The 209,130-nt window shown below is 37.7% G+C and overlaps 1 protein-coding gene across 2 annotated transcripts; it reads right to left on the bottom strand.

The window, feature by feature from the left end:
- Positions 1 to 7,964: 7,964 nt before the first annotated feature.
- LOC134213876 (fibronectin type-III domain-containing protein 3a-like) lies at positions 7,965 to 201,500 on the bottom strand. Of its 2 annotated transcripts, XM_062693315.1 has the most exons (6): positions 201,211 to 201,500; positions 150,868 to 152,319; positions 68,324 to 68,511; positions 43,042 to 43,363; positions 19,767 to 22,894; positions 7,965 to 19,692 (listed from the first exon to the last, which is right to left on the bottom strand). In XM_062693315.1, the coding sequence occupies exons 2-6, from the start codon at positions 151,625 to 151,627 to the stop codon at positions 19,216 to 19,218; spliced, it is 4,875 nt and encodes a 1,624-aa protein (XP_062549299.1). In that variant the 5' UTR covers positions 151,628 to 152,319; positions 201,211 to 201,500; the 3' UTR covers positions 7,965 to 19,215. The 2 variants fall into 2 exon arrangements, with proteins under 2 accessions (XP_062549299.1, XP_062549300.1); XM_062693316.1 differs by lacking the exons at positions 150,868 to 152,319; positions 201,211 to 201,500 and adding an exon at positions 99,844 to 100,451.
- Positions 201,501 to 209,130: the final 7,630 nt, after the last annotated feature.

A 209,130-nucleotide genomic window follows, 5' to 3' on the forward strand; every position in this document is an offset into this window, starting at 1 on the left:
GGGAGTCTCTGAATTCTCCACTTCCTTCAAAGAAACAAGGTTTCAAGACCGTCCTGCCCAAGCGCGGAAAAAATAGAAGGAAGCTGGAGAATTCAGATATTCCTTCTAACTCTAATATCGGAAATAATTCTTCTCCAATCGAACTGAGCAATCAGTTCGATTTGATTAATGATGAAATTGAGCAAATCGAATATACCTCTAGCCCAGGTGATTCGATTCATGCGAAAAAGCAAAGGATTCCGCCAATTGTGGTATCTGTTGCCGAGTTTTCTGGCTTCCGGAATGAGATTTTGAGTAACCTTCATGGGATCAAGGTTTCATTTCAGATTGCTAGGAAGGGTGACTGCCGCGTTTTGCCGGGATCCTTTGACGATCGCAAACGTCTTCTTCAGTATTTAACTGAGAAGCGCCATAAATTCTTCACATACGACGACAAAGCTGAGCGATTGTTCAAAGTCGTCTTGAAAGGTCTCCCCAGTGATGATAAATCACTGGATGAGATTAAAATTGAAATTTCTCAATTACTTGGATTTTCACCAGTCCAAGTAATTAAGATGAAAAAGAAATCCCACTCTGGTACTTCCCAGAGGGGCATTTCTCAAGAATTTTATTTAGTTCATTTTAACAAAAGTGAACTAAATAATATGAAAAGTTTAGAAAAGGCCTGTATTATGTCTCATGTCCGTGTTACATGGGAACATTTCCGCAGGCCTGGGGGAAATTTCCAAAACCCTACCCAGTGCCGTAAGTGCCAAAAGTGGGGTCATGGAACCAAACATTGTCACATGGATGCTAAATGCATGATTTGTGGTGGAGCCTCTCACGCCAAGGACGCATGTCCTGTGAGAGAAGATTCCAATAAATTTAAATGTGCAAATTGTGGGGGCAATCATAAATCCAATTTCTGGGAATGCCCTTCACGCAAAAAAGTTTTGAATTCCCGTGCAAAATTGATGACGGGAAATTCCAATCGGATTCCAGATTCGACGGGTAGAAATTTTTCAAACGCTCAAATTTCGAAACCGGTTACCGGTCGAGCAATTCATACCCACTACAATTCACAAACAAATTTTGCCGCTCGTCAACGGGTAGCAAGCACTTCAGTAAATTCCAATTTTTCCAATGTACCTACGTATGCAAACATCGCTGCTGGTAGACAAAATTTCTCTTCTCAAAATGAGGTTTATACCCATGTCCCAACGGAAAATAACGGTCATGTTGCCGATTCAGGTAGCATGACTGCTTCCGTATTGATTTTTAACTGAACAATTGCATCACATGATTGATGCAATGTTCAAAGCAAATACCATTCCTGAAGCTGTTCAGGTTGGTATAAAGTACACACAAAATTGTTATCGGACTCCGTTTCAATGGATCCAAATAATTGTGTGAAAGTTCTAAATTGGAATGCCCGCTCTCTAAAGGGTAAGGAAGATGAATTATTCAACTTCCTTTCAGTTCATAATGTGCATATTGCCATTATAACTGAAACGTATTTAAAACCAGGACTCTCCATTAAAAGAGATCCAAACTATTTTATCTACAGAAATGATCGTCTTGACAGCGCCTGTGGTGGGGTCGCCATTGTCATTAATAGACGTATCAAACATAAATTATTTTCTTCGTTTGAAACCAAAGTTTTGAAACCTTGGGAGTTTCTGTTGAAACAAATTTTGGACAATTTTCCTTCATTGCAGCCTACTTGCCTTTTCAATGCAATGGACAGCAAAAGAATTTGTTGAAAGCTGATCTTCAAATTCTGACTCGCAACAAATCAAAATTCTTCGTAATTGGTGACTTCAATGCCAAACACCGTTCATGGAATAATGCTCAAAGCAATTCCAATGGTAAAATTTTATTTGAAGATTGTTCTGCGGGATATTATACTATTCAATATCCCAATGGCCCTACTTGTTTTTCTTCCAGTCGAAATCCTTCTACAATTGATTTAGTTTTAACGGATTCAAGTCAGCTGTGTGGCCAATTGGTAACTCATGCTGACTTTGACTCTGATCACCTTCCTGTGACATTTGAAATCTCACAAGAAGCCATTTATAATCCAATCAGCTCTACTTTCAATTATCATAGAGCTGATTGGGATTTTTATAAAAACGTATATCGATAGGAATTTTGATGTTGATATTCCTCTCGATACCAAAAGTGATATTGATAATGCTCTCGTATCTTTGACAAATTTAATTGTCGAAGCCAGAGGCATTGCAATTCCGAAATGTGAAGTTAAATTCAACTCCATTATTATTGACGACGATCTTCAGCTACTGATCCGTCTTAAAAATGTGAGGCGAAGGCAATACCAAAGAACTCGCGATCCCGCGTTGAAAGTTATTTGGCGAGATTTGCAAAATGAAATTAAAAAACGTTTCGCTATTCTGAGAAATACCAACTTTGAGAATAATGTCTCGAAGTTGGATCCCAGTTCGAAACCCTTTTGAGATTAACAAAAATTCTTAAAAACCTCAAAAGCCAATTCCAGCGCTTAAAGAGGGAAATAAAATTTTATTAACAAATGGCGAAAAGGCTCAAAAACTTGCTCAGCAGTTCGAGAGTGCCCATAATTTTAGTCTAGGTCTCACTAGTCCAATTGAGGATCAGGTTACACGAATCTTCGAAGACATTCTCAACCAAGATAATGTTTTTGACCCTTCGTTGGGAACTAATTTGGATGAAGTGAGATCTATTACTAGAAAATTTAAAAATATGAAAGCCCCGGGTGATGATGGTATTTTCTACATACTTATCAAAAAACTTCCTGAGAGCTCTTTATCCTTTTTGGTTAATTTATTTAACAAATGTTTTCAATTGGCATACTTTCCAGATAAATGGAAAACGCCAAAGTTGTTCCTATTTTGAAGCCGGACAAAAATCCAGCTGAGGCTTCTAGTTATCCTCAATCAGTTTGCTTTCTTCAATAAGCAAACTGTTTGAAAAGATTATTTTAAATAGAATGATGGTTCATATTAATGACAATTCTATTTTTGCTGATGAGCAATTTGGTTTTCGCCATGGGCATTCAACCACTCATCAGTTATTAAGAGTTACGAACTTAATTCGGCTCAACAAATCTGAAGGATATTCGACTGGAGTTGCTCTTCTTGATATAGAGAAAGCATTTGACAGTGTTTGGCATGAAGGTTTGATTGTAAAATTGATGAATTTTAATTTTCCTCTGTACATCATTAAACTGATCCAAAATTATTTATCAGATCGCTCACTGCAGGTAAACTATCAGAATACTAAATCTGATAGATTACCTGTAAGGGCTGGTAAGGCAGCATACTGGGGCCCATTTTGTATAACATTTTTACTTCTGACTTACCTGATTTACCACCAGGGTGTCAAAAATCTTTGTTTGCAGATGACACGGGCCTTTCAGCCAAAGGGCGAAGCCTTCGTGTCATTTGTAGTAGATTGCAAAAAAGTTTGGATATTTTCTCCACTTACTTGCAAACATGGAAAATTTCCCCGAATGCTTCCAAAACTCAGCTTATAATTTTCCCACATAAGCCGAGAGCTTCTTATTTGAAACCTTCTAGCAGACATATTGTCACTATGAATGGGGTTCCAATTAATTGGTCTATGAAGCTAAATATTTAGGACTTCTGCTAGATCAAAAATTAACTTTTAAAATCACATTGAAGGCCTTCAAGCCAAATGTAACAAATATATTAAGTGTCTATATCCACTTATAAACAGAAAATCAAAACTTTGTCTTAAGAACAAACTTTTGATTTACAAACAAATTTTTAGACCTGCCATGTTGTATGCTGTGCCAATATGGACTAGTTGCTGCAATACCAGAAAGAAGGCACTTCAGAGGATTCAAAATAAAATTCTGAAAATGATTCTGAAGTTGCCTCCGTGGTATAGTACCAATGAACTTCATAGAATTTCTAATATTGAGACATTGCAACAAATGTCCAACAAAACAATTTCCAATTTTAGACAAAAATCGTTACAATCTTCTATTGCAACGATTAACTCCTTGTACCCTTAGTATAAAATAGGTTAAGATTAGTTTAAGTTAAAAACATTGTAATTCCTACATGGTTCAATTAAACCAGAGGAAAAATTCTAACTGCCAGAGGCAATTGAAATGTATTAATAATAACTAAAAATATAACATAGCAAATAAGGATGATAGTGTCAAGAAAACACGGAACACCTAGTCTAAGAGATGAATGCATGTATTAGATAATTAGCAAATAAAATTAGTTAAAAAAAATAAAAAAAAAAAAAAAAACTTTTATATAATTTTCGGCTGATTTATTAGGAGCTGATTTGTGTATTTTTGGGTTTTTTGATCGAATCGCATCAGCCGAAACCTATATAAAACTTCATTTAATCATCATACAATGTTCTGTGAAATTGTTCTGTAGCATACCAGCTGCCGTTTTTGCAATTCTGAGGTCAATCGAGCAATCAGAACCAATTTCCAGATCGAATGAGTGACGGAGGTGTATTTTCCTATACATTTTGGCTGAAATTCCCATACAAACTTCAAATCAAATGCGCAAGCTTATGCAACAAGCGATTGAGCTGGAATTTTCAGAGATTGATCTTCTCATCTAAAGACACAAGCCTGGGGGGTGCCCCGTGGAGTTAGCCAACTTTTTGTTTCCTGGGCCAGTCTACTCACCACGGCTTGGCTTGTTGGACGGTGTTGCTCATTGTTTATCACAGCAACGATCGATCCTACTCGTTGTTTGGCATCCATCTGAGTGAGGCAGTTCACTCATTGGCTATGGATGTAGCATAGATTGCAATAGATCAATGCTCACAATGCTCACTCACACTTACAATTTCTGCTCTCGAGTGTTCTGTTTGTGATGGCGAAGTATCAGAAGTAACTCCAGCACTGCTGCTTCGATAGGCAAGTGATGCGTCACATGTGGTTTTATTATTATTTATTCAGCCTAAGGCCGGAGTGGCCTCTACGGTACATAACAGTCGTCTCCATCCACTTCTGTACGTTACCAGTCCCGCAGTCTGCGGATGGTCCGCAGATCGTCTTCCAGCTAATCGATCCTCCTTGATCGCTGCACACCTCGCCTTCTTGTACCTGTCGGACCGTTGTAGAGAACCATTTTGATTCCAAGTGCGCGTTGGTACTCCATAAGCATAGTCCAGATCTCGTACTTACGCTTTCCTGCCACGTTTCGTCTCCGAATTTGTCTGCTGATATCATTATCCGAGGTCAAGTGAGCCCAAGCCCCTTGATTTTGTCGAATAGCCGTTGTCTTCTCTTGAGCCTACTTCGTCTTCAACGTATTAATCACTAGTCTGATGTAGGATTCTTCCATCTTTTCAAAGTTATAATAATGAAAGTAGTGCGTGGAGAACTGGAGTGCGATGACCTGCAACGAGCACCCGTAGGTTGACTGCTATCGAGTGTCAGAGGTGGCATGCCGCAAATGGTCCTCCAGCTTCCACTTGGCCACACTATCACTCGTAGTGCGAGGTGCACATAATGCTCATGGATCAATCATTGCCGCCTGAAATATTCCTGGGTTGAGTTCTAGGAGACCGACTAGTGCAAAGGGATTTGGTTTTAGTGAGTCAGGTGTAGTTAACCCATACTCGCACTACGCTTGACCAATGTGCAGAATGAAGATTTCCGTTACCATTTTCTAAAACAATGGAACGTCTTATGCCTTGCGTTCTTTTTTCCATAATGTCAGCAAAAATTGTGCACAGAACTTTACTCTCAATCACACCGACAACAAGAAAGTTTGCCTCTATCAAAATCCATTATATAAGAATCCGAAATTTGTAGCACATTTAGTCATCTTGTATCCGTCGGATGGCTATTTGATTTATATAGTGAATTATGATAAAAACAAGCATTTTCGGTGGACTAAAATTTATATGAGATGTCAGATTCCACAAGGCAGTGTGTTGGGTCCACTCCTGTTTATTTTGTATATCAATGATATTAACACGGCAGTTGAGGGAGGTGACATAAACTTATTCGCTGATGATACAGTATTATCCATTGTAGCAGAAGATTTTGAAGTGGCTTATGCAAGGATGAAGCAGGAACTAAAAGAGTTTACTGAATGGTTGAAGTTTAAAAAATTGAAACTAAACGTTAAAAAGACAAAATACATGATTATTACCAATAAACACGTTGATGGTTTTACGGATAGCCTCTCGATCGACGATGAAGCCATTGAGCAAGTACAGGTAGTCAAATATCTCGGAGTGATGGTTGACGAAAAACTAAATTTTAACGAGCACATAGATTATGTTATACGAAAAGCCGCATCAAAATACGGATTATTATGTAAAATAAACAAGTATCTACTGTTTGAAAACAAAGTTATGTTATATAAAACATTGATTGCTCCGCACTTTGAATATTGCCCCTCGATACTATTTTTAGCCTCTAAACGTCAAAAAAAGAGAATGCAGACTGTGCAAAATAGAACGATGCGTTTGATTTTAGGGTGCAACAGGACAACTCCAAGTAGGCTAATGAGAAACATTTTGCAATGGATATCAGTAGAAGAAAGAATCACTCTACGAACACTGATCTTTGTCTTCAAGATTAAAAATAGGTTGACTCCTAAATATCTTACAGACCACGTGCAATATGGAACGGATATACATGGATATGATACGAGAAGAGTAAATGATTTTCGCTTACCGAAATTGACAATGACAGGAACTCAAAATTCGCTATTTTTTAAAGGATTTAGACTATTTAACATGCTACCAGACGAAATGAAAATGGAAACAAATGAGATGAGATTCAGACAAAAATGCACAGACTATATGAAAAGCAATACTTTGATATAAAGATAACAGTTGATGGACATACGCGGATATAAATTTGTATTATGAAATTGGCTAATTAGTTACATTATCGTTTGATTACTATTCTTGAGTTTGTTTCAATTTTGTTTGAGCTACAATCTTCGTGTTATGAATAATATCGCAAAAATGACAATTATGATGCACGTGTATCACTTAAACACACTCCGCATACTTTGTAGTACATATTCTAAGTATTTAGCTTCAATCATGCAAAAAAAAATGAAATTTTGTATGAAATTTTTTTCCCGTTTTTGGCAACATCCCCATTTTGGCAACATTAAAATCCGGTCGTGTTGCCAAAATCGGGAAGGGACTGTAGTCGAGATCTGTCCTGGCCACGTCCTTGCGAATGCTGAGGAAGGGGAAGGATGGTTTGTTGGACACCTACTTAAGAAAGATGCAGAGAACTCTACGACCTCTCATAGGTGCCACGGGAGGTTTTGGGATTGCGTGGAAGGTTATACAAGTAGGAATCGTTTTGGTATAACGTGAAACACAGAAAGAACTAAGATAGAAATACAAAGTAGGAAAGGGACAAGCCTGGAATTGAACCCTCGACCTCCTGCTTATAAGGCAGAAGCGGTATGTTTATTCTGCGACAAATTCTTGATAAATTCCGGGAATACCACTTTCGGACTCATCATCTGTTTGTAGATTTGAAGGCAGCGTACGACTCAGGGAAACGGTACAGTTGACCTCCACAAACGTCAAATCAGAGACTAACCTGCAGGCAAGCTGGCGGCCATTACCGCTCGCGGAAAACTGGATAAGAAGTAGGTACTGCTGAAATGAAAATTGCTTTTTTAATTAAAAACTTGTTGCAGCAAAGCGAAAACAGAACCGCACAGCACGAGAGTACAGAAGTTCTGAACGCCAATTGGATCAAGTTTGTTACACCTACGCTGGTTTTGTCTAGAATTTGTCGTCGTTATTATACAAGTACCTTGGATATTCTCCCGGGTTGTAGTCCATTTCAGACGATAGAAGATTTTACTATACGAAGAAAGCGACGCTCTGCAAAACACCTGCGCAACGAACTATCGGTCGCAATGTTGGATAATCAATTTGCATCAATTTCGCTCATTGGCATTCTTTTCTGTTCTTATTATCATTGACCGAGACACCCGTATTTTTTACATAAAATATATTTCTGTTAAATTAAATATTGTTCATATATATATTAAGATATTTTTGTTGTTTATATACTTAATGTCCACTTTTAACATATATATTTTTAATTTATTTTCCATTCTTTTAATTGTTTATATACGTGTGTGTTGTTCTTGCAATAATATTTTGTTATACATTATTCCATTGGATGTCTATACGTGTATAGTAGCATAATATTATCATCATGTCATACTTCTCTTTTCAACTTTTTTTTTTGTCTGCGATCCATTTCCCTAGAGTTTTCCGCCTTCTTTCAGAGTTTCGTCTTTCCATGACAGGCTTGCGCTAGTCTGTTATTTTTTTTCTCGATTTAGAGCAAACGATGCTATCGCGAACCGTTCTCGCACTTGTTTCACCTCTCTCAACATAATTCTATTTTGTTGTTTTCTTCCTTTTTCGAAATAGTTTTATTTGTTCAATGTAGAGAAAGGTAAAGTAAAAATAGAGTTTAAAAATACAAAAAAGTAACATTTTCAATAAACAAATGATAATTGTAATAAAAATGAGATAAAAAGTACTTTGTAAAAATATTTTTCATATTTTTCCGATTTTTTTTTATATTTTTAACGAATAGAGCATGTGATTAGTAAAATTTATACAATTACTATTATCCCCCATCAGTGTACTAATCATACATATTAATATTAATATTTGTTTACGCTTTTTCCTCAATTGTTTATAATTGTTTGTGTATCATCATTATCATCGTTCTTCAATAGAATAATATTTTTATATTTGCGTTTCCTTTATGTATTTTGTAGAATAAATACAAGAAACCTAGATTTGCGTTCCCCACTCGTTTCATATGAAATTCTTTCTTTCGTTATTTTCTTTTCGTCGAACCCATTTATTATACTTCTGTCCTGTGCGATTCTGTTGGCCAAATACAATTCACCTGGACTGGAACTCGGGTTCATGCATGACTTCCGCGTTGTTACTGTTACTGGTGGTGTGGGTTTTGAATCCAACTGGCGTTGGGGCAACATTTGAAGCAAACTGTTACACTGTCTTTGATTGAATGCTTGCTGTGAGTTTAAAATGAGATTGGCGTAGCAAGAAATGCGGATGCTGTTTATAAGTAGTGGATCGGTATGAACAATTGCGGTTTTTGTTTGTTTCTCTAATCATTTGTGAGTGTCTATTAATTTTAAGTGTAACGGACTATTTTAAAGACTATGATTTATAATAAAACTGTTAATGGTTTAAATTTTTGTTGGTTTGATAAAACGAATAATAGCTCTGTGTTATAAATAAAAAGAACTTGTTATCTGATCCGTAAGTTATTGGTCTAGCGCGTTATCCTTGTTCTGAAAGCACCGGTAAAAGATTTTTTAAATCAAAAACATTAAAGAGTTCATAATACAATTCAATTCAAGTTTCTCAAACTTTCAATGTGTCAAATAAGTATGTTTAAGAAATATGAAACGGTATTTTTTAACCAAATTTGAATTCAAGATTTGATTGCAACGAACAATCAAAATTAGTTCGGAACGTTATTAAATTTCGACACATATTTTTCTTAATATACTCGGCTAGACCAAACACCGATATTATTATGAGGAAAATAGATTGCTTTACTACGATATACAACATGATCAGTAAATAAAATAGGAAAATCTCTGCAGAAAACAGTGATAAATAAAATTGTAAATAAATGATGTCTATCGAGGTTAGAAAGAAAGAAACCATATAATACATGAAAATGCATTGCGTTCTACCTGTTTTTCATATTGCATACGTCCTCAAAATGTTTATTAAACTTAACAAGAAAAGAAAATAATTAATGTCATATTGATTTTCTAATTTTATGTTTGTTTGTTAGAGAAGTTTTCCTATATAATTGCAGTATTTTTACGGGAGGAAAAAATAAATGTCTCAATAGATAAACATATAACTCAACTCCTATCTCTTCGCACAGCATGTCGCTGGCAAACGCTTTGTCAATGAAAGTCAAATATAAATTGCACTTGAATCTGGTTTTGGGAAAGTGTAATTTTTCTATTTCTCGACAGATCGCTAATATCCGAAAGCATTTATTTCCTCAGCTTGTGTTGTATCATAAAAAATTAAAAGTTTAATGGAATCCTGGGACTTTTTTCGCACTACTGGAGAACTTTCAGGTGTCGTAATTTAATTCATGTTAATTAACACTTTGATTTGAAGTTCAAAATATAAAGCTTTTTCATCTGAATAGAGAATTGATACTTACTGCCGAGAATAGACGTGAAGGGGCCGAAATGCATCAAATACAAGAAACATGGACACATAGCAAAATATTACCGAAGTAAGCAGGATAAAACATTTGGTTTACTGTTTTGTTGTCAATAGAATTGAAAATCAACATCGATTGATTTTTCGTTTAAGGAGCAACGGTCCACATGATACACAATAAGGTGCTATTGAAAGATAAGTAACCTTCAAGCGGTATTGTTCTTACGGCTTATAAGGATTAATTGACCATTAAAGCTCAAGAGCGCTGTAAGAAAGAACTTGAAGTCAAGGAAGTACGGTACATTCCTCAACTATCAGTGAATATGATTACCGTTAACAAGATTGTGATCAATATTTCACACGACCGTACAAAGTTCCAAGAGAAGTGATTTGTAGCCATGTAAGAGGAGTACTATGCGTTGATCAATAACTGTACCTAAGTCCAGGCAGAGTTTATCGATAAACAACACACTGAAGATGTCCACAAGTAGTGGATGAAATACGTATTTGTGTAGATACCAAAAAACAAATTAGTGGAAGTAAAAGGAAGACAAAAAATTTAAAACTGTGTAACATTTTCCCCTAAGACGCTCGCAAATAATTATTAATCCAGCCATATTATATTCAACTTTTATTACTTGATGAACATAAACTATGATTTTCTCTACCCACTACCCACTTAATGACGAATGAATAGAACGTATGGACATGTTTTTGAACAAGAATTTTCTTATGAATGATTTAGAAGAAACCAATAGCTGTATCTGTTGAATAGAAATAAAAGAATCAATGAGCTTAGGTGTTAGTTAAGCTCAATATAGCTACTTCAAACTAACAAAAGCAGCTATGAATGAAAAGCTTAACAAGAAAATGTCACCAACTAATTTTGCCGAGATAAATCGAATGGCCAATACCTATTCATGCAGCAACGCAGAGCGATTACCGCTGCAAGTGGCAACCAACCATCGCTCTATCTACATTAGAGTGGGCGCATTTGCATGGAAAAACGCAAGCTACATCCAATCAAGTGAGATCAAGGTTTTTTTTAATCGTTTTGGGACCCCGATCAACTGTGCAAAATATGGACTCGATTGATTGCGTCATCGCTTTCCGCAACGCGTTTTAAATTTATATGGAGATTAGTATAGGAAATTGTACTTTTTTACATTTCTGTCCTTAGCGGCTTCACGTCAATTACGTGACTCATTACGTTAGCATATAGTCTGAAAGATGCCGAAACACTTTGCTGAAGAAGGTACGTTGCTGGAACATCTACAAAAAATATTATAACGCTTTGAAGATTTATTGTTCAAAACATATGGAAGAATTCAATGTTTCTGCCAGCACTATCAGGCTACCCTAGTAACATTTTGGTTTTATGATGGTTTTATTACACTCTTGAAGAGTGAATTATTGTCTTCAAGAGCGTTATAAAACTTAAAATGTTACTAGGGTACATATGGTTATTTGTGGGCAAAATCCTTTTTTATTCTTGACCCGATTTTAACGTTGAGAAATGATTCCGATCAATAATTAAAAAAAAATATATTTTTTGGTGGACATTTTAGCAAAAATCAGTTTTTTTGGTGGACATTCTTGCAACGTACCTTCTTCAGCAATGTTTTTCGGCATCCTACGATGAACTGAAACCTCTAGAAGTAAAAATGCAAAAATGAACGTTCTCCTATACTAATTTCCATACAAACTTCAAACGCGATGCGGAAAGCGAGGAAGCAACCAATCAGGCTCAAACTTCGCACAGTTGTTTGGGACCCCGAATGGTATTGAAAATCCATTGATTTGGAAAAATGACCATGATGCCCACTACATGCTTAGCTGAATCGCGCTGTCCGCAGCTATTCAGGAGGCCTCGTGGTAGACTAGAGATAAGTTGTTGCAGTTCCTTTTTTTGTCCTAATCAAAGCACAATTACATTATAATCATTGGGCTAAGCATATAGATATAAGGCATCATTATATTCGAGATGCGCTAGAAAGAAAATGATCAATATTGAACTTGTCACATATGAACTAGCTGATGGACTCATAAAACCTTCGGTCTTCGGGAAACTGAAAAAGAATCGTGAAGTCATCGGAATGAAGTATATCGAAGGAGTATCGGAGTAAGCCATGACTTATAGAACGAAATATTTTTGTTTGAACGTCAATCGAACGACTGGTAGGTACCTCACTTATTTTTACCTTTTACCTATTTAGGAATTTCATCCCGCGCATTTTCGTGAGACGAAGGTGACGATGTATCTGAAACCAAAAATATTGGTGGCTTTCCAATTAAAAGTTAATAACGAGTTAGACAGATACCAACCACTGAACATTATCGAACCGCCCCAAGTAAAATTTTTAGTTTTATTACGGTCATGAAAACCATTATTTGCTCTTCATGGCTTCTATAAAACCAGCATAAAACCAGAATGCTACTGGGCGGTGGGTTTATCTAACCTGACTTGATCCAATTCTGCTTGAAATCGCATATTCGTTCCATATGAATAGGAAACTCTGCAACTATGGGATGGATATGTAATTACATACAGAATATAGCCTCAGTCCAGGATCCAGAAATAAAAGTTCGATTGTTCTACAGGTGAAGCTAACCGATTTGTCGGAGGACATTACAAACGATCGGATCTACAAGTTTCTCAGCTTATTGTTCATTAAGCACTTCCACAGTTATTAACTGCGAGGTTTCTAAGCCAAGTTACCATTTTTGCATTCGTATATCATGAGGCTAGCACGATGATACTTTTATGCCCAGGGAAGTCGAGACAATTTCCAATTCGAAAATCGCCTAGACCGGCACCGGGAATCGAACCCAGCCACCCTCAGCATGGTCTTGCTTTGTAGCCGCGCGTCTTACCGCACGGCTAAGGAGGGCCCGCAATTTTCAACATATAGCATAATGAATTACTGAAAAAGTTTGAAGACCAAAGAGTTATCTCCCATATTCACCTTATCATAAAGAAATGAGAGGAAGACAAATGAGCTTGTTTCTCATTTCTGAGAAACATTTCCATCAGAATCCGAGAAGAATTCTCATTGGAATCTCTAAAGAATACTTTTCAGAATTATCGAAGTATTCTAACCGGAATCCAGAAGAATTCACACTGATTTCCTATCGGTATCGTTGAGGGATACCCTTGAGAATCTGTAGGGGATACCATAATACATTAAGGATTTGCTTCAGAATGCCTTTTTGATTTGCTTCGGAATCGTACGAAGATTTGTTTCGGAATCATTCGGACATTTACTTAGGAATTGAAGATTTAATCGGAGTCTCTCGACGTTTTGCCTCGGAATCCCTCAATGAGTTGCTTCCGAATCCCTTGACGATCCGAATCCCTCTGACAATTTGCTTAGAAAGCCTTCGACGAATTACGACGATTTGCTTCAACATACCTGGAGGATTCCCTTCGGAATCGCTGGAAGATTCTTTTCTGAATTCATGGAGAATTGATTCGGAGTCCCTCAACGATTCGCTTCGGAATCCTTCGACGATTTGCTTCTACATACCTGGAACATTGCCTACGAAATCCTTGGAACATCCACGTTAGAATTCCTGGAGGATTTCCGACAGAATCTCTGAAACATTCCCGTCAAAATTCCTGGAATACTTCCGTCGGAATCCCTTGAACATACTCGTTCAAATTCCTGGAATATTCCCCTAGGAATTCCTGGAGGATGAAGGATCCCTAGATGATTCACATTGGAATCCCTGGAACATTCCCGTAGAAAACTCTGGAACATTTCCGTCGGAATCACTAAAATGTTCCCGTTGGAATTCCTAAAACAATCCCGTCGCAATCCTTTGAGGTTCTCCGTGGACTACCCGGGAGGATTTATAATCCCTGGAGGGTTCTCTTCGGTATGCTTGGAGGAATCCCCGGAACATTCCCTTCGGAACCACTAAAGAATTCTCATCGGAGTTCCCGGCGGAATCCCTGGAGGAATGTTGCATTATTTATTTTTCATTGGCGATATAGAATGGAGAAAAATGCAAAAATATCCACTGCCTACCGCTGGGAACCTGATGGCGATCCATCACATATTGTCCTTTGAATGTGCGGGACAAAGCCGAGCGCTACTACAATTTGAGACGTTGTTGAAATCATCGGCTGGTAAACAAACACACTTCGATACTGTAGGCTACAAAAAAAGCACGTACTTGAGAAAAGAGAATATGGATAAGTGTGATTGATCCGCAATTGCCTTTGCTGGTTGGACCGTATTTATCACCGTTTCAAAAGAAGCTCAAAATAGAGAAAATAAATGAAGGGGTTATAGCAACCATGGTAGTCGACCGCCGGGAGATTTGCTAATGGAATGACTTTAACAGCTCAAATGTCGCCTCAATGATTATCGACACCATAGCGAATAAGGCAAATTAAATAGTTTTGTGCAATCTCAGTAAAAGAGAAACAAAAATAGAGCATATACAGTTTTTAGAAATCGAGGAGAGCTTGGACGGAGAACTAATCGCTCTTAGGATACAAAGGACAACGATTTGCAGCGTCAATGGACATAGCCCTTCGTGACCGTTCCTCCTTTTGGCCGCAGCAAATATAGAGGAATTCCAAGTTGGACTCGACAACGACGAAATGTTCCATCTTGTTCCTTCTTTCGGTGGAAATCGAGGAAATCTTTCATCCACCTTCATAATACTGCCAGGGTTGGCCACTTCTCACCCTTCTTCTTGAAATGTGTAGAGATTTTACAAGTAAAGGCAAGAATATTGATTCACACTCGAGAGCGTTTACACGTGCGTGTGATTAAAGTCGTGAGAAACATGATCCTTAAAGAGCGGAAATATTTTTGGTCGCGTGTGTTTTGCTGTTGTGTATAAAAAAGGTCTATGTTTAGGCGCTCACAACAACTTATTTACATGGAAGATTTAGGGTGATTATACAATCAAGCCATGTGGTGAATTTCAAATTCACCACACGGTTTTCTACTCCTATTATCAAAAGTTCAAAACCAGCGTATTTTTTTTGTACAATGCTGAAATTAAAGTCGATTGCTTAGCATGAGTAATCAAACGATCTACAGATGTTGTGATCCCCATGGGCGTCGTTGTTCTTTCAATTCGTGCTCTTAAAAAATCACTAGAAAAAGCACGTGGTTTCCAAGATGGCCGATTTGTGGCTTTGTTGTATAACCACCTTAGAGCACAGCAGCTGTATGCATTTTGGGAGCAGCAAATTGTCATTTTCTTGTACTTTTTACACTTGTGGGGTTGTGTGATGAAGAGTGGGTATGACGCACGCTCGCATGCTCAACCCGGAATCCTGCACATATGTTAACTCTACAACTTTTTCCAATTTTATGACACTTTTATATCCGGGGCAGGGATTGAATCCTAAAGAGAAATAACAAGTCTCTCACTTATCATCTCTGTATACATATACGATATGTAGCATACCGCGAGAGACTTTATTCGCAAGCTGTCATGATAGAGAACTGATTCGGGAGGCTACACCCCATGATAAATTTCTTTTAGAGAGCTCCAAATGCGGGGAGCACTGGCTCTGATGAAGCATTTCAACTTGTTCTACCCAGCTGATCCCCGAGAACAATCCGACGAACAGCCGATGTACGAAGGAAAAAACTCCAGCTGTCCTCTTCGCAGCAATCAAAACAACCAGCCCATATAAATCTTCCGGATAAGACTCTATACCACGTGAGTTCTACCTCAGAACATTTTGATATTTTTACTCATCCTGGTCATGACTGAAGCGCTTTCCGTAAATTTCCAGCCCGACTTCGTCGACAGCGTGTTCGTTTTGGCGAAGAAAACAGAATGATCAATTTTCCCCGGGTTCTGAATCACCGACTAGAAACCATAATGAACCATGTTAAGGCCCAAAATGTTTTCATTTTGCTCTTTAAGGACCGCATAGTTAGTATGAAAAAAATCTAAATAATGAGGACTGCTGGCTTTTTTTGATTTTCGACACACTTTTGATTTCGTGGATCGCTCCTTCATCACTAGGAGCATGTGCTCACTCGATTTTGATCCGAACTTCGTTTGCTTGCTTAACAAAATAGGAGAGCTTTTATCGTCGCGGATCACCGTTAATGGACTGGACATCTATCAAAACCGTCACCAATCGAGGGATCAGTTCGATAAGGGGACCAACTCTTTGTGTATCTGTTCGTACTATATCTGTACCCTCTGATGAAACGGCTGGAGATGATGGGTGGGCACGTAGTTTCGTAGTTTGGTATGCCAATGACGTGTCGGTAATTTCCATGTGCAGAACAATGCTGGACTGCACGAGGGAAACTATAAAATACTGTTTGGATCTTGGGAGTGTCAATTTATCAGATTACAAACAAATTCAAGATCCTTTGGAAAGAATAACGTGAATAAAGTGCAAACGACTGTTTAAGAAAAAAGTAGGTAGGCGATTTGGTGTTAAATAATTAGATTCAGATTTGCTTGGAGCTTTTCCTAAAATATTTTGCTGAATGTTCATAATCAATCAAACACACTTTTCGCCATAATGAACAAATATTTATCAAGCTTTTTGTCATGTGGACATTTTCAGTCTGCTACAGATTTATGTAAAAAACCTCATATTTTGAACTTTATGACCCTCATTGCTGGAGCATGTTCTGAAGCGAGAATAGCGACTTTTTTGAAATTAATAACTAACTAAAGTGTTCACCAGGAGTGCTCTCGGAAGACGATGTATTGTTTAAAGGTTTATTGTTTCGAGGGTAGAAAAAAAGGTGATATTCAGATCTTAATTGGATACTAACTGTAGTTATGCACTATAGTGGATTGTGTGTTTGTTCAGTAGTTTTCAAGTCGGAATCGGAAAACCTATTTAATTCATCTCCTAATATTATAATTGGTGTTTAACGTTTTGATTCTCGTTCTAAGTATATTGCCTGTAATAAAATAAGAGTTTAAAATAAAAAGACCTCTTATGGAATGCATTCAGTATTATTTCGTAGTGTGTATTCTGGCTTATTTAGCGATTGCATCAATAATAGAGAGAAAAAATGTTTTGTATACCACTATGTGCTTTTCTTCTGCATGTCTGACTCTGTCTGTAAGTGTGTACGTGTTTGTGTTTATTAGTATGTGTAATTTGGGTATTCGGTTTACAATCAACGCACTTCATTATTATCCTCCGTCATCAGTCGCGGTTCTAATCTATTGTTTTTGAGGCTTATGCAAAGGTCGTATCCATCCGCTGGGTTGATCGTCCCGAAACCCCCGTCTCTAGCAGTTCAGCAACAAGCACTCTGATTCTTGTTTAGTTATGAATAATAATACTATAGATTACCTTGTTTTATTGGCTATTACTTTTCTCTTGGTTTTCGATTTCATTTTTACTCTTTCGCTGTATGTTTTGATACTTATTCCCGTACAAAGCGCATCGCTGGCAAAATAACCTAAACAAAAAAACAACGCACCCTCCTCCCCGATTGGTACAATTTTCTCGCCACAACAATTACCACAAAAACGAAACTTGTAAAACTTTGGACAGAAAATGGTTTTCCCCCGTCTTCTTCGATTCTTCCCTTTCTCATTCTCTAAGCGTATAATAAGGACACTCTATCATTTTTCTGCTCATTTCCACTTTCAGTTTTAAGTGAACCTGCACGTATATTTTACCTATGTTACCGTTTTGTTACGTTTATTTTCCATTGCGGTTTGCGTTCTCCTTGCTGCGTCGTCATAATTGAGAATAAGTATAACATAAACAATATAGCAAATTTAACATATAATAAATTTTGCGGTACCTCATCTTTGCTGCGCGATTCAATTTTTGAACATTGCGTTACCTTTGAATACTAAACATCCCTTCGTCCGACAAGGATCGAGAACACCGCAGAGAAGCTCTTCACCTTTCCTGTTACCAATTGTTGCTATTTTGTCCACAGTTTTACCACAATAATGCTGATAAAATGTACGACTCGGTTCAGTCGCATGCTCGCTTAGATATATTTGTTATGATCTTCTTTTGTCTGCTTATTTGTTCCAGTAATTTGTAGTTATTAGTAGATTCGCTTTGTAATTGCAGTGTAGCAATAATAGTGGTAGTAAGAGTAGTTTTGTAGCAGTGATAACGATGACACCAATATTCATTTACAGATCATTCACTTCGTGTTGTTCCTTTGATTATTGTTCTTCAAATTTTGTCCATTTTAACACTCAAACCATCAATGAACGATTGTTTACTAAAAATAAGTTTGAAAGATTGTAACTTGGATAGATTTTAATACATTTGTCGCTGGATGCGCGAATCATCATCTTAGCATTTGAATGGAGTATATCACCAAGACCAAAGAACGACGGCCCACGTGTTCAATCTGTTGGCAACGTAAACCGATTTTTTTGTATTCTTCTTTTTCTGTAGGCAATTGGTAGATAATTTGGTCAAAAGTTCTAACTCTTCTGAGACTGATATTACAATTTTCAAAGATCGTTTTTAGTGATAAATTGTGCTAATGAGGTTCAAGTGTTAATTAAAAGCATACCCTTTCATTCTCTAACCAAGCACATGTTAGGGAACTTAAAGGACATGTTCCGGGTAATAATCGATTGAGACATTCATAATTTTGTAGGACTCAAGCATTGATCACAAGAGCCTTTTGTGCTTTCTGATAAATAAAACATCAAGCACTGATCTTCATTGCCCTAGACAAATGCTTGTAAAGGCAGGTCTTTGCCTTCGAAACGATCATTTACAAAATCGTGCACCACAAGGGCATATTCCGTGTAATATAGGTCCAGCGAACATTCAGCACATCAAAGGATGATTCGTCTCAACTCGTTCTCAACACTCGAAAGGACAAGACAAAGGCGTTGACTAAAAGTTGTTAGATTCATTACTCCACACATGCATATGATTGTAAATTTATCGTTATTTATCGAATCGAATGTTTTTTTTTTTGAATAGTTTGCTCCCAGAAGATAAATTTACAACAGAACCTACCACGAATCGATCGCCGCTCGCGAATTCCTCCCTCACTTGAGAAAAGCTGCAACAATAACCGATAAAACGATAAACACCAGAACGCCGACCACGGCTTTACTGGAATCGGCCTCCAGCAGATCCGATATCGTCTGCACCAAGTTGCCTCCCTTGGGCAGGTGGAGCAGTGACTGCGCGGTAGCGCCGGCATTCGGACTAGCGCACAATGTCGATCCGGAATGATGGTGGTAATCGGAACTGTTAAGGATCAACTCACCTCGCCGGTTCACTACGTTGCCGGCGTAGTACTTCGTGCCGGAAGCACCGTCCACCTCGTCGTGGGCCGAGTGACGCGGATGAGACCCGAACGGGGTCCTGTGCGGGGTCAATTGATGGTGCAAAAGCGGGGAAAATACGCCGTGAATTTCCTCGCCATTGGACCGGATTCGCACGGGGCACACTTTGAATAGGTAAGGCAAGCCGTAGATCAGATTTTGGATGGTGTGTCTTGTGTCAGGACCGCGATAAACCTGTCGAAAAAAATCACGATTAGGGGTTTAATATTCATCTCTTTTGCTACAGCGCAAAATATTATGGTACTCACCTCGCTAAACTCTTGATCCTTCGCCTTCGCCATTTGTAGTACGTACTCGATCGGGTCGGAGAACGGATTGTTCCGACTAGTTTGCCACTCGATAGTTAGTGGAGTCGAAGCCCCTGGCGCTGGTGCACCCGTCGTTAGATGCGTGCTGCCCTGTACGGCAGTCGTCGCACCGCTCACATTACCATTCGACGAAATTGCCGCCGTGGCCGAAGGATGCTGTGGAGAACTGTTGGCACTGTTGCCGCTACCTCCCAGCGGTTCGACGTACACTCGTGGTGCCTTGATGGTGTTCGGTGTGGCTGCCAAAGTGGCAAAGACGAAATCCTCCGAGAAGTCACCCATTCCCGCATGTTTCGTTTCGACCGCTATCCGGAATGTGTAGGAGGTAAGTTCATGCAATTTCATCACCTTGCACGTGCTTCGGGTTCCTGTGTATACGTTTTGGTACTCTCCGGTGCGGTTGTTCTCCATTTCGACGTAGTACCGAGCGAGGTCTGCTAGATTCTTGCCTTCACCCCAACGCAGCTTCAGGTGGGCAAATCCGGCCTGAATGCATTCTAGTTTCGGTGGTTTCGGTGGCAGTGGTGCTGTGGTGAATTTTATAGAAGGTGAGAACGGACCATTTCCGATTTCGTTCACCGCTTGTATCCGAAGTCTGTAGGGGCTTTCCGGATGCAATTCTTCGATAAGCATCTCATTTCGATTTGTGCTATTTGCATTCGTGGTGTTTGTGTTAGGTTCTACTAAATTCGCTTCTGTTCTGTCAGTCATATTTTCGGATGAATCATCTTCCTGGTCATCCTTTTCCTCATCCTCTTCAGAATCATCTTGCTCGTCTTCGTCGCTTTCTTCTATTTCGTCGAACTTTTTGGCTGATGATTGTTCGTTACTTCTTCTGCACAAAGTTGAAGCGGCTTCAACAACAATAACTCGATCGCCGCATTCTATTTTATATTGGGTTATAGGGGAACCATTACACTGGGGCGTTTCCCAAAAAATAAGTATACTTCTGGCCGTTATTTTGTGCTGCCCCAAAACAGGGACATTTGGCGGTGCCGCCGGGGTTTTCTGCAAGAAGGTTGCAGAATAGCGAGAGCTTCCAGCGCTATTGACAGCACATACTCGGAAATGGTAATTGGTAAAAGGTGTAAGATTTTTCAGATCAGCTGTTCGTTGTAGACCTTGATAGACTGTTTGGTAGAGCAGATCCTCCGATGATGGTGGCAATGTATCGGAAGAGGTACTGGATTGAAGAATGTATTCACTGATTGGTGCTCCATTACAATGCGGTTCGTCCCAGATCACAGCTAGATGAGTTGGCGATTTTAGGGTTATGTTTAGATCCTTGGGAGAATTTGGTGGAGCAGCTCCTGCATGGAAGCTGTATTCCTCAGACCACCCTCCTGCTCCGATACGATTGATTGCACGTACCTGTACCGTATACATCTCGCCTGGCCTCAGATCTTTAACCACACAAAATTGATCCTTGCCTCGATAACACGAATTTCGGCTTCTGTTGGTCATCTCCACTTCCATCTCGTACTCTAGAACTGGTGCACCTCCGTTGTAATCCGGTTTCTCCCATATCAAACATGCTGCGTAAGGGGTCGGAGCTCCGTTGCAGCGTGGTCTAGGAGGCGCCCCGGGCGCTTCCGGTTCAGTCGTCACCAAACTCAGATCAGAAAATGCACTTATTCCCCCAGGACCTTCGCAAAGCACTCTTATCTGATAAGTCGTCCCTGGACTAAGTCGGTCAATGATCGTTTCCGACTCTTTTCCAGTGTATATTCGTTCGTAGATTGCACCAGAACTGATCTCCAAATGGTACAAATTTATATCAGCGCCACCAGTATCAACCGGTGGGTCCCATTTGACCTTGAATCCTGTTGCGTGTATTTTTCCTTTCACTTGAGGTTTAGCCGGCCGACTCGGACAGGACGGCATAGTTTTAAACACCACTTCCTTACTGAACGGACTGACGCCGTTCTCGTTCTCTGCTTTTACTCTAAATTGGAATGTCGTTGCTCGTCTTAAACCTAGGCATTCATAAACCGTATCAGGCCCGGTGTAGATATTCTTATATCCATAACCCTGGTCCAGATCATTCATCTGCAGTGTGAATCCCTCGCTCGGCGAACGTCGCTGCCAGGCGAGTTTGAGCGAGGTTGCTGTTGCGTGTTGCAACGTAGGAGGTGCCGGTTGGCTTGGTGGATTGCCGGCAGTGTTGAACTTCACCAAATCTGAATATCCACTTCGTCCGTACTCATTGACGGCCGACAGTCGGAAGATGTAGTTCGTTGATGGGTGCAATTTGTTGACAGTAAACTGCTTACCCTTTGTTTTGCACACTTCAACAAAATCACAATTTTGGGGATTAATCAGATGAATCATTCCGTTGTACTTTCCGTTGTCGTACTCCAGAACGTAATTGGTAATGTGTGCGCCATTATCCGCAGCGGCATTCCAGCGGAGCTGGAGGGAGTTCTTCATCCTGGCTAATAGCGTGGGCGCCTTCGGGACATCCGGTTCGCATGCAGGCGTGTTGAAAATCGTAGGCTCCGTCGGGGCTCCATGCAACGCCTCCAGATAAACCTGCAATCTAACGGTGTACTCTTGGCCAGGCTTTAGATCTTGAACCATGCAACTCAAAGAATTGCCCTTGAAAATGCTTTTATACTTGTTCTCTTTTCCAGGATCGCTCAACAGCACTTCGTAGTGCAGATCCTGCGCATTGAATGGGAGTGTTTCGTTCGGTGGCAGAGGAATTGGGACAGTCCACTGGAACAGGGCCGATCGGGAAGTTATTTCGTTCACCTGTGGCGATTGTACGGAACTCAAGTGGTCCACGATGGTTTGAGTGTCGTCTTCCTCGTCGGGCATGCTGGAAGACTCTTCGCCATCTTCGGACGTTGCCACGGATGAAGTCCCATTTCTCTGGATGGCGGAATTCGGGTGCAGATGTTGTTGGTGTTGTTGCGGCAGATGTTGGTGTTGCAGTTGATGATGCACGTGGTGGTGTTGTTGTTGTTGTTGCTGGTGTGATTGTTGTTGAAGCTGGTGCTTGCGAACATTTCCGTTCACTTCCGTGTGTTTCCGCGGAGAATTGATTGGCGTTACAATGGAGGCATCTGTAAAGGCAATTGAAAATGTGTGATGATAATGTTTCGTAATTGCATTAGCGAATCAGCATAGTAATAAACACAAATCATGTAATGTACACCATGGAATGTGTCATTAGCCGATTTTTGTCGGCTGCGTAAAATGTAATGCGCGACAGACAAAGCTCATAGGTACAAAACGGCCATGAAACTGTTTTTATGAATCGAAAACATTGGTTGATTCCCTACCCACCCTATCTTTTATGCGCGAAATGCATCAGACAGACAGAAATAAACCCATTGTAGCTGTCTATTTATTTAATTCATCTTTGGTTCAAAACCACTCAGACAGAAGTATTTTTTTTAACCTTTATTAATGCGTGAAGTATCTAAATCCTATTTTTGAAGACAAGTTTACTAAAATTGAAATCAAACATATCATATACATCGCTGAACAAACTACAACATCTGTCAAGAGGTTTGTTGTAACCGTAAGCCGGGGTCCAAATCAATTGGTGATTGCGTAATCGGTGGTTATAGTACGTTCAGATTATGAGCTATATCACTTGATATAGAGCATCTTGACATCAGTGTTTGTACATCTTGTTTTCACTGGAAATAATGCATATGGTATCTCATGTCAAGATTCGCTATATCAAGTGATATAGCTCATAATCTGAACGTACTATTAGGTGCGTGGTAGTTGATTTCCCGGAGCACGCTACTGCATGTTGTCACGGATCATATCAAAAATAAACAAATAAACCATTGAGCGCACATCTGTGCTCATACGGAGGCTGGATATCGGGATTGGTCCATGGCAGCCGTCGTAATGCGAATCTGACGAAACGTTTCTGGATGCTTTCTATGCGTGATGCATGAATCGCATGGTAAAGAGCCCCTATTTGAACTCCGTACTCAAAAATGCTTCGGACCAATGCATAATGAGCAGTATAGTGTTTTGAAAGCACAAACATCATCGAATTACGCAGAGTTGCGGCACAGGAAGCCAAGCACAGCTTTAGAGATTGTCTTGGAGATGTGCTCGTTGAACCGAAGCTTACTGTCCGAGGTAAGGCCAAGATCCTTTATGGAGTTAACTCTCATAAGCGGTAACTGGTCCATCAAATAGTCAAATCTGATTGATGAGTAAACACGGAAAAAAAGTTATGATTCTGCATTTGGTGGCATTGGCTTGCATTCCGTTTATCTGACACCAAGATGACAAGCGCACAATGAGTGGCGTCACGAATCTTAATGAAGGCTTTTCTTGAAGTCAAGTTCGAATTAATCCAGTTAACGATCCATGCCGGTAGACAAAAACGTGTCAGTTTCAAAATAACAAGATCGTGCGAAACACAGCATCTACTTGTTGTCGCTTCTCGATGCATCCAATAGCACTATTGGTGAAGCTCATCAAATTAGAGATCGTCGAGCGTATTTTCATGAATCCATGCTGGAATTCTGATATAACGGATTTAACGGCTGGATAAAGCTTATCATGCAACAGTCTTTTGAGTCAGAATCGAAATGGGTAGATAATTTTCCACGCTATGTATGTTGCCGGATTTGACGATCGGTCTAATTGATGCGAGCTTCCAGGCATCAGGCAACACGCCATCCGCGAATGGTCGGTTGAATTGCCAGGGCTGGGACAGCCAGCGAGGCTGCACTGGCATTGTTCTTTATGAACGACGGTGGAATCTGATCCAGGTCCCTTCGAAACGACAAATGAATTAAGAGCGTTAAAAACAGTGCTGAAACTGAGGTTAAGCTGCGGTAGATGGATGTTGAAGCTTCGTAAATCATCTAAATACTCGAAATTAATTTATTGGCTTTTTTCGGTGATAATTATACTACTCAAAGCGAAAGGGAGTAGATGAAAGTAATGAAGATACAGATTCGATTGACACCGCAAGCGAGTGGCAAGTGTGAAATTAATAGAAACTGAAGATTAGCAGAGGGCCATATGAGAGAACAAGCATTGTTGAAATCGCTGTTTTTCTGCCTAACGTCCACCCAGGAACGGCTTGGGGGACGTGTTTTTTTTTGTCTTCGCTAAAAGTTTTTCCCGTCAAAAAATTTGAAAATTTTCTTAAATTTGTTCTCAAGTGATAAAATATATAAGTTTGTAGTAATGATTCAAATGTACCCGAAGAACGAAGAATTTAATGTCATTGGACCTGGACCTTAACCATTTAGCTGCGGGTAAACTACGAAGTTTTAACATTCCGCTTCTACTTCCGGTGAATGACTCAGGATCCATAGTTTGGTAAGATTTTAGTCGAATGCAGGTACGTTCTAACTATTTCCAAATCTGTAGTGATGAGGTCGTTTAATTTTTACCGCTATTTCTACATTGCGCATAAATTCGGAAGTTTGGCGCCAACCTTCTAAAACAGCATATGACGTGGAATGACTCCAGTGAAGGCAAACTTTTCACGTTCAATTATATTTAAATAATTCATATTTTGATCAGGTAACTCAACTTAACAAATCTAAGAAAAGCTGTTCCAAATCCATTTACTTGCCACAAAATACAATTTAATTCATACAGTAGTGGCGATGCCTTCCTCGTATATTATAGAAGGTATACCCAAACAGCGGAAGTATTTTTTGGTTCTGTATGCCTGCCAGAATCTGTGTGAAAGCTTCCATGTGCGACATTGCGAGATTTAGATTGAAAGCTTCTTCTTCTATGGCTCTACATTCCAACTGTAGCTTGGCTGCTATTAGCATTTCCTCAGTTATTAATTGAAGGCTTTTTTCCCCCGGCTTGTGTGGTGGGTGCAATTGATGCACTATGCCAGGGGTGTTGAGAGGGTTTCCAACCCGAAAACATCCTAGACCGGAAAGAGAGTCGAACTTCGAACCATCGCCGGATTGGCGTTCCTACGCCTTTGCTCGCAAGTCTGCTGGAGGAACCTAAGCTTTTATAAGTAAATTGCAGAAAAGCTTGTAAAATTGTAAGGCATTATACAATATTTGTACGGATTTCCGTGTATTCCTATACAAAATTGTGGAAGAATCTGACATATAGGGACCGATCTGTGATTTGAGCGTGACTTGTTTTGTAAACAAGCATTGGATGGCGAATTACTGCTAGAGTGAGCGTTTCCTGTTAAAACCATATGTATCCGACAGAATATGCTTACCTCTATCAGGTAAAGGAATCAGTTTTGGAAGAAAACGTTAGTTTTCAACGGAATCCACAAAACAGTCAGAAAAATATATTAAGCTCGTTTAGTGGAATGTATTAAATCGTCTAAGACGAATTGGGTACTGTCCGTTTAATTCCACCAGTTAATTTTCGTTATCTTTGCAGATACGTATTTCGACCACAACTGTGTGGTCGTCTTCGGTGTCTTGTACTTGACTCGACTCGACAAGTCGAGTCAAGTACGGGACACTGAAGACGACCACGCAGTTGTGGTCGAAATACGTGTCTGCAAGGATAACGAAGGTTAACTGGTGGAATTAGATGGACGGTGCTTGATTCGTCTTAGACGGTCACAAAACAGTGTTTGTTTGCAGGGTGGGTTGCGCCCGGGTCGCGGATCGGTCCTGAAGTGCTGGTTGAGTGTAGTTGGAAAATACATAGGAAAGGTCAAAGGTCAGTTAATTAAATAGAATTGATTATTGCCTAACACTGTCATGTCAATTATTGCTTTTTTCTGATTTTTTTTTCTTCTCGAGAATTTTTCTATATGGCACATTTTGGTTACACACTCAGCATTTTCGACATCTCAAATTTCAATACTTATAGTTCATACTCTTTTCTCTAGATAGACGATCCTTTGTAGAGAAAATAATAATCATACATTTTGTTACTGTAAGCCTAAACTATGTTGATTTAGTTTTTCAATAGTTTTGGTTTCCGACTAACTAACTTTAAATTCTCATGACAATCTGTTTCTTTTATTGTACTTTTCTAAGTAACACAATATCACAATAACTTTGATTGTAAAGAAAAGACAATTCTGCAACGTGTTAGAAATTAAGGATTTTTATTCCTTTGTTTGTCTACTCAAACCTCATATAACCCCATTATCTACAAATGTTTCATATATTATATCTATCGCTCAAAATTTCTTTCTCTATGTCTTTTTTCTAGTGTAGTATGAACTGTATTCAAAATGTATAATTTAACATATGTACTAGAAGTGGAAATAATTCAAATACTTGTTTCTATAATTCATAAAATAGTGAATTATATAATAGAGTGCGCGTTTAATCGTATTTTTGAAAGAACGGAGAATTTTGAGTCCAAATTATTTTGTTCCGGTTTACGCAGTCGTGTTCCCGTAATGCGCAAAGAATGTTCGTGGAGTCCGGATTGTTTTGTTCTGTCTTATTTAGTTGGTTGTAAAGCAAACTATTCGGTGCCCGTTCGATAGTGTTTTTGCTATGCTTCGTTCGAACATCGATCATCGGATCTTTGTGCTGCTTTGTGCGTGTGTTAATAAGCAAAAAATCAGTGCGTGTACTATCGTGTTTTGTTGACTACATGCAGAACAATCGTGCGATCATCGGATCTTTGTTCTGCTTTGTGCGGGGGATTAGAAAAAAAAATCAGTGCGCGTCCGATTGTGTTTTGTTGACTACGCAGAACGATCGCACGATCATCGAAATACTTTGTTCTGCTTTGTGCGGTCAGTAAGTCATTTAATTAGTGCGCGTTCGATTGTGTTTTTGCTCAGCCTTAATCAAACTACACGTTACACCCGGCAAACCGTTTACCAAAACGAACCCTGCTACACTCCCTACCCCATATATCCAACATCCCAGTGATTTCTCGTGGGAGTGCAGATGACTCGTCGGCTTCCATCAAAGCGAGTATCACGTCAACAATTTCCTACCCTTTTCCTAATTGACCTGCATTCGGACACGGCCGGCGCTGGTATTGCTTTATTTTGGGTCACCAGTTTTTACACATTGAAGATGATGCTAGTCCCAAACATCATCTGTTGGTTCTCTGTGTAATTACAGCTGATCTGGCAATAACGGAGTAGCAACCGTGGGCGGTCAATCATGCTCATGCTCATGCTAACGTCCACCCAGGAACGGCTTGGATAGTGACTTGGTGATCACTGTACTAAGACAGGCAAAATAACATCCATTTTAACCTGCTATAGTGCTGTTCGGTGAGCGTAAACAGTTCTATTGATTCGTGGCATATTTTCAGAGATTCATACAAGAGCGCGCTAAATCTCTTCACGCATAACTCTTGCAAGCTCATACTTCGTCCAAATTGAATCTTATTCGAACTGTATTTCATCAATTTTTCGCCAATTGGATTCTATAATTAGGAAAGACGAGCTTGGTGGTCATATGGCTTTTATACCGTTTCTATCTTATATCCCTATAACTACAACTTGATTAATTCTAGCAGGTTACTGTTAGAATTCGAAATGAGCGAATAAGTTCGTTTCGGCATCCAATTAGAATACTACACCACCCTTTCATAACTATCACATTGGCAACCCGTTAACCAAGACGAACATCTGCCATAAAAACCTTAACCCCAAGATTCCAATAAAAATCAATAGGAGCTCGTGGCGAGTTCAGATGTGTTCTCGGTTTGCAGTGGGCGATCGACTTCATCATCAATTCCTTCCCATTCCCGATGACCGTGAGGACGTGGCCAGCGCCGTTATCGACTATCCAAAATACTAGAGCTCTCGGACTGTGCACATTGAGGTTGGAGAGCAAATTCCATGCATCCATCCATTGGTTCTCTGTGCAATTGCGATTGTTCTGGTCGATCACGGAGTAGCAACTACGAAATGCACGGTCGTCATGCTCAATTGGATTCTATAATTAGGAAAGCTTTGATCACCGCGTGACTTTATCGAAATGAATTTATTGGCTTTTTTCGGTGATAATTATACTACTCAAAGCGAAAGGGAGTAGATGAAAGTAATGAAGATACAGATTCGATTGACACTCCCTTTCGCTTTCGAAATCGTTTGCTTAGTTATGCTGAACAACCATAATTTGAGTTTCGGCACTGTACGAAAACTATTACGCCAGATTTGCGCTTTTGCAAATATATGTAGATAAAGGTATGGTGAATTTTAAATTCGCCACGGGCTTTATTGTATAACCATCTTAATCTGTTCGCTTATCTTATCCGGGCAAATTTGTGTTTTTCAAGAATTTACTCATTTATCTTTTTTTCCGGGCAAATGCGTACTTCAAAAGAAGCAAAATAATCTAAATCCGAGAAATGCATAAACAGAATTATAATAATCTATTTGCGTGCCTCATTCCCGGCAAATGCTTGCATAGCCAGAAGGAATTATAGGCATACTAGTTGAACTTACTAGTTGTTACGCCCTTTTCAAATGTTGGTCAAAGGTCGTAATTGTCAAAAGACAGAGAGCAAAGCGCCTTTTTCTACATCAGCCGACCGAATAACAGAATCGTGGTTGCTTTGATCAATTTTGCATGAAAGACAATCATGAAAGGATGTTATGCTTTGTTTTAAAATTAAAATTTCTTAATTATTTTAATGAGATATATGCAAAGAATAATGACTAGTCGATAAACTCATAAATAAAGCAGATATTGCACACTTTCATGCCCTGTCACAGAGTAAATATTTTTTTAGATTTTTGCAGCATATCTTTCTTCCTTCGTGTTTCTATAGCAGGGTGTCTGAAAATGAATTTCCCTGACTTTCCCTGACTTTCCAGACCATTTTTCGAAAAAATCCAGGTATGAAAATATGATGGTTTCAATTTATAGAAAGTATCATTGTTTACATTTTATGGTTTTAATTCTTAACTTTTATCAAAGATATAAAGCAGTTTCAACTTTTAGTATTTTTATGGAATGTACTTATCAATAATAACTGATTCATGAAACCATATAGAATTCGTCTGATTACATACGTTTAAAATTACTGGATGGGAGACTTTGACAAGATTCCAGTGAGTACCAGTGAGTAGAATCCATGATGTAAGCTGTTCTGAAAATTAATAAGTATTCCTTAAAGCCTGAAGCCTGACGTGCCACAGCCCGATTTGTGTAAGGACATAAACGGGAACCTTCTTACAAACGAGCGTGAGGTGATCCAAAGGTGGCGGCAGCACTACGAAGAGCACCTGAATGGCGATATGGCAGACAACGGTGGCGGTATGGTAATGAACCTAGGAGCACGAGCGCAGGACATGCAACTTCCGGCTCCGAATCTCCAGGAAATCCAGGAGGAGATCGGCCGGCTGAAAAACAACTAAGCCCCTGGAGTTGACCAACTACCAGGAGAGCTGTTTAAACACGGTGGTGAGGCACTGGGTGATTACCAAGGTTTGGGAGGATGAGGTTCTGCCGCAGGAGTGGATGGAAGGTGTCGTGTGTCCCATCTACAAAAAGAGCGATAAGCTGGATTGTAGCAACTACCGCGCAATCACATTGCTGAACGCCGCCTACAAGGTACTCTCCCAAATTTTATGCCGTCGACTAACACCAATTGCAAGAGAGTTCGTGGGGCAGTACCAGGCGGGATTTATGGGTGAACGCTCTACCACAGACCAGGTGTTCGCCATACGTCAGGTATTGCATAAATGCCGCGAATACAACGTGCTCACACATCATCTATTTATCGACTTCAAAGCCGCATATGATACAATCGATCGGGACCAGCTATGGCAGCTAATGCACGAAAACGGATTTCCGGATAAACTGATACGGTTGATCAAGGCGACGATGGATCGGATGATGTGCGTAGTTCGAGTTTCAGGGCATTCTCGAGTCCCTTCGAAACGCGTAGAGGGTTACGGCAAGGTGAGTCTTGGAGTCAAGGTGGTCTTTCGTGTCTGCTATTCAACATCGCTTTGGAGGGAGTAATACGAAGGGCAGGGATTGACACGAGTGGTACGATTTTCACGAAGTTCGTCCAGTTATTTGGTTTCGCCGACGACATTGATATCATGGCACGTAACTTGAGAGGATGGAGGAAGCCTACATCAGACTGAAAAGCGAAGCTAAACGGATTGGACTAGTCATCAACACGTCGAAGACGAAGTACATGATAGGAAGAGGCTCAAGAGAGGTTAATGTAAGCCACCCACCACGAGTTTCTATCGGTGGTGACGAAATCGAGGTGGTTGAAGAATTCGTGTACTTGGGCTCACTGGCGACCGCCGATAACGATACCACCAGAGAAATTCGGAGGCACATAGTACTTTGGACTCCGTAAGACGCTCCGTTCGGATAGAGTTCGCCGCCGTACCATACTGACTATCTACAAAACGCTTATAAGACCGGTAGTTCTCTACGGACACGAGACCTGGACGATGCTCGTGGAGGACCAACGCTCACTGGGAGTTTTTGAAAGGAAAGTGTTGCGTACCATCTATGGTGGCGTGCAGATGGCGGACGGTACGTGGAGGAGGCGAATGAATCACGAGTTGCATCAGTTGTTGGGAGAACCATCCATCATTCACACCGCGAAAATCGGAAGACCGAGGTGGGCCAGGCACGTAGCCAGAAAGTCGCACAATATCCCGGTGACAATAGTTCTCGACAACGAATCGACGGGCACAAGAAGGCGAGGTGCACAGCGGGCAAGGTGGATCGATCAGGTTTGCGGACCCTCCAGACTGCGTGGTTGGCGAAGTGCAGCTATGGACCGAGCTGAATGGAGAAAATTTTTATGTGCAGCACAGGCGACTCCGGCCTTAGTCTGATAATAAATAAAAAAAATTAAATGAATAATAGAAGCATATGAAGATCAGTGTTGATAGAATCTTGCTAAAATCTCAATATTCGATGCCAGGTGCGCGGGCTAACTCGTTGCGATTCTGATGGAGAGAGAACATCGCGATTTTTTTCTTCTATAACCGAATTGAAAATCAATTGAAGTAAATCTAATCATAAAAACCCAATCGAAGCATATTCGAAGTTAACATATGGATTAATTTCATTGTTTCAAAATTTAAAAGAAAGAAATTAAGAAGGAATTAATTCGATGCATTCAACAAAGAAGAACATATATTGAAGTCCTTGAAGACCGTGCGAGTCCCTGAGTTACTGGAAACTTAACCACTTCTAGTCATCCTTAATTTATTAGTTTTAAGTAATTTAAAAGTAAAATCATGGAAGTTAAACGAAATTCATCATTAATCACATCCTTCCATTATTGATTCCTTGTAATGTTATGTATACAGACTTTCTTGAATTCTCTTCCCCTAAATAATATTTATCTTCGGAAATTTTCCCAGACTCCCTGGAATCGTGATAAACCTTCAGGATTACTGACAGACTCTTACAAATCATTGGAAACATTTCAAAAGTTCTCAAGATCTTTCTGGAGATCGATACGTCCTTCCGGACATCTTCAAGGACTGTTTGAGTATTTTAAACTTTTGGCAACTAAGATTTCTTAATTACACAGTTTTGTTTGTTGGCCTCTAAAAACAGTCATGGACTGCTAGCGATCCTCCAACATCCAGATATTTTAAAATTCAATCCTTATAAGCTCATATAAATTCATCTATTTCCTCCAGGAAGATACACAAAGATACATTTTTGAAGAAATCCTGAAGATTCAGAAAAACGTATACGCCATTAACAATTGCACCGTAACGTCATTTGACATTTTCTGCTTCTTCTTTTTTTCTATGGATCAGCATTCTAACTGGAACTTGGCCTTCAACTTGGTTTTCAACTTAGTATTTTATTGGTATTTGCTCAGTTATTAATTAAAAGCTTTTCTATGCTCGCCATACACTATGCCCAAGAGGTCGAAATGTTTCCCACTCGAAAACATCCTGAACTGGGGCCTCATTGCGCATCTCCTTTCGATAGCTCTTTTATATAACAGTTTGCATGGTTTGCTCCCCCTGGTCAAAAATGCCACCCCTGGTCAAAAATTAAACTTGCTATCTCCGTATGGACATCCTACGCCTTTGTTCGCAAGACTGATACATTTTTTAACCCTTGAATTCTTATAACGAGTGAATTCTCATAAGGACAATTTTTTCATGAAACTTTTGACTCGTGCAACTGGCTATGAAATTCAAGGAACATTCATATTAATCTATCTAGTGGTGTTATTGCCTTTCTCGTGCCTTATAAAATGTATTAAAAATAACCTCTTTAAAAAGATAGATGTAAAGATTTCGGCTATCTCATCGCACGTCAGTCCCATCTGTAAAAGGCATTCATATACAGATGGGACTGACTTGCAATTCGTGGCAGTATAATACCATTAAATGATTAGCGTTTTACTCTGCCCGGAGTTTCGACCATTGAATGTGGTTTTTTTCCAGGGCAATCCATTTTTTCCTTGAAAAAGCCACACCCAATGGTCGAATCGTCGGGCAGAGTAAAACGCTGCTAATCGTTTAATGGTTTTATAAGACTGAGATAGCCGAAATCTATATAATAAAAATGAGTTGAGTTTTCCTTCCTGACGATTTAACTCGCGAACGGGCTGACCGATTTACAAGATTTTTTCCCTAATCGATTCGTTTTGAGATCCGCAAGGTTTTTATATACAAAAAGTTGGTGAATTTAACGGGGAAATGTAAAAAATCATTAGAATACATTTTTCGGCCAGCTGTTGAGGAAAACAAAACAAACGCACGGAAATTGATCTAGAGTGCGATGCTACAAATAGTTCATTGTGACATTTGCAACACCCGAGCAAAGCTAGTCTCTACATAAAAACTGTTTCCAGTCGTCTCCAATACCATAAAGAGATATCCACAAATTCCTTATTATTTACATTAATTACTATGGTTCTAACTCCGGTTCGTACTAACCGATTTTTTGGTCGATTTTGAAATTGTTTTTTTTTTTCCAAGAGGTGGGGACCCTTGGAAAAATACTGAAATAAGTCCGCAACGCAATGAACGATCCAAGTTACAAGAAAAATGCCTGATAAATTTTCTGAGAGCACCTTGTAACGCCATGAAGAGCTTTGAATAAATTCAGTTGTTGTGGATGAATGCTTTTATTCAACAGAAAGTAGAAAAGGTTTATTTTGGATAATATCTAGAACTATTAAAAGAATTTATTCTACAATTGTTTGAGAATATTGAATAGAAAATCCTTCAAAAATAATACATAAAGCGAGCATAACAAAAATAATACATAAAGCGAGCATAATACATAACGAGCTTAGTAGTATCCAATTTTATTCCATAACATTGAATAGTACTAAACTTGTCGTATGACGTGTAAAAATATTCTAAAAGAGCCTTTTAATTTTCTTAATGATGATTGAGGGTAAATGACAAATTCGCTACAGTTTCCAGTATACCGTCGTCGGGGGTGACAAGTGGTCAAATGGGGGTGAGAATGGGTCACTGTTTCAACCACTTAGAATGCGTGTAGAATAGATTGAATGTATCTGAGGGCAAGAAGACTAAAATATACGAGTCCTTTTTGAACGATTTTGCTTTACGACTTCCAGACTGCCGGTGAGAACGATGACCCATTCTCACCCCCCAGACCAATTGTCACCCCCAATGGCGGTATATAGAAATCATTTTTTTGGATATACATTTTCAATATTGTGTGTGTCAATCACGGATACAAATTTCATCCATTTGCTTCAAAATTATACATGTTTATTTCCAAAATGGTAATATGTTTGAATCAAACATATTTATTTTTAAAACCAAACTAAATCCCTGTTTGTTTTATACATTCACTAGTGGGCAGCCCCTCGCTCGCTCTTGCAAAAGTAAACAAACACTCGAGTTCGGATCGGATCCGATTTTAAGCAGTAGAGGAGTAGAAGCAAGAGTAGAAGCAGATGTTTTCTTGCTTCCAAATTAATGATAAGGATGTTTTTCAGGTACAGAAAGGTAAGTAAATGAAATATGAACGTTTGGAATTGTGAAATCTGGTAGTCAAATGCTACCAGAATATGAAAACTGGTAGAATTGATATCAAAATATTATGAGTAATCGAACCAAAACAATAATATCCATGTTTGCTTCAAACATTTAGCTGGTTAAAACAACTTAAAACGTACATTTGGTTCAAAAAAGTTTTCGTCCGCTTCAAATGCAACAATATGTTTGATCTAAACATATTTATTTTTGATTCCAGTACAAACTGAGTTTATGTTTGGATTTACCTATGGAACATGTTAGTTTTTAACGTAGTTTTTTCTGAGTGATAGTTAGTAGTAATGGCTGTCTGTTAGAAAATAGGTGACTGGAAGATTGTATGTTATTATTTTGTAAAATTCAATGTCTAAGACGAATTAAGTACTGTCCATTTAATTCCACCAGTTAATTTTCGTTATCTTTGCAGATACGTATTTCGACCACAACTGTGTGGTCGTCTTCAGTGTCTTGTACTTGACTCGACTTGAAGAAAACAATCGCAACTTACACTATTTATACTACGCTAGGTACCTAATCTAATCTTATTTGCCTACTTTATTTACCTATACAGTAAATTACTTTATTGTTTAGGTAGAAACTTGAAGAGCCAAGAGCTGCCATTTCCCTGATCCTTATTCAACAGCGCTGTTTGTACCTGTCGGTGGATTTCCAAACTCTCAGCTACATCGAGTTTCCATGGGGAAGAGACATTTCTTAAGATTTTAATATTTGATGCCGTAATTGGGTGATTTTCCTTATACACATGCTCTGCTACCTTAGATCTAAATTCGTAATGTAATCCCTTATCGTTTTCTCTTTTCGCCTTACTCACTTCCGCCATATGTTCCTTGAACCTTATATCTAATGATCTTTTTTGTTTGGCCTACATAGATTTTTTCACATTGGGAACAACTTATCTTATAAACGCCTGCCTTATTCAACATTTCTACTTTATCCTTCGTTGAACCCAATAGAGACTTGAGTTGGTTGCTTCTACTGGAGAATACTAGATCGATGCCGTATTTCCTTAGTCGATGGCGTAGCTGATTGGTGATGTGTTTATCATATGGGACCGAAACTCTTTTCAGCGGCTCCTCTATCGGTGTCAGCGTTGTATGTCCATTTCGTCGTAGGGTCCTTTCCTTCTTGTTGATGATCGCTCGTATAGTCCTCTCCTGGTATCCGTTGATCTTCGCTGTTTCCAAGATGTATTGTAGTTCCTTCGTTTTTCCTTCTTCGCTCAGGGGTATCGTCTGCATCCTGTGGATCATGTGATGAAATGCTGCCATTTTATGTTGGTACGAATGGTTCGATGTATATGGGATGGCTCTCATGGTGTTCGTGGGCTTCCTGTAGATTTCGAGGCTCAATGTTGTATTTGCTTCCCTGATGACTAGTAGATCCAAGAAAGGTAGTTTACCTTCTTGTTCCTCTTCGAAGGTAAATTTGATGTCCTTATGCACGTTGTTTATCGCTTCCAAAATCCTGGGTAGATCCTTTCGGTTGATGATGCTGAAAATGTCGTCGACGTATCTCCACCACTTCTGGGGTAGTATTCCTTGTTCTTGTAGGTTGTTCTCCAGATTCGCCATGAACAGTTCGCACAAAAACGGTGATAGCGGATTTCCCATCGGTGCTCCTTTCGTTTGTTTGTAGTAGTTGCCACGAAATGTGAAGTAGTTCTCCGTCATGCATAGCCTTGCCAGATTTAGGTACATCTTCACCTTTCCTCGCCATGTTGTTTCCGTCCTTTGTGTTAGCAGCCAATCCTCTAGAAGATTTAGAGCATCTTTCACTGGAACGCTAGGGAACAATGCCGCTACGTCGAATGATACCATTATGTCCTCTTCTTCGATGTGTCCTGATTCCAACAGCTTCTGGGCGAACTCCTGGGTGTTGATGACTGACCTGCTGGGGAATGGTTTCGGCATACTTTGGAACTCCTTTACCAACCATTTGGCTATGTTTTGGGTAGGGGAACCCACTGATGAAACTATCTCTCGCATCTCCTTGCCGGGTTTATGGATTTTGGTAGTCCTTTAATCCTAGGTAGAACCGGGTTTACTGTCTTTACTCGGGCTTCTCCGATGATCGCCTTACACTCCTTTATTGTTTTGTCCGTGAGTCGTATTAATCCTGGTAGCGGATCCACTCTCAAATGTCTATAAGGTCCTCCGTTGATTTTCGTCGTCATCTGTTCGTCGTAGTCATCTTTATCCATTACCACTACTGCGTTTCCCTTATCGGCTTTTACGTAGTATACTGGTTTTTCCTTAAGCTCCTTTAGAATCCTCCTTTCGTCATGGTTCGTTGTCCCGTGCCGTCCTTCTTTGATGGCGTCTGCCACGATGTTCCTCGCTGTATTTTGATCCTGTTGCTCGATGTTTCGGGAAATCGCTGTCTCCATGTCCACGATTATCTGTTCCACGTCTGATTTCTGTGTGATCGCATACCCCAGTCCCTTGTTGAGGTGAGCTAGTTGTTCCTCCGTAAACTGCTGTGTCGAACGGTTCACGACGAATCCTTCGATGATCTGTACGGTGGGTTTGTCAGTACGGATTTCCTCTGCTGATTTCACTCGCAATTTGTTCAGTTTTTTCCTGTGCAGTCTCCGCTTCCGGTCTGATTCACATTCTTCTGCCCTCTTTACCTTCTTCAAAAACAAGTCGAATGATTCCGGGTATCATTCGACGTAGCGGCATTGTTCCCTAGCGTTCCAGTGAAAGATGCTCTAAATCTTCTAGAGGATTGGCTGCTAACACAAAGGACGGAAACAACATGGCGAGGAAAGGTGAAGATGTACCTAAATCTGGCAAGGCTATGCATGACGGAGAACTACTTCACATTTCGTGGCAACTACTACAAACAAACGAAAGGAGCACCGATGGAAATCCGCTATCACCGTTTTGTGCGAACTGTTCATGGCGAATCTGGAGAACAACCTACAAGAACAAGGAATACTACCCCAGAAGTGGTGGAGATACGTCGACGACATTTTCAGCATCATCAACCGAAAGGATCTACCCAGGATTTTGGAAGCGATAAACAACGTGCATAAGGACATCAAATTTACCTTCGAAGAGGAACAAGAAGGTAAACTACCTTTCTTGGATCTACTAGTCATCAGGGAAGCAAATACAACATTGAGCCTCGAAATCTACAGGAAGCCCACGAACACCATGAGAGCCATCCCATATACATCGAACCATTCGTACCAACATAAAATGGCAGCATTTCATCACATGATCCACAGGATGCAGTACCATCTGAGCGAAGAAGGAAAAACGAAGGAACTACAATACATCTTGGAAACAGCGAAGATCAACGGATACCAGGAGAGGACTATACGAGCGATCATCAACAAGAAGGAAAGGACCCTACGACGAAATGGACATACAACGCTGACACCGATAGAGGAGCCGCTGAAAAGAGTTTCGGTCCCATATGATAAACACATCACCAATCAGCTACGCCCTCGACTAAGGAAATACGGCATCGATCTAGTATTCTCCAGTAGAAGCAACCAACTCAAGTCTCTATTGGGTTCAACGAAGGATAAAGTAGAAATGTTGAATAAGGCAGGCGTTTATAAGATAAGTTGTTCCCAATGTGAAAAAATCTATGTAGGCCAAACAAAAAGATCATTAGATATAAGGTTCAAGGAACATATGGCGGAAGTGAGTAAGGCGAAAAGAGAAAACGATAAGGGATTACATTACGAATTTAGATCTAAGGTAGCAGAGCATGTGTATAAGGAAAATCACCCAATTACGGCATCAAATATTAAAATCTTAAGAAATGTCTCTGAGAGTTTGGAAATCCACCAACAGGTACAAATAGCGCTGTTGAATAAGGATCAGGGAAATGGCAGCTCTTGGCTCTTCAAGTTTCTACCTAAACAATAAAGTAATTTACTGTATAGGTAAATAAAGTAGGCAAATAAGATTAGATTAGGTACCTAGCGTAGTATAAATAGTGTAAGTTGCGATTGTTTTCTTCAAGTCGAGTCAAGTACAAGACACTGAAGACGACCACACAGTTGTGGTCGAAATACGTATCTGCAAAGATAACGAAAATTAACTGGTGGAATTAAATGGACAGTACTTAATTCGTCTTAGACGGTTTAATACATTCCACTAAAAGCTTAATATATTTTTTTGAAATTCAATGTGTTTTTTTAATGTCCGCAGAAGATGGTCGAAGGCCAGTAAATCGACCGAAACGTCCGGACAGTCTGGCAAAGTTTTGTTTTGTCATTTTTCGCCGAAAACAAATCGATGAGAATCCCCACCATTTTCAATATTGGAATTTGGTACTTTTTTTCCCTGACCTTAATCTTAATTTCATGACTTTCCCTGACATTCCAGGTTCAAAATTAAATTCCCTGACTTTCCAGGTTTTTCCAGGTAGTCGACACCCTGTATAGATATTGAAAAGGGGAGATATGTAAACATCGCGTTACATCTCTCACTGAAAATGAGAAATTGCAGTATTGCGCAGATTGCGCCTTATTAGACTCCTACGCGAAAATTATTTGCGTGAATATTTTCCCCGTGTCACACAAACAGGTGAATTATCACTATTTGCTGTTTGTTTGAGTAAACAAAAACACGTATGTTGATAAATAACAACAACAAAAAAACAATTACAAAGATAGTTTGAATGTATTAGTGTGTACGCTGAAAATTCAAAGCAAAACGAAATTGCGCCAGAGTCTAAACATTCGTCAAATCGTCGTTTGAATCTTTGTTTACAAAAGCAGATAAGTCGTTTTGAAAATTTTGTCTTGAATTGTTGAGTTCATTGCAGCGCCACACTCTATAGAGATAATCTATAGATAATTTTTTGTGCGATCACATTGGGTTTTCTCCCAACTCGCCCCAAAAATTGTGTTTTGACAATTCTTCAACTTTCCCCGCCAAATTTACCAATATACAAATACTGCTGATCCCAGGGCGAATCGATTAAAGAATCGGATTGGAAAAATCGACGTATGAATCTTTGTTTACAAAATCACATACGTCCTTTTGAATAAGTACCCGAGATTTGTTGTACGTTTAGAGTTTGTTTGGTTTATTGACAGACTGACGGAAAAAACGACTCACTAAGAAAGAAAAAAGAGAAGTCCAGGGCTGTTACAAACTAGTCGAATTCTAATCCGCGGAATCCGCGACTAGCAAATTGAAATCTGTAAACTGTAAAAACAAATCCGCGACAAACAATAATATGGTTTCTTACTTCAAAACATGTTCTATAATTTTGAAAAATTTCAATATTTTTGTTTTTAATCTATTGGCATATTCGTCGATAGAAAACAAAATGAGAGAATATTCGCCAATTTATGTAATATCTAAAACTGCATAGTTAACGCTTCAACCATATCATCAGCCACATGCAGCATTGAACTATGCTCGAGAGAAATTCAATTTTTAATGTTGCCGGGAAATGTTTTATCATTGCATTTCTTTATAAGTTTTTTTGTCTTCATTAGCGAGACTTTCAGCCCAATGCTGGCTCGTCTTGTCCTCTTTATAAGTTGATTTGCAACTGTCAGTCTGTTGTTGGTAAATAGATCAAGGGCTATATTTGAATTATACTTTTAGTACGCTATATTGTATTCTTCTAATCTCTACTATCGTTTTACAAGGGCTTGGACGCATCAATAATCCGTTAGGCTATTTATTGATCAGTCATTGCATTGTGTACTTCCATCAATCCAGTTAGGAAATAATAAGACCAATTTCTTCAAAAGCAAGCGATTCTCTACAGAGCTTTGCAAGTGATGAACTTTGTAATTAACTTAAAAATCACTCTAATAAAGTTAAAAAATAAAAATACGGAGCTCTGTAGAGGTTCGAACAAAGCTTGACGAATCTGATTAAAAAGTACTCAGGCGTAATGATACCAGAGATGGACCGGAACGGTTCTAAGGCCTACCAATTTTTAAAAACTTGGATAATGTTCATGATTTGAAAAATGTTGTCATCATCACTACGTATGAAATAATGGATGGGTATTGCTAAGTTCATACAACACGACAGACTCGACATGTTGTTCATTTGCCGGAAGAGCGTCAAGCGAGGATAACATGCACTAGAGATCCCAGAAGTGGTCGTAGGCTTCATGGTAGGCCGCGTACACGATGGCGTTTTGCCATATATAGTGAGTTTTACAACGCCATATGTGCTATCCATCGTAGGATTTGTTTGGAGTCTCAAAGCTCAAGTTCAGTCAGACAGTTCGTTGCAACTAAGTAATCACGAGCAAACTCTCAATGGATATAAGAATAGCGAAGAATTTTGAAGCACAGGTAATGGAACAAAAATTAACATACCAAAAACTTATTGGAATGCATAATAAAACAAAGGACGAATACTCAACGGTTTGAATGAGATGCCTGCAATATTAGTGGGAGTCATTGAGCATGATTCAAAACTGGAAGCAACTGATGGTCGGGCAATTAAAAAAAAACCTCTTTATCGTTCAACCGACGATATTCGGATTTCTGAATATCGCCCCAACCATTGAAAGGCGATCTGATCCTTTCTCACAAACAGAAAGGTCGAACAATCCACAAGAATTTCCTGTTTGGCAGCTAATATTAGCGAGGATGGTTAAAATGTGGCATTCCCAACCTAGACCTCAATCCTTCAGCAGCATACCAACATACCACCGGAGAACAGCGCGCAAAGAAAAGATTACTGCGAGACACTCGAGGATGCAGATGAACCATATTTACACCACCCTTAGAAAAGTAGTCATACAAAGCGTCAGGAACCCCAGGATTCCAGTCCTGAGGGAGAAGCCGGGACCGTCGGGACCCTATCATCGCAATTGTTGTCTATTTTAATAGTCTTTTTGTGTTTTTTTATTCTTACAATCATTTTAATGTGGTAATTTTATCTCAAAATAACTGGCGAAGCCCTTGGTTAACTCGCAAGGCGGCCCTTCTGGTCTGGCCTTCCTCTTAAATTAAATTGCTAAATCCTTCTGATTCTTCTCCTCATTGGTGTTGAACCTAATATTATAAATTTAAAAACACCTAAATAAAAACAGCTTCGATTAGCTATCAGTTCCGTCCATGCAGTTGCAGGTGTGAATATTACTGCGTTTGATCCGACCGTCGACCCTCTATGCAGCGCAAGTAATCATAATTGTAATTCTGCAATTAGCGGCACAAAAGTTCTAAGCAATAAAATAAATAATTCTCGGCATTTCGGTAATACAGAAATGCAATATGATCGATCCGATAATTCGACAGACATTCTATGTGTTCACTTAAAGCAACATCCATACGACTATTGAAATGTTATTCGAATACCATGTGTTTGAATCTTGACGGATTGTTTATTTTTCAAACGCCCACATAACTGACATGTTGAATTATTCCTAAAATTAAATTGAGAGAAATCGCAATTTCCGCAAGAATATAGTTATAGGGAAGGGTAAATCCGCAACAAAACCGCGAAAATCGCGAAATCCGCGATTGTTTTAACAGCCCTGTAAGTCTATAGAAAAACAGAATTTTTTAGATTCTGTTAGCTACTACAATTTTCAAACAAATAGTGTTCAAGTGGTCAAAACATAGACTAGTTTGTTATTCTAAGTGTTGGTTCTAGTAGAAGCAAAGCTTCTGTTTGGGCTCAGTCTTGAGTCTTGAAAATTTACTACTAGCAGGTAGCTCCAGCTGGATACACAAAAAAATGCTGAAGAAATTCCGCAGGAATTCTCTAAGCAGGATTTTTCCGCAGGAATTCTCTAAGAATTACTTAGAGGAATCATCGACGGAACTGCGTCGAGAATCCTAGAAGGAATTATTAAAACAATTATTGTAGGAAAGAATTGTTGGAGAATTTTCGTGTTTTTAAAGAGTGTCTCGTACTTGACTCGACTAATTACTGTTGAGATCAAAATACGTAGGGGAAATGACGGCTTTGACAGGTTTTGTTCTATTATTGTCAGAGGGGTTTTCTATATCCAATTATGCTCAAATTTGGCCTAAACATTCGTTGCATATCAAAGAATATTGTGGCCGAATATCATAAAATTTGGTCGACAAAAACCCCTCTGACAATAATGCCAAAGCCGTCATTTCCCCTATCTGTAAAGTTACAATCATATGGTGGAATTAAACACGATGGTACTAACCCGTCTTATGACAATCGATAGATTATTATACAGTTAAACATATCCAGATCTGACCACTATAAGTTTTATGAAATGAAAACCCTGCATACTGTACATGAGGAATAGTGCTTCTAATACACTTTTAAACGGGTTATGCTAAAAAAAAATCGAATTTTTCAATACTCTAGTAATTAAACTTACTCAGTTCCCTTTGCTTTTGATTTTCCAGCTTCCGCACCAGCTTCGAGTGTTGCCTGATCGCTCGCTCATCCTTGTGGTACTGGTTGTTGTTGGAGTGCGGTGGCGATGGCGAGTGGGTTACATTGGTCTGCGGCGTGTGCAGGGTGTGGGTTCCGCCACCAGCCCCACCAGCACCAGCGTTCGCTGCGGCCACTGCGGCTGTTGCGCCCACTCCAGCACCGGCCATAATGGGAGATTGGTAGAGGTGCGGCGCCCCGGAGCCCGGCCCGGCCTGATAACCGGCTGCCAGAGGATTGAAGAACTGCGGTGTTGAGCCATTGATCTGGAAATACAGTGCACAAAATGAAACAATGTAACAATTTTTCATGTATCGTTTTATACTAGTTAAGAATTTCATTATACCCTAACAACAATTTCCCTAACAACAACGGGACGACTTTTACTAGACTTCGAAGGTTGTTCCTCCATTTCTCTCTAATGATGAGTTATTCAACGGTAGTAATTAAATAGGTATAAAGCCCCGTGTAGTAAAACTTTTCCTTTTGCAATTTGCAACATCAAACAGAACAGAGTCATTCAACTAGCAGGCTCAACTGAAAACTGACACGTCGACGACGATTGGAACGCGCGCTACTCGAACCAAAACATCCCTATCAACGAACCAACGACCACCGGCCCGCGGGCTCTTATCAACAAGTACCAAACACAACACCTCCGGCACCACACCATCGAGGAGACTCCAAATAGAATTTAATGTAGATAGGTATATGTAGGTATTTTAGTACCACGTAGTCAATGTTTATTTGCAAAGCTGTTTGCCGGTTTCCATTTCGCTCTCTGTGCACAGACTATCCGCTCGAAGTGGTGGACGATGGGCGGTGGGAGGTCGAGGCACATGTGTTTGGCGGAATAATGTAAGTCTGCCGATGAATATAGCAACAGAGAATACGTTACTGTTACTGATTGTTTATTAGGTCTTAAAAAAGAAAATCCATTCTGAGAACAGATAAGGACTCTTGATTTGTTGGGTAATAATAAAGATTATTTTGATGCCATTATTTTCATGGGACAAATAAGATATTCCATTGTTCATTGTACGAATGCAAACAAATTAATTCGCTTCTACAATGGATTGAGCATGATTTAGGCTGCCCATTGACAACTGGTCTTGTAACCTGGAGAAAGAACCACTCAAAAGGAAATTTCTCCTGAGACGTCTAAAATGGTAGAATTTGTTCATCTTTTTATAAAATTTCTACCAGTAAGTAGCACCAAAAATAGTAAAAGTAACAAGCCTCAATAACTGGAAATGTTAGAACTAATCGAAACGGTTAAAAAATCCATCACCACCACTTCTCCATAAGTAGCATTAAAATGCGTAGAAAGGTTACAAAAAAAATGACAAAGCAATTTCCTTGACAAAAGCCGGGGATTTTTCGCCGGATTCTAATTACAAACTCATGGTCCGCATATTTTCGGTGTTGCATGGTGGCGCTTACTACGCGTACAACCCCACACCGAACGGTGGTGCGGCTCTTCGCAGTAAAAATTAGGCGTCGCGGTGTGAGCAAACTAACAATACAGGTGGTACGTAACACACCGATGCACAGAACAGCGCCGGTAGACAATGAATTGTACGCCTGGGGAGATGACTGTGCAGGCGAAAAGTAATCGATTTTGTACGGCCCCGAAAATACCGGATGTTTTGAGGTTGCATTACCCCGGTGAGTGACAATTAAAATCTTCAAAACAAACAAAACCCAAGCATGCCAATTTTAGAGCGTCCTTGAGTTGCTGCACAGCAGGCAGATAGGCAGGAAGCAGGCGAGCCATGAATAATATTGTTTCATTTTTTGAAGATTAGATTGGATGACTATTATACTATCTATGATCGCATATGAGTCCCATCTTTGCTGGATTTCTTTTTCACATGGGACAAATGTGCTATTTTAGGCAGTATTCTGCCTATGGAAGCATAATTGTCCCATAAATGCTTTTGTTCCTACCCCCATGGAATAATTGCCCTTGCTTTTTAGGGGATTGTACAAAACAAACCTGTATTATCCATAAAAGCATAACTGCCACATATTGATGGGAAATCCAGCAAATATGGACCAGTTATGCTTGCAGCGGCCTTTTTTGTTGTCTCAACAGGCTAGTGAACTTTGAAACACATTTTGATTCTTGATATAAATAAATTTGGTAATCCTCGCTTCTGAAAATATTGCATTGGAAGAAAAACATTATCCGAGGAAAGAATCTCCTCTGCTTGCTCTCTAAATTTGCTATAGACTGTTCCGGAAATAATAAGGACACCAAAAAGTAGTCGAAAAATTGAAATGCATGTAATGTTTCATGAAAATTACGATGCATCCTATAGATACACTGGATTTTGTTTTTACGCGATTTACATTTTCTCAATTTTCCACTCATCCTAAATGTTTAACGTATATTAATTATCATGTGATTTTTCTTTGATTTATTCTGGATTTTTTGAAACATGTTGCGAACAGTTTGGTGGCAAATTGAAGTCACACGATCAAAAATACGAGCGAAAAAAAATCGTGTAAAAACAAAATCCTGTGTAATATCCTTCTAATAAACGTGATATAATTTTTCCGAATGTTTTGTATCAAATTAAGAAAATATTTACCTAACCATTCCAGAAAACGTGACTGTGTTCCCAAATCCGTGGCTGTTGTTCACGAAAAAATACACCGTGAACTTGTTAGTTCACGAATTCAATGAACGCTTTTTTTGCGTGTAGAGCGGCGTAAGGCCATTTTTACACCGGTGGCGGCGGCGTGAATCGGCGTGAAGAACTTTGAGCAGAAAAAAATTTACGCGGCAAGGCATATGATGCTTTTAATGAATTTTAGGGTTTTTTGTATAATTGCTAGCTACAGTCAGGCTGATGAGGTGAACATCCTTATAGCTATAGCTTGTATCTCCACAGCAAAAGTTTACATTACATCCTCCACTAGGACATTGCCGCATCACAGCACATAAGTTCATTGGAAAGTAATTCGGATATAAATCCAGAAATTCGTTTTGAAATTCCTCAAGATATTCCTCAGAAAATTCGAAAAGGGAATTATAAGAAATAATTTAAAATTTCCCTAATGAATTCTTTCATAACTTCCTCTCAGAATTTCCTATAAAAATTTATTTGGGTATTTTTTCGGAAATTCGTTCCGAATTACCTTCAAAATCACTTTAGGGATTTCTTTGGAAATTCCTTTACGGAGTCTTTTGGGAATTGGGTATTTGAAAATTTTATTAGGAATTCCTTTGAAAATTCTTTCAAGAATTCCTGAAGAAAATACCTATGGAAAATCTTTCAAGAATTTCTATAGGAATATCCCTTTAGAAGAAAACCATCGGAATTTGATTTAGCATTTTTTTTAGAAATTCCTACAAGAATTTCTTTCAGGAATTTCTAATAAAAATTCTTCCAGTAATTCCTCAAAGAATTTCTTCAGAAATATTAGGAAGATATTTTGGTATTTTTTCGAAATTTCCCTCTGGAATTTATTTAAAACTTTCTCCAGGAATTCTTTCCGAATTTCCTACAGGAATTGCTTCGAACATTCCTCCAGAAATTCATTTAGTCACTCTTCCAGGAATTCCTGTAGATTAGACCTATTCATGTTGTCAAAAAGTATCAAACATTCGACTGGTCAGGCCAGAATCACGATTCTTATGCTAAAAATAAGTCTTCTGTTGAACAAAGAAGCAAGGGAAATCTTGGGAAATTTTGTTTGTAAATTCTTTAAATTTTTTTGAACCGTTGTTTAAGTGTATTTTTTTAATTGAAAATTAATTTAACCCTCAGATAACTTTGGAAATTTCTTCGAAAATTCCTTCAAATTAGAATTCGTTCCGGAATTATTCCAGTAGGAATTTTGTACGGTTTACTGATGAAATTTCCTAAGGACTTCCAAAGGAATTTCTGAAAAAAAGGCCTTTAAGGAGGGTTTTCTGAAGAAATCCCTGGATGAATGTCCAAGTTAATTCCTGGTGGCTTTTCTAAAAAGATTTACGAAGAAATTCCTGAAGGAATTTTCGAATTAATTCTTGAAGGAATATCCGAAAGAGAACTTAAAAAGATTTTCGAACAGAATTTTTAAATGAATTTCTACGAAGGATTTATTAATGGATTTACCAAACAAATAGCTATTGGAATATAAATAAAAATTACTATATTTCTGCGAAAATTTCTTCCAAAATCCGGACAGTACTAATACAAACTCAGTTTTGATTCTAGAATCAAGATTACATGCCAAGAAAAACTCCCAAAGACAGAGGATATTCAGATATTATCAAGAATTCCTTGGGAATTTACTGCAGGAGTACCTTAGAAAATTTCTACGGGTTCTTTCGTAAATACCTTAAACAATTCCCTAGGAAACATATTATGGAACAAATTTGGTAGGTCATCAAGAAACTCATTCTAGTGTATCTTCAAAAATACCGTCAGGAATTCGATCTGGAATTTCTCCAGGAATGTGGGATATCAGATATAATTTCCAAAGGATTTCCTTAAAGAATTACCGACATTCTCAAATTTCATAAAGAATTGCTTTGAACATTCCTTCAAGAATTCTTACGGTATTTTCTTCAGGGATACCTTCAGAAAATCCTCCAGAAATTACTACGGAGATAGATCTAGAAATTCCTCAAGACTCTAAGAATTTTCTTCATGCGTGCCTTAGAACTTCCTTCTGCACATCCTTCGGAAATTATTTCAAGAAAACAAAGAAATTTAATTGGGTATACTTTATCAAAATAAAGTATAGCGAATCTATTTATTAGTCTGTTGGATTACGCTGTTGAAAGGAGATTCTCTCTATCCCGCGGCCTTCGCGTAAGTGCCTCTGCTCTGCCTCGGAAATTCATCTAGTAATTTCTTTGGAATTTTCTCCGCCATTCCCTATCAAAATTCTAGAACGAATTTTCAGATATCTCCGTACGAATTCCTAGAGCAATTTCCAAAGGAACTCCATAAGAAATTACCGACATTCTTAAAGAATTTCTTTGGACATTCATCCAAGAACTCCTTCGAAATTTTCCACAGGGATTCCTTCAGAAAATCCTCCAGATATTACTGCGGGGATAAATCCAGAAATTCTTCAAGATTCTAAGAGTTTTCTTCATGTATTCCTACAGAACTTCCTCCAGGACCATTTTTTTTTTCAGAACAATTCTGGCAAGAAAAATATATAAAGCTTTTTAGTGGAATGTATTCAACCGTCTAAGACGAATTAAGTACAGTTTAACTGGTGGAATTAAATGGACAGTACTTAATTCGTCTTAGACGGTTGAATTCTGGCAATTTAAGTACATACAAGGAGGAGTGAAGAGAATGTTCAATTTGGTGAGTCACATGCCCCATTGTGCTGCAGCTCCAGAAGCCAAGTTACCATTTTTGCATTCGCATATCACGAGACTATCACAATGATATTCCATGCCCAGGGAAGTTTAAAAAAAAAACCTACCAGACTGGGAATCCAAATCCAGCATTCATAGTGTTGACTTGTAGCCTCGTATATAAGCACTATACCAATTAAGATATGTAACATTCGAACCTTTAAAAAGATGATGAACCACCCAATGCGACCAGAATGAGGTTATTCCACATGAAGTTACATATGAGATTAAAAGGCTCGTTGATTTGTAGGTCTGTAGTCAAGAAGTTCTTAGATGACCCAACATGATGGCCATAGATGGCCTCTTGAAAGGAGGCTTCCGGGCCTCTTAAAGGAGGCCTCCGGGCCTCTTGAAAGGAGGCTTCCGGGCCTCTTGAAAGGAGGCTTCTGAGCATCTTGAAAGGACGCCTCTGAGCCTCTTGGATGTTTCTAGACCTTTTGAAAAAAAAGGCTTCCGGGCCTCCTAAAAGGAGGCTTCTGGGCCTATTGAAAGGAAGTCTCCGGGCCTCTTGAAAGGAGGCTTCCGGGTTTCTTGAAATGAGGCTTCCGGGCTTCTTGAAAGGAGACTTCCGGACCTCTTGAAAGGAGGCTTCCGGGCCTCTTGAAAGGAGGCTTCCGGGCCTCTTGAAAGGAGGCTTCCGGGCCTCTTGAAAGGAGGCTTCCGGGCCTCTTGAAAGGAGGCTTCCGGGCCTCTTGAAAGGAGGCTTCCGGGCCTCTTGAAAGGAGGCTTCCGGGCTTCTTGAAAGGAGGCTTCCGCGCCTCTTGAAAGGAGGCTTCTGGGCCTCTTGAAAGGAGGCTTCCGGGCCTCTTGAAAGGAGGCTTCCGGGCCTCTTTAAATTAGGCTTCCGGGCCTCTTGAAAGGAGGCTTCCGGGCCTCTTGAAAGGAGGCTTCCGGGCCTCTTGGATGTTTCTAGACCTTTTGGAAGGAGGCTTCTGGGTCTCTTGAAAGGAGGCTTCCGGACCTCTTGAAAGGAGGCTTCCGTACCACTTCAAAAGAGGTTTCTGAGCTTCTAAAAAATAGGCTTCCCAGCATCTTGAAAAAAGGTTTCCGAAGGCTTCCGAGCCTCTAGTAACGAGGTTTCCAGCCTTCTTGAAAGAGGGCTTCCGGGCATCTTGGAAGGATGCCTCCTAGCCTCTTGAAAAATGTCTCTGGACCTCTTGAAAGTAGGTTTTCGAACCTTTTGAAAAGTTACTTTCGATCCTCTTGAAAGAGTCCTCCGCCTCCCATCCTCTTTAAAGGAGTCCTCCGAGCTCCTTAGAAGGAGGCTTTCAAGAAGCATAGAAAGATCTTCTTGCAACGAAGCAACTGAGCTTTTAAGAAAAAAGCCTTCATGTCTCTCATATGGAGGCTACCGAACGACTCTAAATTTTAGTTCAGAACCATATTCATAACATATGATTCATTTTGTTTCGATCAGGTAGATTGCATAGAAGATTTTTTTCAATTCGTTCGTTCGTAGTTCTGTCCTTTTGATCTTTTGTCCCACAGCCCTCCACCCACTGAGCTGGTAGTGCAGGATAGGACTCAATAGTCTTTGAGTTACTGATAGCCATGTACAAGACAAAATTTTGAAATAAAAATAATTATTCATATATCATAACTTTACACGAATGCATCCCTGGTGGTGTGAAGTGTCTCTAATAAACAAACCAACAAAACATCAAAACTTTATCAATAAGTTTTGTTTAAAATTGTAATGCATCCGCCATTATGTATTTTTTTCCGAGGTACGCCTTGGGCCGGGCGAAGGTACACCCAGGGGTACATGTACCCCAGGTTGAGAACCGCTGATCTAAATGAATACTCATTTTGATATCAAATTAAAAATCTCATGATTTTAAACTTAGTAATCATAAAAATTATTTAGCTCTTTTTTAGTGGAATGTTTTCACTGTCACTAGATGAGTTTAGTACAATTCCATTTAATTCCACCATATTCAATGGGATTCAAACCTACAACCCTCAGTTTGTGCCAGTTTTAATTACTTTCTGTATTGAACAAAGAAAAACTATAAATCCATTCCAACATATATCGACCCCGACAAAAGCGATTTAACGATTTTGACATCATTGTTTTACGATTAGCTGCTATCCAATTAGTTTTTATCCCAATTAGTGAACACTTTACTAAAATGCGTCTAAACTAAAGAAAACTGAATTTGCGAATGCTATACCAGACACTCGGAAATACGTTTTAAGGGTAATAATCCCAAAATGCTGGGAATTTGGTTGTCAATATTCACACATCTTATTTTCATTTAATAGCATTCCATCATCACATCATTTAATTCAAGTTAAAAATCGTAACCTCATCAGGCTATAAGAATTCCTTAACAACCGAAATGTTTGCATCGGAATTGTATTTATTCAAAACAAACCAAAGCACGGATTCGGAGATCAATAATTATTTTAAAACCTGGAGATTGGTTTTAGATTCCAAAATATCTTAAACGAAAGTTTCTTTGAAATATTAAATCACAAATACCAAATCACCATTTTTTAACGATCATTCTTCTTGGGATCTGCAAAGTTTAAGGAATTTTTATTGACTAAATTATCATCAGAATATATTTTGAAATGTTGATCAAAGTGGATGTCGCTAAGTAAGAAAGTTGGGCCCATCTTGCATGTCTCTCAATATACAAAATCATGAACAGTTGTAATGTTTGTCGGAGTTTATCGCACTGTAATTTCTCCGGATAAAGTGGATGGTGGAGAAATCTGTTGAGAGGTGAGTGAGTGAGAAATCCGAACCCTGGGGAATAATTATCTTCAAAAGAAATCCTAAAGCATTTTCACTGAAGTAATTTCTGAACAAAATTCTCAAACATCAACCAGAATATTTCCTGATAAAATTGTTTTATAAACATCAGAAGCAGCGAACGGAAACTGAAACATTGATATTGACAACAAAATTGTTCTCCTCTTGCGTCCGAGATTGTTTGTGGAGTTTTTTTTAATTGAGACATTGAGATCATCGCCACCTACGTACATGAGCTAAACCAACTCGATCAGAATGGGCAACATGAAATGGGCCCAGAGTAGACTTTTAGTCTAGAGACTGCCAACAAAAAGAAAGCTTTATTGCTTGAATAAAAAAAAACGCTATACATTTTCAATATAGAGTTTTGTGATTTTTTTTCACTGACATCAATCAAAATTCCCTGACATTCCCTGACTTTCCAGGTTTTTCCATTTAGTCGACACCCTGTCATAGTACTTATCACCTTGAACAGGTAAATATTAAACGGTTGGTATATCACAATAGATCTTAAGAATGATCCCAGTGATAATCACTCAACAGAAAAAAAAGGTGTCGTACCCTTAATCGTAATAATAATTCCGTAATTTCGAAACAAAAGGATTAAAAAGTACTAAGCAACAACTTAAAGAATTATAAAAACAGCTCAGCATTTTGACAATTCAACGGACTGTCTCAGTGTCCAACACCCAGTCAATAGTTAAAATTGTCGAATATTAAGTTTTTGCATCTTAACGGGTTGCTTATTTCACAAACGCCCACATAAAATCTGAATTTATCCCAAAATAATAAATCCACGATTTTTGCGACTATGTTTGAAGTAAACGCGATTTTCGCGACTGGAAAAAAAATAAATCCGCGAAAAACTCGGTGATCGCGAAATCCGCGACTGTTGTAACAGCCCTGTATGTACAAAAATAAACAGAACGATAAACATTTTTAAATTTTGTTGGGGTGACCAAATCGGGTCGAAAACGTGATAAAATCGGGGGAAGACAAAATCAGAGAGTGACAAAACCGGGTCAATACTTTATTTTAGCTCTACCAATTTTAGTAATGTTTGGGTGTTACTACCCGACCCGAACAGGAGAAATTGGCTCAATAATAACTAATTCTGTTATTGATACCATACTCTGTTATGAACTAGCCCTACATAAGAGGTAAAATACCAAAAAATAATACCAAAAACTAATATGCACAATACTTAGCCGTAACATACTCAGTTATTAAATTGAATTTAAAATACCAAATTCATAAGCAACTATTATTCGTTTGATATTGAAATACCTAAGCATGTTATTCCTCAAGAATTCTGCATATAAGTTTTTGGTTTTATTTTTTGGTATTTTACCTCTTATGCAAGGGTTCATACCAATTTATGTTATCGAGGTCGTCGCTCCTGCTCGGGTAGGTTTAGTAGTCAAAAAGTTTGAAAGGTTTACTTCTAATAACATCGATTGTCATTTCATTTCATGATCCCCACGGTATTTCAGTTCAAGTCTATACTCTATACTCATCGCATATTATGTTGAGTCAACTGTTAGTTCTTTGCCTCCTTTTTATTTGTCTGATACCAATCTCTATGACATCGCTTCCGCTTAAATGAAAAACCTACTTTAAAATTTTCGATATGCACCGCCTAAAAATTAAGGGAAGCTGGAAAAGTTTGCCCTGAATTGGTCAACAGTCGTGGTGAGCTGAAAGATTGACTTTTCGGTGACAAAATAAAGCTTATTTCCTATCTATTGGTGAAAAATGATCGAGAATGAAGCCGCTGTAAGATTGTATGTACACCATGGTATTGTGGTATTCTTTATTGCGACTCATACGCCTCACAAACTAAATTTCATCATCAGGGAAAGTATCGGAAAAAAGCCAAAAAAGCTGAAGCAGCAACCTATTTAGCTATAAAGCCATCAGAAATAGAAAATTGAAAAAAAAAACCCTGATATAAAAAGCAAGCTTTCACTTTCTTTGGCCCTAAACGAAAAAAATTATAGAAACTATAAACTACAGACAAAATCCTTAGAGTAACACTAATACATAAATGTTTTTAAATTTACAAATTAAAATGTGTTCTAAAATTGCATTCGATTTCATTTTTCTTGTTTGGGAAGCTAACAGTATCCGTGATGGCAATCAACATTGTGTCGGAAGCGCCGACAGCTAGCAGCTATATTCGGGACCGAAAAAAGACACCGCCAGCAGTTCGTCGTCGATTGAGCGTCGCAGGTCATTGTACCTTGGATTGGCATAATAAACATTTTGATGTTTTTTCTGCTCACCTTGCTTACAGGTATAGTTTTTTTTTTGCGTGTGCCAATTTTATGGTTCTATCTATACGTTTTGTTCCACTTTTTGCGCTACATTCAACAAACGACAGTGGACGTAATCGGTTGTTGGTGTAATTTTCTGTCCCGGCCGATCCATTGTGGTCATTATAATTTCGATCACCCAGACCATCCATAGGCAGGCAGCCTACGCTCCCATATGTGAGACACTTGAGCAACAACACTGCTCATATCGTAATGCAGTAATTATTTGTAGCGTATGATGCGGACAAATGACAGTGCTGTAATCTCATTCAATCCACTGTGTGAACAATAATAATTTCTATGTGGGAAGCGAAAGCGGAGGCGATCAAACTAATCAAAATCATCATGTAGGGGGAATTGTTAAATGTTGGAACGCCTAAACTTCATATCGTTTTTTTAAAGAAACAAATGTTGAAACCGACATAGAATATTTTTCGGCATATTTTCAGAAATAATTATGCTTAAAAAAAGAAAACCTGGGGCAGTTAATAAAAGATACCTGCTAATATTTAATTTTTCGCTCTCCTTACTATTTGTTTTCTAAAAAGCTCGTAGTTCGAAATTTACCATAGTGCAGAAGCGTAAATTTGAGTGTAACCATAATAATCTCTTTGATTTATTAATCCCAAATCACAAAAATAACCTATTAGATAACGGAGCTGAAACCACGTCACATTCCCGGTACGAATGCAATGCAATCGTAGGATATCAGAAAAGTACTCACTGGTTCAATATAATTTCGCAACCCGTGCCATTAACCAAAGCACCAAATGGAGCCGCCTGGTGGACACAACAACAGCAGTTATAATCATAATCTGATCACATCCGGAAGTGAAACTTCCTGAACAAAAACAACCAAAGAGCGGAATCGTGTCAGAATGATGAATGTTGTAGAGAGAGTAATATGCGATAAGAGCAGTGAACGAAAGAATTATAAACTCACACCGACCAAACAAAAAAAAAACCGTAGACAAACGCACATGTGGCCTGATTGGCACTCTGATGACGTCGCCGGTTGTCGTCCACCACCGACGCGACGATGAACTAAAATGATTGATGGGCAATAAAATTTATATTCGTGCAATTTTTTAATGGCAAATACAGGCTATAAGTAATGCCGGTACAACTTAGGTTCGCGCCAGGAAAATACTTGTCGAGGGTACCGCTTGATGGTAAACTCTGGTAGATAGGGTGGTACTTAACATGAGATGATTATCCCGGCGCCAAATATGCCGCATTTGTCGAAAATAAAAGAGAGAATGCTGCAAGTGTGAAACTTTCAGCGTCCAAAAAATAAGATAGCTCTAGCGAGCAATCTACACGTTTTGTCTACACTACGGGCATAGCATAGCTAAACATTGATTTGAAATAATATTCCAACGCCTTCCAGAATTTCTAGTTCACCCATAGACCGAACAGACTCATTTTAAAACAGTTCCCTTTCATAACAAGATCGAAACTAAATTAAAACTACATTCCAACTGAAACGATGTTATTAATTGACATTTATTTCTATGCTTGCCGAGTAGCACTATTTTTCTATATCTCCGCTTAGGCGTAAAACTCGGTTTAAGCTTAAGAGTTAAAGGGAAGTGATGAAATTTTCGCCAAAACATTTAATTTCAATAGATCGCAACAAAATTCCTATTTTCAACATTTTTATGTGCATGTCTCATATTCAAATTAGGCGACATCACCGCTAGGTGGATTAATCCGTGAGTTTATGTTCTGTTCCATCTAAACCGAGGTACCGTCAACTGGGGGGAAGATGATCATTGAGGTGAAGATGATCATTTGATGTGTCAATCAAAAGTGCCATATTTTGTTATGAAACGGTATTCAACAATATTCTCCGTTCAAGTAATGTTACCGCTATGTAGAAATCCGAGTTTTTCGATTATAATCATGAAAATGTATTTTGTGGAAGAAAGAGAGAGATAGTCATAAATGACGCTATTTTCGTTTCAAATATTGACTTCGTAGACTTCTTTACGTAGTAAATTCAACATTCATACAAATAACCCAGTGTATGTTAACTACTAGGTCATAATGATTTTAGTAGAGCTGTCTTGATCAACTTCACCCCAAACCAGATTACTCCAAAAATGTGTGATAATTTAATTTATTTTAATAAATGCGAATGCATTTCAGAAAACTAAAGTTGTTGATTATTGCAACGTATAGCAGTACATGTTTTGAAAATATTTCTTTCGATTTAAAATGTAAACACACATTGTTATTGCATGTTTTGTCTTAAAAATGATCATCTTCCCCCCAGTTGACGGTACAAAGAAGAACCTTAACGTAAAGGTTAATAGGAATTTAATGATTCCCAGAAGCTTGTTAATTGCGAAATATATTAATAACCACATTTTCAATCATCGATGGTAGAAGGATAGTAAAAGTGACATTTTCGCTGAAAGCGCTAAATATGCAGCACAACTTCAACTATTAATTGTCACAGCTTTCCATAATAGCGACTGAACAAAACGATACTCGAACGTGAAAATATGACTCTTGGAGAATTGCGCTTCAGTATATTCCAATGGTAAACATACTGCGTCGAAAAAATTACTATCCAACGGATTCACATGATATATGATACTATAGTTGTCAAACATTATTCAAGCAGAGAGCGTTTTGTCATCCTTCTATAGCAGGCTGAAAGACTATGCATTTTATCCACGAATCGGTTTTTAATTAGGATCCAACACGTACCATATGATTCAATTCGACGAGTTAAAGGTGATATTGGTGTGTGAATATCTGTCACACTGCTTTTTTGTATTTAACTTAGAACGATTTCAAATTTAATGGTCAAAAACAACAAGGAAGTAGTTGGGAAATCGAACAGATTTTCTGCTCTTTCAATAGCATAGAGAGGCATACGAAACGAATCGCTGGACATTCTGCTCCACGTACGTCTGCTGGATTTATTAAAAACAGAGAAGAGTATTTTGGTTTAGACATCAGATAAATGTTGAGCCTTTTGTGCAATTTTCACTTATTTGCTTTTAACAATTCAAGACAAAATTTTCAAAACGACTTATCTGCTTTTGTAAAGGTGTTGGTTTGCGTGGGAGAGCTATCAGATTCGTCAAATCGTAGTTTGAATCTTTGTTTACAAAAGCAGATAAGTCGTTTTGAAAATGTTGTCTTGAATTGTTCGTTGAGGATCCATTCATTCGTACGAATTTTGTCTTTTCATAACCATATTGAGTTTCCGCTGCTTCTGAACGAATTTGTAACAATGGCGGTCAGCACCCTGGAAGACGTTCTTTAGCTGTAGCTAAGAATATGCTTGAATCTATATGCATCCGTCAGAATGTGTCGCTCGATTCCGGAGGAATTCCCTATGGCAATATATACGGGATTCCGCTGATAATTATCTAGCAGGAACTTATTTTTAACTAATTTCTGAGAATCAATGAATTTTGTACCTGGTGGGTTGCGGTAAATATAGCATTCTTCTTGGTGGGTCGCATATCGAAAAGTTTGTGAGCCTCTGCTTTAAAGAAATCTTTCGTTTTTTTCTGAATCCCTAAGAATTATTGCGGATTCAGTTCCTTTATGTCTTTGGTATATTGGGAATTCATATGAAAATTTCTTCCCGGGTAGCTCTACGGAAATTCTTTTGGCAAATCATTAAAAAATGTCTTCCAAAATACTGTAGAAAAAATTACGATATTTTTTTAGCAATTTCCTAGCATTTTTTCCAGATTAGTTCTTTTTGATATCCCCATCGTTGGTGTTCATAGTATTGATCGAGATTTGGTTGGGCTTTCACTTAATTGCAAGGAGGTTGCATCATTATCGCTGTAGGTGCCGGGCCGAAAGTAAAAGTAATCGAAAACAATTCGTTCAACACCGTGAAGTAGGTTCGGTAAGCTATTCAGCTCGGAGGTCGTAACCTGTTTGTTAGTGTGGTGTTTATTCCTCCAAACCGAACTCTATACTTGCAACCATTTAATTGCACTCTATTGAAACTCATTAGTCATTGATCCGCGTGCACTATCGATCAGTCTCAGGTGATTTTGCGCTTGTAGGCAACGCATGGATTTCAACACACGACGATTTTCTAGATTAGGAGCATTTCAGGTTGTTGGATAACTACAATATTACAACTATTTAAAGGAATTTCGAGCTCATTTAATAGCCACTAGGTTGTGAAGACGGAGATTCTTCGTAGCTTAGTTGGTTAAAGCACCAGTCTAGCGTACTGAGGGTCGTGGGTTCGAGTCCCATCGAAGGGAAAGTGGTTACCTCCAATACATTTTTCAAATCAATATCTTCCACATAATGTACATATTCACATATGAGTTTTCAGAACATTGTAAATTATTTAAAGTTGCATTTTGACCGCTCTTTTAGTCAAAGCCTTCCCTTCAACATCCTTCTCTAGTGATTGCAGTTGAGTACGATGGTATATTCGAATTCATTGGCACTTGTTTTCGCAAGGCTGGTTAGAAACCGTACAATAATTACGTAATGGATTTTCTGTGTTTCAATCAAAGATTTTTCTCATATTATTTTATAACCCTTAACACCTTACGTAATTAGTGTATGGGATTCTTACTGCAGTATTGTCGAAATGCTGTCTAATTTAGATTGGCAGCGTAACCTTGACTCAACCGACACAAATAACGCTACTACAACTTTGACTCATGTCGAGCCATATATCATTGATAGGAATTTTCCAAAAAAAATGTTCAGACCGACACTCGGGTTCCCTGTTTGATAAATGATCTTCGCCCGTTTAAAAGGAACAAAAAAGACCGATCTGAAAAGATTCACTAAGTTCTACAGTCTTTTATAAATCATATATGTTCATATTATTCAAATCAGGACTTGCTAATTTGTTAAATTGATTGTTTTTGATATATGTATTGCGAGTTGTATGAAATAGGGGAAGGTGGGGCAAGACGACCACCATGTTTTTTGACACAAATTGCTTTTTCAAGCATAGGGAATGGCGTATTATGTTGCAATATGGTAATACAGATATGTTCCGTTTTTTATCAACACGGTCCGTGAGTTTCAGTTGACAAAATCGTAACAGTGGCAAAATTTTAGTAAAAAAGATATATTGCTGAGAAAATGTTAGATTTTCAGGTTATAACATTTTTAAATGCTAAGGAACTGTCCATAAACCACATGAACATCCTAGAAGGTTTTGCAAAACGTTTTCGATTTAAGTCCACGGTATCTACCAGATCAACCGAGGCTTATGCAATGTCTGTCGGCATATACCCAATCCAGTCCAATAGCCACACGCGCATCATGTAAATTAAATTTTCTCGTTCAAGGTACTCCAAAACGTTCCCAAGTACAAACTTGGCTTTTTGAAATGTTCTCAACATCAATAGGCACCCAACCTGGTTCAATGAGTATATGCGCACCATGAAAACTAAATTTTCTTATCGAGATGTTTCAGGTACTCCAAAATATTCTCGAGTTTAGCTCAAGGTATCTACCAGATAAAACACTCAAGGCTATTGAGCGATTCCAAGCAACAGCATCAAAATTTAAGAAAATTTTTAATTCATGATTTTCTATTGAGTTGAAACTTTGCACAGTTTTTCAATTTCATCTAAATCGTCATTTTTCGATATCAAATCTTCATATTGAGTCACGACTAACTTTTCAAAAGGGTGTATGTGAAAATGGTTCAAAAATATTTAAAAAGCTGCACAGCAAAAACGGAATGTTCGATTGTTATGATTTTTTCAGCAAAGTTAGACAACTAAATGGTGATTCTTAAGAAAATGTGCACAGTAAAAAAAAAAATTTTTTGCCTTTAAAAATATCATTTTTGTCACAAAAACTCAAATATCTCAAAACCCTATCTTTTTTCGAACGTAATTTTTTTAGGGAAAACGGTCCATTATATTAGCTATCTACCATAAAAATTTGGTGATGGTAAACTAATAAACAAAAAAGTTATGACATTTCAAACATTTCACTATTTTCACATATAGTAAACAAAAAAAAATTTCCGTGTATTTTTTTTTTTGCAAGAATCGCAGTTTGTTGCGTGAGTTAAACAAGTTGTTTGTATGATATTCCATATTTATGTATTCATCGATATTATGTATATTATATGTATAAATATTATATGTATAAATAAATAAAAATGAATTAATATTATCCTAAGTATTAAATTAAATGTGGCAGTTACACAATGTTGTTATAGAAACTCTAAGAGTTTTGGGTTTGAATTTTGGTATGGGTTATGATATCATGAAAACAGTTTATTAATACCTACTTATTTTTTATTTATTTTTATTCAAATTTTTAAAATATCGAACACTTTTGAATTATTATCAGCACAGTTTGAGTATAGTTTTGCTTTAATTTTATTTTCCGACAATGGAATGAAACAGTGAAATTTTGGGTTCCTTGGATCGTTTTCGCGTTATTAAATTGCTCGCTGAGCTCTGAAGCCTTTATTTCGTACTCTTCAGTAGTAGTAAAACAAAATGATAATTTGGTTAAATCTTTTTCTTTTCTACGATTTGCCCAATCAAAAGTTCTTTCGCAGTTTTAATTGGATGCTCACGTTCTTTGGCTAAACTTGCTCTTGTGGCCATGCGCTTTATTGTTCCTCCAATAGCATCACAAGGACCTTTGCCATGTGATGTAGCAAAAATGCCATTCTGCATCAATTCCGTACATTGATTAAAATTGACATAGGCTCGAAAAATTCTTACGATTTTTGTACTGCGACGCTGCTCCATCAGACATGAAATATATCTTTTGACTTCTTTATGCTTATCAACGCGTAAAAAGTTAATCATTTTTCAATGAACAAGTTTACGGATACTGAATCGTGTCTCCAATCTTCGGAAATTATAATAAAACTTAAGTGTTCAATTTGCGTACTTCCATTAAAATAAATAACGAATGGATGAATTGTAGCTTGTTGTACGTTCCAGTGATGGGACTGCACTTCATCTTGCAATACAAAGCTGTAATTTTCATAAAAATCACAAATGACTAAAAATTCACCATTTTGTAATGTATTTTTCGTATTTTTAAAAAGCTGGATTGTTCTGTTTTAATGAAATCGTGAGGATTAAACTTTCTTATTACACGCAAAAATATGACATAAACTCATCTACAGGTTTTACAATAGTTTCTATGTCACACCTATCCGTGGTCACCCATTGCTCAAATGATAACTGATCAATATATTTTTCTTCAAACTCAGCGAATAAAGTAGTTTCCAATGATGAAGAATCTGGACAATCCTAACAAGAGCTTATATAGCAATTTGATTTTGTATTTTCACACAAAGACTACCAGTTAACATTTTAATATCCTTTGTTAAATAGATTCTTTTCAAACTATGTAAAATAAGATTAATATTCTCATGAATTGTGCACACACACACATTATGTGTTCCTGAATTGGAAAGAAGCTTACATTGCCTTGGCCGAAGGCTTGCAAATGAGGAAAAACCTATTTTAATATTATCGTGAATTTCCTTGAAGCGTGTGTACGCTTCTTTCAAAGTCGTCATCATTAATCGTTTTTGGATTGCTTGATGCTTTCCATCTTTTTTTACTGATACATAATCTTTATGACCAGGCATAGCTCGACTTACTTCATCATCTTCAAAATATTGAACTACTATTTCTTTTGTCTCATCTGTTAATGCAGTACTAGACCTAGTATTTTGGTTGAAAGACAGTTATTCTTCAATTGTTTTGCCTCTTTTACTGTATTTCTATTGGTTTTGAACTCATCAATGGCATCCTGAATAGACCACGAACTTGGCAGCATCGACAAAATCAATAATTTTCTTTCCTTGTCGTGGCTGCATTCGAGAACCTTTCCTTCATATTTATAATTACCTCATCGTAGTCTGTATTTTCCACATCATCAGGTCCTAATTTGAAGAGGTTTCTTCGTACAGCTTCGTTTATTTCACGGTATTTTTCTCCGGGTAATAAACGTAGTCCATCTTACTCCATTTAATCAGAGTCACTTTTATCCCAGCTATGCCCTCGTTAAAGCGTTCGATGTTGACCTTTTGGATACACTCATCTTCCGATTGATTTGTTGAAACAGATTTCGCTGATGGTACGGTGGCAAGGCTCTCAGCACTTAATACTTCTGGTAATTCCTCAGTTGTTGTCGATACATCTGGCAATTCCTCAGTTGCTGTCGTTTTCGAACTTCCTGCGCTCTGCTCAACCGATGATATACAGATTGCTCTTTTGTCAACGTTTAGACGGCAGGACGTGCAAATGCGTAAATTTGTATTCAATGTGGACATTGGAGCATAACCAGTCGCTTTCAGTTTATCTATGGTGCTTTCGGTGAGATTTCGTAACTCTTTTGAACACTTTTTCCCATCAAACGGCCTACAACAGTTGAGAAAGCGGCTACTCATGTTGTTCGTAATATTTCAATAAACAAAATCAATTTTAAGTTTTTACTGACTAGTTTGGTGTCATTTGCTTGACTGAAGAAAAAAATTACTATAAGATCTTTAACAACCTTAGTAGTAGTAATTTTTTTGCTTTTTCGTGAAACATTGTCATGGTATGTACCTATCATGCATTTGTTGTTGTTGAAGATACCTGTTTCCTCCCGATCATAAAGTCTATTCTCTAAGAGGTATATTTTTGCAGGTAAACTATAGACGTACACGTGTATATAAATCTTTGATTTTGCAGCTTTTGTCTTAAAAATAACATTTCTGATATGTTTCTATCAACGTTATTATCAACAGGTTTCAACACTATTAAAAGAATTTTTCGCCAGTCACGTGCAATGAAAATTATGACACTATCAATACTTTTGATCACAACACTGGATCGTGTCTAAGTTTCTTATAGATGCTATGAATAATTAAATCAAAATATCATGAAAACAACTTGTTTTAAATCACGTCCCTTAACAATAAAATCTGCATCAAACTGCAATTCTCGAAATAACTTACACAGAAAAAATTTTTTTTACTAAATGTGAAAATTGTGAAATGTTTGAAATGTCATAACTTTTTGTTTATTAGTTTACCATCACCAAATTTTTATGGTAGATAGCTAATATAATGGACCGTTTTCCTAAAAAATTACGTTCGAAAAAGATAGGGTTTTGAGATATTTGAGTTTTGTGACAAAATGATATTTTTACAGGCAAAAAATTTTTTTACTGTGCACATTTTCTTAAGAATCACCATTTAGTTGTCTAACTTTGCTGAAAAATCATAACAATCGAACATGCCGTTTTGCAGCTTTTTAAATATTTTGAACCATTTTCATACAACCTTTTGAAAAGTTAGTCGTGACTCAATATGAAGATTTGATATCGAAAAATGACGATTTAGATGAAATTGAAAAACTGTGCAGAGTTTCAAATATTTTCGAAATGGTCGCTCAGGATCGACTGACATGCCCCCGTGGAATGCCTCTATTGCAATGTTCTCACCTTCGGTATATACTCAATATATCCAACAGGAATAATATAAACGTTTTCGAGTTTAGTTTAAAGTATGCACTAGATCAATCATGACTTTTGCAATGTCCTCATCGTCAGTATGTACCAAATCCTGTTCAAAAAGCATAGGATCCTAATTTCCATAAACATAAGATGTCTAAGGGGTCTCCAGTTAGCCTTGCGAGCATAGGCGTAGGATGGCCAATCCGGAAATGGTGAGTTAAATCCGGTTCGGTCTAGGATGTTTTCGGGTGGGAAACATTCTAGATTCCCTGGGCATAGCATATTCTTTGTACTTGCCCCACAGGATACATACTCATGCAATGGCGGGCATAGGAAAGCTTTCAATTAATTACTAAGGAAATGCTAATGGAATACTAAGTTAAAAAGCCGGCCAAGTTCCAGTTGGAATCTAGAGCCATAAAAACAGAAGAAAAAGAAGAATAAGAAGAAGAATATGTCCAAAGTCCTCAAAAATGATCTTGAGTTAAGATCAAGATATCTACTAGATGCACAATAACTAAGGAGGTGTTCGTGTCGAGCAATTTGGCTGCGGATATTTTCGTTGAGGCGTATAATGGACTTGGATGATTACATCAAACAATACGACTTATAGGATATTTTAGCCATCCGTAAAGGCCTGCAATAGCTGATACAAGTGCCCAAGTAGCACACGCAACATTTTCCAAAAAGCACCTTGTTTCTATTCAGTTTCATTGAAGGCATTGGAAAAACATCAAAGCACAAAAAAGTTGCATCAAGATGTCAAAAACGTTCGAGTTGTGATCAATGTTTCATTACCATTGCAATGCAGTACGTGTTTGACATTTGGAAACAACCAAAGAATACTGCACTTTATGTTGCAAACACGAAACAAAATCATCAAGTTGCATATTTTCAATGCGTCTTCCAAAATTTATTTGTTTGTTTAAATTAAGTTGCAGATAAGTTGAGTGTGTCTTCATGTTTAATTTAGCATCGTTCAACGTTTTGACAACTCACAATTTTTTCCGGTGATGGTGCAATCAAGTAACAGAAAACCCGAGAACAAAGCTTCATAATCGTATGGTTTTTATGGTGAGTCAACATGCAGTCCCTTCGAAGTGTTGAATGGTGCTGTGGTAGAGTGAAGGGCTATCAATCACAAGATTCATAAATCGAATCCAGTTTTTTTTCCGCTGTAGTATTTTGCAACATTATTGAAATTTTATTGCAATCGAAGGATGTTTCCGTAGGCTTCACCTCTTGCGCTTTTTAGATTGCAAGAGAGTTATATTTGATTGCACATACGCAAGAATTGTTTCTTTCCGAATAGTTGCAACACAGTGAAATGTTCAGTAATGAAACAAGTTGTGCTGCTTGGGTGATGATTGTAGTTATATAAACTAAATGGACTCTCAGGGATATCATATCTAACATCATTCATAAGTTAGATTACTGCATAGGTCAAAGTCGTTTTGAAAATTTGGTATTGAAATTGACGTTTTGAAGAGATGTAATCTATATAATAAAAATGAAATGGTCTGTGTTCGTATCCGCATAACTCGAAAACGGCTGGATGAATTTTCATGATTCCTTCAGCCGATATGTCCATTATCGCTCCCGACAGGTTTATATGATATTTCTTTAGTCAAAAATTATAAGGAAAGATGAGTAAATCGTGAAAAACTAAAATTAAGATTTGTATGTAAATTTCGCATGAGCAGTTCACAACACGTTTTTTGCCTACTATGCAGGACAACGTCTGGCGGGTCGACTAGTACGTAATAATACGAGAAGTGGAAGTTCTTGGAAAAAGGTACATCATCCTGAAGTGATAAAGTGCTAACAAACCCGTATCTTGTCACTTTTATTTCGAATAGGGGAAGTTGGTGAAGAGAATCCTTTTTTTTTAGTTACGACCTAATTACTGCTAGTGCTTGAAATATTATAAATAGGGAGAATGACGGCTTTGGCAGGTTTTATTCTATTATTGGCAGGGTTTTTTTTTATGACTGACTATGCTTGGCCTAAACAAACAAACAAACTTGGCCTAAACATTCTTTGCATATCAAAGAATATTGTGGCCAAAATTCATAAAATTTGGTTGACAAAAACCCCCCTGACAATAACAGAACAAAACCTGCCAAAGCCGTCTTTCCCCTACAACATATGGCCAAAAACTAACTCAAGTTATTTTATTTTAAAAGCTAAATCTCTAAAAAAAATTATTGAATTTTCTTGTTGATAAAAACGGAATAATTTTGTTGACGAAATAGGAGCGTGACAAAATCGGAACGTGAAAAAAAACGATACATATCTTAAAACGACTGTTGTCTTCCTTTTACTTCCACTAATTCATTTTTCATACTCTGAAAGTTTGTTTTGTTGTAAGTCGTTTCTGTTTCCAACGTTAGCGGAGGATGCAACGCCGGCTTAAAAGCCGTCCGAAATCCTTTTGGAACTGTGTAAACGAGCAGCGTAAGGAAATAGGTCTTCCATCATCCATGATCTACAATGGAGACACGGCATCAACTCAACAAGATATATACAACCTATCATTGGCCAAATTTGCTATCGATCTAATTGTGATCAACTCAATTGTGATGCACTCTCTCGTGCGATTTACGTTGAAATATTGATCTGTGGTCAGGAGTCCAAACTATATTAATGGTCACCTCGAGTCAAGTACGAGACACTGTAGACGGCCTTACTGTTAAGGTAAAAATACGTATCTGTAAAGATCACAACGTGGTGGAATCAAATGGAATAGTATTAAACTTGTTTTATGACAGGTGAAGACATTCCACTGAAAGAGCATAACAATTGAGTTGAATGTCTGCACCTCTTATAATAATACTTATAATAACGCGGTTCAACGTCGTTTCGCCAGTTTATCAGCTCATGAAAACTCATAAAACTGAACACGAAAGGCTGAAAAAATGAACATCTAATATTAGGCGGAAACAACGAAAGGCTAAAAATCAGAAGAAACCGATTCGAATGCTTCATTGATCATACTTCCTCTACGTTCTTCATTCTCTATACTTCATTATTCATTCTCCAATATTCATTCTTCAATCGTCATTCTTCATTATCCATTCTTCTTGTTTATTGTTTATTGTTTATTGTTTATTGTTTATGGTTAGCATTAGCCTTGAGCAATTCGCACAAATTCGTAGGTGGTACAAGCCAAGACTATTGTATGAGAGTAGCATTACTTTCATCCGTTACCTCAGATATTGATTTGGGACTAATCACTATCTCTTAGATGAAAGCATTGCACTCTCCAATAGTCGAGATCTGTCCTGGCCACGTCCACGTTTTGGTAGAACGTGAAATACAGAAAGAACTAAGATAGAAATACAAAGTAGGAAAGGGACGAGCCTGGAATTGAACTCACGACCTCCTGCTTATAAGGCAGAAGCGGTAGCCACTAGACTACCGAGCTCGTCTTGTTCTTCTTCTTCTTCTTATTGGCATTACATCTCCATACTGGGACAGAGCCGCCTCGCAGCTTAGTGTTCATTAAGCACTTCCACAGTTATTAACTGCGAGGTTTCTAAGCCAGGTTACCATTTTTGCATTCGTATATAATGAGGCTAGCACGATGATACTTTTATGTCCAGGGAAGTCGAGACAACTTCCAATCCGAAAATTGTCTAGACCGGCACCGGGAATCGAACCCAGCCACTCTCAGCATGGTCTTGCTTTGTAGCCGCGCGTCTTACCGCACGGCTAAGGAGGGCCCCAGTTCGTCTCGTTTATTGTTTATTGATTATTGTTTATCGTTTATTGTTTATTGTTTATTGTTCATTGTTCATTGTTCATTGTTCATTGTTCATTGTTCATTGTTCATTGTTCATTGTTCATTGTTCATTGTTCATTGTTCATTGTTCATTGTTCATTGTTCATTGTTCATTGTTCATTGTTCATTGTTCATTGTTCATTGTTCATTGTTCATTGTTCATTGTTCATTGTTCATTGTTCATTTTTTATTGTTTATTGTTTATTGTTTATTGTTTATTGTTTATTGTTTATTGTTTATTGTTTATTGTTTATTGTTTATTGTTTATTGTTTATTGTTTATTGTTTATTGTTTATTGTTTATTGTTTATTGTTTATTTTATTTTTTCCTCTATTATAGAGGTTTTCAGCTCCGGACTGGTTCACCTCTTAACTATTGTTTATAGTTTATTGTTTTTCGTTTTTGTTCAAATATGATTATTTATTGCTTTATTCTTTATTTTTATTCATTTACTCTATATTCACTATTAACTCACTATGATTACTCAACTTGTACTTCATCGTACGATTGGTGATTTATTTCATAAAAATCACTTTAATAAAAACAAACCAATAAGTTAGGGTAATTCGCGGAAAGACTATTGAAAGACTATTTTTTCGTCTTTTGTTGAACGCACGTGCATTTCTTATGGACGTTCAACCATAGGCGAAAAAATTAGCCGTTCTACATTTGGCGATTTCCCCTATTTCCATCAATTTTAGCCCGCCGATTTGATACCTTCAGTCTTTCACAATTTCAGCCTATCAAGTTCAGTTTTGTAAGTATTACCTCTAGGCTTAGTTCAGTTTCAAAATCAAGAAAATGTTAATTTAATTATCTTACACATTCCCAAAAAAATCGCAACGTAAAGAAGAAACACGCATCAGATATTTAAAACAAGCCTATCGTCATCATCACGTACCTATTCAGACTTAAGATGTAGGCAAAATAGAAAAAAATATAGCAGCCACGAGATAGAAGGAAGCAACCTCTTCAGACGAACAATGAAGAAAGTCAAGTGACACGAAGCATAGCAGAAAAGATTTCCGGGCCTATTTTTTGCACTGTGGTTAAATTTTTGGTTCAATCGTATTCAAAGGTACGATTGAAAAGCAATACTATTATTCCAATAGGTAAATTTTGATTAGATTCTACAAAGACCGATTGATCCATGATCGAGTCATTCGATGAATTTAGGCCATGCTTTATGCGTTGCACAACAAAAACAAGACACACTCTTTGAGCATTCTCGCTGTAGTAAATTGGTCAATTTGACTATTACCTTCCGGAGTTAGACGGAAATAGATTGAACGTTAGAAAAAGCATGTAAAATACTTGATGGAATTTTTGATCGTAAGAGACCTTACGATGAATGCCAATACTAAAGCAATAGGGAAATACTAGTGGGAAGTCACCGCAATTCTTTAAACTCACAATACATTGAGCTCGAGAGAAACTTTTCCATATTCAATATAAGTGCCGAAACCGAATTCCTGCTCGTTCCCGAATTGCACCAACTGAAATCGGTATATGAATGAAAATAGGTACGTCTTAAACACTTACAAAATGCCCTTGCAGGTGGTGGTGGACGCCGCCTTGGCCCAGCTGTTGGTGCTGGGTGGACAGAATCACATGCCGCAGAGTGCCGCTCTCGTCGACGATTTGCTGCATCACATGGCCCGGCGGAACCTGCACCGGCATTGCCATCGGAGGAGTACCATTCTGTGACACCATCGGCACGGTAACGGGACCTGTAGAAGATGAGAGAAAATTTCGATTTAATTGAAAGTCAATGTTGCAATGAAGTTTATTTGTCTTCGCTGATATGCTGTGGACTAGATTTATTTTATTTATATAAGGTATTGATACTATAAATAGGCTCGGTCGAAGAATCCTGAAACGTTATTCTGAAATCTGGCTAGTCTGTATCGTACAGACGATTCCATCTACATTTCCTGGATTACACGAAATTTACCATGTGGTACGACAAAAAGAAAGCGATCTTGTTTGTATTGTATGGCACCTTCCAAGCTTTTGCGGCTTTTAGTACCGCAACCGGTCACATACTTGTGGACTTTGGACATTCATTACGAATATAAATCATATTCCCGTCATAGGCCCAAAAAATAATGATAATCAATAAAATATTTTGTGTTGATATTTTTGTACTTTGTTGCAAGTTGACGTTGTAAATAGGCCAAATTGTGCGTATCGAGTAAAATCTCTGCAACTAGTCTAAAGCAACGAACCGGCTGCTACTGAATAGCTGCGTCGTATTTACACATTAGACGCGATAGGGTTTCTTACCCCATTCCCGGCCTAACATGCGTACGACTGCATTATTTAATTGATATTTATGACAGGAAGCAACTTTTTCTGAAATTTGTAGGCTGTATAATACTGCATTGGGGTTCACTTCTGCTTAAAAAATAGCTATTCGTGATAAATATCGTTCAAAGAAGCTTTTATTTGATTTAAATTAACGAGGTGCAGCACTCATTTCAGTCATAGCGATTCCCAATCCGGCATACAAAAAACCAATTCCCGGCCTAAGCAAAATTTCACTCAATCTCTCAACATTTTACTCTCATTCTCTCTCGGGACGGTAGAAAATGCGATGTAAACAAAAATATGCACGTTCCACGACAACAAGATGCCAGATGGTATTATTCATAATCATTTTTATTTGGTTGAGAAGATATATAAACTCATCTAAATTTCTTCCAAATACTTTAAAACAATATTTATTTCACCTTTTAAAATCGAGAGAACTATAAATAACATGATAACGTCAACATATTAGACAATTTTCCTATTAACGATGAAGGATCATTTTTATAATCCTGGCCTTTTGGCAGCACGGTGCGGCTAGAAGTTCTTGGGCCGAGGTGAATTTTTGTTCGGTTTGTGAATGCATTTTAAAATGTATTCTAGTATGTTTAAATAAGTTCTAGTGAAACGAACAAATAAGAATAATTGAAGTGCGGGTGTTTAGAATTATGGTGTGGTGATTAACAGCTTCATGCAATGGTTGTATCGAGCACTGTGACGATTTTCAGGTAGGTGTTTATTCGATAATACCGTTTTATAAAAGTGGAAAGAATCACTCCGGCTCAGTGGTGTGGCATCGGAGAGTGAAATTTTGAATTCTACATTTTTATTTTCTACAATTGAATCAATTAGGAGTAAAACAAGTGATAGAAAAATATTGAGTATTGTGAAAAATAAATGGAAGACTTTTTAAAAATTATCAACCATAAACCTACGACTTCCAAACAGTTTAAATCATTAGTTTTCTGTGCAGTGAGCCGGGAACCGGGTCCATAGGCCCAAGTAGTGATTTACCCTATGTGCAATGAAATAAAATTGAATCAATGATCGTGAATGCTTATGCTGTTGTTGTTACTCTCTATGCCGCTGGTCAAGTATCAACTCATTATAGGCGTAAGCGCGTAGCTGCACGTATAGTTATAAAGAAAACGAGAAACAAAGAAAAATCGAACTGAATAACAAAAAAACTTTCTTCGACACCTTCTACAAAAATGGCACCATTTGGACGCATTTCAACACTCACGGAATTGTATTAATGGGTGAAGGGAAATGGTAGAAAAATTAACTAGCGAGCAGAGCAGAGGTTCGGTGTTTTTGTTTGGTGCGTGGCACGGAGCCACAAGAGAAAATAACTTCCGAACAAGCGCAAGTGAACTAATTGGCTTTCGATTACACACCGGCAGGAATAATGATTTTTGACATTTATTAACCAGACCGCACCTGATAGCTACGAAACATAACCGGTATCGAAGTGTTTTTTTCTATCTAATTAGGAACAGGGGCGTCTCGTGGACTTTTTGTGCACGTTGTTCATCAGTTTGATAATAAAAATAATTCTTTATTCTGAGCGAGGTAACACAAACCGCACAAAAATAGTTGTAGCAGCTTTATTGTGACTAAATCTGGTCACATAACTTGCAGTAACCTACGTGAAACATGTGTGCTGTTAGGGTAGGAAATTTTAGGGATGGAAATTGTCTCGACTTCCGGCATCAAAGTGTCATCGTGTTTCGTGTTAGCCTCATGATATACGAATGCAGAAATGGTAACTTGGCTCAGGAACCTCATAATTAATAACTGTGGAAGTGCTTAATGAACTGCGAAGCGGCAATGTCCCAGTGGGGGATGTAATGCCAATGAAGAAGAAGATTTTTTTTGTCTTTATTAGCGAGACTTTCAGCCCTAGGAAGAAGAAGAAGAGAGCATACTACAACTTCGTCTAAGAGTATATTACTATTCAGACTAAGGCCGGAGTGGCCTTTGCATCACATAAAAGTCGTTTCCATTTAGCACGATTCATGGCTACAAATCGCCGATCACGTATTTTACGGAGAGTTCGCAAATCCTCTCACACCTGATCGATCTTGTGCTCGTCGGATCGTTGTCGAGAACCATTTTCACCGAATTACTGTCCGACATGGATGGTTCTCCCAATGCCTCCCCCATGTACCGTCCGCCATCTGCACTCCACCATAAATACTACGCAGGATTTTCCTTCCAAAAACTAGTAGTGCGCGTTGGTTCTCCACGATCATCGTTCAGGTCTCTTGTCCGTAGAGAACTATTGGTCTAATGGGCGTTTAGCAGTTTGGCAAGGTGGCGAACTCTATTCGATTGCAGCGTCTTGCGGGGTCCAAAGTATGTACGATTTCTAGCTACGATGCGTTTCCAGAATTGCTTCGCTGGTATTGTTCTTGTCGGTAACCAGTGAACCCAAGTACACGAATTCTTCAATCAACTCGATTTCGTCACCACCGATACAAACTCGTGGTGGGTAGCTTATGTTGTCTTCTCTTGAGCCTCTTCCTAGTTGATGACCAGTCTGATCCGCTAAGCTTCCCTCTGCAGTATGTAGTAGGCTTCCCACAACTACTCAAAGTTATGTGCCACAATACCAATGTCATCCTTGCCCTTCGTATTACCCCTTCCAAGACGATGTTGAATGGCAGGCTCGAAGAATGCATTGCTCGAAGCCTAATAATTACAACGTAAGACATCTCGACCTTTCAGAAGTTTGAGACTCAAATATGCAAAACTCCGTAAAGGTTGCCAATATCATTTTCCCGTATTCAGTTTGAATTAGATTGACATAACTTATAGTTAAATGTGAAAAAAGAGAGTTCCGGCGACGGCCGGAACTTTGAGTCACCCGAAGTTTGAGTCACCCAATTTTATCTATAATTCGATCTGTTGCTTCGAATATTGTCCTATTACTGTTATAGCATTTTTAACGCTCAAATTCAGTATAGAGCGTAGAAGATTTTGCATGCGTAATTTTAGAACTCGCTACTGATTATTTTGAATGATTTCTGATAGATTCTTTAGGAAATCCATCATACCCCGGAGACTTATACTACAGAAAATAAAAAGAGTTGAAACTCTTAGTATTCTCATCTTCAATTTTTCCATATAATTGACGAAAATATTCTTGAACTATGCAGTCTTGGTAGAATTATGATTTAATCTCAATCATCGAGACGTCATTACGTGAACTCACTAGCTTGTGATTCTGCAGGGAAAGCATCGCATTCGAGTTTTCATCCGATGCATTCAACAAACAAGAACATGTAAAAATCATGCAATGGTGTAAACTGCGAGTCGAATCATGAACTATTCTTTGGGCCATGAGTCCGGTGAGATTTGACTCGGATGAGATTTGAGGATTCGAGAATTAGAGTTTTTCCCAACACGTTTCTGTCAAAACATAACATTTATCTACCGTAACTTAGACTAAGGGTCTGTCTCATTTGGAGAATTAAACTTAAAAGTGACAGTTCGAAAATTAAAAAATCACCCCGTTATAATAATGGCTGGTGCTACCCAGCAATTCCAATAGGACATCGATGGAAAATGATTCGATATCTGTCAAAAGTAATCTTGCTCTGCGAGCAGGGTTATTTGATAATTATTGAAATGTCACTTTTAAGTTTAATTTCAGTTTAATTATCTAATTGAGACAGACCCTTTTTCAAAATAAGGGACGGCTGTACATGTCAATGTTTGCAACTTCGTGATTGATCCGAACATTTTTTATTGCAGGCCCTGATAAAAATTTCCGCCCTGAAAATTTAGTTCCAAATGTTTCCAAACGACAATCTTAATTTTTTTTAGATATTTCGACTGGATTAGAAGCTAATAATTGGGATTTCCGGCTTACAGTCACATGAAAATGTTGATAATTTCAAATCATTGACAACGTTTCGATCCGGATGATGAACTTAACTGGCAAGTTAAGATTCTGCAAACGCACACTTTATTTTTACTTTACACTTTACTTATTACACTTTATTTCACTATCGGTACTATACACGGGGAAAAATATGACTGAAGCTGCACGCGGAACTTGCGCATATTTATATCTCCACGCCTCATGTTCTCGAACACGTCGAATGTTCTGGCACTACGTAGCTCTTTCTAGGCGTGCATGATATTGAGGATGGTGATGATGATAATGATGATGACGATGATGACAATGATGATGTGTCCATCGTCGTGTCCTCTCATTCGTTCTCTCATCGCTGATTGCTGCCAATGTGTGATCTGGATACCATTGTTGGGTGTTGTTGGCATCCGAGGAGCGGATGAATTCAATTCCTTCCTTTCTGGACATACCGCCAGCCTTGAAGCCTCGCCTGATTCTTGACTATTCTACAGCGTATGTCAGTTCTTGGCTGTGCATTGAAGATGCGTGTTGAATACTCTGGAAAGTACGCTCTGTGCAATACAGAGCTTTTGCTGTTAAAGTCTGCTGAAGAATCTTCTGGCTTGTATTTCATCGGTTGAATCCGGGTTTACTCTAAAAGTAGTTGAATCCACGCAACACTGACTATGTCGATCATGCTGCTGACATATTCTGAGATCGTCCGAACGATGCAACAAGCTGTTGTGTCTTTCATTCCATGTTTGGAGCCTCTATAACTACATCTTCCTATTTCATGCTTAGAAGAGAAGCAGTTGAAACACAACTTCAGCTTCCTAACCTTTATTTTCTTGGCAGTATGACTCATCGCGAGGAAATTCTTGCATTTCCATATCGGATGATACTGTCTGCTTTCATACACCTTGCAACCCACTGAGATCGTTGAGGTAAACGATATAGAATGCATGTAGGCCGTCCCTTATTTTGAAAAAGTGCGATATTTTATGGTTTCGTAGCTGGAAAATGTTTGTATTAATGATAAATGAAACTCCTAAATTTTTCATACCGGTAGGTGGACGCTAAGTAGTCCCTCAACGGACCTGAAGCAATAGAAGAGGTCATCCTCCACACAGCGTCAAGCACGCTACTGCTATGCTGCTTATTAGTAATGGCTTTAAGCAACCCTGACGATTGCTAACAAAATTAAATAGAGTTGCCATTTGTTTGTTCGGTAGCTTCTTTCGAAAGTCTCCTGTATACACACATGCCTATTATAATCTTGTATGAGCTTAATAGCTCGCTCTGCGCGATAATTCACCACCTTAGAACAATTCACCAGATTTATAACAATTTTTTTTTACCATTTTGATATTCAAGATTTGTGTTCCTCTCATTCGCCATTATGGAGCCAGCACATCGAGCAAAGTGCTTGACGCTGTGTAGAAGATGACCTCTTCTTCTATTGCTTTAGGTCCGTTGAGGGACCCTTTAGCGTCCACCTACCGGTCTGAAAATTTAAAGAGTTTCATTTTTCATTAATACAAACATTTTCCAGCTACTAAACTTTTTCAAAATAAGGGGCGGCCTTGCACAGGCTTTTGATGTTCATCTTTTGTTGTCATTGAAGTACTGATGTCACACTCTTTTGGTGATGAATTGTACGATATCCTCGTATGTCAGCGAATCATAGTCATAAGTTTGGCTATCCAAATCCCGTCTTGATGCTTCGTCAAAATTACTCGCGATCAGGTATACCAGAATTGTACTCCATTGCATAATGACCTCACCAAGGTGATGTATAGATTTAAAACTGTTGATTTTAGGCATTATCATTCACTTTTCTTTCATATTAGATCTAAAACTATTTTTTAATTAGCAAAAAAACTTCTTTCTGTTAGTCTTTCGCTTCTCTTTACATAAACAATGGATGGAACGGGAGGGAAAACATCAAGTTTTGATAAATGATATTTGGAAGATTTTGTACCAAATTAATTTGGCTGCACTGGCGACCACCTCGTCAGAGCAACCGACTAAAGAGCTGAGCAGAATGGATACGATTGCGTGCGTTTTGAAAGTTTTGCCATCACTTTACACTTTATTTTACTTCACATCACTACATCATCCTGTACTACGACTGAATGAAGTCGAACGAAATACATAATGCCGCAATTTTTTCGAAACGAATGCAAAAACGTACGAATCGAGTGATTCGATTCGAGATGCACAATGCCACCCCTGTTTTCAAAGTTTTTCCGCAAAGACACTTCATGTCTCAGCATATTGATTAGATAGAGCTTCACTATACCCTGCAGCAATGTTTTTCGTGATGGAACTTTTATCCAGCTTTACTGAAGACACAAACATTGTATTTAATTTTTTAGCGAATAAAACATTTTCAACGCACTCCTAGTAGGAATAAAAAAAAAACTTTTCAATTCAAAAGATGCCCGACTAGTTAGTCATAACAAAATTTAATAAAGATGTGTTTCGGGATGTTCATATCTTCACGCCTCATAACCTCGAAGCACGTGGAATGTTCTGGAACTGCGTAGCTCATTCTAGGCGTGCATGATATTGATGATGATGATGATGACAATGATATCGTCGTGTCGTCTTATTCGTTCTTTCATCGCTGATCGCTGCCAACGAGCGATGTGGATGTCATTGCAGGTGCGGTTCGCATGCGAGGAGCGCGCGCGAACACTTCGCGTTATTCATGTTGGAAATTAATTCACTCCTCTTTTTAACAATAACAACTTTCAAGATACAGCAATTCTCGGTTACTTTTTCAAAACGGCGTATGTCGCAAATTGTAAACAAACACGTTTTTAACAGCATATGGCATCAAATTCATCTAAAAATGTGTATATCTTCAAAGCTACATGAAAATGTGTTTTTTAAAATGTAAATCAATTTTTTGCAAAACGGTGTTCATTGTTGAAAATATTGCACATACACCGCTTAGCAGAAAATGTACTTCAAAAGTTTTTCGAGCAACTAAATAGTTTGAAACGTACGTCTGCTTGTTCTTTTCATCACTGATTTCAAAATTAAGCATGTTGCTTGAATATTCTGATTTTCGTTAAGCAAAACATTTTACGTTGATTTTCTGCAGCAAATGTTGTTACGTCGTGTTGTAAGTGTTGCATTTTTTTTGTCGCGAGTGCGTGAAACATTTCAACTTGGCGCAACATTTCGATGTATCAACAATGCAGCGTACGGAGCAGCGTAACATTTCGACGAAAGTTACGAAAGACCTCGGTCATGCTGACTTATCAAAACGACGTATGTGATTTATCTGTTGCAGAACGTTGTAACATATATTTCTATCAAAATAACTGAAATGTTCACACGCAGTTAACAGATTTCAGGGTCAGTGACGATGAACCTTTTTCATAATGTATCGTTGATGTGTATTTAATTGCAATAAAAATGAATAGTTTCTAAATAGGAATAAAAATAAAATCTGAAAACTTCCAAGCTCATTTTCTCAGCTTGATCAAAATGTTACATACGCCGATTTGAAAAAGTTCCCGAGAATTGTCGAGAATTTGTAGATGCCGAATTACTGTAAGTCTTGCATATTACGAGTTTCAAAACTAAGAACTTTCTCCCATATAGGATGTACCCAGATGTACCTATAAGAGTCTCCATTTAGGATTGCGAGTAAAGGCGTAGCATTAAAAATCCGGAGATGACAAATTCTATTCGCGGTAGAGTTTCCATTTCCCGGCCATTTTCGTTGTCCCGGGATTCGGGATGAACTTGTTCTTATATCCCGGGATCCCGGGATTTTTCGATGTTACCTTAGAAAACTTATTACCCTTCTTACACCCTAAGAAGGGTATTATTTTTTAATTTAAAAACGATTCTACTCAATGTTCAGGGGTTAAGTTCATATTTTAGAAAGCCCAGATAATACAGATTTCAAATTGGAACTCAATTCAATTCTAATTTGAATCGATTCTTTCGAAAAAAAAACGGCTTCAAGAAGCAAATAATATTCACATTTTTCTCGAAAGGTAGATTACCCTTTTGGAATATATAATCGCCGAGTCCAAGAAGAAGGGTTCGCTGGCGGTTGAAGTCGGCTTGTCTGTTTGCATTGTTTTGAATATGGATTGGGTTTAGACAGTTGCTGGGATTGCATTCAATATTAGAGATGGTCGGGTTTCACATTTCGTAGACCCGAACCCGACCCGAACCCGATTCAGAAATTCCTTTCAAACCCGGACCCAACCCGAACCCGGGATGAATAATCTTATCAAACCCGAACCCAACCCGTACCCGACAATTTTTGCAGTCTTAAGCCCGAGCTGGACCCGAACTAATTTTTTGGCGGAAAACTCAAACTAGATGTTTTCTATTTCTCTTTACACCCAAAAGGGTATAGGCCCAAACAACGAACAAGCCTTAAATTAACCAGAAACGAATAAAAAATTTCAATACTTTATTTCTCAAACTCGTACCCGACCCAGACCCGACATTTTATCATCTCACAAACCCGTACCCGACCCGAACCCGACATTGTTTTAAATTTCCAGGCCCGAACCCGAAACCCGATCATCTCTATTCAATATCCTAGTGACGAAAGATGGGAGATGCCTAATAGAATCGTACTGGGCCCATAACCTATCGGATATATGGGAGCCTCCTCACAAAGAAAACACAATACTAGAGTATCCTCCAACCCATGGTAGGCTACTAATTGATACTTTTACCAAGAGCTGCAGCTCTTCTAATCTTGAACAGATCGCTTCCTAATCTTGATATTAATCGTTAATTTATCGTTATCGCCGATAAAGTTAATTGTGTTCAACGTAATCGCTTGCTGCGATAAAGATAAATCAACTCAATTACTAATATCGGAGTTCGATAATTTAACGTAAGTTGACTCGATAATTTAACGATAATGGGGTTAATAGATTACCCGATTAAAGTTGGTATACAATTTTGACAGAAGCCGAGAATTGGACAAATTGATTGTTGATTTTGATCGAAGCGATACACCGAAAAATTAGGCAGAGCATCGGGGTGGGACCACTTGTACTTGCGCATTTGCTGGAAAGTTTGTTGTTCGAACGTCGATTGGAAGGACATGAATTGAATCAAGAATTGGTTTGGAGGCAAGAAGCTCAGGAAGACTGACTCAATGTTGGGCGGCGCGAGGAGATTAGCAAGACGAATATCAGCTAGTGTACACAACCTCACTGTAGACGGGCGATGGGTAAGAGGCAGGCGCCAAATAGATGTAGCTGATATTGTACTGTAGATACTTGTCGTTTAATTAATCGAGAGCTGTAGCTGCTGGAAAAAGTTTCAGTCAGTAGGTGATCTATTAACTATCTCCTTTTATTTTCATATCTGTTCCTCTCTTACTAATTTAATAATAAGATGATATCGATTGTGTATCACAAAGAACCTTGGCTCCGTATACATGCCTGAGCCTACCAAATAAACGAACTTGGAAAAAAATCATGCCTGATGGGAGGTATAAAAATATGATATGAGTTTATCACCTAAGTTGGGTTTCGCGTTCAAAACAAATAACTTTTGTAAGAAGAAAAATTACACTGTTTGCGACCCGGAAATGAAACAGTATTTTTTTGTCCCGGGAATCCCGGGATTTTCGGGATTCAAAAAATAATATCCCGGGAATCGGGAAATCCCGAATTTTGATAAATCCCGGGATGTCCCGGGATGAAAACTCTAATTCGCGGTCTAGGATGTTTCCGGGTTGAGAACATTCTAAACTCCTCGGACATAGTGTAGCCATTATGCTTGCCACACAAGATATATATTCATGCAATAGTGGCAGGCATAGATTTGATTGATAACTATCTTCTTCTTCTTATTGGCATTTCATCCCCACTGGGACAGAGCCGCCTCGCAGCTTAGTGTTCACTAAGCACTTCTGAGTTATTAACTGCGAGGTTTCTAAGCCAGGCTACCAGGCATTCGTATATCATGAGGCTAGCACGATGATACTTTTATGCCCAGGGAAGTCGAGACAATTTCCAATCCGAAAATTGCCTAGACCGGCATCGGGAATCGAACCCAACCACCCTCAGTATGGTCTTGCTTTGTAGCCGCGCGTCTTACCGCACGGCTAAGGAGGGCCCCTAATTGATAACTATGGGAATGCTAATAAAACACTAAGTTGAAAATTGGGCAATGCTCCAGCTGGAATGAAGAGCCATTGAAGAAGAAATAGAAGATAATATGTTTATGTATATGACAGTACAATATTTACTTTTTGCACTTTTCGTATTGGTCTACATATTGTTATGAATTTAGTGGAAGGTTGTAACATGATTCTTGTTGCTTTGCTCTCAGGTTTCATTTAAGTTTTCAGGTTTGTTTCCAGAAAAAATCAAATCCTCTAGTAGTGATATTGCTTTTCGATTCATTTAAAAAATAAAAAATTCCTGATTTTACAAGCCCTCCTTAGCCGTGCGGTAAGACGCGCGGCTACAAAGCCTAAGACCATGCTGAGGGTGGCTGGGTTCGATTCCCTGCCGATCTAGGCAATTTTCGGATTGAAATTGTCTACTCGACTTCCTGGGCATAAAAAGTATCATCGTGTTAGCCTCCTTGATATTACAGATGATGCAAAAATGGTAACCTGACTAAGAAACCTCGCAGTTAATAACTGTGGAAGTGCTTAATAAACACTAAGCTGCGAGGCGGCTCTGTCCCAGTGTGGAGATGTAATGCCAATAAGAAGATGAAGAAGAACAAAATTTTTAAGATGGTTTTCAAAAAAAAATTCTAGTGTAAAAAAATAACTTTGAATACGTAGATATCAATAAAAAGTAGATTACAAGGTTCTCAGTTACCCTTGGTGCAGATGATTGATTTAATTTAAAAGTCAAATAAAATATAAATAAGTTTGAATTCCATTTTCAGAAAAAAACATATTTTAAGCTCTTTTTAGTGGAATGTATTCAACCGTCCAAGACGAGTATATTCATTTAATTCCACCAATTATTTCGATATCTTTGCAGATACCTATTTCGACCAAAACTGTGTGGTCGTTTTCAGTGTCTCGTACGAGTCGAGTCAAGTACGAGACACTGAAGACGACCACACAGTTGTGGTCGAAATACGTATCTGCAAAGATATCGAAATAATTGGTGGAATTAAATGGAGAATACCCCGAACAAAGTCTGAAAACATAATGACAGCATATAGAAAACACATTTTGATTTCGACATCAAATTGAAATCATAATTTGTTTTCAAATACGAATAATCATGATTATTGATTACATATTTTGATCTCATTTTACTGTAGATTTCTAAATTGTATGATCTGACATCAAAATATGTATTTATTTTGTTATCGGAACCAATATCAAATTTAGATTTGCTCTCATCGATAGTAGGAATAGTTTTCTATTTGATGTCACAGTAAGATTTTTCTGCTATACATTTTGTTATTTTAACCGTTAAAACGATCAAAAAGATATCAAATTAAGTAATCATATTCGGCGATTTCACAACATCAAAACGAGTTATCGTTTTGCTCGGGACTTAACTCGTCTTAGACGGTTGAAGTTTGAATGCTACAGGAAATTGATAATTGTAGAAGTGGTTGCCATTAGAATATCAAATTGATTCTAAATCAGTGACGACTGGATATCAGAGATATTTTTTGTGTCCTTTTTAGGGATTTAATTTTGCGAAAAATTATCAGGTTTGAGTGATCAAAAATTCTATCAAGGAACCGAAATATAAGCAAATAAAGCAATTGGCTTGAGGATCATCGTTTTAAATAGATCATTGGTCTAAATAGACTTGTACACTGCCTATGATCGTAACAGGCATTGGAGAAATGGAAAGTTTAAGTTTGTGATATGTTCAGTATGGAAATCTGATTTATTTAAAAAAAAATGCCAAAAACAGCAGAAAAACTTTTTTTAGTTGAAGATTTCCATAGCATCATTAACATTACTTGCTTGCTTCAACGGAAATAGATTTCCAACAAATAGAGTACTTACTTCCTTTATTTAGCAGTATAATAACTAAATTAACTTGTTCGTTAGCAGGGAAATAATTAAATCGCCATATTAATTGTTTAACGTTCGATGTTGATGGAGAAATTCCGTGTTTTTGTAGAACTCGTCTTATTTCAAGGAATCAGCTTATAGAAACAAAATAAGATATTGGTTTCTTTTGTGGTTCGGAATATTTGTTTTCTTCACTATTCTCAAAAATCAGTTTTTTTAGCCAATTTTGATAAATTTTGGAGAAGATTTCGGGAGAAAATTTCCAGAAGAATAATTCTATAACATACCAATACAGTACCAATTAAATTATATAATTAAACAAAATTAAAAATGTATTGAACATTTATGGATCGTTGTTCCGATCTACAGGCAAATATAGCTCGTTTTTGCCATTTTCGAAGGACTCCTTTAGAAATCTCGGAATTTTTTTTGAAAACCTATCAGAAATTCCTTCAGCATCGTATGGTTTTACTAAAGGAATTTCTGAATAAATTTTCACAGGAATATCCTGGGATTTTTTCGACGGAATCACTGAAAGAATGTGGGTCTCCTTGAGAGCAAAGTTCCAGTTGAAATGTAGAGCCATAGAAGAAGAAGAAGACTAAAGGAATGTCAAAAGAAATTTTTGGCGGAATTTTCTAAATTATTCATTGAGGAGTTCCCAGCATGAGTTCCCGAAAGAATTCCTGGAGGATTTTTGAAGGGAATTTCAGGAGGAATTTCTGAATGAATTCTTTGTTCTGTTCTTAAAATAATCTCCAAAGAAATTCCAAACGGAATTTCTCAAAGAATTCCTAACAGAAACATTTACGATACGAATCTGTGATTTTCTGAAGAAAAAGCTAAAAAAAATCATAAATAAATCATTTTCTTAAAAACCCAAAAGAATTACTGAAGAAATGTCCGAAGAAATTTTTAAATAACTAAGAATAACTAAGAAAATTTCGAAGAATGTATTTCTAAAGGAATTCCTAAAGGAATTTTTGAAGGGACTTCTAAAGGAATCCTTAAAGACATTTCAGGATAATCTACTAAAAAGTTCTCAATGAAATGTTTGAAGGTTGTTTTAAATAAATTGCCAAAGGAATACTTAGGAAAATTAGGAATTTTTAATATCTTTTCCGATGAAATTCTTAAAGGAATTTCCAAATAAATTCGTGAAGGTATTCATTTTCGAATCATTTTCTAGAATTCTTGAAAAAACTTTTAATGTCGAAAATAGCATCAAGAGTTCCTTTGAAAATTCCTTCAGGAATTAATTCGAAAATTCCTAGTATTTCGTACAAAAATTTTGGAAGGCATTACCTGAAAAAAATACCGAAAGAATTACTGGTTAAGCTTCTGAATTGAGTTTCCGATGGAATAACTAAAGAAATTTCCGAAGGAATACATGGAAGATTTTCTGTAAGAAACACTCGACAATGTGGTCTTATTCAAAATTCGTTTTGAAGCGATGTTATTTACATCTACTTACTAAATGCTTTAATAGTCTTACCAAAAAGATTTATTTTTAGACTTTCCCATACATTTTGTTGAACCGGAATGGCAAATTCATATTTCATCTCGCTGATTAACGCCAAATTTTGTATAACGGAACCACTTATTAAATTTATCACATGCAGGAACTGTCTATAATTTGATAGACACGGTTCGCCTTTGTTGTGTGACGCTGCTCTGCTTGCTTGCTTGCTTCCTCATTCATAGCGTCGTGGCTACGAATTTCGCAAGATAGCATACACATATGTACACAGTTATAGAGCGCGCACTCCAGCTAGACAGCGAATGGACGAACCAGAGAGGGATCGAACGAGGAAATGTGACTCCTTTCTTTGAAGCCGATGCTCCCGAACGAATGCCACAGTCTCCCACGGCAACAGGCCCCCTTTTCCGCGATTCAGCCAAAACTAGTGGTGCTGTTCCATACTCGTAATCATTTCTTAATAATTGCGGTCTACTGATACAGTGTGGTCTTATAAAATAAATTTATTATTTTTACAAAAAGAAATAAATAATTAGAGAGCTCTGAAGTTAAAATATGATTCGCTTCAAGGGAATCCGATTCTCGATCTCGAATCGTTTACTCAGCGGGATCACATTAAGGTGCAAAGCAAACCAGACTATTGCAGAATGTTGAACAAATTTCAATTAATGAATAATAAATTTCAATTAAGCATTAATGTTGACGATGCTTAAAAATCTCACAATTAAAATCTGAATAAAATAACAATAAATACTAAACGAAAGCTTAGAACCGGCAACGTCTTAGCCGGACAATGCAACTCGTCATCAACAACGTCTCATGTCCTCCAGACCACTGTGAACGAGGAAACGTGCCGATCGCTTGTGTCCCAAACGATATTGGTGGGAGTCCGCAACTGATCATCGCATCGCTTCGAATCCCGTCGATTGTCACCTTTGTCCGGACTCAGGCTGGCCGAGTGTGATCTCACACACTCTCCCACCACTAGACCACAAGCTGGTCTGCTGCTGCTGGCTGGATGGCTGCTGGTGCCGATTCTCTGTGGGACGACCGCCCGACGACGACGGCTTCAAGTGGTTCAACACACAGAAAAGTTGATTGTACTCTGTGCGAATAATGACCTTGATTAGTTATGCTCTTTTTTTGTCTCTCATTCACTTCTTCCAATTCCAACCCAGCCAGGCCGGTCTCTCCGTGTCATTCAGCTATTGGCTACTACATAGTGGCTGACTACAGTCGAAGTCGGGGCGCGTTCCTACTGTGCCCCCCAATGATGGTTTATAGCCCAACTTGTATTCCACTGGCGTGTGCACGAATACCGGAGACTGGTTTTGCCTTTCCAGTTTTGTGCATAATTTTGTTGCTATGCAGCGTTTATATTTTTGGGACTCTTTTATGAGTGTTAATGATATTAACAACAGTCTCGCTTATTTTGGGAGCATTCGTCAGACGCTTCCACCCCAAACTGGTGCCATGTTGTTCATCCGAAAGAGTTTTCATTTGATAAGAAACATTTGAAATTATGACGTGTGACTGTGACTGATCAGAGAATCTTGATGTTTCAAACGAAGGCACATTCAGCAACATGATGTTGAAGAGCCGGGTTATCAAATACAACTTGACGCGAACCAATCAGACATTATTTTTGGTAGCATAACGCGTATGGAACTAGTAGATCCCCACTCCTACACAATTAGTGTACGGCTCAATAGTCTTCAAAGTTTTGAGTACTAGGGGAACGGTTTGGCACTTCATCCCATAGCTCCTATTTACGTCCCATCAAAAACAAAGTAATGAAAACGAATTTGGTTGGTTCGTATTTTTGTGATTTTTTTCACCAGTGAGCACGCGTGTTAGCAAAAAGAAGCGACGAGATTGGTGCTGTATTACTTTGTTTTGCGATGGGATGAATATATGTTCAGTTAGATGGAAAACGGAACAGTTCCCCTATATCCCATTTAATTCCACCACTTGATTGTAACTCTACAGTAAGGTTATTTTCAGTATCTCGTACTCGAATTACAAGTAGAATCAAGTAAGAGACAATGAAGAATGAAGACAGCCTGTCCTTTGAGCTCGAAATACGCATTTGAAAAGTTTAAATCAAATGATGGAAATAAATGCGAAAAAAATAGTCCGAAATTTGTACGGAGAATGCTCCTATAATTGTAAAAACTTTCTCCATGATTTTAAGCGAAAATTTCGACAAGATTTTTTGCGAAAATTTCTTCAAGGAGTTGGATGGAAAATCACTCGCAATATTTTGGAAGAAATTACAAAGGAACATATTGGAATTTCAGTGGTAAGCTTCGAGAATATTAGCGAAAATCCCTGAAGAAATTAATCATCTGGGTGCAAATTCCACACGGAGTCCTGCGAATTATTTATACATAAATTCCTACGAAGAATCCCTCGCGAATTCTTAAGATCTTCTAGAATTTTCTGGGGAAAGAGTTTTTAAGTAAGTTTTTTCAGAACATTCTGGGAAATCATCCGAAAATACATGCAGAAATTTCTCTATGAATTACTGCGAAAATCACTTTGATAATTCCTGGAGACATATTTGGTAAATTGTAGTAGATCTTTCTTCTGAGATTTTTTTTAGTAAAATTAAGGCGGAATTCCTGCGGATTCTTTCTACAGAACTTCCTGCGATCATCGCTACAAGAATTTTGACGGAAACTTCTCCGTGAATTCTTTCAAAAATGTCTTCGCATTTTTTTAGGACGAAATGTTGTAGAAATCCATTTCAAACTGTGGAAAATTATTAAATTTCTTATAAAATCCTTGTAAAAAGGGTGGTTTGGGAGATCTAATTTTCAATCGGGAACTCATTTAGAAATACCTTTGGAGCTATCCCAATATGTAGCGAAAGTACTTTACAGAATTCCAGCATTTTTTTTATCAGAAATACTTATGGAAGTAAACTTTTTTAATTCTTTACAAATTTGTCTGGAATATTTGTGGAAATTCTGATCAAAATGTGCCATTTGCTGTTTTCTATTGTATGAACTCTGATTTGCTCTAATTGGAATAAAACCTTCAATACTTATAGAGCAGAAAAAAATTGCTGAAAGGAAAACTTCCAAAAACTGATGTATAATAATCAGAAACTGACAAATACTTATCTCGGAATTATAACGAAATTGAGGATACAAAATTGAGTATTGAATAAGAAAATTACTCTAAAAATGTTTTGTAAATGTCATGCTTCAAAATGAAATATAAATGACAACACGTAACGTCCCTCCTTTATAATACTTGTAAAATGCATGCATGGCTGCAAAATGGTGGGTTGACATCAAGAAAGAAGCGCCCAACAGAGCTCTGGTCCCCACAAGTTCATATCTCACGCTTCCACGGGTCGTCCGATGACAAAAGACCGCCAGCTAAGGGTTGTGTTCTTAGCTGGTAGTGCAACCTGGGCACTATTGTCCTTCTGACATCAGCTAGAGTGAGAAGGTACGCCTCGAGCGTCTGTTCACCAGGAGGTGCGGCTCAAACAGCGTTTGTCTGGTACCCAGCGGCTGATCAACGAAATGCTGTATCGTGTCAGCTATACCTAAGGTGGCAGCTCCACTAGCGCGGACAAGCTGTGGAGTCGCATACACTAGATGAGGTTAAAAAAGCTGTTGAAGAGCTGAAAAACAATAAGGCTGCGGTTCAGCTCCCCGCTGAACTTCTCAAACATGGCAGTGAGCAGCTTTATGAAGTTCTGCACCATATTACGTCGAAAATATGGGAAGACGAGGAAATGCCTGCTAGCTGGTTGGACAACCTCATTTGCCCTCTCTTTAAGAAAGGGCACAGACTGGAGTGCGCCAATTATCGAGGAATAACCCTCTCTCATTCAGCGTACAAAACTATGTCCCGTATTCTGTTCAACAGATTGAGACCGCTTGAAGCGTCCTTCGTCGGGAAATACCAAGCATGTTTTCGTGAGGGCCGATCAATGACGGATCAAATGTTTACCCGGAGACAAATCCTTGATAAATTCCGAGAATACAACTTGCAGACACATCATCTGTTTATTGATTTCAAGGCGGCGTACTATTCAGTGAAACGGAATGAATTATGGCAAATTATGCTTGAACATGGTTTTCTGGCGAAACTGATACGGCTGAATCGTATAACGTTGGACGGATCGAAATCAAGTGTAAGGGTTGTGGATGAAATATCGACGTCATTTGTTACCTTAGATGGATTAAAGCAGTGTGATGCACTCTCAAATCTACTGTTCACAGGGAATCAATTTTTCTGAAATGCGCTTGCGAAACAAGCGACAAAAGAGAACCAACGACAAAGCTTTGTTTTTGTCGGAAATAATAATGACAAAGATCCGAAAAATTTTGTCAGCAACAAAAAAGAAGACAATCTTGTTGCTAACTTTTCATCCCGTTATTTTGCATTATTTCTAGAGCAAATTTCGGTTTTATGCTATCATAGTTTCTGATTTTATGGAAATATTCGAGAATCCAACAATGATTACAATATTAGCATCGTATTCTCGGAAATATCAGAGCATGCAAGGCAAATGATTCTTGTCATATTGTGTTCGGGTTCTGATAAAGGTTTGTTGCTAGGTGCGTTTGTCAGTAACAAACTCTGTTGACGACAAAGGGTATATTGTTAGGCGTTTCTCGAATATTGATTCCCTGACTGTTCAATATAGCGCTCGAGGGAGCGATTAGGAGAGCTGGTGTGCAAAGAAGCGGTGCCATTATCACAAGATCGCATATGCTCCTGGAATTTGCGGACGATATCGATATTATCGGGACTGATCGCCGTGCCGTGGAAGAGGCTTTTGTGTCTTTTAAGAGGGAGACAGCGAGGATTGGACTCACGATCAATACCAGCAAAACGAAGTATATGGTCGCTGACAAACAACGTGGGTTCATTAGTGGTGGTGGTAGCGAAATGGTGCTGGATGGTGAAAAGTTTGAAGTGGTAGATGAATTTGTTTATCGTGGTACATTAGTGATGTGCGATAATGATGTTACCCGCGAGGTGAAAAGGCGTATTGCAGCTGCAAATAGGGCTTATTACGGACTTCGTAACCAGCTTAAGTCCCGTAGTCTGCAAACGAAAACAAAACTCGCGCTGTATACTACTCTGATTCCATGAAACATGGACGGAGGAGGCTGATCAGAGAGCTTTCGGAGTGTTTGAGCGTAAGGTGCTGCGGACAATACTCGGCGGTAAATAGGAGAACGGTATCTGGCTGCGCCGCATGAATCACGAATTGTACCAGGGTATAAAGGGCTGGATATTATTAACGGTAAACTACGGTGGGCTGGTCACGTTGTTAGTATGCCGAAAGAACGTCTAGCTTCATTTGGCATGATCATAAAAAAAACATTAATTAAAGTATATTATAATATCGATTCTTATATTTTATTTAATAAATTTTCATCTAGAACTAAATTAAATCAGCGCGAAATCTTAAAATCGATCGCCTTTGAATTACCGTGTTTCATGAAAATATTTTTTTCGTTAGAAACAACTTTACACTTCGGGACAGATTCGCGATTCGGGCGTAACTAACTAAACATTGTTTTATTGATTCCGTAGGATGCAAACATTTTCCTCCTATACTGATTCCCTGACAGGAAAGCACAGGCCTGTTCAACCATTTTAAGCAATGAACCAATTTTCAGAATTAACACCCGTGAGCAGGCCAAAAATTATTCGGTTCACATTTTTATTTTTAAATAAAAACATAAATGAACCGTCTGTTTGAGAAACTGCATATGTAACATTTTTGGCTAAAATGATATTTTTATATATTTATATATAAATCCTCTTCCAAAAATACGTATTCTGGCAAAAAATACGAATACGTTCAGGAATGTATGAAGTTTTTTTTCGTTTGTTTGAGAAACTACATATGCCCACGCACTTTGAAGAGCAATTATAGAGTACTGCTTACAGTTTTTGCACTGGAAGTGCCCCAGGGTGTGTCTGTGTCTGTACAGATCTGTATCGAAGAAATCGAAAGGTTCGTTGCCAATTTGTTCAAAAACAGTTTTTGTTGTTTTCTCGAGATTGTGTAAAATGGACTTATGCAGTTTCTCAAACAAATGATTCAAATCTTTTTTACGTGGTAGGTCTTTTGTTAGCATTAGCATTAGCATTGAGCAATTCGCACAAATTTGTAGGTGATACAAGCCAAGACTATTGTATGAGAGTAGCATCACTTTCATCCGTTACCACAGATATTGATTTGGAACTAATCACTATCTCTTAGATGGAAGCAGTGCACTCTCCAATAGTCCAGATCTGTCCTGCCCACGTCCTTGCGAATGCTGGGGAAGATGAAGGATGGTTAGTCGGACACCTACTTAAGAAAGACGCAGAAAACTCTACGACCTCTCATAGGTGCCACGGGAGGTTTTGGAATTGTTAGTGTGGAAGGTTATAACAGTAGGAATCGTTTTGGTAGAACGTGAAACACAGAAAGAACTATGATAGAAATACAAAGTAGGGAAGGGACGAGCCTGGAATTGAACCCACGACCTCCTGCTTATAAGGCAGAAGCGGTAGATTTCTTACGTGGTAGGTCTTTTGGTGCACAAATTACGTAACGCAAAAATTCGGGATTTTGAACTCCTCCCCACCTCATGTAACAAGTAACGCGTGACCAGATTCCCCACCTTTAATAACGTAACGCTCTCCGAGATAACCCCTTCCCTCTATTGCCAATTATTATAAAAACGTCACAAAAAAACTCGTCATTGTTGTTTTTTTATGTTTTCAGCCAGACATAACATAGAATTAATGCAAACTACGTATCCGATTTTGATTTTTTTTTATTATTTTATTTGGTTTATTTAGTTACGTAACGATTCATACATTTCCTCCTCCGTGTCACAATAAGTAACGGTTGCTCGACCCCCTCCCTCCCCTCAAGCGTTACGTCTTTGCTACTCTCCAATACTCGATGCGTATTGATTGCGCAATTGGTCATCGAAATACGCAAGAAGGATTACCAGGGGCCTCATTGCGCATCTCCTTTCGACAACTCTTTCGTATGACAGTTTGCATGGTTTGCCCGTTTCGAGTCGAGATGCGCAATGCCACCCCAGTTTTCGTCATATAATGAAAATGCTTCCAATGTTGGAAAATAATAGTTCGACGTGTTGATCCTTGACCATTTAGATGTTTGATGATATCTATTGGAAAAGGCAAGTAAATCACCCATTCAGGATCATTCAGATTGGGCATGGGCTAGGAGAACCGGATGAATGCTGTCATCAGAGAAAAAGTAGAATCACTAAAATTTACCACGGCAATGTATAGCCAACGGAATTCAAAATAATTTTAAAAATTACAAGCTGATTTATTTTTGAAAAAAGTTTATTGCACGAGATTAGAAATTTAATAAACATCAAAAATAGTACCTTTTCCGGGATATTTTCGAGAAAAACATTTATTATCATGAACAATCAAATAAATATATGTACAATGTAGATAATCAAAAGTCTAATCTAAGCTTCAAATTATTTTCAAATACATAGGGTATCTGTCCCCATATTAATAACAGCCCGTATATTAATCCCAATATCCCATATTAATCCCAACCATCGATAAACCAAATAAAAAATCAATTCAATTACAATTTCTCACATCGTATGTACACAATAATGGATGGAACACATTCTTGAATGTTTCGAATATTATTCAAGATTTTCTTAAAGTAATGTTTTAATGCACAAGAATCAAATTATTAAAAGATAAAATTATTATGCACTTTTATTTTCATTTTCATACCTCTGAACTGTTGGTTTGATGCACTGCTCGATTGCTACTAGCAGATTCATCCGTTTTCACACCGTTGTTTTCCACTCAATTTCAAGCTAACACAAGTGTATTTTTTCGAAACTCGCTTCACAACACATAAAGCACATCACATTTTCACTATGCATATAAATATATTTGAAAAACCAACGCGATTTCCTATAGTTTAATATAGGTTTATTTCGAACAACGTCTAAATTATCCTTGCCCGTATTCCAAACTGTTTACATGCCTTGCAGTACTCTCAAGGGTTGCCGACCTAGATTTTTATTTCAAAAATGCTTGAATAAACTTTTACTGTGAAATTCAACTCTTATGTTTGTAAAATAAGGTATATCGAAAAGATAATCTACGACAAACATAAAATTTAACTGATAAGTTGAAAAACTAACTGCAAATTCGTAATTATATTTCAACTCAAATACAAAACATTGTGGAATTCGACATCACTGCAATCATATCGTTACGTATACACACAAGTAATAGTGTGCGTATTTTATGTTGGAAACAGTATCATTGATATAGGTACAGGCATAGGATTAAATATTCTTGAATGTTATTGAAATAGGTGCATGACGGTGATGATGTTTTACAGCTAAATACTTCTAAAATGTGATAATAATTTCATTTTTGAAGTTTCCAAATTGTTTTCAATTAAAAATTACGTGAGCCGAGCATAATTATTCTCATGTTTCTTGATTATTGGGTGAGAAATCAATGCATTTTATATGCGCATTGCCTTATTGTTATTGATATAGGAACAGATACCCTATCATTTTGAAATTTTTAAAATTAATTACCAAATTGCATCCCATATCTCACTGTGGAAATTTTTCCGTGATTCTACTATTTCTTGTTTGACATTCCTCCTAGCGTATCGGTTTTCCTTTATCTTGTAAAAATTGTGCGATTTCCTTTCGAAGAGTATAAAATCTCCTTAATATGGTACCATGGAAATATCTCCATGCTCTCTTCTTAGAAGTGACAAAAAGCCCGTGTTCTTTTCGGTAATTGCCAAAGTAATCAATTGTAAATATGCCACTTAAGTTTCGAGATTTGCTTACATTATTTTACTAGTTATAGAACATCGACTATCCATGAGGTCTACTGTATTGCATGACATGCTATTTTATTCCGAGAAGATTACAAAATTCATTGGAGGGCTATAGAGTAAGGGTGGAGATCCAGTTAAAAAGATGCAAATTTGAACTTAATATGATGAATCCGATCAGAATATGCAGGGTCAGGATTTACAAGAAAAGGACAATTAATTGCATATTATTCGACAACTCTTGTTTTGTTAAATATCTTGGCTGTGTATACGCACAGCACATGTTTCGAAATGGGCAAATTGATATGAAATTTGCGAAAAAGAATCCACGTGTCTTGGAGGGACTTGAACCCTCAACCTCCTACTCTCTAGGCATAATAACCCCTACACAACAAGGCCACTTAAAGGTCACGTTTGCGGAAAAGCCAGCAGAATCCGAGTACCAGACTCCACCGCGGTTAGCTTTTTTTTTGCAAATTGAATATCTTTCGGATGCTTGATTTGTCCAATCGTCACATATGCTTTACTGTTGTATATCCGGATTCTGATGGCTTTTTCGCAAACGTGACCTTTTAATGGTTCTGTTGTGTAGGGGTTATCAAGCCTATTCTTTTTTCGCAAATTTCATATCAATTTGTCCATTTCGAAACATGTGCTTTGCATATGTACAGCCAAAACATTCAACAAAAAATGAAGGGACATTACTTTGGAAATATCGAAACTTCCGACGAACCACATTGTGGCCACCTAGAGTGAGCCCGAGATTCCCTAATCGGACGCATGGTCGAAGCACTCACAATCAATTTCTAAAACCAAAAGCATCCACATATGTGTAGTACACCTTACTCGGAACATAAGCAATTAACTTTGATTGAACCGAATTTATTGGTTTTATGATTGCATTAACTATTTATATTCGCAAATATTAAGTAACAATAACAAATAAAATATCCAATGTAAATAATGACTCATCATTTTCCTATGGAGTACTAATTTGGCTCGTGTTTTCATGATCGCCTCAGCATGGCAAATTTGCTTGAGTAAAAATCATATTCAAAAATGTTAATTAATAATTGTTGAACAGAAAACTCAAGTTACTGGGCACGCCAGTGTGCATTATGAATAACTTGATTGTGCTTCTTTTTTTTATTCTCCGGATTGATCCATACTGTGTTTACACGAAATAATAATGACCGTCTGGTTTGTTCGCTTAGACAGCAGACGTAGGAACCTTGTAACTCGTCTTCACCTCCCTTACTTGCATGTGATATTTCAGTGTCTCGTGTCTGTTTTATGGATAAAACTGTAACATATATCGGAGTACATATCGCGAAACGACACACGATAAACTTATTCCTGTTTGTGCATTGACGTAGCGTAGTATTCACGATATCGGGGAGGGATGATCTTTAGAGCTCCAGTTTAAGTACTTACGCTGGACTCAACAATCTGACAGTCAATAAATTATGTACGCAGATATCAATCAGCGTTCATCCGCTGTCCATCGGTTTCCTACTTCATCAATTAGCAACGGCTAGGCGCGAAGCCACTTTGCCCACTCTATTTCTCATCGACGACAGAATGTCGTCGACACCGGGAGATCCCATGACTAAAAGAACAAACCGCGCGGCCTTTGGGTGGCAGAAATTCCCACATGTAAACTGGTTTTTGGGTACGGCTTGTTTGACAGTTTAACAGATCAGCTCGGGCGAGTTCTTTGCCCTCTGACGGACTTTGTGATACGGCATCGCACGTTATTCGTTCCTGTTGGAAGACTAAGCAGCGCTGTCGGGCAGTAAGCTTCACTGTCGAAAAAAATGATGGAAATTGGCGTCTCTTGAACTACTTAAGCTGGTTCATGAAACAATATTTGTGTCGATTTTGAATACAAAATCAACAACAAATGTTAAGATTGCAGAACTAGCTGATTTTTTTTTCTTTTTTACCTCATCTGGGTTTTTTTTCTGAAAGTCGCAGTTGACATCCTTGAGGAATTTAGAGCTACATATTACTAAAGCAGCACGTCCCTTAAAACTCTGGGAGCAAAAAATAAATTGAACGAACTCGACCTTTGATTCTTTTAAGAAAAGAACAACTTTCGTGTGTTATTATATTTTGAATCATTCTAGCAACTACGTGGCACCTACGTTAGAGCTGTATTACAGATGGTGCCATGTCTGACCGAATCTCTTTGAGATATCGGGACCGCTTTGCGATTTGGGCGTAACTTATTTTGTAAACAAACATTGGAAGGCGAATTCCTGCTAAAACAAGCATTTCATGAGGAAACCACGGTATGGATCCGACAGATTAAGCTTTCCTCTACTAGATAAGGGAATTAGTTTAGGATGAAAACGCTTGCATTCTTCGGAATTCATGAAGTAATGTTTGTTTACTAAATAAGTTACGCCCAAATCGCAAATCAGTCCCGATATGTCTCCTCCATTTTTTCTTCACTTTGTTCCTTGCACCAGCGGTTGGTGCCGAAACGTAAACAAAAGAGTTCAATAAACGCCATCAGATGGACAGCGCAATTTGGCAAGCATTTCTCAGTTTTGCTGGTCTTCGCTCCGTACAGTATTTCGAAACTATCCTAACGTCACGCACACGCCGATGACCACAACGACAGTGGAAAGCGAAACTAATATAGTCGGCGGCCACGTTGTAAGAGCTCTGATGGTTACACCACGGACGCGGGTCGATTGCGGCGACGAACGACCATCTATCGCCGAATGCAAGTGCAGTACAAATTTTGCCAACTGCGCGCTTGACGGTATGAGTTCGTTGGACAGGTCTGCCGGTCAAGGAACGGTACTATTGAATAGGAAATATTTTTTGCAAGGTTTTCATTTGGCCCAGAAAATAATATCGGGAGAAAGAAAGCTGTTCGTGTCATCCGTCTGCGCAACCAAAAAGAGTTAAAAATTTAGGCATATATAAAGCGCTGTACTGCAATTCGTCAAGAGGTTGACTGGAAGAAGGAATGACTAATAAAGGTGGAAACAAAAGTGAATCAAATTGCAAAATTCTCTAAAATAGTTACCCATTCGGTGATTCATTCCCCAACACTAATGAAATGAAAGCAACTTTTTCTTCTTCATCTTGGCTGTTGGCATATTCACGCTTCGCAGATTGTTTTTCAGATTCAGATTTTCACGAGATTTCAAAGCCTATTAGTATTTGTTCGTCATTCGAATATCATGAGGCTAATACGATGATTCTTCTATGCCTAGGGAAGTCGAGAAAGAGACTACAAGAAACCGAGCCTATCTCTACCTCTCCACGATTGTATCGGAATATATTGTCGTTTTAGTGAGGCAGATGGTATCTAGTGATAATGCCTTTCTTTAACCTAGCTAAGACACCAACTATTTCGGTCCTTAATCACCATCACTTTTTTATAACTCTTGAACGCAAAGCCGATAATTTTTCTTCTTGTTCAATGGCTCTACATTCCAAATGGAACTTGGCCTGCTTTTCAACAAAGCTTTTCTATGTCCGCCATTGCATGAATATGTATCTTGTGTGGCAAGTACAATGGATATACTATGCCCAGGGAGTTGAGAATGTTTTCAACCCGAAAACATCCTAGACCGGACCGAGAATCGAACTCGCCATCTCCGAATTGGCAATTTAGCACCGCCCAAACGATGACCGATTTGACTGAAATGTTGTCCAGAAGATCAGGGCATAAAATAGAACGGAATAAGCAGGCGGCCCAACAAATAATTTGAATGCATCTCTCTAAATCCTAAATTGCTTACCAAAAAATTAATAAAGTTGTACAAATAGATCAGTAATAAATATACAGTTGAACTACCCTTGTACAGGGCCCACTCACGTTGAGGATCATTTTTTTATTCTTTATTTCCGTGAATTTTGAAATGTCTTCAATTCTTCACCTTGTGTGATTATTTAAATACGTCAGTTCACTCATATTGGGTTTCATATTTTATAAGTTTATTGATTCACTTGCTCATGATCTGCATCATGGAGAAAATGAGTTCACGGTTTGGTGCTGCCGCCAAATGTAAAGTTGTTAGCCAAACGACCAACTGGGGTCACTTATCCGAAATTCATCAAATCGTACGCCAAGGAATAGGATTTTGAGTACGGATTCGACTTCTTCTGATTTGTACCGGTCAAAATAATACTGGGTTATGATATTTTCGGATAATGGACAGTAGTCGAAGAATTTCCCAACGCATACATCAACTGTTATTGGGTCGTTGCAAATGGATTTGAGAGCATTCCAAACTTACAAATTGCTTGCCAAACCATTGCATTTTTACAGAATTTTTCCTAATAAACTGGCTTATCAACATCATTAATACTTTACCTGGACGGAGCGTCTAGAACTGGTGCCATGGAACCATCTTATAATCGAAACTCACTCATGGTTCATTATCTATAACATTGCATAACGATCTCTCACACAAAAGTTTATCGTAGAACTTATCGATGTCCCGACATATGCGGCTTGTTATTCACTTCTTTTTTTCCTGCTCCCTGAAGTACACTCCCGGCCAAAAGTTTGGCTTCACCCTCGAAAAATATAGGCAAAAGTTTGTGGCCATATTTTCGCCGTCTTACATCCGATTTCGGGTATTGTTTGCTCAATACAAAGCATATGAGTAGAATTTGCATTGTAGGTATTTTAAGCTAACAATTTTAAATTTTTTATGTGCTACAATATTACATTAAGATACACATTTTTTTTATATTTATGCTGTAAAAATATGTTAATTTTTCTCAAAATTGAGCCCACAAAATTTTGAAATAAAAAGTGAAACGAAACCCAATTTTAATCATCTTCAATGCTTTGATGAAATTTCGGCGAAAAAAATTATTTTGCTTTATATAAAAAAATCAAAATGTTTACTTAAGTGCATGGTCTGCATCGGCCAAAAATTTGGGTACTTTTTTTTCTCTTGCATCGCACCTTTTGTTGTCATAAAATGAAGAGCAAAACCACTTAACAAGGGAAGTAAAGAGTTTACAAAAGTTAAGTGAAATTTTCCTAACTTTTGGTTAGTTTCAAAATTAAGTATAGTTCATCTAATATTAAGTAAATTTTACTTGCTTTATTTTGGGTTCCTACACTAAACCCCCGATTTGAGTGAAAAGAACCTTTTTTTTAACCGTGCAGATTTTTCCACATCTTGAACGGAAGAACATTTTTTACGGGAAAAGCTTGAACGTTTTTCCGATCGAGCATATGGTTCGAAGACACCGATTTACGTCCAGATTTTCTCATGTCATGAAATGAAAATTTCTTATCATTCTTCCGAATCGCATAACAAACGATGCTTCACCATTTGGCTCAATGAATGTTGGAAATAGTGCACCATTTGTGCAAGGTCTGTTTGCGCTTTTCAAAGATAATTAAAAAAAACAGATTAATCCACCTAGCGCCTTTCTCGTATGTTATAAAAATAGTATTATATAGTATTTTGGCCATTACTTTTGAGCCCATAGTCCAATCAGGCCATTTTTCAATAGGAAACAATGGGAAAGGATTCCGCGTCGAATGGTTGGCAATTAAGATTAAGCAAATTAAGGTTAAGGATAAATGCCAAAAAATAGTGAGAGCCCGTTTTTGGTATGAAAAAATGTATTTTGGCCATAGCTTCTGATCAGTGAGATGGAAAACGGAGCAGCAATTCGCCTAATTATTACGAGCAATATTATACCCCCATTCATGTCAGCGACCGTATTCAACCCCGCAATTTTAGGCATTTTATCGGCGGCACTCGTCACCACCAAAATTGAAGTCTATCGTCTTTCCGCCCATCGATCGGCAACCACTGCAAAAAAAGAGTCCCCCCTAACGTGATGAACTATACATAACGTATATTTAAAAAATCACGAAAACAAAAAAAAAAAAGAAAGAGTTCCCCGATGCCGGATTAGAACCAGCGATTCACGCGTGCAAAGCGTGCGCGCACGATTGTGACAACCCCATTAGGTAAATGATCGTCGAGCTGTAGCAGTAGGAGTTCAAGGGACGCGAATCGAATACGTGGCGACTGATGATTGATGCGACCCTAGATATATGCATGACCAATATTTTCCAAGCGCTTATTAAAATGGCCCTAACACGAATTGCGACTGTAGTGCTGGGAGTTAATTTCTATAAATTCTTCGCACAAGAAAGCAACTGAACAGAAGGAATTGTAGAGTAGGTCTAGAATGTCGATCAAGAAAAATGGTATGAAATAGAGAAGAAAGTTAGGCTTGAATCTGATCGCTTTCTAAGAATGTTTACACTGCAGACTGAATGTATTCGAACTGGAAGTGTTTCGGAATTGATAAAAAATATCAATCAGACTATCAATCCTTTTGTTTGCCGGTCTTTCTCTTACAATCATTTGAGAAAACTTGAACCCTCCCCTTAATATTCTCATTGTTGACGTATTGGGACGTTTTGAGAGGTTGCAATATATAAATAGCTGTAATAATTCTTGACCGAGTCTTTCGATATTTGCATTGTTTCCAGATTTTCCCCGTTAGGCATTAGTATGTTAGGCATAAGTACGATTGGCATAATGGAAGTTAGGCATAACGGACGTTAAGCATAAAATGACCCAAAGAACAGCCCATTACATAAAGAAGGCAGAGTTATGCCAAACGTCCATTATGCCCAACGTGCATTATGTCTAACGTCCGTTATGCCTATTGTCCATTATGCCTATCATCTTTATGCCTAACGTCGCGGACCCAGAAATTGGTCACTTCCAAAATTAAGTCTAAACAGGTCACATGATGGCTCCTAAGAAATAAGTCGTGTGATAAGAACATTATTTTAAGCTTTTTGTGGAGCGTATTCACTTGTCACACTATGACAAGTCATGTGAATTTGCACGATGAAAAGAAAAATTGGGTGTTGACGGTTTTAAGGCCACTCAAGATCTATTCCGTCATATTGATCCCGAGGGCCTATGCGGTGGACATTTTCTAAGTTGGATGAGTCATGTGGCGGTCCATATTCATATTGACCTTAAAATCGTAAACATTTTCCATTTTCATCTTTATTGTGCAAAACCATGAAGTTTGAACCATCGTACGACTCGTCAAGATCCAACATGGAAAATTAGCATCCCGTAGGTCAACATAACCAGAATGATACAAAGTAGTCTTAGAACCTGATCAATCAGGAGATCCACAATACTGCAGCCAATCTGTGGTAGTCCTCCTACTCGCGCGGTTTTGTGTAGTTAGAGTAATATTGACAAAACACGGACGTAGTGATCTCATATCCGATAGACGAGCAGATGTCTAAAAGCAAATGGTTTAAAGCGAACTTCTTGTTGTTTATGAAACAATCGGCTACAATTTCAGTCCGTTAGAGCAGTACTTTAAATAATCGATTATTGAATTGAATTGAATTATTTTTATTTACGAGATTTTCGATTATTTTTGATGAAGCCTTTTGGTTGTCCCCTTTCTTCTAAACATATTCATATTCGGCTCTACACTCTAAATTTCAGAAGATTTTTTTTTCATTAAGAATAAACAAAATCAACAATGATCATAACATTATGTTTACTTTTTAGTTATAATTATTAGGGGATATTCTAACATTTATTAGTTACCTTTAATATAATTTAGCTTAAAAGGTAGCGACCAATATTTGTAATTTACCAAAATGATCCATGTACATATGCTTGTATCATTCCATTCAAGCACTATTAAAACTAAAATCGCACTATTTGATACTGTCATTCCACATGTATCTGCCTACTAGGCATAATATTTGCATATTTATATCAGAAAGAGAGATCAAATATTATTCTTCGAAGAATTATAATTGGTATGATTTTCCAATTAAGTGAGAGACTCTCTTTCATTACGCTCTTTTTCACTAATATCGAAGCTAGTTTTGCATTTATTGCAATATTTCCACCTCAGCACGCTAGGCAAAGTTACTTTCTTCAGATCTCTGTGAAAACTTCCGATGTAAATGTTAGCATGGCTTTGTAATACTCAAAAGAGAAAGTAAACATAGAGAGCCTCTCTTTTGGACTTTCGACGTTTTCAAAAATTACGCGAGAAATATTGGAATTCGTTCAGTTAAAATGATAAATAAAATTATACAAGTTTTTCTAAACGATTGCATCATATTCAAGATCTAATGTAAAGACGTTAGATTCCTAACTTGTGATCGCTCCAATAGAAATCTTCATATGACTAACTTTGCAAGGCCACCGAGAACGCTGATAACAAACCAACAGAATAGAACCGTTGCAACTATGAAACGTACGAGCATACAATCTCGGACCAATGGTGTTATTCCCCTTTTTGAAGTTCGCATGTGCAGCATGGTTTCACCTATAATTAGAACATACATAGCACTGACCTCCGGTGTTATCAGTATTATAGCTGAAATTCAAATTCGCATAGAGTAACAGACCGGCGATGGGCGAAATCAAAGAAACACAAAGCGTCAGGAAGAGTGATACCGGGGAGTCCCATGCCCAGGCGCCATCACTTTGCCATTCTATGTTATAAAATAAATGCAAGTTTTAATCACATTTTCGCTTCTATTGCTTACCGTAGTCGTGTACCGGACAGATGTGCCCTGTGTGCTGCGAGCCCGGTCCATACTCGCCGTGGTGGGGCAGATAGTAGGAGTGTTCCGGATAGTATTCCGGCGAGTACGGAGCAGCGGTTAGGAAGATGTTGTGCCCATTTTCGTGCGGCGGTAAATGCACATGGGCATGGTGGTGGGGCGGCGTCTGCAGATGCTGATGTGGATGATGCTGCTGTTGCTGAAGCGAGGATTGGGGAGAATGTTGCTGTTGCTGTTGTTGTTGTTGCTGCTGCTGCTGTTGCTGTTGCTGCTGAGGCGAGTGTTGTTGCTGCTGCTGATGTTGCGTGTCGGAGGAGGACGATAGCGAGGATGTGGAGGATGTTGGCGTTTGGGCTTGACTTATATGATGGTTGAGATGAGCTGGCGTTTCCGGGGACGTGGAAACAGCTCGGCGTACCATCGTCACTGGTCCGTTTAGGGACAGCTTTCTTGGGGCTTTTTCACTCTTATTACACCGTAATCTTCTTATTATTCGTTTCTTCTAGGAAAAGCACTTGCAGTATGACACAATAGGACCACGGATTTTGATTGCTTTCCTTTATTCACTATCACTCATTGCACACTAAGCTCACATATTTAAAGCCCTGCGGAAACACTGTAAATAAGAAGGCAATATTCGCGCTAGATTCGAGTGCCAAAGGAAAAGCTGAAAACGCCTCCGGACGAAAGTTTTATTTCTATAGGCCGGCTTATCGCAAGAGCAGTTCCGTCCGAGTCTTGATAACAGCGAACACTTTTTTGCTCCTTGAATTATGTGTTGGTTGGCCGCAACAGTTACTATTATAGGTCTATCCGAATGGTTATTCGACGTTGTTCATATTTTATTCGAATTGTCTCATTACACGGATGGATGAGTTAGCCATTAATGATAATTTATGAAGTTTAATTTTAATTTAGTGTATAGGGTGCGATATAATCAGAGGGTCTACCACATGAAACACTTGTCGATAACTTGAATTATGATTTCTCATATTTCTTCTGAATCAGCTATCATCGCATATCAACAGCACATCTCGGCACACCAATAATCCATCGAAATTGATCCCACTGTGCAAACGGTATCGTCTGAAATAGAGAAAGAGCGGCATCATAGGGGCAATGCGTCCCATATGTGGCCCACATTCGTAGCTGCTGAGGCTAAGACTTGGCGCTATCATCTTTGCTCCGTTTGATTCCGTGGATTGGCTCCGGTCTTGAGCACCGGACAGTGTAATCTTGTTTTTAGCAACTAGGTTGTGAAACTGCCATGTTCATTGAGTTCTATCATCAGTCTGAGCTAGATATTTGTAAATTAATGATTCTTTAATTGCTTTTAGGAACATTATTGTTTGATAGGCTGACTGAGTTCCAGAAAGAACGCATAATATGAAGAAGGAAACAACTACGTAAATATTTCCAAAATTTAAAAACTTTTTCGGCTGAAAAACGTAAAGGCACTATATTTCTTGGCGCACTTCTACATAGTTTCTTCTGGTGCAGAGAGAATCAGCCTCATCTTCCATTGGGAGAGAGAGTCCGGTGCGGCGGGTGATGTTGGGAGCGTGTATGGGGCAGTGGATGGAAGACAGTTATTTACACACGCGCTGGAGAGCACATGTATAGCTGCTAGGCCTTTGCGTACTCGCCACATTCCGGGGCCACAACCAGCCAAGCAAACCGAAACCAAACCAAACTAACCAAACACACATCGCCCATCAATTTGTGTGCTACAACAGCGCAAGCAACAAGAGCGAACAAGTGAATGGAGCCACTCGTGTGAGTGGATACGCCAGTCCGTCGATCTCGTTGTGTGCGGCGAGCAAAGGCAAAAAATGCCGTTATCAAAGTAGAAAAGAAAAGCATGTTAAAAGGAATCATAGACAACAAACTCTCACTATATGTTGCAGTAGTAAGTACTACTGATTCTTTTGACATCGAATGGAAAATTGCCACTCAGTGCTCGCCTTCTCCGAATTCCTCCCCATCAGTGGGCCACCGAACTGAGAGCGGTGGGCCACGTCGCCTCCGGGGTAAAAAAGTAAACTCTGCTAATGGCAATAAACGCAATTTGTCTGCAATACCGTGGGACGACGAAACTTGACACATCGTTGGCGGAAAGAAATGACTGATACCAGAAGGCAATTTGACGGAACCAGTGTGAAGCACGTTGAAAAATTTGAATTGAACAGATTGATCACGTTCTGTGGCTGTGGTATACCCTTCGGTATGTATGGGGGCTAGACAGTGGCGTCAACATTTGTGGACCGAACGAAACCGAGAAGGTTGATAGGGATGGGGTGAATTTGAAGCTGACCTTATCAAGATTAATTTGGGGAAAATTGAGCCATTTGTTTGTTTTTTTTTTGTTTTTCGGAAGTGAAAAAAACCACTGTGGAGCTCCGTTTATCAACTCGAATTTCATCGATTCCCGTACCTTACAGCTGAAAGCAGGAATAGCCGGATGGGTCATATATGCCCAGTGTCTTAGGTTGGCTGCGTAAAATCACACTTTCTTCAGCGTCATCAGGTCGTTGGCTTTTCAAGTTAAATATCGGTAGTCAAGTTTGGCTATAACCTGAAGAACCAGATATCCGAAACCTTGGGCTGATTCCACTTCTGAGAGAATGCAAATGAATCATAAATATTTGAATCCTATAACACATTGTTTGATAATTTTGAACACTCAACAAAGCCAGTTATCAATTTTCAGATATACTCGATGCTCAAGGTTCTCCAAAACATTCTCTACTTCAGGCCACGGTTCAGTTTTAGTTGCATGAGATGGTAAAAAAGAACCTACATATACGGTAATAAAAAGATTCAGTAAATTTGTTTAATTGGCGATTATCCATTTCTAATTGTTTATATGTACACCCAACCAACGGATGGCAGATTTCAATTCAGTTCTGCATAGGTACCTTACACAAACTGCATAAAATTTTGGCATGGAAGATTTTAATACAACAGTTTTATTGAAATCTCACAATTTCGAATTATTTTAAGTAACTGTATTAAAACCTTACAGAATTGTATATGACAAGTTTTTATACAATATTTTTAATATTTGTTTTTTGGGTGTATGAGACGTGGAGAAATTTAAACATTTGATAATAAACAATGCTAATATGTAATACTGAAATGCATAAAGACGGCAGTCTCTTTAAATAGTGTTTCGTGTTAATGACTGTTTCCTGTCAAATATTCAGATGGTTTACGAGATACGATTCCGTGATTGTGATTAATGATGGAATAGTTCACGACCAGTTTAAGTTCTATTAAATTGGGCTCCCGTCTTCATTTTCAAATAGATGACAGTAGGTTAAATGTGCTACAAGGACGTAGGTTGGATTCCGATTGCAAATATTTCGCTTTAGTCTTAAGTGCAATGATTTGTGGCTATAGGTTCCATATCATTATTTGGGATAATAAAAGGAAGTGCTGCTAGTCATTCACAATGCTTAGACTAGTATAATGTATAGAGATGTATGAATCATCTTTTGCTAGTGAAAATGACTGCTGGTTGCACTAAATGTAGGGGATTTCTTTTTTTTTGGCTTAGAACCATTGCGTCCATTGAGTTGAACTTTTGTGGTATATCCCTGATTATGTACTATTAACAATTCGCATCTTGTAGGTTGATCACCATTTGTCAAGTAAACAACCTAAGACGCATTTTTTTCCCAGTCCGGCATAATTAGTTTATAAAACCCACATCATTTCCAGGATTTGCAGTCCAAATATCTCCTGGTTGCATAAAGCCAATATTTAGATCTTTCCTTGTACAATGCATCACAACTGCAAAGCAGATGTTCCGAGGTTTCACGTTCCATTTTACAGAAACGACAGATATCTCTCTGAATCTGGCCCATATGTTTCAAATGATATCTGCTCGGGCAGTGTCCGGTTATTAGGCCAGTAAAGGTGCAAAGAGCTCCAAGAGCTTTTCGATTACTGAAATATTGGGAATTATAAATCTTTTTGATTGAGCACAGTGTTCGGCAACCAACCAGTTGGTCATCAACCTTTGTGCTTCCCAGGATTTCAATTCCATTTTTATGGTACAGTATGATATACCGCAGAAAGGTTCTGGACCAATAAACTGTGTGTTTGAACCTCGTTTCGCAAGCTCGTCTGCCTTTTCATTACCTCCAATGCCATAGTGTCCTGGAACCCAGTACAGATTTACGGAGTTTTCTTGGCACACATTTGTGAAAATACAAATATTTGCATATCTATATTTCCTCTACATTTTCCTACATTTTCCTCTAGCACATTTCATAATAGCAAAAATCTCCGCTTGGAACACTGTTGGATAATTTCACATTGCCAATGAGATCGCTTTCCCAGGGCCGAAGATTCCTGCTCCCGTTTTTGCTCCAATGTTTGAGCCATCTGTATAGAATTTTATGGAACCGTCCCAAACAGGGGACCTCCGACATCCCAAATCATACGTGATGGTTCATATATGTTTTAAGAAATGTCATAGTACTCCACAGGTTTCATCCAGTCTCCGTTCAAATTGGTCCATATTGAAAATTTTGTGAAATACTAAACTGGCCATTGCCCATTGCATTCTCTCTGAAATAATATTGTCAATATGATGATATGATGACAATATCATCAGCAAAGCCTACAACCTCGAAACCTTTTTCTTCTAAGCTTCCTAGAAGATCGACTATAACTAAGGAGCACATTAGTGGTGAGAGGACCGCTCCTTGAGAGAAACCTTTTGTTGCCCATACTTTCTTCCCAGCTCAGAAGAGATTTCTCTTTTTGCAAGCATGGTAGTATAATTTCGCTTCAGGTAGTTTAATTATCACCGAAAAAAGCCAATAAATTAATTTCGATTAAGTCACGCGATGATCGAAACTATCCTAATTATAGAGCTGATGGGCCTGAATGATGATGGAATATAGTTGTGTCTTAGACTTGCCTTAAAAATCTCAATTACCGGCGGAATCAACACTGCTTCGCCGTTTTGAAGCATTGCTGGTATTATTCCGTCCAGACCTGCAGATTTATAAGGCTGGAAAGATCTCACTGCATTATCTACCCTGGCTTTCGTAAAGATATCGTTAGCCACATTTTTTGATTCTTCAGACATTTTAGTTGTTCTTGCTGAACATCTTTGGCTTTCAAACGAATCACTTGTTGTTGGGTCTACACACATAATCGATCCAGGAAAATGGGTTTAATTAACTTTAATGTTTCACCAGAAGTTTTTGTGGAAAGTCCATCCTTATTTTTCAGATTATCATTTGTATGATCTTTTGCAAGTGCCCTCTGAAGTCTCGCGACTTCTGGAGTATTGCTAATATTTTGCACGTTTGAACCTAGGATCTTCTTTTGGATTTTTTAATTTCGTTATTATACTCAGTAAGAGCACTTCTATACAAAGTACAACTTAAGGATTTTTTGTCTTGCTTTATTAAAAAGTTTACGAGAAGTCTTCCGCAGTTTTTGCAACCAAGAGTTCCACCACGGAACGTCCCTGTTAGAGGACTACTGTTTGTTAGGACAAATGTTATTGCAACCATTTATAATCATTTATCTTTCGGGAAAAAACATTCCAGTTCTTGAATTGAATCAATCTCTCCACCTTCTGAAAATAGGTCAGAATTTAAATATTGTTCAAATTGGTCCCAATTCGTTTTTCTAGCGTTTCTAAATGAAGTTGATGATCGTTTTCCCCAACTCCATTCGAACACTATATGTCTATGGTCTGATAATGATGTTTTCTTAGAGACATGCCAATTTGCAATTCTTTCATAGAATCGCACCGCTGTACAATGCAATGTCAGATCTAAGACTTCTTGTCTAATTGCATTAGAAAATGTTGGTTAATTTCCACTATTGCAAATATCAATATTATTGGATGAGAGATATTCTAGTAAGCATTCACCTCTACTGTTGATATCCGTACTATCGCACACGGTATGATGCGCGTTAGCATCACAGCCAATGATAAATGACTTGTTATTCTCTCGGCAGTATTGGACAAATGAGTCGATCTCAGGAGGGATTTTGTTTCATATGATTGTATTTCCCCATTTTCTTTATCGTGTTATGGCCATAATTTCTGGCAAATTTTCAATAGGAAACAATGGAAAACGATCCCATCGAATGCAACTTGTTGCAAGCAAATCGGTTCAAGATAAGTTCCTAAAACATGAGTGAGCTTTCTTTTGCGCCCATCATAAACACATATACATACATAGACAGACATCATTGAGTCGATTGGTATATAACACCATGGATTTTCGGGCATTCTATCACAAAATCGTACTTGGAGTATATTTATATGAGAAAATTATTTTGAGCTTTTCGTGGAATGTCTTTACCTGTCATAAGACGAGTTTGTACAATTCCTTTTTATTCCACCGCTTGATGGCACGTTTGACAGATACGTATTTTGACCTCAACATCAAGGCCATTTTCAGTGTCTCGTACTTGACTCGACTTATGAAGATATAGCCTTTTCGTTACACCTTGGAGTACGAGAAAGGCAAAAAAGAATAATATGCGGAATACATGCGAAAAATTCTGTTGAAATCGCTTTGAGAATTTCATCAGACATTTATTGGTGAAATCCTGCGAAAAATTTCCCTGTAATTCTTTTTTGAAATCAAGGCGGAATTCCTGCGAGTTTTTGGAGGAATCCCTAAGGCAATCGCTCCCGAATTTACGCAAATTTCTTCCCAAATGCCTTCATAATTTTTTGTAGTAAAACCCAGTAGGAACCCTATCTGAGCCAGTAGTGGAAATCTGTGAGCCTTGTTCACAAAACAAGAAGTAGGCAACGCGAAATACTCGCGAACATTTCTAACATGATTTATAAAAACGTCGTATGTACAAATGAGAGCCTCCCCAGTCAACACAAAATCGTATATAATGCAGCATAAGATGCTTAAGGGGAGGCGATATACGTACATGTTGTATGGGGAAGTACCTATATCGCCTCCACTTTAGCATCTTATACGGCAAGATATACGATCTTGTGTTGGCTGGGTCTCTTTCACTAATATCGAAGATAGTTTTGCATTTTTTACAATAATTCCACCTCAGCACGCTAGACAAAGCTATTTTATTCAGATCTCTGTGAAAAAAGCAGAATGTCAGCAAGAGAAATTGTTTTGTCTTGGACGCGTTCGCGCACGCACACGCGTGAGTATGTCATCGGCCTTAGGTAGGCCCAATTACACTTTTTTCTTATTCGTGAAGCGAGTATTTCCACCACTGCTCCGAGCTGGGAAAATTTATTCATTAAATTCCTCACAGAATTCTCATAGGAGAGGTTTCGAAGATTTCTGTGTGATTTTTCAATAGGAATTCCATTGGGGTTATCCGAATATGTATCGAAAATATTTCACGTAATCAAATGTGTGCGCCGGTCCGAAAATCGTCGGCGGCAATTATTTTTATTATATTCAATTTTTTATATTATCAAGACATTAATCGAAAAAGTCTGAGGAACTTCCAAGAACTTCAATTAAAGGTCCATATTCAGTGTACGATATTTTGGGTCAAATGACCTATTTGGCCAAACGACTGTTTCGGTCGTATGTCCATTTCCTAAATAACATTTTCGACCAAATGGGTTTTGATCTAATGATTTATTCGACCAAATATCTTTCGGCCTGCTAGCCCTTCCTATCATTTGGTCGAAAGTAATTCGGCCAAAAACCGGATGTCCATTTCGGCCAAATGTTAAAATAGAATAAGACACAATATGTGTTCACTTTTACAATACGGAGGTAGTTAAAAAAGGGGTATGCTCTTATACTGCCTGATAAAATCAATAAACAAACAAACGCCCCTTTCTGTCAAACGACTATTTTCGAAGTTAGCGCTTGTTCGGATTAAGGCCATGGTGGATGTGATCCCTTCATTGAAAGTAGATACTTGCCAGGACCAAAGCAATGGTGGATGCAATCCCTTCTTCAAAAGTAAGCGCATGCCCGGATTAAGGCAATGGTAGATGTGATCGCTTCTTTACAAGTAGGTGTTTGTCTGGATTAAGGCAAAGGTGAATGTGATCTCTTCTTTAAAAGTAGGTGCTTGCCTGGATTAAGGCAATGGTGGAAGTGATGCCTTATTTAAAAGTAAACGTTTGCCCAAATTAAGACAATGGAGGATGTGATTCTTTGTTTAAAAGTAGGTATTTTTAAAAGACAGGAACGCCGTCTTCGACCAGAGGTCGTACAGACTGAACACTTAACACCTAGACAACGGACTCGAAAAGTTTCCTCCACGCTCCATAACCCATGCGTCTAGACGATTGAAGCCCACGGGGCCGTGCGAATTAAGGCAAGAATGGTGAATGTAATTCCGATTTATGAAAAAAAATTATACCAAAATCCCTTCATGCTGAATAATGCTATGCAATCAGGTTATGCAAACTACCTTCACTTATGTCGCAGCTCAAAGTTATGCCTTATGTTATTAACCTTTATGCCGAATTGTCCAGTCCTATGATTCTTTCTCTTTTCTTTAACCACCAATAATAATCGGAATTTCCAGTTTTACTATTTCTGGGGAATGGCTTTCTAGCAGGGGCCCTCCTTAGCTGTGCGGTAAGACGCGCGTCTACAAAGCAAAACCATGCTGAGGGTGGCTGGGTTCGATTCCCGGTGCCGGTCTAGGCAATTTTCGGATTGGAAATTGTCTCGACTTCCCTGGGCATAAAAGTATCATCGTGCTAGCCTCATGATATACGAATGCAAAAATGGTAACCTGGCTTAGAAACCAGCAGTTAATAACTGTGGAAGTGCTTAATGAACACTAAGCTGCAAGGCGGCTCTGTCCCAGTGTGGGGATGTAATGCCAATAAGAAGAAGAAGAAGCAGGCTTTCTAGCATCTGGTCCATTCTGGCAAAGATCATTCCGGCAAATTGATTTTGGCAAAAAGTTTTCTGGCAAATGTTATAAAATCATAAAGACATTCCACTATGAGCTCAAAATTTTTTTTTATCATTAAATAAAAACAAATAGATACAAATTAAATCAATAATTTTAAGATATTATATTATCTCTTGATGTTTTAGACAAAATAAAAAAATACATCAATTTCATAGTTTTTGCCCTTATCGTATACTAAGTAAACGTAAAGGCTATATAATCACTCCAAAACTAAACTTTTGATAGAAGGCTCGGAGCCCTATAGTGTTAAATACCAATCGACTCAGCTCGACGAATTGGGTTGATGTCTGTTTGTGTGTATGTATGTTAGGGTGGCTAGTATGGGAAAAACTTTTTTTCAATTTTTTTGATTCGGTTCTATTTGATGCCCTGATGCTCACATGATGACAAAATTTCAGCCAAATCGGTAAACGTTTGGGCGGTGCTAAACTCGTTAGAAGTTGATATGCAAAAATGTATGCAGAAACATCCAAAAACAGTAAATTGCAGCTAGACTACACAACTTACGATGAAGAACTATGATACTCATTCAGATCTTGGAGAATTTAATACAGAATGTTATGTAGAAAACCGCGAGAAGAGAAGTTTGTCCGGCTAAGTTATTAGCACTTCTCTGAAGTGGGGTTTGAGCAAATTTCGTTTCTTTTACCTTTGAAAAGAAATAAATTTACGCCTACAACACTCCAGTAAAATGCTAATATCTTTGCGTAATAAACTCCAATCTTCTCGCGGTTTTCAGCATAACATTCTGTATTTTATTCTACAATAACTGAATGAGTATCATGGTTCTTGATCGTAAATTATGTCGTTCAACTGCAAATCACTGTTTTTGGATGTTTCTGCATACATTTTTCCATATGAACTTCCAACGAGTTTAGCACCGCCCAAACGTTGACCGATTTGGCTGAAATTTTGTCCAGAGCATCAGGGCATCAAATAGAACCGAATAATAGGCCCATCAAAAATTTTGAAAAAGTGTTTTTTGAGCCACCCTAATGTATGTATGTGTGTATGCGTGTGTATATGTGTATGTGTACAAAATTTTGTAGACACACTTTTTGAAACTTAGCATTTACCAAATTAATCGCAACACCATTCGATGGGGGATCCTGTCCCATTGTTTGGTATTGAAAATTGGCCAAATCGGAGTATGGGATCAGAAGTTATGGCCAAAATACTATTTCTTATGTTAAGAAAATTATTTTGAGCTTTTTAGTAGAATGTCTTCACTTGTCATAAGACGGGTTTGTACAATCCCATTGAATTCCAACACTTAATTGTATCTTGATAGATACGTATATAACATTGATGAAGCATGTGGAGCAAATGGAGCAAAAAAAACATGTTAAATAAGTTAAAACGACACTTACTTTACGTTTTTTTGGAGAGGGACCCTGTGAATTTTAAATGCCTCTAATTCTGTTTCTGTTATAATACTTTTAGTTTTTAAACTTGTAATGCTTGGTAAATATGTATAATAACCATATGAAATGGATTTAGTGTGGATATTGATGAGAACTATAAAGGAAGCACTAGAAACTGTGTTGTGCAAACACCTCAAATTCGTGTGAAGAAAAAAATCCTAAAACATGACTTATATTCCATAAAATCGGCAAAGCTCGACACAAGAAGAAAGTAGACAAGATAATAAACTATACGTAGCCAAGAACTTGTTCAAAATTTGAAAAAAAAAGTTCGAAATATTAAAAAAAAACAAGTGTGCTTATAACTTCTGAGACAGTCTATATTACTTTGCTTTCAATAGGATAAATATAGAAACCATAAGATGAAGAACAATAACTTTATATGCGAAATGTACTGAAATTTGAACTAACTTGTACGTCATCTATGCAATAATGGACAGAATAGTAATGGATTATTGGCCCCTTTATTTTGGGTCAGCCTTCTCAAAAATATTCTCATGTATACTGATAACCTATTTCAAGTCGATTATTTACTTCAGCATTCGAGAAACTCGATGAGCCTAAGGTTGATCCCATGACCTTTCGCTCCTTAAGCCGAAGCGATAGGGACCATGCTGCCAACTACTTCGAATTACACACAGCCACAATTATTCTTTATCATGCGCAGAGACACATCCAGCGGTCAATAACATCTAATAAATTATAGCACATGCTCATTGTTTGACGGGGCCTAGTAATTTCCTGAGCTCGCCAAGCGCAAAAAAGGGGCTTACAAAATCTCAGCGCTTGGCAGCGAATGCCTTCTGTTGGTTGTACTCTGCTGCGCTCGTCGTACGTATGCCGTCTATGCCATGCCATGATAAAGTTTCGGCTGAGCGAGCGAGCGCTTCAGGCGGTTCCGGTTCAGTCCAAGCGAGCCAAGGCAACTCCGGAGCACTTCGAACAATAACAATAACATCAACGACAGCATCCACTTAGCCGTCGAATTCCACTAAACTGGCTGAGCCGCTTTCTTCGTCGTTTCGCACAGTTGACCAAGGTGTGCAAAACGAAGCTAGCATGTAAGCGTAACTATCTCTGTATGTGTCGGACTGAATGAAAGGAATGTGCCGAGTTCGCGAAAAAAAAGTTCATTCGGAAACTAGGACGTTTATCAATACAGCCATAAGAAAGGGGAACCACCGTGGCAGCGGTGGATGAATAACAACAGATGAACCTACACAGCAAAATACTTAAAACGTGGCATCGTTAATCGCACCAGCACCAGGCCAGTGAACGTACCCTGAATGGTTGATCGCCGAATGGTAGTTTAGTTACAGCTACAACTGGCAAATCTGGTTGGCATTGCGCTGTAGTAGATACCAGCAATGATCATCGTGCGGCAAGCGAAAGAGAGCACTCCAGCCATCCACTCTACCGCCCACCAACTGGCGATATTTACGCGCACTATGACTAAAGATTAACTCTTTGCGTGTGAATGCACAGTATACAAATGAGCCAGCCGAAACAGTTACGTGGCAGAATAATCGTACACAATTTTAGTGCAGCTCACTTGAAATTTGCAATCAACCTCGAACGACAATGTATTCAAAACATTCCCTTCGACAATTTTAGTAGACTATACAAGAATTGCAATTTTGTTGCTCTAATTATCTACAAGATAATAAATAAGATGCTATGCAGAAATAGGGATTACAAATTAATCACTTGATTGACAGACATTCATGAGGATACGTAGAAGTGCATTCACGAAAATTGAATTTTTTGAGTTATAATAAAATAATATCGTCACCAGCTTCCTCGACACAGTGTTTGATATTGTCGCTTTACTCGCATATTGCATTGATGTTACATTCAACTGGTTTAAATTAGATTGTACAATATTCAATTTCACATACACGGTCGCAATTAGTAATAACCACCAATACAGAACAGTTGAATGAATCACACTAACATTTTCGTAGATACCATTATTGTAGTACACATACTATCTATCGTAGATACACACACAAAGACAATCTCTTTGGATGTAACTTGGTGACTAAATGATGTTCAGTGCCCAGATCCATTTAAATTAATGAGACAATCAATTGAAACTTCAAACAACCATTCACGAAATCCGACCGACCTTGTAACTGAGCAATGCGAACTCAACAGTCCAACTCTAATGCGATCTTCACGGCGGCGATGTAACACTTTCCGCATTTTTGAAACTGCACTCGAATTCAGTCGCCTAAACTGATGGAGCAGACGTGCTCCATTGGTTATCGCTGCACGCACATCAAACAATTTTTCTTCAACACTATCCAATCCGCTCGCCTTTGTATCACAAATTATTGTAACACCAATTTTGAAATAACATTCGCCACTTCACCGCGACATCTCAAGAGATAGCATTTATAAACAATTTGCGCAATTGTAAACCATGCAAGCGAGCTCAAAGCACACTCTGACTGCGATTGCGGAATTCTTCCTTTTTTTTCGGCGCAACACTTCTTTTCGTTGGCACTCTCTCTTTGTGCAATGCACTGCAACCTCCCAAACCCCACCCACTGCAGCTATGCTGTTGGTAAATCCAAGAAAACCATTTTTTTGGTCTCAAATTTCTCACGGTTTTAATTTTCTTTGCAGTGCCGAGGCAAGTAAGTCGTGTACAATCCGTAGCTATTGCGCTGCACTAACTTCTTCGCCGTTCGTACCGTCAATCGCACTGGGTTTCAGAAACTCCAGCATTTCCCGTCGTCTGTGAATCGTCGTAAGACGACTTCTTCAACAATCACTCGTTCGCTCTCTCGTTTTCACTCACAGCCAGTCGCCGCGATCACAGCCGTCTATGCTGGTCGAACCACTCCGCGGACGAAGACGACGAATGACTTATAATTTCGATCAATTAAGACCGTACCCCACGACCCGGATGGCCGAGTCGCTTCTCTTTTTCATTCCAGCGAGACAGCCAGTGAGCGCAACAAGCCAGTCTCCTTAAGCCGCTGCTGGAGTAGGCGATCACATTCACTTCAGCGACTATTTTTCGGAGTGCACGCAAAGATTGCTTAGGCGGTTGCTTTTGTGGAATGAGGAGAGAGCGAACGTCGAGCAAGAAGATGCATGGAGATCAAATACCAGCGCAGCAACATCACACAAGAAGTGAAAAGACTAAACTATTTCACATTTTTCAATTTCTCTCACACGCTGACTTTACCTAATTTTTCTTCACTGTTGCACTGACTATCTGTTTACGATTCAGCACTGTGAACTCTGAGCGATTTATAGGAAGTTTCCCAATAAACAAACAACGAACGATTTAATGACGGGTGAATAGAATAAGGAAACATACATTTTTGTTTGATGTGATCAAATTATAACAGTCAACAGGAACTATGATTGATCTAGCAACTGAATGTATCCCAACACAAACAGCGATAAATGCACTTTCTACTAGATTGAGTCTTACACGGACAACTATTAGGGAAACAAGCTTCAATAACCAAAAACAGATTATAAACGGGATCACTCGAACGAACCGGACCAATGATCGGTTGGAGCGCAGTCACATATTATGCAGCATAGTTGTATGACAGTCAAAATAGCACTGATCTCTTGCGCTGGTATTCAAATCCTATCTACACCAACCAAGTCGTGCCTTTCATATTAACTCATTTCATTTCCTTTACTTAAGCTCACACAACTACATTTTCGATCGAGAGACATTCATTTTTTCCCATTCATCAGTTCATTCAGCGTGATTCATTCTTGATCCAGCGATCGCAACTTGCCCGCGGCAGCTCTTGTACAACTGTTATAACTAGCTGCATGTAGGCTAGCAGAGGTACTGCACTGCGGTTGCTTGATCCAAATTCCGGACACTTCCAATCGCGCGAACGGAGCGAAAGAAAATGCCAAAGTCAGTCAATGGAGAGTGGGGTAGGTACATGCTTCAAGATATTAGCTCCGACATCTCCCCCATTCCTATTGGAAACTTTTCCTTCGATGCAGTTTCTCCGTAGCGAGGCGGCAAAGTGTCTTAGCGCCACTGATGTTTGAGTTTCGTCTACGGGTATAGCACAATGAATTACTCAACTATATAAACAGAGTAGATCGAAAAATGGAACAAATAAAAGGTTTAACTAAGAAAAAGCACATCAACACAAAATATAAACTTGACCACACATTTTTATATTATGTTTTTTGGGTTTGGGTCAAACGTTAGCCTAATATGTTGTGGTTGAGCACATTTATTGTTGTAAATCTTCATATATTGATGTACTAACCAAAATTATGCCACCAGCTTGCTTACTCTAAATTATTAGTAGTCAAAAACAACAATAATTGTGCAAAATCTCTTATTTAAGCTATCAAAAGTTTCGAGCGAAATGGACTATTTTCATAGTCTTGACTCTGCTGGTGGTAGATGCTTTTTCAGCCCATGAAAGGTTGGAGTCAATATTTATTTAAATTCTATTATACCGGTATATTTCACAATTTGATTGAAATCAAAAGTAAAAAATAAAAATGTAATAATCGACCCTGCAGTGTTGCCTTTCTCGTTCGTTTGAAAAAAAAACAAATTTAACCGTGATCAGAAAATCATGGAAACTAAATTTTCAAACAGCTGGTTCTCAAGCATTTTCTGATTGTTTTTCACTTCTTTCAGGGATGTAGCTTCATCATAGTGTTGAGTTATGTATCTAAGGTTGTTCTTTTTCCTTTGATCGTCAATAATCTTGGCGGATTTTAAATTTTCTTGGACCATTCGATTCGGTGCCAGTAGAGGTGCTCGGAATCTTCTTCGCTGCTGCAGTGGATGTGCTCTGGAAAACTTTCTTCGGCTCGTTTCTGCTGATTCCTAGGTGTCTGCCGGAATAAACGCAACGTCCGCAACTCACCAAACGCCGTTGACAGCCCCAGTATTAAAGATGGGCTTTTCTATTATGATCCACGAGGGTTTAGACTGGTTTCGTGCCTGGTGTTTCATCTTTGTTCATGTTGTGCCTGATGGTCAGCTACAAAGCTGTTAAATAAATATTTTTACTTAAGCATATCTTAGAAATACATTTCTACTTACTTATTTGTTGACAACATGTAAGAAATTTATTGGTCATTTCTTTCAATGCGCGTACCTCCTCACTATGCAATTCAGTTTTCGTTCTGCTTAGGAATAGCGCACAATTATGGAGTTGTAATTCAGATAGTTTATCAGGGTGTTCATCCAGTCGGGAAAAACAGGTAGAGCGGAAAAAATGGGAATTGGGTCCGACCGGGAAAAATGCGGGAAATCGGGTAATTCATCCAAAGTTATGAACTTTTTTTTTCTTGTAATGTCTTAAATTACCATTTAAATAACTATTTGAAAATAATATGTCTGGCAATAGTGTGAGTCAGACAAAAACAGCACAAAAACTGGCTAAGAGCTAATTTCACCAATTGCGGACTTAGTCGAGTCAAGTACGAGACACTGAAGACGGCCTTACTTTTGAGGTCGAAATACGTATCTGTCAAGATACAATTAAGTGCTGGAATTCAATGGGATTGTATAAACTCGTCTTATGACAGGTTCATTATGTTGTATTTCTATGCTGCCATACACTGCTGACTTATACTGACTGCCATACACTATTTTTGACTTATATATTTTCATATTTGTATTTATATATTTTTCAAATATGTATTCATACTATCACGTTCTCATTTTATTATTTATTCATATTTTCCTATGTTCAATTTTTATATTTCCATTTTATCTTGTTTTCATATTTTCGTTTCTTCGTGCGTTCATATTTTTATATGTTTATGTTTTCATTTAGTTATATTTTCATATATTTTTATTTTCATATATTTTTATTTTCATATATTAATTTTTTCATATACATTTATATTTTCATACTTTCGTTTTCTCATATTTTCATTTTTATAGCATGTGGATATAATAGTGTGAAAGTGTGAAGTTATTTTCATATTTCACACTTTTTTATTCTTATGCTTTCATGTGTTATATTCTCATAATTTTGCTTTTTTTCAATGTTTACTTCTTATATTTCATATTTCAGTTATATAACATATTTCCTTATATTCATGATTTATATTTTCATATACCCATATTGTCATATTTTGATATTTTTATTTACTATCATGTTCATTATTATTTATATTATCTTTTTTTTTTAATATTTTCATATTCTCATATTTTCATATATACATATTTTGATCCTTTCATATTGTCACATTTTCTAATATCTATTTTTCCACATTTTCATTAAAATATTTATTAAAAATTTACTAAAAAATACGGGAAGATCGAGAGGGCATCATTTGCCTAAGACGTTATTATCTGACAAAATTTTAATACGTTCGATGATCAAACTTTAGAAAAACGGGAGGAACTGACAAGATACAAAGGAAAGGTAACATTTCCAATACAATAGAAGAAACATATTTATTTTAATAATTTTTACCATTTGTATTTTTATAATTTTTGACACACGGTGATCTAGTGACGCTGATTTCTTGAAGCTGAGGTCCTTCGGTCAGGGACACTGTGAACTATTTTTGTAATCCCAATCTAAATATTTATATTTCCTTTTCAGCTGAAACAAGTGTTGCTGGTGAAGTTTGTTTCACACCAAGGATCAATTTGCTCTCCTTTGATTTTCACAAATTTCTACGTTTTTTATACATTTATTCTTAATATTCCCATAGATTTTCTCAAATTACCATGGAGCTCCAAATATTTTAAATAATCTCGCATAAACATTTATAAACAATCTTACCTAACCTAACGATTTACCTAACCAAATGACAATTATCTTCACTTTCAGAAACATTGGGCGCTGACGTAGACTCTGAAGACGCATCACAATAGATCACACTCTAATATTACTGCAATTTATTATTTCAGTTATATGCTGCAGAATGCAAAATCAATGGAATTGTTTTGCCAAAATCAAATTTTTACCATTTGTATTTTTATAATTTTTGACACACGGTGATCTAGTGACGCTGATTTCTTGAAGCTGAGGTCCTTCGGTCAGGGACACTGTGAACTATTTTTCAAATATTGTAATCCCAATCTAAATATTTATATTTCTTTTTCAGCTGAAACAAGTGTTGCTGGTGAAGTTTGTTTCACACCAAGGATCAATTTGCTCTCCTTTGATTTTCATAAATTTCTACGTTTTTTATACACTTATTCTTAATATTCCCATACATTTTCTCAAATTACCATGGAGCTCCAAATATTTTAAATAATCTCGCATAAACATTTATAAACAATCTTACCTAACCTAACGATTTACCTAACCAAATGACAATTATCTTCACTTTCAGAAACATTGGGTGCTGACGTAGATTCTGAAGACGCATCACAATAGATCACACTCTAATATTACTGCAATTTATTATTTCAGTTATATGCTGCAGAAAGCAAAATCAATGGAATTGTTTTGCCAAAATCTATTCATTCATATTACATTCAAGAACAAAACATCACCTTTTACAATATCAATACCAATAAAAAAAATATAATCACGCTTTTTCGCCAAGAAAAGCACCCCTTAATAACCCATCCAAATTCCAACTACAGATACCTATGAAGGTCGCGCGAGTTCTCCGCATCTTCTTAAGTAGGTATCGAATCAACACTTTCCACCCAAATCCCCACTGATCGTAAGGACCTGGCCAGGTGTTGAACAAAGGGATCGTTGAATGAAAAACATGCCAAGCCCCAGGCTGCTTTCTGGCGCATCTAACGTACCTATCGACGGCTAACCCAGGATAGTGTGCGGTCAGATATGCTATGCTATGCTATGCTATGCTATGAAAGGTTGGAGTCAATATTACCACATTCACAGGTTTATCTTAATTTCAAAGATTTTATAACATATTTTATCAAAGATATCTTTGAACAAAGATCAAAGATTTTTGTGAAAAATCAAAGATTACAAAGATTTTTCTAAAAAAAATCCCTCTTCTTATTCAAATCCAATGAAAGATTTTTTTTTTATTAGTGTAAAATTTATAATGGCGTTACCGACTGGATTTGCTTGACTAATTCAAATGGCTTTCTCAGTCTGTTGAATTAAGAACGAGAAATTGTATACGTTCCCTGGGAACGTAGACAATTAATCGTTCCTAATTCAACAGACTGAGAAAGCCAAAATTTGAATAAAACAAAATTACAGTGTGGTTCTATGTATTATTCAACGTTTACATGATAGGTATGATGAAGTTATTTGTTCAGTATACTATGGTTCACAATATATTTAGTTCCTATACCAACATGTAAACCTGTTGAACTATCAAATCCACATATATTTGTTAGAATTGCGAAAGAATTACAATGATTTTTAGCATGGCATGGTATGGCCCATACTCTATATCAAGTGATTAACAGATTGTAGAAAATTCAATATTTGAAGCTAAGCAACCCAATTCATCAAACAGGCATATTGCTTAATATAGAAATCCATAGATTAATAACATCGTCATGATTCAGAAAGCAACATTGTAATTTAATACTTTAATACGCGTAATTTTTAAAATATTTCTATAATTTTGTGTTTTAATTGTCTTTATGCACTTTGGAAGGATTAACAAATTTAATTCAAGATTTTTTAATGCAGATAATAGCGTGATTATTATCCGTTCACTTAGGTGCGAAAATATGTAAGCCCATTCATAAAACTATTTTATTGGACAAAAGAAAAAAAAACTCTTGCCTGCAGGCTTAAGTGGCTGGTAAAATCCGAGTCAAAGTAATTTTCTACGTAAGTTTATTGCATTCATCATTTTAAGAAGTGTGTGAATCTAGCGCTATGAATGTATGAAGCTAGAAGTGTATGAATCTAGATCTAATAAATGGTCGCAGTGGCACACCCGAACAGAAAAAAACCCTCTAAGACCCAAATTTTGGTTTTTACTAAGTACGGTTTAGTACGTTCTGGGTAATAACAACTTTTAAATTGCGATACCATCAATTTAAAAATTTGAATCTTTGAAATTTTGGTTGTCAAGATTCCATAACAAATCAAATAATTTTAGATTTTTTTATGTCTTTATTGCAGAGACTTGCAGCCCTAGGGCAAAAATATTCTTGACCTTACTGGTCAGAAGGACTATTCGTACTTTTTTAGCTTCTTTAGCTAAATTACATAAGTGCGACAATCCATACACAATTTTAAGATTAAAAGTGTGTCGGGTGGGATGGACTTGGAGGTTGAAAATGGTCGATTTTTGCGTAACGAAATTAATGGATTATATCTTAGGGGGGGGGTATATTCTGGAAGATAAATTCATTTAGAAAAACCTCTAATTGTAAGGACACCGGTGCTGATGACGCATTTCGACTTGTTTTACACATGGTCCTCAATGTAAATTGTACAGGAACGAAGCGTTTCATCACAACGTCGGTGGGGGAAATATTTCTCTGTTATTTTTTTGTATCAGGTGACGACATTTTTTTTATCTTGCTATGATCGAAAAAGCCTTATGCTTCTATCATTTTATTATCGTCTATCATCGTTAATTATCAATGGAGAGCGAATTCTGCAGTCCTTGTAATGCATCTCAACACATCGTTATATGGTGGCGAGGTTTCGTTTTCATCTATCGAACAAGTGACTACTCCATCAGTTTTGGAGCCACATTATATTGATAAAAATGGCAAATCTGAATATTTTATCTCAACTGCAGCAGCTTAATTGAAAATCGATCAAGTAATTGCATGGAAGAAAAAGAGAGGAATCGAATTGAAAATGGCGAGAAGAGCATCAACGGGGAAACTGATATCGCTTCACTGGTTAATGTTCCAGTAAGTCCAAATGATGGGTTCACCAATTAAAATTATTTTACTTACCAAGTATAAGCTAATTATCATTATAATAGTCATCACTTACCTGTAAAAAAATATATAAAATATTATAAAAGATTGCATCTGATACGAAAATTATTTTAAGCTGTAAGGAATGTATTCACTTGATATAAGACGAGTTTGTACTATTCCATTTAATTTCACTACTTTATTGTACCAAGTCGAGTCAAGTACAAGATACTGAAGACGGCCTTACTGTTGAGGTCGAAATACGTATCTGTCAAAGGTACAATAAAGACAAGGATGTTAATGGTCATTCAGTAATTTGCATTCGATCATTTAGTAGTTTGTCAATAACAAATTCTAGAAGCTGAATTTCAAAATATGTTGTATGGTGGACTTCTAGTGCGAAGGTTTTTCTACAACTTTGCCTAATGGTTCGTTATTAGAATTCAACTAATAACGGAGTTAGAGCGCTAATTGCAGTAACTTAAACTAAATGATTGGAATTTTGTTATCATTAAGTCTAAGTTACTGAAACTATAGCTATAACTCCGTTACTAGTGGAATTCAAACAACGAACCCCCTGACAGAGTTGTAGAAAAACCTTCGCACTAGAAGTCCACCATACAACATATTGTGAAATTCAGCTTCTAGAATTTGTTATTGACAAACTACTAAATGATCGAACGCAAATTACTGAATGATCGTTAACATCCTTGAATAAAGAAGTGGAATTAAATGGAATAGTATAAACTCGTCTTATGACAAGTGAGATTGCATCTGTTTACGTTTATATTTAATTAAATATATCAATAACGACGTTCTAATCCTGAATCGAAACAGGCTAGATAACAAATATGTTTAACCTTGATTAAAGTGTTCTGTAAATGTAAAATAAGTGAAGCAAATCCAAATGAAAGAACTAACGATCCTGCTTTAAATGTTATGTTGCGAGACTTGCAAAATGAAATAAAAAAAAAACCAGATAAATCCACCTAGCGGTGACTATGCCTTTCTCGATTCAATCGTTTGGTTTCACCTTAGTGTGATAAACATCATAAATAATAGTCTACATTACGGCTCTTGTAAACTCTATAATGCGAGTCAACCAATCGTATATGGTTCAATACACCATTTTTTTATTACTTTTGAACGCAATAACCGATCGTGATTATATTCAATTATATTCAAAAAGTAGCTAATGTTTTTCGGTTTTTGCGTGCACACACACACGAACAGACAGACATTTGTTCAGCTAGACGAGCTGAATCGATTGGTATATAACATCATGGGTCTCAGAGACTCTCTCTATCAAAAGTTCGATTTTCGAGTGAAATGATAGCCTTTCGGTACAACTTTGTTGTACGAGAAAGGCAAAACCCATATTAAGTCACCTAGCAATTATGATGCTTTCCTCGTTCATCATAAAATATATCGCGAAAAGTTAAAGAAGTCAAAACAGCAATTAATGTGGATAGAGCGCATTATTTCCGTCATGCAATTTATTTCACAAATATAGCTATAACAATTTTTTCGATAGTACAAGTTTTTAATTATTGTATAGATTTCCAAAAGATTTGACAGACATCTTGGAAGAATTTATAATAAACAACATACGATGGAAATCGTAGTTGTTTTCAGTATTCTTTCTGAGTATAAAATTTTGTTAAAAAAATGTGGCAAAATTCAGGCGTAATTGTCACCAAATTGGTAGAAGAAATCAGAGGGAGTACAAATTGGGGCGTGATAGAAATCGCGAAATCACTGTAACTTGTACAACGTTAGTTACAGTTAGCCTTCATCTTGCAACCAAATCGTCATGACGAAATCGAAGAAAGATGGTTTCATACCGTTATTCTTCAAGCGGCAGCTGTCATGCGAAGATTTTTATCAATTCTTTGAAATAATGAATTTGAAGTAACTTTTGAAGGCTTGATGAATGTTATCGAAACATTTAAGTTATTAAAGTTCCTACTCGATTGGCTCAAAATGGCCGTTTTCGTATATCTCTCATTATAGAATCCCTAGATTTACGTACATCGACTTAGCAATTTTTAACCTTGCTAACAATCATAATTTTCATATTAAAGTGAGTTAACTTGTTTCAATTTATTTGTAACATAGATGCGTTACGAATATAAAGTGCTGTTTAAAATACTTCCATAGAAATGGTAAAAATGAAGATGTTTTCAAAAAGTAAAACAGTTCTTGATACTTTTAGTCTTCTGATGCAAGGTCGTGATGAAGGAGGATCGGTTCGGACAGTTTTCTCGACTGGGCAGTTTAATCGTGCTAGCAATGCAAAGATAACACAGCTCCGAAGCATCGCATTTAATAATGTAATGCCAGGGAAAAAGTAAAATAACATAAAAAACTCTGCGAGGGTTTTGAACTTTTTTCTATATAGTTTAAGAAAATATCTTTCAAATATGGGATCCTGAGTGAAATTTGCAAATCTAATCAAAATTATAGAAATGAAAGGGACAATATTAGGTGTCAGATGTGTTTGAAATTTTGAAATTTGAAGCTAGAAGAATACTGACACTGAAGCTATACAAAGATGTTTTTCAATATAGTTTACAAACCACAGTGCCGTTGGTTGATTGGTAAACATGCCTGCCTCTTACTCTAATGTATCCGGACTCAATCTCAGTGGATGCTGTTGGTATTTTATAAATCGAAAAAGGGGGAACCTCCTCCTTCCTTCACATTATTGTATGAAGCGTGATAATATGATAGACCCCTTTCCTCTAAGCACTTACGAAATTAGTGTACGGTCTCTGTGAACTCTGGGGCTACTATAGACTTTTTGAAAACTGCCAAATATGTCGATGTTTCAATTTTGAAGAAAAACTCGCGCTGCACTCCTCTTCAATAACGAGTCTAATAGTATGTCAAAATGGACGCCGAGTTTGTCATAAGAAGCCTCGTCCGTCAGTCGTTCCGTTTCCCTTTGTCCTTAAGGACGTGATGCATGTTATAGAATCTGCCCCAAACTTCATTAATCCAGCTCTGGTTCATTACGAAGTAGAAATTATTATTTCGGCAACACATTATGTTGTGTTAAATAAATTTTCACTATATCAATTGATGGACTTTTTCGACTTTTTGTAAAATTTCACGTTGACCCTAACCTTATATAAGAACTGTTCATTCAGGACTACAGATGTGCTCAACAAAAAAAAAAGATTCTGTTCTATCTGGTATTAACTTCATATGAACGAAATAAACTGAGTAAGGTACACTGGGGGAAGTGGAAAAAGGGAGTAAGTGTAAAAATCGACTCGAAAAATTGGAATAGTACATACTTTACAGTTTTTACCACATCATAACATTATGCAAGAATATACTTTGATGCTCGCACTAATACTATGTTGAAATTTGTATAATACATACACTAACACGGTTAACGCTTGAACTGTAGTTTTAGGTTTCGCGAAAAGTTGATTTTTTCTTTCATAAAATAAATTCTTATTAGCACCAATTGTTCTTTTTTCAAGTGAATTTATATCACAGGCAGTGTTGTAAAATGTCATTTGCATTCGTTTGTATAATTTTCCCAGAACTTGTTTCAGAAGGTAGCTATCAATTCATGTTGTATGACAAACTTATAGCGGTTAAATGGGCCTACAACTTTGTCTAACGAGACTTTGCTGTAAATATGTAATCTGGGGCGTGGGAGGCAAAATGTCATTCAAATGACATTATGTCAAATGACACGTGACATTTTGGAGAGTTTTCACTCTCCAGCCTTTGATGTTATACTTAGAGCAATGTACCCTTGGACAAAATATAACCCTACTCAAGCGTTATGAGTACATTCAAAATTATGGAAGAAATTTTGCTTCTAAAGAAAGTTATGAGCAAATTAGTCAAATGACATGCAGATGACATTTTACAAGCCTGATCACAGGTGACCATTCTAATACAATTAAACAAATCCCATTCAATTGGTAGTAGTTTGTACCAAGAAAGCAAATAATTCAAAGATTTTACACTTACCCCAGGTATCAAACACTGCGGGGGAAGTGGATAATGTTCTAATCACGCATTTTTTTTCTTCCCTCCAGGGTTTATTTCGATAGCTGTGAATCCTAATATGTTCCTTCTTTGTTATCATTGCGATTCCAGTGGGGATTGGACTCATATAAATGAGAAAATATCTTATTAATCCACCTATCGGTATTGATGCCTTTCACATGTTTTACATATGAAAAAATGTATAAGAAAGTTAAAAATAGCACTTATAGGTAAATATATTGTATAATTCACATTAATTTTTATTCATAACAAGTTTCGCCGTTGAATGCAATTTTTTTGCGAACAAATTGGTTAAGGACAAGTGCCTAAAAATAGGTGATAATTTTGTACGTGTTTTGCGCACACACATACATACAAATACGCACATACAGACATCATCTCAATTAGTTAAACTAAGTTGATTAGTTTATAACCCTGTAAGTCCCATTTTTCCTTTAAAAAGTGCATCTTTGGGGCGAACATATAGACTTTACGTACACTTAGTGTTCGAGAAGGCAAAACCAGCCCTTCCCTAGCTATTATGAGAACTCCTTGAGGATCTATTCCGTTACGGTAATGAAATTATTCCATAAAAGATACTCAGAGCAATTATCGTATTGATTTTAGTTATATGTAACTACTCATCACTATTGAAGGTCAAGGTAACATGGGTTTTCCACTTACCCCATCCCACTAGGGTAAGTATATGTGTATTTGTGTATGTGTATATGCGGATGTGTGTGCGTTTTTGTGGGTGCGTGTTTAAATATATTTACAGTTTATCAAAGTCTTACCTCTTCTCCTTAATTAATCTGACGCTGAACATGTTTGAGCATTTACATAGGCTTGATCGAAATATTAGCAAGGGCATTGCCCTTCATAACAATTGATCAACCCTGGCATGCACGAACATGCGTGCGTCTCCAGCAGCTGTAGCACTTTTTCAACTATTTTTATTGCACTACACATTTGTTTCGACCGCGGTCACTGCACTGGTTCTATTGTTCTATTTTTGTGCGAATCACTGCACAAAAGTAGAGCGCAAAACCAACCGCACTGGATGACGGTCAAAACGAGACTCTCAAAAAGCTCGGAAGGCTTTTTTCAAGAAAGTCGGAAGCCTTCTTACAAAAAGATCGAAAGCCTCCTTTCAAGAGGCTCAGAAACTTATTTTCCAAAGGCTCGGAAGCCTCCTTTCAAGAGGCCTGGAAACCTATTTTTAAAAGACCCGGAAGGCTCGTTTTTGAGGCCGGGAAGCCTACTTTCAAGGGGCTCGGAAGCCTCCTTTCCAGAGGTTCGGACGCATCCTTTCAAGGGGCTCGGAATCGTTGTTTTCAAGAGGCCCGGAAACCTCTCTTCAAGAGACCCGGAAGCCTCGTTTTATGAGGCCCGGAAACCTACTTTCAAGAGGCACGAAAGCCTTGTTTTAAGAAGGCCGGAAGTTTTCTTTCAAAAAGCCCGGAAGGCTCCTTGTTGCTCGAAAGTTTACTTTCAAGTGAATCGGAAGCCTCCTTTCAAGAGCCTTGGGAGTCTCCCTTCAAGAAGCTCGAAATTCTTCGTTCAAAAGGCTTAGAAGCATACTTTCAAAAGGCTCGGAAGTGCCATTTCAAGATGTGATAGAAGCCTCCTTTTAAGTGCATCGAAAGAAGAAGATAAAGAAGATAAATCTTAACTGCCTAAGGCAATTGAAATGTATTAATAATAACTAAAAATGTATCATATAGGATATATGTATCATATAGGATATATAGGATAGAAATAAGGATGATAGTGTTAATCACTCCCTCCTTAGCCGTGCGGTAAGACGCGCGGCTACAAAGCAAGACCATGCTGAGGGTGGCTGGGTTCGATTCCCAGTGCCGGTCTAGACAATTTTCGGATTGGAAATTGTCTCGACTTCCCTGGGCATAAAAGTATCATCGTGCTAGCCTCATGATATACGAATGCAAAAATGGTAACCTGGCTTAGAAACCTCGCAGTTAATAACTGTGGAAGTGCTTAATGAACACTAAGCTGCGAGGCGGCTCTGTCCCAGTGTGGGGATGTAATGCCAATAAGAAGAAGAAGAAGAGTGTTAATCAAACCTTGCCTTGCCAGGAAATTGATAAAAAGAAGCTATAAACTATACAAATTTAATGGATTGTTTCAATATTATTTTTACAACGAATATGACTTCGATCGATTTGCGCGTAACGAAGACCTCCACTAGGACTTCGGTCAACAACTCATTTTGCACGACCAGACTAGCCACAGCGTCACTGTAGCACGATGCATCGGTGGTAGCCATCCACCTAAACCCGATCGCCCAGCAGCAACCAGTCCGCTGCATGTAGTGTAATTCCGAGTTCAACTTTAATGGAATGTAGTTTTATGTCTGCTTGTGTGGTTTATTTTCCTTCCATAGGATTTTATTATCCGATTGAACGAGCGAACGAACAGGAGATATCGCTGGTTGGCATGGGTGCAAGTGTGTGCTTGGCTGGCTGGTGGTGGCGGTGCAACGCAATGACCGCCTTGGAAGGAATTGAAAGGGGAAATGAGCTTCGGGTCGTCTATGCTGTTCTTATCCCGTACCTACTTTTCTCTTGGCGACTCAGGAAAACAACAGCAACGACGCTGGGTGATTTTTTTCGTTATTATTATTATAACATCTATGTAGGTTTTCAACCGTTGGAAACACAAGCAGACCGAGGACCCTTTTCCCCATCGATGACAGCGATGGATGCAGCACGGAGTTCACTTGCCATAACAATGAAGAGGAACTATTTTCATAGGGAATGCATTTTACGTCGCTTTACTTATGACATCCCTTGAAAACATACCATGACTGAAGTTGGAGACGTATTAGAGATATTTCACAGCTCGCTCAAATTGCAAATCGTATAATAGTTATTTCATAGTTCCGGATTATTATACCTGCCATACAGTACGAAGCCATACAGAGGAACAAAATGAGTTTAGTTTTTTAAATTTTAATCAAGAGTGTTATAAACAGCTTTTCCCCCTTACATTAGTTGCATAATGTTCTTTGTAGTACTCATTTGACTGTTATATTCGAACAGTTAGTTCAGCTCCTGCTGATGATACCTGATTGTTGCAACCCGTTTCATATAAAGTGAAAAGCTATGTATAGTGAATTTGTGAAGAAGCGTTGTGGTTCCATTTAGTCAACTTAAAAGAAACAGACTAGTCATTATTTTAAAATCAATTTCAATCACAACCACAACCGATAATTTCGTTAAAAAGGCTAGTTTTAAACTCTAACCGGTCAATCTGTGAGAAAATGTTAAGTAAGGCAGGAAGACTTTTGACTTGTAAGCCCCACGTAAGCTGAGTTCAAAATTTACATTCACATTTTCCGGCTTCTCTCGTTGTGAATCTCTCTCCTTTCCAATAGGAATGGCTGTTGTTAATATGCAATTTTATTCCACTGCTGGGGCTTCAAATGCAATTCAACAAAATGTAGTAGTGTACAGCAGCGTATCGACGAAACACAGTAGTGCATCGACACGCTTATGCTTACTAAGTTAAAAAGCATAACTAATAGGAAACATGTTCTATTTTCTATCTCACTAAAGCAATTTCATCTCATCACTAAAGAAAGGAATAGGTAATGGGACAAATATAGGAGCCGAAAGATGAATAACCAAAATTGTAAAACTATGCATAGAGACTGATTTATAACATCGACATGCCGAGACTTGGACAAGGGTACTACTAAAGACGATTTAACCAAAATTACGACCTCTCCAACAGTGCTATTTGAATATTGTTTTACTATCCTTAGCGTGTGCATGCCCTAAGTGAACGGCTGAGCAGAGAAGGATGCTGGTTTAGTGGCATTTGTTTTGTCGCTATTGAACTGGGGATTTCCATTGCATGTAAGCAAACCACAGCCCGACAGCAGCAGCGGCATGTGCCATTCTGAGAACCTGCAAAAAGAAAAAAACAGGTCGACTCATAGCATCCGTGTGCCTCGATTAGCTTCGTGATATTCGTATGTGCGATGTTCATAGACAGATAAACACGTAATTACAATAATGTACTTCTTGGAGCTTCTCTTTATTCGCATTGTGAATGTGTACTGAATGTTTGGAAAGAATAGGCACTAAGATACTCGTACCATGCTTTGATGGTGGCAAAGAGCTGTCTTTTGTTTGGTTCTTCTGAAGTATGACAAAAATAAATAAAAGACGACAATCCGACTAATAATTCTTTTTTGTAATTATGTGTATATGAGGATTTTGGTATCTATTTATATTTTGGATCACGCCTAAGGACAAGAAAAGAATTATCAAAGTATGTAAAATTTTACGAAGTTAATTAAAAAAATGTACAAATGATGAAACAAATACCCCAACATTATTTCTGATAATTTTAAGAATCTGGGTACCAATATTAACCAAAAAAGAGAGACTCTCTTTCAGTTGAAACTGCATCCGTGGCATCCACGATAAGCCTCGCAGCAAAATACAATAAAAGACAACAAAAACCATCTCTTGCTTTTGCAGTGCAAACGAGTACTAAGAAACGACTCAATCCATATGGAATCCCCCGAAGAAGCAAAAAAAAATCAGCGCTTTACACACGAAGTCAAGCAGTTCATCCGCCAGTCGCCACCACAAGTCGCAGCAGCAGCAGCAACAGCAACGGCTCTCTGCCAGCTGAATAGCCGAAGTCGATGGTGTTGAACCGGTTTTTTTTAATAGCGGACATAAAAAATAGCATAAACCAATTCGTCTCTCGCCAAGTGTACTATGGCACTCTGAGCTAGCTGCTGCCTATGTACCCATTTTGCGAATTTCGAGGTGGGTATCCTTGAGAAGAATCATTTCCTCGGATTCACCGCGCCAGCAGGGAGAGTTTTACAAAGCTAACCATCGGGGAATAAAGTAGACGGAGACGAGCGAAAGTCTCCTTAATAAAAATACAAAAAAAGGAAAATTTGGAACTCCAGCTGCTCAAAAATATTTTTTATGATTTGGCATTATCTGAAATGAGTTTATCTCCAGTTTTCCAAAAATGCACAAGGATGTAAACAGTGTTATAAAATATGTTAAGCTGTGAAGTGGTTTTTGATAAGATGCACTGCACTGTGCATTTTTGGATTATTGTGTAATCACTTGGTTATCAGATAATCGGAATAAATACGATATTCAAAAAGTCTGACACATATCTGTGCGAATAACACTTGGCCAAATCGTGACGAATTATTCGAGAATGATCATTTTGTTTGTATAATATGTCATGGAGTAATAATTATTCTTAATCCATTTTTTGATGTTGCAGAGAGTGAATTCAAATCTTTTCTTGTCATAAGACGAGTTTGTACAATCCCATTGAATTCCACCACTTAAGTACAATGTACAAACTCGTCTTATGACAAGTGAAGACATTCCACTAAAAAGCTCAAAATAATTTTCTTAATCAAATCTTTTACCAATCAATGACTTGGCCTTGGCCTTGAGACGGCCTTCCGGAAAATTTGGAACATTTATTTTTTCTATAATTCATTTCGGAAGTGACCAATCGACTCAGCTTAACGAATTCATGTCTGTATGTGTGTGCATGTGTAACATATATGAGATACACTTTTTGGTACTTGACATTACTCATAATTATGGGCTCTAATTTATCGCTATTAAAAATAGGTCCAATCAACCATTGCATTTAGGAGCTATTAAAAAAACATTTTTCAGTAAAAAAAAACAGTAAACTTTTGATACGATGAACGCAAATAGTTGTGAATTGTTCAAAACAACGGAATTTATCCTCAGGAAGTGCTATTTTGACCTCTCCCATCCCCATCCCATTTCGCTTGGCTTCATTTTTTTTAATTCCTTGTTTAGGTGAGTTTTGACTTTGGGTGAACTTAATTTTAGGGGTTAGTGTTTCACTTATTAGTTGAAAAGGATACAAGGGGCGCCAAAGCAACACATATGTTGCAAATCTTATTCATATTTACTCACTTTAAAATCTATGAAATCTAAGGATCCATCTTAAGAATCCATGCACTGAGATTCCATTTTGCAACATGTTGCTTGCAAGACATAATGCGCGTCGTAAGTCGTTCGAATGTAAACTAACCAACATTTTATACCGCGAACACTTCAGTTCGTTCGAATCGCGACGGGGACTAAGACAAGGTGATGGACTTTCGTGCCTGTTGTTCAACATTGCGCTAGAAGGTGTCATGCGGAGAGTCGGGTGTAACAGCCGGGGTACGATTTTCAACAGATCCACCCAATTTATTTGTTTCGCGGATGACACGGACATTGTCGAACATTTGCAAAGGTGACAGAACTGTACACCCGCCTGAAACGTGAAGCAACACAAGTTGGACTGGTGGTGAATGCGTCAAAGACAAAGTACATGCTTGTGGGCGGAACCGAGCGCGACAGCCTGGGAAGCAGTGTTACGATAGACGGGGATACCTTCGAGGTGTTCGAGGAATTCGTCTACATCGGGTCCTTGCTAACGGCTGATGACAATGTTAGTCGTGAAATACGAAGGCGCATCATCTGTGGAAGTCGGGCCTACTACGAACTCTAGAAGAAACTGCGGTCAAAAAAGATTCGCCACCGCACCAAATGTGTCATGTACAAGACGCTAATAAGACCGGTTTTCCTCTACGGACATGAAACTCGGAGTATTCGAGAGACGGGTGCTTAGGACCATCTTTGGCGGTGTGCAAGAAGACGGTGTGTGGCGGCGAAGAATAAACCACGAGCTCGCCCAACTCTACGGCGAACGCAGTATCCAGAAGGTAGCTAAAGCCGGAAGGGTACGATGGGCAGGACATGTTGCAAGAATGCCGGACAGCAACCCTGCAAAGATGGTGTTCGCTTCCAATCCGACAGGTACGAGGCAGCGTAAAGCGCAGCGAGCGAGATGGGCAGACCAGGTGCAAAACGACTTGGCGAGTTTATTCGCTTGTCATAAGACGAGTTAATACAATCCCATTGAATTCCACCACTTAATTGTATCTTGACAGATACGTATTTCGACCTCAACAGTAAGGCCGTCTTCAGTGTCTCGTACTTGACTCGACTTAGTCGATTAAGTGGCGGAATTCAATGGGATTGTATTAACTCGTCTTATGACAAGTGAAGACATTCCACTAAAAAGCTCAAAATAATTTTCTTATCAAAAGAGCTTATTCGGCTTATTCGAGGATGGAGAGATTCGGCCTCGAACCGTGTATTGTGGCGTCCATTTGTTGATTCAGTGTTATCTGTTTAGATGTAGACTAAATAAATGAATGAACATTTTAAACCAAACAAAAGTAAAAATGATGAGAGAAATTTGGAAAGTACAGAATTATAAACAGGTGGGGCTTATTGTAAGCAAAGGTGACCTCGGACTAAAGTAGAGCTAGCACTCTCCAACTCCCGGACTAAATCTGATTGTAAACCTATGTGGAACTGACAGCTTTTTTCCATAACAACACTGTTAGACAGTGGGGGATAGTTTACACGCACGTACGCCGATGAGGATGAGTGGAAAATTGATACCATAGTCAAATTCACAAAAATGAGTTCAAAAAAGATATTTCGGTGAAAGATTTGATATGATAATGGGGACTTACTGGTGTAATCGAAGTTGGATCGCTGTGCATACGCGTTATCATCATTCAAGGTAACTTCCATCTTCCATAATTTAGAATTAGAGAGTATAGACATTCAGGAAATCAAAACTCTAAGAATTTGGGAATTAAAAAATTGAAGAGTTAAGGACATTAGAAACTTAGGAATTCAGGAATCCTAGATTTCAAAAATTTAGGAATTTAGGAATTCTTGACTTAAGGAATTCAGAAACTCGGGAATTTTAAAATTAGAAATGAAGGAAGTTGGGAATAGAGGATTCTAGGATTTGAAGAATTTAGGAATTCTAAATTTTGTGCAGTTAAAAATTAAGAATAAAGGAATGCAGAACTTTAGGAATTAAGGAATTGGGATGTTTGGAAACTTTAACAATAAAGGAATTGATAGATATGGGAATTTTGGAACTTAGTTGTGACGTCCAAAGTACAGGGTTGTTACGGAGATCCTTAAATATTTTACGCGCCGAATCCGCGCCATTTCCGCGCGACATGAAATCCATTCCAGATCTAAATTCTAAGCCAATACACGTTAAATGTCAATTTTTGTATAACAATTTATTGAATGCCTTCTCTTCAAGTTCTTTTTTTACAATATTACTGATTTCAAATATGATTTTAAACTGCAACATATGTTTGTATCAAAATGCTAATAGGACTAATAAAACCGCAGTAAGTATTACAACCCTTCTAAATGGCCTTATTCACCACTAGAAGTACTGAATCTAAGGGAACAAGAACTAAACAGTCAAAATTATTTGCATAAGCACCGCTTTTTGGATTAGATTATGGCTTTGGCATGTTTTGTTCCGTTATTGTTAGGTTTTTCTTTTGTTGATTGAACTTTATTAAATTCGGCACAAAGTACGTTGATATACAAATGAATGTTAAGGCCAGATTTGATCATAATTGATTAAAGATAAACGTGGCAAATATTAAAAAATCAGCCAAAAGCGCAGTTTCTTTTGAAGTAATTAATTATGAAGCTTTGTTGTAGTTATTGATCACAAGCCAAACTTGCGTAATTATTAAGGAATTAGACAACGAAGCTCCGTTTTTTAAACAAAACTTCTGTAAAACAAATATTTGAATTCATATCAAGAAACAAATAATACAAAATCTAACATAGTTACTCAAGCTCCGTTGATTTTTTAGTCAGAATCAAGCGTAAATTCCTTCAAAAATTCCAGAGGAATATTTTTAGAAATTGCAGAAGAAATTTCTTTGAAAATACGGCAGAATAATTTGCGTAAACTCCAACAGAAATTAGTCCGTTATTTCTCCTTCAATTATTGTAACAAGCTTTTCTAAAAGTTCATGCAGAAATTTTTTTAACCATTCTTACAGGAGTTTCATTTAAAAACTCCGAGAACTCCTGTAGAAATTCATCTTTCGTGCGCAGAACCATCCCAGAAATTTCAGCGGGTCATCCTCCGGAAATTCTCCCGGAAATTTTCATGGAAATGTTTGCAGAAATCCAACTGCCCTTGAATCTGCTAAAGTGCAGAAGTCGCTCCAAATCATCTGTGGGAATTCCTCCCAGTATTCTTACAAAAATTCCCCTGGGGAATTATTTTGTAATTCATTTGGGAATTTTGTCGTGAGTTCAAGTAAATTCTCCACAATTAACCTGCGGAAAATCTTGAGAGCTTACTTGCAGAGATCCCTTCATGAATTTTTACGGAAATCGCTTTAGAAATACTTGCAGAAATTGATTGGCGACTTCCTGCGGAAAAACTCCCGGTTCTATTTTTGAGCACTTATTAAAGATTTTTTTTTGTGATCATCGCTATAATTTATTTGCAAGGAATTTATACAAGGATCATCATAAGGTCCTTGTGGAAACTTCTTTAGGAAGTTTCTTCGTTTTCTGTTGCTAATCCTGTAAAATCGGAGTTAACCGAAAATATCATAAAAAACCCGCCAGAAATAACTTGTGAGACCACTTGAGTTTTAGAGAGACTTAGTCAAGTCGAGTCAAGTACGAGACACTGAAGACGGCCTTACTGTTGAGGTCGAAATACGTATCTGTCAAGATACAATTAAGTGGTGGAATTAAATGGGATTGTAAAAACTCGTCTTTATGACAAGTGAAGACATTCCACTAAAAAGCTCAAAATAATTTTCTTAACTTGTAAGAATCATCTTCTAATTTTTGATCGACTTTCTGCGGAAGAACTTATCAAAATGAGGCATCTGCATTAAATCACAGAACATGTTTATGTTTTCAATTATTGTATAAACCCTTATTCGTTCTAGATGAATGTTATAAAGGAAATATAAAATGTTCCAATATTATGAAAGAATTCCTGACGACTTTTGAAGAATGATATAATATATCATGCTGAGTGGTTCATCGTAAAAGAAACAACCATCAGAAACTGACAAATATCTTGGAATTACATGAAAATAATTGTTCATGTCCTTAAATAGACATGGTTTGTGTGCGTCGTGTTTTAGAATGGATTAAAAATGATAACAAGTGCCGTATCTCTCCTCATAACATTTGTTTAAATAATGCTTGAGAGTGTAATGCATGCCATTAAATAAGGACTTGGACAAATAAAATAGTGTTAATAACCTTGAAACGTAAATTTGTTCTCAACAACATTTGCAAATGAAAATAAAGTAGATAGGCATCAAACTAATTTTCAAATAAACTTCCTTAGATTTAGCATTTTAATTATTAAATTTCCACCTTAAACTAAATCCGCGCCAAATCCGCGCGAAACCCTAAAATCGTTATGTAAATCCGCGCCAAATCCGCGAAAACCGCGAAATCCGCGTAGTCGTAATAACCCTGAAAGTACGGTGCGCACCTACGTTATTGCTATAATACATGTGTCCGTCGACATTTAATGACAAAAACCGTTTAAAAAAATGTGGAATGGAATTACCCGGTTGGTCCTCAGGGGCCGTTATATAAAAAAGAGGTGTGCGTTGGTCCAAAAAACATCGGCCCACCGATGACTATGAAGCAGATCTGTGTGAAAGTAAGGGCTGACCGGAGGGGCCGCCTTTGTGTGCCTACCGAGGGCATTGTCTGTGAACTATACTTAGAAATAATTAAGTCTAACACTTTAAAATCTTAATGTAGTAATGAATGTTATAAAATTAATCGATTTGGGACAGTTAAAAATTAAAAGATGACACACTACACAAATGACAAGTGAAAGACGAGCGTTCCGCCTTCCGGTGGTCCATGGTTTTCAAAATCTTGCATGCGCTGTTCTCCGGTGGTCCTTGTTTAGCTGAAGGACGGAGTTTTTTTTGTCTTTATTTGAGAGGTTCTCAGCCCTAGGCTGGCTCACCTCTTAAGGATGGGGGTCTAGATTTGGCTACCGTGCGAATTTGAATGCCATCAGCCATTTTCTGCCATATAGCTTTGAACCTAATTAGTTGTTTTGTAATTATAAAAATACAGAAATAAAGATTAAAAAATAAATAAATCCTTTCGTTTGAATGGTTCGAAAGCCAATTCAAATAAATGGCAAATTTCATAGTCCGAAACTATCGGAAGGAGTCCATCTTTTTGGAACATGAAGATCTTTAGAAGCCTTTGTTAAAAGGTAAGAAAAGCTGTTTGATAACAAGGCCGAATGTTGTTGAATAATATGTCTGAGAGCAGGGAAGGCAGAAGTCCCCACAGCTGAACTAGTGGATTCACACTTTATCCCATGAATGCTCGCCGTATTTGCTCATCATCAGCTGATGCATCCCGGATGCAATTCTTGGGATAGTCATACTTTAGGCACCTGCACACGAAATGTTCTTGTGGGGCCCTCCTTAGCCGTGCGGTAAGACGCGCGGCTACAAAGCAAAACCATGCTGAGGGTGGCTGGGTTCGATTCCCGGTGCCGGTCTAGGCAGTTTTCGGATTGGAATTTGTCTCGACTTCCCTGGGCATAAAAGTATCATCGTGTTAGCCTCATGATATACAAATGCGAAAATGGTAACTTGGCTTAGAAACCTCGCAGTTAATAACTCTGGAAGTGCTTAATGAACACTAAGCTGCGAGGCGGCTCTGTCCCAGTGTGGGGATGTAATGCCAATAAGAAGAAGAAGAACACGGAATGTTCTACGGTATTCCAAACTCCGCACAGGTCGCATTGAGACCGGAAAGGGCCCCCACCGAAGGTGTGGGAGACCCTTGTGTGGCCAGTCCGAAGTCTCGACAGAATAGTCTGCTCTTTTTACGAAGTTAGGACGCTCCAGGGGCCAGTAATACCTTCAACCTTCCTTAGGGGAAGTGAAATACTGCTATTCCAAACCCGAGCCTGGCCTGAGCCAAGTCTGAGTCCTGGCCGACGGCACTTTTTGTCCATTTTTAAACGTCGGCGAGCGGGACGGAACGTGAGTATGATGACCTTTAGGTCTCACACTAGCAAGGGCATCGGCTTCGACGTTTCTCCTAGTGCCACAATGGCCGGGAATCCAGGTGAAACTGGTGTTCGGTGCCATACCTGCGAGGATTCCTTGGATCCACAGATGTTTTGGGTGTGGCTTTGTAGACACACTAGCTGAGTCCGTGAGGATAGCTAGTGGCTTATTTGCTGGAACAAACAACATTTGCTGGAACAAACGGCAAAAATGGCTGCAGCCTCGGCGGAAAAAATGCTGCATTGAGGAGGTAGGCTCTCCGACCTGATAAGGTTGGCCTCGGAAACGCCGAAGCCTACTACTTGGCTACAGAACCATCCGTGTACCTTATGGTATGGTTTCGGAAGCGAGTAGCAATGAGTCCGAGGACCGACCTTCTCAGCTCCTCGGAGTATTCTTGCCCCGTGCCAGTGGACCCGAGCCACTAGGGGAAGACCGTGCCGGTCATGATCCTTAGGATCCGGTCAGCCTCGTCTATGAGAGAGATCCCGTGCTCTGAGGTCACAGCGGCATAGGAAGCGGCCTTACTACTGATGGCTGTTAGAATCCTGTATCGTATAGCGTGTAGTTTCGATTAATTGTAAACAAAAACTCATTCGAACGAACACTAATTATTTTAATTAGCGACCACACTAAGCAGAACAAAATTTCGATGACCGGACTAAAGAAAACACTACCGGACGCGATACTTCTTTAAAGTTTCTGCGAGTTATTGATCAGAATGTGTATTTCAACAAAAAAACCTTTGGATTAAATCTTCCGGAACTTCCACTAAAATTCTTCAGAATCCATTTGGTCGAAAATGTCATTTGCTGGGCAAGTGATATGGTCAAACATGTCGACCCGTTCTTTCGACCAAATGGCCCATAATGTCAAACAACCATTTCAAATCGACTTTGTCTCGTATGTCTCGACGCAACACGCCCACAACTCGCCGAACATTCAATATCAATTATTTGAAGAATTTATGCTTCAGGTGGAATACGAATTTATATACTGGAAAGACAAGACAAACAAAAAGGGTGCATTTTGTAATCATTTCCCCTACCAACAATCGAATGGATGGGTACAATCGCAAACTCCGAGTAGGTTCATCCAACAGTGAAAGACGCCGTTCCTCTCTTCAGTACGTGGCATTCGTTTGTGAGGATTTACCCATCATGATTGCATGTTTTCCCTCAGTTAATGTTAAGATTATCGACAAGGACATGTAGCTTTTGATCTTTTTGCCGTTACCGTACACCAATAATGAGAACTGTTTCTTCTTCTTTCACTAGCATTGCACCTCCTTGCCGGGTCATTGCTGCCGGGCAGATAATACACGGATGAAAAGCTTAAATAACGGATTTACACGCAACGAACTGTTTGCTATTGAGCGATTCCAAGCAACAGCATCAAAATTTAAGAAAATTTTTAATTCATGATTTTCTATTGAGTTGAAACTTTGCACAGTTTTTCAATTTCATCTAAATCGTCATTTTTCGATATCAAATCTTCATATTGAGTCACGACTAACTTTTCAAAAGGGTGTATGTGAAAATGGTTCAAAAATATTTAAAAAGCTGCACAGCAAAAACGGAATGTTCGATTGTTATGATTTTTTCAGCAAAGTTAGACAACTAAATGGTGATTCTTAAGAAAATGTGCACAGTAAAAAAAAAAAATTTTTGCCTTTAAAAATATCATTTTTGTCACAAAAACTCAAATATCTCAAAACCCTATCTTTTTTCGAACGTAATTTTTTTAGGGAAAACGGTCCATTATATTAGCTATCTACCATAAAAATTTGGTGATGGTAAACTAATAAACAAAAAAGTTATGACATTTCAAACATTTCACAATTTTCACATATAGTAAACAAAAAAAATTTCCGTGTATTTTTATTTTCAAGAATCGCAGTTTGATGCTGATTTTATTGTTAAGGGCCTTGCGTGAGTTAAACAAGTTGTTTGTATGATATTCCATATTTATGTATTCATCGATATTATGTATATTATATGTATAAATATTATATGTATAAATAAATAAAAATGAATTAATATTATCCTAAGTATTAAATTAAATGTGGCAGTTACACAATGTTGTTATAGAAACTCTAAGAGTTTTGGGTTTGAATTTTGGTATGGGTTATGATATCATGAAAACAGTTTATTAATACTTATTTTTTATTTATTTTTATTCAAATTTTTAAAATATCGAACACTTTTGAATTATTATCAGCACAGTTTGAGTATAGTTTTGCTTTAATTTTATTTTCCGACAATGGAATGAAACAGTGAAATTTTTGGGTTCCTTGGATCGTTTTCGCGTTATTAAATTGCTCGCTGAGCTCTGAAGCCTTTATTTCGTACTCTTCAGTAGTAGTAAAACAAAATGATAATTTGGTTAAATCTTTTCTTTTCTACGATTTGCCCAATCAAAAGTTCTTTCGCAGTTTTAATTGGATGCTCACGTTCTTTGGCTAAACTTGCTCTTGTGGCCATGCGCTTTATTGTTCCTCCAATAGCATCACAAGGACCTTTGCCATGTGATGTAGCAAAAATGCCATTCTGCATCAATTCCGTACATTGATTTAAATTGACATAGGCTCGAAAAATTCTTACGATTTTGTACTGCGACGCTGCTCCATCAGACATGAAATATATCTTTTTGACTTCTTTATGCTTATCAACGCGTAAAAAGTTAATCATTTTTCAATGAACAAGTTTACGGATACTGAATCGTGTCTTAAATCTTCGGAAATTATAATAAAACTTAAGTGTTCAATTTGCGTACTTCCATTAAAATAAATAACGAATGGATGAATTGTAGCTTGTTGTACGTTCCAGTGATGGGACTGCACTTCATCTTGCAATACAAAACTGTAATTTTCAGAAAAATCACAAATGACTAAAAATTCACCATTTTGTAATGTATTTTTCGTATTTTTTAAAAAGCTGGATTGTTCTGTTTTAATGAAATCGTGAGGGATTAAACTTTCTAATTTCAAGCAAAAATATGACACAAACTCATCTACAGGTTTTACAATAGTTTCTATGTCACACCTATCCGTGGTCACCCATTGCTCAAATGATAACTGATCAATATATTTTCTTCAAACTCAGCGAATAAAGTATTTTCCAATGATGAAGAATCTGGACAATCCGAACAAGATCGTAGATAGCAATTTGATGTTGTATTTTCACACAAAAGACTACCAGTTAACATTTTAATATCCTTTGTTAAATTGATTCTTTTCAAACTATGTAAAATAAGATTAATATTCTCATGGGTTGTGCACACACACATTATGTGTTCCTGAATTGGAAAGAAGCTTACATTGCCTTGGCCGAAGGCTTGCAAATGAGGAAAAACCTATTTTAATATTATCGTGAATTTCCTTGAAGCGTGTGTACGCTTCTTTCAAAGTCGTCATCATTAATCGTTTTGGATTGCTTGACGCTTTCCATCTTTTTTACTGATACATAATCTTTTGACCAGGCATAGCTCGACTTACTTCATCATCTTCAAAATATTGAACTACTATTTCTTTTGTCTCATCTGTTAATGCAGTACTAGACCTAGTATTTTTGGTTGAAAGACAGTTATTCTTCAATTGTTTTGCCTCTTTTACTGTATTTCTATTGGTTTTGAACTCATCAATGGCATCCTGAATAGACCACAAACTTGGCAGCATCGACAAAATCAATAATTTTTCTTTCCTTGTCGTGGCTGCATTCGAGAACCTTTCCTTCATATTTATAATTACCTCATCGTAGTCTGTATTTTCCACATCATCAGGTCCTAATTTGAAGAGGTTTCTTCGTACAGCTTCGTTTATTTCACGGTATTTTTTCTCCGGGTAATAAACGTAGTCCATCTTACTCCATTTAATCGGAGTCACTTTTATCCCAGCTATGCCCTCGTTAAAGCGTTCGATGTTGACCTTTTGGATACACTCATCTTCCAATTGATTTGTTGAAACAGATTTCGCTGATGGTACGGATGGCACTTAATACTTCTGGTAATTCCTCAGTTGTTGTCGATACATCTGGCAATTCCTCAGTTGCTGTCGTTTTCGAACTTCCTGCGCTCTGCTCAACCGATGATATACAGATTGCTCTTTTGTCAACGTTTAGACGGCAGGACGTGCAAATGCGTAAATTTGTATTCAATGTGGACATTGGAGCATAACCAGTCGCTTTCAGTTTATCTATGGTGCTTTCGGTGAGATTTCGTAACTCTTTTGAACACTTTTTCCATCAAACGGCCTACAACAGTTGAGAAAGCGGCTACTCATGTTGTTCGTAATATTTCAATAAACAAAATCACTTTTAAGTTTTTACTGACTAGTTTGGTGTCATTTGCTTGACTGAAGAAAAAAATTACTATAAGATCTTTAACAACCTTAGTAGTAGTAATTTTTTTGCTTTTTCGTGAGCATTGTCATGGTATGTACCTATCATGCATTTGTTGTTGTTGAAGATACCCGTTTCCTCCCGATCATAAAGTCTATTCTCTAAGAGGTATATTTTTTGCAGGTAAACTATAGACGTACACGTGTATATAAATCTTTGATTTTGCAGCTTTTGTCTTAAAAATAACATTTCTGATATGTTTCTATCAACGTTATTATCAACAGGTTTCAACACTATTAAAAGAATTTTTCGCCAGTCACGTGCAATGAAAATTATGACACTATCAATACTTTTGATCACAACACTGGATCGTGTCTAAGTTTCTTATAGATGCTATGAATAATTAAATCAAAATATCATGAAAACAACTTGTTTAAATCACGTCCCTTAACAATAAAATCTGCATCAAACTGCAATTCTCGAAATAACTTACACAGAAAAAAAATTTTTTTACTAAATGTGAAAATTGTGAAATGTTTGAAATGTCATAGCTTTTTTGTTTATTAGTTTACCATCACCAAATTTTATGGTAGATAGCTAATATAATGGACCGTTTTCGCTAAAAAAATTACGTTCGAAAAAGATAGGGTTTTGAGATATTTGAGTTTTTGTGACAAAATGATATTTTAAAGGCAAAAAAAAATTTTTTTACTGTGCACATTTTCTTAAGAATCACCATTTAGTTGTCTAACTTTGCTGAAAAATCATAACAATCGAACATTCCGTTTTTGCTGTGCAGCTTTTTAAATATTTTGAACCATTTTCACATACACCCTTTTGAAAAGTTAGTCGTGACTCAATATGAAGATTTGATATCGAAAAATGACGATTTAGATGAAATTGAAAAACTGTGCAGAGTTTCAAATATTTTCGAAATGGTCGCTCAGGATCGACTGACATGCCCCCGTGGAATGCCTCTATTTGATCAGGTCGTTATTTGGTTTGTAGAGTTATGGAATCGTACAAAAAGCATTGAACAAATGCCTTAAATATGAAAATTCTTACAGATAATATTGTTCGTATATGCATGCTTATTCCATCGCTATTCCATCGAAGATACTCTCTCGCAATGGAATTTTAAATATGGCACTAAATGGCTTGATTATTCATCACATATTCATAATAAAAGTCAGCATTGATTTTAAAGGCAAGATGGAAACAGTATGCTGTCACTCTCGGACAATCCATGTTGAAGAGATCGCCGGGAACGTTAGTACAGGTTATTTTACCCTTTGCGAAGAGATCATTTACGATCGAGTATAAAAGTCCATGGTTTGGACCATGCGGAAGCCACCAAGCCATGGGGGATTCACCGAACAATCCATTTCAACCGCAAATTGCAGCTGAGGGATTCTGAATATAATCCTGTTACGATTACGAGGGCACCAACATCTTCGACGCTACCAGATCAATGGCAAGCCTTGAGTTATCTCTCGTTCAGTAGCGTTTTGAATTCACACTTTTTATCTGTTCAACGACACGAAAATAGCTATTTCCACACACTAATAAAATTCGTAGAATCGATTTGACTAATCAAAATCAATTGATTTTGTGTATGTGTCACTTCAAATTTCATGAATTTGTTGTATTTGAATATAAAGGACATACTATTTACTATTTTCTTACTATTTACATCAAATATTACTATAACCATTACTCACCACTAATGATTAGGTCAATATATGAGTTCATATAAATAATTCAAATCAGAATGGATTTATGGTATAAATGGCTTATTTGTTAAAAGAAACATTGTTACAATGTCGGTATCTAATAAACGCTTATATCTATGAAAGTTTTTCGTGTGGACCGAACGAAAAAGCAAAAATACGTTTTTGTATTCGTATTAGAAAGTTTATTTCTCAGTAATTATCTTTTCTCCAATTATTACTATTACTATCTTGATCGTAACAAATATCAAGCAGGTCTTCAAATATAAACTTAGAACAAAGTGGAACCGGTTGCGGCGATGCTTGAAAGCCAATTGCAGAATCCGATAAGAGACACGAACTTCAATATCATGCTCTAATTAGAATTCCTTTCAAATATAATGAGAACCCTGCAGCAGCACATTATAACATTTTAGTTGGTTCAACCTTCGGACACACGCAGCAACACTTCGAAGCGAAAGGTTTTTCTTGCCCTTACACAAATAACTTAAAACCTCTGCTGTTGATCAGAGTTATCGATATTGCCTGCTTATAATTACGCCTGTCTGGCAGTTCTTTGTACACTTTACGACACCGGGACCAGACACGTTTCCACTCTCCGGATGATGGTGCAGCGAACAAATGCAGTCATATTGCTCAACTTGAATGCACTGTTTTCACGCGCTCCGTCCCATCAACCCGTGTCGTTGAAAGGCCTTATATTGGTGCCCTCTGCCATCCACCCATCGATGATGGGCGGTGTGGCGGCAAGAAGCAATGCGCGATGCCGCGCCGGATAGACAGATCAGAGGATTGGGTGACGCGGATATTGCTGAATGCCGCCGCAGCAGTCGGTCGGTAGTGGTTCGACTCATATGCATGCATGAAAAACGGCCCCGTCGGATGCTGAGAAAACTGCAGACAAATGCTCTCCGCGGCGAGTTTACGCTCCGGTTGAAACAAATTGAAGGTCGAATTTATTAATATTTCAGTTAAATAAATTGCTGATAGCAGTCATTGTTCAGTAGGGTATCCGAAGAATACGAATATCGGGAATTTATTGTACATAGCTTTTTCCTGGGTATACATTATTGCAGATAGTTATTCAGAACAAAACAAAAGATTTTTCAAGCACCAGATACAACAAAGCTACATGTCGATATTTATCAGACTTGTATTTTTATGATAGTGATTTTATTGGAAATGATTAGACCTAAAAAAAGAATAACCTAAAATAAAGAATAATACAATATATTGTGTTCTTGAAATAAGAAACACAAAACCCAATTTATTTCGTTCTATTTTATAATTAAATCGCAAAACATTTCTATGCAACAATTTTATATGTTGTAACACAACAAAAAAAAATATGCAGGAGAAATACCCTAACATACTTTTATCTTCTATCTTCACTTGTCATAAGATGAGTTTAGTACTAAGGCTTGTTCGCGACAAAATCTGGACACCCCGAAACACGTATAACTTTTGAAATACCTCATCAACGAGTGAAATATTTCGTAGAGTGATGGAGGTTCATCTGTACTATCAGAAATTATTAAATTTATTAGTATTACAAATACTTAATGGATAATGGTGTCGAAGGAAGAGCAGGTTCGAAAATCAAATGTGTGCAGACGCTATTGAAATCTAGGTCTTCCGAATCGAAATCTTGCTAAAAAGTTCTTGTTTTCATGTAAGCGCTGTTCATAGAGTCTAGAAAAAGTTTCATGCTTCTTTGATAACAACGAGAATGCCAAGAAGTGGAACAAGAACGGATTTAGGAACCACCAGAAGGATAGGAAGGTGAAACAAGTACTACAGAGGAGGATAAATCTTCCGACACGAACTGTTTCTCTGGAAAATAAAATGTCACCAAATTTAGTGCATACATCGAAGCATCGACAAGGAATGAAGTCATTTGAAGTGAAAACTGCCGAATAAATTGACTACATTGATTTTTTTTAAATTCTCATTGTTGTTTGTCCAGATTTTGTCGCGAACAAGCCTTATTCCATTCAATCCCACCACTTGATTGTAGGTTTAACAGATACGTATTTCGACCTCAACAGTAAAAATGTCTTCAGTGTCGACTCGACTTGTCGAGTCAAGTACGCGAAACTGAAGACAACTTTACTGTTGAGGTCGAAATACGTACCTGTTAAAGTTACAAACAAGTGATGCAGTTGAACTGGATACTTAGTACGAACACATCAATCCGAAGGTCGAGGAAGCGATCAAAGCCGCTATTTTATATTCATACTTCGCTTCCTAATCGAAGATCATGATCAGCCTAGTAGACATGGATGGTATACCAACTGATCGAACTCCAGAATTATTTGGATAACTTAGAATATTACGGAGAAAAAGAAAAATTTGGATAGCTCCGCGGAAATAACGCGCAATGAGCAATCTCCGCAAGGAGGAAGTGTAACAAAGAATGCCTTGATTTCAATTCTTGTTTTGAAAATGCATGATTGACAAGTTTGGTTTTATTTTTCTGCAATTGAGCAGATTGTTGTTTCTAGGAGGTTTAGCGTGAAGTTCGGAAAGCTTTGCGTTTACCCAATCTAACTAAACGAACAATGGAAAAATTGGAGCTTGTAATTCAGCATGAGGGTTGCCGATGTATTGAAAATATCAAAATGACCAACTTATACGGTGTGGGTTGGAATTGGCTTCATTGGTATAAGTCTAATCCGTAGGCAATTTTCACAACATAATTATTCTAACATTATTCTACCAAATAACCTTCAAAGTTAAAAAAGCCCTAAAAACACAGTTAAGAGACAGTGTCACTAGTTCACCTTTCTTTCCCTCCTGTCGATCCACATAGCTCGTAGTTCTTATTCCTATAGCGATTGGACATGCCTATCGGACTGACGTAGAATATTGAGCTATTATATGGGAGAAAACTATAATTAAAAGTAGAAGGAATTGAATTAATGCTTAGTATTTTCTAAATTATTCGCATAATGATTCCTAAAGTGGGTCAACTTCGTGTAGCTATGACACTGAATGACACATTGAAAGTAAACATTGTTACGTTGGGCAAAGCTGTCTATGATCATTTACCAGGGAAATATCCGCTCATTGCGGTTTGAATTTTCCACTAATCCAAATTTTTCTTGCAAGCGTAATATTGGTTTGAAAATATCCAAATCGTAAATCATGCACATGGCCTCTTAGGGCATGTATGAACACCATGGGTATGCTATTGAATTTGTATCGAGTCCCGTTGACGTAATTGACCAATTGGTCTTAACTCCAAAATGATTTGGAGAAGTTAGAACTTCCGGGTTGAACATGCTATTGGCTTTGTATCGAGCCCAGTTGACTTGATAGAGCAATTGGTCTGAACTCCAGAATGTTTTGATGAACTTAGAACATCCGGTTTGGACATATCCAAATCGTGAATCATGGTCTATAAGGGCCTGTATGGACACCATGGTTTGCTATTTGTTTTTTACGAAGCGTAATTGAGCTGGTAGACCGAGGTTCTGAATTCCAGAATGGTTTGGAGTACCTAGAACATCTGTAGAAATATTGACTGCGTTCATTATTTGACATCCCTGAAAAAGTAATTAGCATATTTTTGATAAAAAAAAGTAATAAAATCGTTCATGCACGGTGTTATTGTAAAATTTTCGTCCATACAAAAGTGACCTGACGATCTTTCCTCTGACGATTACAGAATGTAGGTTAGCCGATTAGAGCTGAATCAGTTTCAAAAAAATGTATGATCTGACGATCATTTTGGGTATAAAACATGTGAATTAGGTGCTAGGAAATGCCTGAGATATTATTAAGTCAAATCTGGGTCAATATAACCCGAAAACCTTGGTAGGGAGTTTTTTTTTTTTGAGTCCTACAAAGGACGTCGTCTACAGTAGGTCAAAGTTCAGGAACATAGTTTTACACAAAATAGGAAAAGTTAGGAAGTTTCGGATCTTCCCATAGTTGCGTTAAAAAGTTATTACAATTTGAAAGTGCGATTTGGGTCTTATTGACCCGAATACGTTAGGAACGTTAACAGAATGGAAATGAGGCAAAAGGTCGATGGAGACGCCAGAACTTTAACCATTTTAAGATTGAGGATGGGGTGTTTTCCGTACTCGGTGAACGATGAACTTGCGACAGATTGTGTTTTAATGTCCGTGTGTTAAATGAAGGCCCCGGTCATGACAACCACAAATAAGGTGACCACTGTCCAGGTCCGATTAAACGCCTTTGAGATATCAAGAGGTACCAAATCAACGTGTTTACCCTCCTCAAAGACCGAAGAAGCCATGCTACTATTGGAAGGCAAATCTTTCATCGGCCTCGAGTTTCTCGCGAAGACGATGTTTAACTAGCCTTTTGACAACCTTGGAGACGCTAAAAGTTAGCGAGATAGAGCGGTATTTCGAGGCATCCCGAAAAGAGAAAAGCTATTCTTCGGTATTGGGATGATGTCTGGAAAGATTTGGTCTTACCAAGTTAGGTTTACCAATTGCAGGAATATTGAACGGAAGGTTGGCAACTTCCGCAGAGTCGGATATGGTGCGGTCTTCAACGTCAAGGTTTTTTTTTTTTGTGTCTTTATTAAGGAGACTTTCAGCCCGAGGCTGGCTTGTCTCCGGACAACGTCAAGGTGAATGGGGGAAAACTATGCTTGCTACTCAGAGCCAGGCTTGTACATATTCGGCAACACTGGATGAAGGTGATGTTTATTAATTTCGTTTTTTTATTTTCTTCCTTCCTTGAAATCGATCTCACATTCCTGAAGAGGGAGAGGAATAAACAAAGAAGTGTGAATTTTTTAAGCTGCGACTTCAATGTTCATGACACATCGTTGATGGTGATGAATTACTCAAGTATCCAGAAAAAGTACGAGCAATAATGGATTTTCCTCGACCATCAAATGTGAAAGGACTACACTACGAAAATTTCTTGGCATGGTTATTGGTTAAATATTGCGGCAAGTTCATTCCAAATGTATCTGTTAAAATGGCTCCTCTTTACCGATTGCTGAAGAAGGATGAAGGATATGATTGCACACAAGCATGTGATGATGCGTACGAGAATATCAAGCTCATGATCTGTTCTGAGAATGTACTGGTTCCATACAATCCTAATTTATCGGTGGTGAAGGTCGCGGATATTTTAGGCAAAAGTATTGGTGATGTGCTGTTGCAAATTTATTCACATATGAATCAGAAACCATTTCCCTTATTTCAAGAGTGCTCAAAGGTCATGAACAGAAGTACGACCACTGGATATTGAAGCAGTAGCCCTTTACTATGCCGTTAGGAGATTGAATGGTTACATATTGGAACGATCTTTCACTAATCCTTAACTATCATTAACCGTTGGTATCACTATTTGGAAGAAATGGTATCCCGGATATGGTGTTTGGCAAGCTACAGATTTGGGCCGAGGCTCTTCCGCGCCTTTTGAAAGGAGGCTTCCGAGCCTTTTGGAAGGAGGGTTCCGACTCTCTTGAAAGGAGGCTTCCGAGCCTCTTCAAAGGAGGCTCCCGAGCCGCCTGAAAGGTGGCCTCCAAGCCTCTTGAAAGGTGGCTTCCGAGCCTCCTGAATGGAGGCTTCCGAGCTTCTTGAAAGGAGGCTTCCGAGCCTCTTGAAAGGAGGCTTCCGAGCCTCTTGAAAGGAGGCTTCCGAGCCTCTTGAAAGGAGGCTTCCGAGCCTCTTGAAAGGAGGCTTCCGAGCCTCTTGAAAGAAGGCTTCCGAGCCTCTTGAAAGGAGGCTCCCGAGCCTCTTGAAAGGAGGCTTCCGAGCCTCTTGAAAGGAGGCTTCCAGGCCAATTGAAAGGAGGCTTCCAGGCCTCTTGAAAGGAGGCTTGAGGCCTCTTGAAAGGAGGCTTCCCAGCCTCTTGAAAGGAGGCTTCCCAGCCTCTTGAAAGGAGGCTTCTGAGCCTCTTGAAAGGAGGCTTCCAGGCCTCTTTAAAGGAGGCTTCCGGGCCTGTTGAAAAGAGGCTTCCGAGCCTCTTGAAAGGAGGCTTCCCAGCCTCTAGAAAGGAGGCTTCCGAGCCTCTAGAAAGGAGGCTTCCGAGCCTCTTGAAAGGAGGCTTCCAAGTCTCTTGAAAGGAGGCTTCCAAGTCTCTTGAAAGGAGGCTTCCAAGTCTCTTGAACGAAGGATTCCGATCCTTTTGAAGGGAAGCTTCCGAGCCTTTTGAACTGAGGCTTCCGAGTCTCTTGAAAGGAGTCTTTCGACCCTCTTGAAAGAAGGCTTCCGAGCCTCTTGAAAATCCTTTTGAATGGAGGCTTCCGAGCCTCTTGAAAAGCTTCCGAACCTCGTGAAAGGAGGCATCCGAGCCTTTTGGAAGGAGGCTTCCGAGCATCTTGAAATGAGTTTTCCGATCCTCTTGAAAGGACCCTCCGTGTCTTTTTTATGGAGGCTTTCGAGACTCTTGAAAGGCCTCCGAGCTTCTTGAAAGGAGACTTCCAAATCTTTTGAAAGGAGTCTTTCGAGCCTTTTGAATGGAGCCAACAGAGCCTTTTGATAGGAGGCTTCCGAACCTCTTGCAAGGAGCCTTCTGAGCCTCTTGAAAGGAGGATTCCAAATCATTTGAAAGAAGGCCTCTTGAAAGGAGATTTCCGAGCCTCTTGATAGAAGGCTTGCGAACCTTTTAAAAGGAGGCTTTCGAGACGCGCGAGCTTCCAGCCTCTTGCAACGAAGCAACTGAACATTTTAAAAATAGCCTTCAGAGCCTTTAAATTTAAGATTTTAATTCAGAAGCATATTCTTTAGAAATTATTCAACGTTGTGTTTCGATGAGGTAGATTGTATTTGAAGATTTTTTTATTGTTTGCCCCACAGCCCTTCAAACAAACACTGTGCTGTTTGTGGTGAACAGGATTCAATAGGCTTTGATTTACTGATCGCCGTGCATATTATGTACAATTTAATATTCGCTAAGATATTAAAGCTGTAAATTTCCCATAAATATCAATTTTCAAAAAAATATTTTGTTTTGTGGATCTACTAATACCTCCACTGTTGGTACTGTTACCCTATCAAGATTTTATCAATCAATTTTTATTGGAATTGTATACATACGCCATTATGCATTTTTGTCCGAGATACCCCATGGGGTCAGCGAAGGTATCCCCAGGGGTACATGTAACACAGGTTGAGAACCGCTGCCGCAGTAGATTAAGAACTACTATTGTATTTCAACTTCCTAGTTACTTTAATTGTTGAATGGAAATAAAGAAACATTCTGAACTTTCCATCAATCAAGTTGGACGTACTTTTAATAAGTCCGATACAAAATAATGATAAATGCATTAAGCTCATTTGACGACGGAGTATAAATCAATTCCGTTAAACTCACGATCTTACGGTTTCGCTCTCTTGAAAAATGTTAGCATACTTCTTTTCTCTTTATCTATCACTTTTGTGATCACTTAATTTTGCTTGTGTAATGATCACTTAATACACCCCAGCGTTCGCTATGTCTCCGGTGTAGTCACTTTTTGCGCCCCACATTATGCGTTTACTGTCGTTCGCTTATTGCAATCCATATATGCTTATCGGGTCGAATGAATATGCAGTTTCGTACTCATAACAAACAAACATTGGCACAAGGTGCTCCGTGGATCGCCGTTTAACCATATTGACGGCAGCAATTGCCGTAGCATTCACATTTTGCAAATGCCACGACAAAATATCCTCCACCAAATAGCAATCGATCAAATTACGGAACGCGGATGTGCCTTTTAGTCGAGTTGAAAGATGCTACGTTCAATATCCGTATTCCAACCCGTCTAACGCTCTGTTCCGTGGGAGAACCTGCCATTGTACATGTCTAACCGGGCAGGACGGGGCGTTCAGACAGCAGTAGCCGCAGAGCGATCACCCAACATTGTTCGGAATTAATTGACTTTGGTTGACTTTCCGATTACGGTTGCAAAAATGGAAACCCAGGGCCACAATGGACGGACGGAATCGAATTTGAAACACAAATCGACTGAGCTGAGAAATTTGCGTTGAAGAAGGTGTGTTGTTTACCGAAATCAAGCCACTTTGTTGCATTCGTATGCTGCAGGTTGTTGAATATAAAATCGCTGTGTCGAAATTGTTCCGACTTTTTTTTTCCAATATTTTGCACGTTTGTTTATTTAGGTAAAACGAATGTGCGCATATACGTACTAGTGCATGCTTAAAAATTCATCACCGTAGTATTATGTGCATAAGTAAAACGATTTGAAATTCTGTGATCACATTTTTAATAAAAAATCAATTAATTCGAAGCATATCATGTTTATTAGAATAGGATTCTCATAAATAAGAATCAAACTGACTATATTAGTTTGTCAAGTCAAGTACGAGACACTAACGATGGAATTGTTAAATCAGCGTTTTTCAAGTTGAAAACAGGTAGTGAAATGAAATGTTTCTAACTCGTCTCTTTTGGACATGTAGAGAAATTGCAATTTTGGCAGGTTTCTATTATTATCAGTCTTTTTGGAAAAACATTCTAAAACACGTCAACGATATTCATTAACATACCATAAATCATCTGGCAAAAATCAAACTTAACTTTGTTCTCAACTTAGTGTTCTAGGTGCTCTTTCGCAACTATTAATTGAAAGTTTTATCGATGTCAACCAAATGCATAATTTTTTTAACTTTTTAAAATATCTAGAAAATTTCAAATTTTAAAAAAATTACAGAATATTGTCCTAGAATATTGCTTTTGATGGTTATTATGAAAAACACCTTTCGCTTTGACGTAATAAAATTTTAATTTCATACACTGTGGTTTTAAAAAAATAATGGCAAAGGGTGTGCATCAGGAAAATATCACTTACCTCGTACGATCTCACGATTGTTGCCAATTTGGAATGTCACCGATACGCCCATGCTGACGTGAAAGAGCACCACGTGCTCCGAAGGCTGTGTATGCGCTGCACAATAAGGCCGTGAGTGGGGTTCGAACCCGGGCCCAAAATGAAACACTGGTTCCACGATCGGCCATGTTGCGGCATTAGCGGCCGCCGCCGCCGCTGCATTCGCCGGCATCGGACCACCAGTAGCAGCAGCAATGGTGGCCGCAGCTCCAGCCGCGGCACTAGCCGTGGCCACCGTGGCTATGCCATTGATCAGCTGATGATGGTGGTGGTGATGGATGTGGTGCATCGGCTGGATCCGTTGATTCGTCCCTGTCGGCTGTATGGACAAGATTTGCGTTGCGCTAATGCCGCCATTAGCTGAGGAGGGTGCTGCAACCGATACCGGAACTGTACGAGCAGTTGGGGCCACCACTGCGATGGCCGCTGTGGTCGTAGTTGTCGGGGTCGGTGTTACCGATACTACACCACTTCCACCTCCGCCACCGCCACCCGGTGGTTCCGTCGCCATCTGCTGACGACGATGTTTCTTCACCGAACCTATTTGGAAGTATTGCGTTGTCGGGGGTGGAAATGAGAATTGATGAAAATGTTGCTGCTGCAGTATCGGTTGCTGCTGCTGTTGGCCGATGACCTCTTTTAGACAATATGTCGGCTGTTGTTGTTGCTGGTGCTGCTGCTGCTGCTGTGGCACAGAGGGTAACACAGGTGCCTTTACCATCGAAAATCTCTGTTTCTGGGATGAGGCACCCACACCACCACCAAAGATGCGGTCCGTAGTTTCAATTATGTCTTCCTCTTCAACTCTAACGGTCGCAGCCAGTATTCAACCACTTTTTCACGATTACCACGATTGCACTTAGGTTCAAAACAAGCAAAGAAACAAAGACAACCGAAAACAACGTCCCGCTTACTAAAAACTTTAACGTCTACACTCAGTTCGATAACATTCGGGTTCCGTATTAATTAGTAAGCTGCTCCAATTATTCTAACACGTTATCACGGGTCAAGGATGATGAATTCAAACATCAATAATTAGCACACTCGAAGTCTGACTGACCACGTTAAACCAAAGCCACACTCGTCGCGAAGTGTGGCTTTTCGGCAATAGATTTCTGATGTAGCTCCTGCTGCTACTGCCGTCATTCGACCGTGTCCCATCAATTAGCAAATGATCCAATTACGCACATTTTTCGCCTGGCAATACAAGACGACACACGACGGACAGGATAGATTGTTGATGTTCGCACTGTGTGGTTCGTAAGGGAGGTCCTACGGGTCGCGCACTCACATCGGCCACATACCGACGACTGCACAGCAGCTGATGGACAGGGAGACGGTACTGGCAGTTGTCGCTGCGGTTCACATTCACCACATCCAACTTCGCAACTGATACGCAGAGATATACACAACCTGTGAATGATAGGGCAAGGCCAGAGAGGAGGAAAAAAAAGTACACGGAAGATTAGAAAGAGAAAACAATGATTTATTTGATTTTAATTGCCATCGAGCAAATGAAAGTAAAACAATGCAACGACCGCCGATCGAGAGGAGATCGGTATGCCTCCATAGCAAAAGGCCAAGGGAGTAGAGAGTTTATGACAATTAAAATTGCATATATTTCTTAAACGAACATTATTTTTAGTTTGAAGAAACATTAAGTCACAAATTTAATAAAACATTGATTTTTTTTGTTGGGTAGTACATGGTAACAGTGAGCAACACATCACAGATGTCTCATATGTTCCTCATCTATGCAATAATCATTTGTATTTTCTCAGTGTTGTTAGAAAAAGTTACTATTTCTAAACGAGTCGAGTGAGGTGACGCTATCCAATAGAGGAAAAATTATCAAATGCTTTTATTTGAGCCACACGAGAGTTTTGAGTAAAAATAGTCCAAATTGAGGGTTTCTATGTTGTTCAACTCGCGAAGTTGACACGCTGCTTTTTGCATATTGCTCATTGCATTACGTCAGTGGGCATGGGCAATCATGCCTGGTTTGTTCCATCCCTCCTGCTATTAAGGATGGCATACCTTTCTTTATGGATTTTTAACATTCTGTCAAACCGGACAGCATCCTAGGCATCTTGTAGAGGAGAGTGTCGTTCTTCAAGATCCTGGATGGGACTCTAACGAAAGGCGGAAAGACGAAAGCGCAATTACAAAAAGCAGAATGTCAAAAGGCAGACATTCTTATACATGTAACAAAAAGCGTAAGGCGTAAATACAAAAAGCAGAAATTTGTCATATTACAACTGAAACACTAGCAGTCTCTTAGCTTAGTATCGATTAAGCACTTTCGGCAAGATGAACTTGAGCACCTCTTTATTTTACCGCTATTACGCCCTTTTCTCTCTCTAAATAACCAAACTGACGTACTGCCGCTAACCACAAGTCAGACTTATCTGGATATGGGCGCCATATACAGCTAAGTCTGACTTGCAATTAGCGGCAGTGTAGTCCAAGAAAAGACGAGACATTAAAAAATATTATATAAAGTAAATGAAACTGAGATATAAATAGGTAAATGAGCAAAAAATGGTGAAAAATAGGATTTTTGCTTTTCTCGTACAACAAAGTTGTATCGAAAGGCTATCATTTTTTTTTTTGTATTTATGGAGCTATCTGGAAGCTTAGTTTGGCAAGGCTGAACACGTCCCTACGTTCCCCCTACTAGGGCACAGACCGACAATGGACTAGCCGATGATGGTCACTTGAACATCGTGTGCGCAATAGTTAGATCTAGTGCCGAAGTAGTTTTTTTTAATTTGCATTTTCTCATTAATAGCGTTTGAATAATATTCCCAGTGCCTTTCAAACAAAAGAAGTTCAGAAAATTCTTTTTAAAACCAATTTCATAAAACGACCCATCCGTTTCTGCAGGTAAAAATTTAAACATCGATCGGACAAATCCAATAGCAGTTCCACGCAGACCAACACCATCAACACGTATACATAAGCATTTTACTAGATAGTGATGACTCTGCTCCGCGTGAAAGTGCTATCAGACTCGTCAAATCGATGTTCGCATCGCCGCCCACAAAAACAGAGCCGCTTTGATAATTTATTATTAGTTGATGATGAATTTGAAAACTCTAATGGAAACGTATTTTTAACTACAACATCGCATTAGATATTGATGAATATGAAATACCTAAAATTTTGAAGATTATTTAGTGAAAGTTTCTCAAATTGAATCACAATGCTAAGCCGAGGCAGAACCATTCATCAAGCAATTATCAAACTACAGGGCTGGTAGCGACCGATGCCGCTCAAAATAGTGACTTTAGTGACCAAAGCTGACGAAAAAAGGGACCAAATAGTGACATTCAGTTGCAGAAAAAGTGACTAAATAGTGACTTTCAGTTTCAGTTGCAGGTTCGATAAGACGAATGAAAAAGCTCGTTTTCTACATCCAACCAATAATAAATTCTATTAGTTTACAATGTTATGAAAACTCATATGTGAATATGTACGTTATGTGGAAGATATTGATTTGGAAAATGTATTGGATGTAACCACTTTCCCTTCGATGGGACTCGAACCCATGACCCTACAGTACGCTAGACTGGTGCTTTAACCAACTAAGCTACGAAGGACCTCCGTCGGCCTTCGCAACCTAGCGGCTACTGAACGAGCTCGAGATTCCCAAATTGGACGCATAGTCAAATCACTCGCAATCCATTTCAAAAATGATTTCTCGGCAAAAATTTGCGTGATTTGTCATAGGTGCCACGGAAGTTTTTGGAGTTCTTAGTGCGAAAGAAACAACAGTACGGATCGTTTTGGTAGAACACGAAACAAAAATTATGAAGATTCAGGTACAACGGGCCTGGGATTGAACTCCCGACCTCCTGCTTTTAATGCAGGACCATGATCTCTGAATATTTAAATATTTTTCTTCCAAAATACGCATATTTTCCGATTTGCTTCGTGAACGATTTTTACTATGGAATTCGACAGCACATGCAATCTTCAAAATTGGGGAGACTTGATCTACTTTCTATGATATCTACTCCATAAATATTTTTTAGAGCAAACCCTCCATTACATCTGTCTAATCTACAAACAAAAAATGCCGTTTGAAAACAATTTTTATTTTTTTCGCCAATTTTTTTGTATGGATGACTAATGAGGGATCAAGTCTTCTCATTTTGAGGCAACAACTCAAAATCATAATATCCTGAAATTGTGGTGGAATGTTGGCATTTTTATCAGTGAAGATCATTTATTGGGCTGTGCAAAAATGATAGTATTTGGTCATTATTAGGAGAAGTTGTTCAAATTGTGCGTGGCCACTAAGTACATCTTAGGAGAAACAAAACACAGTTAATAATAGAGTAAATAAGGTTGTCAATAAAAGAATCATTTGTCTAGAGGATCTATTATAAACATGCGCTATAATAATACTACTTTAGTTCTCGGTAAAACAGGGGAATCAAGAATCCCCTACTGTATAAAGTTTGAGTTAAGGAAAATCGAAATCGGCAGGTCTTCTGCTTGCATGACTGTATACCAATTTATAATTTGTGACGTAAAACACCTTCAATAAACTACATGTGAAATGAGCAGCGAGTTGAATGGCTGGCGAAGATTCCGAGCGATCACTTTTCCAAGATCCGTAATTTAACTCCAGCATCTTCCGACGCATACATAAAGCTCTATTTAAAAAAAAATTAGTCAATAGATTCAAAATAGTTGAAAAAAGTGACTTTTTGTGAGAAAAAGTGACTTTTTGTGAGAAAAAGTGACTTTAGTGACTTTAGGTCGAAAAAAGGGACTTTTTAGTGACTTGTCCGAAAAAAGTGACCATGTCACTAAAAAGTGACCCGCTACCAGGCCTGCAAACATTATCAAATCACACTTTTAACCACTACATATTCTAAAGCTCATTTCAAGAAAACGCCGAATACTATCTATCTATAAACAGCATCGAAATTGCCTCCAAACAAGATTTAACCTGAGGTAATGAGTTTAAAAACATTACATGAGCTAAGGAAATTATTTTGAGATTTTACCGGAATGTCTTTACTTGTCATAAGACGAGTTTGTACAATTGCATTTAATTCCATCGTTTGACAGATAAGTATTTAGACCTCAATAGTAAGGCCGTCTTCAGTGTCTCGCATTTGACTCGTACTTGAAAGTCGAGTCAAGTTCGAGATTGTCCTATTGACTTAAGTAAATTACATGAGCTTCAATTTGAGGATGTGCTTAGGAAGTTTTATGATCTACCACAAAAGTTCAACGGACGCAGTGGTTCTACGCCCCAACGAAAAAAGTCTTATGATCGACGTCTCTAGAACCTTTTTCATGATACCGATGCATAATTTTTTCGAAGCAGTTTGTATAACTTCGTACTACTTTGAAGTCATTTTGTCATTTTATTGTCAGAGTCAAATAATTTTATTAGTACGTATGTTATGTTCTATTGTCATTATGGGCGCTCTAAATCTACCGAAGCAGTTTTTTCGACTCACATGGAACATGTTGCCCAATGCTTCATCGTAGAAACTGATCGGAAGTTTTGTTTTTAACAAATGTAAGAAAGTATTCAATCCCCGGTTCATAAAAAAAGACAAGTTAATAGCTTTTGAAGCAGTTCTCCAGTCGCGCAAGGATCATGTCGTCCATTAAGACACTGTTGAACTGGCTCAAAAGACATTATATTTACAATTTTGATAGATATTCTCTCCCATTATCTCATTTTTAATCATAGTTAATTCCTTGAAAAAGGCACAATGCATGTGTCCGAAACGTCGCATAAAAATAGTATTGTGGTCATAACTTCTGATCCCATAGTCCAATCTGGCCAATTTTCAATAGGAAACAATGGGAATGGATTGCCCATCGAATGGAACTCGAGTAATTCGGGCAATGCTAAGTTCCGAAAAGTGTGTCTACAAAATTTTGTACACATACACACATACAGACATCACCTCAATTCGTCAAGCTGAGTCGATTGGTGTATAACACTATGGGTCTCCGAGCCTTCTATCAAAAGTTTGGTTTTGGAGAGATCATATCGCCTTTACGTATACTTAGTATACGAGTAAGGCAAAAAGGGGTGCATATTTTGCAAAACAGCAACATTCCGAAGGATGTTACTGTTTGATAAGGGCGTCGCTTATGGTAGTCATCTTGCCCCACTACCCCCTACAACGTTTTTAACGTTCTCTAACTAAAACCGAAATTAGGAGGCAGTATAGAAACAAATCGATTAATTCTTTAAGTGTAAAACCCCCCGCTGAGAAAAGAAAAAAAAACGTACTTTGAACATCAATCGGCAGCGGCCACGTTGAGTCGTTGCCGTTTGTTGATAATCGCACTTCGCACTCATTTAGCGACACGTAGCTGATAATGTACATACTAAATTTGGCTCTTTTTGTTTTTCGGACCCCTCCGATAGCTGCGCGATGTGGCTCGTGTATTCGTACTTTCTTTCATTAAAATGGTTATGTTCGGCCAAGATTGAATGTGTTCATTGATGGTATCAATATCAATAAATGGTGCACACAGGACAGGAAATCATTTGACTGGCCATATCAGCTGAAGAAACAAAATAACAAAATGGTAAATAGGTGCACCGAGGAAGACGGAGCTGGGAAACGGCTGAGTAAATAGATCGAATCTGACGAAGGCAGCGATGACATGGATTGGACGTGGCGAAACACGCGTAACCAATCGTCAATAATTTTTCTGGGAGTATACTCATACGTGAAAAACGCATCGGACGCCACATCCTCTTCGGCGCTCTGTTTATTACGTGCAAAAACTAATGTAGGTCGAGCACCTGACGTATTTAGGGAATGTCTCTTCAATCTTGTCTAGCGAAGTGAGCCACAGACAAACGGACATAGTGCCCAATCATGCACTGATATACCGGTTCATAGTAGGAAATCGGTCTTAATTCCATGAAACACTTTTGGAAAGGTATGTGGCGGCGAAGAATAAAAAAAACTGGAAGATTATCTTGAATTACTTATTATAGGGTATTATGGCGCAAATCCACTAATGAAAATGACATTTCATCCTAATTCAATAATCTCGAAATTCTATTCCACCTAATCGTAATGTCATACTCCTTATTTTTGTATAACCATGAGTTCTTCAGTTCTCCAATCTGAGAGAATTTCAGCTCAAGAATAGTTCATCTCGGATGGTTGGGGAATGATTGCATGATGGTTTTGATAGGGTTGGGATTTTTTTACCAGCCGACACGGACCAGACGGGTCAAAACTACCAAGACATGATTTCACATTTTTTTTCTTAAAAAATTTCATAAGAAATTCCTTCGTAAAGTCCTTTAAGAATTTCTGCAAAAATATTCTTTCTAAAATCCTTTCAGATTCTCTTTGGAAAATTTCTTTAGTAAAACCATAAAATATTCCTGCAGGAATTCCTTTGAAAATTTATTAAAGAACTGGTTTCTCTCCTTAGCCGTTCGGAAAGATGCGCGACTACATAGCAAGACCATGCTGAGGGTGGCTGGGTGCGATATCCGGTGCCGGTCTAGGCGATTTTCGGTTTGGATATTGTCTTGACTTCCCTAGGCATAAAAGAATCATCGTGTTAGTGTCGTGATTTACGAATGCAGAAATGGTAACTTGGCTTAGAAACCTCACAGTTAATAACTGTAGAACTGCTTAATGAACACTAAGCTGCGAGGTGGGAATGTCCCAGTGTGGGATGTAATGCCAATGAAGAAGAAGCTTTCGATGGAATACCTAAGAGAATTTTCTGAAGGACTTTTCGTGGGAATTGCTGAAGTAATGTAGTAAAGAGTTTATGAAAGCATTTCCGGCAAAATTTTTGAAGGAATTTCCGGAAGAACTTTGGGAACTGAAGGAATTCTAGAAGAAAAATCAGTAGGATACTTTAAAGAAAATTTTGTAGAAATCCCCCCAGGCATTTTCAAAGGAATTCCCAATAGAATTTCCGAATGCATCCCAAAATCAATTTTAGAAGAAATTTTGAAATAAATTTCCCAAAAAAAAACAAAAGCAGTTTTGAATGAATTTCTGGAGAGATCGCGAAAAAAATCAAAAGAAATGGAGAATGTTGTGAAGGAATTCCTGAGGGAAATTTTCAAGAATTTCTTCCTAATGTTACCTGATGGTCGTACACTCCGTGTTGTCCTGAGCAAAACCGAATGTTTTTTCCTATTCCAGGTCGCTCGTTCTTGGGCTAGCTAGTGCGGAGTCTACCCCGGAGCCGACGTTCTCTTCCAGGTTCTCTGCAGGTTCTTTTGCTGGTCTCTCTTCCGGCATACGTCCAGCCCTCTATAATCTGCCGTATTTTATCAGCCTGCTTATGTCTGCATTTTTGTACAATTGATTCCTTAATTTGTTTGCGCCATTTACCATTTCCCCTCACACCGCCAATGACTGAGCGCAGTATTTTCCACTCAAACACTCCAAGAATCCGATAGTCTGCATCTTTTAACGTCCATGCTTCAAGACCGTTCAAGGCGATAGGAAGAATCAACAATGTGTACAGAGCTAGTTTTGTCAATGTCTGTAGGTAGCTTCCTCAAGTTACCAAAGAATTTACTGGAGGAATTTTCAAAGGATTACCTGCAGAAATTCTCTAAAAATTGCAGGTAGTTTTAAAAGAATTCCTATAGAAATTTTAGGAAAAAATGTCAAGGAACTTGCAAAAGAACCCTTAGAAGAAATTCTAAAGAAAATCCGAAGAAATTCCTAAAAGAATCTTCCGATAGAAATCGTAAGCAAATTTCCAAAGCTTAAAAAAATTAATTTTTTAATGAGTTTTTAAGAGAATATTTGGAGGGATTCTGGAACTTTTTCCGAATGATCTCCTAAAACATTTTCGTAGATATTTCAAAAGGAATTTGCAAAGGATCTTCAGACGGTATATCCGAATTTCTGAACGGAGTCGAAATGTCCAGAGGAGTTTTTGAAGTGATCAAATACTACCGGAGGTTCCTTCTGGAGTTACAGGGGTTAGACAAAAAGGTTGAGATAGGTAAAAATAAGTCGAAATTCAAATCAGCATAACTATGCGTATAATAATCCGATTTTGATAAAACCAGGACCACAGATAACAGATATCCAGGCTAGAACAAATTTTATTCAAAAAGCTGTGTAAATCAAAGTACGTTAGAATACTGACTGTGGCAATACGTCGTTTGGTGGCGCTAGGTGTCTTTCATGACGTCGTGCGTACTAGCTGTCACATTCTACCAAACAAACATTGCGCGCCAAAATGATACCAAGCTTGCCGCCTCTTCCAGTACATGCTAAATGTTGATGTTTATTTTTCATGCACTATGGAACCAATAAGGTTAAAAAACAAATTCATCAAAACGCATTTTCGTACGTTCAAGCAAACTGATTGTATTACCAAGTAGAGTTTCTACTATAGCCACTTCCCATATCTATATAATAAAAATGAAATGGTCTGTGTTCGTATCCGCATAACGCAAAAATGGCTGGATAGATTTTCTTCATTTCTTCAGCAATTATGATCATTATCGTTTCCGACGGGTTTATATGATATTTCCTCATGCGGAAATCTCGATTAGGGTTGAGTAAATCGTGAAAAACTAAAATTAAGATTCGTATGAAAATTTCGCATAGGCAGTTCACAACGCGCGTTTCCGCCTACTATGCAGGACAACGTCTGCCGGGTCCACTAGTCTTCTCTTATATATAAAAATGAAATGGTCTGTGTTCGTATCCGCATGACTCGAAAACGGCTGGATGGATTTTTTTTCATTTCTTCAGCAGAAACATTCGTTATAGTTTCCGACGGGTTTATATGATATTTCCTAATGGGAAAATTACGAGTAAGCTTGAGCAAACCGTGAATAACTAAAATTGTGATTCCTATGCAAATCAGTTCGGCAGTTCGGAATACGGAATAACGTTTAGAGGAGTTAGGGGGTTGCCTGAGGTGTGAAAAACTCGGAAAAACAGATAATTTATAAATACAAAAACTGTAACAGGGGAGTGGAGGGATCATACATGATCGTTCTAGCGTTACGTAATTAATGGATCTTCCTTCATCACAAAACAAACCATGTGATCCTTGATGGCAGAGAAATGAGAAAGAAACATCATATATGGAATTGAAACCAGAGTGAGGAGGAGGATCTGTTGTTTATATCCATGGTGGGTGGTGTGATGGCGCCGAAAATTTTGACAGCTTCTTGATGAGATAAACTATGCGATGCCAGCGCCTCCACAAGATTGCCACTTGTGTTGCATTTCAAAACGTCCGTTAAATTCCTTACACACGATTGAGAACGAACTTGTATGTCTGTTCTCTGTGCCAGGACCATCAGAAGCGGACACTCTTCTAGTATACTGTCTCTCTGCAAAACCTGAGATTGGTTCTTGGCCACCGGAAATGTTCCGGATTTTCCGAGAGTATGTTCAAGATGCATTTTTTCCACTGCTTGCCATTTTATGTGACGTTGACTTTCATCATGTTTTATGCTTTCTTCGAAAACTAGAACTAATATGCCGGCCAATGGTGGCTGTAGATCGAGAATCCATCTAAACTACATAGAGATACGGCCATTTCCGTAAAAACGGTACCGGGAACATGATGAAATGATAACAGATCGGAATAATGTAAATATGAGTATCTGACTTCATGGATTTGCGAGACGATGAATATAGAAACATTTCCAGAATGATAGTGCCACCAGTGCCACTGCCACCCTTATAGCAGGTTCCATGGGCCTTCCAGGATGGGCCGGTTTTGGCACCATCTGGAACCATGCATATATGGGTGTCAAAATTCATGTTATCCCAAGGCGATGAATAAAGGACCTTTATTAGAGATATATTTTGAGGACTGTGAGACTCTTTGGCTAATTTGTAACAGGTTCCGAAAGTTCTGCGAAAGTGACATTTGTTCAGGGTGTATGGCCAATCCCGTACCGTTTTCACGAAAATGGCCATATCTCTGCGTATACTTATCGGATTTTCGATCTGCAGCCAGCATTGGTCAGCATATTAGTTCTAGTTTCTGGGAAAAACATAAAACATGATAGCAGTTAACGTCATATAAAATGACAAGCAGCAGAAAAAATGCATTTTTAACATACCCTCGGAAAACCCGGAACACCACCGGTGGCCAAGGGCCAATCAGAGGTTTCGCACAGGGCCAGTATACTAGAAGAGTTTCTGTGTCCGATGGTCCCAGTTTGATAAAAATCGGGTTATTCTACACAAAGTTATGCTGATTTGTACTTCGACAATTTTTTGCCTATCTCAACCTTTTTGTCTAACCCCTGTACTTTGAAAAATCCTTCACGAATTCCTTCCGGAACTTGTTCTGGATTTCTTAAGCAAATTTTACCCTAAAACTTTGCAAGAAATTCCAAAATGGCTCTTAGAAGAGTTTCCGAAGGAATTTTTGGAAGAATACCTTTACTGATTTTCCCAAGGTTTTCCTGAACAAATTTCTGAAAGAACGCGTGAAGGCAATTTCCGAGGGAATTCCGTAAGAATTACTGGGGAAATCTAGTAATTACTTCAGGAATACCAGTAGATATTTCCTTGAAATTCAATTAGGAATTCCTTCATTAATTCCTTTGAAAATTCCTTCGGAAATTCCTTCACAAATTTCTTAAAAAATATTTATGGAATCCTCCGGAAATTTCTTTAGGAATTCTTTTGGAAAGTCTCTCAGAAACACCTTCAAAAACTCTTTTTAGTAGTTCCAACGGAAATTTTTTTCGAAAATCCATTTAGGCTCTCTTTTAAAAAATCCCTTTTAAAATTCATTTGGAAATTTCTGCACAAAACCCTCGAAGGATTTCTTCAAAAACTTCTCCAAAAACTTATTTGAGAACTCCTCATGATTTTTTTTAATTAAATCTAAAAAAATCCGCCAAGAATTTCTTCGGATATTTCTCCAGGGATTTCTTTAAAAGATTCTTCGAAATGCCTCATAGATTCCTTCGCAAATTTCTGCAGAAATTCTCTTAGAATTTCTTCCAGGAAATCATTTGAAAATTAATTAGAAAATGAAATAGTTTCCGATGGAGTTACTAATTGAATTTTCTAAGAATAAAACAAAAAAAAACAACAAACACTAAACAATTTCGATGGTATTATTGGAAGAATTTCTGAAGGAACTCATGAAGGCATTTTTGAAGGAATTCCTGCAGGCAGTTCTGGAAGAATTCCCGGAGAATGATTTAAAGGAATTGGTAAATTTCGAAGAAATCCCTTATGCAATATCTGGAAGAATTTATTGAATGAATTCATGGAATAATTGCCGAAGAAATGTCATAAGAAGGTATTTCTGAAGGAATTCTCAAAGAAATTTCCGAATGCATTGCTCAAAGAGTTGCTAAATAATTTTCGAAGAAACTCTCAATAATTTTTTTTAAGGAATTTCTTAAAAAAATCCGGAGGAATTGCTAAAGAGACTTCCGAAGGAATTCCTTAAGGAGTCTCCGAAGGAATTACCAACGAAATTTTCGTAGAGATTCCTGAAACATTTTTTTTTTCGTGTGCGTCCTAGAAGAAATTTTAGAGAGAAATTCGTATTGGATTTTCTGAAGAAATCCGTAATGAAAATTATGAAGGAGTTTTCGGAGAAATTCGTAAGAAATTTCCGGAAGAATTCTCAAAATCATTTTCTAAGATTTTTTAAAGGAAACTTTTCGGAGGAATTTACAAGGATATATCAAGTGGTTTTGTGAATCATATCTCAGTAGGAATTTAATTATTTTGCTTAATTGGTTTCCTGATATCACACATCAAAAAACAAAGAAAACTGATTAAATGAGTGTCCTGGTTGATTTTAAAAAATAAAAAAATATTTTCGAGATAATCATTCCTGAACTGCAATGATTTTCCTACACCAATGCCAGATCCTATAAGATTGGGGGCCGCTTCGGGCATGTATTCAAGTCTTTACGAAAGCTTATGCACCATAATAAATATAATTTACGAGTCACCTACAGATTTAGGTGCCCGACTGAATGAGGACTTGACGTAGATGAATTCTAAAGAACGGTTAAACATTTTATGTATTATTTTACATAGTATATTAAATCTGCTAGATAAAGCCTCATTCAAACTCACAAATCAATCAACCAACCTACTATTCATTAACCAAGACAATGTATGTCCCCCTAAGGTGGACCACTCTTATATGAAAAAAAATTCAAAACCATTTTTTCGAGACGTATACCCCTGAAAATAAAGTTTTTTTTGCTCCCAGAAGTTACTGTAAAAAATTCAGCCAGATCCGTCAAGTCTAAGTGGATGCTCAACTAGCGTGAAGCTTATATGGGAAAAATCAACTCAATATATGGGAAAATACATACTTTTCACTTTTTTTTATCTTTATGTGGCGCTGTAGTCATTCAATCCCTCTCATTAGTGACATTTATAACCTTCACCTTACTGTGAAGATGCTCCCGAAACTCGCGAGTGATTTTATCAAAAAACCAAAAAGTTATACCTAGATGAAAAAATAAATTTCTCCCCCGAGGTAAAACGCTCCATCCAACAAATTCGCATACGAAGTCGATCGGAGAACTTAGTGAGCACTAATATCGTTAATTTCAGTCAATTTCAAAACTAGTATCGAACAAACCAAGTAAATGGAAGCAAATCGATCCGATCGATTCTGCATGTAGGATAGCTGGATGGTGCATTTTCTCCTAGCTGAAAAAACAACGTTTACTTTACATTATATAACTTTTTCATTTTTGATAAAATCACTCCAGGTTTTCGGGAGCCTCTTCACAATAAAGTAAAGATTATAAAAGTCATTAATGAGCGGGATTGAGTTGAGTATCCACTTAGACTTGACGGATCTGGCTGAAATTTTTACAGTAGCTTCTGGGAGCAAAAAACTTTATTTTCAGGGAGTATACTGCCGTTCTACGCATAATTGTCCCATGTTACCCTTGATGAAAAATCTCAAACTCGAGTCAATTTGTCCCACTGAAAAAAATGAAGTTGTTGTCTGATAATAATAGAGGCTGAAAACCGTTAATAAGTAGGGATTCGTGTTATGTCCTGGAAAAGTGTTGCCTACGCTCATAACATCCCAAAAATATTTGTTAAATTTTAAGATCGAATCGATTTTATAAATTGGTGGGACAAATTGACTCGAGTTTGGATTTTTTCATCAAAGGTAACATGGGACAATTATGCGTAGAACGGCAGTATACGTCTCGAAAAAATGATTATGATTTTTTTCATATAAGTGTGGTCTACCCTAGTCCCACTACTGACTTAGAGACACCATCTACATAGGTAGATTTGAAATTGAATTCTGACGACATAGGGTAAAGTGCCCAATAGTGGACCCCCAACCAATAGTGGACCCTCAAGCCGTTTTTGCATTATTACAGCACAATGTAAATATTTTGCTATGAAATTCCATCGGAAGAACCTACCTTACAGTCCTATGATTTGCCTACATGCATTCAAAATGCTATGGAAAGTAAAATTAGATGATTTTTTACAATTCTATAAAAATAAACACAAGAGTGTCCATTATAGGAATATTCTGGGGGGTCCACAATAGGGAAGAAGAACGTCCCGAAACGAAACATGAAAATCAAATGAAGTGTCGCATATAGGGAAACAATTTCCTATTATGGACCCCCAGAGGGTCTACTATAGGGAGAATTCAGTCAGACTTTAAAATGTTAATTTCAACGAATAACGTCGTGTATTTAAGTGTTTTATGTATGTATCATGAAGAGGAGATGTAGAACATGGTATTAGATATCAAGCAGAATTATTATGTTGAAAATGTCTACTCCTTATGACAGGAAGAACAAAATTCCGCTACTAGGGGGTCCACTATGGAGTATTTAACCCTAGTTCATAGTTCTGATAGTTCCTGATATCATAAGACGAGTTTAGTATAGTACTAATTGATTCCACCTCGTTGTATTGCTTTATAGATACGTATTTCGTCTTCAACTATAAGGCCATCTTTAATATCTCATACTTTACTCGACTCGACCCAAGTTATTTTTTTATTGTGATTAGTCATCGGCGTGGCAAAATTCTGACCCAAAATCGTCGGCGGTGGCGGGGTGAGTAAAACGTGAGCGCACAGATCTATTATTATTATTATCGTCTTTATTAAAGAGGTTTTCAGCCCTTGGCTGGCTCACCTCTCGCACAGATCTAAACAAAACCTTCCCAAGGCAACTTTTGATGCAACTTTGATTGAAAATATCTGTAAATTTGGCGTTTTTGACAGTGAAAAAAGCCTTCTGGCACCGCATGTCCCTGCTTCTTGATATATACCATATTTCAGAGAACCATCAGACTTTTTAGATAGCGTTGAGAAATATTTACACATATTTGCACATTTCCATTAAAAAAAAGTCTTATTTGAGGTAATCATATATAAGAAAAGTCCAATAGAAAATAATTGGCTGGATATGTCCCATTATCAATATTTATTTTGTTCAATCGTCCTCGAATGCAACTTGTTGCGAGTAAATCGGGTGAGTATAAGTGCCAAAAACGTCATCACTTTTATATACACTTAATGAAATTACAGTATTTTGAGGATCATTTTTTAAAAAGAAACACTGGAAAAAATGCCTAGCAAAATGTTTTTTGAGATGAGCGAATATGTTTAGGCAGTTCTCTTGCACATATGCACATACGTACATACAAACACATACCGGCACATATACACAGTACACACCAATACAAAGTGCACACATACACACAGACAGACATTATCTCATTTTCGAATGGTTTGATTTGGCAAGACAGGTTTGATTTCAACCTGTTAGTAATATTGGCAGCGTAAATTCTTCAGATTCGCGTTAAATCTCTTCACGCATAACTCTGAAGTACTAATGCGTGAAGAGATTTAGCGCGCTCTTGTATGAATCTCTGAAAATATGCCACGAATCAATAGAACTGTTTACGCTTGCCGAACAGCACTTTAGCAGGTTGAAATCGCTGTTATTTTGCCTGTCTTGGTACAGTGATCACCACGTCACTATCCAAGCCGTTCCTGGGTGGACGTTAGGCAGAATAACAGCGATTTCAACAATGTTTGTTCTCTCATATGGCCCTCTGCTAATCTTCAGTTTCTATTCATTTCACACTTGCCGCTCGCTTGCGGTGTCAATCGAATCTGTATCTTCATTACTTTCATCTACTCCCTTTCGCTTTGAGTAGTATAATTATCACCGAAAAAAGCCAATAAATTAATTTCGATAAAGTCACGCGGTGATCAAAGCTTTCCTAATTATTATCTCAATTTGTCAAGTTATGTCGATTGATATGCGACAGTTGACCTTCCAGGACTTCTATCATAAATTTGGTGTTGATGTCTTCCTAAAACGCCCCGATATCAATATATCTCTCATATTTCCTCCTAAGAGCAATTTGGAGAAGAAAAACAGCTTTAGGTATTCTGATGTATTTTAAAATATTACTAAACATTTCAATCACAATTTTACATACTTCTCGTATATCTAAACAATATTTTCCTCAAATGTCCAAAAATATCATAAATAAAACAGAACGAAGTAAAAAAAATTCTTGCATTTCCTTTTCTGATACCCTCTATATGCCTCTAGACTATCTTATTGGGAATCTAGTAAAAACCGGGTTGAAATTAGTTTCGGCCAAATTTTGTAGTTTCCCGACCATTGTACACCGTTGACGCACAAATCGGTTTTGATCGAATGTGAAGTTTACTCGTTCCGTTCGTACTTTGCCCAGTGTTTTCGTGATAATTAATTTGATCAACCATTGGTCTATGCTTTAAGTCTGTTTGCCTGTGGAGTTGAAGAAAAAAATTGCGTTAACCTATCAGTACACTCTTCGTCATAATGGCAATTTTTTGTCAAGTCTGCCTGATATCCATGTCGATATATAATCAGTTTGGTAAGTGTCTGGATGAACTTGACAAATAATAGAAATAAGAGTCGACCACGGGCTTTACTTGTATTGTGAAAGAATGTTTTGAGACAAGAATAAATCAAAGGTTCTAGTATGGTGGTGACTATGATTTTCAATAGCGAGGAGTGTTATCGAAGCATTTTGGTAAATTCCAAATTGTACACATGTTTGTAAAATGCTTTGAACACCATTCAACTGAGTGAAATTTCAATGAATAAATCGTGAGCTAATCTCTAACTTTTTCTTTGTTTGTAAACTATCCCAGGGCCAGGACATCAATCGTGGCAACTATCAGTTTGAATTTTCACTTTTTACTATTGCTTTACATTTGTAGCCTTATCTAATCTTTCCCGCCATAACACAAAGTCAGTTAGTCGGCGAGGAGAACAAAACGATTGGAATGTAAAAACACGTTAGTTTGCGCTGGGGAATGGGGAGAACCAACGACAAGTACAATAATTCCTATCAGTAAATAGTGCCTAATAGCTACAAGCAACCCAGAGCAGCAGCAAGTGGTGGTAATGGACTGATAGGCAACGGGACTGATTGGGACCACCGCCATCGTCAATACGCGACGACAATAAAACGTTGTAATTGCTACACAACAATGTACTACAGCAGCAAGCAGAAGGCCCAAGTTTACAATCAGCAAAATAGAAACACATTACGTGTTGTGAGATGATTTTTACTCTTTAACATTTGTAAATAATAAGACTGCCAGTTAAATTCTGAAGATGAACGGAAATTTCTACTCTGTTCTCTTTATAGCACATAAACTGCACACGACCGTTGTTTCATTTTATTGTTATCGGCTTTTTAATTTCGATTTACCTTTTCATGTTACGAAATTGTATCAAATATGCATCGATCACAAATTAAAACAGTTTCTAAAGTCCCGTAATTGGTTCGACCCCCAAAAATACATTATTTTGCTTGAATCCTTGTAACGATAATCAAAACAGATTTTATTAGAAGTGTAACTCACTCAATAAAGCGATCTATCAAGCCTCGTCTCGTTTAGCTTATGACTCGCTTCCCATAAGTAATGTCCAGTGAAGAACGACCCCATACAATCCAAGATACCACCCAGTTTCCTTTTCTTTGTGAGAATTCATCTTCACAGTCGTCGCAGACCAATGGGAAAGCCTACATTGGAATCAGTATTCTACAAACGAAAAAAAAAAAATAAACGATTAGCGATGCACCAAGCCGTGGTTTAACGATTATTTTATTCCCTGAGTGGTTTCAAATTTGAATAATCAACTGAGTGAAGTGTCGAGCTCACCCATAGCCGTATAGTGTGCAACCACCCAGAAATTTGCAAATTCAGTTCTATGCTCTTCCTTTGTGATCTTTCTCACAAAGCGCATTTGCACTTGTAGCTGGCAGTAGCGACAAGTTGACCCCCTTGCTTGTCGTCGTGCCGTCGTCACTCATTTACATAGCCTGGCACTACTGACTGTGTCCTCTCTGTGAAGCAAATGTGGTATATATTGCCGATTTTTCATGTAAATGGGTCAATATGCACGAATTCTGCTGGAATCGATCTTTGGGTACCATCGCATAGCAAGAAGCTCTACTTGTTTGTACCGTGTAGAGAAGATGTTTCATTGCTCTTGCTTTTTTTCCAATCTAGCACGCGCTGTCGTAATGGTAATAGAAACACATCTGATTATAACTGTATTCCAGGAACTGGACGACAGGCGGTGATTCAACAACATGGGATGTTGGGTATGATGAACAACTGTGTCATGCCGTAGATTGGCGGCTAGAACAAATATGTTTCTTTTGATAATTTACTGACTGTTTGCAGAAAAAAAAGGTGAAGGACGTTCATCAACTCCACTTCCGGATGACAGTTCTGAATGAATCGTTATCATATTCTCAACCATGCAAATTTTTATCATAACTTGTAATAAGGAACTGAAAGACTTTCCAATACCCTCATGAGAACGCCTTCGGCATCCTTTTACGTTCTAGCCATTTGTGGTCACACATTCTGGCGATCCTGCCAGGCTGTTTTTTTTATCCTGACGCTGATTTCATGAGGTGAGTTCAAGTGGTTGCTTCAATTATTAAGAATAAGGTTGTTTTTGGTTCAGGGGGTCACAAGACGCGTCTGGAGGACCTTTAGGAAATGGTGTGTGGTTTTGAAAATCACAATGCGCGTCTGGAAGACCACTGAAAAAATAATTTGTGCTTTGGATAACCACAAGTGTTTGTTATTTGTCGCATGAATCACGAATTGTACCAGGTATATAAAAGGCTGGATATTATTAAGTTTATTTAACACGGCAGACTACGGTGGGCTGGTCACGTTGTTCATATGCCGGAAGAACGTCAAGCGATGATAATATTTAGTAGAGAACCCGGAAGAGGCCGCAGGCTTCGTGGAAGGCCGCGTACACGATGGCTTTTTGCAGTTGAAGAGGACCTGAGGGCGCTCAATGTTCAGGGCGACTGGAGGCGATTGACCCAGGATCGAGTCCAGTGGAGAAGGATACTCCATTCGGCATAGGTTCATCGAAGAGCTGTAGCCCATCAAGTATCAAGTAAGTAAGGGACCGAGAAGATGTAGAGAGTCGACTGTATAATCACATGCTGATGGTAACTCACCCAAACCCCACTCTCCTACTCTCATAAAAAGGCAAAAAAAATCTCTAGCGTAGGACGCAATGATTTTTTTTTCTAAATTATTTGCGCGAGACGAACTTGAACATTTTGAGCATTTGAGAAACCGATTAATTCCTTTAAAAACTGATCTCCAAAATAAACCTGTTCTATCATCTTGACAGAACAACGACATGGGAGTCTATAAATGCAGGTCTGTCACAAACTGATCAAATTCAAATCCGCGACTGATGAAATGGAAGAATACAAAACCAAAACCGCGAAAAACAAAAATAATGGCCTTACCACGTAAAAACACATTTCCATGCAAAATTCCATCTTCTAAGTAATCTATCGGTAGGGACACGGCAGGTATTTCCGTCCTTCGTCGTAGGGGCTAAAACCAACGAAAGCAACGTACATTTGCTAGAACTCCACTATAGCAGAACGTTTCTTCTGAGCTTACGATTTGGTATGTATGAGTTTTACAAAAAAGCGTCTTTTTTATTGGTTTTCGAGACTATGACGAACAGACGAAAATAACTGCCGTGTCCCTACTTTGATGAATAGAGAAAAAAAAATGAAATAATTTATGTCATATAATGTTTGAATGATAAAGCAGAAATAATTTCATGGTTTATAAATAAATGGATCCTTGCATTACTAATAGCCTTATCAAACTCCAGCCTTTATCACTTGTTAAATAGTGTTTTGATGTTAAATTTCACTGAAAATAAATGACGATTTATACCAAGATACATGATTTTTATTAAATGATGGAACTTGTGAATAGGCTATACGTTGAAGCAGAATTGACTTTCAAATTCAGTAGCAGCCAGTTGAATAGTTTCGAGGCATGCAATTAAGTTGTTCAGGTGATGTTGGGTGAAGAGCTCGATTTTTCTAAACTGTTCCTTCAGACAGGTCCTAAAATCCTACCCAACAAAGCCTAAAAAACTCTGTGATAAATATATGCATGGGCAGGTACAAATGCCTATACATGGCTGCCCAACGTACGGCCCGCGGGCCGGATGCGGCCCTCGGCTCCAATTTTTGTGGCCCGCGCAGCGTGGTAGAAAATACATAATAACCGGCCCAGAAGTTTATCTTTGCGGCCCGAGAAGCTTCTTTCTTATAATTTATTAATAAATACTGTAAGATATCACTGGTTAAAAAAAAGTCTGGTAATCTAGCCCTTTAATTTATGTGTTCCAATAATCCTTTTATTCGTATTTGAAACAAAAGAATAATATTTTAAAATACATATTTGGAAATGGCTGGATTGTTTGACCCGAGTGACCCAATGAAACGAAAGGTTGATATGAAACACACTGCGTTTTCACGTTGTACGTTTGACATGTTGGCAAAACGAATGAAACTATTCTATGACGGAAAACTTGTTAAGGGATGCTATTGTCGGCATTGTGTGCCCTAAGGAAAAAGTCTCCTTCAATAGCATTAATTTGCCTCGGAACACGGTGAGTAAAACTTCTTGCAGAAGATTTGAAAACTACGTTACGTGGAAAAGCCGTATACTTCAAATTCTACTCTCTCGCTATCGATGACAAGATAATTCTAATGTTGAAAACATGGTGCAAGTAGCTGATCATCTTTAAATCACAGGGGAATTAGTAGCTTTGACCCCAATGAGTGGAACGACTACCGAAAAGGACCTGAGAGGAGCTATATGAAGGGGCTTGACGCTCCTCTAAAAATTTAGCCTTACAACCGATGGGGCCGGCACTGGCAATGAAGGGAAAGAACACACAGAAAGGCATTGTGACACTTCTGGGCGAATGACTTAGCTTTCCTGGTAGATATTACCAAACTTCTCAATGGCTGTAACGTAAAGCTGTAATGTACGGATCGGAATTTTTATTATCCAACTTGAAAGCTTTTGAAACGAAACGGAACATTTTGGCACAGTTTGTTGCTGAAAACTGCTACATTTCCCTGATCTTGTTGATTTTATAGAACACAGTTACGATTTATTCATTCTCTCAACACCGTTTTATTATGTGAATTACTAAATGTATCCGAAATGTTTCAAATGGAGATTATCGACCTCCAATACAACGACGAGCTCAAATCTAAATTTCAGATTGAAAACATCTCTCATTTCAGCACATTTCGAGAAAAAAGCAATAAAAAATTTTGAATTCTGTTTGCGAATTTTAGTCACCGATTGCGAAAACAATATGCGTTGATTATTCGAGAGTAGGTAACAATTTCATGTTATTTTTTTTTTTCGATGTTACATAAAAAATAATTTTAGAACGCAATTCAATAGTGTTTAGTTTTTTTCTGAAGATTTTTTTGCCATTTTGGAAAAAGGAGAAAAAACTTAATATTTGATTTTTTTTGGCCCGCCATCAGATATTAATTCTGAAAATTGGCCCGTGGCATGAAAAGGTTGGGCAGGCCTACTAGAAATAGGCATTGGCCATTCCACCCTATTGGGAAAATTATCCTCTCCTCCCCTATGTACATACCTTTGGTTAATTTTTGTTAATTAAATGCTAAGCATATAAGATATAACAACACTAGGTATATAATAGCCTGTTCAGATTGCGCCATTTGTGATATAAATATCATAACAAAGAGTAATTTGATGCTTATTTCCATAATTCATTTTTCTTTCTCATATTTAACATGATAATTATTATGATAAATGGCGTAATATGAATAGGCTTTAACCAAGAAATGATGATAATTGAGCTATGACAGTACTAGACTACACTAGATAGCAAATAGTTGGAATAAGCAGCCTGGAGCAGTGGGAGTCACTATGGAGCAGAACTGGATGCAGAAGAAGGTCGAAAAGATGAAGAGCCTCGCTATTGCACAACCGAGTGGTCAGAGTTCATAAAAACCAGCATGATAACATGCGTGCATGCTTAAGCTCATTTTCGGGACTAAAATATATGCTCCCCTAAAAAATCAGAAATTTCTATAAAAAATGGGAAGTTGCTTATAAAGAAATCAGAGTATGAGCAATAAACAAATATAAAATTCAGAAAAATATATTAAGCTCTTTTAGTGGAATGTATTAAACCGTCTAAGACGAATTAAGTACTGTCCATTTAATTCCACTAGTTAATTTCCGTTATCTTTGCAGATACGTATTTCGACCACAACTGTGTGGTCGTCTTCAGTGTCTTGTACTCGACTCGAGTCGAGTACAAGACACTGAAGACGACCACACAGTTGTGGTCGAAATACGTATCTGCAAAGATAACGGAAATTAACTAGTGGAATTAAATGGACAGTACTTAATTCGTCTTAGACGGTTTAAATATAAAATTTCCACAAATAATGCAAAATTTGCATAAAAATTTAAGAATGTTCCACAAAACAAAAATAAATTAGAACTTCAGCAAAAATTGCAATTATAAAAGAAGAATTTTCCATAAAGAAATCAAAATGTCACGGAAAAAATACAAAATAAATCAATGTTTGCAAATTATCCTCAAAATATTTTTTTTTTCTTAAACAATTTAAAAAAAATCCACAAAATAATCAATAAAAAATATGAAATTTCCCATAAAAAAAGTGTAAAAAAGCAATAGAGTTCAATGCGTGTTTTCTTTTGTTTCGGACAGCGCGATCTACCGAAATATTGTGTTCTGCTTTGCGCGGCCGATAATAAAGTTAACGGAGCATCCATAAATTACGTAACGCTCAGAGGGGGGAGGGGTCGACCGAAGTGTGACAATCCATACAAAAAATTTCAATGATTCATACAAAAAGTGTGACATAGGGGGGGGGGTTGAAAATGGCCATTTTTTGCGTTACGTAATTAATAGATCTTCCCCAGGGTGACCACTTAACTTTTATTTTAAAATTCCCGCATATTTCCCGACTTTTTCCCGATTTTTTTTTAAATTCCCGATTAATAATTTTGAAGATTTAAACAAAAATTTATATTCTAATTCTAAATTCTAAATCTATTAAAAAATTTATATTCTAATTTAAAAAAAAGGTATTGATTATATTTGTGCTTTTGAGTGCTTTTAATTGGCGTTTCCTTTCAAATTTATTTAGTTTCATTGTCTCAGTCGATTCTTTGGCTAATTTAAGGTCAATTTTTAAAACATCCAACATTTGAAAAAGGTGTAACAGCCAAAGTTTATTCTTTCCAGTTCTTTGTCTATGTATGTAGACGAGTTAACTTTAAATATATTGAAGAATCCGTTGAGAGAATAAACATTTTTACATCTGCCAATATTATGGCATCCGTCTTCTCCAACACCTTCAAAGTTCATAGATGAGCCAGCCTAGGGCTGCAAATCCTTTGATTATAGATTTCCATCTGTTAAACTGCTGCAAATCACTTTAACAAAAATAATAATAAAACTAAGCTTCATGTTTTTTATTGCTTGCTTGATACCAATCTCTAATTTTTCCTCAATTTATTTTCAGTTCTTGAGACAAACTTTACCTTGACCAGTGATGTATTATTAATATGATTATTTCTACTATTACTACACATCCTGATCTCATTCGGGCATCATAATTTATTATTTATGCCAATCCTTCCTTCATCCTTACTATTTACGATCAAATACCGATCAATCACTTCTACTGTACAGCGTTACCATGTGATAAAATTATGATATTAACAACGAATGACCAGAGATTCTTGATATGTGTGGAATTGAACATAATTGGATATACTCGACTATGGTCTAAAGACAAAATTTTAGTCACTTTCTAGAGAATATCAATCAAGTATCTTCTTCAGGAATCCACAAGCTGCAATGAAATGCTAATTAGCTTTTCCATGGACTCTCGGAGATATCCTTGGTCTTAGAAACCTGCCGAAGTGTAGGTGGCATGTTGCTGCTTTCCATCATCACTTCCGAGAAGAGCTCTAGACTCGACATTAAAGGAGCCTGGTTTCAATATCATTTTCTTTACACAATTGACAAAGCCGGATATTTCAAATAGTTTCAAACGTTACGTGGAAAAACATATGCATTTAAAACAGTATTTTTTTTCATGTTGTACACTAGAATAGTTATACATGATTTAATGAAAATAACACCTGATGACTATTTTTCCCGATTTTTTGTATAATTTCAAGAAATTCCCGACTTTTTCCCGCATAGACTTTGAATTCCCGCATATTTCCCGCATTTCCCGTTTTCCCGATGTACTGGCCACCCTGCTTCCCTAATCAGTTCAGTGCGTTTTTTTTTCGGAGTAGCTATCGAGCAAGCGTTGTGCAGTGCGTGTTTCAGTCGTCACGAAGTAGTTAAGATATCAAATCAGTCTTCGGGAAAATAGGTAAGACACGCGTTGCTTTTCCGTTTTTGTATCATCATGAATATGACGTCGTTTAAAAGAAATAATTAGTCGCTTACCATGGCGATTTCCAATATATTTCCTTCCCAACAAACATACTATTCCTTTCCAGTGTACTCATGGAGATGCAGAGGATTCCTCGGCCTCTTGTAGCAATGAGTGTCGAACTAATTATCGAACTCCTCTTATCCTAATTGACTGTGAGGACGTGGCCTGCATCGTTATTGGTCTTCAATTGAAGAAACTCCGAAGTGTTCCTTGGTTGGTTGGTTGCGGTAGTGTAGTTTTTCGAAAATATGATCAAACGTAGCAACCCATATTGTTGATCAATCAGGTGAACTGTCATTAAACGAAACAAGTGAAAACTGCCTTGGAATATCCGCGAAAACGGTAAATTATCCTGAAATACCTTATCTATTTCCGGCCTTTGCATCAATAGTCGCGGTAGTGGTTCCTTTAGTTGCGAGTCCCGTAAGAAAACAATGGGATTCACAACTATAGGAACATGAATTAGAAAAATACCACAACCATTGGAACATTGTACCAATAATTGGAAGAATGATTTTAGGCAGATTTCCTTGCGATTGGAACATATTTCGCACAAAATAGTGGTGATGAGCTTTGTATGAGGTAAGTATAATACTATATCGATTGAGCGTAACCGATAAAATAGTGATAGCGTGACCTTATTGCCTCCACTATCGGGTCTTTTACCCTATTTGTGGAAATTTTATATTTATTTGTTGCTTATACCCTGATTTCTTTATTAGCAGTTTCCTATTTTTTATGGAATATTTCTAATTCTTCAAGGGAATTTTATTTTGCTGCCCATTAAGGTGGCTCAAAGAATCAAATTTTTAGGATGAGCCGCCCTTTTATTCGGTTCTATTTGATGCCCTGATGCACTGGACAAAATGTCAGCCAAATCGGTCAACGTTTTGGCGGTGCTAAACTAGTTGGAAGTTTATATAAAAAAAAAGTATGCAGAAAATTCCAAAAACCGGTGTTTTGCAATTGGACGGCACAATTTATTATGAATAACTATGATACTGTTCTTATAGAATGAAATATAGAATGTTATGGTGAAAACCGCGAAAAGATTAGAGTTGATTAGGCAAAGATATTAGAATTTAACTGGAGCATCGGGGCATCAAATAAAACCAAAAAAGAAGGCGGCCCATCAAGAAAATTGAAAAAAAGCTTTTTCCATACGAATTTGAGCCACCCTACTGCCCATTTTCGGCGTTCCCAGATGCGAATTTCAATGCATTTGATCCGGACAATAACACCCTTGGAGAGCAAAATAGACAAAGTGTCGTTCCCCAAATTGTAATAATAATCCGCGATTTTTGCAACAACATTTGAAGGAACCGCGATGTTCACGACTGGAAGAGCATATCAGTGACAAATCGCGAAATCCGCGACTGTTGTAACCGCCCTGGAAGTATGTTTGTGTTCTAGTGATTAGCAAGTCCACAAAACTCGAATTCGCGGATGAGTCAACACGGAAAGGACTCGGTAAAGGTGAGCACATCTGTTTCTTTGATTCGATACTTTTTCCGTCTAGTTGAAAAGTTTTAATCTGTTATGCATATAGCTTAACCAGCTTAGCTTGAAGTTATCGGATGGTAGTACAACTAGTTTACATGTTTTTCATTTGGGTATGATATCTCAGATTCTGCGAAATTTTAGATAGATACCATTTTCTACGCGATTGCTCGGAAGGTCAACATCGATACGATGAAGGTCAGCTTGATGGTGTACTATACACGAGGCAAACAGTTGGATTAAATGTACGGATCCAGACCAAATATTTAGATTATTGCTGCAATTTATGATATCTCACGAGAGTTCAATATCATAACAATGAATACCGATATGATGCTTATGAGTTGTTCAGTATATCTCAATCTGTAAGAACTGATGTAAGGGGAAGTTTAATTTGAAGTGGCGTTTTCAAAGGAATTAACTGGTATCTAAAATGCAATAGCAAGTCATGACTCTGCCTCTTCTTGTGAGTTCTCGGTCGCCTGCACGCACATCCACGGAGAGCCGCTGCCATCCTGTTTCGTTCCGGCCATTTGGGGTCACACAGATTGATTGTCGATTGATCTGACCACTTTGCATCAGGTAGCGACCACAAATGGAATCAATCCTGATCAAGACTTCGACTTCGAAAGTCGAGTCAAGTACGAGACACTGAAGACGGCCTTACTGTTGAGGTCGAAATACGTATCTGTCAAGATACAATTAAGTGGTGGAATTAAATGGGATTGTACAAACTCGTCCTATGACAAGTGAATAGAGACATTGTTCTACAAATCATCAGAAAAAGTCTTGCGTATTTATAATATTGAAACATATCACCAAAATTTATTTATTTCTTATTTATGATAGGTACCTCATTGATTAAAATCTCAATGAGGATGAAGATATATTAAATCGCCATATCAACCAACAAAGTATTCGATTTACAAAGCATCATTATTACACCCATTGCTAACATTCGCCAACGCTGGGTTTTCCCAAACCATAACAATTTGCCCCGAGCCATGTTTGCCATTTGATTCAAGCAGATTGCATTGGAAGACTTAATGCCATTGCCTCTTCTTCGGCGGCTTTAATCACGCTGTACCAATAACCTAGCGGAGGTCGATTAATTATGTTTTTAATTTCAAAGCATTTAGAGCTGGAGACCATACCCCGCGCCCATGCCGCTAGCTTGCCTGGTCGCATTGTACATCCCTTCATGATGTCTGGCCGTAGCGCAGCATCTCCCACCCAGAAGAGCAGTTTCTCAGCTTTCCATATGTTAAAGTCATTATCATTTCATCAGGCTGTCCTCCTTCGCAATCCTGGTTAGTACGACGCGAAACGGAATTTGCCAATGCCGCTGTCTGTTTTATAAAGTAGGTATACTTCAAGTATGTAGATGTATTGTGCCTGCCGGGAAAATGGCACGTAGTCGTCGCTGCCGGCGATATGCGACGAAAAAAAAATCTCCCCGCACATCCGTTTTTGCCGGGATTTCTGGACGTCTTTTCGGTGTGTATGCATGAAGCAACGAAACGTGCCTCGATAATAGCATCGATAATAGTGCATCGCAATGTAGGCAACTCCCTGGAATTGGAAATTGGTGACCTGATAACGTCACAAAGGTGATGAAACTTGCAAACCGATTGGTTTCAGATGCGAGAAGAATCCGTTTGATTTTACGCACTGCGTTGATGTATCCATTTACGTGTCACTGTTTCCTGTAGTTTTTTTTTCATTTCTTGTACATTTAGTGTACGTAAGTAGTGTACGTAACTTTGATGTACGTAACTTGTAGAAGGCCCAGCGACCCAAAGTGGTGTATAGCAAACGTTTTATTTTTTTTATTTTTTGGGTGTCCAGCTAGAGCTTAAATTGTCAAGACTGGACCCGAACAGAAGTTTTGCATTTACTACGACCAATACTTAGAAGAACTAGTCTATGTTGACCGCTTGAACACTATTTGTTTGAGTATTGTAGAAGCTAGTAGAATCTCAAAATTTCTGTTTTTATATAGATTTCTATATATAGAAGCTCTAAAGACACAAGAAATTTGTAGAGAATTTAAATATAAAATTGTATTTAGAGTTTCTTGGAGCCGACATTCAATATCTAATAGCAGTCTATGTTGACAACGGGTGATACTATTGCCACCTCCAAGTAACACTTAAATTGGGGGTATTATTCTGATGGTGTTTATACAAGTTATGTTATAATGAATCGAAATATTAATCTAAGAGCTTCCCTTGTCTTGATGCGGTTAAAGAAGTAATTTGGAGAATTACCTATCGTACCTATCGTTATGTCTTCTACCAATTGCAGTGATGTCTGGTATTACAAGTTTTAATAGTCAAACAGTAAGTTTACTTCTAATTTTGTCTAATATTTCGTAAAATGTCATTTTTTAACTTGTTTAATTCACCTATCACATTGTCTTTTTTAGTTTTTTTTTGTGTTATCTACGTAATTCAGTTTAAGTCGATACTCAATGTGGATTATGTTGCGTCGTTCCTTCATTTTATTTGTCTAATACTTATCTCCCAGAGTCGCATAAATGAAAAACCTACTCAAAAAGTTTGAAAAAGTATCGCTTAAAAGTTGAGCAAAGATAATGATGCCCTATCGTGTCTAATCGTCTTAAATCCTAACAAACAAGTGTAAACTAACAATCATTATAAGTCGTGGTCAGCTATAGGATTCACTTTTCTGTGGCAAGTAAAGCTTCATTACTTATTTGTTGTCAGTAGAAAGCTTCATTACGCCTATTCTCTATCTGTTAATAAAATTTATCGAGAGTGAAGCCATTATTAGATTGTTTGTATACCATAGTTGTCATGTGTGGTATTTTATATTATGGCTCTTTAATTTGAGACATAACAAAATAAGAGAGGCGCCACGCTCCTAGTTTTGAAAAAACTTCTACTCAGTGAATCCTATTAATGTCAATTTCCTATTAATGTCGATAAAGTTGATAACATTTTCTTAATATATACCTATCTAGCTAGATTTAAGCGTAGCTACGACTCATCATTATCAAAGAACACATCAGAAAAATATTGCAAAAAAGGGGGAGATCTCACTTTATTATTACTGAAGAAAGATGCCCACCTCGCTGCATTACTATTCCTAACTCCAAGACACGATGTCCGTTGGTTCACATGCACATCCGTAAAATCAGTGCCAAATTGTGACGCGGCATTGAACAAAAATAGTCAACATGTGATACCACCACGACAGGATATGTCTTTGGTTGCCACATCAGTGCTAATGGCGTAAGCCCACCCATCGCGGCAAGATCACATATCCGAGGGGAGTGAGCAATCGACGAATTGAAGTGAAATCTGTCGTCGACATCAGGAAGTTCATTTCATATATCCAATTCCGTAAAAGCTTTAGAAGTTGTGTATAATAGATCTAAGTAAGTCTGCTGTTTCGTCTTCGTCTAAAGTGTCCAAATTTCAATCTCGTGAGTCCAGGCTTGTAAAATGTCATCTGCATGTCATTTGACTAATTTGTTATTAACTTTCTTTAGAAATAAAATTCACATCATAATTTTAGATGTACTCATAACGCTTGAGTAGTGCTATATTTTTGTTCAAGGGTACATTGCTCTAAATATAACATCTAAGGCTGGAAAGTGGAAACTCACCAAAATGTCACGTGTCATTTGCCATAATGTCATTTGAATGACATTTTGCCTCCCACGCCCCAGATTACATATTTACAGCAATGTCTTGTTAAACAAAGTTGTTGGCACATTTAAGCGCTATAAGTTCGTCATACATCAAGAATCAATAGCTAACTTTTGAAAAAAGTTCTGGGAAAATTATACAAACGAATGCAAATGACATTTTACAACACTGCTCGTGACAATGAATTGATAATGCGGCGCGATATCTATATTCAATTCCTCAAAATTGCAATAGGTTAAATCATTCGAACCGTCAGCATTTTAATACTGAAGCTAAATCATTTTCCCACGCAAAACGTCATCCTTGGTTTATTGCGGGAAGGACAGCTGTGAACTTTAGACTGCAACGTAAAACGAATTTACAACCACTTGTGCAATACTCGACATCCGTTACCAACGATAACTCGAACACCCCCTTGTTTGATAAAGAGGATTGTGCATCGCTATGATTAGGATTATTTTTGTGTTTTAGTGCTCGGATTTTCCAAGCAGATGTCGTGAGAGAACTTTTTGATAAGCAGTTGAAAACAAAGCAAATCAACTAAGGCTCTTGACGTCTATATCAAATTTAATCAAATAGAAGGCTACAAATTGATACTGCTTGAAACAGTGTTCATTATGCATGTAAACCATATTTAATATATCAATCTTTAGCAAAACAATCAGGAGGGTTATGCACAACAACACGACCGTCCGACATAATATACGTGAAACAGTTTGATGCAAGGAGGAATGTAGTGCCATCATGCATGAATATTATAAGATAATTCATTTGATTACTTATCACTTAAAATACGATTTTTTTTTGGAAACGACATTTTCATTTGAAAACCCAATTTCTCCAGTAACAGGTACCGTAGTCCGGGGGTACATTGATCAGCAAGGATGTTATCGATCATTTAGTAATTTGCGTTCGATCAGCAGAAAAACCTTCGCACTAGAAGTCCACTATACAACACATTTTGAAATTCAGCTTCTGGAATAAGTTATTGACAAACTACTAAATGATCGAACGCGAATTACTAAATGATCGATAACATCCTTGTTGATCAGTTTTGACTAAGGTTTTAATCTTGACTAAATTTGCTGCTGAATTATATAACCTTCGGATGAATTTGCATTTGTTAATTTTGTTAATTTTTGATCTCACAGCAAGCTGCCAAAAAAGCACTTAAAACAAGTATAACAAAAAAATTAAGCTTGTTCCTATAGTTATATGATCAGCAATCTTATTTTCTTGGGTAATCCATAGATTTTGTTTCGAAATTTTGATATTTATTGTTGAAAAACTAGATAATTCCACTAGTGGTGATGATGTCTTTTTCGAAACAATCGATGTACATCGCTTCAGAGTAAGAGATTCCAACTATAATTGCCCACCTTAAGGCGTTTGCATACGCTTTCTCTATAGATAAATGATTGATCAAAATTACCCCAAATTGAAAAATAAAAAAATCAACAAAAAACATTTTTAAAACAAGTTTAAAATTATCAAATAATCAAGAACAGTAGCCTTATACGTTCTACATGTAGCAGTACTCGTTTTAAACACATGAAAAAAGCCCTGATTTCACTTACAGATGAATTATTTACAAAACAATAAAAAAAAATGATCAATGTTCCCCCGGATTACGATACTTTTCAAATCATCGATAGATCGTGTCTGTTAATGTGATAAACATTTTTTTGGTTAAATATCTTGGCTGTGCATATGCACAGCACATGTTTCGAAATGAACAAATTGATATGAAATTTGCGAAAAAGAATCCACATGTCTTGCAGGGACTTGAACCCTTAACTTCCTACTCTTGCCCAATAATATGTCTTGCCGAATTATATGTGGGTGTTTTTCACAGTGTACCACGCAAATTTGACGTCACACGCCGCGTAGATTGAATGCTCGTTTGGCTACACTGACAGTTCCACTATGAAGAAAGTGGTGGCCAAAAATCGAAAAATTGACTTGCTTTGAATGACGTGTTACAAAACATATACAAATACCATTTGATAAACGGATAGTTCAAACCTAGATTCCCAAAATTTCAGCCCTCTGCAATGAAAATTCATTGCGCCACAGACATCAGACTTAGCAAAATTGTGAAAATTGTAGAAAAAATTCATTCCAAACAAATGCATTTTTTTTTCAGCGAATAACGGTCTAATTTTTGAATTTGATACACTATAAATTAAGTATGTTGTTGAGGGTATACGGGTAGGTAAAATTGGCAAAAAAAATTAGTGACTAAGTTTGCCTAATATCTAACGAGCAGAGCTGAACAGTCTCAAGAGACCACCACAGTTTAGTTTGGGGTCTATATACTATCTGCGGAACGAGAATCCAGCTGCGGATAAGCGTCATTTTGGCACAAAGTCCGAAAAACGGATTTAAAAAAAAACTTTGTTAATTACGATCATCGAGCATAACAAAAAAACCCAGATTAATCCAGTTAGCGACGATGATGCCTTTCTTGTGCATCGTAAAATGTATTGAAAAACCCAGATTAATCCTCCTAGTGGCGATGATGCCTTTCTCGTGCATCGTAAAATGTATTGAAAAAAATACATAAAAAAAAGTCAAAAAAGCACTTTAGGGTAATAGATCGCATTTTTTCATCGGGTAATGCTAAGTTCTAAAAAGTGCGCCTAAAATGTTGTTTTAAATATACACACATACAGACATCACCTCGGTTTGTCGAGCTGAGTCGATCGATATATAACACTATGGGTCTCCGGGCCTTCTATTAAAAGTTTACTTTTGGAGTAATCCTATAGCTTTTTGGTACAACTTTGTACGAGAAAGTAAATGTCAAATATAGTCTTAAAATGTTACACATTTAATTATTATTTTTGGGGAAAAACGGACCAAAAATTATCATTCCATATAGAAAATGTATCTACCCAACTGGACTAAAAAGTTAGCTCTGTTCAGGTGCCATTTTACATTAATTGCATATAAATTTGATTTAGTTTGAGGAGAAAATTAATAAAAAAAAAATTTTATGACAATTTATCAATAAAAATTATGTTTAATTTTGTAGTAGGGGATCTGCTTCTTGATTTCATCTCATGCTTCCGATATGTATCCCATCAAAAACAAAGAAACAAAAGGTTATTTTTTTTGTGATTTTTTCAGCAGTGAGCACGCATGTTGACAAAAAGAAGCGACGAAATTGGTGCTGTATTTAATTGTTTCGCGATGAGATAAATATATGTTCAGTGAGATAGATCGGAACAGATTCCCTATACTCATCCCTGCAGTATGAAAAATGGACTTAGTTGAAGATCGGAAAAAAATAGTTTAAGCTCTTTTTAGTGGAATGTATTCAACGGTCTAAGACGAGGTTAGTACTCTCCATTTAATTCCACTACGTTTTGTTATCTATGCGGATAAGTAGTTCGACCTCAACTGTAAGGTCGTCTTCAGAGTCTCGTACTTGGCTTGTCGAGTCGAGTTGAGTCAAATACAAGAGACTGAAGACGACGTCACAGTTGAGGTCGAAATACGTACCTGCAAAGATAACAAAACGTAGTGGAATTGAATGGAAAGTACTAAACTCGCCTTAGACGGTTATTAGTTGAAGAATTTGATGTGTTCAGTAAAAATAATGGAAACAGATTAAAAAATAATCCTTTCGAATAGTTTGAATGATTTATTTGTTCGGAAAAAATATCTCTAATATGAGGGGAGGGGGCGGTGCAGATAAGTTTGTGTGGGGGGAGGGGGAGGTTTGGAAGATAAATATTTTTCACCAAAATACCTGATTTCATCGATCTTATACAACATATTTAAAAAAAATGATGAAGCGGTTAGATCTTGGTTAGGGGGGAGGGGGGGGGGCAAGGGGATGGGAGGCTTTAATCTGCACCTATCCTATTTGATCTTATGCACAGCAACCTTATTCTAGTTTTGATTTGATTTGAACTGGCTCTAAAATTAAAAATAGTCGTTCAAGTTTATTGTTCCTGAGTACGTAGCTCATTACTGGGTAAAATACTAGTTACACCTTCCGGATGCGATGAAAATACATAAATATGATTAATCTTATGCTAATCTTACTAGAATACTATAAAAAATGCAGAAAAACCAAAAAAATATTATTGGCCACCACTTTGTATGGAGCCGCCCCATAGTGAGTTCGTTTGGCTACACTCGCCTTCGCCTCAGCTCGTCTATGGAATCTACAGTGTCTATAGTTTTCCCCCATGTGGGTTAAAAATACCTTTTTTCACATACTTCAGCGTGACAATCGGCAAGTCATGACCCTGCCTCTTCTAGAGACCTCTTCATGATTTTGAAAAGAATCAAAAACTCAACCGGTCCGCCCAGAATAACAATTCTTATGCTAAAATAAGCCTTCTGTGAAATTTTTAGCTAATTCAGATAAAATTTCAAGGTGGTTCTAGTGTGTACAGACATGATAAGTGAGAGATTTTTTCATTCTCCTTTGGATTCAAACCCTGCTTCCTGGAAACCGCATTTTCACCTCGGTGGGTGGTTTTTCTTTTCTGGGGGGTGGTACGAGCACGTGGCTGTTTCTCTTTTTAATGACTGGATGACGGTAATTTGAGTCATAAGATAAATGTCATTTTTTAGGCGTTTGCTCGGAAGGTCAACATCAGATATTCAGATCATTGCTGCAATCTATGTTTCTCGAGACGATATTATAACAATTAAAACCAGTTTAGTTTAATATTTGAAGATTGTCGTCGCTTGTGTACGTAAAAATTACCAGTTGTTCGATATATCTCAATGTGTAAGAACTATAAAGTTATTGATTCCTTTTTAATTGTTCTGGGATTAAAACCATGATGTTGAGACAAGAGACAAGATTTTAGAGTGCAGTTTTCAAAGGAATTAATCGGTTTCTTAAATGCAAAAAATGTTCACCTTCGCCTCGTTCAAATAACCCAGAAGAAAAAACAAGCATTATATTCTATCCTAGAAGATTTTGTTTGCTTTCCATATTAGAGAAGAAGGGGAATGTGGGGATTTAGTAAATACTTTCACGCTTCAGAGTGTCAATCGGCAAGCAGCGAGCCATGACTCTTCTTCTTCTTGTCAGATCTCCGTGCCATGCACACGCATTCACGGAGAGCTGCTGCAGTATCATTTCGTTATGGTCATTTAAGGTCACACAACAAAATAAATCACGAAACATACACTCCAAATAATCTCAACGTTGTTTCCACCTGAATTTTCAGGTACATTTTACGTGCACACGTAACTGTAAATGCTTCAGGTTCTTGAGATATTCTTCTAAAAAAAATCCTTCGGAAATTATTTCTAGAAATCTTTCGAAGAATCCATTTCCGAAAATTCGTGATCGTGAATTCGATTCGTAAAAAAATCCGAATAAATTCCTCAAGAAATTTCAGAAAGGATTCTCCGAAAATTCTACCACTTTTTTTTAAATATGCCTTCAAAAGTTCCTTCGAAAATTGTTTTAGGAATTCCCATGAAATTTCCTTTATATATTCTTTCGAAAACCCCTTTAAAATGGATACATTACATTATGCTCAGTGAGCCGAGGTTGTTTCCCACCTAAAAACATCCTAGACCGATTCGGAAATCGAACACGCCATCGACGAATTAACAATGCTCACAATGCTAATGTTGCGCTAGAAAAACTGAAGTCTACTAAAATTAGCAAATATGTAAACGGCTCATAACTGTTGGATTATGACCTTATTAAGCCTAGTACGCTGCTCTTACGGAATGGATTTACGGAAAATTTGATCAAATTACCACTGATTCAGTATGGGAGAAATGTCACTTTTCCGTACGGAATATTTTTCTGTAAGGAAAAATGACAGCTCCATTTACTTTACCTTAAAGGCGTTATTAGCGTTACGAAATTTTCTCTACTTTTCAGCTCTATACTGCTCACGAAATTTCAGAGCGGAAGCATTCCGTGTCCTATCTATTTGCACACACACTCAAAATCAATAACACAGAGATGTGTTTGCTTCACACAAAACGGACCTAATGCAGAACAACCCCTAGATGAGCGACAGTTACACAGGCACAAAAATGCCTCGTACGGTCGTGATAACGGTCCTTTTCAACATGTAAACGTTCGTACAGATTCCTTGTTTCATGAGGAACCAAATACTGTTGAAAATGTTGAAATCCAAGCTTCAATAAAACCACACGAGCTATTTCTGTGGCTGTGTAACTGTCGCTCATCTAGGGGATGTTCTGCATTAGGTCCGTTTTGTGTGAAGCAAACACATCTCTGTGTTATTAATTTTAAGCGTGCAGTACTTTTCAGCAGCGTACTAGCCTTTAAGCGCCATACAGAAGTATAAATGCACATTGGGGAGAAATGATTTTAAACGTAGAAAACTAATGATAGCTACATATTTCCACGAACAACTCTTATTGTTTACATCTTCTTCTTCTTTTTCATTGGCATTACATCCCCCATTACGACATTACCGCCTTCGCAGCTTAGTGTTCTTTGAACACTTCCACGTTTATTAAATGCGAGGTTTCTAAGCCATGTTACCATTTCTGCATTCGTATATCATGAGGCTAACTCGATGATACTTTTATCACCTTCTATGCCCAGGGAAGTCGAGACAATTTCCAATTCGAAAATTGTCAGAACCGGCACCGGGAATCGAACCCAGCCACCCTCAGCATGGTCTTGCTTTGTAGCCGCGCATCTTACCGCACGGCTAAGGAGGGCTCCATGTTTACATGACATACTTTCAAATGCGGGGCTACCCCAAATGGCATGTCATTTGGCATTTTGATGTTTGGCATAAAAACAATAATTTGGCATAAACACAAAAATAATCAATGATTTTAGGGTCATTTGAAAAAACGACCATTTGGCATAAAAATTAGGAGAATTATAAAATCTGACAAACGCGTACTTTACAAGAGCTGGGAAAAAAATTGTTTCTTGTGGACTTGAACACTGGCGGAATTTGACTGCGGCACGTGACACATTAAATTGAACACCTCAAATTTGACGTCAAGACGTCAAGATTTCTCTGAAAAAAAGGATTTTTTACCAACTTAATAAATTTTGTGTGATTCTTTGAAGAAATTCCTGCAAAAAAAAACCACGAAGGAATTCCTGGAGGTATTTAGAAATATCTTCAGAACTTTTAATTTGAATTACTTCTGGAATTTCTTTAGGAATTCTTTCAGAAATCCCTTCAGGTTCTCCTTGGAAAATATCATCAAACATTTTCCCAGATTTTTTTTGAGCTATCCAGGGTTGTTACGAAGATCCTGAAATATTTTCAGCGCCAAATCAGCGCCGACTCAAATCAAATCCGCGCCGTCGCCGCGCGACATGAAATCCATTCCACGCCAAATCCGCGCGAACTGACTTCGCAAATATAGGCCTTTTCACGAGACGTTTAAAACCAGCTGATTTTATCGTCAATTGATCTATTTTAAAATATCTATTTTGGTTACCACATTCAACTGAACATAATCTCTTCAAGTTCGTTTTTAATAACATTATTGATATTAAATATTATTTTAAACTTCAACTTTACTCAAATATGTATCAAATTGAAAATAGGACTAACAAAATCGCAGTTAATATAAAAACTTTTCTAGATGGTCCTTTTTATCACTAGAAGTACTGAAGATAAATGAACAAGAACTTAACAGCATAAACTATTTCAATAAGCACCGCTTTTTTGATAAGTTGCTGGTTTGGGCATGTTTTGTTAAATTATTTTCAGTGGATTTCTTGTTGATCGAACTATACGAGATGAATTGATATACAAGGATTTTTCAGGCCAGATTTGATCATATATAATTATAGATAAACTTGGCAAATAATAAAAAAATCTGCCAAAACCGCAATTCCTTCTCATGCATCAAATCATGCAGCTTTGTTGTAATTTTTGATCACAAGACATACTTGCGTTGATATTAGACAATTAGACCGTACAATTTCGTATTTAAACAAAACTTCTGTAAAACAATAATTTAAATTTGTATCAAGAAACAAATAATAAATGTTTCAGCAGAGATTTTCATCAGAAATTTTGTAGAATAATTAGCGTAAACTCCAGCAAAAATTAGTCCGGAATTTGTGCGGAAAGTCCTTCTTCAATTCTTGTGACAAGTTTGTCTAGAAGTTCATGCAAGAAGTTTCGCCAATTAACATTTTTAACACCCATCCATTTATCGTAATTTTCAGGCATGTGTCGTTTTTTACTAGAATTTCAACTAAAATCTCCGAGAATCCGCAAAAATTCCTGCAGAAATTCATCATTCGCACACATTCATCCCGGAAAATTCTACGGAATACTCTGGGAATTTTCGCGGAAATTATCTTGAAAATTTTTGCAGAAGTCGTTCAAATGCTGCAGTAATCCTCTTCAGGCTGTATATTCCTCATAGAATCCTTGTGAAAATTCTTCAGGAGGTTTCTTAAATTTTGTGTGAATACTGCGAAAAAAATACCGTAGTTATCTGAAAAAATGAAAATTACATTCCATCTGCACCAATAAAGGAACATTTTTGTATTTTCAATTGACCTTTCTCGTCAAAAATAGTATCTCGTTTTATTGTCTAAGTCAATTCTAGGGTTTGTACAGGTTTATATGTACAACAATTGACCTTTCCCGTCAAAAAATTTTATTCGTTCGATCGATTCTTTGGCTTATTTAAGGTCAACTTTCCCAAAGAACCCATATTTTTTAACGCCTCTAAGTATTTTTAAAATTTGAAACAAATATCAAAAAAGTGCTGTTTTTTTTAAGATTGCCCCGATTTTGAACGAACATCGTCAATTTTTCAGACCGGTTCACACGTGCATCACTTTTTATGTTTTTGTTTTCGATTTTAAAAATAGTTAGAGGCGCCAAACAATATGGGTTCATTGGGAAAGTTGACCTTAAATAAGCCAAAGAATCGATTGAGCGAATAAAAGTTTTTGACGGAAAAGGTCAATTGTTGTATAAACCTTTATTCGTTTTTTATGAATGCTATGAAAGCAATTAAAAATGTTCAACACTATATCAGAATTCCTGACGAAAAATGCTGTGGTTCCTTTTATGATAATCAATCAGAAGCTGACAAATATCTCGGGTGCTCATGTCCTTCAACAGACATGTTTTGTATGCGGCATGGTTTAAATGCTTTAGAATGGTTTAAAAGTGACAACAAGTGGCGCAGGGTGACCACTTAATTTCTATTTTAAAATTCCCGCATATTTCCCGACTTTTTCACGATATTTTTTTGAAAAAATAATTTTGAAGATTTAAAACAAAAATTTATATTTTAATTAAAAAAAAAGTTAATGATTATATTTTATTTTAAAAGTACTTTTAATTGACGTTTGCTTTCAAATTTATTTAGTTTCATTGTCTCAGTCAATTCTTTGGCTAATTTAAGGTAAATTTTTATAACATCCAACATTTGAAAAAAGGAGTAACAGCGAAAGTCTATTCTTACCAGCACTTTGTTTATATATGTAGACGACTTAACTTTAAATATATTGAAGAATCCGTTGAAAGAATAAACATTTTTGCGTCTGCCAATATTATGGCATCCGTCTTCTCCAACACCTTCAAAGTTCAGAAATGAGCCAGCCTAGTGCTGCAAATCCTTTTATTATAGAGATCCTTTTATTATAGATCTGTTAAACTGCTGCAAATCACTTTAACACAAATAATAATAAAAATAACCTTCATGTTTTTTATTGCTTGCTTGATACAAATCTCTAGTTTTTTCCTCAATTTCCTCAATATTTTCAGTTCTCAAGACTAACTTTACCTCGACCAGTGATGTATTATTGATATGATTATTTCTACTATTGCTACATGTCCTGATCTCATTATGGCATCATAATTTATTATTTATGCCAATCCTTCCTTCATCCTTAAGCTGGTTTACGATCAAACACCGATCAATCACTTCTCCTGTAGAACGTTACCATGTGACAAAATTAAGATATCAACAACGAATGACCAGAGATTCTTGATATGTGTGAAATTGAACATAATTGGTTATCTCGACTACTGTCGACAAGTCTCCAGACAAATTTTGAGTCACTTTCAAGAGAATATCAATCAAGTATCTTCTTCAGGAATCCACAAGCTGCAACGAAATGCTAATTAGCTTTTCCATGGACTCTCGGAGATATCCTTGGTCTTAGAAACCTGCCGAAGTGTAGGTGGCATGTTGCTGCTTTCCATCATTACTTCCGACATTAAAGGATTCTGGTTTCAATATCATTTTCATTATACAGGGGTTGGACAGAATGATCGGGATGGGCAAAATTTTATCGAAATTCAAATGATCATAACTCTGTGAAAAATCAACCGATTTGTTTGGTTCTTACAGTGTTCGACTGAAAAATTAATCAAGTTTTGGAAAACTGGTTCAAATCCATGTTCAGACCGCTGGACACCGGAGTTAATCCGGATTATTTGAGGGCATGTCAAAAATGCTATTTTTTGGGCGCTTGAATTTTTGCTTGGGTGAAATATAGACTCTTTTTATATTTTTTACATAAACTAGAGCTCTTCCTGAGTTGATTGATATATTGATGTCCCAGATCGGACAACAAAAACCAGAGATATGGCCGTTTCCGTAGAATCCGTGAAACTGGTTCCACCCATTGTCGCATGCACGCTATTGTTCTAGTAGGCAGCGTTCTTGCACCAAGTGGTATCCTGTGGTTCTGAGCAAATATTTAAATCACAATTGTCCTAGACTACCGTCATACGCATATTTGTCGCATGTTTGATGTACATGAAAAAATTATGCGTGGAACGGCAGTAGAGGTGTGTGCTGGTCCGAAAATCGTCGGTGGCGACGACGCACAATGGTCGAATTCGTCAAATTTCACGACATAATTCGATAACTCGAAAACCATCCGTGTTAGAGTTCTTACGTCTTCAGACGAAATTATCTACAAGAAAAGATCTATTTTTGTTGTAAGTTGTCATTAGGCTGGCCCTTTTGTGACAAATTTTGTGAAACGTATTTTTCTAATCTTTCAAATTAGGGGGTCGTACTGTTCCACAAAATTTAATTCTAAACATTTTTGCCAAAATAATATTATTCTATCTCATACAAGTAATGTTTTATGACAAAGTTACTAAATTTAGATAGGGTGGTCCCAACAAACATTTGCGCATCTTTTGGTTATATAATATGGTTGCTGGCTTCATTTTGAACCATGTTATTTATTTTTGGGTTTATTACACCAAATTGCGAAAATCCAGTGGGTAATAAATGTGTTTTACATGGAATTGCGGAATTTTCATTCAAAAACTAATACGATCATCAAACAAAAGTGGACAAAGATGGACAAATGAGATGTCATGGATTTCATTGGCCTGAATGTATAGTTTTTGCTACTAACTGCAGTATAAAGCTCAGAAAAATGACATTTTTCGTGAAAAAAACGCTCATAACATGCTTGAAAATGAAGCTAGCAATCATATTATAAAACCAAAAGACGCGCAATACATTTTACAAAATTTGTCACAAAAGGGCCACTCTAATGACAACTTAAAACAAAAACAGATCTTTTCTTGTAGATAATTTCGTCTGAAGACATAAGAACTGTAGCACTGATGGTTGTCGAGTTATCGAATTATGCCGTGAAATTTGACGAATCCGCCCATTATGCGCTGTCGCTACCGACGATTTTCGGACCGGCGCTCACCTCTACTGCTGTTCAACGCATAATTGTCCCATGTAAATTAAACATGGGACAAATATCAGGGCTGGTAGCGATAAATGCCGTTCAAAATAGTGACTTAGTGACCAACGATGACGAAAAAAGTGACCAAATAGTGACTTTCAAATGCAGAAAAAGTAACCAAATAGTGACTTTTGTATGAAGTGTTAACCAGGGGCCTGTAGCATAATCGAAATTTTACTAATAATATTAGTAGAGTAGCTTGTAACTTTTATTTTTCCGTTGCATAATGAATCTACAAGTATCAATTTACAAGTCTAATATTACAAGTAAAGCGCACTAATAATATTAGCAGAATTTACAAGTAACTGTTGCACAACGAAAATACAAGTACAAGTTATTAGCGTTGGCTTGTGGTTTCTTTTACAAGTATGAATGGTGCTGTAATTTAATTTACTAGTAGCTTTTATTTTATTATTTCAGCTGTTCAAAGTAAATATAGGGTTTCTTACCCCATTCCCGGCCTAACATGCGTACGACTGCATTATTCAATTGATATTTATGACAGGAAGCAACTTTTCCTGAATTTTGTGGGCTGTATAATACTGCATTAGGGTTCACTTCTGCTTAAAAAATAGCTATTCGTGCTAAATATCGTTCAAGAAAGCTTTTATTTGATTTAAATTAACGAGGTGCAGCACTCATTTCAGTCATAGCGATTTCCATTCGGCATATCACAAAAACCAGTTCCCGGCCTAAGCAAAATTTCACTCAATCTCTCAACATTTCTCTCTCGGGACGGTAGAAAATGCGACGTAAACAAAAATATGCACGTTCCACGACAACAAGATGCCAGATGGTATCATGCAGAATCATTTTTATTTGGTTGAGAAGATATATTTACTCATCCATTTTTTTCCAAATACTTAAAAACAATATTTTTTTCACCTTTTGAAATCGAGAAAATTATAAATAACATGATAGCGTCAACATATTAAACAGTTTTCCTATCAACGATGAAGGATCATTTTCATTCTCCTGGCCTTTTGGCAGCACGGTGCGGCTAGAAGTTTTTGGGCCGAGGTGATTTTTTGTCCGATTTGAGAATACATTTTTAAATGTATTCTAATTATGTTTAAATAAGTTCTAGTGATACGTTCTAGTGATTAGATTGAAGTGCGTGGGTGGAGCATTATGGTGTGGTGATTAAAAGCTTGAAGCAATGATTGTAACGAGCACTAGGACGATTTTCAGGTAGGTGTTTATTTGATGATACCGTTTTGTAAAAGTGGAAAGAATCACTCCGGCTCAGTGGTGTGGCATCGGAGAGTGAGATTTTGAAATCTACATTTTTATTTTCTACAATTGGATCAATTAGGAGTAAAACAAGCGATTGAAAGATATTGAATATTGTGAAAAATAAATGGGAGACTTTTAAAAAATTATCAATCATAAACCTACGGCTTCCAAACAGTATAAATCATTAGTTTTCTGTGTAGTAAGCCGGGAACCGGGTCCATAGGCCCAAGTAGTGATTTACCCTACATCGTTTTATTGTTTTTAACGACTTAACAGAGAAAGAAACTAAATTTCTCGTTCTAATACAACTAATACAACTGAGAGTAATGATTTTTTCAAATTACTCTGGAGAAAGCAGAAATACTTTAAGTGCTTACATCAAGTATTCAAATAATGGGGCGCTAACTCAAAAGTGGGTACAGTTTTCGCTTAAAACCGTTAATTATCCCAATAACCCAATTTTGTGTAAAATTACTTTTCTATTACTACGTAGTTTACCTTAATCCACGTAAAAACATATTACCCCTAGTAGTTACCCAAAGTTTAGTAACTCTAGTTTACCTAAAGTTGACTTCATTCAACTCAAATGTGAGTTGTTGTATTGAACAATCTCAGGTGGGGCAATGAATTTTTGCCCTATTTTTGACGCAATCATGGAAAAGAAAGGAAAAACTACTTTTTTTTAAATAAAATTTGATGCGATATTATCATCATTTTGAACTAAAATGTTGAGATGATTTATCTGTCAATAAATCGCCTGAATTCCTAATAATTTCAACAATTTCAATTATTGGACTAAAAACAAAATTTAAACCCGCATAAGTCTCGCAAAACATGTAAAATGAAACTCGCAAGTACGAATCGCCCAAATTAAAACTTATGTCAATCTCAATATCCACCTATAAAACCACGTAAAAATCACTCCAGTGTGCATTACTTTTTCTTTGTAAAAAATGCCAATACTAAGAAATCGGATTGAACCGCGGAATCAATTAATTAAAGAGAAGGATAATAAATTCGTGTTCCGTGTATATCTATCGCAGTATTCTATGCACAAACTTGCAGAAAAACATAAAGCCGTATTTACAGTGGACTGTTGGATGAATTTTGACAGTTAAATGAACCTGACAGACTTTTCATTTCAACCTTACTAATAATACAAGTAAGTACTAATATTATTAGTTGGCGAATCACTTTTATGCAACACAAATTACAAGTACTTGTAATTTTTTGACTTGTAACTTGCAACTTGTAGCTAATATTATTAGTCTGATTATGCTACAAGGCCCAGAGGTAGTGAGCTGAATTGCATTTGCATTGTCACTGTGTAACTCGTAGTGGATTGGAAACTAGTGATATATTTTTTTTCAAATCATTATCTAGAATGCTATCAGAAATCAAGAAAAGACAAAAATTACAAAAGCATGAGGATTACTACTGCTGGCCGTGCCCATCTTCACCGTAACTATGGAGAGGGATTTTAAATAATTAATAACAACATTTTTATTAATAACAAATTTGAATACATACAGTGCCCATTTGCCATTCGAGCCCCTGATCTCGGTTGCCCGTGAACCGATTTTACTAAAAAAAATACCAGGACTCAGATATAACATGAATTTTACCATACCTATGTTTCGACCGGCGCCAAATCCGCGCCGACTGAAATCAAATACGCGACCAATCCAATTCGCGCGAAAAATATCAATTTTTGTTATCACAATTTACTGAACGCTTTCTCTTCCAGTAAAGTAAAGTAAAACTGATTTTCTGCATGATTTTACCACATTGAAAAAGAACAAAGAAAATATCCATTAGTATCACATCCCACCAACGTTCCAAAACTAAGCAAACAAGAATGAAGCAGTCTATATTTCTATAATCAAAGTTTTATAAAGAAAATTATTGTTGCAGCTTTGTTGTAATTGTGGATCATTGTCTAATGATCGTAAAAATTAGGTAATAAAATAATGTAAATTCGTTTTTCGAACAAAACATCTGTAAACAAATTATTTGAATTCATTAAAAATATAAAAATTATTTGGATTTATATCCAGAGAAAAATAATTCAGAATATAACAATCTAACAAAGATGCTCAAGTTTCGTAAAATGTGATCCAAAATCTTGAATTTGATGCAGGAATAGCTTTGGAAAACTCTGAAGATTTTTTTTCTAGAAATTTCAGCAGAAGTTAAATTTCTGTGGAAAGCCTTGTGAAAACTTTTCAGAAATTGTGCAGAAAATACTTCAATTCTTGTGAAATCAATCTCCAGGAGTTCTAACGAATGTCAGCACAAAAGCTTCCGGAAATTCTTTTTTATCATAAATTCAAGGAGGAATATTTTACAGACATTCCTGCTGTCCTTCAGGAATTCTCGCGGGAATTGCAACGTTATTTTTGATAAAAAAAATTCCGGGAATCCCTGAAAAAAATCTTCCAAATTATAAGCGGATTTATTCATGAATTCCGGTGGAAGTCGCTTTGAGAATTCCTGTAGATATTATTTGGTGAATTCATAAAAAACCCACCCGAAAATTATTTCCCAAATTCAAGGCGGAATTTCACACAAATCTTTGCGCTACAAAAATTTCAGCAAAAGTTCCTCCAAGAGAAAAAAATCAAATTTTTCGGACCTGTCATAAGACGAGTTTATTATCTTGTATCTTGACAGATACGTATTTCGATCTCAAAAGTAAGGCCGTCTTCAGTGTCTCGTACTTGACTCGACTTGCCAATTAAGTGGTGGAATTCAATGGGATTGTATAAACTCGTCTTATGACAGGTGAAAACATTCCACTGAAAAGCTCAAAATAATTTTCTTATCAAATTTTTCGGAGCAGAATTCAGCAGACTGAAAAAGAATCCCATCGTATCAAATCAAAAAATCAACGAGAACCACTTTCTGAATAATCCGTAAAATACAATTTCTGAATAAGTCAAGGAACTTTTTAATGTTTTAAATTTTTGTATGGACCCTGCTTCTTTCTAGACGAATGCTATGAAAACAATACAAAAGCTTCAATACTTTAAGAAAATTTTTAATTCCTGACAAAAAGAAAATTTCTAATTCCTGACAAAAAAAAATCGAACAATGATGGTATGTATCATGCTGTGTGGTTCGCCGTAAAGGGGTTAATCAATAAGAAACTAGGAAATACCTCAGCACTATGTCAAAATTGACGTGACAAAAAATGAATATTCAGAAACGATGAAAAATGACCACAAGTGAAGATCTTGCACTAATAATGCTTGCTAAACGAGTGCTCAAGAGAATAATGCATTCAATAATGACTTGAAAATATCCAAATAATTGGGTAAGCAATGACTTCAAACGTGAAGTCCTCTTCTCAACTACATTTCGCTATCGAAAACAAAATTCTACACACTCAGTTTTTATTTCTGCAGCTCGGCAAAAATCCGCACAGCCGTGCGCCAGCAAAATAAATAACTGATATTCCGGCAAAAATAGTGTTTGTTAGCTGATTTTCGGCAAATTATTTGCTGATTATCAGCAATTTTGACAGAAATCTCGGCAAAAAACATATTTGCTGGGGCACGGCTGTGCGATTCTCGGTAAAAGTTCAACATTTTGCTGAGATCTCGGTAAAAAAATTAAGTGTGTACGCTTCTTATTTATTAAATTTCCACCCAAAACTAAATCCGCGTGAAGCCTTAAAATCCGCATCAAATCCGCGAAACCCGCATAGTCGTTACAATCCTACGCTTTGTATACGGAGTTGTCTAAACTTATGCCCAAGCATCGCTGTGTGGTCTGCATACAGGCCTCTCGATCCCGACGTCCATGGTTCGAACCCATCTTTCATTAGACGGCCCTTTGAAATATATGACGATTTCTTGTGGTAAACTTCAATAAAGGGTTTGATTGAAATTCTTGCGGTCAGCTTCCTCAATGCAGAATAAATTCTGACTTATCTTGCCTTTCAATTTTTGTTTTCGAGACTATTATTGAATGCTGAAGGATCACAAGACGGATTTCACAATCATAAACGATTTTAATTAACTTTACGTCATCGACACCATATTATCGTTAATTATTCTCCCTGGCGTAGAAAAACCTCGCTCGACGTTGTTGTCACGGGATGTAGCTAAAGCTATTTTCATTATTTTAGTCACCTTAGGGTATTTACGCACAATCGTTTTTAATTAAAAAGCCAGGTTCCAGTACTCCTCAACTTTTGTCTTCAGCACTTCGTCTTTTGACAACCTTTATTCATGGAGAACATAGTTCACATGAACTATAAGTAACCTGGCGATTCCCACAATACACTTGATACAATTTCTCAAATTTGTATATTTTGTAAACAGATTTACATTTGATTTGGTTGATGATAATGGTAGGTACAAATGATTTTTATTTTGAACTTTTTTTTACAAACGGCGGTGCGAAAATAGTGACTTTAGTGACCATTTTCCGAAAAATAGTGACTTTAGTGACTTTTGGATGCAAATAGTGACTTTTTAGTGACTTGGCTCAAAATAGTGAACAAGTCACTAAAAAGTGACTCACTACCAGCCCTGAAATATGCGTATGCCGGTAGTCTAGGACAATTGTGATTTAAATATTTGCTCAGAAACACAGGATACCACGTGGTGCAAGAACGCTGCCTACTAGAACAATAGCGTGCATGCGACAATGGGTGGAACCGGTTTCACGGATTTTACGGATACGGCCATATCTCTGGTTTTTGTTGTCCGATCTGAGACATCAATATATCAAGCAACTCAGGAAAAGCTCTAGTTTATGTAAAAAATATAAAAAGAGTCAACATTTCGCCCAAGCAAAAAATACAAGCGCTCAAAAAATAACATTTTTGACATGCCCTCAAATAATCCGGATTATCTTCGGTATCCAGCGGTCTGAACATGGATTTGAACCAGTTTTCCAAAACTTGATTAATTTTTCCGTCGAACACTGTAAGAACCAAAGAAATCGGTTGATTTTTCACAGAGTTATGGTCATTTGAATTTCGATAAAATTTTGCCTGTCCCGATCATTCTGTCCTACCTGTGTACATTCGACAAAGCCGGATATTTCAAATAGTTTCAAACGTTACGTGGAAAAACATATGTATTTAAAACAGTGAATTTTTTTTTTCATTTTGTACACTAGAATAGTTATACACGATTTAATGAAAATAACACCTGATGACTAATTTTCCCGATTTTTTGTATAATTTCAAGAAATTCCCCGGATACCAGACGAGCCAGCCTCGGTCTGAAAGTCTCGATAATAAAGACAAAAAAAAATTTCCCGCATGGACATTTAATTCCCGCATTTCCCGTTTTCCCGATTTACTGGCCACCCTGAGTGGCGCCACTTTCCTTAGCGCCTGTAAATATCCGAAAAATAATGTGAGTAGTTGACTTCAAACGTAAATTTTGTTCTCAACAACATTTGCTAACGAAAATTAATCCCATCTAGATAGACATAAAACTAATTTTCAAATGTACATTCTTAGATCCAGCATTTTATTTGTTACACTTTCACCTAAAACTAAATCCGCGCCAAATCCGGACGAAGCCCTGAAATCGTTATGTAAATCCGCGAAAACCGCGAAAATCGCGAGATCCGCATAGTCATAACAACCCTGGATCCGACAGATATTCTTTTTGGAATACATACTTCCTGGATTTTTTTTTTATGAAAATTCCTCCTACAAATTCACTTAAAAATAATTTAAATAATTCCTCCAACGATTCCTTTATAAAATCCTCCGGAAATTCCTTCGAAGTTTCTTCTCCAGGTATTCGCTTAGAATTTTAATACGGATATTTTTTCCGGATTTTCATTCAGGAATTCCATTGGGATTGGATATTCCTTCAGGAATTCAGTGTAAAATTACTTAGGTAATTTTCGGATATTCAGAGAATTCTTCTGAAATTTCTGTGGAAATACATTCTAAATATACTTTAGAAATCCCTTCGGAACGTCATTTAGAATTTCCTCAAATAATTTTCGATGGAATTCCTAAAAGAATTTTCAAAGTAATGCCTAAAGGAATTTCTGAAGCAAATATTAAAAGAATTTCCGAAGAACTCCTAAAGGAATTTTCGAAAGAATACTTAAAGGAAATTTCATGAGAATTCCTAAAAGAACTTTTGAAGGCATATTTAAAAGAAATTCTGGGAGAATTTTCGGAGGAATCCTTTCGGAATTCTTTCTGAATTTTTTTAAGGAATTTATTCGGAAATTCCTTTAAAAATTTATTAGGAAATTATGGCGCATGATTATTATGGTCATAAAGCAACATTTATGGGCCGTTTACATATTCGCTAATTCTAGCAAACACCAGTTTCTATTAACAACAAAGGCAGGCTAAGTTCCAGTTGAAACGTAGAGCCATTGGAAAAGAAGTAACAGGGATTGTCATCCGCTAATAAGCTTTTACATTAGGCTAATTTCGTGCTAGTATGTCGGATGGTGCATTGTCTGCTAAAATTAACGAATATGTTAACATGTTTAGGAATGATTCATATTGTGGGTATTCCATCAATGCTACGTGTGCGTGTAAATCTTTGAATTACAGTTTACGTTTCACTCTCATGCATGTAACTAAATTTTGCATATATAACCTGTTTCGATTGCACGGCCGGCAGATAATAAGCATCACCCTCAATAACAACAAAAATGATTGTCCCCTCAGTCCGGACGCTAATGGAATGTAAATACACAGCCTTTCGGTTTCAAGTAAACGATATGGATTGCATTGGAATCCTCGAAATAGAATTACTGATATTTGATAACCAGAAATAATGAGACATTGGAGCGAAAATGACCGTCTTCGTAGCTCCATTTTCACCCCCATCTGCCAATTTTTCCCAGCTGCCAGAAAATCGCCCACACCTTCCCACCTCCCTCTCTTGGAAGAAACGCCCACATGAGATCAATCGCGTCTGAAGTCGCATATCCTGTTGGAAAAATACTGGGTTGGAAAGCAGGGAGATCCTACTTACGCACTGCTTCCTACCGGATGTTCCTGAGCAGCAACTTTTTATTAATATTCCAATCGATTCACCAGCTCTCATAATCCAAAATGCATTTCCATTTTCTCTTTCCCTGGTGCATCATGTCTGGCATATTATTTTTTGTCCACGTCCACGTCTTTTCGTAGAGGAACTGCCCACAACGCTACTAACAGACACGTCCCAGACTCATAGCTCAAAATGCCACCTAATCTAATTTCCAGATTAAACACATTCACTGTACGGTCTCCAGACGAGACATGAGCCAAAAAAAAAGTCCCAACCCTACCGACAGCCCACCACCAGGAACGAATCCATACGGACAAACCATATTTCACTTGGTTACTTACACGGGCAGCGGCTCTACCAGCCGGAACAAAGCACTTGACCTCGCGGACCGGTTCCACTGGACATTTTGACCTCAATCACAACAAATCCGGGCACAATTTTCACCGTAAATTCACACAATTTTTTCCTCAAAAATCCCGGACTGACTTTACATACACTTTTTAGCTTTGACGACGATGACACGAAAGAGAATTGCATGAAACTGGCCGACGACGACGGATCACGGATTGACGTATCAGAAAACGCAACCAAAAGCAGATTTTCCTCTTTTTGACTTGCTTCGGTCGGAAAACCGCGAGACTGTGTGCGTGTGACTTTTGTGCATCGTTGCTCGAACGATGGGTGTTGGACTGATGGGTCGAAATTGCCAAAGTTGCGGTCGAGGGGCTTCAAATTGACTGATGCATACAATGCCATCTGAATTTCAGCTTTGGTAGCTAGAATGTTTCATTGTGTTTCATGAGCAGCGATGCCAGATTTGAAGACATGGTTTCAATTTGTTGACGACTACAGCTGTTAAAAAGTTTTGTTTCTTTACTCAAAGGCTCAAAGCTTTGATTTCTTTGATAATTTATTAAAGTGATTTTTAAATTAACACAAAATTTTATATGCATTTAATTAAATCCATTACATCTCCCGAAAGGTCAACAGATATTGTAAGATAGTTTTGGACTCGGTTTTGGGATATTCTGGGTCATTCACACTGTCTTGGAGTCGGGTTTGCAGGAACTATGTCCAAGGGCTTAACGACAACACCCCAAGCGTCTGCGAGTTACAGAAATCTGCCTAGGGTTGGTGGTGGTGACCCCGTGGTGGGGTCTAGCAGTGGGGTCTGAAAGTGTCCGTAAGCAGACTTGTGGGGTTTGAGTATATTACCATCAGCGAGTGATTATACATTAACACCTCAGCGTGTCGATCAGTGCGCAGCAAGCCATGACTCGGCCTCTTCTGGTCAGACCTCCGTAGCGTGCACACGCACCCACGGAGAGCTGCCGTCATTGCATTTCGCTCCGGCCATTTGGGGCCACACATTTTGGCGATCTTGCCCGGTTATTTGTTGGATCCTGACGCTTATTTCAAAAGGTGAGTTGAATTCAATTGGTAATTTGATAATATGTTAAAATATCTGATGATTAAAAAAAACATAATGCAATGGGTTTTTATTAATACAAAGCGCGTCTGGGAGAACGCTGCAAAATGGATTGTGGTTTAGAAAATCACAAAGCGTGTCTGGAAGACCGCTGGAAAATGGATTGTGGTTTGAAAAATCACAAAGCGCGTCTGGAAGACCGCTGGAAAATGGATTGTGGTTTGGAAAATCACAAAGCGCGTCTAGAAGACCGCTGGAAAATGGATTGTGGTTTGGAAAATCACAAAGCGCGTCTAGAAGACCGCTGGAAAATGGATTGTGGTTTGAAAATCACAAAGCGCGTCTGGAAGACCGCTGGAAAATGGATTGTGGTTTGAAAAATCACAAAGCGCGTCTGGAAGACCGCTGGAAAATGGATTGTGGTTTGAAAAATCACAAAGCGCGTCTGGAAGACCGCTGGAAAATGGATTGTGGTTTGGAAAATCACAAAGCGTGCCTGGAAGAGCTGGAAAATGGTTTGTGGTTTGAAAAACCACAAAGCGCGTCTGGAAGACCGCTGGAAAATGGATTGTGGTTTGAAAAATCACATAGCATGGGCCACCGCTGGTTTATGGTTTGCAATACCACAAGGCGTGTCTGGGAGACTGCCGAGAAAAAAAGTTGACAATCTAAAAAATCTCAAGGTGGGTCACGGAAGCATTTATTTTGGTTAAAATAAATGTAGTTTGAAGTGTATAACTTAGCGACTTTAGTGTACATAAGACTGCCAGTTAAGCTAGTTCTATAGAAATCTGAGATATATGGAGATCTATCGTATGCTACAAAGTTGTTTAAAAGGCTTAATATATTATCTTGAGGTTTATTTTGGAATTTACTGACTTAGTAGTCGTAGCGGAATTACCCGTCGGATGAGATATCCAACATTCACGAAGCTCCAAAAATGTTGCCAGTATTCACAAAGTTTGGAGTTATTGGCTAATAGTACTGGTTAACATAAGTCTAAAATTTAGGTATATACTTATGCTATCTCATGTAAGTATGATATCTCTGCGAAATGTTAGATAAATATCATCCCCAGTAGCATACATGCCACATATTAGTCACTGTGACTCATATGCGACCAAATCCAGTCACATTGGAGTTGCTGCAATCAAATCGATCTGAACTGTGCTACTGGGGATATCCTAGGCCGCATATTCCCAAACTACTTGTGCATGCGACCCACCTAGGAGAATCGCATATTGCTTGCGACCCTCCGCAATAAAAAAATAAGTTCGCGTTAGATTGAACAAACCATTATGAATTGCTTCATACCCCATCATTATATTACTTTGAATGGATTGGAAATAAATTGGAATTCGAACGGATTTGGATTAGATTTTGGTTGGATTTGATTGGAATGGATTTGAATTGGATATGGATTGGATTTGGATTGAATTTGGATTAGATGTGGATTGGATTTGGATTGGATTTGGATTGGATTTGGACTAAATTTGAATTGGATTTGGACTGGAATTTGATTTAAATTTGGATTAGAATTTCACTTGATTGGATTTGGAACGGATTTAGATTGGAATGTGGCTTGGATTTGAATTGTTTGGATTCCATTGTATTTGACAGAATTTCAAAATTTATTGTTCTCCATTCACTACATAGATCCAAATCTAATCCATCCAAATCCTTTTTTTCATCCAAATCCAGATCCAAATCTTTTTTTTATCGAAATTTAACTTTTACATACCTTCTCGGCTACTTCGACATAGAACATTATTTTTAACCAACCACTGCCGAACAAATTACGCCAAATTTGGGCCTCTCAACCGAATGATGGCCGTTTACAATCAACACTGCGAAACTATTGACTTAACAATGTCTCGGCATAACATTAGACAGTATTTTCAAAGAACAAACATTACAAATTCAGCAATATAAATTCAAAATCAAAATTATACATCACTTTACTAAAAAAAAAACTATTATTTAATTATACTTACAAAAACAAACATGTATATGTATATGTACTAGTCTACGTTGGTTGACGAAATAAAAATAAAAAATAAATGTTCTAATGGCTGTGATAGATTTGTGGGACAAAATAGGGACAAAAGAATGAATCAAGATTCGTCTTTCGCAACCAATCATTGATCAGCCCACGACCTCCCTGGGAATCGCGGCCCACAGTTTGGGAACCCATGTTCTAAGCGGTTGTTAGCAAGTTCAACATCGATATGTTGAATGACAGCATGCTGGTATTACTATATATAAAGCTGATAGTTGGATCTAATGGACGGTATAAGATATTTAGATTATTGCTACAATACAAAATGTTTTTGTGAGATCAATTACCAATTTAGTTCTACATTTAAATAATACAACCTATTGACTTGCATTTCGTTGTTCTGCGATTGAAAACCAGGATTATCAGACAAGCTTATTTTGGAGTTCAGTTTTAAAGGAAATTATCGGTTTCTTAAAAGCAATATGTTCATCTTCGTCTCGCGTAAGTAACTTTAAAAAAACAATGCGTTCTATGCAAGAGGTTTTTTTGCCTTTTTTAATGAGAGAAGAAGGGAAATGTGGGGTTTGAGTATATTACCATCAGCGTGTGATTATACATTAACACCTCAGCGTGTCGATCAGTGCGCAGCAAGCCATGACTCGGCCTCTTCTGGTCAGACCTCCGTAGCGTGCACACGCACCCACGGAGAGCTGCCGTCATTGCATTTCGCTCCGGCCATTTGGGGCCACACAAGACTCTCAAAACTTACAAAGCACAAGCCCAGGGAGTGCGATCGGCACATCAGGGTTGGAGGCCGTACACTAATTACGTAATCTTACTGGAATCCCGATTATGGTAGAGACTAACAGACGTAACAGCCTGAACATTTTTCTGAAAAATCCATCGTTCAACTCCTCTAGCACCATCTTGCGAGCATTTTACAAAAAATAATGTTTCGTATGACATTGCATTGTCACCAGAAGGCGCTGGAGTGAAATGTCAAACTTGAAGGACGAAGACGACGGTAGCGCCTCTAGTTGCGAAATGCGCAAGCAATCAAATTCAAATTGACCGTTGAAGTTATGGTCGATGGTATAAACACAGAGAACAGACGTTCATCTTCATTCGCGTGCTTGTGTAAAAGTTTGTATTGATCATTTTGAAGTATGTCGTTATGCTCCCGTTGCGCGGTGCTAGTGTGTTGATAAACATGGTTAAAATTTGCCGTGTTTTACTTTTTAGCGCTAGTGTTCATTCCGAATTGCTCCTAGGCTCGCTCCAACGCCAACGCCATTACTTAGTGAGATTGAGTTTCTATTATGCTACGTTTAGACAAGGCACAGAGAACAGACGTTCATCTTCATTCGCGTGCTTGTGTAAAAGTTTGTACTGGTCATTTTAAAGTATGTCGTTATGTCCCCGTTGCGCGGTGCTAGTGTGCTGATAAATATGGTTAAAATTTGCCGTGTTTTACTTTTTAGCGCTAGTGTTCATTCCGAATTGCTCCTAGGCTCGCTCCTAGGAGACAGTATCACATTTTTTATGAAGTGTATGCCAACGCCATCACTTAGTGCGATTGAGTTTTTATATCGGGCAGCCTGCGTTGGCGGCGCTGAGGTGCGATTTAAATCTTTACACACGTTTTCAACGAAATTTTGTTCGAGCATCCATGTCTGTTCTCTGTGGACAAGGCATGTGAATTGAGCAAGTCGCTTGAATCTAATAGTACGTTCAGATTATGAGCTATATCACTTGATATAGAGCATCTTGACATCAATGTTTGTACATCTAGTTTTCACTGGAAATAATGCATATGGCATCTCATGTCAAGATTCGCTATATCAAGTGATATAGGTCATAATCTGAACGTAGTCTAACGCGAACTGAACGTGTAAACACCTTAATTCAATTCACTTGAACGAAAAGAAAGTTGAGCATGTTCAACTTTTGGCAAGTCAATTGAATTAAACTGAGTTGCTCAATTCACTTGCCCTGTCAAAACGTAGCATTAGGCTTTCAGCGATCGTGTACGTACACGCACGTTTCACTCACACTTTTATAGTACGTTCAGATTATGAGCTATATCACTTGATATAGCGAATCTTGACATGAGATGCCATATGCATTATTTCCAGTGAAAACTAGATGTACAAACATTGATGTCAAGATGCTCTATATCAAGTGATATAGCTCATAATCTGAACGTACTATTACTCGGTTTGTTTGCAACCACGAGCAGCTGTCACGGCAAAATCAAATGGGATTGTTTCGAGGATTGTTTGCAACGACGAACCTGCGTTCGTGTTGGTAAGAAATGACGGCAAGACCCTAATGTCGGGCAGCCTGCGTTGGCGGCGCTGAGGTGCGATTTAAATCTTTACACACGTTTCTAACGAAATTTTGTTCGAGCATCCATGTCTGTTCTCTGTGGTATCTATCTATCTTCTCTTCTATATATATAAAACTCAATGTTTGTATGTATGTTTGTATGTATGTTCCAGCATAACTTCTGAACCCATTGACCGATTTTAACCAAATTTGGAAAACACATTCTTTATCTTAAGGACGATAGGGGGGTTATGCATGCTCTTTGAAAAAGGGGGAGGGTGTGGGGAAGGGGTATTGCTTAGTTTGTCGATCAACTCAGAGCTACTTCTGAGCCCCTTGGCCGATTTCAACCAAATTTGCTTAGCTTAGCTTAGCTTAGCTTAGACTGACTGTACATATTAATGGTTGCTACTCTGTGATTGATCAGAACTGGTGCAAATTGCACTACGATCCAAGTGAATAGTGGTTGGGATTTACCAACTATTCTCGAAGTGCACGTTTCAGCAGCTCGCAAATGTTGATCAATAACGGCGCCGGCCAAGTCCTTACAGTCAGTTGGGAAAGGGAGGGAATGTGAGTGTGTGGTAATTGTTGCTACTAGAGACCGAGAATACCTCTGCATCTCCACATTTACCACGGGAAGGAAGTAGTGTTAGTTGGGTGGGGTAATCAGTAACATAGATCGGGATTCACCATGGAAAGTGATGTGACCTATGAAACTTCTACACAGCAGTATTAGCATTTCCCTAAATTTGTTCAATTGTTCATTCTTCGCAAGAATAAACAATCAATCGCTCAAAGTGAGCAATTGTTCATTTGAATTTCGGATTAGGCGCCCGCGTTATCATTTCATTAACGTTTTCTTACGGAATTAAAATTGAAAATAATTGATAGTAATCGGAAAGTTTATGTTATTCAGCAACCCTTATTTTATCTCTATTTGACGTTAATTAAGAATGTAAATTTACGTTCATTTTACATGCCGTTTATCGCGCGCGTGTGTGTGTCACTTCCCTCACAGATAACAGACATCCAGGCTAGAACAAATTTTACTCAAAAAGCTGTGTAAATCAAAGTACGTTAGAATACTGACTGTGGCAATACGTCGTTTGGTGGCGCTAGGTGTCATTCATTGCGTAATGCGTATTAGCTGTCATATTTCATCAAACAAACATTGCGCGCCAAAATGATACCAAACTTGCCGCCTCTTCCAGCACGTATTAACTGTTGATGTTTATTTTTCATGCACTATGGAACCAACAAGGTGAAAAAACAAATTCTGCAAAACGCATTTTCTTACCTTCAAAAAACCTGATCCAAATGTCAAGTAAAGTTTCTGCTACTAATGCCACTTCTCATATTGTTTAATAAATAAATGCTTATAATAGTATTTTCAGATTGCGATTAGTTAAAATTGTTAACTACTGATAAAGAGAGATAGTGTTCCAAATAATTATTTACTGCCGGAAATGCTAGTTATATTTTTATACACAACCTGAATTGAATAACTAAACGGGACTTGAAAAATTGAAGAATCATGAATATACTTGAGCACAAATTATGGCCTTTTCATCCTTTTAGTGCTTTTCGCAGCTGGTAAAGATTCAAAAGAAGTAACAATAATGAAAATACAAACAAAGGCGGTAGCTGCTGTTCACAAACGAAACATCTCAGGGAACATCCATAAATTTCATAACGCTTAGAGGGGTGGCCTGAAGTGTGACAATCTATACAAAAATTCTAGGTACCTAATTCATATAAAAAGTTTAACATAGGAGAGAGGAGGCGTCATACATGCTCGTTTTGGCGTTACGTAATTAATGGATCACAAAAAAAAACCATGCGCTCCATGATGGCAGAGAAATCGCTTGCGTTAGTGTAAGAAAGAAACATCGCATATGGAATGGGAAACAGAGTGAGGAGGAGTATCTGTTGTTTATGTCTATGGGGGGTGGTGGGGCCTAAAATTTTGACAGTTTCTTGATGAGAGAAACTATGCGATGCCAGCGCCTCCACGAGATTGCCACTTGTATTGCGTTTCAAAACGTCCGTTAAATTCCTTACACAAGATTGAGAACGGACTTGTATGTCTGTTCTCTGTGCTTCCCTTGACCAGTATACCATAATCAGGATCTCACTGGTATTAATCCTGATGTGCCGGTTGGCACTCGTGTTGGGCTTGTGCGCTTTGAGCGGCACACGGTCGCTTCCCAGTCTACATAAAATCGCACATGGTGCAATACAAGATGCTAAATTGGAGACGATATACATACATGTTGTGTGGAAAAGTACCTCTATCGCCTGCACTTCAGCATCCTACACGACACCATATACGTTCATGTGTTGACTGGGTTTGATAGGGCCTGCTTATGGACACATGCAGCTTTTTGTAGAGGTTTAACAGAGCCCACTGTCAAACCCCACCACATCCTAGGCAGGCCCCCTAACTCGCAGTGGCCATGGGGAGGGGTCGTCAAGCCCTTGGACATAGTCCCTGCTGCCCCT

Source organism: Armigeres subalbatus, chromosome 2 (genome assembly GCF_024139115.2).
Source record: "Armigeres subalbatus isolate Guangzhou_Male chromosome 2, GZ_Asu_2, whole genome shotgun sequence".
NCBI classification, from domain to species: domain Eukaryota; kingdom Metazoa; phylum Arthropoda; class Insecta; order Diptera; family Culicidae; genus Armigeres; species Armigeres subalbatus.

Coding starts and splice junctions, on each gene's coding strand:
- LOC134213876 (XM_062693315.1), bottom strand. CDS start 151,627: ATGGTAAAGGCACCTGTGTTACCCTCTGTGCCACAGCAGCAGCAGCAG. Junction 68,512..150,867: donor CAATCGTGAGATCGTACGAG/GTAAGTGATATT, acceptor CATCTTCTACAG/GTCCCGTTACCGTGCCGATG. Junction 43,364..68,323: donor ACCACCTGCAAGGGCATTTT/GTAAGTGTTTAA, acceptor CTGTATTTCCAG/ATCAATGGCTCAACACCGCA.